Source organism: Carassius auratus, unplaced genomic scaffold (genome assembly GCF_003368295.1).
Source record: "Carassius auratus strain Wakin unplaced genomic scaffold, ASM336829v1 scaf_tig00216324, whole genome shotgun sequence".
Taxonomy (NCBI): domain Eukaryota; kingdom Metazoa; phylum Chordata; class Actinopteri; order Cypriniformes; family Cyprinidae; genus Carassius; species Carassius auratus.
Window position 1 is genome coordinate 1 of NW_020528509.1, and position 247,500 is coordinate 247,500.

Consider the following 247,500-nt stretch of genomic DNA (forward strand, 5'->3'; position numbering starts at 1 on the left):
TGCTAACGGGAGAGGCTCAACGAGATATTTTGCGCTTCCCCCGGAACAAAGCGCTTCCTACGTGGAGTTATGGAAGGAGATCCTGGGCCGGATGGGGCTATCACCAATCAGCGCCGCCAACATCTTGGAGTACAACGTTCGCACACCACCAGAGGCTTTGCGACACGCCATCGAGGAAGAGGTACAGGAGATGCTGAGCTTAGGGGTAATTGAAACAGCCCATGGTCCAGCCCCATCGTCAGGGTTCCAAAGCCCGACGGCACCCTCTGCTTCTGTAACGACTTCCTCCGCCTTAACAAAATCTCCGAATTTGACTGCTACCCAATGCCCCGTGTCGATGAGTTGTTGGACGTTGCCGGTTCATCTGGACCCTCGACCTCACCAAGGGCTACTGGCAGGTCACCTTGACGGAACAGGCCAAACCGAATACGGCCTTCTCTACCCCTAATGACCACTGGCAGTACCGAGTCCTTCCCTTCGGCCTACACGTGGCCCTGGCCACCTTCCAACGACTGATGGACGTCCTCCTATGGCAGCACTAAGCATATGCGGCAGCCTACCTTGATGATGTCATAAATTCGGGGACTTGGGAGGACCATCTCGAGCGGCTGCAGAGGGTGCTGTTGGAACCACGCCGGGCCGGCCTGAACGCCACCCTCGAAGTGTCATATGGCCCTTGCCGAAGCTAAGTACCTGGGGTACCAGGTGGGTCGCTGCCTCATTAGACCGCAAGAGAAGAAGGTGGCAGCTATTCTTTCTGCGCCGCGGCCCACCTCCAAGATGCAGGTATGGGCCTTTTTGGGGTTGGCGGGGTACTACTGCTGCTTTATCCCTAACTTCTACTCCTTAGCGTCTCCCCTGACAGACCTGACCAGAAAGGGGCAGCCGGAGAAGGTCCCGTGGACCCCCGAGACAGAAGCGGCGTTACACCGGATAAAGTCAGCCCTTACGACAGGGCCCCGACTTCAACCGCCCCTTTTTGCTGCAGACGGACGCATCCGACACCGGGTTGGGAGCTGTCCTGTCGCAGGGCCACAACGGTGAGGAACACCCGGTGATCTACATAAGCCGAAAGCTGACCCCCGCGGAAGAACTGTATTCCATGGTGGAGAGGGAAGTATTGGCCGTCAAGTGGCAATCCTGGAGCTCAGGTATTACCTCCTCCGGAACAACGGTATTCCACGGTATTCCACGGTGTCCTGAGCTGTCGTCAGGACATGTGTCACCCCCACCCCCCAAGCGTCGTCTGTCCTATGGAGAAGCGGGGAGATTGGGGGGAGGGGCGGGGAGTGGAACCCTGACAGAACCTGTGAAAGCTGCCCAAATCCGGGAGAGTCCATCGGCATTGGCGTTGGCCGTACCCGAAGGGTAAATTTATTAAAGGGAAGGGTGTGAAAAGGCGTTGTGTTAGGCGGTTACCTGCATCCTCGAGTTCGTGTCCTTCTTCACCCCACCACAATAGATAATTCTTTTTTTTTCATTAAATGTAAGTAATCCTATAATGTTATGGCAACCAATTGACTGCACAAATATAGTGATACCAGTAAATTTTGACCTTGTGGACATTTTTAGGTCCCCGAAGAGGAAACAGGTTTACACATCTTACAGAATTATGTTTTTCCAATGATGGTGAAATTAGCATTGTTTCTAATAAGTGAGTTGAAATATTGTAACTGTATAGTGTTGGATTTTTCTTGTGCATCAGCAAAAAGCATTTTTGTGTATTTGTTTTAAAGAGATTGATTTGTCAATAAATTTAGAGGGTTTACTATTTTGTGTTTTTGCTTTGATTGTAAAAGGTTATTAAGAGGTTATTATTATTATTTAATATACTAAATGTAAACTTTTTTGCCAGAGATATATTGACATTGAAGTAATATTTTAGTTCACATTAATTGCTTATTCAGAAGTTCAAATCACATATAAAATATACTAAATTCCCACTTAAGTGGTTCAAAAGTTAAAACTAAATGCAACTTTAAATTGTAATGTATGTTATATATATTAATATATTTATTGTAATATTGATATATAATTAATTAAAATAATATGCATTTATGTGGTCAAAACATTACATTAATTCACCACTTGAGTGTATTGTTAACTGACATTAAAGTGTATTTTAGTTCACATTAATTGCATGTCAATACATAAATAGTACACTTTAAGCATATTTTAAAGACACTGGAAGCAATTAGGAACATATAATTGTACATACAAAGATGTACTAAAAAGTGCCACATAAGTCCCGCTTGAGTTGTTGAAAAAAATCACTCAAAAGTTTAAACTTATTGCATTTAATATTACTTTAAAATGTGATACATTTGAAATTAATTACAAATACAATGTACTTAAGCGGCGAAAATAAAATACTTAATTAGCATTTATGTGTGTTATTTTAAAGTATATTATTTCCACAATAAGTACACTTTATAAAAGTATACTTAGGTGCACTTCTTTTTCACAAGGGTAGTGATTGATAAACACCAGTTAATCATGTTTAACAATTTAATCATATAAAACACATGGAGTAAATGGTTATATTTTAACTGAGATAACTTGCTGTAGTTCTCTAAATGTTGACAATTAAAACATTTTAGCTGTGTGGACTATAAATATAGTTCAGTAAAGGTTGAGCCAACTAAAAAATAACAATTCAGATAACACTTTTAAGTCAGAAAATTACTGAACATAGGCTAACATTTCTGTGGAACTAAATGATTAGTTGAAACAGCTTGGATAGTCATCCAGTAATACTTGAATACAATATTTCATTAGATAGAATTCTCATAAGCACAAAAACTGAATTCAGGGAAGAACTCAAGCGAAAACACATTTTGATACATGTTGGTGATTTACAATTCAATACAATTCATTAGTGGAATCTAAAGACAGCAAAAGATACACACATGATATAACATAATAATATGACATGGGGATTTTGCATAATTGCATAATAATAACGACTATAAAAATATTTACTGTGCTGTACAGTTCATCAGCAGTGGTATATTGACAGCAAATCATTACATTAATGACTGAATTATGTGAAAAAGGTTAGTTCTTTCTAGCAAATGAATTATCCACTGTAATATTCCCCATCTTTTGCACACCAGTAATTTTCCAGTCTTTACAGTCGAGTATCTTTTAATCTAACAAGGAAGTATAAACTAGGCACACTATTAATACAATTGATCACATGAACAGATGTAATAGATTTTATGTAATATGGTCTTTCTCGGTTTGTAGATTGCTTTGGGTTTCATAGACTAATGACTTTACTGACCTGACAAATGCAGAGGATAGATGTGGTATGATCAGGAGTGGTATGGACGTGATGGTAAATGCAGAGGAGGATATGTGGAAAAGGGAATGCTGTTACGTGTTGGAGATGCGCTGACAGGACATTCATTCAGTATTACCTGGGGAATCTTGTAGAATATGCCACTCAACTTTTCTGTTTTTACTAGAAAACGAGTGAAAAAAAATATCATGCTTATTGCTTTCATGCATTAAATTCATACCAACTCTCCCTCAGCTTCTTCTTACCTTTTTTTTTTTTTTTTTTTGCTTTTTAGGTGGTCGGTGGTGTCTCTTTTTGCTAAGACGAATTCGACTCTTAAGGGCAGAATTGTCCAGCAACTCAAATGACTGAGAGAGAGAATTTATTTTGCCATTTATTCCACTTATTAAGATAAAATAAAGCTAAAACAAAAACAGTCTCTCATATATTAACACAAAATTCCAGTTACTTTCACTACAGAAAATGTACAAAAGTGTTCCCCACCTTGACTGTTGATAAGTCCAGCGGATCTGATGCTTTTCTTTTCATTAACGGTAAGTCATTTTTGGGAATAATATACATATTCACACTGTTATTGACGTCATCTGATTTGTTTGACTCACAAGTAATTTTTTGTCTTGCATTGTTTGTTAGCAGTGCCTTAGGTATAGCAAATATGTTTGCATCCAATTCCACTTGTTTTACATCAAAGTCACTGTTCAATTTTGCTACACTGTTCTCTTGATTGACCTTCATGTCCTCTGACTGGTCCACCTCTCGTGTCTTCATGTCCTCTGACTGGTCCTGCTCTGCTATTGGAGGAGGAACATCGAGCTGAATGTCCTTTTCTGGTTGGAGAACATCATTTGTCATGATCATTTGTGACTGATCACTAGTGTCTTTCTCAATTGGACTTTCTTTGATGGGCAAGTAACTGAGCCATTCGCTGCCTGTGAATATTTCTTCCATTAAGTTGATCGGTTCAAGATTGAGTTTGAAGTCTTTTAGGGTAAATCTTCTGCTCGGAAAGACAAGAAATATTAGATCAATATAATAAGTCAACTGAATCTGAAGCACAGTTTTTATGGTTTTACCGTAAAAAAAAAAAAAAATTATTTCCTAAATGTATTATTTGTAAATTCAAACTTTTTTTCCCTCAAAGTATGATACATTTATTTTAATCAAAGGGATACTCCACCCCCAAAATGAAAATGTTGTCATTAATCATGTCATCTCATGTTGTTCCATGGCGCGGCTGACACAAAAGAGCATTTTCATCCAGAATATCTAAAATTGTGTTCCGAAGACGAACAAAGCTTTTATGGGTTTGGAACAACATGAGAGTAAGTGGTTTATGACAAAATTTTCATTTTGGGGTGGAGTATCCCTTTAACAATGCACTTAGTGTGCAACCTGAGAAATCACCAGAGGCTACGGCCCCGTCCACACGGAGACGGAGCTTACCCCAATCCGATCTTTTTTTTCCTCGTCTCAAGAAATATCCGCATAATGATGTAGTATACATGCCAGACCAGTATGTGGCGCTGTAATTCTGCCACAGAGATACACTAAAACAGAGAAGAAGACTTGGACTATGCTCATAAACCTTGCGCGTGGAACACAAACGAACATGGAACAATACATTTATTAATCAGTGTTAATGTTAGTTAATAAAAAGACAATCGTTCAGTGTTTGTTCATGCTTTTGTTCCTGTATTGTTACGTAGAGGTGTCTGAATAGGGGGGAGACATGGGCTGATGACGTCATCGTTTCAGAAAATATACGGATTAGCCGTCGAAACGAAAACGCAAAGACGGCGTTTTCAAATTTATCCACTCTGGGACCCGGTTTCAAAAAATAGCGGTTTCACCTGATGAAAACGCTGGATCCATGTGGACAAAATGCCTATCCAATAAAAAATTTGTGCGTATACACAGAAACGCGTCTCCGTGTGGACGGCGCCTACATATTTCCCTCGTTAATCCCCTGAAAGATCATTGCCGTTCGTTAATATGGAGGAATTTTGTAATAAAATTTCCTGAAAATAACTTGCACAGTGTGATATATTTCCTCAGTTGTGTACTTACAATATCTCAAAAGTCTCCAAAGATTTTTTTATTTCAGAGAAATTCCGATTTTAAATAACTGGCCGTCCCGGAAAAGAAATGTCGCCTCTCAGTGACGCAATGTCCGCTCTATACTTTGTTTCTGGTGTAGACCATGTGATGTTTCACCACACCGGAAAATCACATGGTCAAATGCGGAAGTGGTGGTTATGTTATAGCCGCGCGTATGGTTTGGTTTTCGTTGTTATGCATCACGATTACTCTTTGGCGAGTATTGAAGTGCCAGTAAAACGTAAGCGTCCATATTCGGATACACGCAGACTATGTGACAAACGGAGGAATAAAACCAGGGTAAATATCGGCCAGGCGTTTACGAGATGGAGAGAGCTGCGCGAAAATCTTGGACTTGACAGAGACTCTGCTCTCGCGAGTGTATTGATAGACAGGTAAGCAAATCAATCATTTATTTTGTTATTGTACAAGTAACATAATAGTTACAGTAAAGATGATTTTTAATAGATATGAATTACACCACATGCCTGTACATTCTGTCACTGTAGCATTTTTTTATCAATAACGTTACCTGTGAGAAAATAACATAACGTGGCAAATGGACTGTTTCAGTTTCAATAATAGCACTTATAAACAAAGTTATATTGCTCTTTGTACTAAGGTAAGGATTTTTATCAAGTGCGGTGACCGAGATTATGGCAGTACAATTAAATACAATCGGATATGTGTTGTTAAAAATATATTTAGTCATTTGTTTGCAAATATTCGTTCAAATTTACTTTTAGAACGATTGGTTTGAGCACATTAAACAACACGGTATTAACCATAAACACGTAACACTGCACAACATTAACCCAACAAATAATTTAACAAATAGCTGTAAGTTGTAACGGGATAATATATGTAATGGAGGCCAGTGAGTAGTGTTGTGCCTCCTTGTTAGTGCGTCCGCCTCCCATGCCGAAAACCCAGGTTTGAGCCCCACATGGAGCGAGTGTGAGGAGCATCAGAGAGGACCCGGGAGAGAGGGGTATTACATAAAATAATACGATCAGATATACAGGTAATACAAAAACTTATAAATTTCCTCATCTGTGATCATGATTCGTTTATCCAATTTAGATACATTGCTATGGTGAAAACGCATTAAAAACGACATCTCCCATCGTCACCTGCTTCATAGCGTCATCAAGCTTTGCCTTTGTTATTGTTGGAAATGTGCCCTCTTGTGGTCAATTACAAAAATCACATATTGCAGCTTTAAAGAGCAGGAGAAACAGATTTCAGTAACACTTTATTTTAAGAGTCCTTGTTACAAGTTACATACTATTACAATAACAATAAATTATGCATAATTGTATGCAAGTAACCAAAAGTCAAACCCTTACCCTAACGATGTAGTATATGTAGTTAATTAATAACCCTTTACTCAGTACTTAAATGTATAATTACTTACACTGTAACAAGTACACCTTAAAATGAAGTTTAACCCAGCTTTCTATTACAATGTGCATGTTTGTGTTTGATTTGTTCTGTCACTTCAGATAAAAGGAATGTCACAGAACTAGAAATAAGGGCTCTGATTCATAACTAGGTTGACTAGGCAATGCTACAATCAAGGAAGTGTTGTAGATTTTGTAAAACCAAGTTTCAAGTGGAAACACGTAAAAGGTAATATGCATATGCCAAAAAGAAATGTCTATATAGTCTATATAATTTTGCTGTTTCTCTTCTGAAATGTATAATTGTTCTATCAAAAGTATTTCTCCATAATCTAAAAATGTGGTTTGCAGTTTTGTTGTCATAAACTAAACCTAAATCTATTCAGCATCGTTTTAGTTAATTGAAATGAATATGAAATTAAATACTAAATAAAAGTAAAGCTATTTACAAATATTTTGGTTGCACTTTATTTTACAGTACGTGTACTTGCAATGTAAGAAATGTCTAAGAAAATACATATAAGATTAAGGTTAGGTCTAGGATAGGTTCTGGGTTAGTACCTAATATTACCCAGTTATATGGCTATGTACTAATAATCCAGTTATATGCCTATGTAATAATGCCTATGTACTAAAAATGTACTAATAATCCTAGGGTGTACATTTGGAACAGAACTGTAACATTCCATAAATGTTTTTAAGAAAAATGACAAGAGCACAAAATGACTCAAACTTAAACAAAATTAAAATAAAACGAGAATTAAAATGAACAAATACCATAACAGTATAGAAATAATACTGACATAACACTAATGGTTGTGTTAAGCATGTCCCACCTTTCTAAGAAAACATATTTCCCCATTTTCGGTGGAAGTGGTGGTGGAATATCTTGAGCCTCGACTTCCACCTCCAAGGAATTCAGCTGCAAGGTCAATTATTGGGATTAGGTTTGAAAAACTTCCCAATGAAAAGTGCAATAGTTAAATATGAACTAAAAAAGTTAATTATAAGTCACAACATTGATTTACGTTCATTCTTAGTGTAAGAGATCTGTCATAGAAGTATGAGGAAGTAAACATACGTTTTGTCCTTCTTCCATACTGTCTTGGGTGCTCCCTCTGCCATTGTGCTCACAATAATTTTTATCTTTAAGCTTTTCCATCAGTTTTTTAGTAAGAATCTTCATTTTGTTTTTCACTCCTTTCTTTTGCGTTTTGGTGAGCGAGTTGTCATGTTCCACATTTCCGATGCTCATGCCTGAATGAACCTGTCCCAAAATCTTAGCAGCTTTGCTGAAGCTTTCGGCTGGCATTGCGTTTGCAAAATCTTCATACTTTTCATATTCCCATAGGTTTGAAATACTTGGAGCTGAGAGGGGTCTCTCTTCCTTTACTGGATTAAAGGATTTACTGGATTCCTGGGTTACTGGATCTGAAGTGGACCTTGTTGTCTTGCTTGTAACATTCACAGCTGTTTGATGGGTTAGAACCCTGCTCGTATCCATACTGACATACTGTTTTGAAGAACCACAACAAGGTTCATCTAGTGGTTCTTGCTTCAACCGCACCTGTGCAGAGTCCACTTTATCTGAGGACACAGAGAGGTAAGATGTGTCTTCAGATGTTTCTTGAGATTGATTGTTAGGCAATAATGAAGCTCCATCCACATGCTTTTCCATCTCTTTGCTCTTTTTGTCCTCCAAAGGCTCACTTTCTTTTCGCTGATGACTTAATTTTGCCACCTGAGTTTCTATGGACAAAGAGACAGGGAATAAACTCTTCCTCTCCCATTTAGGAAAAGCATCTGGAAGCTCTTTGACCTTTTCAACAGCTTCATTTCCATCTTCTGTTTCAGAACTCCTAGTTGGTTGCTCCTCATCTTCATCAGACCCGACCGTGCTATCTTTCCTGTCTTCTTCATTTTGTATTCCTTCTTCAGTCTCCAGATAATGGTAAAACATACTTTTACAGGCGGTATCTGGGTTTAATTTAACATTGTCTGTTTTGGGATGTTTGTGTTTTAGATTAAGTTTTGCCAGCATAGACTGCAGTCGTGGAATATCATTCCGCAGACCATTTCTCACATCGCTCTGCATGAAAAGAGACATATTATGTTCTTATAATATTACGTTATGGCATTATTATGGCATTTATGACATAGTTTATGGCATTAAGCACTTTCACTGAACAGTTCTTATAAATATACCTTTTTTATTAACATTTTGATAATCTAAAGAAACATTTTCTACTATAACAAACTTTATGTGCAACAGAAAGATTCCATGAGTGTTAAAGGTTCCATTGATGCTATTACTTTTAAGAGAGTTTTAGTACTTGTAGTACTACCTTGTATTATTTTATTTTTTTCAATATTTGTGACATCCCATATTTACATCCCATATATATTATATATCATACAAATCTTATGATATTTGATCTTTTTGTGCTATTTAAAAACTTAAATGTTTTTTTTTTGCAAATGAATCTTATCTATTACATCATGCATTTATTTTTCATACCTTTGCTGTTTGTTCCTCCATAGTCTCTCATTTCATTCATCCTTCAAGTTATATCCCGCATTGCTTCATCAGTCTGAAGTGTATTAAACCTTATGGTCTCTTTTCTTCAAACCAATCAATAGCACACACAAAGCAATTGTGCAATCTGTGTGAAGCAGCTTGTGCTTTTGTCTCTCAGTCACTGCCTTCTTCCTTTTACAGCATTTCTGTACTGCCTTAACCTGTTTTCTAAATTTGATCTCACGTTACACCTTCTTTTAACCTTGAATATACACAGCATTAAATATTAAGTCTACATTAAATGGCTTGGTGCTTATATCAATAAATAGATTAGCATTAAAGTGTTTATATTAAAATATGCAGCTGCAAGGAAACTGTCAAATATTAACTCAATAAAACCTGCCCATAGTTTAAACACAATGGGAATGTGTCATAACACTATTATTTTTCATAGATTCAAGCATTCTGGGTCAGTACCTAATATTACCCAGTTATATGCCTATGCACTAATAATCCAGTTATATGCCTATGTAATAATGCCTGTACTAAAAATGTACTAATAAACCTAGGGTGTATATTTGGAACAGGACTGTAACATTCCATAAATATGTTTAAGAAAAATGACATGAGCACAAAACGACTCAAACTTAAACTAAAATTAAAATAAAACGAGAATTAAAATGAACACTCAGAAATTCCACTCAGTAGATTCCAGTTTGTACCATAAACAGAAAACCAGGAAACATCTCTTTGAGAAAAAAAAACATAGAGAATTCAAGACAAGGAATGCCAAAGAAACCTGTTGTCATTGCAGGAGGACTGGCCAGCTAGAAGAAAGTGTATTGGTCAAGACAAACTTGACAAACAAGAATGTCTGCAGAATTCCTTCTGGGAATTTACATTTAATCTTTGGACTACAATCTTGATCGTAAATAAACTCTAATGACTCATGTGTATGCTTTTATATATAAACACATATCTCAGCACACATTCACAGATAGATATGTGTTCATATACACATCCACTCATCCACAGTGAAAACATGTTTACACTGCTTACTGTATACTGTGCTGTAAATAGTATCCTGTCGATTTCAGCCTTTTTGATTCAAAGGCTTTCCAATATTAAAAGGCCCTGTTACTTTCCAAAGTGTTCATGATTTACAGGATGAGAATATGAATAAATATTTTGTACTTTTTTCAACCCCATTAAAATAATTTGGAGTGTAATAAAATGTTAATGTAACTTGATTTCATTGATTTACATGGCTTGCATATTTTGCATATTGACCCTGGAGCACAAAACCAGTCATAATAAGTAGCACAAGTATATTTGTAGTAATAGCCAACAATACATTGTATGGGTCAAAATTATTTACTTTTTTTAATAAAAAATCTTTAGGATATGAAATAAAGCTCATGTTCCATGACAATATTTTGTATATTTCCTACCGTAAATATATAAAAACATAATTTTTAAAGTAATATGCATTGCTAAGAACTTATTTTATTTATTTATTTTTGTGCAACTTCAGATGGCAGATTTTTAAATAGTTATATCTCATCCAAATATTGTTCTAACAAACCATTCATGTTTGTTTATTCAGCTTTCATATGATGTATAAATCTCAGTTGTTGTTGTTTTTTTTATTAAAAATTAAAAATTATTCCAAATGTATATTCCAGTTCCAACCCTGCTCCAACAAACAAGCCATGAAGTTTTCCAGTAAGCCTGAAAGACCTGATTGTAGTAGGACTTTTTGTAGTTTTCCAGTAAACCTAAAGGACTGGGTGTTTTAGATGCTTAACAGGAACTGAGTTTTGCAACTCTGGGCTATTCCATATACGGGAAATATGCTCACTGTACATATATAGCCTTTATACATACTGCATTATACAAAACTAGCATGAACAGAATGGTTGAACAGAATTCCCAGCTTCGTCATAACCAATGAAAGACTACAGTGGTCGTCACGTGATCTAGAATCCGGAAAACAACCACTGTTTTGTACTCTGTACACAACATTCCACGCGATTTGCTACTGTCCGTTTGAACCGGACTGTCTATTTTTTTTATTAGAAAATGGCAATGTCAGCGCTCGTCCACGTTCTCATACCCTTCCTGCTTTGCATTGCGCTTGCAAACACTCACATTTTCGACAAAGTTTTGGTGGATGTCACGTATGATCACTATGCGGAAAAGAAAGTCGACAGCCTTCCTGCTTTCTTGTCCATGCCGTTTAACTGTCTGATAAACTTGGGATACATATTATTAGGTATCTACTGGATCTTTCAACCGATGTCAGACAATAGAGACACCTGTGCAGCCGTCTACACCAAAGACGTGTTCGCGCTCATGGCAGTGGCCTATGGACCGGTGCAGTGGGTCCGCTTGGCCACATTGCGGCGCGCGCCCTCTGTTTTGGACCAGTGGTTCACTTTACCTATTTTTGCGTGGGTGCTGGTGTGGTGTCGTGTCGTTGACAAAGGCTGGTCGTCCCGTTACGCCTTGATCGTGGAATCGTGCTCTGTCCTCAGCTATGGACTGGCGCTCTTTCACGACCGGGGGTTTGAAGTAGCCCTGGCTGGTCACATCGCCTTCGCCGTGTTCAAAGGCGCCCGAGCGCAGGTGAAGCTCGGAGACACTGCGTCCATGCGCTACCTCTGCTTGGCCCTGCTGTCCTGCGCTGGTTTCGTGGCTCTCAAGCTTCTGGATCATTCTCTTGCACAGTACTGGGTGTTTCAAAATCTAACTGGACATTTCTGGTCCAAAGTTTGCGACATTCTCCAGTTTCATTACAGCTTTTGTTTTCTCACTCGCCTTAGTGAAAATACACACAAGCGCTCTTCATAAATGCACATACATTTATTCAGTTGAATAAGGCAATGAACATAACATGTACGAAGATAAAATTATGTCACTGACATGTTCTCATTCTAACAATTAATGTGACCAAAGATTTGAAAAATCTAAAATTAATTTGATGCTCTTCTCTGTTCAGCTTTATGTTCATAACAGTGTCATAACTTTGTAATTAATAGATTTTTAAGGAAAAATGCCGAATACGTGAAATACTTGGATTTCATCTCTTAGAATACAGTATTATCAAATCAATATAGGCCTACTGTGTGTGTGTATGCAAACTCACTATTTCAGGCATTTAATTGTGTGTGTGTGTGTGTGTGTGTGTGTGTGTGTGTGTGTGTGTGTGTGTGTGTGTGTGTGTTCGTGTACTGTATGTGTAATGGTATGGTTTAAGAGCACACAAATGTGTATAATGACATGGGTACAAAATGGTGTTTTATGAAATTCAAAAATTGCCAGTAGACGGGGTAGATTTAGGTGTAGGGTGATGGTAAATACAGTTTGTATAAAAGCCATTATGCCTATGGAGAGTAAGATGTGTGTGTGTTTAGTTACAAATCCACTATTTTATGCATTTAATGTGAGTGTATGGACTTTATGATGTCATATCCTAAGCTTCATTCTCAGGTTTTTCAATTTAAAGATGAATACAAAATGAATGTATAGTTATGGACAGCCTGGCATATGTGCCTTAACTTGACACATTAAAGCAAAACATTTTCATAATTTTTTATTAGCTACATGTCTGCCTTTACTGAAATCTCTGCACGCATCTAGCCATGAGACAGAGTGTCATTTCTCCTTGTGAAAGTAATGATGAGATGCATTATGAAATGTGTTGACAAAAGGGAAGAAAAAAAATCTTATTGCTTGTAAATCACATATATCATATATATAATCATATATCATATTTCAAGCCTTGTAGTAATGCCGGTCAGCACTGGTTTGGGAAAAGTTGATCTCCTTGTGTTCAAGAACAGTATAAGTACTGCTTTTCGGAAGCCTTTATTTGTGCAGTAGATTTAAGGGGTTTAAACCACAGTCCAGAAATGCCATTACTGAAGATAGTGATTGCAGCCATTCAGGGGATGGGGACAAATCAAGCCTCCGAAGGAGAACCAACTGACAAAACAAGAATAAAACGGAATTGTTAACATGGAAAATCGCATTAAAATCAATCCTTTGACTCCTAAAAAATTAACAAAAAAGAAAATGATTCCACACTAACAGATTTTTCTCACCTCGGACGCAGCAAATGGAGCAGAGCAGATACAAGATCACTAGCAGTGGTGTGATAGTGGACAGGTCACCCTGGCTAGATAAAATTTGGATATTTAATCTGAAAGAAAAATTGAGAAATGGGAGAAATTTTGCATTACCGGTATATCACCTGCTCACCAATGGATCTAATCACCAATGCAGTGAATGGGTGCCATCAGAATGAAAGGACAAACAGATGATAAAAACATCACAATAATTCACACAACTCCAGTCCATCATTTAATGCCTTGTGGAGCAAAAAGCTTCATGTTTGTTTGGATTATTGTGATGTTTTTATCAGCTGCTTGCCTCTCATTCTGACGGCACCCATTAATTGCAGATGGACCACTGGTGAGTAAGTGATGTAATGATAAATTTATCCAAATCTATTTTAATGATGAAACAAACTCTTGAATGGACAGAGGTTGAGTACATTTTTAGCACATTTTCATTTTTGAATGAAATATTCCTTTGAAAATCCTTATGAAATCTTACAGCATTCCATGTTCACTACTTTCAACTATACAAACCTGTAACAGCCTTTCCCATAGTCAGCACAAGTCAGGATGGAGCAGGAGAGTATGAGGAGAAATGGGATGGAGATGGAGATGGAGAAGGCACAGAGGATGTAAACCAGCATGTCAGAGTAACTGCTTTCCCAGAAAACTGCACACAGCATTTCTGCTGGATCATACCTGAAAATGGCATGCAGAGTATAGTGAGAAGTCATGTTGATGTCTAAATTGTGAGCATTTCTAAGCATCTTCATTCACTTTATCCATTCATAGACAACTGGTACTGCTCCAAATATAGCTCCAGTGCTCCATTGATGCACATGCCACCGCCATGAGAACAGACAGCTTTTTGTCTTTGGAAGGATTCCCATGTATCTCTGAACACAGAGAATTTCTGAGGACAAAGAAGAAAATAATGGTATTATTGTGAAATAACTGAAATATATACTATAAGTCTATACTATAAATCTATAAGACGCACTTTTTTCATAGTTTGGCTGGTCCTGCGACTTATAGTCAGGTGTGAATTATTTATCAAAATTAATTTGACATGAACCTAGAGAAATGAACCAGGAGTTCACATTACCGTCTACAGTCGCGAGAGGGGGCTCTATGCTGCTCAGTGCTCCTAAAGACCACACTGAAAACATTAGAGCGCCCTCTCGCGGCTGGAGACGGTAATGTTTCCTCTTGGTTATTGGTTCTAAATAAATGCGACTTATTGTCCAGTGCGATTTATATATGTTTTTTCCTAGTCATGACGTATTTTTGGACTGATGAAACTTATACTCAGGTGCGACTTATAGTCAGAAAAATATGGAATATAATTTTATTCAGCAAGGCACATTCAATTGATTAAAAGTTACAGTAAAAGACACATATAATGTTACGAAAATTTTCGATTTCAAATAAATTATGTTATTGTGGAAGTTCTAAAAAATATATTTAATAATATATTATAAATATAACCATTTGTAACCAAATAATAATAATAATAACAAACATTTTATTTTAATAATGAAACTAAAAAAGATGTGAAACTAGAAAAAAGATGTAGCACTCCAAACAGAAAAAAAGTTCTTAGTACTGCAAGTGCGTAGAGCCAATGGCATTAGAATGAACAGGAGGAATGGCTAACCGCACGCTGATCCACTCAAGACTGAAAGTCTACAAAAATTATTTATTTTTCAATTTGCATTGTGCAAAAAAAAGTGCAAAGTGCATGTGAGTTAAAAACAGAATGGACACCAGCAAACATTTCAGCGCATTGCTATCTTCAGTCTATTTAGCAAACAACCTTCACCCTTTTTAAGCAAGAAAGCAATTAAGGACAATCAGCTGAATGCAGTTATCTCAATCTCAATTGTCTCAAGTGGAATTACAAACAAGTATATATATGCACATTTCAAATGAACAACTTCCAATGATAGTTTAGCATTACAGACACACAAAAGGAATGAATATGTTTTACAGAAAACAAGAAAATTCAAGTTCTTCATTCATACCCTCAGGAAATAAAGATTTAAGTTCAAAGATCCAATTTTTAATTTTTCTAATGTATCATAATTAAAGTGCAATATTAACTAAAAAAACACTTACCATAAAATTGTATAACTAATCATAACATTGCTTTTAGAAATATAAAAACATCCAGTTGTATACATTTCTTAACTTTTTTTTTCTTCAAAAGTATTCAAATATTCAAATGTAAGCTACGACAGAGTACAGGATCCAATGCACCCTCCTGCAACCATTCAGGTGTATTGTGTTTATTTATGGTTCTTTATTGTTAATTAAAATGAAATCAGTATAAGAGATATCCCACAGAGGTAAATTGTGCCTTGTTACAGCCATATGCTTCCAATGGAAGAGGTGATGAAGGTGAACTTGAGCAGGCTCACCATCTCACACCACGGAGAAATCTGACCTTCACTCAGCACAGCAAAGAGGGAGCCACAGATTATGAGGATGGAGCAGAGGAAATCTGAGAGTGTGAGACTGAAAAGGGGCAGCCAGTAAAGGCATTGAAAATGGTCTTTACACTGTGAGAGAGCAAAAAAAAATTTTTTTTTAATAAAATAAAGGCATGAGGCATTAAATTTTAAAACTGATTGCAATCCCTTATTTTTTTCATTTGTTTTCTTTTTTAAATAAAATGATATATTATTTTATAAAATTGTATATTATTCTTACCACAACTATGACTATCAAAACCAATCCATTTCCCAAAACACCCAGTACCATCTCAGTGGTGAGGATAGGAGCGAGCAGAGACTTCTCAGTTCTGGACCAATAATTCTCCTCTGATTCTGTTATATTATCTGAAGTGTTCACTGAAATGAATCAGAATATTATTCAGAAATCAGGGCCCGTATCCCTAAAGAATTTTTGTGCAAAAAGTGGTTCCTAGCGGCCAAATTCTAAGAAAATTCTCAGAGTCATGACGTTTTCTTAGAATTTACCCTAAAAGTGACACGAAAATCTCAGTTAATATAAAAGCTATTCCTCAAGATTCCTAGCGTTTATAAGGGCTCCTAAGGCGAGATCTGCTAAGAGCAGGGAAGAGGACTTTTAGTGGCTTAGGAGTTCCCCTAAGCAGCTGCACAAAATGGCCAACAGAGGAGGCAGGAGAGATGTCCTGCAAACACTGGATGACAGGGAATTATTGAGACGCTACAGATTGGATCGTGCAGGAATCATGTTTGTGGTGGATCTCCTTAGAGATGCAATTACTTCACCAACTGGGCCAGCAACAAACCTTGCTCCTCAGTCCAGTTCGGCTTGCGATTCCTTTTTTTCTCCATTTTCTGTGTTTGTAGGATATTTGTTAACAAGCCTTCATAAATAGACCAGCCAGCAATCACAGACATTAATAATCACAGTCATTTTCTTGAATGTGAAATATTACTTACAATTACAGTCTGCATAAGATTAGAGTGTATAATTATGTTTATTGATTTGAGGGTTCATCCTTTGCTCATTATCACCAAAAGTTAATTTTCATCAAACTTGTAGGATCAACCAATCAAGGCTTTTGAAATGATGACTCATACCTAGCAACGGGGTCAACCACACCTCCTCACTAAGATAGGATTTTCCTTCCATTCCTTGCTCAGAGTTCACTGAAAATGTTCTGGAATCACTTCTAAGCTAAAACTCCTGGCAAGGAATTTTTAGGTTAAGTTAGGAGCTCTCTGAGAGGATTCTCAGAATCTTTAGGGATACGGGCCCAGGATTCAATTTAGCATTTATAATATATAAAAAATATATATGTATATACATCAGCCTTCACTTTGTGACTTGAGCAGGTCAGTCAATGAAACAGCACAGATTTATCTTCATCACAGAACATGACAGAGAGAATTGTGTGTAAAGGTGATCGACTTACTTTGTCACTCAAGCAGAGACCTACAGATAATCCAAACAATTAGAAGAAAGAAAGCTTCACACTTTGTTTTGTGGATATTTGATACAGAGAGCACTGAACACAGTGATTACGTGGAGACGTATGTCACCGCTTTTTGTAATTAAACTGATGCTGCTTCATTAAGCTTTAACCATCAAATACTTATTCAGCTTTCTCCACAGTGACAGCACTAATGGCTTCGAAGCATATTTCATAGTATAAGAAAAATAATCCCTCTGAAATGTAATTTTAGCAGTATATAAACAGCTGCAAATCTTATTTCATCAACTCCTATCTCACTCAAGTCCAAAACTATTTTCAAAACGTCAGAAGGTTAGAAAATTATAACTTTGATAATAAAGGAGGTTTTATTAACTGTATTATTTTTTTTAAATTATTGTTTATGTTTTGTTTTTTTTATTTTATATATATATATATATATATATATATATATATATATATATATATATATATATATATATATATATATATATATATATATATATATATTTTTTTTTTTTTTTTTTTTTTTTTAATACCTCACTTCCGGCGTTCTGCGTGTGCATTTCCTCAATCGTCCGCTGTTCTGGTTGAGAAGGCCAAATAGCGAGTGTCCGGTGAGTGCGAACTGGTTTTTAAACTCTCTGCATTCGCAATCTATCTTTTGGATGAATATGCACCGTTTTTTGTGGAACCGATATAATCAATACAATATTAGAAACCCAAACATTGCTATAAATGTTCTACCAATAATGACAGTTTAGTCATTGAAAGTCCTTGAGAAAATCAGCCGGTGGCTAAGCTACTGCAAACACATCACGGACAGCATTTAACTTTGAATACAAACACAGAGTTATAGATATTTAGGCAAATATAAAATATGTAAATTCACATTGGAGAAAGCAAGCTAAGTAAGTTAGCCTGCTAAAACGGACATGCTTGAGCTCCTGTCCTCAGCCACTTGCTGCATTCCTGCAACATCTGGGTTCCCCAGTCTAACAGTTGCTTTATTATTTTGGACGTGGTACATGTTTTCTGTTGATTAAATGGGGAAATTTATATGTGGTGCTTTAAATTAACGACCTTTATGTGTCTGCTGTCTCGCGATGTGAACGGAACCAATGTTTGGGGTCTTGTTTACGTTCTGTAAGGGGAAGTTACAACAGTGGAACACTGTTTTGTGTAACTGTTTCTCCCAATTAAAGTGCAATACAATATTGAATGTCTTGAATGAGCCTGTTTCTTACCATTATTTCAAAATTAGATGTTTTAAGGTTGTCAGTATATGTCCTCAAGTACGTTTAGTGTTGTAATCTGAGAAAATATATATAACAAACCCTAATTTCCATCCCTTATCTTTGTCTGTTTCAATCACAGTGCACTTCACTGAGATGTCTGCGGCATTACGTTTGGTCTACACCATATCCAGGCCAGGTGAGTCTAAAAATGATTACAACAGAAGCAATATAAGAGTTTTTTAAAAAGCAGCAAATACAATGAAATTTTAGTTTGACTGTATATGAAATCAAATAAAAGTCTTGTTTCTCAGATGACTGATCATTTGCTTACTTCTTAGGGTCATTTCTGGCCAGTCGAAATCTTGCACGTCCTCTCAGCCTGTCTGCACACAGAGCAGGGATTAGTAAGTATCGTGTGGTATAAAATATGGTCTTGGTATTAAACTATTTCCTATATCATCATCACTATTTTTCTATATGCAGAGTATGTGAATGATCAGGAGGACGCCACAGATATGAAGTCCATCACGGACCGTGCAGCTCAGACTCTTCTGTGGACCGAGCTGTTCAGGGGTCAGGAACAACATGAGACTTCCTTAAAGACATCACAAAAATGACTCTATAAGTAGGTACCAGCTGATGTTTGTCTTGATGTAGGTTTGGGAATGACCATGAGCTACCTTTTCCGTGAACCTGCCACAATCAACTACCCCTTCGAGAAGGGCCCTCTGTCGCCCCGTTTCCGTGGGGAACATGCGCTGCGCAGGTACCCCTCTGGAGAGGAGCGGTGCATTGCATGTAAACTTTGTGAAGCCATTTGTCCAGCCCAGGTATACTTTCTTTCTGATTGGCCTTGTTCATTCTAATATAACTTGACAGTGTAAACGCCCGTTCACACCAAGGAGGATAACTATAAAGATATTGTTCTAAAAATCATTCTCGATATTAAAGAATAGCTCATACCACAGTTATGATAAAGAAACTGAGAAACTATATCGTTGGAATCACTTTTTTTTCCAGCTGATGAGCAATGCAAACATTGACAATCAAGATCAAAATCAATCTTGCTATAACTAGCTCGAGAATCTAAAGCAGCAGAAGAGTGTGCGCTTAAAATAAACCGACAATATAATCCGCTGGTGTGAATGCTAATATCTTTATCTTTATAGCTATTATATATTATCATTATTGGTGTGAACTTGGTGTGAACGGGGCTTAATGACAAGCAGTAATTGCATGCAGGTTTAATTATTTGCACAGTAATAGTTTAAATTTCCAAAGTGACCCCCATGTGTCTCTCTCTCTCTCAGGCGATCACAATTGAGGCAGAACCTCGTGCCGATGGCAGCAGGAGAACAACGCGTTATGACATAGACATGACCAAATGCATCTATTGTGGCTTTTGCCAGGAGGCCTGCCCTGTGGATGCTATTGTAGAGGTGAGTATCTCCAGCACAGGTTTCAACTACTCATCATGTCTTTTAACAGCCAGAATGCTTTCAAAGCTGTGGAAATTTTGAGGAAAAAGCCATCAAAGTTAATACAGCGCAATAGAGGAAACAAATAAATAAATAAACACTACAATGTGGGGCCAGTAAGAGTTTTTAAATTTTTATTTGAAAGAAGCCTTTTATGTTCACCAAGGCTGCATTTATTTGATCAAATTCAATTAAAGAGTAATATTGTGAAATATTATCACAATTAAAAAAAATAACCGTTTTATTTTCTAAAATATAATGTGAATTTTTAGCAGTCATTACAGTAATCATTTTAATATGCTGATTTGGTGATTTTGATGGTCATTATTATCAACTGTATTATCTTATATATAAAAAAATAGTTTAATTGTGGAAAAAATTTCACTTTTTTCTAGATTCATTGATGAACAGAAGGTTTAAAAGAACAGCATTTTTGAAAAGAAATTTGTTGTAACATTATAAATGTCTTTACTGTTTTTTTTAATTACATTTATGCTTCATTGCTGAATAATAGAGTTGATTTATTTAATGAAATCTTGCTGAACCCTAATTTTTAAATGTTAATGTATATATGTGACCCAGGACCACAAAACCAATCATTTGAGATCTAAAGGCTGAACAAGTAAGCTTTTTATTGATGCATGGTTTGTTAGGATAGAACAATATTTGACCAAAATACAACTATTTGAAAATCTGGAATCTGAGGGTGCAAAAAAAAAGATAAAATCAATAGACTGAGAAAATTGCCTTTAAAGTTGTCTAAAATAAGTTTGTAGCTATGCATGAATGTTACTAATCAAAAATTAAGTTTTGATATTTATGGTAGGAAATTTACAAAATGTCTTCATGGAACATGATCTTTACTTAATATCCTAATGATTTTTGGCATAAAAGAAAAATCTGTAATTTTGTCCCATACAATATATATGTTGGCTATTGCTACAAATATACCCCAGCGACTTAAAACTGGTTTTGTGCTCCAGGTTCACATATTATATAATGTGCATTAAATTATTAGCAGAATTATTGCGATATTGCGCAGCATGAGAAGTCAAATGTACAAAATAAGCAGGTGTTTAAAAGTGTCGAATTAAAATCTCCATAAGGATGAAAACATTCTATATAACCAGATCTAGTGGAGTTAATGTCCACCTTTTCCTGTCTGTCTTTTTCTTAGGGTCCCAACTTTGAGTTCTCCACAGAGACTCATGAGGAACTGCTTTATAACAAGGAGAAACTCCTCAACAATGGAGACAAGTGGGAGGCTGAGATCGCTGCCAACATCCAAGCTGACTATCTCTACAGATAAATAAATGTCATGGACTGTCTCATTTCAACATAGTGACTATATACTCTTCACCATGCTCTCTTACCAGTAATCACAATTTCAATTACACATGGAAGATTCGCTTTAAGACAGTTACTGTTGTGCTGAGTACATATTTTCAAAGCCCAGGGACTGACTTTTTGTGAAGATGCACATCATTTTCAATTTCTTTCTGTGTGAGCATAATGTAGATGCTCAGGCCTAAAATTACGTTCACACATTCATGTCTGTAAACTACAGCAGCCTTACAGTGGTGCCTCAGATTGAAACATTTCTGTGTTCATCTAAAACTGTGCTTTGGACTCACCATTCAACACAGCATGACCATCACACGGCAAATGTTGAAGTGTGTTGTGCAATAAACAGTGTCTAATGGCAGTATAACTCAAGTTATTCTTGAAAACCACCATAAGGATGATGCACTACTTTGAGGCTAATGTTACGTTGAAATTTTGATGCAGGAGATCCATCCTTCCCATTTTCACCTTTCTTCCTTTCATATTGTGAACATCCATTGGATTTAAATGAAGAGTTGTAAAGAACAAAATCACTTTGACAGTTGAGTTGACTATATCTCACATTTTATCCTTACAGGCAAAGACATTTTATTTGTCCTTGCGAGTACTGTACAAAGACTAAATACTTGTGGACCGTATTTAATAAATACATCCCCTGTCCAAATCTTTCACAATCTTTTTGAAGTTTCTTCATACGACCAATGCATGCTTAAGATGAAGATTTTCTTCATATGTATTTTTTGTTTCTTTAAATATCTTTTTAATGGAATGGGAAATCTTTGTCATTTTTGTCTTATATAGAGCTGTGTCAGACTGACTAAGTCAATGATTTGTGAAACATAGTGCTTGGTGTTTTGACTTCTTTAATTGTTTTTGCTGATGGAAAAGAAATATGCAGACTGCTCCATTTTTGTCCACATAACATGAATTACTCCGTTTTGATTATGATTCCTTCATTGTATTCATTTTAAGTCTCAGTACTAGTCGAACAGTTTGAGGTAGTCCCGTGTGCTAGTGGAGAAAAAGGAGCACCTCGGTAGATGAAGATTAGCGACCCAGTATACAACTGTTGCTCTAATCCGCTCTGAGAGGATAGGCTTAGCACAACTACAAGACAAGAGCGACACTGACATATTGTTTTATTTTATTTTTTCCATACTTTTTTGTTTCTATTTTTATTTTCTATTTTGAGAGTGTTTAAAGAAAGAATCCAGAAGACCTCGGTGTATGCGGTAATTAACATGTTTTCTAGCTAACTATCCAGAGTGAAAACTACCTCGCTGCTGTTTATCTCCTACACTGACCACTAACCTACAGTCTTTGAAATCTTAAGTCTCATATCACATTGAACTGACGATGAAGGACCGACTGGAACAACTAAAAGCGGTAAGATTTGATTATGACACACACAGCGGTTCTAGAACTGATTTGCTACTGTTTGACCTTTACGTTACCTGGGAGGTCCTGAGCCCAATATTGACTAACTGAGGTCATTTTTGTCAGTTATTGTCTATTATGGTTAGGTAAATGTTAGCAATAGGTCATTATCCGGAGATTACACTCATGATTATAGAACAAACGTGTTAAACGAGTAAACATTATCAGAACTGCCATTAGCCACGTAGAAACGCGTGTGACTGATAGTTGTGATGCAAGCGAGACGCGCGCATCCAGAGCAACCGTGTCCTGCTGCTTTGTCACGGGGCCAATTCTGTGTATTTAAAATATAATTCTGCGTATTTGATATAAAAAGTGTTGCCTTTCTGTAATATTACATTTCTGTTGAAATAGTGAAGATAAGCTGCAATATATTGTATTTTTCAACAATTACAGATTGTTGAAAAAAACTCTTAACCAGCTTAATGTCGATTGCTGGTCTTGGTAGGTCTCTCAGTCTGGTTAAGCTGGTCTGTTGGCTGGCCAGGCTTTGGAGACCAGCTGGTCGTTGAGGTAAACACCAGTTTCACCAGTCTGGAAGACCAGCTTAAACCAGCTAAGAAGCTTTCCAAAAAGCTTATTTTAAGGCAGAGAAAACACTATTTCTGCCAAGTTATTAAACTTTCTGCTGTTTGCTATATGTCAAAACAGAAGTCGGATCAAACTCCTGATGATGTGGAAATTCCGGTGGATAATAAAGAATTTATGGATGAGTTCTTCGCTCAGGTATATGTGAATCAGCTACACTGTATTCAAATGAATATGCACATTTGAATGTAACAAACTCTTAAAAGTAAAGGTTCTAAAAGAGGGTTTTAACAGCGAAGCCAAAGTTTTAAAAGTCGAAAGAACCCTTTCCCAATACAATTAAAGAACCTTCAGTGCAATGGAAAGTTTCCATGGATATTATTATTTATAGAACCAGCAATGCCAATAAAGAACCTTTATTTTTAAATGTGCAGTTAAATGGAAATTCTTCTCTATATGTTGCACAGATTGAAGAAATCCGCACCAGTATTGACAAGATTGATGAAAATGTAGGCGAGATAAAGCGACTGTATTCTGTCATCCTCTCTGCACCTACATCAGAACAGAGTTAGTCTAATTACATTTTACCTGAATTTTATACATTTATCACTTTTCTCTATCACTTCCCAATCCCATTCATGCTTTAAATATCTCATCTCATTTCTCAACCAGAGACACAGGATGAATTGGAAGCAGTTACCAATGAGATAAAGAAACTGGCCAACAATGCTCGTAACAAACTCAAAAGTCAGCTTTCTGTTCTTCTTTTGTTTGTTGATGAAAATAAAATAAAAATCACTATTATCTAAAATTCTGAGTTGAATTATTTGGTCAACCTTGAAAACAGGCATTGAGCAGAGTTTGGCATCTAACACTGAAGAGAGGGTTTCAGCAGATATCCGGATAAAGAAATCTCAGGTAACCACTAGCCCTTTGAATAAACCACAGGGATTTCCACAAGTAGTATGTTTTTAAAGATATAGTTTTTATCTCCTTTTTTTAGCATGCTATTCTTGCTAAGAGATTTGTAGAAGTGATGACCAAATACAATGAAGCCCAATTGGAGTTTAGAGAGAAGAGCAAAGGGCGCATCCAAAGACAGCTGGAGATCAGTGAGTGACAAACACATACGCAGACCTTCTTTAGGGCTGGATTAAATAGAAAGTCAGTGATCACAATGTTATATACATTTTGAAGGCAAATGTTGAATCCTGTCTTACAGCTGGCAAAGCCACAACTGATGAAGAGCTGGAGGAAATGCTGGATGGCGGAAATGCTGCAGTATTCACAGCAGGAGTGGGTACTATTCTATAACTTCAATGTGTGATGTTTTGTTGTGAGAACATTGCTTTTCTGTAATTTGTATGGGGTGTAAGATATTTTACTTAGACTGATGTTCATAAGTTGGGAGTCAATAAGATTTTTTTTAAAGGAATATACAAGTGTATCTCAAAAAATAGAATATTGAGAAAAAAAATCATTTTTTGTAACTTTTCAACTTTTCAAAAAGTGAAACTTTCATATTTTGTAAATTCATTACATGTAAAGTAAATCATTTCAAAGTTTTTTTGTTTTTGTTTTAATTTTGATGATTAGAGCTACAGCTCATGAAAGTAAAAAAATCTAATATCTCAGAATATAAGAATATTTCCTAAGATCAGTCAAAAAAAAGGATTTGCAAAACAAAAGAGTTTAAGTTCTTTAAAGTATGTTCATTTATGCACTCAATACTTAGAGGTGTGACATGGAAGCGATCAGCCTGTGGCACTGCTGAGGCACTATTGAGTCTTCAGCTCATCTGTATTGTTGGATCGATTGGCTTCTCATCTTTCTCTTGAAAATATCCCATAGATTCCATATGGGGTTCAGGTCAGGCACGTTGACTGGCAAATCAAGAACAGTAATATCATGGTCAGCAAAGCACTTGGAAGTGGTTTTGCACTGTGGGCAGGTGCTAAGTCCTGCTGGAAAAAGAAATCAGCATCTCTATAAAACTTTTCAGAAGATGGAAGCATAAAGTGCTCCAAAATCTCATGGTAGATGTCTGCATTGTCTTTGGACTTGATAAAACACAATGGACCAACACCAGCAGATTCCACAGCACCCAAATCATCTCTGATTTAAGAAACTTCACACTGGACTTCAAGAGGCTTGGATTCAGTGCCTCTCCAGACTTACTCTAGACTCCAGACCTTGTTTTCCAAATGAAATGCAAATTTTACTTTTATCTGAAAAGAGGACTTTGGACTATTGAGCAGCAGTCCAGTTATTTTTCTCCTTAGCCCAGGTAAGATGCTTCTGACATTGTTTCTGTTTCAGAAGTGGCTTGGTAGCCCTTTTCCTGAAGACGTCTGAGTGTGTTGCCAAGCCAATGTGTTGTGAAGCTCTCCCAAGTGTTTTAATTGGCTTTGTTTGACAGTATTTTCAAGCTAGTGGTCATCCCTGTTGCTTGTGCACCAATTTCTTCTTTCCAGTCAACTTTGCATTTAATATGTTTTGATACAGCACTCTGTAAACAGCCAGCCCTTTCATTAATGACCTACTGTGATTCACACTCCTTGTGGAGGGTGTCAGTGATCGTCTTGTGGACCATTGCCAAGTCAGCAGTCTTCCCCGTTATTGTAGTTTCAAAGATATAATCATCAAAATGTAAACAAAAACTTTAAAAATGCTTTACTTCTAGACTATATGAACGTTATTTTTTTTTATGAGTCAAAAAAAGATGCAGTTTATTTAAGGACACATAAAAAAAAAAAATCTAAAGTGACAGTAAAATTGTTAAATAAAATTATATTTCTAATAATCACTTTTTGGGGGGTATTTTCAATTCTGAAAAGAATTGAAAAGAATCCTGTAAATAATTATCCTGGTGTACAAAAATGTAAGCTTCACAGTATTTTCCAATTTTGATAAAAATATAAAATGTTTCTTAAGCTGCCAATCAGTATATAAGAATGATCTCTGAAGGATCATGTGACACTAAAGACTGAAATGAAAATTTTACTTTGTATCACAAGTAAAAAATTACATTTTAAAATATATTTAAAAAAGGAAATCTGAATTGTAATAATAATATTTCACAATATTACTGTTTGTACTGTATTTTGATTATGTAAATGCTGCTTTCTTTAAAAAAAAAAACTTTTTCTCTGTAGATTATGGACTCTGGGATATCAAAACAGGCACTAAGTGAGATTGAGGCACGACACAAAGATATTATGCGACTGGAGAGCAGCATAAAAGAGTTGCACGACATGTTTGTGGACATTGCAGTACTGGTGGAAAATCAGGTACATGTGTTTGTCTTTTCAGGAGAATAAAGCAAAGCTATAGCCCTGTTTTGAAGACTTTAGGATTAAAACTGCTCTTAGACACCATTTTGTTCTTATTTGTCAATAGGGAGGCATGATTGACAGGATTGAGAGCAACATGGACCAGTCTGTGGGTTTTGTTGAAAGAGCCGTGGCTGACACTAAAAAGGCTGCAAAGTTCCAACAAGAAGCACGCAGGGTGAGTACAACAATTGTGTCATATAATAAATTACACCTTTACTTAGTATATTTTGTACTAAATGTAGACTACCAGTGCTGAGATTCTTAAATTGAATTTTTCTTGTAGCATCTTTCTTTATTTTGATTTTCCATCTTCTATTTTTCTTCATGCATTGATGTCCTCTTTTTCTTCCTCATAATTTTAACCTCATCTCTGTGTGTCTGTTCTCTACACCTTCTAAATCTCTTCTTCCCAATCATCCTTTCCCCTTGCTTTCCTCCACTATCATTATATCGTTATCATGCTGTCACTGGCTGCCCACTCACACCTTTGTAGAAGCAAATGATGATCATGATATGTTGCACAATTCTTGCGGTCATCTGTGGTTCTCTGCTGTATAGCTGGCTGACATAGACTTCAAAGTAAGCATTCATAAAGCTAAATTCATAAAACTGCATATTGACCATTTGTGAGTGACATCCTGTCTTTTCCAGGCAAAGAGGTTGTCTACTTTTTCAAGTCGTGTCTCTATCAAGAATCAAGATAAGAAAGCATCCGTACACACAATATATTTTCCAGTGCTTGTTCATCTAATTTTCCCATCTTGTTTTTTGTCTTTTACGTTCTTTCTATCTTATTAACTGGCCTTGTATTGTTAGAGGCATTGTCTGTTTATTTTAGGGTTGTGGTTTGAAATATTGCTTTTATTTATTTAATTGTTTTTGTGAACTTATGATATAGCCCATATGTGATGATTAAAAATACATAAGAGGCTAAGTTTTGTTTCTTGAGGCCTCATTTTTTGTAACTGACAATTGAAACAATTTACATTAGCAGTGTTAAATAGTTTGAAAAAAAAAAACAGATTAATTCTTTAACATTTACGTTGTTTTATCTTTTATTTTAGGATTAGTCAAAATTCTTTTAAAATTCAATTAGGGTAAACGTGGTTCTGTCTTTACTGACTATTTGCTTATTTAGTTTAGATGAGTAGCACTTAGTTCTTATTTCTTAGGTTGAGGTGCTATTTTTCTTTTATGTAAGTGATAATATTGGAACTGTAGGCTATATTTGTAGACACTATAAAGTAATTCTACATTAGTCTGAATTGAGTTGTCTAGACTGAGAAGTTGTGATTAAAAGACCAGGGTTGTATAAAATCTGTGTCATTCGTTCTTTCGTCCAGGCTTAGAAACAGTAAATCATTGTTATTTTTATTTATGAGAGAACCTCTTCTGCGTTTGGTTTTGACGGTGCACTTTTCATCGACAGCTGTTTGGTCCAATGAGTGGCTGCACGTTAAACTGAAGGCTGACCAATCAGCAACTACTTCCTTATCACTTCGACAGGGTTAAATGAAAAGTTTTACCATGCGGAGTTACCTGTGTTGGTTTACCGACAATTCGAAGTGTACACTTCTTCCAGACAGTTTACTGGAGCCAAAGAAATGTCGAGGATTTAATGAAGACCTTGTGTGAACTTCGTTCTTTGTCAATGCGCTAATTCGAAAGAAATGTAGATTTCTTTGAGCAGACGACCAAAGCCAGAACTTTATATGCAGTCATGGAGTGGACGTCGGCAGGCGATGGGACGTCAAGCCACGGAAGATCGAAGGTATTTCAAATATATATTTTAATAATATTGCTCATAAAGATTAAAGCAATTTTGTTGCTGAATTTTAGCTTAAACTGAGTGAATGTGGTACTATTTCATGTTTGATTGGTTGGCAACGCGACATTTTTAGCACATAAAAACCAATCTTTGTGTAGTTGTATTGATCGGCATGCGTCTCCAGCCAATGAGAGCGTGTCTCCTCTGGTCACGTATACTATTATTTGTCACTTAGTACTGCCTCCCAGCAAAGTGACAGCGACACTAACCAATTAGAGCAAAGGCGATGCCGTCGCATGTGTCTGTGATTGGATGCTGAACCAGTAATGGGCGGGGCTTGTTTCGTGGCGTTTTTATGACGATCTGAAAATGGCGGCGAATGATCTACTACATTAACTTTGTCGTGAATTCACACAGTGGAGCTCTCTAAATAATGCTTACGTTCACTTAGAATAGTAAAGTTACTATACGAGTCTAGTCGGAGTGCACATTTTAATGGTAAAAATACACGAGGACTGTTTTAACCGTTGGATTTTCCCCACTGTGAACCCGAGTTTAAGTCTTGTGGAAATATGGTTTTATTTGAAACTTGAATCAGGATTAGCGTATGTTACTCGATAAATATACGCTAATTTCTCGCCTCACTCTGTATGGTTGACTGAAATATTAGACGTTGTACATATAAGCCGTATGTATCAGTAATATCCCATATCGCTTTGTAATTTTTAATATTTTTACGACGACCGTGTTTCTGGTCTAGTTAGCTGGTGCTCGTTCACGAACGTTATCCTCAGCAGCGCTTAGCTCGACAACATAGCTTTCATTGTGGGTTTAATAACCTGCTGTTTTTTCATGTTAGTGTGAGATTATTATACAATAGTTTTGTAGTATTTAAAAGCACGTTGAAATCGTTAAACACGCTTATGTGCGAACGAACCTGCTGACGAGTTCGTAACTATTTGAAAACGGTGATCTTTTTTAATATGCAGCAAGTTTTCATGTAACGTAGCGTTACTTTGATTAAACGGACACCGTTATAAAGAGACCAACACAGTTGGGGCGGTTGTTTCTAACGCGATAAACTGACAGAAGCGCGTTTCTTGGCTCGCCGCTTGCACAGGCGGGCTGCGCGCGACTCTTCATCCTGACAATGGACGATCTCAAGCCGCGTTACAGCAAGAGACTGGTAAGTGCAGCACAGTGGACACTTGAGAAAAAATAAATGCAGTGTACTATATATTGCATTTTTACATTATATTTAGCTTTAGCTGTTGAAATGTTGGCAGTGTTCACTACGCTGTCATTTGAGTGGGAAAAATAATCTGCAAGGCGTCACTAAAATTACTTTAACGTTTTATTTATTCTGTATCGGTTCGCGCTCAGGTTTAATATTTTCAACAGATGTCTATGTCAGTTAAAGGTTTCTTAAAAACTATGGCAAGTCTGGCACTCTCGTTGAGAGGCTGGCTACAGTAAAGCTAAATATTCAATTATATATATTTTTATTTGGCTGACTCGCAGAAGAACCACGTGACCAGCAAGTGCCAGAAACCACCTGCCGTGACAATTTTATGGTCAAGAAACATCTCCATTGTCACATAATTCCACTAAGCGTTCTTGCAATAAACGGTGGTGAGAAAGAGAGAGAAACTGGTTGACGCGAATAACTTTGTCTTGCAACCATCTATCAGCCAAACCACCAAATGATTTTTTTAAAATGGTTTAATGTTTAGTTTTTTTTCTGTGATTTTTAAAATGGTCGTATTTTCTTGATCTAAACTGTTAGGTTTGCTCTATGAACATCCATATATTTTTGTATTAACCTCAACATTAAAGGGGGGGTGAAATGCTCATTTTCACTCAATATCCTGTTAATCTCGAGTACCTATAGAGTAGTACTGCATCCTTCATAACTCCAAAAAGTCTTTAGTTTTATTATATTCATAAGAGAAAGATAGTCTGTACAGATTTTTCCTGGAAAAACACGGCCGACTGGAGGTGTGATGTGTGGGCGGAGCTAAAGAATCACGAGCGCCAGTAGGCTTTTGCGTTGAGAGCGTTTGGAGTGACATTACCTTGAGGGAAAAAAAAACATCGTCCAAAACAAACCATGGCTAACAGTCAGATTCACCCGTTTATTCATGATCCAGAATCAGATCCAGAGGCTGAAACTGAACGAGAGCAGCAGCAGCAACGACTCGCTCCGAGCGGGGCTCGAACCCGGGTCTCCGATGGGAGGCGGACGCACTAACAAGGAGGCAGAGATATTTTAAGCAGTTTTACTCCCCGCCTGCGGTTCCAACACACGATCGTGACCCTTTTTCGTTGGGATTGCATCATCCTTAAGAAATAAACGATGTGCAAATCCGTCGTCAAACTGGGCCTTGTTTGTAAAACAAGCATCTTCGAAATGCAGGGAACAAACACAAACACTTGCACAACTCCGTTGATGCTCTGTAAAAATAAACTCCATCCACTGGTCCCTCGCTCTGATCAGTGAAGTCTGTTGTGCTCTCAATGCTCTGCTATACGGGAGCGCACGCTCTTCCGGCAGAAGTGCCCTAGGACCCATATAAGGAAATTCCGCTCCATCTAACGTCACACAGAGCCATACTCAAAAAAAACTTTCCGAAACTTGTGACAAACCGGAAGGAGTATTTTTGGAACAGAAATACTCCTTCAAACGTACAACTTAATTTTTTAAACTTTGTCCATGTTTAGCATGGGAATCCAACTCTTTAACAGTGTAAAAAAACTCAGTATGCATGAAATAGCATTTCACCCCCCCCTTTAACCCAGTGGAAAGCGCAATCAACAGCATTTACCTCACATATGAGACTGTCAAAAAGCCACCAATATCATTGTTAAATTCATATTTAGTCATATGTAATATTTATACATGTGCTTAAATAATACTATAATTACATATGAGTCTTGTCAAGTTGCATTTTAAAACACTTTTTTAAAACTTTTTTTTTCACTCTTAAATCCCAAAAAAAACATTATTAATTGACAACTTGATGTGTAAAAAAAAAAAGAATATTAATTGCTGACAAGTTTACTTGTGCATGCAGTAAAATTATTCATGTGTGATTGTTTTAAGAGTGGCTCTGATGTTTAAAGTTGCTTTTAGAGAATTAGTAGCAGGTAGTTAGAAGATCGAGGGATGCAAAACTATTGTGATTAACCTATTATTTTGAAGGGATTACATACTATATGTGTATGTATTGTGTATATTTATTATGGAGCCTATATATAAATACACACACATTTAAGAATTAGTTCACTTCCGAATGAAAATTTCCTGATAATTTACTCACCCCCATGTCATCCAATATGTTTACATTCTTCAGTCGAAAATAAATTAAATGGTTCATATGACGTTTCTAAAAAGAAAATTGTGTATTTGGTGTAATGCAATGCGTTTATGTGGATTAAGTCTCCAAAAACACATTATTTTCCACATAATATCCATTATTGTTGCTCCTTTTTGCCCCATCTTTACGAAATGCGTACATTTTTACAAAGCTCATCATTCTGAAAAGCAAGAATGCGTGTGACGAAAATGTTATGCCCCTTGCCATACTGTGATGCTGTGTCCTGGCCGCTGCCGGCACGACGAGACAATACCAATAAAATCCATTAGAAACTAGGCATTTGTTGCATCCAGTCGAGACATAATTACTGATTATAATGACTTGTACTGTGTGTGTGTTTTTTTTTTTTTTTTTTGTGTATCGCGCCGCGTAAACATAAAACCATGTCTGCATTTGTCATTGGAGAAATTACAAACAAAAGTGCTACTCTACACTGCTCAAAACTCTAGTTTGAATCGTCAGTGGCAAATTCTTTAAATAGTAGGGATGCACCGATTGACCGGCCATAAATCGGAACCGGATGGTTTTGGCTTTAAATACACGATCGCCAATCGGCTGGTTTTTCCGGAAGTGCGCCCATGTGCACAGACTACATTGTTATCATTCGCTATGTCAATTGTGTGGAAGTATTTCGAAATCTGTGCACAGGACATGGGCAGCCGTTCAGCACTGGGAGTGCAGAGATACACGTCTGAGGCACAGATAGCAGGAAGCAAACAGCCGTTGTTGTACTAGCCCACAAATAAGAGAGCCCCTTTCCTGCGCTCACTGAAGCTGCTTGAGCTTACCTCTCCACGCCCTGCACACACGTAGACAGTGAAGAGATGTTCAGCTCAACTTCTCACATGTTGGATGAGAAACGAAACGGACTAAACAAAACAGAATTTTTTTTTTTTTTTTTTTAGAACTTGCATACACGTTTGAAAAGCAAGTAAATGTCAGTTCTGCATTAGGATGATTTTTTTTATCTTACCTTAAAATTACATTGACTTAATTTGATTTAAAAATCACCTGCTGTAGCACACTGAAAAAAGTTTCATTCATCCAATTAAAAAAATTTAGGGTAATGATTCACATCTATATATTTTTTTTTACTTGGTTATTTATTTTTCATTGGCTCAAGTAAAAAAATATAGATGTGAATCATTACCCAATTTTTTTTAATTGCATGAATTAAACACTTTGCATCTTTGTTTTATTCACACCAACATTATTTGATTTTAAAATTTTGGAATAATGTATTTATATAACATACTTTTATTTAGACCTTTTATAAATTTAAAACCAAATTTAAAAACTTAAACAAATACTGAATGCTGATTAAGAAACCTCTTATTGAATGTGTGTTGATTGTGTTGTTTGGACTGTAGAACTATGAAGTTGTTGCCTTTTAATTTCACATGATTACAGTTAATCTTTTAATTTAAGGCCAGTTCTATGTATTTTCAACCCAATTAAAAAAAAAAGCTAAATGCTGATGTCTGTACCATCTATGTTTGTGTTGAATGTAGGTTACTTACTGTGCCGTTACTGCTGTTAATTTCAGATGGTGACTGTTGTTTTTAATAGCCAAAAGCCAGTTTGACCTATTGAATACCAAATAAACATCTTGTTTATGTACACTTTCCTTCTTTCTTGATTGTTGCGTAAAGATAAAAAAGAGAAAAGTAATCGGTATTGGAATCGGCCAGTTTGCTTGTAATAAAAATCTATCAGAATTGGCCATGAAAAATCATGATCGTGCATCCCTATTAATTAGCCTATTTAAAAAAAATAATGTTCTTGCAGGCTGTGAGTCAGAAGCGCCAGACTGTTCTTGCAAAGTTGGAACTGCCCCACTTTATAGATACAGCCTTTGTGTGTAGATGGCATTGTAGGCTACTTTTCCAGGTTAAGGAAACAGTCCTCCATAAAATGCGCTGCACACATCTGAATATTTGGATTTAAATGTTCTGGAACATTGTAAATACAACTTAACCACTGATTTACTTTTTTTGTTTTTGTTGTTGTGTCCTCTTTTGGATAGCCAAACAAAGTAGCTTCACTTTCACAACTAAACACACTGTCACACATGGCGGTGGTGATGCATTTTTGGAGGGCGTGTTCAAGTCTTAACTTTGATGATTAATGTCTGTTTGGGTTTGAGACTTTTGTCTTTGTAACTAGGGAATTTCCCCTATGCACGAACAGCTTGTAACACTCCAAAGAGTAAGGAAAATTTGAAATTGCATCATATGACACCTTTAAAGATTTTTGATGGAAAGCATTCCAGGATTATTCTCCTTAGAGTGAACTCAACGGCTACCAAACGGTTGAAGGTCAAAATTACAGTTACCATGCAGCTTCAAAGCCTCTACACGATAATAGATGAGGAATAAAGGCCAAAGTATACTTTGGCAGTTCACGTCCATGCAGCGTCTGCATTACATCTTTTTTGGCATCAGAAGGGCTCGCAGACAGTCACACATCCTGAGACTCAAGCCTGCGACCTTGGGTTACAAGTCCAACTCTCTAACCTTTAGGCCACGGTTGCCACCAAAAAAGTCACGTGATGTAGTTGGAAGTGCAGACTGCGTTTACAAGTCAAACATGTAAAGACTGTCAAATGCAGTTTACAAAAAATTTGAATATTAGAATCCGAATTGGCTTTATTGCCAGGCATGTTTACAAACAAGGAATTTTTTCATGACCGAAGCTTCTGCAGTGCATCAGAATGACAGCAACATAACAAAAACACAGATAAAAAAATAAAATAAAATAAAAAATAGAGCAAGTAAAAAAGGAATAACAATATACCAATTTACAATTGTATGTGCAGGTATATTATGTGTAGACTAAGTGTAGACGAGGCGTGTGTGTGTTGGATAAATAACTAGGTGTATAAATAGTGTTGTGTGTTCCAGAGTTATTGTCAAGTGTTCATGACATGGATTCCTGAAACTGCTTCTGTGTCTGCTCATTCTGGTTCTCAGAGCTCTGTAGCGTCGTTGAACTGTAACTGTTCAAAGAGGGAGTGTGCTTGATGTGAAGGGTCCAGAGGGATTTTGCCAGCCCCTTTGCTCACTCTGGAAAAGTGCAGTTCTTTTGAGAGAAAGGAAGGTTGTATGTGTCATTGAACATACAACAACTTCTGAATGTTCCTCCTCCAAATTAAGGAAACATTTAAGATTTTATGCAAAATATTTATATTTGTATAATAATAAATATATATATTTTTAATGTGTATTTATATATACATAATAAATATACACAGTAGGGGTGTCGAAATTAATCGTTGCATCATGATGCGATTGTGGCCTATTCTGCATCAGAAAATACCTTACTTAATGAACCGTTATTTTTATTACCTTTGAGCGATTTCTATCTATCTGCTAGAGGTAGCACAGACTAATCGACTAGTCAACTTCAATGCTCTGCTATGATGCTTTAAGCTTGATGTTGACTAGTTGCTGGTCCTATAGAGGGCTCAACAGGATAATAAATATTTGAAGGACTTGCACATTTATGCTCCGTTTCCTAACAGTAGATGATAAATGTATACTCCGAAAGCTCCACAAGTCATGTGTGATTTTTTTTTTTTTTTTTTTTTTTTTTTTTTTTTTTTATATTTTATTTATTTTTTATTATTATTACTGGATGCTCAAAATTAAATGGGAGAATGCACATTCTAAACAGCTTATTGTACAGGTAAGTTAATCACCGTTCTAATCGAATGCGCTGCTGCACTGTAATGCACACACACATAGACTACAGACAGTAGCTCATGCGCAGATCACGCGTGGACAGAATCATTCAGCGAGGAAATGTAGTCAACACTGTTCTGTGATTTCTCAATAAAATAGCATCGAAACTGAAAAGTTCAAGCGTATTTTTCTTAACTAAATCCCACAGCGTCACTACTTCTACATTAATATTCGGAATAACAGATTCATTGAATAATTAAGTAAATATAATTACTTGCCTATAATTACCTTTGCAAATAAATCTCATTGCTCTCTGCTGTCTTTACTGACAACATCTTTACCTTTGTTTGCCACCATAGCTTCTCTAAGGGTAGGGGTGAGTGGGGGACTGCACCGCTAGATGGCACTAAAATTTACACACTGCACCTTTAAAAATGCGCTTTCCATATTTTTAAATCCGAGCTTGGCTTTTTCCCGCATGCTTCATTGCACAGAATATGCGCTGTGAGACACGTGTGCATTGCCTGACAGTGCTTCCTTTTGCTGTTATCTTAGTCTTTTAGAAATGCTTTCATTTCTAAACTCATGTACTGACAGACTTTCATGTGTGCCTTCAGTTTGTTTGTCCTGAAGCTCGCAGCTGCTTTTATGATTTTTATGATACGAAATTGATGTAAACACAATCAGTTTTCAGAACAGGACAAAACATCTGATAAGTGGAAATGGATCTGTGCATTAGTGTGAATGCAGTCTGTTATAGCTTCCAGGGTCTATGATCTCATCAGTAATAATCAAATGGCAATAATGCTGAGAAAAAAGAAAACCCCATAACTATGACTTTCGATACTTAAAGCACTCCCGAATACTGAATGTGCATTTTGTTTAACTTGTAATTGCCCTCCACATATAGTATAAATATAAACCTTCATTTTGAATGTGATTTATTTGCAATTAATCCTTTTGCAGCCCTAAAAAGATTTGTTTTGCTGTCTATAGATAAGAATTTTTCATCCGTGATGTTAGGGTGGTTTGAAATCATAATGTTTGTTGGATTGTAACAATTGTCTTCTGAAGAACAGGACAGTGATTGAAAGTAAGGAAGATTGGATAGATTGTTGTGTGCAGACTGTTTTTGTAGAGGCTGGGGCTGAATGATTAGATTGGTTTAGCAGACCATGTGATCAGACATGCGGAAACGGGGTGTGGGAGGGGGCACTGCAGAGGCGAAAGGATGACAGAGGAGAACAGTCGGCAGATTTTCTCATTTTGAAAGAAATGCAGGGATGGAGAACGGGCAGGATATCCTTACACTTGTCGACGGGGGAATGTTGTTGATGAGACGCAGAGGCAGGAAAAGGAAAAACCAGCAGAGGGATGAAGATGTGACACTGAAGGTGCGAGGTGTGTAGTGTCTTATTGCCCTCCACAAGGGCTTCCTCTTAGCGCACTGCAGTCTAGGGCCTCCCTGAGAGAGATGGTTGTCAAATGCTAGGGAATAACGAGTGCATGGAAGGTTTTCATTCTGCCATCAGTTGTATTGTCCTTTTTTTTTTTTTTTTTTTTTTTTTTAAATACTCAATCCTAATTCATCCCCCTCCTGTGTTCGCATACTGTGCTACATTATTGGTGTCAAATTTCCAACTCTTTCACCTTTTGTGAAAGAGTTGGAAAGATGCAATGATGCTGTATCAGATGCAGGGATTGCGCACAGGCCCAGAGGAGGTAAAAAAAAAAAACTGCAGCGTCGTTAGCTAGGGATGGGCACAAGCCCCTAAATACTTAGCTATGTAAATGCTGATTAAGTTCATAATAAATGTATCTTCAAAAATATCTCTTTTTAATATTGTGTTTACAGTTGCGTTTTGGGTGCTTCTTTGTTGTCTGATTGATTAAGAATAGGAACATGGTGTACATGGTGACTGAGTTTGTGACCGCAATCGCTTTAGATCGAAGCACACACAAAGGCATGTTCTTGCATTCAGAAACAACTGGGCAAAACACAGTTAATGTATTGGAACAGAACACAGGTCCTGAAACACATATTTAAAACTAGTGCAATTCTCAGTTGTTGAATAAAGAGTTATGAGACCAATATTCGTTTGGTGTGTTTGGGCTATTGTCTGGTAATGTGAAGGTTTTTGTGTGCATGCTCATAGAGGTGTGCACAGTTTGATCAGTTATCTTTTTAATGGGTTTGTTGTAAATTTTCTATGATACTGCACAGTCATACCCAATTCATTTCTTTTTTTTTTTTTTTTTTTGGCTCTGTCATTGAGAGGGTGAAACAGCAGTGCTTTAAGCATGTGATTGGCTGTTCCACGTCTCCATGGAGACATTGGGGGCAGAGGCAAGGGCGAGCAGAGGAGGGTCTTTTTGTTGTGTGTGTGTGTGTGTTACTGACCTGCTCTCAGTGAGCTGCATCTCAGAATCATTAACATTGCAAACAAGATTGGTAAGCATAGGAATGAATTAATTTTTTTTTTTTTGGTAGCAGAAATTCTATCCATACAGTTAATTGGGCTGGACCAGAATATTTGAATATTCGTTCGGTGGGTTGGGATTGGATTTTAAAATGAGATTCAAATATTCTTTTCTTTCTTTTTTTTCGAACACCTGGCATCCCCCGCAAAACTGTTCCCATTTGCTCTTGAATATGAATTGCACATGAGTGAACGTCATGATCCAGTTCATCTGGAAGAGAAGACAAAGATGACAAAGAAGACCTCAGCTGTGTGGGAGCACTTTAAATTGAGTGAGGACAAGACAAAGGCAGTGTGCCAAATATGCGATTTGAAGCTGGCCTACACAACAGCACAAGTAGTAGGCTACTCCTAAAGTATATTGTTGGTGTAAAAAATTTAATTTGAAAGGCTGCTTTTATTCGCCTTATTATCAGTAATTTTACACATGAGAAACTTGCACTTCATTTGGAAAATACTTGTGAATATGGCAGTCATAAAAGAAAATGTACTGTATCCCAGCTTAAAGCGTTAGGTTTAAAGTAAAATGGCCCTTTTAGTGACCAAAGTGATGTGACATTCAGCCAAGTATGGTGACCCATACTCAAAATTCATGCTCTGCATTAAACCCATCCAAAGTGCACACACACACACACACACACACTGTGAACACACACCCCGAGCAGTGGGCAGTTTATGTAGTTTAAGCTAAAAAAAAAAAAAAAAAAAACATGTTATTATTTAATGTACATTTTGTTTCTCCTCTATGCCCTGCTTTTCTGAAATGCGTAGATTTTTATTTTTTTTATTTTTTTTTTAAATAAAGCTCATCGTTCTGAAAAGTGAGGTGTGCTCTGTTTGGCCAGCTATCCAGTGCATTGTGATTGGCTGAATTCCTCAAGCGTGTGACGTAGGGATGTCAACGATTAATCGATGATCGATTAATTGTCGATAAGAGATGCAATCGATTAAGGCTATCGATGGTCGGTTAACCGATTCAATGTTGGGCTGCGTGCGGCTCATGCGCACTCAACACGTGCGAGCGGCTGTGAGTGACGGTGACGATATATAAAAGCATCATCATTCATTCACAATGTACAAATTAAGCTTTTAATGTGATTTAAACTTTAAAGTACATTAAAATAGAAATAACATAAGTTCTTCAACATTAAATGCAATAGAAATGTAGTTACTAATCATTTCATCAGATAACGGTTTTATATCGTGCGCTTTGCAGGGCTGCGGGACACAGTGACAGGACAGGTAGTCTATTCATTCCTACAACTTGTTAATTCATTCCTACGAATTATTAATGTGGCAATTGTTCATGTTTCATTAATTTTGTTCCCTAAATAACCCATGATTTAAGTTAAATAAGGGAACAAATTAATAAATCGAACGAATTCTTAATTCATGAAATCTTTAATTTCCCTTCCCATGTTTACCACAGTAAGAGATGCGAAAACAGTTATTAAAAGCGAAAGATAATAAAATAAACCTGGGAAATTAGAGGGTTAGACTATGAAGATTTAGGAAAAGAAACGATGCCTAAATATACTGAATTTGTGGAAATTCGTGACCAACCGGCAAACCAGAACAAAGCCGCGTAAATGAAGACTATGGGGTCCAAAAGCATGGTCGCGATCTAACATTTTCCAGTTAACCTGTCATTCCTCTAATAAACAAAGCTTTTATACCACACTTGTCATAATCAGATCTTATCATTTCTAAATAAATAATTGCTGGATTCAAAACAGCGATTAATAGGCGCTGTGACCGACACATTCCCGGAGCATTCACTGCTGTCACTAAACGGTGACGCCGAGCATCGTTCACAAGTTTCTGCATGGACCTGACTAGGGCACAGGTTCTAAGCCCTGGGACAAAATGGGATGCTTTAAGGAAAATTTATAGCCTACTAAGTAATAGGCCCAACATAAAAATAACAATTTGTTTTCATGTGTTTTTTTTTTTTTTTTTTTTTTTTTTAATAGGCAATGCGAAATATATCCGCCTTAAATAGGCTAATTAAGATTAACGGATTTAAAACAGAAGTGTGGGTGCTCCATAAGTTCACAAAAAAAAAAAAAGGATGACAACGCATTCTGTTTGTTTGCTTTATTTTACAAGAGCACAAATCTTCTGTTTTTATTGTGAGTGTGCACAAATGAAAGTAAACACTTTTGCGGAAAATATATATATATATTTTAATGTCTCAGCTGTTTCGATCGCCCCGGAGCCTGCTGCACACGTATATTCTAGCGATTCAAACTTACATCGCAGTCTGTTCATTATCAAAATAAAATGTCAACTAAACATTAAAAGGTTACACTGGTCAGTTTAAATAGACCGTAGTATACCGGTCCACTCTGCTGTTATGCCAAGGACGTTTTTGCTCATATGAAGAGGATCATCTTTTCCGTCTATATGCGAATGCGTGTTAAGTACAAGCCTAGTTTACATTATAAATAATAGTTTAACATTCAAATACATTGCGAATATGGAAACATTTCGATTTGTGCCGAATGAGACATGAGCAATAACCTCCAAATAAATCTAGCCAAAGCCGCGCTCGCTCATCCTCGTCTGCACGCATGCACTGTCACGATCTAATGCGCTGTATGCCGGATTTTTAAAAATCTGACATTTTCTAGGACAGAATCCAGCAGGATCAAATTAATGTGAGCAACAGTGTGTTTTGGTGCAGCAGCGCCGATGTAGTTCTTAATGTGCAGCGCAGTCACACGCGCTCCACATTTCGGATAATTTTATACAATAATGTCAGTTGAAAACATTGCAATTGTGCTTTAAAATTCAACAACGAGCACCACAAAACCATTTAAAGAGGTGCGTTCAGCGTTCTCCGTGCGGGATTGGAAACTGTCAACAAAGTAAAATGACCTCAAAAGTATGGCGCGCTCTCTTCATTTTATCAAATGATCATAATCGCATCTATTCATTTTATAATCCTGCTACTAGCATTTTATTCAGACTAAAACCTCTTTATTTCAAGTGAGAAAGCGTTTTGTGTGTGTGTGTGTGTGGCTTTTGCACATCCTGTCATACCGCTGACTGCGTGCCTGCAATAGACGCATTTTGCAGTATTATGGTTAACGATTAGAGCTGAAACAACGAATCGGTCTAATCGATTAAAATCGATTATTAAAATAGTTGTCAACTAATTTAGTAATCGATTCGTCGCTAAATAAATTTTATTTGCCATAAGCGGCTCATTTCGTGCATATTTCAAATCTGCGGTGACCAAGTGTGGCAGTAATGATCCACCGGAGGTTTTACTCAGCCAGTACAGCAGGTGAAGTAGCGAATAGCCAATAGCTGGCCTCGTTTTATGTCACGTGCTTCCCGAACAGCGTCTCTGCAGCATTCAGCGGGAAATGGGAGTAGTTTACTTTGAGCCTTTAAAATGAAGAGTAACCTGTAAACTCTGCACTACTGAACTGTTTAAGGGGCCGTTCACATATCGTGTCTTTTGCGTGCTCAAGTTCGTTATTTCCTATGTAGGCGCTCAGTATGCACTCTCGTAATGGAAGCGACGCGGTCGCGACACGCATGCGGTGCGATGCGCCCGTTTTTCCAGGCGCGTCCACACCGCATCCATTTATCCTTTGCTGAAATTTCCGGGTCTTCATGGAGAGGGCACGTCATGGAGAGAGCACGTCATGGTTGCTTAGCAAAGGCAGACGCCTCAGGGGCGCTTCTGCCCGACCGCTTTGGAAAGAAGGAGAAAGCGGCGCGACTAGCGTTTTCCACGCGTTTTTAGGTGCGATATGTGAACGGCTCCTAAGAATTTTATTTGTGCAGATTCTCCAGTACAAGGTTGTTTGCAAATGTTTAGTCGTAAAAGCTGATAACATTGCTTTTTAACAGTTAACATTTAAAGCTTTACAAACATGTTATGTGATCAGTTTGTCGTTTACCAGTTCATAATTCAGACTTGCAGCCTAATTATGACTGAATGAGAGAGGTAAATGTTTGAGTATATTTAGAATGCACTTCTTTTCTAAGTATTCACTGCTCTTTTTCACACAGAAGGTTTTTTGTGTGTGTCCCATTTTTTTTTTTCTGGACAACCTTCTGATGGATTTTACTTTAAATTGTGAGTTCCATTCAGGTTTCATGCCATTGGCACTTTTTTTTCGAAGGATTGTTTACAATTTCACAGCATAAGCTATAAAGCTTTTTCCCAGTAAATAATAAAATACAATGCACTGCAATTTTATTCTGTTTTCTCCTTATACTTCTTGAAAATATGTTCTCAAAGATTCCTTAAGCTTTGTTTGGGATGTTAAACTACTTTAGGAGCTCTAAGGACTGCCATGGTGAAAACAATATTTGAAATCTCCTTGTGAATTTTGCTAGAGTATGGGTCAGTGTTTTGATTGCAGAAGAGTTCGACAAAGGATTACTAACATAATAAAACAACTCCAGGTATATTTTTGATGAGGACATGACAATGCAAAATGGTTAAAATCTCTTAAAAATCTATGCTGAATGATAAAGACCCTTTATTAATAATTTACTTGGGGAAAAAATGGAAAAAACTAAAATATAAGTACATAAACCGATTAATCGATTAATCGTAAAAATAATCGACAGATTAATCGATTATCAAAATAATCGTTAGTTGCAGCCCTATTAACGATTAATCGATTAATTGATCGTTAATTTAAACGACGATCGATCATGGAAATAATCGAAATTTGACATCCCTAGTGTGACGGAAATGTTACGCCACATACGGTGATGCCGTGTGTCCCGGCGCGACAAGACAAAAACAAAAAAACATGCACCAAGAGCTTGTCACACTTCAAAGAAAGGAAACAGAACAGTACTGTATGTGTTGCAGAAGTCATCATTAATCATCTATACTGCAGTGGCATTTTTGAAAGTATCACTTCTTGTCATTATATAAAATATCATTATATAACATTTATCATATACATTTGTCTTATCATACCATCATCATTACCAGCAACTCCTCTGTGTTTTGATGTTAAACTGAAAAAAGAATATCACCATTAGTAGTTTTCTGCTGGAACCCTATAAGCAGTTTTTCTCCAAGGCTCTTAACAGTGAATCCTTGTACATTAGCTGGATTTGGGATGTCTTATTAATAGTTGGTATGTGTGGGCTAGTGATCATGATGGGGGAGTTTTTACTGTATGTGTGAGAGTGTAGGTGTATGTTCAAATAACCCAACAAGTTGAAGCTGTGGTAGTTATACAACATTTGTTCAGCATTAAGGAGACGATGAGGAGTGTATGCAGAAAAATAGTCTTGCTTTGGCAACTGTTTTTCATGGTCTCATTCTCTCACCCTCTCATCCTACAGCGGTCTGGCACACGGCGGCGTTACCAAGACGATGGCATTTCCGACGACGAAATCGATGGAAAGAGGACTTTCGATCTGGAGGAGAAGCTTCACAACAGCCGCTTCAACTCGGACAGAATCAAACGCATGGAGGGCAAAGGTGAGAAAGAGATGCAGCTCATTATGGAAACTCCTCAATGATCTTGACGTAGAGTGTCATTTTAACACTACTTGTGTTTTTTTTAGACCTCACATATGAGTACATTCAGAGATGTGGACTCCGGGACCCCATCATTTTTGAGAGACCTGATGGACTTGGCATGAAGTAAGAGATTGTCCTTTTTTTATATATATATAAATAATTTTTTTTTCTTTACACATTTCAGAATGTTTAGAAAGTTTAACATTTAAATTTAATCTAATATTGAAATATTTCCTTTTTAGAATGCCAGATCCAGACTTCAGTGTAAATGATGTAAAGTTGTTTGTAGGTAAGTGTTTTTGCTGTCGGATATTATGATGAATTTCATGTTGACTAGCATCAGTGGTGCTTCAGTATGTCGTCTTTCTTTTTACAGGAAGTCGGCGTATGATTGACGTGATGGATGTGGCTACTCAGAAGGGGACGGAGATGTCAATGGCGCAATGGAGACGCTACTATGAGACTCCTCCCTCTCAGAGAGAGAAACTTTATAATGTTATCAGCCTTGAATTTAGCCACACTAAACTAGAGAGCCTTGTCAAAAGACCTGCCACGGTAGGTACCTTAATGCTTAAAGGGATAGTTCACCCAGAAATTAAAACTGTCATTAATTACTCACTTTCATGTCATGTCAAACCTGTAAGACCTTCATTCATCTTCGGAACACGATTTAAGATATTTTTGATGAAATCTGACAGCTTTCTGACCCTGCATAGACAGAAATGCAATTGATACAATGAAGGCCCAGGAAGGTTGTAAAATAATCCATGTGAAATCGATGGTTCAACTTCAATTTTATGAAGCTACGAGATTACTTCTGTGTCAGTCAATGTAGGTCTTACAGGTTTGGAACAACATGAGGGGAGTAATTAATGACAGAACTTTCATTTTTGATCAAACTATCCCTTTAAAACACACCAAAAAAATACTTCTATTTAGATCACTCTGTGATTGAATTTTTTTCCATGTCGTTACAGGTGGACATGATTGACTGGGTGGACAACATGTGGCCACGACACTTAAAAGAAAGACAAAGAGATTCTACAAACACTATCACGGAGATGCAATACCCCAAAGTGCAGAAGTGAGCATATAATAGATCCTTAAATATAGTTTGCATTAATGAAAGCTTGGTCTTATTTTACATCTTGAAGGCTGTAAAACAAAGGATTTGTACAACGGGAAGTAAGTCTGCTGCTTTATGTTCATGTCCCATTTCTCACACAGCCCTCTTTGTTCATTCTTGTTATTCAACAAAACTGTAATTTTCTCCTATTTTATATTGGCCTGTTCTGTTTCCAGGTACTGCCTAATGAGCGTGCAGGGCTGTTACACAGATTTCCACATAGACTTTGGAGGCACATCTGTGTGGTACCACATACTGTGGGGCTGCAAGGTCAGAGAACACTGTATAGATACACTACTGTTCAAAAGTTTAGAGTGTCTTAAGCTTACCAAGGCTGTTTATTTTATAAAATAAATACAGTAATATTGTGAAATATATTACGATGTAAAATACTGTTTTCTATTTGGGTATGTTTAGAATGTCATTTCTTGATGGCAAGGCTGAATTTTCAGCACCCAAGACTTGGAAGTATTTGACACCTTTGATCAATGTGTTGATAATTTCTTAAAATTCTTTGAACACCAGTCCTTTGAGCAGTAGTATACATAATAAAATCATGCTTACTCGTATTTAGCATAGACATGAACTCACTGATAATGCCATGTGTCTTTAGTATAACTAGTTTGCTGTCAAAACACCCAGAAAGGGTTTTTGGCTTAGGTGTGCCTGATTTGGATGTGTCTGCTACAGGTGTTTTGGTTAATCCCACCCACGCCACAAAACCTGGAGCTTTATGAGAACTGGGTCTTGTCAGGGAAACAAGGCGACATCTTCCTTGGTGACAAGGCCACTGATTGCCAGAGGATTGAGCTCAAGCAGGGTTACACATTCATTATTCCATCAGGTGAGCACATGCAGGCACATTTGTATACATAAATACTTGACTGTTATATTGTGCATATTTATTTAGTATGGCTTAGATTACCATGCGTTTTCATGGTTTTAGTTTTGAATAAGTTTGAACTTTCTTAAATGGCTTGTTTCAAATGATCCTTATTAAAACCTTTTTTAATTATTACTTTATTTTTTTTATTTTTATATTAGGTTGGATCCATGCAGTGTATACTCCAGTAGACACACTTGTGTTTGGTGGGAACTTTCTACATAGTTTCAACATCCACATGCAACTGCACATCTCCAGCATTGAGGACAGGACACGGGTAAGTCCAGCATTTTTCTGCAACCACCATTTTCTTGTATAACGTAACTAGAGCCTGACCAATATATCGGTTTGCCAGAATAATTGTCTGATATGAGTAGAGCTGAAACAACGAATCGATTTAATCGATTAAAATCGATTATTAAAATAGTTGTCAACTAATTTAGTAATCGATTCGTCGCTAAATAAATTGTATTTGCCATAAGCGGCTCATTTCGTGCATATTTCAAATCTGCGGTGACCAAAGTGTGGCAGTAATGAGCCACCGGAGGTTTTACTCAGCCAGTACAGCAGGTGAAGTAGCGAATAGCCAATAGCTGGCCTCGTTTTATGTCACGTGCTTCCCGAACAGCGTCTCTGCAGCATTCAGCGGGAAGTGGGAGTACTTTACTTTGAGCCTTTAAAATGAAGAGTAACCTGTAAACTCTGCACTACTGAACTGTTTAAGGGGCCGTTCACATATCGTGTCTTTTGCGTGCTCAAGTTCGTTATTTCCTATGTAGGCGCGCAGTATGCACTCTCATAATGGAAGCGACGCGTTCGCGACACGCACGCGGTGCGATGCGCCCGTTTTTCCAGGCGCGTCCACACCGCATCCATTTATCCTTTGCTGAAATTTCCGGGTCTTCATGGAGAGGGCACGTCATGGAGAGAGCACGTCATGGTTGCTTAGCAAAGGCAGACGCCTCAGGGGCGCTTCTGCCCGAGCGCTTTGGAAAGAAGGAGAAAGCGGCGCGACTAGCGTTTTCCACGCGTTTTTAGGTGCGATATGTGAACGGCCCATAAGAATTTTATTTGTGCAGATTCTCCAGTACAAGGTTGTTTGCAAATGTTTAGTCTCAAAAGCTGATAACATTGCTTTTTAACAGTTAACATTTAAAGCTTTACAAAATGTTATGTGATCAGTTTGTCGTTTACCAGTTCATAATTCAGACTTGCAGCCTAATTATGACTGAATGAGAGAGGTAAAATGCACTTCTTTTCACTGCTCTTTTTCACACAGCAGGTTTTTTGTGTGTGTCCCATTTTTTTTTTTTCTGGACAACCTTCTGATGGATTTTACTTTAAATTGTGAGTTCCATTCAGGTTTCATGCCATTGGCACTTTTTTTCGAAGGATTGTTTACAATTTCACAGCATAAGCTATAAAGCTTTTTCCCAGTAAATAATAAAATACAATGCACTGCAATTTTATTCTGTTTTATCCTTATACTTCGTGAACATATGTTCTCAAAGATTCCTTAAGCTTTGTTTGGGATGTTAAACTACTTTAGGAGCTCTAAGGACTGCCATGGTGAAAACAATATTTGAAATCTCCTTGTGAATTTTGCTAGAGTATGGGTCAGTGTTTTGATTGCAGAAGAGTTCGACAAAGGATTACTAACATAAAACAACTCCAGGTATATTTTTGATGAGGATATGACAATGCAAAATGGTTAAAATCTCTTAAAAATCTATGCTGAATGATAAAGACCCTTTATTAATAATTTACTTGGGGAAAAAATGGAAAAAACTAAAATATAAGTACATAAACCGATTAATCGATTAATCGTAAAAATAATCGACAGATTAATCGATTATCAAAATAATCGTTAGTTGCAGCCCTAGATATGAGATTTTCACAGATATATCGTATCGGCGAATATGGCACTGATGATAAATTTTCTTTCTTATGGAACATATAACGCAGATTAAATGCTTCTTAATGGTGTGATTACTTAGTTTGCACAGCAGAGCATGCTCCATTATTTGCTACTGGTGACTCAGATTAGTGTAGAAAAGCGTGAATGAGCTCAAACTTTACCCGAGTATGCTAAGCCAAATAAATTATTGATAGTCATGATCATGACAAAATACAATAGAACCCATTATAATCAGTGATGCGGTCTACATTGGATGCAGAATGACATGACAGTAAACGGATGCCACGTTCTATTTATGACCTACTGACACAAAGTTCAAATGACTTTTAAGGGTCGCTTTGTTGCATCCTGTTGCGGCACAGACATGGTGTCAGTATAGTTTGTCAGTACAGTCAGTAACATAGCCAATTGAAAAGTTAGTTTCTTTCTGCAGTCCAATAGATGGCAGTGCGGTGGATGCAGAAAATATGGACGGAATTGCAAAATCCATTAATAAAAACAGAATTTACAGTATAACACAGAATTTCATGGATTTTTTTTTTTTTAAAGAATAAATAAAACTAATTGGTACACTTAAATCAAATTGCAATTTATAGACTAGTGTCTGTGAAATACAAATCTTCATGTTCTACATGTTCATTTGATTTACCAGAAAATACACAACACAGAATTTGTGAAAAAATATTATTCATCATTATTTATTTATTTGTTTACATTTGGAAATCTGTGCAACCTGCATAAACCAGCCCCTGTTGGATTGGCAGTAGTGTGTGTGTGTGTGTGTGTGTGTGTATATATATATATATATATATATATATATATATATATATATATATATATATATATATATAATATAATATAATATAATATTTTGCCAGCAGCCATATCACCCTGCAGCCCAAGACCGCTTGCCCACTGAACCTCCTTGGAAAACTAGGTTGCTGCTCGAAGAGGTGCTAGTGAGGCCTGCGTTCTGGTGCAATATGGATGCTGGTGAATGCTTCACACTGGTGGAGGATGAGGAGATTCCCCCTGACAATGTAAAGCACTTTGAGTGCTTAGAAAAAGCGCTATATAAATGTAAGGAATTATTATAGCGCTTTTTCCTAAGCACTCATAGTGCTTTACATTGTTAGGGGGAATCTCCTCATCCACCACAGGTGCGCTGCACATCCATTGAGATGAACTAAAAAAATAGCACAGAACACTTGAGGGAGAGTGAAACGCTGAAGCGCTCAGTCAGTGTTCAGCAAGTGAAAATATATCTGTGCTAGACTTATACTGAGCCTCCAACTCACACACTGGCGGATAAAATGATTGGGTACTGCATGATGATTGAAATCACGTAAATGGACTTAACCTATTACCTAAATAAACTTTGGAAAGATGCATCATGGACTGAATAGTCCTGAGAGCGCTGTACGAGCTTGCGGTGCCATCTGCAGGACAGTTCAAAGCACCAAACGCGAGTTGAATCCGCACTTAAACACATTACTGGACCTGGTTACTTTTTATGAATTGCAGTGAGAATTTGAGATTGCTTGGTGCTGTCATAAGAATCCCAACAGTTGTGATGTAATTATATAATATACTGTAGTCTGACTCGCTACATGTCTGCTGTTACAGTACTGTTTAGTTTCAATTCACTGTTAGTGCTGCTAGCTGTGCTTGGTTTGGGAATGCAACATTTGTCATTAGAAATGTTTATAAAGATGTTATTGTTGTTTACAAAGACATTTCATTGTCACAATCCTTCAGAAATCATTCTAATATGCCGATTTGCTGCTCAGGAAACATTTCTGATTATTATCAATGTTAAAAAAACGTTTTGCTGCTTTTGTAATTGTAATGCAATTGTAATGATTTCCTAAAGATCATGTGACATTGAAAGCTGGAGTAATGAATAAAATTAGAATAAGGGGGGCGGGGCTTACTGATAGGTCAGTTGTTGGGAATTTGGTAGGACAATTTTTTTCATAATGGTCTCTGGTTGTTCCTCAGGTGCCAGCTAAGTTCCGGTATCCATTCTATTATGAGATGTGCTGGTACGTGTTGGAGCGCTATCTGTACAGCATAACCAACACCTCCCACCTCATCCCTGAGTTCCAGAAATACTCTCTGGGAATTGGTCAGTACATTAACAACACATTCACATCCTAACAGATTTGATTGTATTGAGCGCAGATAAGCTGAACTCTACTTCTCTCTTCCTGAATCTAATATACAGGCTTGAAGCAGGAAGGTTCAGGCTGTGAGGTACTAAATGGACATGCTAAAGAGGAAAGAGAAGACAGCGATGCTCCCTCCCCACCTAATGCACCAGGGGTGAAGCTTCACTTGACTCCTTTTGAGTTGGAGGGGCTGTGGCACCTGGTGGGGAAGCTGGAGTCATTGCCCTCACATAAGAAGTGTGTGCCTTCAGGAATACACAACGCTGCTGCCCTGCTACATGACATACGGGTCAGGACTCCTGCTTGTGCTTTACACTTCTGGTTATTTAGATGTACTTGCTGCTGTGATATTTGTGTTGTTGTGTCTTATAAAGAAATGTGACTTGAGATGCAGGATATCGTTGTTTAATATTAGCTTTTGTTGCTTAATAATCTAGTTGGCACAGTTGTTTTGAAATGTAATGTTTTTGTTTTCTCTGTCTTTCAGGCATTATTGAAAGAACATGCCAATGACATCCCTAAACTCTCTTACACTGGAAAACCTATTGTCAGATGGCCAAAGAGGGTAAGATCACAGTAATAGTTTCTTTAATGCATTTTTATTTATTTTTTTCCAGAAAAAACATTAAGAGAATAATGTAATATATATATATATATATATATATATATATATATCTCTCTCATATTAGAGTTTTCTTTTCGGTTTTATATTTTTTTTTATCAGTGTTTATTTCGTGCTATATCTTGGCATAATTATATTTATTTGTAAATATCATGGTATTATTTAAAATTGTTTTTGATTTTTTTTTTTTTTAATGTTTTACCTGTATATTAAAAAAAAATCAATGATGATAATTAGTTTGTCAGGACAATTATTTTGTTGTAGCATACATTAATGGTGCTATCAAAATATTCCTTTCTTTTGATTTTATTATGAGCAAAATATGACTGGGACATTTTCATTTCTGCTCTTGACAATTGTGACCTGTCTAAAAATATCTGAATTAAACAAAGCTTAACTGCTTTCAAAAGGTGACAATCATAAACAAAATATGTACTTGCATTTTTTTTTTTTTTTTTTAATATTTTCTCCTAAACCCACCACACTGCAGAACTTACCTCTGATTTCTCTTTGTCCTTCTCTCAAGCCCCCCTGGTACCAGCCCCCTCCTCCCCCTCCACCTGTTATTCGTCCCAAGCTGGCAGCCACATCCATTATTCCTCGGCCAGTGAAACCCGCCTCTAATATGTCGGTCCTTCGACGGCGCCGCGTGCGCTGTAAACGCTGCGAGGCATGTCTGCGCACAGAATGTGGCGACTGCAACTTCTGCAGAGACATGAAGAAATTTGGTGGCCCTGGCAAACTCAAACAGACCTGTGTGCTGCGCCAGTGTCTTGCTGTAAGTGTCTTCACATTGTGCAGTTTTCTTAAAATGCAGCCTTCCTTTGTTTGCATCTGATTAATATTGCTTTGTCTTTCTGTGTTACCTCAATAGCCTGGTCTGCCGCTCTCTGCTGTATGTGAGATCTGTGGGGAAGGCAACCAGGACACTGGTGAAGAGCTCATGGAGTGCTCCAACTGTGCTCAGATTACACATCCTAGCTGTGTGAAGGTACATGCATTATTACTACAGACAGCAATTCAATAGATGCCTCAAAATTCTTTATTCAGATTCATTAATCTTTGAGAATTGTGACTAGAGGTTTTGCAAAGTATGGACATCAGAAAAGCATTTTCAAAACAACGGAGCATAACAATTGGCTTTCGGAAGTAAAAATCTTATTCATGTTCTCCATAGAGAAATGCATTAGTAATGCAAGAATCCTACGTAATGTATGTGCACTTCAGGGACAGACCTGCCTGACTTTATTTGAAAAACTTTTGTAAAATTGTTTACAATTAAATGCGTCCTTGCTGAATAAAAATATTAAATTCTCACAAAAAAAGAATTGGTAATGTAACATTTTATTTTTAGTGTACTCTTAGTGCACTTAAAACAAAGTTGTTGTTTTTTTAAGTTTTGTTGTTGTTTCTCATTGCATTGTCATTTGCTATAATTTTGTGAAATGGGCAGCTTTTTTTTGTTCTTATTGACTTGAGTAAAATGCCAATCCATAACATTTTCACATGTACAGAAAATAGTTTGATTGTTGTAATGATATAATGTCCTTTGTCTGTGTAGGTGTCTGGTGAGGGAGTGATAAACAAAGACCTACCGAGCTGCTGGGAGTGTCCTAAATGTGTTCTGGGCAAAGACACCGATTCTGAGGTAAAACACATTTTTACAAGCGCAAAGATTCACTCGCACACCTACTGTTTTAAGAGGGTTTCTCCTCTTGTTTGAACACACATTCAGGCCTTTGAAATGAAGGAAGCTTTGAGTGTTTGTTCTAATGCTGCTAGCTTTTGCAGGCCTGCATACATACACACTCATTCACACCATGCAGAAAGAAGCATGCCGAGAGCTTACTGTGAGGTACACACTCCGATCTGCGTGTGTAACAGTAACGCTTGTTTTCCTGTGTGCCAGTCGTCAGGTAGCGGTGATGACATCACGGCACAGGATGGGTCAGGGGGGCGAGGGGGTGAGGGCGGGGCATGGCACGGGGTCGGGCGGCCCCCCACTTCTCTCTCACATGGGTCGCTCCAGAAACGGGCCACAGCCCCTGAGCAGCGACTCAGGAAGCGGGTGAGAGGATCCGCCTTCCTCACACCACTGCTGCTGCATGCACAGCTGCTCCGCTTTGCCTTTTATTATGTTTACCCCCTCTGCTCTCTCTACCTCTCGCAGTAACGCCCCCCCCCCCCCCCCCCCCCCCCATCTTTTTCCATGTGTGTCTTCTTTCTGTCTCTCTCTTTGGTCCTCCCTGCCCCGTTCAACATCATTGTGCCCTGCTGCCTTGACTGAGGGTTTCAGAATCAGCTTCGTGTTTGTAGCTTGTATGTTTACATTGAGTGATCATGATCACTGTTTATTGATGTTTATATTAACCACAGCATGTTATTCTGTTTTGCAGTTAAAATTGGAAGGTGGAAAAATACATGTACGTATCCTTTTTTTTTTTTTTTTTTTTTTTGTGGAAGATTGTTTATCAGTGATTGAATGATTTTCTAAATTTGTAATGAAAAAGCAAAATTTATAATAATTTTGTACTGGTTTATAATAATTTTGTTTTGCTGCAAAGCACTGGCAGAAGAATTTACCATAAATGTGACCGGGGGGGGAGATAGTATGGAGATTTATCTATTTACCAATAAATTAGTGTTTTTCTGAGTCGGTGTTGCAAAGGATGCAGTCTGACTTGTCATCTCATTATACGTGCCTTTAGAGAGAAATGCATCTTTATGGATTATGATTATAATTAAGGAGTTTTTATTTCGTTAAGTAGTAATGTAAAGTTTTCTATAGACATATTTATCATGTCTGTGAGTCGTGTATTCGCTGAGTTTCAGTTCATTTTTTTTAACTCCTATTAAAGACGAGAAAGCAGAAAGATCATGTTTGTTTTATTTATTTTATAAAAGCACAATGTTTTGTTGCTATTTAGTGCACACAAATAAAAGTAGACCCTTTGCAGTTACGAATGATTTCTCTTACCTTTATGAGCAAAAATGACGGCGTATCTACTGAAAAAATAATGCAAGTGATCATGCTGGCACATAATGCAAAGCATCTCTGTGCAAACTATTGAATATAGCACACATTTATCTCAATTTAATGTTTAAACATTATTTGCTTGAACTTATCACATGGCAAAATAACAAAAAAATGATCCAAATGTGTTTCTAAAAAAAAAAAAAAAAAAAATATTATCACTGTTTTTGGAAATACTTAGTAGATTTATCTAGGGCTAATTAACACATGTAATTATAAATTTGTGTCTGAAATGGAGTTGTTTTGTTATAACTACCCATTGTTTATAGTATGTTTAAAGATGAACGTTTTAGTGCGAAAGTATAGGTAATTCTTAGCTTGTGCCAATAGTTGTGATTAGGCTAAAGTTTCTTAATATAATAGAATATACTAGATATACTATCAAGACGTGTGAATAAACAAGTAAAATAGAAAAATGAATGTAGAATATAATAGAATACATCCTGTTGGGCAGATGGTCTAGCTGCAGAAAGTTCAGCTATTTCAACACACCCAAAGCTCAAATCGGATTTGAAAATTCTGCATATGCATATAATCAGGGCTTCACTCAGCTCTCATATATTTTTTTCCCATTGGAAATATTTATTTATTTATTTTTTTTATTTTTTTTTTTAAAAGGGACATAGGATACAATTTTTTTTTTTTTTTATTTAACTAGGTTTCTGGCATGTCTGCCAGCTGAGAAAAGCTGAAAAGAAAACATGCAGCCAGTTCGTTATGGGTTGCTATTTTTAACAGGGTAAAATGGGTGTAGTTATACATGACCATTGATGAATTTTAAGCAAAGTGTGTTAGACATTTCATGAAGACCTTGTGGAAAATGACCATAGAATGTTCCCTTTAAAGATTGGCTTTAGTGTGCCTTTTTTCTTAAATGTTTCTCTTTTCTCTCTTACAGAAACGCAAGTCTTCATCTCTTGATCCTCGCGTGGCTAAGATCTATCGGCGTCACGGGATGGAACATGATGATGATGATTCGGGCAGTGATGACGACAGTGGCAAGATGTCATCCATCAGAGGTGGGGTCTCTTCGTCCCGCCGAGGTTATGGAGCTGGTAGACGAGGTGTTTGGAGAGGCTCCTCGCATCGAGGGAGTCGAGGGGGAGGAAGCTTGGCAACAGGTTCGCTTAAAATGAGGCGGGGACTTGGGGCAAGAGGGGAAAGAGGGAGTCGGGTGAGGTTAAGAGGAGGATCGCACATGAGACGACGGCGCTATGAAACTGACGACGACGATGATGACGAAGACGACGACGATGATGATGAGGAGGAGGAGGATGATGATGAGGATGACAGCGATGAAGAGAGACATCTTGGCCGGTCAGATAAGGAGCATCGTTCAAGGAGACGGAGGCGGAGAGGAGATGACTACGATGATGATGACGGGACGATGATGATGAGGAAGACAGTGAGGAACAGGACTTTGAAGGAGAGGACGATGAGATGGAAGACTTAGATGATGGAGGAGAGGAAGATGATGATGAGGATGGAGAGAACCAATCAGACTCTGATCCTGACCCACCCGTCTTACTAGTCTCAGACTTGAACGATGACCTGCTGAATGATTCCTACCTGACTGTGACCCTCCAGCGTCCTCCAAAGGCCAAACGGGACCCGGGCTCCATTGTACCCAAACTGGAGGCGGCTATGTCTCCCCGAACACCTAGCGGTCCTGGTTTTGTCCAGCGCAAAACTTTACCCAAGACCCGACTCAGGAACAGCACCTCGACGCCAGCTGGAAATGGCCTCTCTCAGTCCAAAAGCGGGCACACATCCGGCCGCCACACAAGGCGGAGCTCCAACCAGGACGGTCGAGAGAGAGACACTGCGTCACCTTCCTCTATGTCTTCTCGATCCTCTATTTCTCCACCTCCTCCTCCTCCAGCCATCAACACTTCTTCTCCTCCTTCCCTCCTCTCTCATCCCTCATTCCGTGATGTAGGAAACGAGCGTGGCTGTGAAAAGGACATTTGGATGTCTGTGTTCCGGTACTTGGGTCGGACGGATATGGCTGTGTGTATGAGAGTCTGCAAGGCTTGGTACAAGTGGTAAGTGTAGTAGTTAGTTAAAGCCTAAACAGTTCCTTTTAACAAGCTAAGACGTTCCATAAAATTGTCTGGTTTAGTTTTTATCAGATGAAAGGCCTTTTCACATTAGAGAGAAATGATTCAACGAAATAAAACTCAAATTGCGATATAGTTTATTACTATTATCAAAACTCAAAATCTGTGATATAATTAAATATATTTGCTTTGGGTTTTAGAGGCAAGTGTGGATCTGTTCATTTACATGCAAACAGCTCATGATTGGGTGTTTTCAGTAGGGGAGTGCAATAATGACAAATTATATCTCAATATTTTCGGAAATTGTCTAATTATACAATATTTTTCTGAGCATGTTATTGTGCTGGTAATTTGGCAGCTTTAGGACTGTTGTGGACCACTGACTCCCAAAGCTTTTGATATTCTTTTGTATTCTGTGCGGTGAATAGTTTGTCGAAATAACAGAAATCAACTTCTTATAAATTTAAATTGCTTTTGTTAGTCAAATAAGCGCACACTATTATATTTACTACCTGACGATATTTACCCTGAAGAACTTTCCAACTTAACAGGGTCGGGGGAAAAATAACGTTAACTTTTTTTTTTTCTTTTTTTCTTCTCCTTCTATGGGCATCTCTATCTTTTTATGAGGCCATTTTTCCTAAACCAGTTAAATGTATGCATCATCTTTTGTGTCATTCTTAAATGTCAAACGTAAATACTGAGACTGTTACCAATATTTTAATGAAGTAAAAAAATGCATTTTTTTTTTTCTTGTTTCGTATTTCAGGCCCCAAAAAAACACATTCGGTCTGATCAGGGCCTAAATGTGCTTGCTCCGTAGTCTAACCTACATCATATAGTGTTTGCCTGCACTCAAAAATAATGACAAATTGCATGTTGTTTAAACGACAATTAAGATATTATCATAGATTATATACATCACACATCCCTATGCTGGGGTCGACAAAAAAGAATATATGATAAAAACTAATTAGCATTTTATTTTTCAGTTTTTTGACCGGAGTACACGATTTTCAAAGTTATAGTTGTCTTGGTTCATAGTTGTAATCAGTAATTTTTTTTTTATTTCTTTTTTCTTCTCTCAGTAATTGTTTTGTTTCTCTCCTGCTTGTAGGTGTTGTGATAAGCGCTTATGGACACAGATAGATCTGAGTCGATGTCGGGCACTCAGTCCTCAGGCTCTGACAGCCATTATAAAACGACAACCCTTGACACTTGACCTCTCCTGGACTCCAGTATCAAAGAAACAGATTGCCTGGCTCATTCATCACCTCCCAAGTACAGTTTACCCAAATCTCAGTCTTTTATAGATCCTAACAGGTCTTAACTCAAATTAAATTGCTTAAAAATAAAACATGCATCACAGTCCAGAATAACATGCTCGCTCTAATTTTTTCCACAGGTTTGAAAGATCTAACAATGTCAGGTTGCTCGTCATTATGCGTGTCAGCGTTAAGTACACCGAGCTGTCCAGGTTTGAGATACCTTGACCTGAGTTGGGCCGTGGGTGTCAAAGATTCACAAATAAAAGACCTCATTGTGCAGCCAGGTGAGACACTCATAATCATCATTAATGAGACTGTGAGACATTAATGAGAGCTGAGATTCACTCTCCTCTTTCACCTCTGCTTTCTCTTGTCACACAGGCAGTGAAAGTCGCAGTCGGCTGAGAGGTTTGCTCACTCTGCGCTTGGCTGGTTTGGATGTGAATGACTCCACCCTGAAGATGATTGTCAGACATATGCCTTCACTGCGCCGGTTAGATTTATCCCACTGCCAGGGGCTGACAGACCAGTCCATCAACCTGCTCACCACTACGGGCTGCAACACTCGCAACACACTCAGACAGCTCAATCTTGCAGGTACCCTCCACCTTCTGAAAATACCTAAATGTTCTGCCTACATTGTGTTCAGGTTATCCTTGTGGTGCCCAAGAAAACACAACTAGTGCTAAAAACAAAATCTTGGAAACACTTTAGTTTAGGGACCATTTCTCACTTTTAACTTGTTTAGTAGCATGCATATTGGCTGTTTATTAGTACTTCTAAAGCACATATCAATGCCTTAATCTGCATGACCATATTTTAGATGCTTTAATCCTTCTCCAAACCTAAATGTAACAACTACTTAGGAGTTTGAGGCTAAAATCATTGTTAATAGTGAGAATTGATCCCCAAACTAAAGTGACCAAAATCTTAGTCTAAAATTCAGTTCCAGATCAAATTAAAGGTCATAAGTATTTTAAATTTAGTTTCAGTTAAATATGAGTGCTGCAAGTTGTCAATGTCGCAGTTACAGATTACCATGCCTTTATGCCAAGCAATAGCTGATGATCTATTATAGATGAATTATCACAATGTTAACTTCATGGTTTTAATGTTGTAATATATTGTAGATGGTTGTAAGAGTGCATACCTTTGAATGAGCAGCTGGAAGTAATTAAGGATATTTATTTCAAAATAAGAGTCCCTGTGTATTTCGGGCTTGTTTATACTTGAAAGTTAAACATTATGCATAAACTCTCTTGGAAATTATTGGTATTTTGGCTTCATAAACTGTATCTGGCATTTAATTGAACATTTAAACTTTTTTTAACTTCTCCCTGTCACAAGAAGGAAATAATAAGAATTTAAATAAAGGGGTGGTTGATTGCGAATATTTTATTTATTTTTACGTTTGTGTGTGATTATTGCTGTTTTAGCAATAACAATATCTAGAGGCAGTATACCCAATCACAACACACACTGGACCATGTTTCTAAAGAAAGGAGCTAAATAAAACCAGGAAATTATGTGAGAAAAAAAATAAAGATAGCACATTAGACTGCACCCCATAAACACAATCCAAGAAAAATAACGATCAACCACTCATTTAAGCACAATATATAGATTTTAGTTTGTTCTATATGGATGTATAGTATTAACTTTGGTTTTGCTTAAAGAAATAGTTTACCCAAACATTTCAATTTGATGATCGTTTGCTCATCCTCAGGGCTTCGGAGATGTAAAAGAGTTCCTCATCACAACAGATTTAGAGATATTTGCTTCATTCCATCACTTTCTCACCAATGGATCCTCAGCAGTGAATGGGTGCCATCAAAGTCCAAACAGCTGATTAAAAACATCATAATAATCCACAAGTGATTCAAGCTATCAGTTAACAGCTTGTGGAGTGAAAAGCTGAATTTGTAATAAACAAATCCATCAAGGCATTTCATCTTTAAATTATTGGCTAAAATCCATAATAAATCCATTCCTTCTTCCAGAGGAAGTAAACTGTGCTTGTAAACGGTGCATATTTCTCTCCCGATTCAGACGAGAGGACATCTCCCTGCCGAAAGCGGTATTATGGATGGAGGTATTTTAACTGGAAACAACAGTTTGAAGTAAAGAACATTTTGATGGATTTGTTTTTGCAAAGAATTATTGTGATTGTTTTTATCAGCTGTTTGGACTCTCATTCTGACGGCACCCATTCACTGCAGAATATCCATTGGTGAGCAATTGAAGTAATGCTGAATTTTACTCCCTGTTGGTGGTTTAACCTTTTCTCTCTCTCGCTCTTTCTCTAGGTTGTAATAAGTTGACAGATGCTTGTCTGACCTATATGAAGCGACTATCGGCTCTGACTCTGTTGGATCTGCGAGGCTGTAGGAACGTGACTCGACGCGGCTGTGAAAACTTCATCTCTGACCTGTCCTACTGCACTGTATTCTGCCTGACCGAGGACAAACTCATTCAGAGAATATCATAACATGCACACGCAAACACACACACATATACATACACACACAGTCTCCACACAGCTCTGCTTGGCGAGCTCACGAGTGCTCCATCCCACTCAATGCAGGCTCATCTGGCCTGAATGGGAAGATGAGGCTGAAGAAAAGAGACGGATGGAAGGATATGGCCGCTGTTTTAGAAGAAGGGTAAAAACAGGCTGACAGGATAGGTTATTTTCAGCACAATCTTCAAGAAGAGGATTTTATTCCCACAACCCATGAGACCCGATGCAAACACATCCAGCGTGTGGCTTTTTTCTCCTTCTCTGGGCATTCAGCCTAATCCAAAGTGACGCTTTCAGAAGATGTTGCTGATATGCTTGAAACTGAACTTCACAATCCAGCCCAGGATCAAGAGATTCGGTCCAAGTGTGGCCTCTGATGCTGCAAGGAAAAAGAAAATGACCGACATGGCACGTCCTGATAGTGCTCATCTGCCACATCTTGATCAAAGAATCTAGTGGCAGCACAGGATGAATCTAAACCTGAATCAGCTTCAGCTTACCGATCCAGACCGTTCACTCATGATTTGTTAGTGGCTTTATGTCTGAACGCAGATTTTGGACGTTCAACCTTTCTGAAGGTTCTGCTGCCTGGATGTTTGTAGACCTTTAACTCACCACACTAAGTTTTTACTCGCTCGTACCAAACAAAAATCACTATTTCTTTGTTTTCTTTCATCTGATGTTTTGTTCTATTGCTTGCTGTCATGTCAAATGGGCGATTTTACATGCATTCTCCTGTCCTGTCTAAACTTCGAGGGTTGCTCACAGTTAAGGCTCAATTGTTCATTTACCCTTGAAAAGCTATAATTTAAGTGCAACTTGTAGCAACACGATAGCAATTATTTTGAGGACTTCTTAAATATTTTGTTTTGTTTTGTTTGTTTTTCATGAAAAAGCAGAAAAATAAAAAGTGGAAAGCAAACAATGTGTATGACTTCACTTAGACCTATTTGTCATGTATTGCCTTTTAGCACAGAATTCATTAATATTTTGTCATTTTATGTACACAGACCTAATTTTAACGCTTCCATACAGAACTTCTCATGTATGATAAGGGTTTGCAGGATAGAAGTAGAGTCACAATTGCAGTATTAGTCAACTGAAATGGGATTTTAATGGCCAGAGTGCAGGGTGGCTGCACAAAATATTTTGTACAAAATACTTTCAGGTAAGAGTGCATTTGTCTTACCTTCCTTATTCGTAAGATGATGATGATAAATGGGCTAGAAAGATTTAATTTGCATTCAGACAAAAAACTGATAAAACCTGCTGCATGTGAAGGGGTGTGTGAAAACGGTGATCATGAAGAATACAAATATCCTCAAGTTCTAAGTTACAAAAGCCTTTATTAGTATTGTGCATGTTTTGGAATCCATACATTATGCTCAGCATTAAGATCTCTGTGCTTGGGCCTTTAATCTCCACCCATAGGGCAGCTGGACATCAAGCTCTGTCCATTGGCTGCAGTGAGGACCTTCTCTTCAAAATATCTCATTGTGTTTTCCACAAAATCAAAACACGGTGATGAGTTAGTGACAGAATTTCAGAGTGAACAATCCCTCTAATAAATCATTTTTTACTACCATGGGTTGACCCATCCAGCTTTAACTTGACGTATAAAACATTTTACAGAGAATGTTTATATTTACTCCAGATGCTGAATTGATGCAAAGGAAAAAGGATTGAACTTGTATCCAGATCCGCTGTAGAATTTGTTCTGAAACTCCACCCTGCATCAAATGGGGAAAATAAATTAAAATTAAACTCTTAAAGACTTCAGTTTCTCACACACAGTACGCTTAAAACTACACATTTGGTGTAGATTGGAGAGACTAACCACTGAGTCCCCCTTTTGTCAATCACAATGTCACAATTAACTTTATTGTTTTCTGTCATTTTAATTAAGATAATAGAACTAAATCTTACTGGGACCCCCTAGTGGATCCCCGGGTTGAGAACCACTGCACAAGTTGTTTTATTTTTATGTGATTTTCTCACCAGTGCAGACGCAGAGCATGCAGGAAAGCTGACAGCCCCTCCATTACCAGCAGGACAGAGACAGTGAGGATGGCGAAGACAGAGAATATGACTGACAGAACAACAGATCCCACATAGCCTTGCCAAGAGAGGGAAATTCTCATCACCATAACCCAGAGAACCTCGGACAGCTCTAACACACACAAGCACAGGACTAATTAAGCATCCACCTTATTTTGAAATGCAGATATATTTTCTATGAATGTGTGAGACTCTCAATTCATTAGAACACTAAACATAAATAACTAGAGGAATATACAAGTGCAGTAAACACTAAATCTAGCCTCACATATTCAAGTTACAAATGGTTGAACTCACTTGTATGAAAGATTTAAGGTGGATAAGTGAACATGCAATACTCGTGGATGCTTGTGAGTGTTTGCATACGTGCATGTGCAAGGCTGAGGGCCCAAAGTCGAAGGTACGAGGCGGTGTTAGAGATGCAGCCCAGGCAGTACTCTATGGTGTGGATCGCCTGGTGCATAAAAACCTCCGTGCAATCAAATTCCTGTAAAGGTTAAAAAGCATCGCATATTTCAGTAGCTCCACTATGGAAGAGTGAAAAATGACAATTGAAAATTGAAAAAAATGAAAATTTCTTGACTCTTCTAATGCTGAGCTTTATTTGTGAAATATGTCTTGATCTTTTCTCTTTCTCACCTGATCCTCTGTTCCTCCTCCTCCCTCTAGGTCTCCTAGTTGAGCGTTTATAGAGCTGGTGTCTGTGACTAGGGGGCGCTGCTCCTCCTGTAACTGAGAGATGGGGTCAACACCTTTCAACCAGACACAGTATGGCAGAGATCGCAATGCTTAATGGACAGAGTTGCTGAAAGGACACTACATTTCAGCTAAAAGTGCCACATTCCCTTATTGGTAAGGGCATCACCTGGTCACTCTGGAATATACAAATGCATTAAGCTAAAGCAGACCAACCTGCATATATAAAGGTAGATGGTTTTGAAAGAAGTGTCTTATGCTCACCAAGGCTGCATTTATTTGATTAATAAAGCAAAAACAGTAAAAACGTGAAATATTTGTACAGTTTTCTATTTTTATATATTTTTAGATTTAATTTATTCCTGCAAATCATATTTATTCATCAATGTATAGCTTATTATATTCCTGTGCACTCTTGAAATTGCCTTCATATCTCTTTTATTACAGTTTTTGCAGTGTGTTTGAAGTGAGTTGAGTCTTAAGTTTAAAATAATGAGCAAAAAATGTCAACATTATGTATAATAAATGTATTTGCAAAATCGAAATGCTTCAGAAAGTTTAAATTAAGAAAATATTTAATTCACAAAAGTTCAGCCCACTGTGTTACTTACTGAACAACACTTTGCAACGAAACGGTGGTTCATCACACAAACATATGAGCAGCATCACGTGATGTTATTTTCTTTGAAAGAATGTGTGGCTGTCCAGACAAAGCCTGCCAGTTAGTCAAAATGGTGAAACTTATCCTGTAGAGTCAACCCTTTTTATTGAAATAAATGCAGCCTTGGCAAGTATTAGACCCTTTTTTTTAAGCAAAGATGGAAGCCTACTTACCGTTCTCCTGTTATTCCTGTACCTGAAGTACAGGAAGAGTGGTCTTCCCAGTAACAACACTGGAACTGCCAGCAGAGCCAAGCACACTAATACTCTCTGCACTATCATCTGAAGACAGTGAGAAGACATCAATGCATTAGTCATCATGATAGAAATCTAGAGTACAATACCAAAACATGTCTCACCTGTCCTGGATAAAGAGGTGGGTTGTCTGAGTTCTCAGAAAACAGGAACATGTCAATGAAGTGGATTAGGATGCTGGGAGCGCGGTCCGAATCCTGAGGTCCAAACGCGATCCATTTAAACACCACCAGGAAGACAAGGTAGCCAAAAAGACACAGCATGAACACTAGCTCAGGAATCAACACCAGGAACATGCTGCTCACATCCCCCGAGTACCTGAGGAAACACACCATTACAATGCCAAGAGTGAATCCACAGAACAGATCCATGTAAACAACAATGAATCCTACTTTATGACTCACAGGTAGTTGAAGAAAGACAAGCAGACTCCAAAAGTCATATGGATGACTCCGATGATGACTGACATCTTCATCTTATAGGAGTTGAGGAAGGTGAGGTGGTTATTGGCAAGGCTCCAGATCTAAGGGAACAGGAAATGAGATACAGTCAAATCCAAACCTCAGAGTGAGCCAGACACAAGGGTGATTTGCTTAAAGGCCTGGTTACCGGGTCAATGCCGAACAGATATGGTCCCTGGAATACTCCAGTTACGTTCGGATCCAAAGTGAGGTACTGGTTGCTCCTCAAAGTTTCATCACTGAACAAGCCCAGAAGAAATAAGGCATAAGTGAGTGTGAGTGTAAAAGGAGAACAAAGAAGCAAGCTGAAGTGACGGATAAGTGACTTCTTTTACAGAGTATAGGTGTGTTCACATGAGCTTCCACTGTCTGTTGTCAAAAGTGTAGTGAGGTATGAAGCGCAGCTCACACACAAACCTAGCAACTGTCTGTTGGTCATCACAGCAAATCTACTTGTCCAGCTTGTTAAACCTGTTACTAACAATTGCACAGATTCCTATTCAGATTAGTATAAAAGGGCAGCCTAATGGTTGAAGAGTCAGAGTGCAACAGAAAAATGGCTGCCCACTGCTCCAGATGTTTGTTTAGTGTGTGTGTGTGTGTGTTCAATAATCACTGCTTTGTGTATGCACTTAAATGGGTGAAATGCTTTTTTATCTGTCAAACAATGAGCACGTTTACATGCAAACCAGTAAACTGATAACCCATAAATATCAGCTTATTTATAGAACCAGCTTTCCCCGTTTATATGCACATCAGTAACCTGACCATGGGAAGTAAGCCGTGTTTACATTTTCCTGTAGTGACGTCAAAATATAGTCATTTGCATATCTGACTCTGAGTATTCCAAACACTTTATGTTGTTAAATTAAGCTTGCAACATTTAAACTTGTGTTGGGAAACTTAAGCTCGTATATTACCCTCTCATGCAGTTATAAATTCAGCATTTTGACTGAACCACTTCTACTTCTGCAATCTGCACACATTTTTTATCATTTTCTGAGTCATGAAATAGTCTGTTTTTATGATACATTCCTTTGTTTCTTTACTGCAAGACGTATGATTGGTCTAGATGCACTAATGATGTCTTTCCAAGCCCATAAGACTTTAGTTCATCTTTGATTTCATCCCTCCATTTGAAGTCTGCGCAACCAAAACGATGCTTCAAAAAGTTGTATTGTAAAAGTAATTCATATCAACTGAGTGGTTTAATCTAAGCCTTATAAAGAACTATGGTCAAATTTAATTTAGTATTTTATTCACATAAACATTGACCTTCATGTTTTAATGCTCTTAATACCTTTATGAACTTTTTAAAGCAATAAAGTTTTGGTTGCATGGACCAATCTCTCAGGTTTCATTAAATATGTCTTCATTTGAAACTCTTATGGGTTTGGAATGACATGAGGGGGAATCACTGAATGTTCATTTTTTAGGCGAATTAACTGTTTATAGTCTTGCTCTAAAAAAAACCCCAAAAGCTGTTGAACATTATATATAATCAGAACACTTTATATAACCTTTAAATTTAAAATAAAATCTACCTAATGGTTAATCTTTGCCTTGGATGTAATAGTGTGCACTTACCTCCAGTTGTAGTGTTGCATCATGGGTTTGAGATGCCAGCCAGAAGAAAGAGGACTGAGTCCTTTACTGAAGCACTCATTATAAACAGCCCCAGTATAGATGGAGAACAACCCCATCAGAAGGATCAGATATCTCCCACTAAACAGCATACGCCAAATCTAAAAGAAAGTATACAATTCTGTACAAACCTGAAGTGCATTCCAGAAATTAATGGAGACAAAAAGTTTTGGTAATGAATGCAATAAATGCAGTTCTTTTAAACTTTATATTCCTCAATAAACTCCTGACAAAATGTAAGCAGAAATTAGGATAGAAATTGAAAGAAACCTCATTAGTGTTATTCCTCATCTTAGGGTCTCTTTCTTCCAGAATCATCCACAGAGCAGCCAAAGTCATGAGTAAACCGTGACCTACATCTCCAAACATCACCGCAAACAGGAAGGGAAAAGTAATGATGGTGTACACAGCTGAGAGTGAGAAGGGAACACAAACACAACATTTCCAATGATGGGTTTCCATATCTTCCGTAGGTTGTTTATCTCAAACTAAAATGACTTGTGCCTGGTTCCATGTGACTGAGTGTGAGAGTTACCAGGGTTGACCTCTCTGTAGCTGGCCACACCATAAGCATCCACAATGATCTGGAAGCTGGAAGTGAATGTGTTGGTGTCGAAGAGTGTTGGTGGAGATGTGGGTGCAGGAAGACGGTTGTAGAACGAGTCCACGCTGCTACCACTCTTTCTCTACGAATCAGAAAGGACAAAAAACAATCTATTGCAGAATTCACTGCTCCGAATCCTGCTGTAAACATGAAAATAAGTCATTTCCTGCATTTATACTAACCACACTTGACTTCTTTGTGACGTATTTTGTGTTTATTAAAGTCTTATCTCACCGTTCCTTCTATGAGAGCGCTCTGGAGCAGGGAGAGTTTGGCCACAGGACACCAGGCCTCTGCGATGAGACACTTCTCTGTGACTGAAGGGCTGCAGAGGTTGAGCACCATCTGCACAGCTTTACACTTCTGCACACGTATCTTCCACTGTGGCATGTGACACACACAGCGAGACAGCAGCTGCTGCATGTACTGCTCCGTCTGAGACAGCACCTGCAGACAGACAAGAGGAGAGTTAAATACTTTTTGTATTTCATTTTCCTTTTTATATTATTTACTATATATTCTATGCACAATTCATCATAAGTAATATCATACATTACTGTTCAAAAGTTTGGGGTCTTTTAAGGAGACATGTCTTGTGCTTACCAAGGCTGCATTTATTTAGTCAAAAATACAGTAAAAACTACAATACTGTAAAATATTCTTACAATAATTGTTTTGTATTTTAATATGTTTTAAAGTATACCTTGTATAGTTTTCAGCATCATTATTCCAGCCTTCAGTGTCACATGATCCTTCAGAATTTATTCTAATGTGCTGCTTTGCTGCATTTATTATCAATGTTGAAAACTGTTAATATTAGCTGCTTAATATTTTTGTGGAAGCCCTTTTTTTAAGATTCGTTGATATATGGAAAGTCAAAAAACTGCTTGTATTTGAAGTCAAATAGTTTGTACAATGTTAATCTTAACTGTCACTTTTGAACAATTTAAGTGTCCTTGCTGAAAAATACAAAACTAAAACCATACAAACCCCAAACTTTTGAATGATAATATGTTTTTTCCTCATTACATATCCCATCTCACTTGGAAATACATCAGATTTCAAAAGTAAAATGAGTTGCAGGCTTCCCTTACGAAAGGAAAATATATTTACCAATATATTTCTTAAAATATATTGTGATATATTATTTCCCCTTTTTATTTTCTAAAATATTATATATTTGATTACATTTAATAATATATTGATGACACATATATAATATATTGCAAAATATAGAATGATTGCCACTTTCAATATATTGCAATATACTGGAAAAAATAAATATTAAATCCCATATATAAGAATATATTCCTAATATATTACATGATATTTTCCAATATACTGCAATATATTTTTGTTTCATAAGGGTTTCTATGTTCTAGTCTTTCCTTAACGAAGTACCACTTGTTATTTTTTATTGAATGCAAAGAAATTCATACATTTAAAGTAATTAAGCAGTGCCTGAAAACTTTTTGATAGCACTGCATGGTCTTATTTCAAAAGTGAGTGTCACTGTGTAATCAACATTCCAGTCACCATTTTGATGTCTACAATCCTGCTTTCCAGCCCTTGAAGTATTCCTTCTCTCTCTTCCAAACCCTCTGGATACACAAAGGTATGTGTGTGGAAACTATGAAAAGACAGATATGTGATATCATGAAAGTGTACTATAGTAAGCTATGAGTCCATTTAACTAAGCTATAAATGTACCAATAACAGATCTTCTTCACTTTCTGCCCAATCTGCTCTCCCCAAAAAGAGATCACGAAGACAGTCCACTGAATCATCTCTCCCTGGGAACAATAAAAGCATATGTATATGGCCAGTTTCATCAAAATGAGTTATGTGATTCAGTTAATGTAACTCTCTTACAGTGTCGGGCACTTCCAGTCTTTCCTCCATCTCCCAGAAGTCTACAATGATGTAACCACGACAGGCCCTCCACAGCAGCCTCTCGAATGCTGGAACCTTCCACGGATGGACCACGCCAGTGACAAAACTGTGCAGGAAAGATGTCAATAACATTATTAGTGTCCTGTTACATACTTGTTCACAACTAAAATGTGAAAATAATATTTCCACTTGTTGACTAAAGATGCAGTCTGTGCATCTTTTTTCGATTTGCTGCTCTGTGGAATTGTGTGTGTGAATTTCAGTCATTTCAATAGAACTCTGTGTGATTGATAGTTTTGGTGAGAGAGAAACATTTCCTACGCAGAATTTGTTCATGTTCAAGTTGAAAGTGACTTTTTGTCTTAAAATGTTGTGTAAAGAAGCCCTTACACTAGTGAACTCCATAAGTCAGTTTGGTGAATTCAAGTGACCAACCTCAGTGAAATCTGCGAGTGCTTATGTGAAATTCCCAAATGCACAGATTTCTACTACAATGCCCCAATTTTGCCCAGAAAATTTTACAGACCAATGGTTCATGTGACCACACCATAAAATTCACATTTCTGTTTCTCACTACACTCTTAAAAATAAGGTTCTTTATTTGTATTGACGGTTCCATGAAGAACATTTAACATCCATTGATCTTCTTCAATGAGATTCAAGATGATTCACTGAGATTCGAAACGTTCTTCAGAATATTAAAATGTTCATCACATTCTCTTTTAGATGGATATTGTCCTCACCTCAAACGCATATCTTGCCTGCTATCCATTAGTGCTGTGGTCTCAAGAGTTGAAGGTGGAACCTAGAGGAACATTATAAAAAGTACTGGTAGATATCTGAGAGACATGAAGGTAAGCATGCCAAGAGCCGGATTTTTACCTGTGAGGTTGGTAGTAAAATGCTTTGCTTCAGGACCCCTCTGTACTGACTGAGCTGGGTCAGCTGGTTACGTAGACTGTCCCTGTTCCTTGATACCTACATGCAGACTGGGTCAAGATCACCACTTGCACTGCATGATATCTTTTCTGGAACACCAGATATTAATTGAGCCTACTTCTCCTTTCTCCTCTCACCTCTCTGAGTTCTCTGGCCAGTCTCTCGCTCTCCTCCTCAATGGAGAGCAGCTCTCTAGGTTGTGGGGCTGATGGGATTGGTGTGGCTGTGGGTAAAGGCCCTTTCAGAGGCGGACAGAGAGAACGGCTGATCTCTTGCTCCAGATACTCTGAGGAATGCAGGGAGAGGATAACATGTTGAGGATGTGCGCAGTGATTATGATATGATAAGATCTGACGCACGATGAATGCCAGAGAGTGACTAAACTAAGAATGTAATACTTGCTGTAGTGGTAGCTGATCGTGGAAAGGTGTATATTGAGCGGTTACACAATAATAAGGATTTAGAGACTTACTGAAGGTTTTCTCCAGCTCCTCGCATCTTCTCACTTCTGAAACAAACTTCCTTTGAAAGGCGTTCACATTCGGGTTCAGCTGAGAAGATTGGGTTCAAGAGAGACAAGAGGGAAAAAGAGCAAGACAGACTGTAAATGTGATGGCAGGATATGAACACAAATTTCTATATGTCGATGTAAGCTTGTTCGATAAGATTTTTACATTTGAAAAAAAGTATCTTATGCTCAGGTCATGTTTTTTTTATTGTTATTATTAAATACAATAGAAACTGTAATATATATTTTTATTTTAACATGTAATTTAATATTGTCATTTTAACAGTTTCTATTTAAAATGTTATTTATTCCTGTGAAGCTGAATTGTCTTCAGTGTCACATCGTTATAATATGCAGATTTTGCTTTTATTATTGCTATCAATGTTTAAAACAGTTGCTTCTTAATGTTATTGTGGATACAATATAACTGTGATACATTTCTCATGATACGTTGATGAATAGATAGTTCAAAAGAACAGCTTTATATATATATAAGCTTCTGAAAAGTAGTGTATACAACAAACTCACGTCTCTGAATTCAACTAAGCCCAGCTCCCCAAGCTCACTGACGCAGTTGTAAGCTGAACCTGCCTGGAGAAAGAGCTGGACCAGACACATCTCCTCACTTCGGAAGAGGCATCCCATGATAGCCTGAAATATAATGTGTTCATATATCAGACCTCAACAATAAACAGTACACCGTAAACATGAAAGCAACTGAAAGATAAGAATATCCATACATCATGCAAACTGAAGAACAAGTGATAAGTGTGCTTATTTGTTGCATTTCTTTGTGCTTATTAATGTTGTTTACATCGTTTGTCAATAATGAAACTAAAGGTCATTATTGTGCAGAGTGGATATTTATCTAATAGGGTAGCTTGTGTTTTTCTCTCTCTCTCTCTCTCTCTCTCTCTCTCTCTCTCATTTTCACGCATAAGGGTTTGTGCACTGATCGGTTGCATGTGATGGTGGTTAGTTGGTAATCTAATAGAGATTTCACAGAGGATTCATTCACCCATGCTCATGTGATGAAAAAGATCATGAAAGAGAAAAAGAATCTCAATTAGATTCATCTGAAACCCATTTGAGCTAAGGCATATCTGATCTTTTATAAACTCTATAAATAAGAAAAATAGCGGAATTACGTATGACATTATTTGGGAATCAAATTGTAAACATTAAATGCTATAAACTATGAAAGCTCTTAAAGATTTTAGCAGTGAAAGATAACTTATTAAAACAGTTACACCTTTATAAACAGTAATTAGCCTATAAATGTAAGCTAACACTGATACAGCGGTATTGAGGCAAAGGAATTTTCTCGCATTTACCAAAAGCTAGTATTCAAAGAGACATACTGTTGTCTTTCAGCACAGTGCATGATAAAATCAATTCTATTTCTAATTTTACATATTTAATGAAAATGTGGAATAATGGGAATTGATGGAGTCTGTCGAAAAGCACTTAGCCTGTTAATAACAGCAGTGTCCCGTCACTGCAGAAGCGTGGCGTAGCAACATAAACAAAAACCGACGAGCGACAGACATGGGACATCGCTGTAACGGAACAAACGCGATTCAGTTGTTTCTGAATCACCTATCTAATATAAACGGTACAAATAGAATTTGTTTCAATGAATGCTTTCTAAATAAATTAGATTCAAATGCGCATTAAACTGCACGCCGTTCTTACCGTATATGAGAGATGGATAGATCCAAGGTGATCGTGGTGGAAACTGATTATCCACAATTTGATCTCATGGTTGGTTGTATTGAGAAGCTGTGCGATGTAAACAGCGGCTCTTTGAGCTCATGGCCTCTCATTACTCCAGCTCCAGTCATTGCCATGTGATTCAGCCACTGAATTAGACCTGCTACAGCACACGAGCCAACAGCTTCGAATAACACGCTTTCAATCCCTGCAGAGGAAATATGAATGCCAGTTAAATGGTGAAAGTATGTATTTGACAAATGTCAATGCATTTACAAGAGAAGCGATCCTCTTTTAATACAACTTCAATACAATTAGAAAATTATAATTAATGAAAACAATTTATATATATAAAATTATTTTCTACTTGTATTGAAGTTGTATATATATATATATATATATATATATATATATATATATATATATATATATATATATATATATATATATATACATACACACACACACACACACACACACACACACACACACACACACACACACACACACACAGTCCCCTCCATAAGTATTGGAACAGTAAAGACAAACTTGTTCTGTTTGTTTTGGAGTCAAGAAATCTGTAAATATGATTACAAGATGAATATGAGACAAAACTACAGAATGTTAAATTTTATTATTGGATGATTCAACACAAAGATGTTTTACCAGCTAAGAAGAAGAAGTTTCATCTCCCTATCTGATGTGAGCATAAGTATTGGAACAGTTGCCCTTTAGGTCTTTCTAAGTGTTCAGCTGTGTCTTGTTGCATTAATTCTTCAGATATTAAAAGCAGGGGATGTGTCTTATCAATTATGTCCATTGCTTCTGCATTCTAAGTCTTGCATTCGATGATGATGCACACAAACCAGGATGAAGACGAGGAAGCCAAAGAAAAGTGAGCAATTTGGATGCTAAAAGAAAAGAGTAAGTCAATTAGAACTATAGGAAAAACAAAGGGCATGGAGAAATCAAGAGTTTGGATACCACCGGTGACATCAGCAACTAATGACGCCCTGTTTGGCTGAGAAAAACAACAGTACTTGATGACAGAAAATCATAAAAGCTGTGAAAATGAACACTAAAATACAAGTCTGCAAAATCACCAACAACCTCCAGAAAGCTGGGGTGATGCTCTGTCAATCTACAGTCTGCAGGAGACTTTGACACAGAATTACAGAAGCTACACCGCAAGATGGAAACCTCTGATCAGCTCCAAAAATAGAAAGGCAAGATTCTTCACAAATGTTAGACCTTAGAGTTTATGGACCCATGTGACAAAGATTAACCTTTATCTAAGGGATTGGAAAGCAAAAGTTTGGAAAAAAAAAGAACTGCAAATGATCATAAGCATACAAGCTCATCTGTTAAGCTTGGTGGAGGTGGTGTCATGGCATGGACATGCATGGCTGTCTCTAGAACAGGACCTCTTCATTTTAATGATGACTTAATGTATGATGGCAGCAGGATTTGGAAGGATACAAAATCATCTTGGGTACCAATATTCAAGAAAATGCCACCAAACTCATTAGAAAGCATTTCATATTGGATCAGGACAATGACCCAAAACACCTTGCCAGTTCAGTCAAGGACTTTATCAGGGCAAAGGAATGTAAAGTCTTAGATTGCCCAAATCAATCTCCAGATTTAAATTTTATTGAACATTAATTTCACTAGCTGAAGAGGAGACTTAAGACAGAAACTCCCCAAAACAAGCAACAGTTGGAATTGGCTGCATTAAACGCTGGGGAAAAGCATTTCAAAGTATAAGAAAAGGAGTCTATGGGGTTGCAGACTCACTGCTCTGATTGCATGCAAGGAATCTGCAACTAAATATTAGCTTTTAATCTTTTACATCTGCCTTAAATTCAACTTTTCCAATACTTATGCTCACATCAAAGAGTGGAATGAACTCTAAAAGTTCTTGTTCTTTTAATCATATTTGCAAAGGACTCCACAACAGAGAAAGCAATTTTGCCTTTACTCTTCCAATAATAATGGAGGCACTGTGTGTGTGTGTGTGTGTGTGTGTGTGTGTGTGTGTGTGTGTGTGTGTATATATATATATATATATATATATATATATATATTATAATGTAAATCGAAATGGTTTACTTTGATGTGGTTTGATATCTTGCATTTATGCAATGGTAAATGCAAGATATCAAACCACATCAAAGTAAACCATTTCGATTTACATTATTAGCTCTTAGGCACAGTATTTTATTTTTCTATTTTGGAAAAATCAATGTAAAGAAAATATTTAAATATTATTAATAATATATAATTATAATATATTTAAATGTATAAAATGTGTCTAAAATACATAAATACTCTTTAGTTTTCATTCACTCAGAATGGTACGTTAATTCTAACAGACCCAATTCAGTAAAAACAATGAGAGAATGGCATAGAAATAAAATCAGTAAAGTATGGACACTTTATACCATGGCCAGTTCCATGCTCTCAAAAAATAAAGGTAATGGGCAGAGTGACCGGAAAGCTGGCTACACTGGTATGATCTTTTAAATTCCAGATGTTCATCTGACAGTCAGCATACGCAAGTGCCAAAGATAAGATGATTATGGAAGTGAGCAGACTACAAGAGTGAAGAGCAGAAGTAACAGAAGCACAAGTTTTCATTTTCAAACCAAATTCAGGAGCAAAAACGGCCTGTTTCATTCCGGGAATAACAAACAATAAATATCTAAAACAAACGGATGAATTAATTAATTAATGAATGAATGAAATACTTTTATTTTTATCTCAGTTACCAGTTTATATCTCTCAATTATGCCTTTCTTTCATTTCAGAATTTATATTCCTCAACATTCGGAATTTGCATCTCACAATTCAACATTTAAAATTTGCATCTCACAATTATTTTGTGAGTTTAAATTTGACAAATCGGATTTTCTGTTGCCCCATAAAAAAAAAAAAAAAAAAAAATGAAAGCTTTCAGAATTGCGGAATGTTAACAAGATGAGAACTCCCAATTGTTGCAATAACTTTTATTTTTATTTTTATTTTTTTAATCCTATGGCAGAAACAAGCTTCCATACAACATCTCTTTATCAGGTATCTTTATGAAGACAATTGGAGCTATAGCATAAATGTCCTTAGAAATTTGTATTTCAACAAGGCATATGAAACCCTCCCTGAAAGTACATATGAGCATAAGCATTGATCTGAGGCAGTTGCATGCTGGGAGTGGTGGGGTCCTCTAGCCCATAGACAGTAAAAGAAGCCTAGCCACGCCTCTGTTATCTATCCTTTCGGTTTGTTTATGCAGACTACCCAGCTTGTATTTGTGTGGTCTTCTGTTAGGGCTTGTCTGTGAATGTTTATGAATGGAGAGCTGCTACAGAACTATAAAAGGAACATCTGAAGACTGGAGCACTAACATAAATAAATGGTCCAATCTCAGGCTCCTCTATATTTGGGAATAAGAATATGGTTTGATGAATAAAATTAACACATTGGTGTGAAGTCTCTAAAAAATATTCATTTTAAAATGACTAAATAAACTTATAATTCTTGTGTTAAAGGCATAGTGTTAAAGGAAGGCTATCGGCTATAGGGCTTGGGCACCGCGTTGCATTCTGGGACGTGGCGGTCCTGCTGGCAGCCTCTCGAATGTAAACATACAGCAATTCGAACGAGAAGAAGCAGAGTTGTGAGAAAGAGAGAAGATGGTAAAATCGCAAAAAGGTTGTGGGATTTAAAGGGATACACAAAATAGGGATGTCAGGGACCGTTATGTGCACAAAATCGGCAACATTAACAGTTTGGATCCATAAGAAATTCCCAACAAATAGTGGAGTACCAACGGAGACTGTCAGCAGAGGGATAGCAACAAAAAGATGAATGTTGAAATTTCCCGTATTTTGGATGAGTAACCCGAGAAATTTCCCTTATTTTCAATGTTAACTTAAGCTATATAAATTGATATTCAGATGTTATGGTCTCCGTGGTCGCGCCTCCAAGCAGGAAAGCGTTGTAAAGTTAATCCATTCTCATTTTGTTTTCCCCATGTCGATTATGTGTTGCGCTATTACACCCCACAATACAGCAGCGGTTTACCATGGTTGAAATAGATTTTTAATTAATCAAATTAAGACACACGGATGAAAGGGAGTATGTCTAAACACTGCACAGTAGTCTGAGTACTGAGTAGCAGTAAAGGAGGCTGTCAACGTGGTGGCCACGCCAAGTAATGACGTCACGACGCCCAAGCCCTATTATTTACTTGAAGTTCCAAAAATATTCTAAAGCTTATTCAGCGTTCCAAAATATATTTTCTTCTGAAATACTCAGTCCAAGCCATCACAGACATAAACACTTACAACAGTATCAATCGTCCATTCTGTCCAAGTTGGTAGGGACAAAAGGAGCGGAATTTGCCCAGGGCGGTTTGTCCGCACGACAGCAGAGGGGCTGAGTTAACTCCACCAGACTACCACAAGACACTCCTACCGACACTAATTTATAGCTAGGATGCACGCATACATCCTACATTTACAACGGAAACAGCCATCATATTAATGAAACTGTGAGTATGCTATGATTTTTTGGGGAAGAATCATCTTTGTTAAATTTGCGAAAACAACCTAACGCTAGCATTACATTCAACAGCTTCCTTATGCAAAGTCGTGTTTCTGTAAACGTTGTTGTTTTAAATTCTAATACACCTGTTCCACTTCGCTTTACAACAAAATTAATTAACGTTAGTGTAACCCAGGTTAGAAATATAAAAACACAACCTCAAAAGAAAAAGAGAGAATCTTAAAATTACATTCTGTTACTTAACTAACCAATTTAAATGTTTAAAACGCTGTTTAATGTGAGGAGGAAAAAAAGAACACGGCCCCTTTAAGAAAAACGCATGTGCTGAATAGGGAAGAGAGAGAACGTGCTAATTGAGATTGAGATGAAGAGACGAGAGGTGACGCTGACAGTGATCGGTCGAGTAAAGAAAAATAACTTTGACTTTAAGATTGTAAAAGTAAATGTAAATTGTTCTGAGGTGCTACATTGGCGAAATCTTTTCCATTTACATCTCTGAGATTGACTTGGATTATATTTGCGTTTGTGAGTTTGAGACCAAACGGATTTGGACAGGTTTTTTTCCCTTTGAAGACATCTGAAATTTGATTTCAACAAGATGGCGAGCCACCCAACAAACCACTGAGGAGAACAGAGACTGTTGCTATATATCAGCGACCTGTAAAGGAAAGCAAATTCACCTGGGTATTCTCCATCCTGGTAGGACTGTAAAGACTGCTATATTTTCCTTTCTGCAGACAGCAGTTGGACTGAGTGACTGACTGTAACCAGAATTGTGCGTACAGAATTGTGAAACCAACTTTGAGAATTTTGTAACTTTTGTGCATTTTCTTATTTATTTATTTTTTTCCCTTCTTGAATGTTGAGTTTGGTTATCTATCATTTGTGTTAGAACAAAGAAAAAGGTTACTTTGAAGCAGTCTAAATAATACTGCATAACAGAAACCACTGAATAAGAAAAGAACCAAACTTAAATTGATTAGGCCTAAAAGCAAACATAAAAACTTTATTAGATCTGAACTAAATAGGATAAAACAACTAGGTGAACAAAACTAGTTAAATTAGCGCTAATAGAAGGAAACCTATAGAAAAAAAAGGTAAACATTCATTTGATATATTGTTTTATTTTTATATTGTTTTTCCTTTTATACTGTGGATGGTCATTTATTTATTTTCTTTGTATTGTGAGTGAAGTGAGGTTTACAAGTGCACTGTTTGTCAATATAAGCCGGCAGTTATTCAAACACATTTAGTGGTCTGTGTGAGTTTATTTACTGCTCCTCTGAATCTAGATACTGGTCCAGCATACCTCAACCTGAGGGTGACATAAGTGTTACATAAAGTGGCGAGCCAGCTCAGGAGCAGTTTAAAAAAATAATAATAATAAAGAAATAAAATAAAGCACACAGACCTAAAGTAAAATAGTCTTGATTGGGTTAATCTTGATCCTAAAAAAATAAAAATAAGAAAAAGATATGGAGATAGTTGAGAGAGAAAATGTAAAAATCACAAGCTCCATAATTGTTAGTGGACTTACTAACACAGAGTTAGATGAAGATCTGTCAGACTTTATAAATAGTCATGGTCGTGTAGCCAGAATTCTTCGAATAGATGACCCACAATCTCCACACCATAAAGATGCAATTGTGGAGTATGAAAGTTGCTATGCCCTCACAACCCTACAACCTTTGATGCCTCATGACTTCAAAAGCTCACACAATATCACCTACCAAATAAGGCCCTTGTCAAGTGTTTACCTGCCTATAGTCACTGAACATGCCACATTGAGTTATTTCAGTGAACTGCAGAAGATTGCCAAGCTTAGTGGTAAATCATTTGATGACATCTTGAAGGAGCAGCTAACTAAATGCTCAGAGTCAGCCACTGGTCACCTGAAAGATACAAGTCAACCTTTTACTAGTGAGCCTCATGTACCTTACCCCCTCTCCCCTGTTAGGAGCCCTGACCCGACCCAACAGTTTCAGAGCCCAGTTACAGCCAGAACAGTGACAACAGAGAATGAATCACCTGCCATCAGGGTAACTGATATGAACCCACCAGAAGTTCAACGTATGGTGGTGGAGCATATTGTAAAGAGTGACGCAGCATCTTCACAGGTACACACATCTTTCAGGCTCAGAGTATTCTCTGGAAAAATACCCCGGCCAAGTACTGAAGTTGATTATGAAACTTGGAGAAACAATGTGGAGCTCATTTTGCAAGATCCTTCCTTTTCTGACCTACATCGATCGAGAAAGATTCTAGATAGCCTTCTGTCACCAGCAGCAGATGTAGTTAAACACCTAGGTTCACAAGCCCTTCCCTCAGCTTACCTTGACTCACTGGACTCTGCATTTGACACTGTAGAAGATGGGGATGAACTTTTTGCCAAATTCTTAAACACGCTACAAGATTCTGGTGAGAAGCCATCATTATACTTACAGCGGTTGCAGACAGTCCTTACCAAGGCAATAAAGCGAGGTGGTGTTTCTTCTAAAGAAGCTGAAAAGCAGCTGCTTAAACAGTTTTGTCGAGGGTGCTGGGACAATGCGTTGATAGCAGGCCTCCAACTTGAACACAAGCGAGACAATCCACCTCTGTTTCCTGAATTGCTTCTACAGTTACGTAGTGAGGAAAGCAAGAGCATGGCCAAAGAAAGTAGAATGCGAAAACATCTTGGAGCACATAAGCCAAAAATTGCCTCTCAAGCTGCATCTCTCTGCCCTACTGACAATGATCCCGACCTGAGCACAGATGATGAAGTATCTGAGTTGAAAAAGCAAGTTGCCAAACTTCAAAGCCAGCTTACCAAACAAAAGACTAAGCCTGTTGAAAAGAGTGTACCACCCCAAAACAGTGCTGTTCTAGAGCTGAAAAAACAGATCACAGAACTGCAGAGCCAATTCACAAAATTAAATGTGAAACAGAATCGTCAAGGAAGTGCTGATGGGATGAGGAAAGAATCTTCCCACAAACCCTTTCCAAAGGGTCCACCTCACACGGCAACTAAGAAGGCACTGGACAGACCGAGGCCTGGCTATTGTTTCCATTGTGGTGAGGACGGTCACGTTGCTTTGACATGTAATGACGAGGCGAACCCTTCACTCGTAGCAAGCAAGAGGAGGCAGTTAAGGGAAAGACAACAATTATGGGACAGCCAGTACAGTTCTGATTCTTTAAACGAGAAGTAGCTCTTGTGGAGGGACGCACAAGGGCAGGTGCATTTAAGCTTAGTCCCATTGATCCTGGCGAGGTACAGAACCACCCAAAGATTTGTCATACAAATTCCTGCTCTGTTCACATACCGAAAGGGCTGATTGGTGCCAAGTGCACAGCACAAGTGTGTGTTGAAGGCAAAGATTGCCACTGTCTTCTTGATACTGGGTCTCAAGTGACCACAATTTCTCAGTCTTTCCATAAACAGAATTTTCCTGACTTGAGCATAAATTCCCTTGACAATCTTCTGGAAGTGGAGGCTGCAAATGGCCAAACCGTTCCGTACTTGGGATATGTGGAGGTGAACATATCTTTTCCTAAAGACTTTCTGGGATCAGAAGTTGAGGTGACAACTCTTGCATTAGTCATTCCAGACACAGGCACCACTACTCAGCCTAATGTATTAATAGGCACAAATACTCTGGATTTGGCCTATGAGAAATACTTTGACTCCAACCTTTCAAATTCTGGACCACTGCTGTATGGGTATAGAGCAGTTTTAAAGACAATTGAACACCGACATAAGCAGAAAGGGAATAGCAACATTGGATGTGTGAGACTGCTCGGGGACATACCAGCTGTCGTTCCTGCTGGACAGAGTATTGTCCTTGATGGAGCTGTAAATGTCAAAAGCCATGTTACTGAGAAGTGGGTTGTGATGGAACCTCCTGCATCTTCTATCCCTGGAGGGCTGTTGGTCACCAGTTGTGTGCTTGCCTTACCTCAAATACCATCGCGAAAAGTGCCAGTGGTCATGAGAAATGAGACAGAGCATGACATCATAATACCAAGGAAGAGCATCATTGCGGAAATCCATGCTCTCAAGCAAGTTGTGTCAAATGATCATACACCAGCAAAAACGGTACCACCAGATCAGATTTCAAACAAAGAAGATTTGCATTTTGATTTTGGGAATTCTCCGGTCCCTGAAGAATGGAAGAAGAGAATTGTTGAGAAGCTGTCTGCAATGCCTGAAGTTTTCGCATTACATGACCTTGATTTTGGCCACACAAACAAAGTAAAGCATTGCATAAAACTCCACAATGAGACTCCTTTCAAGCAAAAAGCAAGGCCTATACACCCAAATGACTTGGAGGCTGTCCGAAGACATTTGGAGGAGTTACTTGAAACTGGGGTAATCCGTGAATCTGAATCTTCGTTTTCCTCACCCATTGTGGTAGTTAGGAAAAAGAATGGGGACGTCAGGCTCTGTATTGACTACAGAAAGCTGAATCTCCAGACAATAAAAGATGCTTATGCCTTACCAAACCTAGAAGAAAGCTTCTCAGCGCTCAGAGGATCCAAATGGTTTTCTGTTTTAGATCTCAAGTCTGGCTATTATCAAATAGAGATGGATGAATCAGACAAACATAAGACAGCCTTTGTGTGCCCACTAGGATTTTGGGAGTTCAATCGGATGCCACAGGGGATCACTAACGCTCCGAGTACATTCCAGAGGGTGATGGAAAAATGTATGGGCGGGATAAACCTCAAGGAGGTCCTCGTTTTCCTGGATGATCTGATTGTATTCTCAAAATCCCTGGAAGAGCATGAGGAACGTCTTCTCCATGTGCTAAATCGCTTAAAGGATTATGGGTTGAAACTCTCTCCTCAGAAGTGCAAGTTCTTTCAGACATCAGTGAAGTACTTGGGTCATGTTGTTTCCCAGCAAGGTGTTGAAACAGATCCTCAGAAAATTGAAGCCATAAAAACCTGGCCAAATCCAAAGACTCTGAAAGAATTGCGCTCATTTCTTGGATTTTCCGGTTATTACCGTAGGTTTATCCAGGATTATGCCAGGATTGTAAAGCCCCTAAATGCACTTACAGCTGGGTACCCACCATTAAGGAAGAGTTTCAAAAGCAAGAATCATGGCAATCACTACTTTAATCCCAAAGCTCCTTTTTGTGGTAGATGGACTGCAGACTGTCAAAAAGCCTTTGAGACACTGATCAACAAGCTGACAACTGCCCCAGTGTTGGGTTTTGCTGACCCAGGCCTACCGTATGTAATGCATACAGATGCAAGCACCACTGGATTGGGAGCAGCACTCTACCAAAAGCAGGATGGTAACATGCGTGTAATTGCCTTTGCAAGTCGTGGCTTAACAAAGAGTGAAACTCGTTATCCTGCCCACAAGCTTGAATTTTTAGCCCTCAAGTGGGCTGTCACAGAAAAATTTTGTGACTATCTCTATGGCAATACTTTCACTGTGGTCACGGATAGCAATCCTTTAACATACCTGTTAACATCCGCCAAACTTGATGCAACAGGCTATCGATGGTTATCTGCCCTTGCAACTTTTTCTTTTAAGCTCCAGTATCGACCAGGAAAGTGTAACCTGGATGCTGATGGTCTTTCAAGGCGTCCCCATGATGGCCTGACAAATGACTATGTATCTTTGAAGGAGCAGGAACGTATTCGCCAGTTTGCTTTGCACCACCTGCCTGAAGTTGAGAACTCTGATTTTGTTTCCCAAGAAGTAATTCTAGCCATTTGTGACAAACATCTGGTACGCCAAACTTTGGATGGTGACAGTGTTCCTCTGGTTGAGTCCTTGTCAATGTTTCCAGAAGCTGTACCAGAGAGTTTTGAATATTGTGTTGGGTTTCCTGTTGTTCCCAGTGTGTCTGAAGATGAGCTAAAGGAAAAACAGAGAGCAGACCCTGCAATACGAGAAGTTATACATCAGTTAGAATCTGGAGACACTTCGCCACCAACAGTGAGAAAAAGAGTTACCAGAGTTTCCATTTCTGTTGCGTGAGTGGAAGAAGTTAGAGCTGAAAAATGGGATTCTTTATAGAAAGAGAACCATTGGTGAAGAAATTCAGTATCAGTTGGTCCTTCCAGATGAGTTCAGAAATGTGGTTCTGAAGAGTCTACATGATGATATGGGACATCTAGGATTAGATCGAACCCTGGATCTTGCCAGAACTCGGTTCTATTGGCCCAAAATGGCAAACGATATTGAACACAAGATAAAGACTTGCAGTCGATGTGTGTGTCGCAAAGCTTTACCAGAAAGAGCTGCTCCATTAGTTAACATCCAAGTCTCCAGACCACTCGAATTAGTCTGTATGGACTTCCTTTCGTTGGAGCCTGATTCCAGCAACACAAAGGACATCCTGGTAATTACTGATTTCTTCACAAAATATGCGGTAGCCATTCCTACTCAAAACCAGAAAGCCAGGACTGTAGCAAAGTGTCTCTGGGAGAATTTCATTGTTCACTATGGTATTCCTGAAAGATTACACAGTGATCAAGGCCCAGATTTTGAATCTAAAACTATTAAAGAGCTGTGTGAAATTTCTGGGATTCATAAGGTTCGAACTACACCATATCACCCAAGAGGAAATCCTGTTGAACGGTTTAACCGTACACTCTTAAGCATGCTTGGTACCCTTAAGGACCATGAAAAGAGACATTGGCGTGATTTTGTCAAGCCAGTTGTACACGCCTACAATTGTACAAAGCATGAAACAACTGGATTTACACCATATGAATTGATGTTTGGGCGTCAGCCTAGATTGCCAGTAGACCTTGCCTTCAATGTACCTATGAGACAGAGTCATCAAAAATCTCATTCTGAGTATGTCCAAACTCTCAAAACACATCTTCAGGAGAGTTACCAGCTAGCTAGAAGAAATGCTGCCAAAACAGCTTACAGAAACAAGCAGAGATATGACAAAAGAGTATCAGAATCTGTTTTGGAGATTGGTGATCGTGTCCTGGTCAGAAATGTGAAGTTGAGAGGTAAACACAAACTGGCCGATAAGTGGGAGTCTGTGGTGTATATCGTTGTAAGTCGTGCCGGGGAACTCCCTGTCTACTCTGTCAAACCTGAAAACAAAGACGGTCCCTTACGAACTTTACACAGAGACCTCCTGTTGCCATGTGGTTTTTTGTCACCTGTCGAAGAGAGTCACCCTGAGTCTAAACTGCGTAAACGGCCAGCAACGCGACAAAACCCAGAGGTAAACAACCAAGGAGATCAAGAGAGTTATCTGAGCGATGATGATGAGGAATGGTTGACACATATTGCTGGACAACCTCAAATGACAGACACTATAAAATTCCTACAGGAGTATGATGTGGTGAGATATCCAAAGGACCCACCTCTTGCACCTACTGACTCTGCAGAATCAATTCCTATCCACCTAGGAGATAATCTTAATGACACATCTTGTAACACACAATCTGAAAACTTGCCTGAGGTAGCAAACGTGCAACAAAGAGAATACTTACCTTCTGGACAACCTGAAAAGGAAAATGTCAGAAAAGTCAGTCATTTACCTGAACTGAGTCCAGAACAACAACAGCTTTCATCTGAAATCTGTATGGAGACACAATTTGAAACCGATACAACTAGTGTCATTGCAAACGTAACTGATCCTCTGGTGGACACCAGTGCAGTTCAACCCAATGAGTCAAATGAACCTGAGGAAGAAATAACTCTGCGTGAGTGTGGACAAGATGAAAATCAGATAAATGTTCCAAGAAGATCTCAAAGAGTTAAAGAGAAAGCAAAAAGGTTCACTTACCCTGAGTTGGGAAATCCTTTAGTTACAATCATTCATTCCCTTTTCCAAGGTTTGAATTTGGCCTTCACAAACTCACTCACAGAGCAGATTAGTGACCCTGAGTTCCCTCAATCTATAACAGTACAGCCAGTCAGTGTCATGCAAAGGGACTTGCATGGGTTTAACGGGGGAGGGTGTAACCCAGGTTAGAAATATAAAAACACAACCTCAAAAGAAAAAGAGAGAATCTTAAAATTACATTCTGTTACTTAACTAACCAATTTAAATGTTTAAAACGCTGTTTAATGTGAGGAGGAAAAAAAGAACACGGCCCCTTTAAGAAAAACGCATGTGCTGAATAGGGAAGAGAGAGAACGTGCTAATTGAGATTGAGATGAAGAGACGAGAGGTGACGCTGACAGTGATCGGTCGAGTAAAGAAAAATAACTTTGACTTTAAGATTGTAAAAGTAAATGTAAATTGTTCTGAGGTGCTACATTGGCGAAATCTTTTCCATTTACATCTCTGAGATTGACTTGGATTATATTTGCGTTTGTGAGTTTGAGACCAAACGGATTTGGACAGGTTTTTTTCCCTTTGAAGACATCTGAAATTTGATTTCAACAAGATGGCGAGCCACCCAACAAACCACTGAGGAGAACAGAGACTGTTGCTATATATCAGCGACCTGTAAAGGAAAGCAAATTCACCTGGGTATTCTCCATCCTGGTAGGACTGTAAAGACTGCTATATTTTCCTTTCTGCAGACAGCAGTTGGACTGAGTGACTGACTGTAACCAGAATTGTGCGTACAGAATTGTGAAACCAACTTTGAGAATTTTGTAACTTTTGTGCATTTTCTTATTTATTTATTTTTTTCCCTTCTTGAATGTTGAGTTTGGTTATCTATCATTTGTGTTAGAACAAAGAAAAAGGTTACTTTGAAGCAGTCTAAATAATACTGCATAACAGAAACCACTGAATAAGAAAAGAACCAAACTTAAATTGATTAGGCCTAAAAGCAAACATAAAAACTTTATTAGATCTGAACTAAATAGGATAAAACAACTAGGTGAACAAAACTAGTTAAATTAGCGCTAATAGAAGGAAACCTATAGAAAAAAAAGGTAAACATTCATTTGATATATTGTTTTATTTTTATATTGTTTTTCCTTTTATACTGTGGATGGTCATTTATTTATTTTCTTTGTATTGTGAGTGAAGTGAGGTTTACAAGTGCACTGTTTGTCAATATAAGCCGGCAGTTATTCAAACACATTTAGTGGTCTGTGTGAGTTTATTTACTGCTCCTCTGAATCTAGATACTGGTCCAGCATACCTCAACCTGAGGGTGACATAAGTGTTACATTAGGCTATAATAATCCACATGCATTAGACGCGTGAGTGTTTTTTTACTCATAGTCACCCTCCTATTTTTAACAGCGCCTAAGATGACTATATTTGTCAGACATTGCGTTAGTTGTTGCTAACATTTCCGAAGCATTGTTTAGATGAAGCCAAAACCTTAACAGCTCAGACTTGCGTCCCATACACGAGTAAACGTATATAACGTAGCGTAATTGTTTGATTTGATAACCTGTTCTTGTTGTTGTTGTTTGATCGTCCATTTATTGGGCTTCTCGGCATAACTTAATCTAATTATTTCGTGCATTCGCGCGTAACATAATGATGTCACTAAAGACCCAATCATTTAATCTAACGCCCTTCAGGAAAGTAGTCCTACAATGACATTACCGCCATTAGTGAGGGCGTTTCGTTTTACTTAAAAACATCCTCAGTGCAGGCTATGTAATTAATATGTATGGAAAGCCGATTTAACATTTAGTCTTTAAACCGTATCTATTTTCATGCTACGAGTACTTTTTTTTTAGATAGCCTACTAAAAAAACGGTAAGGGTAGGGTTAAGGTTAGGATAAAGGTTCTTTTCCATGAAGTAGCCTACTAGTACATTTAGTTCATTTATTCACTAATTTATTTATTTATTGAGCTACTGTGCTTATTCTTTAGGTACTAGTGCTTATTTTTTAGGTACTAGTGTCTTTTGTAAAGTTACTAGTACTTATTCATTAGCTACTAGTTCTTATTTATTAAATGGTACTTTAACATTACCGTCTTCAGCCGCGAGAGGGCGCTCTATGCTGCCAGAGATGGTGCTCAGCGCTCCTGTAGTCTACACCGAGCAGCATAGAGCGCCCTCTCGCGGCTGAAGACGGTAATGTTTTCTCTTGGTCTTTGGTTCTAAATAAATGCAATTTATAGTCCAGTGCGACTTATATATGTTGTTTTCCTCGTCATGACGTATTTTTGGACTGATGTGACTTATACTTAGGTGCGACTTATAGTCCGAAAAATACAGTATATATTATTTTCCTTTTTTTCCTCCAGTAAAAACAATACATATCATATCAGGGCTGTACATTAAATGTTTTGGATATAGCCCTGGCACTACAAACAATGAATGTTTTTACATTAATGTTCAGTACAGTGCACACAAAATCCAAATCTTATGGTTTTCAGACAAACATTTATGTGGAAAAAAGGCCCAAAATTATCAATTAAAATAATAATAGTAATAAACAGGTTTGCTGTTCTTGTAGGGCTGCAAAATTTAGTCAAAAATGCAGTTTTTATCAATATAACTAACAATGATTATAGTTAATATTTCTAAATAAAAACATTAAAATATGGAATATTACTTTTCTAATAACATTATTTTACTATACAAAACTGTGTATTTAATAATAAACATAAAAATAAATATAGTTACAAGTAAAATAAAAAAAAATCAAACTTCTTTAAACTGGAGAAAAACATATTAGCAAATGTTTACCTCAAAGTTTTTCATTATTTTAGCTATTTTTACCCAAATAAGGGTTTTGTGAGCAATAATGAGTACTCAGTTGTATTATCTTTTTCATTCATACTTTCATGGCCTGAGTGTGCCTTCGCACAGAAACTCCACATGTGAGACGACTCAATGATGATGTTCCAGAATTTCGCTTTTATCGACAAAAACGTTCAGCTTTAGCTGTAGATGAATAGACGTTTGACTAGTGAAACATGAAGAAAATAAACAATGACTGGTTTTATCTGTACTCTTTAAGCCATCTCTGGTATTTTTATAAGAATAACGTATAATTTAAATGCAATGCTAATCGACATAGTCTTCATTTCTGTATAAAATAAGATAAAGCGGCATACTGTCTTCCTGATTCTGAAGGTCTTTTTAAATGAAGATATCATTTAAAAAGATATTTTTAAATGAAGATATCTCCAAATGAACAGGGAGTTGTAGTCATTCTGTTATTGATATCATCTTTTCATTTCTGACTAGTAATTATTGCAATAGTGACTAGTATCTATTTAAATATTATTAGTAAGCATTAATTCGATACTAGTACTTATTTATTAGATACTGGTACTAATTAATTAGATGCTATTAATGATTTAATAGATACTAATAATTATTCATTAGGTACAAGTACTTATTTATTAGACACTAGTATCTTTTGTAATTACTTCTAGTAACAATTCTTATCTTACTAGTCAGATCTTTTTTTACTTGTCTTATGTAACGACTTGTCCAAATGGCTACAGTAGAGTTTTACACTTTTTTTACACTACATTTTTTTTTTTTTTTTTTTTTTTTTTACAATTTTTAAATAAGTACTAATCTCTCATAAATGTGAACTTGGTATTTAAAAATAAGTACAAGTATTTAATTAATACATACTAGTGTGTATATAATAGGTACTAGTGTATAATGAATCAGTACTATAGTAGGATCGAAAAAAACATGTACCAGTACCTAACTGTAAACAAACTTACTACTAGTAAACAAAAATGAAGTACTCGTCAATAGTTGAATATATACTAGTCAAAACGCATTGAGGAATCTCCATAGAAGTCAATGGCAAAAATGTAAAATTTGTTAACAACATAATAATTATGTCACTATTGAAATAAGTACTAGTATCTAATGAATAAGTACTAGTACTTAATAAAGAAGTACTAGTATCTAATTAATACATTCTAGTAACTTTACAAAAGACACTAGTACCTAAATAATAAGCACTTGTAACTAAAGAATAATCACTAGTAGTTATTGAGTATGTAAAATACTAAATGGAAAAGATACTAGTATCTAAAACATAAGTACTAGTAACATTAAATTAGATACTAGTAGGGGTGTGACGGTTAGTATATAACCGTGAGACCGGCGGTTATAGTTGAACACCGTCATTAGAACTCTATAACCGCCAAAACCGTGTCATTAAAATATTTTTTTACAAACATTTTTTAGCAAAAATTATTTTCATTTTTTAGATAGGATCATAAGATGCGCAGTATATTGGGAGACATGGTTTTTTCCACTTAATGAAGTTTTCTTAAAAACGAATTTCGTTTTGTACAAATCTTATCTTAATTTTAATAAATGTTTCATCAACCAATTGCATGTATTTTAATAAATAAAAAGCTAATATAGCAGACAATGATAACCGTGACATGGAAGCACCAGCGCGCCGCGTTCACTTGCACTGCCCTGTGAACTAGAGCGCATCTCATCGGAAATGAAACTCAGCGTAGGCCTATGCCTCATTAGCATTAAATATATTTGCTGCATCCTTTCTAGAACAGACAATGGCTTTTTTTTGCGGCTCGCATCAGCAAAGCATTGCATCGCCATAGACCGCAAAATAATCAGCGGATGGCGGGCGGGTGCGGCTTTGAAATTTGCTCTATGATTTCCACGAAGCAGAAAACGAGGACGGAATCTCGAAATCCAGTCATGAAAATGAAAGTTGCATTTTAATCTGGACAGTCATGGAATTTGCCAAAGTTAGCATAAAATAATCAAATCAAATCTCCATATGGACCAGTATTTGTAAATGTTAAGCCGCAAAAGTTGTTTAAACTATAAATCCGTGTTCTGCGCATCTCTGTGTGAATTAATGAATGGCAGAGACGTGCAGGTTTGTTTACTACATAGACTGAAGCGCATGACGCTTGCATTAATTTCAGCATCTGAGCTTCAGAGTTCTCTCTCCATCAAGCGATCTGAACTTTTCAGTTCATCTCAATGGACGCACAGCGCACCTGTATTTGATGCTCTGTTAACTCTTTGTGAAGGCGCATGACTCACCGTCACTTTATAACTGATAGCGCTGTTTCTCACACATGCAAAGAGAGAGAGAGCGAGAGTCTTACCACGCTTAAACAACATGCTATATGTAAACTATTCTTTGTTGTCTTCTACTGTCAAAATAATGGAGTTCATTTAGAATTATTCATATTCATTTTCGAACAAGCAGAAGACATACCAGTTTCTCCGGTAGTGGGCGGAGCTAATGCGCAAATGGCAATGGCTTTTTTTGCAGCTCGCATCAGCAAAGCATTGCATCGGATGGCGGGCGGGTGCAGCTTTGAAATTTGCTCAAAAAACGTTGGCGCGGATGATTTGTGTTTTGTGAAGTTTTGTGACAGATCTCCTTAATAAACGGAGGTCTGAAATCTCTGCCTCTTTACCGATCAGAGCGCACGCTGACACGGAGTTAACCCGCTATCTCCAAGAACAACCCCCATCCACCCCCCGACGGTTATGTTATAAACCGTCACATTTGACTCACGTCCTAACCGTCATCACCAATTCTGAAACCGGCACACCCCTAGATACTAGTAGGGTTTATAGAATAAATGTTAAAACGGCTTTCCATAAATATGCACCATATAAACTGGACTATACTTGCATGTTTTCTAATGATCGCATAAAGCATGAATTGCAGTTGAACTATGGGCAAGTGGCTTGCAGAGGAATGCTGTTATTGCGCATTTTGACGAAGTTTTGTAGATTGCCTGGGGTGGTGTAACACTTGATAACACTTGAAAAGATTAAAAACCATCCATCAGACGACAGAGGGTGTGTAATAGATGGCGTACAACAGGTTTTTCTGCAAAGGTTTGATCATGCTGATAAATTAGAGACTTTAGAAATGCATGTATCAAATATGAAATGATAGTCTGCATTAGTTTAATATCACCTAGTATTACTTTTGTTTGGATGAGCACAGAAACAAAATAATAATCAGCAGATAAGCTGAATAAGGTGTTTAGATGACCCATAATTCTGATTTATGCAGGCCTATGTCAACATGTTTTCTGTCCTGTATTCCCCCAGCTGTTGGGCTAAAGCAACCCAAATGGCTTTCTTTTACCCAGTGTTTTTAGAACGTGGAATACAAAATGTTTAGATGAACCTGAATTCTGATTAATGCAAGCATATGGCAGCTGATTTATTAATTTTTTTTAGAAACAAGCATATTGGCTTAATCTGTTTAAGACAATGACGTTGATGTTTTAATGTAATCTGTTTTCAGAGTCTATCTGCAGTACTGATAGATCTTTTCCCAGACAGATGCTGAGAATTTGGACCCTCCTTGCAACTGCTATTTGTGCAGGTATTAAAACATTTGCTTATTAACCATACTAAACATGCACAAGAATAACAGGGCTAGTTGAATCATGTGTTAATTTAAATAAATAGGCTACACATGATGCCAACTGCCAGTTCAAAAGTACTCCTGCTTATCTGGCCACTCTAAAGAAAATTTCTCCCTCAGTGCCAGTCTCTGCAATATCTCAGAGGCTTATAATCCATGGCAATCAGTTGACTCTGGATCTTCCTGAGAGGACAAAGAGGTTGGAGTTTGTTAGTGCTGATGAGAGTGAAGCATATACTATCTGGGAACACAAAACCTTTTCTTTCCTGCCAAGTAAACCCAGTAAAGGCGAAGTGAGCAGCTCGAATAAGGACTGGAAGTTCAGAATCAGACATGTTACGTTTGACGATGAGGGAAGCTACACCTTGTACAATTACTTTGATTCAACCATCTCCAGTTATATAGTGAAGGTCAAGAGTGAGTAGTAATTGAAACCTCTTTCTCAGAATAATATCTCTGTGACTGCCCACTTATCCTCACTATCTGTCCTTCTCTCCTTCACAGCCAGCAGAGAAATCATTGATCGTATCGCAGGTGAAACTCTGAGCATATCTCTGGCAGGACTCAAGCAGAGTGATGCCACACTGCACTTTCACAGCAATTATTCATCTCTCCTCCTGGTGGAGAATGGAGTTCCTGTGGGACGGGACTACCCAGACTACTTAAACCGACTTAAAGTGAACCGCGAAACCATTCAGATTCTCAATGTAAATGTATCAGATTTAGGAAGATATGAGCTCACTGATCACAAAGGAAGACTTGTCTCAAACAGTACAATGATACTAGTGGGTAAGAAAATACAATCAAAATATTATTTTATTTTTTTAAATGACAGTTTAAATTGATCCAAATGCATTTGTAATGTTACAAAGCATTTCTATTTGTCATAACAGCCGTGATCTGTATGTTAATGTAGTTCTGACATCCCATTGTCTGAGAAGGTTTTCAGTGTCCCACACCCGCTTCCGTTCTACAATTGGTCACCATTTGCTCAGGATATGATCATTCTAATAGCGCAGAAACAACATAACTGTTGACTTTAATATTCTCTATCATAATTAATCAATTTTGGGAAATGAGCATGATCAAACATCTATTGTGAAGTGGAATCTGGGTCGGGCCAGACTGTGCTTTCTTACATATTTCAGATAAATAAATCATGTTCTGTCTATAACAATAACAATTAGAAATGTTTCTTGAGCATCAAATCAACATATTAGAATGATTTCTGAAATCCATGTGAAAATGAAGACTGGTGTAATTCCTGCTAAAAATTTCACTTTGCCATCACAAAATAAATTACATTTTAAAATGTATTAAAATAAAAATAAAAAAATATATATTTTACGATATAACTGTTTTTACAGCATTTTTCATAAAGAAATGCAGCCTTGGTGAGCATAAGAGACAGCTTGCAAAACAATAAAAAAATCTTACTGACCCTAAATGTTTGAATGGTAGTGTATTTTCAAATAAAAGGTTTGCATGTATACGATTAGCTGATTTTATTATAGAGAATTGGGTTTCATGCATTACTACATCTCTTAATGTCTGTTCTTCTCTCATCTCTCCAAATATCCTTGTAGATCACCATGACTATGCCCCTAATAAAGGTCTAATAGCTCTACTGCTGCTTGGGATTCCTGGAGGAATCTGCTTCTGCTGCAGAAAGAGAATCTGCAAAAGGTGCCGGACATCGAAATCATACACACAAACAAGGCAGTTCAACACCGAACCAGTGTCTATACCTTGCAGCAACATTGTGACTGTTCCTGAAGGTCCTGGAGACCCTGGCCAGGTGAAATAGGGTCTTTTTCTCTCCCTGCACTTTCCTGTCCATTCTCTACTATCCTGTAAAAAAAGACAAATAAAATCAGTAAACAACAACAACAAAAAAAAAACACTTTTGTAACAGAATCATGCTAAGCGACAAAATAATCTAGTGATTGTAGCTGGTGTACATTGTAATTACTAATAAGAGTTTGCTTTTTCTGACTAAAGGGCTACAACGCTGGTTATCCACCTCATCCAGATCAAGGTCAGATTCATTATCCTTATCCACCGGAGTCGGGTGGACACCCTGCTGTTCCTCCTAACCCTGTGAGTTCACATACACTGAGACTGACAGCAGATTCTTTTACCCAAAGTGACAAATAAGGAATGTTACAAAAAGTTCATCCTGTGGTGGCAGCAACTTTTGATACTTTTCAATACAAGTTCCAAATTGTTCAAATAGCTCTAGAATAGCATAATGGGAAAATAATGCAGGGTCAGAGACCTATTCTTTTAAAAGTTTGTTCGAGTGACATGATTTTGGAATGATTTTGTCGTGTGAGTTGCTGCAAAAGATGCAAGATGCGATAGCAACTAACAAAGGCATTCATCTAATGCATGTTTACATAGAAAAAGTATGTAAAAGCAAGCAGTGGAATGCAAAAACATGTTCTGTCTGTGTGCACGGTGCCTAAGACCAGCATGAATTGTGGTTTGGTTTTTACCTGGTGCACAGCCTGGTGTATAGCCATGTAAAACTTAATTCCAAAATTCAGGATTTAAAAATAAATAAATAAATAAAGCAAGCAGAGCAGTGAATACATGAACCAGTAAGTTTGTGTTCATCTATTTAAAGTTAAACTGTAAAAATCAGTCTTGTGCATGTTCTGTTTTAAGGGCTTTTATCCTGAGTATGTGCCTCAAAACCCTGTCTATCCTGCTGACTTTGGACCTGGACATCCCCCTGCTCAGCCGCCCCCGTGGAACGCTCCTCCGCCCCAGTATAACCCTTCTGCACCTATGGTACATCCAAAATCTTTGGCAAATCTCTTTTGTTTTCATCCTTTGCGTTACATTTATTTCTATGTGTTTATTTCTAATGTAATGAGTAAAGATAAAAGCAATTTAAAATGCATTAATGGTTCTAAAGGGAACAACACAGGGTTGTGTTTTGTCATAACACAATTGCAGTTCTACTAATATTTGTCTTTCTATCAATTTTTAATCAACGTATTTACTTAAGTGCTTGCATTAAAATAGCCATACAAATTAATTTAGTCATTATTTATGCTTGTTTGTGTGTATATATTTGTAAAACATGGAAGTATACATGTGTATAACATGATACTGTGTGTGTCATCAGAACTATACACCAGCAATGAACAGTGCTCCTCCTGGACCCGAACCCACAGGGATGAATATGAATTTATTGCCACCAACTGCACCTCTGCTCACACCTCAGCCTGAGGTAACACCTAATCTTTTTCTACCCTTGACAGCCTGTTTAATCATTAAAATGGTCACATTATAGTATTTATTGTTTATTGTTGCCCATGAGTAAACTTTTCTTGGGCCATATTCTAGTTTTTGCTTTTATTTCCAGTATAGTTTTTAACTGTCCAGGCCTACAGCAACAGCCTCTTCATGTGACATTTTGTCATTTTTTAAAAACAAATTGCAGAAAATGTGGCACACATTGCTGAAAATGAAGGTTAAAAAAGTAAAGCTTTGTGCCTTTTGACACATTTCATATTCCCAATGTCTCTCTGTCTCACACTCTTACCTGTCTCTTCTAGTTGCAGCCGTCTGTCATGAGCAGCATTCCCACGGATATCCTTAACTCCAGTGACTCTGGTGTCCAGTTTGACATTAACAAAGGAAAGTCTTCTGGCAACAACTTCCTGTAGTTGCTCCAAAATCCTGAATAACCACTGTAAGGGATATAGAAGCAAACACTTAGCTGTTCATTAGACTCATACAAAATTCAAGCCATAAAAAGAAAAAGGAAAGTATTTGGTCTGAGAACTAATAGGACCTTAATTAAAACTACTACTTCAATAGTTTATGATGAGACATTATTTCAGGAACACAGTCTGGCTTAAGTTAAATAGAAGGATGTTACAATAATAATTATATATATAGCAATAGCCAAAAATCGTTGTATGGGTCAAAATTATCTATTTTTATTTTATGCCAAAAATCATTAGCATATTAAGTAAAGATCATGTTCCATGTAGATATTTATTATCGTAAATATATAAAAACTCTTTTGATTAGTAATATACATTATATACAAGAATTCATTTGGACAACTTTAAAGGCGATTTTCTCTATTTAGTATTTTTTTGCACCCTCTGATTCCAGATAATCAAATAGTTGTATCTTGAACAAATATTGTCCTATCCTAATAAACCATACGTCAATGGAAAGCTTATTTATTTAGAAAAATTGACACTTAAGTTTGGGGTCAAGGGTCACATATTAACTACTGTACCTCAAATCCCTGTTAACCCTCTTTTCCAATGAAAAAAAAGCTTATTTTTTCTTATGTCTAAATGTTACTCTCTTGCTGCTCTTTAGTAGCAGTAAAAAAAAAAGCTGTTGAATCATACCAATGAAAATATATTCCATAAATGTGACACTGACACACAAATGTTTGGACATACATGTGTGTTGGGTGTGTGTGAACCACTCCACAATGACACAAATCCACCTGCTCTTTAGTTTTTAATCCCCATTAAACCAAATCAGTCTCACTAGGCCTGTCCTATTGATTCTCTACGCTAAATGACATCACATTACTTTAACACCACCCTGTTTTGGCGGTTGTACGCTCTCCTCCATTTTTTGCATGTTTGAGCATGTATAATATCAACAATATCTGGTAAAGCAATCTGGTTGTTTTGTATTTAAGTGTTAGACTGAACATAAAAGTCCTCATTTTCTCCCAACATCTGAGTTGCTGAGGACGCAGCGGACTACTTCTATTTTTGAAGGTAATGTGCATTAAAATCTAGCTAAAACATTTATGTCAGGGCAAGTCATTTCTATGTTGTTATTGTGCTTAGCATTGTAAAACTGTGTGCGTGTGTTATCAAAGTATTTTAATTGATCAGCGCATGCTCTACATGTATATGTTACGCCCTCTTCTGAAGACAGCTCATATGCAGCTCATTTACATTTAAAGCTTATTTAAAGTATTTTGAGCTTACATTTTATAGACACATTCTGGGGACACCAAAGACCAATATTACATCTTGTAAAAAGGAGCATAATAGGTGCGCTTTAAAGTCACATGATATTTGGACTAATAAGTATTCACCCTCTGAATGGGCTTTCACTCATTGTTGACAGACATGTCTACTGAATTAAAAACACCAAGCAAACAATACCCATAGACACACACTAGGTATGGTCTTCCATCAGTCAGGCTAAAGAGGATATTATATTCTTTTGTGTAAAGCTACATCTAATGAGCAATTATTGTACATTGTAGTTGTGTAGATATTCATATACTATTGACAGTAGTGTATCTACTTTTTTGTCAACTTTTATGCACATGGTTACCTCAAGTTTCCTGAGAAATGTAGAGTTGTGCAACAACAAAAAAACCTGTAACCTGAGAAAACTAAAATATACAATGTTATTTGTTTACCTGCTTAAACAGCATTTTGTAAATCCCAGGAATCTGACACATGTGAAAACTTTGCAGGATTTATGGCTAATTTAGTTAATATAAATAAATATAATGCATGATACAATTAATTAATGTAAATTAATTTAAATGCATTCACAGTGTTTCTGTGAATTTGTTTAACCACCATGCTAGATTTTTTTAATAGTGCTGCTAGTTATCTGGAATAATACAACAAATGCTGCAAACAAAACATTTATACTTGAATCTTGATAACATGGGAAAAATATTATTGACATTTTATATGATGATTCTTGTTGCATTTGAATAATGATGCCTTATTTAAACTGCCCTTCATATCAAAATGTATATTGAGACAATGAAATGGTCTACCATCTTTCTTTAATAAGACAATATACTGCTATCAATTTCTTCATCAAGATTGCATTTACTGTTCATGTTTTATATTCTCATATGCATTTTTTTATTTTGTGTGATATACCCATAGTGGCAACTGGCAATGTCATTTTCCTTGTTATAAATTGCACTATGGACAGATGTCCATAAATGTAATTTGTAGTTACACTTTTAACTATAATAAGAAGAATGACAATAAACATCATCATCCTAATCAATATTCATGTTATTTTTAATGTCTGACTCTGCACACAGTCAGAATCATGCATCTTTAGGATTTTATCAAAACAGACATTGGAACCAGTACAAAAAAAAAAAGAAGAAAAAGAAATCTCCAATAAAAAAGAATGTGGAGATTTTGGAACTTGCACAGAGCATTGACATCTGCATAAAATGTAATACAGAGGCAGTTTTTCAGTTATTTATAACATGTTGTTTTTGTGACTTTTTTTTTTTCCCACTCCAAAGCACAGTCATGGAAAAAATGCAGTGGACTGTTGCCAAGAAAACCATTTATCGGACAGGGCTTTTGTTAAAAAAATTTTTATAATGAATTTATTAAATAGATTTCGTACTGTTGCCCTGTGCATCACATCCCTGAATATTACATTAAGAAAATAATGCAGTATAAAGACATTTGTTGTTCTCTGTATACAAGACCCCAGAAACAGTGTTTGAACATTCGATTCTGTACTTTGGTTAACAATTAAACCACTCAAACACTAGATCCAATTGTGCTATGGGACCCTAAGACATGTTTTACTTGAGAATCAATAATCTTGAATTATTGAAGCACCTTCCAAGTTTAGATAAACAAAATGCATATGTGGTTCTATTGAAGGGCCACAATATCATACTGGATTCCATCTTTGGATTTACAACTGCAGCAAAGAGAAAGGGAAAAAAAAATCGGGTCTGAAAAGAGTTTCACCGTCAGTCCATTTTGTTTTTCTCCATCTCTCTTAGTCGTCTCTCCAGAATCTTGATTTTGTCCTCGAGGTGCCTATCTGGCTTTGCAGATGTTGTACATATTCCTAACAGGAAACAAACACATGCCAGGCCCACTAGTCTTATCGCTGTGGTTTCTGCAGAAGCTCCAGTGTCGCTGAGAATCAATCCAAACATGCCTATGGCAAAGGTGACCTTCAGCAGCCACATAGCCTGCCTTATAGCTCCAAAAACCAAACTCAGGATGAAGGATATTATCCAGTAGGCCACAAGAACCAGAAAGGCCCACTGAGCGACAAAAATCACTCCCTCCGGAGTAACTTTTTGGAAAGGTAGCTTGGCTAGATAAAAACATGAATGAAAACATGCATGTGAGAATGTGTTTTGGTTCAAATAATTTGAAATTTTCAAGTATAATTTTTTATATATTTACCATCAATTCCAGCTGATTTTAAGATCTCCATAACATAATGGTTGACCACATTAAGGGCTGATGCCACAGCATTTGACAGCCATTTTACACCACTTTGTAGAAACTGATGGCCATGAATAAACAAATACAATATTATTATGTTTTTTTTTTTCCAAAGAAAAGAACTTGCCAGTACAGCAAGCATCATGTAGTGATACACGTTGGATTAGCAGATTAGCAAACCAAGTGGCAAATGACTAATTTTCTGGGAACCACTTTCACTTTTCTTAGCCATTTTAAAATTTAATAAGCTGGTGTCAAGGTCAGTTCCCAGGCATTTCAAAACGAGAAAGTTTACAAATACAATGAATGAATGAATGAATGAAACGAAGTTATTTTTGCCAAATGCTTTGCTTGGTTGCCACTTGGTTTCTTCTAGAGCCAGCTTTGTATTACAGTGCGGCACAATGTTTAGCATAAACTTGATATATTATATATATTTTTTACAATGTAAGCTCACCTTGAGAGACAGGTCGAGTCTCTTTTCACCAAATATAGAGACCAGGCAACTGTGGGCTTCCTCGGACAAACTTATAATGATGGACCGCACATTCTGCAGGGGACTAGACTGCTCGCCCCATTCCAAAGAGTGACACAACGGTACCAATAGATATGAAACTGAAAGTACGAGTGTGGTAAAATAGAAACACCGGCCCATTTTAAAAAGTACCTTTAACTACGCTTATAACGCACAGGAGTGTCTAAACTCGTGTTAATAAACCCCGAGTTTATTTTCCCGGAGCAATGCCTGCTTCCTCCTTCCTTCCTGGAATGGGCAACCCTGCCGCCTACCGATGACTCGAGAGTGCGCGCTCTATATCCAGAAGAAACGTCACACGAATTAACACCGGGCAAATTCCAAACGACTTTCTTGCGCCCCTTAAGGGCACTTCGGGAAGGAGACGCCATTTGTTGGCACGTTCCAAACTAAAGTCAAAAACTGAATCCCTTCACAAAGGGCCCTTCCAGAAGTCCTTTAACGACGGGAACATGAGATGGTCACTTCACGGAAGTGAGATCCGTTTGTGATCATGTGATCTGCAGTTAGGAGATCTTGCGATGCTTTTTAAAGCAAAGTTGGGGTTGATTCACATACAAAGTAAATTGAATGGCCAATTAAATTTGTCTATTTTAATGTAAGACAAAATATATTTCGTCAGTGATAGAAATATGATATAAGATGGAAGTGCATGCAAGTTTATTTAGAAAAAGCTAGAAAAAGTAAATAAGACACAATTAGACAATATGTAAATGAAAAAATATGAATGAAGAAAAATGAAGAAATATTTATTTGCAGCAACTGATGGAGTGCTGAATGCTGGAAAATCATAACACTTGGTACCTTCCTTTTGCCAAGTGAGTTCCAAATGATTATACAAGACAGTAAGAACACACTCCTTTGAAGGGAGTAGGGCATAGGGATGCTCACTTCTGTTTGAAATTTGCCTAGAATAGCTTAGCATTTAGTAAATGTTTGGAAAGCGTACAAAATTTTCAGGGAGTGTCTTATGCAGTATCAGAATGCTTTTAGGGAGGCACAGTTTAAATATATGTCTGATTTAATCGCACAAAACTCTCAGATACCTAAGGCTCTCTTTAGCACAATTAATGCCCTTCTAAATCCCTAATGTTCTATTTGAGCTTTCTGCTTACCTGTGAGATCAGTTTTTAAGACATAAAATTGAGGGTATTTGTTCAGATATTCAGTCTCAGAAGTTTTCATCCATGGAAATGCCCCCCTGTGAAAGTGCTCTTTCACTTTTTCAACCTACATATGTTTTTAAGGAGTTTTTTTTTTCCAGCTCTGAGTCCAGTTGTGACTGCCATAGTTAATAGTTCATTGGTGAATGGGCTGGTATCAACTAATTTCAAACTAATTTGAACTAATTTTCAAACAACTATAGACCCATCTCTAAACTGCCTTTCATTTCCAAAGTTTAAAAAACATTGTACTCACTCTGAAAGCAAGTTCTGGCTGTATTTTAGTTTTGCTTGATTTGAGTGCAGCATTTGACACTGTCACAATATTCTTTTACAGACTAGAACATGTAGCTGGGCTTCGAGGGTCTGTGCTGGAGTGTTTTGCCTCATCTCAAAGGTAGAGCATTTTCTGTCAAAGTGGGGAATTATTTTTTTTCCCATGCCCCAATACATCATGGTGTACCCCAGGACTCCAATATGGGTCCTCTTTTGTTTGAATTATATATGTTGCCACTTGGTCATATTATACAGAGACACAATTTATTTTACCAATTTTATGCTGATGACACTCAGTTCTACTTTCCTATTAAAAATAATAATGGTTCTTTGTCAGGCCTGTTTGACTGCCTGTGTGACATAAAATGTTGGATGGACACTTCCTACAGTTAAACAAGGACAAAACTGAAATTGTTATCTTCGCCTCACCAGATAGGACCTCTGACATAGTTAATCATTTTGGTTCTTTATCCTCAAATGTTCATGACTGTTCCAACGATGAACAGAGCTATTACGGATTTGGAACGACATGGGGTATTTGATGAATGGAATGACAAAAATTTCATTTTAGGGTGGAGTATCCCTTTAAGTAGTATGCATTTATTAGTAGTAGTTTATTTAATATTATATATTAGCAGCGTATTTATTATCCTCATATATATACATAACAATCGCAGAGTGAGAAAGTCACAAATACAGAATAATTATGCTGACAAAAAGACTACTTTTTTATCTGTACATGATTTGCCTTATACAGCAGATAGTCCTCTTTAGTCGGACAACACACTGTGAAAAGAGGGTCAAAAAGAGCCATGATTGCTGTTTCACTTCGAGAATTATCCATGGCTGTCTGTCCCCACACATCTTTCTCCTAAGAGTGAACAGGTAAAAAAAAAAAATAGGTTAGGGTTATTAGAGTTTTTTTTTTTTTTTTTACAAACATTACAAGCCTAAAAAAAATAGTACTGTTCAATCAGATGGTAGTTCATACCAGTGGCGTGGCTCCATAATCCAGTAGTTTGGTGATCATAGAATTGTCTTTCAGATAAACTGCCTCATGCATTGCTGTGCGTCCATCGTAGTCTTTAGTGTCCATGTCGACCCCTGATAGAGCCCAGACACGCAGCAGAGGGTAATCTCTTTTCTGTACCGCTCTGTAGAGTGACAGGTTACACACAAATAAGCTCACACACACATTCAAACACATTATAAAGCATATTTCAAGGAGAAGTAGTGAGATATTATGTGATTAATGCTTACTGGATCATTTCCATGGCAATTCTCACAGGGTGCAGATTAACAGTGACTTCTTTCATGTGCAGGAGTTTGACAGCATGACAGCACCTAAAATAAACACCAGGCTATGTATGTGCGGGAAATACAGTTAAAGCTGAGCATGCACAAAATGGTTTTACTGCCCCCTATTGTTAGGGTACGTCCACATGAAGCCAGAGCTTTCCATATCCGATCTTTTTTTTTTCTTCGTCTCAAGAAATATCCGCATCCACACTAAAGTACATAAATACATGCACTGTATTTCTGCCACAGAGACACACTAAAAACAGAGAAGACAACTTGGGCTATGCGCGTAAACCTTGCACACGGTATAGCCTACAAACGAACATGGAACAAGGCCAGACAGGAGCAACACATACACATGGATGATACTTTTTACTAGTCAAAAATGTCAGCTCAATCCACTGATTTCAGATCACAGAGGTGTACTGTAAATACCTGCTCTTAATGGCCAGGTAAAATGGGCAGTGTCCAAAACGGTTCACCTTTTGAGGAGATGCTCCCTTTGCTAGCAAGAACTTAATCATATCTAAGTTCCCCAACTCACAGGCTGTATGAAGAGGTGTGACATCGTCATAGGTTCCACAATTGACATCCATCTTATAAATAAATAACAAAGAAATCACTTTTGGGTACAAAATAGGTTTAAATTATTGATTTTTTTGCTGTCCACAATTGTAGTTTAGGAAGCCTGAAGTTTAGTAACCTTCTCTAGGAGGGCACTTAGAGAGAAGAAATCATTGTTTTCCACAGCTACGCAAGCAAAACACGGGATGATTCTGTCAACAAGCGATCTCCTAATCTAAAATATAGCAGAGTAATTACATGCACAATGGACATATATTAAGAAGTTTCATATAAAGTTCAACTTTACATTTGATCAAAGAACAGGCAATGACAATAAAGCTGGGATAGAATCAAAGCTATGGATGTAAAATACTACATTTAAATTGTCTGGACAGTTATTCCTTTGAATCTGTGGAATCAATGGTAAGTTTCAATATAAAGTTTCCAGCCTACAAAAAATAATGTGTCAGTAATAGTGTGTTTGTGGCACTGTAGGCAAGTGAGTCTATTCATGCCTGGACTTCTTTGCCAAGTAGCCACTTAAGTTTTAGCACTTTGCCCAGTCTATGCAGAAACTCTTTGTCTCGGACCACCACTCTGTTAATGATGATGGGCTTGAAGCTGTTATTCACCACAGCTGACCTCTGCATCACAGAAACTGAGAGAGAGACATAAAGCAAGATGATTTGTTAGTTTTAAAAGGATAAGTTTTAGAAATATTGAAATGCACACAGGAACCAAATTAAACATAGGCTATAGCCTACACTTACTGTATGGTCTTTGTAGAAAAACAAGCAAGAGGCTAGATATAAGTCTACTGTGTCAAGGTCAAATAAATCATATTTTTACCTTTGAAAAAACACCTTTTGTTCAGATCAACTGGAGTAGGCCTACTCTTAATAAATCATAATCTTTTTACTTACGAAACTAACTTTTTTTTATAACTGTTTCCACTTTTCATTGCTGATTTGTCATTGACAAACACCGTAGGCTAACAAGAGCCCGAAACAAGCAAAAGTAAATGGGCTCCACGGGTCGATTCATTACAATATTATTAGATTTGACTGACTAGAAATCATGTAACTTAACGGCATTATGTATAATTCTCCGATTTAAGATATCCCTTAACAGCACAACAATTCAAAAGGAAGCTAAGTTATCAGGTTACGGTAAAGCTGTTTTACTTTTCCCCTTCAGTTTCACAACAAAGCACAATAGTTCGCCCTGCGACTAGAAACAAACCTCAAATCAAGTAGAAACTGATATATAACAGGATCAGCGAATAAATCGCTTCTGTTGTAGGGAGGACCGTTGACTGTGTTGTTGTTGGCAACCAACACATGACTCACTTGACTGCGTAGCTCATGAATATTTAATAGATAAGTTAGTGTGTATGTTGCTTGGCGTTCTAAGCTTCTTGTTTATTTATTTATTTATTAGTTTGGTGGTTAGTTAGTTGTTAGTTTTTGCTTTGACGACTATTACGTGGGCCAAGCTCTTTTAAAGTGGAATCTGGCATTTTGCCATCATAAAAATCTGTCCTTAACGGCGAATTTCACATAACGCGATTAATATTCATGAGGTACGCATTTTCATTGTAAAGTGTGTGTGTGTGTGTGTGTGTGTGTGTGTGTGTGTGTGTGTGTGTTTTTTAAATAAGGTAAACTCACTGATATTTAATATATATACTTTATCTATAATATATATAGATCAGTGGGTAAACTGCTATCTCGTGTCATGTTACTGACGATTTCCCCGATAAATATTTCTTTTAGTCAATATATCTATATGGCTCTGGTCAATAGTAACGGGCCTACAGTAAAACCAATCGTTTATTTTTGGTTCTTGAAAAAGAAATTCAAATTCATGTAAAGACATTTTTTTAAATATTTTATTTACACATTAACAAAGCAATTACTGTCCGTCACCAAAATATGTATTTTGTACACATACAATTTGTTTGTGTGTTTTATGATATCTAGCCCTAACTGTACTTTGACTGTGTTTATTCATGTTTACTAAAAATAAATAAACAAACAAGAAAAGAAAAAGTAGTAAACTAAAACAAAGAATGGTGGGAACAAGGTGCTGTTTCAAGTTGTAAAATAAAACCACAAAAGACCATTTTTAAATGTAACTTTAATAATAATAATAATACAAATCTTTATATGTTGATTTTGATTATTTATATAAAAGTATACAATTCACATACAATTTTACTGAAAATACAACAAGGAAAAGCACATGTAGGCTATATGAAGTGGATAGTGGATAGGACCTCTGATTTAAATCCAGAAATGTCATGGGATTAAGCAGGATTTCATTCAGTCATGGTCTGAGAGAGAAGGAGAGAAATCCACTCCATTAGAAACTCACCTTCAAAGCATAGCCTACTTTGAATTGAATAATTTCAATAAATTATCAATTAATAACATACACACACATATAACATAATATTTTTCTAAGTAAATATTTACCATATAGCCTGTAAAGCTCCTCCTCTGATTGTACAGTATAACTGTAAAAGCAGAGGACATTCCTATCTGGACCATACTGACTAAGGAGATGGTTGTCTTCAAACCCGTGCTAAAATGCTGATTTAAAGAAAGAGTGTTTACTAAAATATACAATTGTTTAATATAACAGAACTCTCACATATGAGGGTATGAGATACATACAGTGGCATAATACTGGTGGTCACACATATCATTCGGTCCCATTTGGCAACTGGTTTCTGGATTTAATGTAATGTCAACAAAGTATAGGACAAGTGCAACAACTGAGATGATAATAGTCAAAGCAGAGACCGCCAAACAAACAGAGACCTAAAGAAAAATACAAATTTCATTATTTTTGCCTTTTTTGTTTATTTTGGATTTTCTATTATACAGAATATGCCTGCTGATGTGGAGCCTTTGCATTTGATTATGGGTGAAATACAAGAACGACATATGCCAATCTCTAAAATGTGCTCTAACAGTTTCTCTGTCTTTTTGTAAGTTCAAACTCACTGCTTTCAAGTTGGCATACTTTTCCAATGCTATTGCAGCTGCGCCTGAAATGACAAACTGTTTGGAAAAAAACAAAATATAAAGTTCAGTGAAATGTCCATTGCTGACAGATATATCATTTACTGTAAATTCCTTTAAATCCTTTGCTATCATCACCTTAAACTATTATATAATGTCCTAATGTATTTAGTATAATTTACCATAAAGCCACTCCACCATGGCACACCAAAGTTAAGTATCATGGTCCTCTTAGCGGAGAGCAGAGGAATAGAATAGGAGATGATCAGCAATCCTATTACTATCTGAGCCACCTATGAGAGACAGAAAAAAAGAGGGGATATCAGAATGAATTTCATATATCAACTTGATATAACCTTGGTTTTTTTAATCTAATGTATATGAGAGTACATTTAAATCAGTTTTAGCTGAGGTATGCGGTTATACTATTTCTTATAGTATCTTAAACAAAAATTATCTTTCTTCTATAATTATTCAGTTTTTAGCAATTATTTCACATTTACACAAATATAGTCAAGACTATTTTAAAAATATTAAGGAAATAATCTTATTTATAAGACTGGAACACATTAATCAGAACGGTTTTATATTTAATGTGCTATATTTTAACTGTAGATTTGATTTTCTTATGCAATATAATTTAACATAATTATAAATGTTGTAATGTGTAGGCAAATTAAATGACTAGGCAAAATTGTTATCTAAAATGGTAAAAAAGCAGGACCCAATATAAACCCCTAACAACAGCCATTTACTTGAAATATAAAATGTATTACTTTAGAGGAAATTCTACTTTAAATAGTTTCTGTTTTTAATCACCATGTTCCCTGAATCAGGAGCTCTACGAGATTTTTGAGGTCTGTATTATGTACAGATATAAAGACAAGATGCAAAGTGGAAAGAAAATCTAAATTAACACACATTGTTCATTTGCTGGTGTACAAATTTAATGTCTTTTCTCTTGTTAAGTTAATTTATGAAATGATCAGTGAAAAGAACCCCCATCTGCGTTCAAGATGCAAAACTGTGCGGAGCCCTTTAAGATTATTGAAGCCATAACACGACGTTTACTCACCCCGAATACTTTGGGCTCCCCCTTTTCGATGCTTTCCCGGAGAGCTTTTTGTTTGTTTTGTAGTTTTTCCTCTACCTGAGTTGGGCTAGTGTTCACTGAGAGGTCCGTCGACACGGTCAAAGCCATCCTTCGCTTTCAAGTAAGTAGAGTTTGCAATAACAAAAGCAACAGTGAAGAACACAGCTGAGTCTGTGTCAGATACTTTTAAGAAGCACAACAAACTAGATGTACGATGTTTTTGTGTGCGCGCGCGCGTGTGTGTATGTGTGTACTGGCTGGACCTTCTCCTCTCGCTTGAATGAATCTCAAAGTGCGCAACAATTACAAAGAAAATATCTGGGCTTCAATTCTCTCTCTATTACAAAAGCAGTTAGACCCACCCTTACGTTTTTATGCAAGCATCACAAAAACAAGGGGTCTGTCCAGCCCACTTCTCCCCATAGGAGATTTTATTGAGCGTCGTCGGTCACTCCATAAACAGCTCTGTACCCAACTGTCAGCCACGAACTTTCTAGGATTCCCAGAAACGACCTTCGAGGTGAGGCGGTAGTGCGTTATTTGAATGAAAAATAGCGGGCAGATTTATCAGTAACATGTGACATACTTTCTAACTGTATTAATGAGAGTATTTTTTTTTTGGTGATGCCTGAAATGTGTCTTTAAAAAGTGCATTTAAATTGGGTAGTGGCTTGCCACAGTAATAGTGTGTATTTTTGATCGTATAGAATCTTATAAAAACACCATCTGGAGCTGTTTTGGACATCTGGTCAGTCCAGCCCACTTAAGGCAAGTCATGTTGTGTACTATTTTTTTTTTCTTCTACCCCTACCCCTAACCCTTTCCTATGCAGTGCTGTTGAGCATACAGGATTGCATCAAGCTGTGCTGCTCTTCTCTCCAGACACATTTTTTTTTGTATTATATCCGCCCACTTCCTCTCCCCACAAAGATGTTTTTCTTCAACAGCATCTGTATTCCCGAAAAACGTTCCATTAATCCAGGGGGATCAGATCATGTTTCATACCAACTCTCTCACTATTATCCAAGTCTGTAAGGAGGCATTATAATCGTTGATCTGGATTGTTGATTATATGGTTTTTGTTTTTTAGTACCCCAATTGAGTTTTAGGTGGGTTTTCATGATGTCGAGCATCCAAATGCCGTCTGCTGACTCGGATCCTCCCAAATTCCATCGACTGTTCAAGTTTTATGACCCTGAAGTGGTGGCAGTAAGTGGATGTGGGACAAATAATTTGTCATTAAGGAAGACAGATAATGGTAGTTTGGGATCATGCTGTAACAATTTTCTGTCAGATGTTTTGCTTAATGTTGTTCTTATTTGAATTTTTACTCTCACCATATGTTTTCCCCCTCTAGCTTATGACAATATTATTAGGTTTGTTCCAGCTCCTCCTGACTATACCAGCCTACAGCGTCAGCATTGATATAAAATATTTCTTTATATGCCCCCTCTGTGTTGGTTTTGTGGTATGTTTGTTTCACTACTAAGATACTGTAGTTGTTAAAACACAAAATACATAAATGAACATACATAATGCATGCATAAACACATATCAGAAAGTCCCAGTGACATACTGCCTATTAATAAGCTTTTGTACAATTGCATACTTTATTCTGACAATTGCTTTAATGTAAGATCAACTTTCTCTTCTAATTCTGATGTGTTTTTTTTATTTGTGTTTTTATGTAGTCTGTGACTGCTGGATCATTTGGTATGGCATCTGAAAGAACTCCAAAGAGAGAACTGGTAAATTCAAGAAACTAGAGAGCTTCTTATTGGTTGTGAATTAAACTTCATTCTGACAAAATTTTCTGGTTTTCTCCCTGTAAGTTAAAAAACTCTCTGATCTCTGGTCTTGCTGGCCTGGTGGGGACACTGATTGGACTTGTTCTTTATGGTTATGCTGAAAGTATCTCTCTGGACCTCCCTCCTTGCTCACATGAAATCCTTAATGAAGAGTCTTGTCCAGAAGCAATCTTTCAAGTAAGTGAAAATTATTGACTTATCCTGCCATTATTAGCCAGTTACTCAAGTTAAAATAAAACTGGGCTGTTTAACATATTAAAATCTCCCTACCTACTTCATCCAAAAGATACCACTACATTACAAAACAACGTAATAGACATGTTCTGTGCTGTGACTCACACTCTTTTCATCATGGTTAGTGGAGAATGTATCAGCCAAATATATTATTGAGTACTCTTAAGTTTTATTTTGTTTTTGTTTTTTTATAACATGAACTGATTAAATCTTCTCTTTTTGTTTTGACAGAGTTTTTACAAAACCATCTTTGGACAGCTGTTGTTTTATAATATTGGAGCTCTTGTTCTTCATTGTTTTCTATCGTTTTCTGCATTTAAAGGACTGAGAATACATTGAGATTACATTTTCCATACACCAGGTGCTTCTCTTTTAGCCACAGATGTTTATGAGCATCTAATCCTGTATATTTTATGTAGTATTTTGGCTCAAAATGATTAACTGTTTTCTTTTCTTCCTCCCTTCTTAAAAATGTGAATTTACAATATTGTCATTTACAAAAAAAAAAAAAAAAAAAAAAAAAAAAAAAAAATGGAGACATGGATTACACTGTAAACATTTAACCCACTATTACTGGAAATGTAAGTTTATTCTTTGTCATTTTTTTAAGTTAAAAAAAACTAATAAAATCACATATTATTGTGTCAAATGAAATGGATATAATCAAATGTGTAAAACAAGATGATGAAATCACACCGCTTTACAGTGCTTATAATTCCAAACGCTAAAATAATGTATCTTTAGTGCTTTGTCTGTAAATGTGTGAAACCAATCTTTCTCAAATATTAAACTTTTATTTAAAAATAATCTATGTTGCATTTCTGGTGAAAAATTAGGACCAACCCTGCTGCCATGTCACATATGGAATATTCCCGTCACGTCGGGGTTTCCCTTTTAGTCAGCTGCACATACGACGATACCATATAAAATCAAAGTTAGGGGAACTCTTTGATATTTCTACGAAAGGACGAAAATGTCTTGTCATTTTCTCCATTATAAACTTTTTATAAAGTTATTTACGCCATACTTTAAAACTAAATGTAATATTCTCGTCAATAAATGTAAGATTTGTTTTTAGAGTGTTTTAAACATATCTCACGCCCCTAGACAAAATCGACAATGGTTTCGTCCAAAGATGGCCACTATATCTGTCAACGAGAAATGAAACTTTTCCTTAAGAATAGGAATATAGCCTCTCATTTAACCTTTATTTGGACTACTTCGCTCGGATTGACATAGATGTGGCTTTACCGCACACACGTTATGATGTATTTCTGAGTTGTTATTTCGTCCGACACCGTTTTGTATTGAATAGCAACCCGCCTTGTTCAACTCCTCTCTTTTAAGTGAGCTAACCCGTCCTGCTAACCGCGGGAGATTCCTGTCTCCCGGAATAATTTCTGGAAAATATTTCTAATTTGTCGCGCTAAATAACAAGCTACACCGAGTACAGATACTGTCACGTAAGTGAGGTGTTTCTGGCAGGAAGCGAATTTAACGCCAAGACGTTGTCAGGCTCAGCGCTTCCGTATACATCTTTAGATCACTCGCTTCCAATTAAGTTTGATGTTTTTCCATGAGCACTGTGCGGAGAGGACTTTGATTTGCTTGTACCTTGTAAGTATCGGCGGATTCTTTAAGAAACACTAAGCAGGTAGAGTTAAGCTCAGTTTCATTAGCACAGTTCCTAGCCATATACTTAAATTAAATGGGTCATATGATGCGATTCAAATTGTCCTTTGTTTTTTGGGGTGTTACAAGCTCTTGGTGCATAAAGAAGATATGTAAAGTTTCAAAGACAAAAGTCTCAAATCCAAAGACATATTCTTTATAAAAAATTAAGACTCGTCCACATCCCCCATAAAATGACTCATTCTAACACGCCCCCACATATCTACATCAGTATGTGGGAATATTTGCATAAAGCCGCCTTAATGTTCACGTAAAGAAAGAAGGCGTACCCTTTATTCTCATTGTACTATTGTTGTTGTTGCTGCCACCACCATGTCGTATAGATGCTGTGTGTTTGATTGTGAAAGCTTTGGTTTGTTTGGCCTTCCAAAAGTGTAGCTGACTGTAGCTGATCCATGCTGGTCGCTGAGGAAATACATCAACTTTGCACTGTGGATCGCCGGATCGGCTTTCACCATGGACGAAGCGGAGCCCAGCACGGGGTCATCGCTTGTTGTTGCCACAAGCCCAATGGACACTCCCTCGTAGAATCCGCCGGCTGCGCCGTTCCCAAGCTCCCCGTCTCTGCTCACTCAAGGCCGACTCACTGTGTGACGCGGTTTCTTTGAGAAAGCAAAACTACTTTGTTTAGCCTTACAAAAAGAGGACAAAACTAGATGTCATGTTTATATGACGTTAATAATGGGTTATATGTTTGTCTTGTCGCTCTGACCAGACAGGGCATTATAATATGTTAAGGGGCTCATCATTTCCGTCACACGCTTGATGTATTCGGCCAATCACAATGCACTTGATAGCTGTCAAATCACAGCACACCTCGCTTTTCAGATCGATGAGCTTTGTAAAAATCGACATGTTTCAGAAGGCGGGGCATAGAGGAGAAACAATAATGTACAGTATTTGGAAAATAATGTGTTTTTTGAACCTTAAACTGCATAAACACATTTCATTACACCAAATAATGTTCTTTTTAGCAGCATCATATGACCCCTTTCAAGTAATCCACTGTTACATGTGTTGTCTGAATGACAGAAGACTGTCATAGGTGATCCAGATTACCTATCAATCTTAAAGTAGTGGTTTGATATCCAAAGTGACACACAGCAAGTATAAACTGTTATAGCGTACTTCAATTTAAAAGGATAGTTTACCCAAAAATGAAATGTCTGATATGATTTACTCATGTTGCTCCAAACCTACTGTAATGGTATTAGTAAGTAAAACTTGCTGTTGCTCCTCAGCTGTCCTAGCAAATCAATGGAGAAGCTTCAAGACCTCAGCCAGCCCGAGTTGCAGGATTTGCTGGATAACTCTGAGCGGGTGGAGTCTATGGCTCTGGAGTCTGATGAGGTAAGATGAAGATGGAGCTTTGTTAGAAAATAGTTCTCCCAAAAATTTAATTTCTGTCATTATTTATTCACATTGTTCCAAACTAGTGATTGACCGAAATTGATTTTTTTAATAACTGAGCAACGTAATGACATCATATCATTAAAAGACACCTGACGAAAAACTTGACAAATTTCTGGTCTTTTATAAGGAACTAGGTTTATAAGCCATTTAATAGCTAACTGATGTAATATTGGAATATAGCAAACAAAACCAGTATTTTATAGCATTTCTCAAATGGAATGTTATATAAGAATTATTAGTAATATTTGCGTCCTTCTAGATTATGGAATGCCTGCTGACTGCACTATTACACGATCTGCAGTTACACAGAACTGTACTCAAACTGCAAACGCTCACAGAGATAATAAATGATTAATTTCCTTAGAGTTGTTTAGATATTTATTAGTGAAATAATGTTTATATAGTAAATGTTAATTCAATTTAGGGTGTTTTAAACAAGTGAATCTTGTTAAAAGTTACATGCGGTGGCCGTGCTGGAGCATTTCCTGAGCATCAATCACATCAGCCCGGTGAATGCATGCACGCCGTTGTTGTCTCGTCTCCCCTCAGACGCGCTGTAATAGTGATCCTGCCCGCAATTCTCAAAACGCCTATAAGATAATCATTAAAGCATTTACCTGTGAATCCAATATTCCAGAACCGATATCCAATTATGGTAAAATGCTTAAATATTGGGAAAAATATCTGTGAATCGATACATCGGTCAATCTCTATTCCAAGCTTATTTCAATGTCATTTTACTGTGAAACGCAAAAGAAGATTTTAGGAAAGATTTTTATGCTACTTTTTTCCATGCAATGAAAGTAAATGGTCTCCAAAATCCAAAAAAGACCTTTAAAACTACCTTAAACCCTTAAAAGTAAAGGTTCGTTATTCTCATCAGTGAAGGACCTTTAACATCCATGGAACCTTACTATCCTTCTTCAGTTTATTAAACTGTTCTTTACACTTACAAAAGTTTAGGTCTATACTGAGTGCTGTTCACTGAAAAGTTTTTTTTAGGAAACCCAGAGTGTTTCTTCATTTTTAGAGTTGCAAAAGTTCTTAAGACTCACCATGTTGCATTTTTTTTTTTTTTAATAGCCCAATAAAACAAAATCTTATCTACTGAAATTCAAAAATTTTAATTTGCATCACCTAAAAGGCCTCGCTGCATTGTTATCAAACCTACTTACAAGTCATATTTGAAAATAAATGAGCATAAATGAGACTTCAGAGCCTTGGTGGAGGAGAAAAGTGAGTTACTGAATTGGTTAAGTATTCAGTGAATGACTGTTTTGTTCTTTGCATAATGAATATAGGGTAAATGTTGTATTTCACATTGGTATTTCTTAATCTTTGTCACTGTGAACTAATTTTCCTCAGACAAAAAGTAAAATTAAGACTTAGTACAGAGACTTTGACTTTGGTGCGAGAGATGCTTTTTAGAAAATCCATCCATGAAAGGTTAAAAAGTGGTCTTTAGAATGACAAATGTTTTGTTTCAGCACCATTGTGGCATACAGTGTGGTGTTAATAAAGCGATTTGTTCAGCCCAAAATTAAAATTCTGTCATCTTTTACTCCCCCTTAAGTTCATACAGGTCTAGAAGAACTTAAGAGTGCAAAAAATGGTGACAAAATGTTTGGATGAACTTTCCCTTTAACCTGCTTATATTATTGAGGCTATAAATGAACATTTACATTTGCACGTGTTGCTAAAGATTTCAAATTAAACATCAGATTAAATTGTCATTTATCCACTCCTCTCTGTACTTCTAGTCATTTTTGTTTGTTTGTTTCTGGTAATCGCTTCATTCAGAAATGACCACTTATCTATTCCGCCTCAACAGCCATCATTAAGTCCTGCTGTTGATGGACTGTCCTGGTGGACTTTATAATGTCTATAGCGTTGTAGCTTTTGTCATGTGTCCATGTTATTCTGCAGATTCAGAACATTCAGTTGGAGAGGGAAATGGCTCTGGCTGCCAATCGCAGTCTGGCCGAGCAAAATCTGGACATGAAGCCCCGACTCGAAACAGAGAGGGCGCGACTGGTGGGAAAATATGCTGAACTAGAGGAAGTGAGGGAGAAATACAAACAACACTGTGCCATGAGAGGTAAGGGAATGGAGAAATTGATTTGGGTAAAATAAAGGTTTACAAAAGTGTTTAGGAAAGAATTCTGGGTAAACTGATGTGAAATGAAGAGGGAGAGAAAGTTGTCGGAGCAGGTTTTCTAAATCAAGGAGTGAGTAGTTTTGTATTATCCTATTTAAAACAAACAAAGTGGTATTATCATGAATAATAACAAAATGTATTATAATTTGCATAGTCCTTTTGATTAAATCCATGCTCCAATCCAGATTAACATTTCCAGATTTCTGTTTATAACAAATTGTTCGTTTTATTGGACAGGCCTTTTTTTGTTGTTGTTGTTGTTGTTGTTGTTGTTGTCATTTTTATATTTTATTTAATAAATTTTCTCTATTCTTTGTCTGTTCAGCTGTAACTGAAAGGTTTATACCTTAATGTCTTAAAGTCTTTATTGTTGTATATTGGCAAGTTTTTGAAATCTTAAGAAAAATGGAATGTAAACATCATAATGCAAATGTTATATATAGAAAATAAATGAATTTTAATATTCTAAAAGAGAAGGCTTAGGCAGTGTGAAAAATATAATTAATCTTTTTCAAAAGAATCTATTAGCGCTGCATTTAGCTCAATGAAGTGAAATTAAAATGGCTTAACGTTTGTTCACAATACAGTTAAACTGTTCTGGCAGTTTTCATGGTACTTCAAGGCACCCTCGAACAATTAACCTTTGAACAGATACTGGAAATCTGAATGAGTTTCTATATAGAGCATGTTGTTCAGCCAGAAAATCTTCTATATGTGCATACGTCTGTCATAGAGTGCTGTTCTATGAGCTTGTTTTGTTCTGGCACTCATTCTCCTCCCCTTTTTTTGCATCTGTGACATTACATCACACAAAAGCTATGTGTCTGGCCTCTTTCTCCATAGGCTCATTCTTCTTTCTTTCTCTCAGTCTATTCATTATTGCTTTTTCTTTTGTTAAAATGTTTAGGCATTTGTAGTCAACTGATTTGTTTGCATAACAGTTCTCACTTTTCAGTTTCTTGCTCTGTTGCAAGCCAGCCTATTTATATGTCAACTCTGTCCCACATCTGTTTCTCTTTTTCCCTTCCCCCTCTTCAGACAGCATCATGGGGCAGGTGTCTCCGGAGGGGCTGTTGTCTCGTTTGCAGATAGAGGGCGCCAACACAGAGGCAGAATCAGAGGTGGGCCACCTTGGCCTTTATAATCACCTATTTTCATCATTTTTTGTTGTTGTTGAAACAGTAAGGTTTACTTATCGATCGTGGATCAAAAAAAGTTGTTTGGGAAACAAATAAACAGGAAAGAGAAGGAAACATCTGCTTTTGACTTTATTCATATTTTAAGACTTATAAAGTATTGATCTCCTAAGCATTATATAATATAAAATTTTTATGGTTTTACCATCCCCAATGGATTTGTAAATCGGTCAATCTCTTTCTCTCAGGTTTTAGCAGATGAGTTTCTCGAAGGTTCGCAATCGCTGGACTCCTTCCTCGAACGCTTCCTTTCCCTCCGCTCTCTCGCTCACACGAGACGAGTGCGCATCGAAAAGCTGCAGGAAGTTCTCAGCCAAAAAAGCAAAGGGATAGGAGGTGCTACAGTGACATCACAAACCAGTGCCAATCAGGATGCTGGATCTTCATCACAGTGGCAACAACCACAGCCTCAACAGCAGCAGAGCTCCAAAATCAGTGATCCCTCTAATGCCGCCACTTCTGCTCTGCCCTACACCCCCTACCCCATTGCTCCCCCCTCTGCCTCCACAGCGGGTACCACTAACCCTAGCACTGCGTTTCAACCCTACCCCAGCCAGGGTACCCCCTTTCCTCCATCGACAGGCTACACAGCTCCCAGGCCTGCGTTTGGTCCCCCCACTTGCCCATACCCCACTCAACCACAATTTCCTGCCCCACCTTTTGGGCAGTTTGGTCCCACGGCTGCCCCGTACCCCAGTCAATACCCCTATGGAGGGTACGGCTACCCCACAGGCCCCCATGGCCCATCAACCCAATCACCCACAGCTAGACCGCTTTATAGGCCCGGTTTTGGGGTACCACAACCGTATTCCTGAGCCACTCTGTGTGTGTCTGTCTTTCTCTTTCTCTTATGATCAACCCTCTCGTCTCTCTCCCACCTTTCTCCACCTGCTCTGCCTATTCCTTACCCTCAGATTTGTGGTTTGCGTACCCATGTCACATCCTGCTCCTGTCTGAGGCTTATAAAGACACTTGAGTTTGAGTGTGCACTTGTTTCCCCCATGAAACCTCAGTCAGAGACTCAATACGGGCCGCTCAGTTTAAACGGCTCAGTTCCTTTCCATTTTAAAGTATGTTTTCAGTTTGCACAAAAAAAAAAATCGGATTTATTATAATCAGTGATGAAATGCTTATTTTATTTTTTTATTTTTTTTCAGATATTGTGTTACAGCTCAGCCTTATTTGTCTGTTTTTTTTTTTCTTTTTTGGTTGATCATTCTGTCAAAATATTACTGAGACAAATACGCCACACTACATGGAAGCGTAACGTTCGCGTTAGGCTAATCTCTAATCCATATCAGCACTTGTTGACAACGTCAAACCAGAAAGCACAGCACCATTTTCCACTCCATCGCAGATGAAAACTCCTTAAAAAAAGCAGAGCGTATTCTTTTTCATGAATAAATTTAGACAACTTCCACGTGTGCAGATGTGGGTGCGGTGCGTCCTGTTATGAATGCTTAGTGTACCAATGCACCGACAGATCACTCCAAACCTTCTCGATACCTCTTTTGCTCCCTCTTTTTTCTTTCACACCCTTCCATCGCTTGACATTGATTGGAAAGAATAGACTATTGCTGTAAGTTCCGTAGTGAGGACAGCGTACTTAAACTGATATTAAAGGGAAACTGGAGAACAAGGGATATTAATATAGACATATCTATCTGCTATAGCACAGGATTAGGTGGGGAAGTTGAGGCATAACATAGCACAGAACATATGCAAAGAAAATAGGCGCTCTATAACATGCTTTAGTACATATAGCATTCTTTTGTGGTAAAACTATGCAGATGAATGCCTGGCTGCATATTTTACACTGAATTTAGACACAATGAGACATTTGATGGTCTTGTACAGCTCGCAGCCCAGTTTGTTTCAGTGACATGTCGTCCTCAGAATCATAACGTGGGTGGGATTGGATCTGGTTAACCAATAGAATGCTTCATTTTGTGGTTTGATTTGACCTTCAGATTCTGCCACATGAATACTCTCACTAGCCCACAGCTGTAGGCCCATCTTTCGAAACGGCCTGTGCTTGTCATTATGTGGTGTCATGTAGATCCGTAAAAGCCCCACCTATTTGAGGTCTCCTCGTCGGTCATCCGGAGGACTATGTGAATCACACTAGCACTCCACACTAACCGCCCTGAACACTTTGGCAACAGGAGCTGGGAGCGGGGCCTTCGAACCGTCAGCTTTAGAAAAGGCTTCTGGGGGTCTCTCTTTATTTTTATACTTTAAAGCAATTCAAAACCAGAGGCGTCCTCAATCAAGCCTCAGGTGGCTTTATCTAATTTATGAACTCTTTCTAATTAAGACTCAGGTTTGTAGCAAAACCCCCATGTTTAGGTTCCCTCCCCAGCACCTGGAGCGAGGGAGAGGGGTGATACAACACGAGGATGAGAGGGAAAAAAAAAACATTGATTTGCAGCATTAGAGGAAAATAAATTTGATTGCATTGGTTGTGATGACTGTAGCCTGTTAAAAGTGTATTTTTATTTTATTGTACTTTTTTTTCGGGTGTGAATATTAAACACTGAAGTTGATCTAAGATTTCTGTGTTGACTGGAATAACTGGCTTTTTTCTGACTTTTTTTTTTTGTTTGTTTTTTTTGTGAATTAAATACTTTTATATAACACATTGATCAAAGGTGACAGTAAAGAACTTAAGATTTTGGTTTCAAAAAGATGCTGTTCTTTTGAACTTTTGATTCATCAATTAATTTAATCTCAATTAAAAAAAAAAATTAAGCAGCATTACATTGATAATATGTTCTTCCAAATCAGAATTCTTTCTGAAGGCTCATGTGGCACTAAAGACTGGATTATGGCTGCTGAAATTCAGCTTTGCCGTCATAGTAATACATTTAATTATAAAATATATGAATATAAATAAAAAATTTTAATAGTATTTCACAATATTACTGTTTGTAATGTAATTTTGTTTTTAAAATATGCAGCCTGGGCGAGCATAATAATAAAAAAAAAAAAAAGTACTGAGCCCAAACGTGTGTGTGTGTGAGTGTGTTTCCTTTTACAGTACAATCCCAATGTTTTCACAAATTTACAAGAAGAGCAGTGGTAGTTGAGCTCATTGACTCACTTTTGAAGGCTGTTTAAATTCCGTTCATATTGAATCATAGACGAGAGTTTCAAGAGGGTGTTGGGGGAATTTTTTGGGTACAGGTATAAAACCCAGTCTTTACGGGTCTCTCTCCCACTGTACGATATGGTAAACCAACCCCGGCGACACCTGAGAAAAACCGAGAGAGTGAGGGAGGGAAAGAGGCGGCTGGGAAAGATTGAATGAAAAGAATATATGAGTAACAGTGAAATGAAAGGATAGATGTGGATATCGGTGGTTTTGTAGCCGTAATGATTGCTTCTGTGAGCAAGATTAATCATCTTTGTGCAACTTGTGAGAGTGCGCCGTACACCACAAGAGGCTCAGTTCCTGGATGCAATGACAAAGATTTTGAATATGCAGATTTTTTTTGTTGCTTTGTTTACTTCCAGCCATCTTTAAGTTTTACATGAAAAGATAAACCTCACCAACTTTTTACTAAATTTTACCAGTTTATTTGTTATTTTATTTGAACATTACTTTATTAAAAATCTAACTTTTTTGTTTGTTTTTCACATTTAATACAAAGTTAAACAATATCACACTACTTAGTACTTTTCTCCTCCCACTTACCTACACTCACAATTTTCTTTTCAAGCTTTTCTTCAATTTTTTTTTGTGTGTGCAGCTCTCTTTGAAGTGAGGAAGCAGTGCAATGTGCAATCAAACAGCGCTTGAGATTAAAAGACACGCTCTATATGAAGATACAGAGGATGGGGGCGGCGAAATAAAGATTGTAGCTCCACACTTATTTCCTTTCACTTCATTTTTCTTGCACTTGCTCCACACATTTGTTCTTGTCAGTCACAAGCGAGGTAAGATCTGATAATATATTGTTTAAAAGCTGGTTAAAAGTTGTGGCGTTTCATTGATGTTTGACACTCTTTGAAGAAGCTTATCTTCCAGCTGCTGAAGCTGAGAGGTGAAGACAGCTGTTAGTTACAAACGAGACATAATGTAGCGTTTCTAAAATAACTATCCAAATAACTTTAAAGGTAGTCCAGTTTGTATTGATAAATGTATTAGTGTATGTCATTAGTGAAAGATTTGTTGTGGTTCAAGTCACAGTATGATTGGTCTTTGGCACTTATGTAAAAAAATAAAAATAAAGTGCAGGCCTAATATTTTAAAAGGGCTATGGTTGCATATTTGTTTGCTTTATATGAATCACTAAATTGTAAGAGAATACCAAAATGAAACATTCTAATTGAGCCGAGGCTAGAAAACAAAACAAAAAAAAAAACAGCGTTGCTTGACATTTACCAAAGGTCATTAATTTGACCTCTGGGCCTGTTATCTTTAAAAATGTGTATATAGTCACTTTGTTTAGTCAAATGAAGTTAAATTTTGCTTTAAATGTTTGGCAAACCTTTCGCCAGATGGAAAACTCTCTGCTGATGATTCTTACGGCTCTCCTGCTCCTTGGAGTTCGTAAGTAAATAGTTTGTTCTTTAAAGATATTTTATTGTTGCATTTTTGTATGATTATATGTATGCATCGATCTGCTCAGGATCTGAAACCACTTGAAGAACATAATCTGTAGTGGGTTGTAGATGTAGATTTTTTATCTGATCTAATATTTCTCTCGTAAGACAAACCCGATCAAGGAACAATAGCACGCAAAGAGAATTTATTCAGATGCATTCAGTCACAGTATTGTATACTGAAGAACTTTTAGAATGCAAAACATTGTTTTAGTTTAGAGATTAAGAACAATGATGAATATCATCATATCATAAAATCACAACTTTAGTGTCTGAGAGAATGCATTACAAAATTAGTGCTATTGTTAATAAAATATGTCATATACTTGTATAGATTGTTGTTGATTTTTCTAATTCTTTCTCTTAACTCTCTTTACTGGAAACTGACTTGAAATAAAAAATATTTTAACGTTGTTGCAAGCTATCCATCTAATAAGGTGAATTCAGTAAATCGGTCAACCTTGTAATAACTCTTTTTACACATTTCTTTATTATAGATAAAGTAAATATTAGATTTTTTTTCTTTGTCTTTAACAGATAAACTACATGCAACAATCATAAGGCAGTAGAAACTGTAAACAATTTGCCATTTACATGTACAATGGTATTATTTTATCTCCCACTTCATGCTATATAAGATTTTTTTTAAATTGAATTTATAAGCAACAAAACATTGCATACTGTTAAAAAGGGAATTCATGCCAAATTACATTTTCAGCCAACAGTGTGCTAGATAAATTATTTTGCCATTTGAATGTTAAAGAATGAGAAAACAACAAAACAACGGGAAAGAAATATGTTAACTACCATTTTACATATTTAACCCAAGAACTAATGAATGAGCTTTTGATATGTTTTGTTTTCCATCAGAAATAAATGTAAATGCTTTATCAACAAATAGACTTTCTTAAATATTAAGCACTGAAATATGAAAATCATAGAAATGCTACCTATATTACACAGAATGTATGTTGTCAAAGAATGATATTGTGAACAAACACAGACTTACTACATTCAAATTCAATCTTAGAATCCTAGAATTTTCTATTTTATTTATAATAGTAATTGTTTTAATATAATTATATAAATAGACAGTTTAAACAGGTAAATAAGTTTAAGGCATTAAAAAAAAATTCTGCTCATTCCATTCCACTCACTTAACCATAATGTAAACCTGATTATATGTATAAAATCATTATGGTTAATTTTGGTAATCCAAATTATAGATCCATTTATGTCGTGATTCTGAATTTTATGAATGTCCATCAAGTGCAATCTTGCAATCAAATGTGCAAGATATGTGTGAATGCCTTCGAACACTGTGCAAAAAGTGCAAGAGTGTAATGAATGCAAATGATCTTCAATGCTCTCTGACCTTGAATAATGCAGTGCATATCATGCAATATTTTACATAGAAAATATTGCTTGAAGATGTGGAGTTCTGAACTGAGATGGAACGAGTTGGAAAATGTTGGTGATACTCTATCAAAAACAGAAACGATGTCTTCATGTTAGTTGCACAGAACACCAGTGAGCAAACGCTAAAGGTTTCTTGGTGTAACTCTCATTTCATTTACATTTGATACTGGAAATGTTTCAAAATCCTGCACGACTTGCACATTATATGCAGAGAAAAAGGATTGTGGTATTCCAACATGAAAGTAACTCTACATGCTTTTTTCCCTTTACAGAAGGAATCTCAGCTCAGATCTCGTTCAACACCTCAACCCCCTCAACCCCACGACCCACTATTCCTACAACAACCACTACCCTACAGGCCACATGTCCGAAACTCACAGAATATATTATTAAGTCTGAAGTGTTTCAGCTGAAGGTCATGAGGAAGGCCAGCCCATGTGAAGGTCAGCTGTATGTGAATTTTCGTGAGCGTCAAGTGTATTTGTGCTCTAGCAGTGATATATCACTCAGCTGGTGGTCTGGAGTGTGTAAGGACAGAAGATGTGGAGACTTCAAGGGCTTTAAGCACATTTCAACCCAAGCTAAAGGTTTATTACTCACAAGTAATAAGACATTCGTCGATACTAAGTGCAACGGCCTGTATATCATGTGTGAAGGTGTGTGTATATATGACTTGTTATACTGAAATGTTTCTCTTGATGCTTTTGTTTCTTATCAGGTTTCATGACTCTATTTAGTATGCTGTATATTTTGAATAACATATTATATTCTTATCCCCCCACATTTTCTCAGATCCTCTTGGAACAGAGCTGGCTGCTTATAAAGCGGTAACTGGCATATTAATTTTCTTGATTTTGGGTGTCATTCTGGTTCAGTTCGGTCGGCCCACCTACAAAGCCATCCGCAAACGATGTGAGTCTGTGAAGTCAACAAGCATGACTTTAATTTCATATCACTTCTGAAAATGTTTATGCTTATGGATTTAAGCGCATGGCACCATCTACATGTTTCTGTGTTTGCTTAGAGTTGTTTTGTACAGCCCAAAAGTACACCTGCATCCAAATTCTGAAAAAGAAAAAAAAAAAGATTTTTTTTTTCTTTTTCTTTCTTTTTTTTCAGATATATATATATATATATATGAAAAAGAAAAATTTCAGATTCTGTACTTCAAATCAATTATAAGCAAATTATCATGTGAACTTGTACAGATATAACATCCATTTAAGCACAAACGTTCATGCAGCTCAAATACTAAAGAAATTGTCAAATTCATGTTAATTTTCAATTCAGTCTTCCACTCAAATTGTTTATTGGAATATATTTAGTAAAAGCATTTTCACTAGTGCTATCAGGTGTTTGAGTCTCACTTCTTTAATGACATCTAAAATAAGCACGTCAACATAATTAAAAAACACAGTTTGACTCGCACACCTTCATGTTCTTTTGCCACATATTTTTATTTTAGTTTTTAAATCCCAAATTAAATGCTGTGTCTAATTTGACTATTTTTACCTGTTTTAATGCAGTTTCTCAAAAGCGTCAGAGTCGCTGGGTCGGCCCGACTCAGAGCGGTGAGTCATCATCTCACACATTAACACGTTCATGACTGGCTGCCCAGAAAAGATTCAGCATTTTATTTTTATTTTTTTCAAAGTGTGCTATAACAGAGGTCAAGGACCCCCAAACAAAAACACAGACAAAAGACAGTCCTTTCCTGGTGAGTAATCGCCCTCTTTCTCTCTATCCTGACCGTTCTGCACTCTTTCTATTAATCTCTCTCTCGCATTCCTGCTCATCAATTTTGTACTCAATTACATAATGATGAATTGAGTGTTATGATGTATTGGACTTTTCATTCAAACTGCTCAGCAATACAAATCACATGTGGGCGCTTTTTTGGTTGCGAGATCTATTTGGATTTGTAAGATTAAACTATTATCCAACATAAAATCAACTTTGCCTGAAATTATCTAAATGGTCAACAATTTTGACCTTCTTGATTATATACAACAATTAAGATCATGCGATAATGTCGTCATTTTGACAATCTGTAATTATTTAGGTACATGAGTTCAATTTTGTAAAATGTATATTAAAGAAAAACGCTTGAGACAGCATTTTGTCCCAAATGATCTACCTCCTACTTTGTGATGATAGAGATACATTTAGGTTAATTTGGAATTACCTATTTGTTTTGTCATTTTAAATTTCTATCTATTTTTTATGCTAAATGCAAATAAAACAAAAATAAAAAAGTCACAGATTTTGACAACAATATTAAAGAAATTGGAACCAATATACACTGAACAGAAAGTAAAACAGCTCATACAAATATTTAGTTGCATATTTAGTTCGGTCCCTGAGGTTGATGAATTCTGACCACTTGATTTGAGATTTTTAAGCTATTTTGCTTCCATAAAATGTTCTCTTTTAGACAAGTGGAAATAAAACAATTATCCAATTATTTGTATTTTTATTTTTTGTGTCTGTAGATTACGATACACATTTTAAAGGCTATTTTCTCAAAATGACTTTTTTCTTTCCTTTCTACATTTGACTCTATCCAAAACGAAAAATAATTTCTGGCTTTACCCAATGTTCAGATTTCTGTTCTGGAAATAAATGCAAGTTATTGCGTATTTAATTACATAACGCCATGAATGTAGTTTTTCAGGAAACTTGTAATACAAAAAAAAAAAATGCTATTAATATGATCAAGAAACTGGGGAAGTATGGTGAGGACCATTAGTTAAATGTTGATCCTGTTCTCCTGCATGGGTGTTTCAGGCTCTGTACGTGACTATTGCTCTGTGTTTTCTGTCTGTGTTGTCAGGTTTGGAGAGGCTGACAGTAAACCAGAGCAGAGAGCCCTCATCCAACAGAAACAGTGACTATGACTCATACGGATACAGCTGAAGGCCTGTGCTCACAAAAGATTTACTGACCCTAAGCACAACGCTCGTCATCTACAATCAGCAGATTGTTTTACATTACACAGCTTCGGCTGTTTTGAGCTGTCAATTGGCAAGTCAAGAAAGCTGTAAATATCTTTGAAAAGCATAGCTGAGAAATCCATTTAGGATCCAATAAAAATAATAATGATAACTTAGTCTCAATTTGGTAGAGCATAGCAGGCTTCCTTTTATTCATTATTAATTTTTTGATGCTTTGTAATGACTTGTTTTTACTGTGTTTTTTTTTTTTTTGGTATTGTTTTTAAATAGTCAGAAAAAATGGGATTTCGCTTGTGTTCTGAAAGATGATTGCTTTTTTAAAAAAAATGTATATTTATGCAAGTGATTGATTTTTGAGTTGGAGTTTGAATAATTTTGAATAAACTAAAAAGGCAATCATTCAGATCTTTCGTGACTTTTGACCTGGGCGCAGAATCAGAATAAAACTGGTGGTAAATTATCAGAACAAAAGGCTACATAATGAACACATAAGCAAGGTTATGTTGGAGCTTAGATGAGAAATTTGATGAGAAATGTCTTCTGAGGGGGCATGGAAGTGAAGTTAAGCTTGGGAGCGGGAATGTGGTGTTAATGCAGAATTTTGCAGCAATGTGGTTTCCTGTCGTAATTCTATTAACTTCCTGTTTGTGTTATTTCTGTCGCTCATGCTCTAAATATACTGTAGACTCAATGTGCTCATTCTTTTTGGATGGTTTCTTTGTCTTTCTTTCTTTCTTTCTTTCTTTCTTTCTCTCTTTCTTTCTTTCCTTTAATATTTTCTCATCTCTCTCTCTCTCTCTGACCCAGTTGATTTTTTAATACTGCACTCATAGAGGTTTTAATATCACAACAGCTTAAAATCTTATGTCTCGCCTGACTGATGGTAGCTAAGTAAAACTCTCTTTCTAAGTGCACCAGTAAGAGAGACCGTTAAAATGCTTGGTGGGTTTCTGTCTAAACCTTTCTATATCTCTCCGTGTGTTTGAATGCACAGCAGTTCAAGATGGTTGTTTCAGTTCTGTTCATTTTTTTTTTCGATTGTTATGTGGCTTTGTCTTTGCAGCTGCTTTAGTCTCTCTTCATATTTGAGAACAAACGCAACAGCGGGTTTCGGGGGAGAATGTGTGTTGTGTGTGTGTGGTGGGTGGATAAGTGTCGTCTCCTCCTCATCCTCAGGTCAGAGTGAAGGATTAAATCTGTAGTTTAAATGAGGTTCCAGCAGAGAACAATGACAGATGACAACAGATTACATGCACAGATTAACAGAGAGACCACACTGGATAAAATATCTAGTGCATCCATCCGGCATTTCCAACAAAACACTTGTGATACTGACATCAAACCTACTTGTTACCTGCATACAGTCTGTTTTCATGTAAATCTTCGGATATATCTTTTGCATTAAAATCCGTCATACCAGGTTTTGCGTTATTATTTTAGCAGTTTAATCAACTGTGTGGATTATAAAAGATTTTTTAAAAATTGATGCCCTTTGTGAATATATAATTTGGTTCATATCTATCAGAGCAAATACTGAGCAAATTAATTTAGCTGATGCTTATAAAAGTGTAAAGTTAGAAAATTATGATCATTTTTCAAGATATGATTTGTCATTAAGAACATTAATAAATGGGGATAAGTGCTTGGGAAAGAGTTCATAAAATACATGAAGTTTTATGTCTTTAGATATTCTCGGTCAAAAAAGCAGAGAAGGATTAGATGGAAAAAGAGACTGTGGTGTGATTAAATACTTTTATTTTTCAGATGCATAATGCCCTCATTCTTACTAATAGGATTTTGCCTTTAATGCCGGCGTCTGCAGCATTTCTCCCTCATGTACTACTAATCATTAAGCCGCTGAAATTAAACATTAAAAGCATTGAGATCCCATTACTTTAATGTATGTGCAGAAACTCGTCCATTTGTGACAACATAAATTCTGCATGTTTAATTACAGTAAACAGAAGTGGGAAAGAGAGAGCGAGATTAAGATGAGATGGGAAGTGGGTTTCGAGATTTACCAGGAGTTTCTTGGAAGGACATCAACTTTGGCCAGACAGAATATCCAAGAAACAAAAAGAGAGAAAAAGGGGGGAGGGAGAGCTCTCAGGGAAAGAAGAAGAGAGAGGATTATTTACCATTTTAAATGAATAAATCCGTATTGTGTGAATCCGGCACACCAGCCAAAGAGCGACAGAGAGAGTGACAGACCTAAACTGTGACAGACCGAGCTGCAAATGGCAAAAAAGAGAGAGAAACAACACGAAAAGAAGGAAAGGAGGATTTTAAGATTATTGGGATACTTCTGAAATATCTTAACTCAAGAGTATTTTTATATTTACAAAGAAAAACCTTCCAAAGCACAGAAGCAAGTTTCCTGAAAGAAGATGGATTGATGAAACTCACACATTGAGCTGAGCATGTTTGTGAGAGAAGAGTGATACCTTACTTTCAGTTTTGCATATCTGAAATCTGAAAGGATCATTGAGGCAAGTACAAACTGTCTGGAAATGTTATAGTGTCATATCTTTATAGCTATATATATATATATATATATATATTTCTTCATTTTAATTCTCTTTTTCTTTTAATGAACTTATATTAACTTATATATGTCACTTTTTTGTCATTTAAAAATTAGTGTTTTTTTATGTGTATTGTAATGGATAATATTAAAAAGAATAGTTCACCCAAAAATGAAAATTTGGAAATCTGGAAATGTAACCTCCTTCGGCTCATCCAAGATGTACATGAGTTCTTTCATTTGAACAGATTTGGAGAAATTTAGCTTTAAACTTTAAACGTTATTGATCTCTGTAGTGAATGGGTGCTATCAGAATGAGAGTCAAAAATGCAAATAAATACACTTTCACAAACATTAAAATATATAACCCACAATAGTATGCCATTTAATGTCTTGTGAAGCAAAAAGCTGTGTGTTTGTAGGAAACAGATCCAACAAGTTCCATCCATTTTGCTTAACCAGTTCTCCGTTACGTTGCTTTCTACATTGTAAAAAGTCACCTCATCTGAATCAGGAGAGAAATATTCACAGATTAAGGTCTATTCTCTATTAAAAACAGTCGGATGTGGATGTGAGAGAAGAACAGTGGATGGACTTTTCAGCTGGAGGAAGCATTACTATGGATTAAGGATTTATGGATTTTGGCCAAAAGCTATGGTTTAAAGTTAAAATGCCTTGATGGTGGATTTGTTTCTTGCAAACACACAGCTTTTGACTTCACAAGACATTCACTGATGGACTAGAGTCATGTGGATTACTTGTGAATTATCGTTTGAACTCGGCACCTATTCACTGCACAGGGTCCATTGATGAGCAAGTGAAGCTTATTTTCTCCAAATCTGTTCTGATGAAGAAACTCCTTTATATCTTGGATGGCCTAAGGGTGAGTACATTTTCAACAAAGTTTCATTTTTTGGGTGAACTATTCCTTTAATAGATATGTTTTAATAGGTACATTTAATGACAACAACATTTATATGGACTACAAGAAGAATTTATTTGTTACAGGGTGTTATGGATGTGCTGAGTCTTTCTGGACTCACATGGAAGTCTTCTACTATGAGACTGATAACCCTTCACTTATTCATAATCCTCTGTAAGTTTGACTTTTTTACACTCTCCCCAAAACACTACATAAACTCTTAAAAATGAAGCTTCTTATTTGGCATATATGGTTCCACAAAGAACCTATAACATCCATAGAAGCTTCCACTGGGAAAAAGGTTCAAATTGTTGTGAAGTTTCTCAGACGAACTTTGAATTGATTTAACTAGATTTTTTCTTGTAAATCCAATTTCTATGCTGCTGTTAATATGAGTGATCAGTGTTTAAATGATAAAGCAATTGTTACTAATCCCACAAATTAATAGATCAACTCTCCAATTTCTCCAACAAAAGCCCACTGTCAGACGCCTCCTTCCCCATCACTTCCAGTCCGGGTCACTGTTCCCTCCCCATGGCAGTCTCTCCCCCTCTCTCAGGCTGATCTGGGCCTTCTCTTCACCAACTCCAGCCCCTTCACCTCCACCCAGTCCTTGTTGCTCATGTCTCCATCTGGAACAGCCTCCAAACCTCTTCTCCGAGCAACATTTGGTTCCTACACCATCACACAGGTACTTCAGTCTCAATTACAGGTAATGACTTTCATCTCAACTTAAAAGATAACATTATTTATTGTTCTACCACTTGTTTTCTTCTCAAGGTGATGTCTGAACCCATTCCTCCCTTGACTCCATCTCTCACTGCATCGCTGCTTTCTAAAACCATCATGAAAGAGAAAGAAGGTGACAGAGGAGAGCGGTTTAAAGTGCGAGTGCTGTTTCATATGAGGGGTGATGCTAAAAGAGGAACCTGCGTTACTCTCCATGCTTTCAAACAGACAGAAGAACAGAAAGCTTCCTGCATCACTCAGGTACTGCTGGCTGAAGACACTATACGTATATATGGATAAGGACAGCATATATTTAGATACAGTATATATTTAAAAACAGTAATATTGTACATTTTCATATATTTAAAATGCAATTTGAAATGTATCAGCACATTAAAATGATTTCAGAAGGACACTGAAAACTGGAGTAATGGTTATTGAAAATGTAGCCTTGCCATCATAGAAATAAATTACATCCTAAAATATATAGAAATAATAATAATAAACAGTGCTTCAAATTTGCTTCAATATTTCACAATATTACCGTTTTCAATTTTGGTCTTTTTTTATTTGTTTAGCCATATGACAATCCACTTTGTATTCTTCCATTTCTTCTCAGCCACCTTTTGGGTTGTGTGTGGTCACCCTGAAACTTTCAAGCGACTGGTTTGAGTCGACTCAGAACATCAAGACAAACCTGGACCAGATTTTCAAGCAACGTCACCTGAGCAGAAACCGCTCTCGTTCTCGTAACCGTTCGAGAAGGCATCCGAATTTGCCAGGAGGACTCCGGGGCCAATCTAACCAAATTCAGCTCTACTACTCTTCCTTTGGCTTTGTGTCCAATCCTAAAGGTGGACCCCCTCGATGTGCAGAGGAAGTATTGCAACAGTCCGAGAGGAGGTTGTACTACATTGGTCCTGTGGGACTTGAAGATCAACAGATCAACAAGACCGAGCAGAGCTCTGAATGTTTAGACAGACACGCGGAAGAGAAACTTTGGCTGGATTCCAATGTGCTGATTGTCTACAGCAAAGGGCCTGTAAAAGCTGACCAACCAGTCAGAGTGTCAGTGAACCTGAGAGCAAATATTAGTGTGGAGTCACTGACCATTAGGTAACATTAATATTGTTACATAAAATTGCTCACCACATTTTATGCTATAATGTTTTGTATAATTCTCTTCACATTTTTATTTTCTTTTTCGCAGACTAAAAGTGAAAAAAGGGTTGTTGTCTCTAGAAGTTCACCCAGTCACAAACTCTGAGCTGTGGATGGTTAATGTAGAAAGGACAACAGGTTCAAAACATGATGTTATTTCCATCATTAGCCACAGGACTGGTACTCTTCCAGACAGCACTGGGTAATCTATCTATCTATCTATCTATCTATCTATCTATCTATCTTTGGGCTGCCAACTCTCACGCATTCAGTGAGAGATTAATGCAAGACACTTTTCTCACGCTCTCACACCACCAAATAAATTTTCTCACACAGCCAAAAGCACCTTGAGTTAAAACTATAGTAACAGTGGCATTAAAACTATTTTTACAGTGGCGTACCCCCTGGGTCATTTAACATTCTCCTTCGTACACCCTCTCTTCCACTTAGAACATGGTCACACCTTTTCTATTAAAGGACTTAAATTGATTTACAGGTGCATTTTTACAATTGTAGAGGCAAATATAAAGTTTATCATATATAAACTTTTTTAATACATAAACATAACATTTTGTTCTTAAATATACACATGCGTGTGTATTTATATATACATAATAAATATAGACAGTAAACACATATTATGTAAACGATAACTTTTATTTTGGATTCCATTAATCGCGATTAATAGTTTGAAAGCACTCATTTAAATAAATAGTTCAGCCATGAAACTCTGATTGGTTCATTTAGTTCGGTGTTCCTAGCCAATTGGATCCACGTACTCAAATAAACAGGACATATTCTGTGAATGCCATGTCTGTGCACTTTGCATATCAGCCCACAGCCTCCCTAGCACCACCTGCTTAGATCTGCTAGGGGAAATCTTCCTCTCTCTAGTAGCAGCAGCATGTTTTCTTTTCATTTTATGACCTGAGCATTAAGCAGAAGCTGTACTTAATCGGCAGCAGCAGTATCTAGACAGATTGTGCATAGGTGTGGTCTTAGTAGTCTTAATCTATTTACATTAATAAAGATTTTACAATCCATCCCCACTTTCATCATGACTGAATTATACCTGTGCTTTACATGTGCTTTAGTTTAGTTTTTTAGTCAACACACCAAAGTGTACTTGTTTAAATCCTGACACAATATACATCAAAACCCAAGGGGTGCTACCTGTCACGCATGCAGAGTCATGCAGTTGAAATGAGACTGTCTACTACACCACACATCCTTTTTCTTACACAGTATTGCGAAGCAAAGAGGACACTAACAAAGAGCCGACAAAGAAGACAGAACAGGCAGCACAGTGCAGCAGCAGCAAGTTATTCTGACCAATCGTTTCTGTAATTTATTTTAGTTTATATTTATGCATGCTGAGTAGTCAGTTTCTCACTCATCTTGTACTGTGTGAATACAAGCAGGCAGGTCAGTGAGTTACTTTTATGTGTTTCTGACGCGTTTAGGTTAGTAACTCTAATATGCTGTGTAGCCTGTAAATAGGTTAGCATATTTGTTTTGCAGCACTGCAGCAGCTATTTTACAGTTTTTCACTTTAGTTTTTTACAATGTGGTCAACTCCAAGCTGAAGCTGGCAGACATGCTTAAAGCTAGTTGAAAACAATAATCTGACATCCATTATTTCATTTTTGTCTTTGTCACTTTCTTTGTGTTCCAGTACTTCTGCTCTAAGCCAGGTATCCTGTCTCTCATTTGAGGCTTTACACAGAGACTTTGGCGTAGCGATAACTGTCACTGCTAGCTGGTGGGTGGAGTACTCAACACGCAAGTTTGCAGTATCACCACACGGCACAGCGACAAGCTTTTTCTCCTTTACTGACAGAGAAGTGGTGGGCATTGCACCCATCACAGAGGTAAAGATAATTGCAAAATTTCATATGCATCCAGTAAGTGATCATAAGGATCACTACCAGAATGAGAAGTGCCATTGTCTTAAGTATACTAAATGTTCTACATTTTCCCCATTGTATCAACTTTGTCTGTTATTTTAGCATTTACAAAGTTTTATATGATAGATTATTTACCATCCTCCTGGCAAACTACAAATAGCTTACCCAAAAATGTAGATGAGTTTGTTTTTTCATCAGAACAAATTTGGAAAAATTTAGCATTGCAACACTTGCTCACTAATGGAGTGAATGGGTGCCATCAGAATGAAAGTCCAAACGGCTGATGAAAACATTGAAATAATTACAAGTAATTTATACTCCAGACTATCAGTTAACGTTCAGTATAAGGTGAAAACCTCACTTGTAATAAGCAAATCCACGATTAAGACATTTTTAACTTCAAACTGTTGCTTAAAGTTAAAGGCCTTAATGATGGATCTGTTTTTTACAAACACACAGCTTTACAATTCACAAGACATTGATTGATGGATCCGAGTTGCGCTGATCACTCATGGATTATTGTGATGTATTTATCAGCTGTTTGGACTTTCATTCTGAAGGCACCCATTCACTCCATTAGTGAGTAAGTGATGTAATGCTGAATTTCTTCAAATCTACTCCAATAAACAAAAAATGTACAGCTTGGATGGCCTAAGGCTAAGTAAATAAAAAAATTTTTTTGGTGAACTATTCCTTAAATTTTAAATGTTTGACGCAATATGTGTACAGAACAGGAAAACATGGTGTTTACTGAGATCTCATTCTTTTCCTTGGCAGAGCAACACAATTATCAACACAGCTATCTTGACGAGCCAGCCTGTGTCACTTCCTGTCGTTGTCCTAGCAGTGGGCCTTGACGGCAAAGTATCAGATGTGACCACGGCGGTGAAGTGTCATTCAGCCAATGAAGATATCGTCAAGGTATAAAGATTTCGGAGAAGGTCTGCTCTAATGCATTAAATATATAAACTCTTCTGACAGCTCTTTTCTTGTCTGGCAGGTGTCTCACGATTGCTCTGTGCTTTTTGTGGATGGGAGTGAATCAGGAAGGGGCAGCATCTGTGTGGAGTTGGAGTTTTCTTTGGGAATGCACAGTGGCTCTTTGTGCTTGGCTGTGTGGGCTCCTGTAGTTCCACTGCGTGTGTTTCTCTCTGACTCTGTCCTGAGTCCCATCAAAGGCTGGAGCTACTTCAGTGAGAGCAGGTATATTAGTTAATGCTTGTAAAAAAGAAGCATCATTATATAAAAAAAAGAGTACTTATAAGGGAAATCAATACACATTAAAAGAATATAATTAAGTGAATGTAATGTTTTGGTCACTGAACTGCATGTTAACTGAAATTAAATAAAAATGCATTATAGTTAAGTTTAAATTAAGTTGAACTTAAGAGTGCTTTTTGACCCACTTAATAGGACTTAAGTACATATTTATATCTAATTTCAGAATTACATTTCTTTTTGTCGTTCACATATAGTTAAAATACTGACAAATGTACAAGTGTATGGTAAATGTAATTTCTATTAAAATTTGAATCTCGTGTATTTAAATATTTGTAATTACACATTTGTAATAATGAAGTTGAAATTAGTACATTTTAAAAATACTAAATTTAAATAAACTTTCAAAGTCATGACAGTATAAAATCTTTGATTCCTTAAGATTTGAATTACACTACAAGTTTACATTAAATGCTGTTAGGTACATTACTTTTTCACAAGGTTAGTTAACTGACTAACAATGAGAAATAAATGTTACAGCTTTTATTAATCTTTATTTTATTAGGGGTAATAAATTAAATATACATCTGTTCATGTTTGCTCAGGTCCATCACAAAACTAAAACTAAATTATTTTAATAATTAATTTTTATTAAAAGATGAACTTAACCTTTACTGAGTTTAATAAATGATTTAGCAGTGTTTTTACCAGTTAATTTGTGTGAACTAATTCTACCAAATTAAACCTTATTATGAAGTATTCTTCTGCAGACTTTTCCAATTGCAAGGTAATGGCATTTATCATAATCAATCAAAACGTCTCTTTCACAGGTGTGAACCAGTTTATCAGAGGTCCACTATACAGATTTTGGCACAATTCAGTGCCCAATCAGCAGCTCAAGGCCAACCAACCTACATGCTTGGATCACCAGACTGGTTTGTGGATGTGACTGAACTTGTCCGAGACTGGCTGAGGATAGAAAACCCATATATTGCAGCTCTTGATAAACAAAAACATCTAGTTGGCTTGAAGCCTGGAATTACATCATTATTGGTATTTGAATTAAATATACCTAAAGGGATAGTTCACCAAAACTCAAGAGGAGTTATTTTTTTAGATGTCTCAATTTTGGCATACGGTGTAGGTAAAAGGAGTCCAATATTCTTTTGGACCCCACTGACTTACATTGTTCAGACCTTCAAAATATATATTCTTTGGTGTTCAACAGGAGAAATAAGGTCCTACAGGACGCTTTTAGAAGGTGGTATAATAATGACAAGATTTTCATTGGTGAACTATTCCTTCAACTATAAGCCTGTCTTGGTTCCTTCTCCCCTCCTGTTTTCATATATCTCACGTATGTTTTTCAAGGTGATATCAAGTCAGTGGGATGGAGTGCTTGGAAGAGCTAATGTCATTGTATCCTCTGAAGCAGTCACTCCTGGTGACCTCTCCGTTCAGTTGGTGGGAGGGCTTGGCCTTTCCATTAATTCCAGCCCATCTCATCCATCTATTGTCACAGCAACAGTGAATGCTCACAACACACTTTACAACCACGGGCAAGTAAGTAAACTGAGTACTAATATTTTAACACTATTGTTTCTAGCAGCCTTGCTTTAGTCCTCATTCTCTTCACTCTTTTTTTTTATTAGGAAGCATCCATCAGTGTTTGGATCCAGTTTGATGATGACACCACCATACCTGTAGATGCCTATAGTGGGATTCCCTGTACTCTCCGGCTCTCCTCTTTGGCTGAGTCCGTGGTTGCTGTGACACCTGCTCCATCCCAGCACATTTTGGCACAAGGTGATGGCGGTGGGCCTCTTGTGAAAGCAGAGCTTCTGGTTTCCAACTGTGAACCAACATTTAACCACGTTGAACCAGACGTAATCCAAAAAGGAGGTGAAGTAAAAAGATTGGCTAAAGGTTCTGGCTGGATAAGGGTGAATCTGAACATGGACTTTTGGCCAATGGGAAGTGAGGAAACCAACTTTGAGATGCATGATGTGACTGATATGTTTGTAGACTCTAACAAGGATCTGTATGATAACTTTGAAGATCAACAAATGACTGTAAATTCCACAAGTGACTATGATGTTGGTAATGACGTGTTCAGAAGAAATGACTTGGAGCAGGCGTTTTTGATTCCAAACCATGAAGAGAGTGCCGTCTATTTATCCCCTGGAGTGGAAAAAGGGAGGAAAGAGGTTAAAACTGCTGACAGACAAGTAGAGATTGGTATTGCAGCTGTCCTTTCTCTTCTCTGTCTCTCTTCTCTCCTTTTCCTGGTCAACTGCCTGCCATGTGTTTTGAGAGATCAGAGGAACAGAGAAAGACGAGAACGGAATGTAAAAGACACTGTGGAGGAAGATGGGGAAACTGCAGAAGAGCAAGAAGAGAAAGCAGAGGGAAAACAGTGTAGTGAAGTGGTAACAGGAAAGGACAGAGGGGAAAGGAAATGACTTTTTGACTTTCAGAATAAGACACATTGTGTATATCCTGGAAAAAGTCAATAAATCTTTATTTGCCCTTACAGTTATATAATTATAGCACTGACCATCAGTCTGAGATTCTTCGGTTGAGATGTAGTATTATGGTAATATAAATGATGTATTTTTTTGTTATTGTTTTTTGTTTCTTTTCTTTTAAAGTCTTCAGTACAGGAAAGGCAATATGCTCATAATCATGCATTAGAGAAAACACAATGTTAATCTAACAAACATTTTATGATCTGGAATAACTTAAACAATTGAAAGGGTTTTAGACTTTTTTTTACACCACTCAGTATTAAATAAAGGTGAAAAAGATTCAAATGTTCATGTTCATTTCATAAAACAAGGGGTTCAGTGTTAAGTCATACAGATACAATTTCTAGGACAGTTCATTTATTTTCAACTAGAAACGTATTTAGACCATTTTACCACTTGTTTTTGCGAATTCAATGGCAACTACAATGGCAATCAAACCGAATAACAGCATAACTTGAATTTTTCAGGTTTTTACAGAGGTACAATACTGTAAGCAGAGTGCTACATTGCATCTCTCCCTGGTGGTCTAGTGGTTAGGATTCGGCGCTCTCACCGCCGCGGCCCGGGTTCGATTCCCGGTCAGGGAATGAGTGTTTTTTCCCCTGGAGTCCAACAAAGATATTCGACACAAGAAATCCAAGTTGTAACGTTAAGGCCGAAAGTTCTCAATAGTATATTATTCTTGAGAATTCGCGCCTGTGAGCACCAAGGAAGCACAGATAACAGAATATCGTCCGAGGTATGTTATAATGAAGTCTTGGCTGGTATGTAAAAAAAAAAAAAACCTTTAACGTAGTCTCTCACAAATTTACCGATTCTAAAAAAAAAAAAAAAAGATGCTAAACAATAAGTAAGAAAGTTATATTCACTAAACCAAAACATTAAGCGAATCAGCAGAGTGGCGCAGCGGAAGCGTGCTGGGCCCATAACCCAGAGGTCGATGGATCGAAACCATCCTCTGCTAGATATTTGTTTTTGGTTCTTTTTTTTTTTTTTCCAAAGCATTTTATTTCGTTCTCTTTTTGTCAGAAAGCAAGCAACTTTTCATTCTGAGCTTCACCTTTTAGACTTATTTCAAACTTTAGATTATCATACAAACCTCTAATGGTCTAAATGATGTAAGAATCTAAGAAAGTTTTAAGTAATTTCTGTAAGAAATTAGCTATGGCTTGTAGACGTCTATAAGCTATATAGCTAATTTCACCAGTTTCCACAATGAGTTGTCAGTTGGAGATCTGTAAAACATCACATCGACTCTTGGAGTTCAGGTTTTGTTTGCAGAACTGAACTCTGGAGAAGAAAATAAGCTTACATTAACACATTGAAGTGCTAAAAATTGATTGCGCCCAACGTGGGGCTCGAACCCACGACCCTGAGATTAAGAGTCTCATGCTCTACCGACTGAGCTAGCCGGGCTTGTTCTGCTACACTGTCAGTCAAAATATTCAAAACAAAGACCCAAATGAAACACCAACACAACAACAACTTTAAATGTATAAATTCATTTAATACTAATATCTAAAACACTCAAAACAGCAGACTTGTTGTACCGCCAAATCCGTCAATACCGTGTGGGTAAGGTAAAAGATTGCTCTTTTCATTAGTGCTTGTGCACCACCTGCTGCTCACTTTTAATATTACAATTCACGGACAGTCACCATTAAAATACCGAAGACAACTGCTTTAATCGTTGCTAACATTTACAGACCTTAATCTGCCTATTAATGTTTAAATTTATATTTCATAAACCATCTTTTAACTTCTTGTGTAAACCATTCCAACAGTATTGTAATGATTCCTTTGACATTCTGAAGACCACTGGTTTTAAAAAGGCATGAGTTGGAAGCCCTTCATCAGACTCCTCCACAGGAGGCTGACTGCTGATGCGTCTTGAGATTGCAGATCCATGCGAATCGTTTCCCACAGCGGGGACAGACGAAGGGTTTCTCTCCTGTGTGAACTCTTTGGTGTTTCTTGAGGTTGCCTGCTTCTGTGAAAAGCTTCCCACACGTGTCACACTTAAAAGGTCTCTCGCCCGTATGCACTCGCTGGTGGGCCACAATGTTGGACAAGCCAGAGAACGCCTTTCCACAGAACTTACAAACGTAGCTTTTCCGTCTACCGTTCTCCATGTGCTTTGGTAGCTGCAGCCTGGCAAGAGAAGCCCCAGGATGAGTTGGGTTGGATATAGTTTGGGGTATCACAGGGAGATATGAAGGGTTCGTTGTACTTGCAGTCTCTGTCTGAATCACTTCACGTCTACTGACATGGCCTGATGCTTCAATTTGGCTTTGCCTCAAAATGGCAGCTTGATTCCACCTTTCCTCTTCTCTGACTGACCCCTCCGCTGCATTTCTAACAGCATGTGTTCGGGTAGATGATGCTCCATCCCTTCCATCTTTGGAGCTTCTAATAGATGATACTGTCTCTGACTGAACCAGCATACAGTCTTGATCTTGGTCCGACTCGGTGTATGAACAGGATGGATGTGCGGGCCAGTGCGTAAAGCTGGTTTTAGGATCTGCAGGTCTGTCATACAACAAGCAGCCCGTTTCTGACATTTCAATGGCTGTCTTTGCTCTGCTGAGCTGAGGCTGGTTTGTGGGTGAAGTTCTGCTTTTCACCATTCCCTTGTGTGAGTGTCCTGAGCCTGTGAGAGCTGCGCTTTCTCCTGTTGTTAGACCCCTGCTTGGTCGAACAGCAAACCTGTGGTACTGGCGCTGTTGAGAGCTACTTGGACTGCACTCAGCAGTACCTGGATGTAAAAACGTTCAGACACGATCAGAGTACTTTTAATCTGCAAACAGCTCTAAATTTAAGATGGCATTCAAATCTGTTTAGCAAAGTACTTGTATGTAGAGTTCATGTAAACATACAGTATGCAATGGAAATAAGCGTTGAAAGGTTAACCTTAATTTGTTTAATTTTTTTTCCCCATTTACTCACCTTGTATCTGCAGTCCAGTGGATGGAGAAATGTTAGTTCTCTGGCTCCTATCCTGTCCATTTTCACTTAAATGGGGAAATTCCACATCTATAGGCTGGAAACAAAATAATACTACATTCATTTTTTGATCCTAAATTGGCTTATGTTTATTTTGCAGCCATGATGTGACCTCTTGGTACTTTTTAGCTGTTTTTTGCATCTTAAGAGAACAGAACATCAACAAACCTTCTCTGTGCTTTTGGCTGGTGAGGTAGAAAGTCGTCTGCTACAATTTTCGGTATCAGACTCTGCTGAGGAAAGAGAACGAATGGTCATTTTTTGGATACTAGATTCCAGACCAAAGTATGTAAATAAGTAGTTCAGCCATGAAACTAATGTGCCTCTGACTGGCTTCAGCAGCCTTCTTTTTTCCTATCCTGGTTAGTAATTAATACCGGTCCTACTGGAACCCTCCTCCACCCCAGCACCACCTTCTAGATCTGCTAGAGGTTTTTTTTATTGCTGCAGCAATTCACTGCCACTGTCTTATTGAGCAAGCTTTTATACTTACTCTGTTGCAGCAGCAAATTCTTATTATAACGAAGACATTTAATTCAACACAAATGAAATCATACTATTCTACAGCTGACTTTAGCACCTAAGAGAGGACTGCTTTTTTTGGCCCTCTACTCACCATCTTGCACAATTATGGCTTGTGTCTGGCTTCTTTCCCACTGGTCGTTCAGATCCTCCTTTATCACTATTGTTTCTGGCTCTCCGTCTTCCACCTGTCTTTGCTGCTGAACACATGAAACAAGGTTTTTTTGTTACAAGATGGCCCTGGCTGGCACATACACATCCATGTAATTTACTAAAGCTTTCCATGTGTAAATTAACTAGGAATTTCTTGTATATGAGGAATTGTGTTCAGTGGATTGTAAGGGTTTCATAATGTTACTGATAACTGAAGCTGGACTGTACAAAAAGCTGTGGCTGTTTCATATTTTGAAAAAAAAAGGTGGGTAAGTATTTATGCTACTGCTGAACCACCAGAGTATGATTTATTAGTATTTATCAATGTTTCAGTGTCAGTTTATTTATAAAAGCACTAATAAAACAAAAGTGCATTGACCAAAGTGCAGTATGTGGATCTAATTATTCATAACAGTGTAATGGTTTTTCAAATGGAAAATCAGAAATTATGTTATTGCACAGTGCTGACTAAATTCTGGATATTAGTTCAATACATTTTCACTGTTCTGATATGGAGAAGTAAATTTTATAATTGTGGTTGCAAAGGCAGTGACCACCAGATGCTGAGATAAGGTTTTATTTCCTCCAACTACTACCTTCAGGGTCAATGTTCTTAAAAAAAAAACATACACAAAATGAGTAGAGAAATGTTTATTCAAAAATGTTCAACACTTATTATACCAAAAACTGTATTTCGACTAAGTTGCTTCACCTTTTTCTACAGTACACCACAGGACAGAGATTTACTCTGAGTTTTGTTAATTATATATATTATATAACACTTTGACTCACATCCCTATTGATCAAAAACAATGTAAATCATGTATGTAATTTAAATGAAAGTCTCATCCGGAAGAGATATGATGGTTGCATAAGACGCTCTTTAGCAGTAATCTAGTGATCATTTATTGACTCCTCCTTGAGAAAGCATTTCTTCTGCAGTTAACATATCAGAATGGTACTTCTGTTGGTGGTTTTTGAGGTTTCGTATCCAGGCAAACGTCTGTCCACACTGGTTACAACTATACGGTCGTTCTCCTGTGTGGACTTTCTGGTGTTTTCGCAGGTTTCCCGCCTCTGAAAAGAACTTCCCACAGGTGTTACACTTGAACGGCTTCTCGCCCGTGTGAATCCGCTGGTGGATCACCACCTTTTTGGGGCGGTTGAACACTTTGCCACAATATGTGCAGGCAAAAAGTTTTTCGCGAGGAACCCTGTCATTACTTGTCTGACCAACTCTTTGTTGGTTAAATATGAGATCTCGGACATTGTGGTAGCTATCCATGCCCTGTATCTTTGAAGATGTTGATGCCACTGCTGCAAAGTCATTTGTCACCAGAGGCGGATTGGAGGAAGGCAAGAGCATCCTGGTATCCTGACATTCCTCCCTCGCGTATTGGGGATAAACTCGTGGAGCCTGGCTTTTTCCACGTGCTACTTTGCAAGCCCACACAGAAATGTCTTCCACCTCCTCTGCAGAGTCGACCTCTATGACCTCTGAACGGCGTAAAGGGTCTGTGCATTGGCTCTCAGCTGATCTTGCATTGTTCACGTACGTGCAAGATCGTAGACCCAAGTCTACATTGTCACTCCCTTGCATAAAATAATCCCTCATAGGACTGGATTTTCCATTCAAATCAAACTTTCCTTCAGCATGTAATTCTACGGGCTCTTGGGATATCCCCTTAACACTCTCAAACTGTGGCTCAGATTTAAGCGCAGTGTCAGATCCACTGACCTCCAAAGTCGGCTGATGCGTCCCAGAGACCTGACCATCATCTTTCACCATCTGAACATCACCAAAACCTGCCTCTCCAGTCTGTGATTGCGTCTCTTTTACTCCTGAAAGAAGTGAAACGGTGTCAAGACAAGCTTTAAAACGGGTGCTGATAGTTAGCCAACCTCTGTTCCTTTAATAATAGGCGTCTTGTGTTCTTCTATGCACTCACCACCATCTCTGATGAACAGTCTCTGCTGCCGTGTCTGGTCCTCCTCAAACATCTCATCCTTTATCAGCACTGTGTCCACTTCTGATAATACTGCGTCTCCTGTCTTTAACGAAAGGAAATGTTTCACAAATCTCTATATATTATACAGATATGTGCGTTCAACAATTGCAGCTGTTTCTATCCGTCTATCCATGACAGTCAATATATCTTAAACATAATCGGTCTTTATAAAAAGTGAATCTGCTACATGCTTTTTAAAGCATGTTGATATTAAGATACTATAGACATTAAAGTCATTAAAGACATTAAAGCGCTATATAAAAAATACAGTGTTCTTGATTCTTACAGTTTATCTATGTATCTATCTGAAACCTTTGGGCTCATTACTACAAATTTCATAATAAAAAGTGGCTAAACCAGTTATTGTGGTTATCATAAAGAGATAACGGCTTACCTACCATATTGTTAGTTTCATTTTCATCTTGCTGAGCAGATGAGTCTGTTCCTCCTCTTCTCCACAGTCCCGAGTTAAACTGAGCTCCATACAGCACATCTACATGTGTGAAACAACACAAAACAGAGTACTTTAACTACATTAGAGGTATAATTTATTTGGTGTGACTGCAGAATATTTCATACAAGGTGTAATGAGGATCACACACCGTTAGTCTGGTTCCTGTATTTGTCTGACAAAGAGGCGCTAACTTGAACCCGGTTAGCGCGATGCAGTGAACTAATCCTCCTCTCTGCAAACCCCCGAGCCATCTTTAGCTCCAGAATGTGAAGTTTCCTCTTCAGGGCTTTGTTTTCACGCTGGCATTGGGTCATCTGTAAGTTTATGACCGCGTAGTCGTCGTCTACGAGTTTGCATATCTCAGCCACCGCTGCATTCGCCAGCACCTCCATAATGGAAGCGAGCTGAGTCTGGAAAGCGATGCGATTCGACATGGTTAACGTTTAAGCGTCCTACAGCACGTTTCAGTAAACGTTCAATGATTAGGGAGCTGGATTAAAATGATACTGAATTCAAAAATGTAAAGACATATCTTCAAACCGTCGTGGGAATAACACTCATCTGTTCGGGTTTGTCATCGCTATTCACTTCCGGTCAGTAGTAGTAGTGACGTAAAAACCATAAAGACTCTTTCACAGCGCACACCGATAATAAAAATACATTTACTGAATGAAAAAAACTATGATTGTTGTTTTGGCCACTCTGCTAGTTATATTTCGGTTAATTTAGGCTTAACCGTTTGTTTATAGCTTTTTCAATACCCTATTCAACCCAGATGGAAATTGTTTATAAACTCATTGTTTCAAATCTGTTTATGGATACCTCAATTATTGATTTTAATTTTAACTGCTTTGAGCTTGGCTGAGATGAGATTTTAGCCATTGAAGCCTTTCAATGAAAGATGCAGAGTTCATAACATAATCATTTAATTCTGCTGTGGTACACCAAGAAAATACATAATACATGCAACATATTTGGGCTTGTAAAACAGAACAAAAATAAAATACATATGTGTGTTTGCGTGTGTGTTTGTGTATATACACACACACACATTTTTCATAATGTGCATCGTTACACACATCAGTCATCATTCCACAACATCTTGAAGTACGGATGAATAAATAATGAAATTAGTGGGGGGAATATTATACATTTCATACATTAAATATTAATAGATACTTGTGAAGACTTTATATGTGATTCTGGAGCACAAAACCAGTCATACTGGTAACACAGGTATATTTGTAGCAATAGCCAAAATACACTGCATGGGTCAAAATTATAGATTTTTCTTTTAGGCCAAAAAACATTAGGATATCAAGTAAAGATTGTGTTTCATGAAGTATTTTGTACGTTTCCTACTGCAAATATATCAAAACTGAATTCTTGATGTAATATGCAGTGCTAAGAACTTAATTTGAACAACTTTCTCAATACTTTTTGCACTCTCAGATTCCGGATTTTCAAATAATTGTATCTCGGCCAAATATTATCCTATCCTTACAAACCATACATCAACAGAAAGCTTATTTATTCAACTTAATTTAAAAATGACTGGTTTTGTGGTCCAGGTCACATATTACAGATTGAATTAAATCATTCCAAGGTCCTCAGAGACGACCTCCAGTGTTTGGCTTAGCTTCTTTTCATGGAAAGGCTGCGGGGTTTTGGGTGGTTTGTTAACTTTGCTGTAGATGGGTTGGTTCTCCTCGTTCATTTTGTTTTGTTGAGAGTTATTGTTTTGATTTGACTGTACAATCTCAGGTACACTATAAATGGGCTCCTCAGGCTTCTGGTCAAGTCTTTTACTTGTGTTTAGTTCGACATGGCCGTACACCTCAGAGTACACAGGTTCTTGCTGCTTGCCATTGTTTGGTGTTGTTTTGACAGGACGGCAGTCAATCGTGTCGGTAGGGTTGGCTTGGACACAGTTGTCAGGTTTTGGGCGAAAGACATCTGCAGGATCAGAATACACTGGTTCTGATTCATCGCTATGATGAGACTGGATAGGATCTGTCTTTATATCTGCGTACACAGATTCATGACTGCCTATTAAAACTGCAGGATTTGAATACACAGGCTCAATTAAGCTAATACTGCCACTAGGATCTGAGTGTGTGCTTTTTGAGGAGCTAACGGAATCTGCAGGGTTTGCATATATAGGTTCGGTTAAGCCAATAGCACTTGCAGGTCTGTTTGAGAAAGCATATATGTTTGGGCCAAGGACATCTGCTGGATTAAGGTTCAAGGGCATTTTTGTATCTGAAGACTGAGGGCTGTTGCTGCCCTCCATATCAAGCAAAATAATACTTTCTGGGCGTCTGGGCAGGGGTGAGCGAGGAGAACGAGAACGTGGGGAATGTGGCGAGTGCCTGTCTCCAGTAACAGCGAGGCTCTTCTGTTGGTGGATAGCCGACTCAATAAGGCGAAGGATCTCGTCACTCTGTCTGGTCTCAAAGTTAAAGGTTCCAGGGCCTGATTCACAACGCCTGCCCGCTTCTATAGAAAACAGCATCTAGAGAGGAACGGAGAGAAATTCACAAATATTTGTAAGCACTCATTTAACATAAGTTACTATAAGAAAAAAAGAGGTGAGTGTATTAGGCTATATGTCATTTTAACATACAATTTTGTAGAGTATTTTTATTTTTTTTTAAGAGCCAGAGCAATCAAAAGTTTGGTTTGGTAGTGTTTTCTGGTCACAAAGTCTGCATTTAAAAACAAAAACTAAAAACATAATGTTGTGAAATATTATTACAATTTCAAACAGCTGGTTTGATTGAATATATTTTAAAATGTAATCTAATCCTGTGATGCCAAAGCTGAATTTTCAACAGTCATTACACCAGTCTTCAGCATCACATGGTCCTTCAGAAATCAGAAATATGCTGATATTATATTTTTTTGTAACATCGTAAATGTTTTTACTGTCACTTTTGATCCGTTTAATGTGCCCTTGTGGAATAAAAGTATGAATCGTTAAAATAAATTCTTACTGACCCCAAGCTTTTGCCTGGTAGTGTATAATTATAACACATAAAATAAGAGTTTGAGTTTACACAGTATTCAACAAGAATATGCATATACCTTTTGCTTGATGTTTTTTGTTTTTCTAATAAAAATATGAGTCACAATTTATCATACAAACAGAAGAATCACATCTGTTTGTATTTTATTTAAATAATCTGCTTCAATTTATATCTGTTGTATTTTTTGTGCTGACCTTATCTCGGCCATAGCGACGCAGCAGCTTGTATGGCCACTCCATTACAGTCCTCCTGGTCTCCAGATCTTGAAGAACTAGCATGTCCTCACCAGCTTGTAGCCAGTATTGTCCTTTCAGGCCACATCGAACTGAAGCGTCGTTCTGCAGTATAACCACTTTAAACTCGCTCACTAAAATGAAAGAGACACCGGGATCAGAATTAAACATAAAAAGCTGTAATGCAGGTCAACAGTCAACATTTGTGTTTTAAACCAGATCCGCATCAAGGTAGTTCAGTGTTGTCTGTTGGTTTGTAAAAAAAAAAAAAACAGTCTTTATACAGCAATAACATAGGGAGTGGTAAGAGTGGCCTTCAAAGAACATGTCAGCAGTGTTGCCAACAGTGTTGCCAATATATGTATGTATATGAGGTCACGGGCCTACGGCAGGGTGTGGCCAAGCAAAAAATAAAAAAATAATAATATTATATATATATATATATATATAATATTATATATATATATATATATATATATATATATATATATATATATATATATTTATTTTTTTACTTGGCCACACCCTGCTGTAGGCCCGTGACCTCACATTTGTTCTCAGTCATGCGCCTTTGCAGTGAACACACCAGTGTGCCACGCCTGCCATGATACACACCACAATTTCATTATAAGCACCAATCAAGATGGCTGAGAAAAAAAATAATATGAGCAGCACTTTAGAAATTGCTGATTGCAAGAACCTGCATTTAAAGACTGATTTCAGCTTATTATGGGAAATGCATCAAAAGCTATAGAAACAGTCACAGAAACAGACGGTTTCTTTTGTACAGAATGTGAGGAAAGCCTCTTCATAGATGATGACCTGTACTGTGAAACCCACATTCATGCCCAGGCAAAACCACCTGAGAGTCCAGATTTTCTCTGTGTTCTTCTGATTACATCAGGGCACCAACTACTCAGTGCATGAACATCTTGTTTTAACCACGGACACAAAAGTTATACCACAATTCCTGCACAGTTATGTCAACCAGATACTGAGAGACAGTGCATCATCGTGTCGTGTGTTTTTGGAGAATTATAATATCTCTTATCTGGTGTATTTGAGCAGTATATATATACTTTCCTTTACCTGTACCAAATTGACCTGTATTTACTTTGTTTTCATATTTGGTGATTTTTTGTGAAAAATTTAGACTGTAAGAGTGGTTCTAGTGATTTTCTGAGGGAGGGAACCACAGGTCAGCATGAATGAGACATTTGACCACTGTTTGCACTTACATTGTTCTCTGGACATGTAGATCTGATTGTCTTCCATAAGAGGCACTGGCTGTGGTGCACTTTTAGTGTGTTTCTGTGAAATTATAAATACAGTGAGAAACACAACAGCAGGGAGTGGAGTCAAGGATACTGAACGTTAAATAACCAGCTATGTGGCATTTTTCATTGTATTAGGATCATGTATATAACTTTATACAGCTTAAATGGTTCGTTGTTTCATACTGTCCAAAGCTTTTGGGTCCATTTTTTTAAATAGATGTTTTTGAAAGAAGAAAACCGGACCCCAAACTTTTGAAAAGTAGTGTCTAATAAAAACATATCTGCAAAAATCCGAACCTGAAAGGCAATGTTACATATTATGTCCACCCATTCTCCACAGCTTTCTTTCTCTGCTGCAAACACAAGCCTCTTGTCCTCTGTCTCCACGCAGAAAGCAGCCATGTTTTCCCCTGGACACGCCTCTGCATGAGGAGGCAGCTTGACGACAGTCACACAGTCGGCCAGACGGACAACTTTCTTCTCTGGAGGTCGTCTGACCACCACAGATGACCGCTCACGAACGGCCTCCGATAATTCTAACCGTGCAACGCCGTGCCGACTAGCTGGAACAAGGGCCAACCAATATCGCTTCCACTTCTGTTGAGAAACAAATATAACATTATTACTTATATTTATTATTTTCCTTCATCCATGTTTCTGCAATGCAACGACAGTGATATTTATCACATTTAATAAGGTCTAGTCCATTAGGTGGAACTTGTGCTTCAGGTAAAGAACATCCCTCCTATCTAGTTAAACATGAAGTGCACTTTCATGAGGGCGTGGTTTTGTCAATGGAATGTGCTGTAATACAGAAACCAAGGCAGAGATGTTCACACCAAGTTTCAACTTGTAGAGGCAGTCTCGTTCCATCTATCTCATACATACCAGAGAGATCATGCCATGGCATGGTGAGTTATATTAAAAAAGGGAACAATCAAATATTATCAGACTTAAAGTCATTGTATATATTTTATATGACTGCCTTACTTTGTTTCTCCAATCTTTCTGAATACTACAAACCATAATAACCACAACAGTAGTAGGTGTAACATCACTGTAAACAGTTTCTGAACTATTTTAATAAAATCGTTTAATTCAGTAGTTTTAGACTTGAGGTTAACAAACATAAAAACACATCTGCTTGTTTTAAATACCAAAAAATAAATGGCAACGCTCTAATGGTGTCTTACCTCGCCGTGTTTCTGATGTTGTAGGTAAACTTCTCCTTGTTTCCTGTGTGTGTCCATGTCTGCTTACTCTGACAGCTCAAAAAAGTTCTTTAACAAATGGTTTATCCTTTCCAAGCACAATCTGTTTCCTCCTTTAACTGTTAACACATATTACCAAGCCTATTACATGAGTTAAGAGCATTGTAAACTTAGACTCCACCTCTTAAAGTAAAAAAAAAACAGCCACTGTTGGATTTAGTGCAATGACTATTCACTAGATTTATGTCTGGATTATAAATTTGAATGTTTTTCTTATTTCCTGAACATTTATGGCTCAGTTTGGCCTAATCACAATATATAAATAAACATCAAACAGCTGGATAATATGACAATCTTCTAAAAACCTTTAATTATACTATATAAATAACCTGCTTTTTGGTTTTGGAGTGAGCATCTTCACTTTATACTCCACCTCTGAATCACTCTCTACAGTTGAACATTGATTAAGTATAAATAAATGTATTAAGATAAAAATATGATTTCGTTTTAAATTGCTAATTAGAATCATGCCCATTTTAAACTATGTACTTCAGAACAGCAGAGGGCTGTAAAACTGCATTAAATTGTGTTCTATATTTTTGAGGGCATGAACTTCACTATTAAATCAGCAAAAGTAGATGGAGCAGTTTTTAATATTGAAGAAGCCTTGTGATTCCAAAGTGTTTCCAAAGTTGGATTAGTTGGGTAACCCAAATAGTGCTCTAATCAAATACATAATAAAATGTAAAGAGTCATACAAAGAAAATTGACCTTCTGGCTTTGGAATGGTTTAGGCTGTCAAGTAAATGAAGTGACCACAAGACAAAAAAATGTTATTTGACTAAGTATGTACTCTACATTTATTTAGCGTATTTATCTTGACAGTATTTTCATATGGTGACCAGTTTTCATCATACAATATATATGGGGTGCCTTTTTTGCTTTAGACTTTGGGTAAAATCTCATTTAAAAAATATTATATTTGCACCATTTTTAATCAAAATGTATTTAGAATATATTTTTTAAAACAAAATATTTTTACCCTACTGATTCTTCTTAAATTTCTCAATAACTGAATTTATGTGATCATTAGGTTACACAACTCGGATATGAACAATTATAGTGACACAATATATTGACATTTAACATTTTAAATCATTTAAAATAAAGCATGTTTCTTTGTAAACCCTCCTTAAGCAAACACAAAGCTAGCTGAAACATTTTGTACAGCCTCCAAACTTCATTTCAGAAGTATTGTACATGCACAGACTGGCACACAGACATAAACTCACAGCCTCACAGACAAACTCAGTATTATCTTATGTGTAGTGAGCAATAGTCTATGAACAGTCATTCACATAAACATCTTTCAAAACTATTACTTATTGAAGGATTAACCTGTCATCATCCTCCAACATAATTCAACTGTTGAATGTCAGAGCATTAAGGTAGAAAGAAATAGCCACAACAGTGTGTCCAGACTCACTTCATCGTGATTGCTTTTCATAATTGTTCGACAGAACTCTGGGCAAATTTATAGTGTGTCCTCGCAAGTAAGGGATATCTGAACACATTTAATGCAAGGACAGTTAATATGGTAAAAGGTCTGCATATATTTAGAAAGAGTGTCAGAACAGTACCAGGGTTTCTGCAGGATTTTTAAGCTCAAATGTAAGACTTTTAAAGACCTTTTAAAGACCTGAAGACATACAATTAATACCATATGGGATAGGGCAACGTCTATAGTACCATATAAAGTACCATAAAATACCATTACAATGTACTATAAAAAGCATAATTTACAGTTCAGACACAAGTTTTCACAAAAAAAAAGTTTTATAAAATGATCAAATTTACACTTCAGCCTTTAAAGTCAAAATATTAATTAAGATATTAATTTAAACTATTATCATCAATAAATTATTAGGTTAAATAACATAAATTAGGGGTGTGCGATATTGATTAAAAACAAGATGGAAATGAATAATTTCCATTAAGTTTTATGAGATTTTTTTTTACCTTTAAGTCATTTAAGTCACAGCATTAGTAGAATTTATCTTTGCAATGCAGAGTAAACAAAGAAGCTGCATTAGAAGTGTCATTTACATGTATTTACACACGGTTTAATGCAGCTTAGTTACAGTTAACCTGCAGTTACAAATGCATTAATAATGTTTTAATATTTTCAACATAAAATACTGAAAACTGATGTTTGGAATTATACATATAAAAAGAAAAGATACCACCACGCCAGTAGGCAGCAAGTCACTGTTAATAAGTGAGTGATTGAACTGAATCATTTAAACGGTTGATTAATTCAGGAACAAAATAGGGTCCTTTTGTTCAGAGCCGCAAAACAGCGATGTGGCTGTGTTTGAAATGCTTTTTTTTTTGTTGGAGAAATAGACCAAAAACAGGAAATATTGTGTCTAAAATCTCTTAATATTTAGGCCTAATATTAACAATCATTTAACTGTTGTTTAAAATCTAGATCACATTTGTAATCACGCTTGCTTTTAGAGAAACAAAAACAGCTCTGTTCATGTACATAAGCACTGGACATTGAATGTGCAGCGCTCATGTTTATTCAATAAAATCATAACATTAGCTCTTTTTTTTTCTTAAGTTTAATCGTCACATTGAGCCATATCGCAATTCTGGTCTTTCCGTCCACATATTTAAGACCTCTTGATATTATAATCAAGACTTACAAGTACAATTTAAGACATTTCTTAATACCTCTGGGGCAGGGTATCTTGTTAAAAAAAATCATGGTAAATTACCTTATGGTAAATAATTGTATAGCCAGCAACGCAATATAAATAGCTTAAAAGATTAAATGGAGTAAAAAGAAACTGATGCAACACTCTACAATTATATAAATACAACATCCATGAATCAAAAATTCTGAAACTTTAGCATGAAATACTCCTTGTTTTTATAAGAATAATACAAACCTTTTTTTCCAAAAGGTGGAGCAATTTCGCCATGACATGCTTTTCATTCTTAAGTGTCTGATTAAGCAACACATTGCATGTTTGTCTGCAATTGGTAATCCAAATAGAGCTCTAAGCAAATATATAATCAAATGTAAGCAGTCATACAATGAAAAATTAATGTCTAGGCTCTCCAGTCAATGGAGTAACCACAAGACCTCCTTTCACTGTTTTAAGTTAGAAAAGGTACTGCTGACAATTTACAATATACTGCATCTGTCAATTATGGGAATAGTGCACCTAAAAATGTAAATTTGCTAAAAAACAAACAAAACCTTTTACTCAGGCCATCCAGGATGTATACGAGTTCATCAGAATAGATTTGGAGAAATGTAGCATTATATAACCAGTGGATCATCTGCAGTACATGGGTGCCGTCAGAATGAGTCTCCAAACAGTTGATAAACATCACAATAATCCACAGGACTCAAGCCTATCATTTAACGTCTTGTTAAATGAAAAGCTGCATGTTTGTTATTAACAAATACATCAAGGCAACTTCAAACAGTTGTTTACTGCAACCATAATATTGCTTTTTCCAATTAAAAAAAGTCATTTAGTCTGAAACAGGAGAGGAATATGCACAGATCAAGCACCCATTTCAAGCAAGAACAGGCCAAAACATTTACAAACAAATATGTTGGTTAATTTAGATGTGAGAGGACAACAGGGGATGGACCTTCTCACTGGAAGAGAAGTTGTTTTGGTCAGATGTGACGGTTTAAAGTTGTGTGGATGCTTTTATCAGCTGTTTGGACTCTTATTCTGACAACTCCCATTCACTGCAGAATATCCATTGGTGAGCAAGTGAAGTAATGCTTAATTTCCCTGAATCTGTTCTGATGAAGAAACAAACAAACATACTAAATATTGTAGAAACATTATTTTCTGTAAAGTTGCTTTGTAACGATTCGTATTGTAAAAAGCGCTATACAAACTTGAATAGAAAACTCATCTACATCTTGAGCGACCCGAGGAGGAGTAAATTCAAGCAAATTTAGATTTTTGGAACAATGCTCTGACATTCATATGTCATGATATAGACAAATTATTTGGAAAAGAACCCATTATGTTGCATCTGAACTTGTTTTTTCATCATAATTTTAGAATACTGAAATAGCCATTTAGCTCAGTGGTTCCCAATCCTGGTCCTGGAGAACCCCCAATACTGCACGTCTGAGTTATCTCCCTATATTCAAACACACCTGATTCAACTCATTAGTGAAGACTCCAAGACCTCCAATGTTTCAGATGAGAGAGACAACGAAACCGTGCCATTTGATGCTTTTAATCTTCTGCAGGCCTCTAATGACCAGTCCAGTTTTGCGTGTGGAACTGTAAAATCTCACTGGTCGACTATTTTATCTCCTCTGACAGATAGAAGTTTACTTTATTTTGAATGCACAAACACAAAAAGACATCATGGGACAGAACATCATGTCCAAGAGGGAACCTGCTTGTTTTATTAGATTTTTTTTTCCATTTTTGTTAATGCATGTTGCACACTGTGACAGAACAACGAAGGAAGGAGAAAAGAAACCGGAAAAAAAGTTTCTGTGAAAATCCCTCAAAAGTTGTCAGCTGCCACCAGTTCAGTCCATCATAGAATGGTCCACCCGTCAACAGTCCTTGTACTGTCAGGTTTCCTTTGTCCTAACCCTTTCCCCTCCCACTCTTATGACACACACCTCCCCACCAAACTTCCTTTGAAAGAAAAAAGAAAAGACAGGAAAAAAAGGAGATGGCAATGAAACGGGGGCAATCTGCTAGTCACTATCACAATAGTGGAAACCACATAACTGTTCCTCTGAGATTAATACAAAGATCTTCCAGGAGAACTAGTCACAATCTGCAGCGGTCCAATAGGAACATTACACTGAGTAACCCGCCCACGTTATTCATGGAGACAGACAGAAATAAAAAGCTTATAGAAGAGCATCCAGCAACCCCACCCCCCACCCACAAGCCCCACCCCATCAAAGCCCCACACAACCCCAAGAAGATTGAAGTATGTGTGAGGGTGACCCCTGGCCACCAGCGGTCACATAATGTCTCTATAAAGGAGCCCCTAACTGGAGGGACTCTAGTATTTCACGCCTGGAACAAACTCCTTGGCCTCTGGGTTCAAGCTGCTCTTGCGCTGTAGAAGAAAAAAACAGATAAAGTACATATCACAACGTTAAAATCTCACCAATGTTTATTTGAAATCTACAAAGTGGTTTCCTTTCAGGAAGGATTTGAGATTTGTTTCGCTTAACTGTAAATCGAATCATTACGCCGTAATACTTACTGCAATGTCTTCTGCGTTTCCGTCGCTGACCGACAGCCCGCTAAGCTGCTGTTGGATCTGCCCTACTCCAGAAGGAAGGTCTCTGGCAGGAATGAACCAATCCTGATCCTCCTCCTCCAACATCTCCTGGAAACAGCGCTCAAGAAACTCCTGCTCCAACAGTTCCTCCTCCACCTGCAGCAAGATGTCCGAGCCATCAAAATGTAGTGGTCATTGGCTACTGTATGAATTCATATTAGACATGCAAGTAATTCAGCCGATTATGCCAAGGTTTGTTTAAAATGTGTATGAATTGTAAGGTTCTTTTGACTTGCTGTACAGTTACAGATGGAGAGAGCACACACTGCAAATTGTGGGGGAAAAAAAACAAGCAAATCAAAAAACAAATTAAACTGCAAATGTGAAAACAAATCGGACGGAGTAACTTGAGACATGGAGTAACAACAGTCGTGGCAGTCAGTATGCAGCAACAACTCAAACATGCTCGCTCTCAGTCTCTCAGCCAATCTCATCAGATTATTTTGTTGATATAGCAATAAACAGTGGTTTCAAAAAAAAAGAAAAAAGAAAAGTACAACACAGGAAACAAATCAGCACTAAAATACACTATCAGCATCATAAAAAAAAAAAAAACACCATATTGCATTAGTTTCATTCACTTAAAACCATCCCCTACACTACAGTTCTCAAATCTCGCTCTTGCATGTGGCCAAAAAGGAAAATGCTGCCTTTTATCGCATTGAGCCAACTCGGATGGCACTGACACAAAACACTATTGCTTCATAAGTAACATGACCAACCACAACGCGGCATGACCGCAAAAGGGATTTGAAAACTACAGCACAAGGCAAGATTAATTAACAGTGAATGATTTTTGCTACACTAAATCACCATCCACTTCTCTTGGAAGGAAAAGGAAAACTCTAGCATCCAGCCTTAACTGCTGTTCTCAGATTTGGGTTGATTTTTGCATGTGATTCGTCTTTTCAGGCAAATGCATAAAAATGACACCTTAGCTGACTAAACATGTAAGCTCAGTTTACTGAGAGTAGATGGTGCTGATAGAGAAGTGGAAATCAGATTTGTGTACTCTCTGTTATATTTACCAAACAACAACAAATACAAGAGCAGCTTCTGGGTTTTTCTCAGCTTTTCACTTTCATTTGATTCTAAGCATGCGACGAAAATTTTGAATCTTTTTGGTTGGCCAGTTTTAGTCAAATAAAAGCGACGAGAACACCTCACCGCAAAAAAAATGTGGCATTGACTAAATGTGACTAATGTCTGTGACAACCACTCATATATATAAATTTATCAGGTTCACACTGACCTGTCTATTGTACTCCTCCTCGTTCTCCATCCACATGTACTCTGCGAAGGGGTTTGCGTCCCCCTCCTTGTGTCCATTGACCACATTCTCATCCTTCCCCGATCCGCTGCCTCCTCCTGGCGTCTTTGCTACCTCTGGACTGTTAATATCAGCAGGTTCTGGGGGTGGAAAAAGCTACATTAATACCAATACTGATCCCATTCTTAGTTCATAGTATGAAAATTTATGGGGCACTGGATACAATTAGTTTAGATTGTACACATCGTAAAACTTCACTCATTAATGTGCATGTGTTAAATGAACTATTCAAGTTAAAAAAAAACACACACATTCAAGTCATTGTTATCACAGTAAGAATGATTAGCTCCTCTCTGTTTGAGTGTTTTAGTGCATAAACACAAAACTTGCTAGCAAATTAGACGTTACAAAATTGAAGGCGCTGTAAATGCTTAAGCTCTTCTAATACCTGCGACACGACACAGTGGGTAAACACACGGTTTAAAGAACATTATATAACTACCTGTTACTAAATATCGGTGTGTTGCATAAATGAGACAAAGAGGAGGTCAGTCGACACCATCTTTCTCCACATGGATGTGATTCATTGTAACATGAGGCCTTGTTAAGGCTCCAGAGAAAACCATCTATAGTATAAACCATTTAAAAAAAGTCTCCAATCAAAACGAATTCATTTTTTAGCTGCAAGATGTGTCATATCTTCGAATAAAACACTTGATCTAACTTTACGTTTGTGAGCGTGTATCGCGAAGCTAAGCGTGTTAGCTCGAGCCATAACAGGAACAGCAGTCTTTCCACGTGAAAAAAATGTTGCCTGGCGTTGCCGAGCCAAGTTTTCATGTTATTTGAATCCTACTGAAGCAGAACCGGACGCCAGTTGTTTGAAATAGTTAGGTTTTAAAGGATTCGTGAAGTAAATAAGGGAGCATGGTGGATGCGTGAGTGAGTGAGTTAGCCACACGACTGACTGCATCACACACATCTCACTAGGCCTCCATCTACACTGCGCTTTACGCGAACTCGGTCAAGAGCGCATATAACGGCGTAATTAGCTATAGATTGCACGCTAAATGTGTCGATTTATTTCTGTGTGGCTACTATTCGGATTCGGCGATGGCTACCATTTTACAAAACAAAGCGTGAGACCAGCACACTGCACTTAAAAAGTCAAAAGATTAAACATGAGTCCTTTTGAAGATTTGGGCTGTTAAGAGGACTTACCCGGCATTGTAACGCTTCTGACCCTCTAAATCTATCGCCAAATAAATCGACTAAAGAAGTAATTTTCCTGTTTGCAGCGACAACCGTTACCTGGCTAGATTTTAACCCTACGTCAGAGTGCTCATGTGGGCCTTTCACACAAACATGTCGCTGGCGCCTCCTGAGGGTCATCGTCGGTATTTACTCGGAATGGCCAGGAAGCTGTCGCATGCTTTTCAAGTGAATGATTCTAACGCATTGACCTCTTTTGCGTAATTTTAGAAAGCTAGATCAATTCGCATTCATTCAGGTGTGATTTTTAAGAGCCATTAATAAAATAAAAATAAAAACGTATCTATGATTTTCGTAAATGTGTCAGTTTCTTGTTCTCTCCTTAAAAAAAACACACACATTAGAACGTATTATTAAACATATTAGTTATAATTAATATGTGATTTATTTTTTTATTTTTTTGAAAGGCACATTCGGGAGGGTTTTACCTGTATGCAAATTCAGTGGAAAAATACTTGGTTTTACGCCAAAACATATCTCTTTGCCTGTACTTGAATGTGGCTTGGGTAGGAACATTAGAGCCTGAATGCACAAGCACTGACAAAAAACAAATGTAAGAACATTGTTGTTTTATTTGGACAGATGCGCTGACATAGCTTGCATAAAGCATCATGAGGTGTAACCTCTTATGAAATAGTGTCATCATTAACCCAGATTTTGATCTGATATAACACACTCAAATGTTTAACAACCTAGTAAGTGATTTAAAAAAATAATTAGTACAAAGACACTCATTTACAGCATTTTAAGATAAAGAACAAGGACCCAGATTTTAAAATAACTCCCTGCTGTGCTGAATAACTTACTACACAAGCTGCAGATCAACTACATAATGAATGCTAATAACATCAACATATATTCATCATTCTCTTCACAGCGCTCCCTGGTGGTCTAGTGGTTAGGATTCGGCGCTCTCACCGCCGCGGCCCGGGTTCGATTCCCGGTCAGGGAACGATAACTTTTAAATTAAAAACGTGCCATTTGATTTATTTAATCTTCTGCATGCTTCTAATGACCAGTCCAGTTTTGCATGATGCACTGTAAAATTTCACTGGTCTACTGGTTTATATCCTCTGACAGATATGAGTTTACTTTAATTTACTTTATTCTACATGCACAAACACAAAAATACATCATGGGACAGAACATCACGTCCAAGAGGGAACCTGCTTGTTTTATTCGAAGGTTTTATTTTGTTCAAAATAAATAATTTTCCTGCTTGCAGCGACACCGTTCCCTGGCTAAATTTTAACCCTACGTCAGAGTGCTCATGTGGGCCTTTCACACAAACATGTCGCTGGCGCCTGGCGCCTCCTCATACTCGGTATTTCAGAAGATGATTACAAAATGGTCAGGAAACTGTCGCATGCCTTTCAAGTGAATTCAAAGACGCATTGACCTATTTCGAGTATTTTTAGAAAGCTAGTTTCATTAACGCCATTAATGAAATTTCAGATTTTAATTCATGATTTGATCAGTGATATATTCATCGATAGACCTATAGCGCTCCCTGGTGGTCTAGTGGTTAGGATTCGGCGCTCTCACCGCCGCGGCCCGGGTTCGATTCCCGGTCAGGGAACGATTATCTTTTACGTGTAACCCAAAATGATCAGTCAAACAATATATTTTATTTCGTTTTCAACAGGTTTGGGACACCTAGGATGAGTAAATGTGACACAGGACCACAAAACCAGTCATAATCGTCAATATTTTTTAAAATTAAGATTTATACATCATCTAAAAGCGGAATAAATAAGCTTTCTATTGATGTATGTTTGTTGGGATAGGACAATATTTGGCTGAGATACAACTATTTGAAAACCTGGAATCTAAAGGGTGCTATAAATTAATAAATAAATAAATACAAATATTGAGAAAATTACCTTTAAATCTTTAAATAAACTTTTTTTCAACCTTTAAAGTTGTCCAAAGGAAGTTAGAAATGCATAGGCCTATTACTAATCATAAATTAAGTTTTTATATATTTACAGAAGTAATGTACAAAAAATCTTCAAGGAGCATAATCTATATCCTAATGGTTTTTGGCTTAAAAGAAAAATCAATCATTTTGACCCATACGATGTATTGTTGACAATTGCTACAAATATCTCTGTGCTGATTATGACTGGTTTTGTGATCCAGGGTCACAAATGATGAAAGAATTATTCATTTTTAGATGTCCCTTCAAGGCCAAGTGAAGTGCATTGTGGTCTCTCACAACTCTCAGATCTAACTTGCATATATACAGGAACATGTTTTAAACATGAATGACATCCGGCTTGTGGTTTTTTATCCTTTTTGGGCTTGATGGCTCCTAGTACTTTTATTGTATGGGAAAAAGCACAAATTCTAATTTCTTGAAAATTATTAAATATAAATGTGATTTGATGTGAAAAAATCTATCCATCTAAATTATTTTTGTATTTATTTATTTATTATTTTTTTGTGGGTGAATTAACTCTCAAAAACTGTGATCTGGGTTTGTCACCTCAGTGATTTTGACCTTTTTAGCAGTAGCCTATCTAACAATCAAAACAATGTTATATAATTTAATATACAATCTATAATTTTCAGAACATCTGATGAGCTGAACTTTTCAAGTTCATTGCTGGATTTTTAAGTATAACTAAATGTTCCAGACTTAAAGAAGTGTTAACTTCTGCCGCTCAATAAATATATAATTTTATAAAAGGAGAAAGACAAACACATAATACTTCTTATGACATTGTTTCATAGTATTTTATTACACAGATAATGAAAATAAACGATATTTAAGGGGACAAAACTGTGAAGATATTAGGCTGAATAGACCTCAGATGTATTTTTCTGTACATTGCATCCTCTGACGAAAGACAGATGATGGTTGTGATAAAGACAAGGAATTTTTTGAGACCACTCATATACAGATAAAGCAACAGAAGCGGATTCCATCTCTAAAACCATCTGGATGCTGCTGTTGTTCACAAGGCACTGACCAACATCCACCTTGTTATGAAGACAAAACAAAAATATCAATTCACTGATAGGTTAGACTCAAATAGTCAAATATGTGAAAACATAGATGACTGAAATAAAGTCCAACTCTCAAATGTTATTACATCATTTCCAAACAACCTGATGCATTTGAGTTTTTCTTATTATATATGCTGTTAAAACATTTTTATTGTTCTACCTTGCTTTCATGAAGTATCAGAGCTCTGTAAACTTGTCCAAAAGGCTTCAGCAGCCGTAGCACTCCTGAAGCAGCACTGGGCTGATTGGGAACATTACATACAACCAGCAAATGGTCCATAGCTGTCAGCAACCCCTAAAAGACAGTGGGACTTGTTCAAGAATAGATTAAAAGTGTTATTTTTTATTATCATTAAGTTTTAATTTGAATATTTGAAATGGCTCCAGAACAAGTGATGTACTTGCATTTGACAATGATGGCCCGACAAAAGCATGAAACACTGACACCTGAAGTGAAAGTATGCATTAAACTCAGGAAAGTAAATAAACAAATGAAGTATTTATGAAGTATAAACCAAAAAAGTAATTATGTGAGAAAATGTTAATAATAAGATTGTTTCCATTTATTCATTAGTGTGTCAACTCACAGGTGAACTAAAGTCAACAGTTTGGGACACCAGCTCCAAACTTTGCTGTCTCATGTGAACTGGGATAGCAGAGTAAACCTTCACCATCTCCTCGGCTGAGAATGAAGCTGGAAACACCAGTAAAGCCTGGAATACATACACACTGATATAAAAGTGCTGTATTTTACTGGAAATTACTTTAGAAAAAAATTACAAAAAAAAAAAAAAAAAAACAAAAAAAAAAAACAAGTGTAACAAGCATCCTAAAAAGACACATATCTTCTTCCATTCTAGACAGGTTGTTGTGTAAACCTCGGTTGCCATTAAAACCTCAACTGGTTGACCAAACGGAGATGCCATTTTGATGAGTTCACTCTGAGAGTAATCAAGAGGGATTCCAGACGCACGAATCACACCCTTCTGTTGGAAAACAAGGGAACAATAAGAAAAAAAGTGAACTGCTTTGTTAAAAGAGAAGAGTTCGTAATGTTTCCTAATGTAAACATTGCAACTCTCAGGCCACCAGAGGTCTCTCTTTCACATTTGTTTATTTGTCATCCGGGACTCTCACTGCTAAGTATTCGAGATGTCTGGTATTTGGTATTTTCAGCCAGTAATGTTGAGGCTAAACTGATACTTTAATAATTTAATTGTGGTTTTTCAATCATTATGGAGGTAGTGATCACAGTTCACACTAGAGAATTAAAAAAAACTTTATAAAACAGCTTCAATAAGAGTTTTGCTTTAAGGGCATGATGTTCTGTTTTCACCTTAATGACACCAATAATCATCAGTATTTAGGCCTATACCTCCCAGAACTTACAGTTTGTGCTGATGTTCTTGCAGTTGTCTTATTTACTGGCATCTGAATGTTGATGGATTCAGCGGCTACTTCTGATTTTGCAGATTTGACTGGAAACTGATGACCTTTTGTCATGGCAATGTAATTGTTGGCTCTGTGTGGAGAGGACAAGGGTTTTCTTGTTGTAGAATGTATTGCTTTATTACAGTCTAAAGAGACAAAGCTGTGCCTTATGCTGTGTTTTGATCGAGGTGGGATATAGACTGAACCAGTCCTCCAGCCGGAGTCCTCAGCAGGCCGATCTATCAGCAGATAGATAGATAGATAGATTAACATTTTAGATGATGTAAGCTGCACTGTTATTGATGTGTTATATGTAATAATAACTCACATGATGAATGTATTGTTCTTAGTGTTCTAGATTGGGTCGAGAAGCGCTTATAAATGACTTTAGCTGGCCGACATCTTTCAGGGCTGAGAGATCTCTGACCGTTTACAATCCTCCGATTCCTCTGTTCCCCATGAGTGCATGACGACTCTCTGGATGATTCCACGTGATCAGATGAGATCCATCTAGCATGGCCATATTCAATGTCCTTTGTTCCTTTGTGCTGTTGAATTTCTTGTATAATGAAGGGGAGATTCTCTGTTGTTAACTGGTTGTCTGGGCAGTGACTGAGTAATTCTAGATCCTCAAGAGAAAGGCCGAGGCTGGTTAAAGCTTTGATCAGACTTTGTGCTGGATGCTGGAGCATTGTTTGTTGCTTTGGCTCTTCTTCAGGAGGCATCATTGCTTTGGCTGTCACTGACTGGTATTGGGGACATTGTAAATGGTTGGGACTGAATCTAAAAAGAGCTTCCTCAGATGTGGTGTTATTCATGACGGGACCTAGTGTTTTCTCCTGAATAATCTCTTTTGCCAGAAGTGCATGCCTCTCTTTTCTGGCAGTGACTGAATTGATTTCTGTGACTGCTGTTGAAGGATGCCTAACCATGTGAGGTGTGGAGTACATGTTTTTAAACCCCCCTGGGCACTGGTGCATGCTAAAAAGTGAGGATCTTTGAATGCCAACAGGCTGTAAGGGATTTAAAGGAACAAATGGGTTCCCATTACCGCTATTATTTCCGGATGCAACATTATGAATCAGGTTCAAAATTAGCTGAGTTTCAAGTTGGGCTAGAGTCAACAGGAAAGCTTGTGCTGTTCCAAAGAGTGGAGGCACACTGGAGAAAACACTTCTCATCTGAGACAAACCCACTGGCCTGGGATTGATCTGAGCAGCTTGTGGAAGTCTGTGCGGGGAAAACGATAGAAAAACAAGAATATCTGAATCATTCAAACTTGTACATTCAGCAATATTCATTCAGCCTATTTGTTTTCTGGATCTATTCATTTAGAAATGATTGAAAAGAAAGCCACATTAAATTAATGTTCATAATTTATTGTTTATTTTGAAGTAGTAATTATGATTTGAAAAACTTTTCTCTGGCATTTAAAGTGCTATGGGGTAGCCAACATATATATAAAAAAATAATAAATCATAAAAACAAACACTTTGTATCAAAGAGAGTAATAAAGTCTCTTAAATATCAGGTAATTTTACCTTTTTATGACAAGGCAAGCTTATCTTAGGGTGTAATATGTCATGTGGTACAGCTCCCGAGAACATAATGATATCTTATAAATAATCTTTACGTATTTATTTATCATTTATGATATTTTGTGATAAATATATTCATTTTCTTTTTAATCTACGGTCTGCTCATTACTCAAATGACAATAGAAAAAAACATGTGTTGATAAGTTTAACATTAACAACTGAGCCATTAATTCTCATTGATGCTCAACATTTGCTCCCAAGTAAGCTTATCACAATATAAACTGTGAAGTAGTTCCTTAAAGCTTAGTGAAAGTGCAGCTAGTCTCAATAGAAGAGAGGTCAACTTCCTGAAGGCTTTCCATCAGACATGTGCTCACTTCATTACGTATAATTAATAACACGCCAGCAGGGTGTTCTTCAAACACTGTGACAACATGTCCTTGTAACATGAGCAAGAGGTGAAAGACATTTGTCTAGTGTAAAGTACCACACAGCTGCCATAGTTCCACAGCCACAACCACATGGTCTCCAACATGTGTGCTCTCTCCTGGACAGATTTTGTATATTGGGTCATCTATTTAAGAATATTTTTTAAAGAAGTGTTGACAAAACACAAATTATTCAAAAATCTGTCCAAGAGAGTGCAAACATTTGCTGAATGTCCACAGTTCAATGCATAAAATTAATAAATGTTTCAGTTTTTTTGTGGAAACATGCACCTGTTCACATAAAAATTCTAAAAGTATGTTAAAAAAAAACTGTACTTAACCAATGAAGAGTACAATTTCATGACTTAAGTACACATTTTAAAAGCACACTGTAATTTTTTTCTTAAATCTTTGCATTTAACTGCAAAATTGCATTTGATATAAATGTAATTATAACATTTTCATTGACTCTTAAATGACATGCAGTCAAGTGCAAGTAACCATTTCATTCGGTTCTCACTTAAGTACATTCTGTAATAAGTACTCTTTTTAAAAGTATTCTAAAGTGTACTTCTTTTTCAAAAGGGTATTGCCAGTGCTGGAAAGTGACAAATTCGAGCTTACTGTCTGGTGGCCAGTGCGTAATTCTAATGAATAAAACTAAATGTTAAAGTTAATGTTGTTTAGCAAATCTGTCAGGAGAGTTGCTGACACAGCAGCTAATTCTCTAAGATGAGACAAAAAGTTAATGCGCCAAAGCACATTTTGTCAACTCTTCACATTTGACTTCCTGATGAAATATTGGCTACTTTAGATGATCTGTTTGTCCTTGGTGCTGCTGTTGAAGCTAAGCAGACTCTGTGGTATCAAATGAACAGTGTGTTTAAGTCGGACAGATAAGAAAGATATGCTAGGTGACACATTGGAAGTAGAAGACAAATGTAATTGAATTCAAAGCAGTCAGAGAGATTCCATTGACTCCCACTCTGCATATTAGAGAGCAACATTTTTTTAAACCGTATTATTTCAACAAACTAGAACAGCGTATGTTCCTAAGTGTGATCTCTGGCCGCAGCTGACCTGTAACTGAAATATCAAGTGTAACAAGAATCAGCATCTGCCAGCTTGCTTTCCTAAAGACATCATCTCAGAGTAAGACTCACTCATCGGTCACACATCTATTTAAGAAATCTTATTTATAGATATGATCATCTGATGCAGGATCGCTCCCAGAAGTATGTTCATATACACACATTCAGCAGATTCATACATTCATCAACTTTCACATAAGGACTAACAGCAAGGGAAGTCATGTAAATGTCATGATCTGTTTGTTATTGCAGGGATCGCATGGTGGCCTGAAGACACTGTGCAACATGTTGCTCAGCAGATGGTGCTAAGTTAATAAGCTGATCTGATTTACAACTCCTGGACAGATATTCATCGTGTTGTCTTCATTCCTGGAAGGTGGGAACACTGGAAAAGTCCATGCTGGTCATTCAAGGGCATCCCATTTCATTAAACTAAACATAAACGTGATGATAGAATGACAGTATTCGAAAACGAACAATAGTCCTGCTCTATTATATAGGATATGGGGTTTTAGCACCTTCTGGAAAGAGACCAGAAGTATCTACGCTGTTAACTCATAGAAATGTTAATGACCCAGCCCCTCGAAAAGGCCAAACATACTGAATTACACAAGCCTCGCCTGAAAAAGGTCTCTATTACATCTAAATATGGAGGTGGGGGGAATCCTGTCGCTCTGGTACATGACGTCCTCAAACACATTACCCAGAGCAGTATATCCTCTGTTGTCAGTGCTTGTAAATCTGTGCTATGTACTCCATGAGATACTGGACAGGACTAGAGAAGGGGAATCTCATTTATGCCACTCTCATCAATTTCCATGTGTGTACCTACATAAATAAGATGTTTTAAATATAAATTTAAATAAATAATCGACATGTGCCCAAATTATGTCCCAACATCAAATTATTATTTTTTTCTATCATGTTCAATTATTTCCTTAAATGTCTTCACTATGTTTTGACAAATATCAGTCTATAATAATATAATATAATATAATATAATATAATATAATATAATATAATATAATATAATATAATATAATATAATATAATATAATATAATATAATATAATATAATATAATAGAATAGAATAGAATAGAATAGAATATAATATAGAAATACAAATTATTGGATAAAATGTGAAGTAATTTGTTGTAAATTGGAGATAAAACTGAAAATTGTCTGTCTGTGGGCAACAAGAGACAGAAACATGCATGTGATTTTGACTTGAGAACAAATTTTAAGGCTTTGACACACTTGTCTTGTTAAAGTTCACAATGGATGCAAAAAAAAATTCTCTGCTTTTTCTCGCTATTCTCTGGACGCCAAAACAGTTCACAGTCATACTATGCTTGTGAATAGTGACTTTTGACTCATGGTTTCTTATCCAATTAAGGTTTTGTTTCTTTAAAACCTCTCAGGACTGATACAGAAGCATAACAGCTATTTTCATCTTAAATTAGAAAGTAACAAAGCCAAGCCCTATTATAATACCTCATATTCTGATAAATGATATCTGCCTGTCACATCTAACTAGCAATAGATTTGTACCCTGAAGTACAAATTAAATGAAAAAAGATCATGATATAGGTCAAAATAAGAAATATAGTCACATTGTGAGAAATATAATATGTGTAATTATGAGAGAAAATGTCAATAGTGAAACATTCTCGGCATGAGAAAGTCACAATAACAAGAAATAAAGATGTAGTTGTCAGATAGGCATAATAGGCATAATGTGAGATACAAGGTCTTATTAATAGATAAAATATGATTAATTTCATGTATCCCATTCAGAGAATGTAGTGTGGCACTGAATAATATAATAAAGGATCATAGTAGAGTGATGACACCAGCTGTCAACCCTCAAAATAAACACCTCTCGGTTAGAAATCAGCTATAAGCTTTATAACAAGATAGAGATGTGAAAAAGACTGTGTGTTTAAATGTATAACAGTATGTAAAAAGCCTATTTCAAAATAATTAGAGGTCTCATTCATTCAAAGGCACTTCTAACAAAATCCTTATAAATACTCACATGTTGGCTTTAGTTAAAGTTGAGCTGGAGGTCATTTTTCTTCGGAGTGAATTCTTCATTATTTATCACTTTAGATTTTTCTAAACTGTTCCTCCTGATTGTCATTTCAGATGAACACCAAAAACTACCATTTGAACATCATTATCACACACAGATTATTTAATCCCAATTCAAAATGTCCTTTGGCTCCTTCTTTAAACACTATCCTACTCCTCACTCCAGTCAGACACACACTGTAACACATTCTTTGGTCTGACATGTTTTCATCCCCCAGACTCTCACACATGCTTGCCCTCCCAACACCAGCCCCTATCATTTCCCTCAAGGCTTTCCTCTTTGCATTGGGAGCACCTCTGCAGCCATACACTCTCTCCTACACACTTCACATGATTAACTATACATGACTAGGTAATGATCAGCACTGTATTTTCAGGGGTCAAGTTAAAAAAAGTGGAGAGCATAAATGACTTGATTACAGGATAGATCTTTAAGGTGTCATGCATCGTTTAGTTTTGAACTCTGTTATACAATGATGTGAAAGGAGAAGTATGTCTGAACTGACATCATTCTTAAAACAGTAAGGTTCCAGATCTGAGAAGATCCTGAAAAGCACATCCAATAGACACTTTATTAGCCCATAAGCCCATGGGAGGACTTTTAAATAGCAGGGAAGCAACCTTACAATGACAAAAAAACAGTCAAGAAGTACCTACTCAAAAGATTTATTTTGAGAACCTTCTTTAACCCTATGGTACATTTCACATTTTTAATTTAGGAGGAGGCTTATACCTCAGGTTATGAAACCTTGCTCAGGTATGAAACCAGCTTTTAGATTCATACAGCACCATAAATGTCACACATTTTCAGTTCTACTTCCATAAATTTATAGTCAAGGTCAAAATATATGTTACTGCACCACGGTTTTCTACTCAAATATTGCACCATAATATAATTTTGCAGATACAGACATTCTTATAAGAACACATTAATGTTATGGATAAAAAAGTTATAGACATTACACACATATGCAAACACAGTATGTATGAGCATGGGTACATTACCTCAGAAAACGGATGAAATAAAGTCAAAGTTTCTGTTGGCTTGTCGTTTTTGGAAGTGTTTCCTCAATCCACACAAATAAATTGACAAGAGGCAGAGTTATGTCTCATATTTTACTGGCCATCCTGATTTGTTATATTCTAAATGTAGTATTTTTTTATGCTCATCTGAAATCAATAGTCATTTATACATATCTTTTTCACTGATTCTGATTCCACTGATCACTATGATTTTTGTACTAATTTCACCACTCAAAGCTTAGAAAACTAATAAAATGCAAGTAAGATACTGAGAGATTTAATGATTATTCTATCATTAAATATACTTTATTATAAATATATTTTTTTTAAACGAAGGTTTAAAAGATTAAAAGATTAAAAATGTGTGACAAATACCTGCTAGAGTAATTTGATGACTTGTATGTTGCTGACTGACATTTTATGTTTACCCCAGAAGAGTAAATGAGAGACATCTCATATTGTCAACATTATACAGTACTATTATTATTATTGCTATTTTGTGTTTTACTATACTTATTTGAATAGAATTGCACAGATTTGACAAAATAACTTTTCATTATTTTTACCCTGTAATTATCAAAATGTCATTATATCATGAATTAAATTAATAAATAAGTTTTGAGTTTTATGATTCAGTAATTTGTTACCATGAGACTCATGACTCGATCAATGTGTAGTTGAGTGAAGTTTATTTAGGGAGTTTATTTTTTATTTTTGTCACCTTTGGCTTGCTTACTTGGGATTCTAAGTTTCTATTTTATTTTCAAAGCTGCATTGGAAGAATATTTACATCGCTATAAAATATATAAATACAGGAAAGTGCACACCTTACCCCATTCTTCTTTAGTATGTATAAATCATAATTTGACTCTCAAACTAGAACAAATGTGAATAATGATTATTATTAGAAAGAATATTTGACAATCTGTAAAAATGTCAGTGCATGATAACCATGTTTATGACAACACACCATGATTTTCTATTTAAATATTGCACCAAGATTTGCTTGAATGATATGCTGCAGCAATTATGGACATTCATGAGCACACATTAATGACATGAAAAAAAAAACACAGGGACAATCCTATGCCGGAACAATATTTGAGCACACGGACATTTCTAGTTCTCTATACAGATGAAATAAAGAGAGGCAGTTTTGGTGGCTCATCACTGGTGGGAGAAATAAATGAAACAATTCTGTTGTATATTTAGAATGATCTGTCCTCAGTCCAGGTATGACATTAATAATTCAAATACATATTGCAGACAATATTTGGTCATTTTGTGTTTGGTTTTGTTTGTGCGCGGCAGTCGTCCGTGAGGGGCTGTCGCGCTGTTTTGTGTTTATTTTGAGTTTTCATTTAAATGTTTGCTGGTTCGCACCTCCTTCCTCCCGTGATTATGAAGTTTTTATAGTGTTACAGTCACATTTTATGCTGTTGCAAATACCAGCATTCATAAACAAATATTAACACATGACATGAGCTAAAAAAAAGAAAAAGAAAACAGGAACAAACTGATGCAAACACAATATGAGCACAAGTATATTTGTAGTTCATGAACGGATGAAAGGCAGGTTTGGTGGCTTGGTGCTGCTAGGATCAAATTAAATATTTTTTTTTATTATTTTGCATGCTGTTTCTTCAATCCAGGTGTGATATTCGTTTAATTTTAATCAACACAAAAGTGCTTTGTGTATATTTGAACTAACTTTGCTTACAAAATACATCAAATCATACAATGAATGAAACTGACTAACTTCATTTCTGTTTTTCGTAGCTCTGAACAATATGTACAATTTATCCTTGAAAATAGACAATTCAAGCTCCATACTCAATGAGGACTGTCAGGGACATTTTGGCTCTTTCTTCACTATTGTCATTACAACATTATTCATTATCGTGGGAACACCGATCCATTGTTGGTCTCTTTGGGTAGTTCTTCATGAGAACATCAAACCCAGCTTGGTGTTTCCACTGCACATCACTGTCCTAGAGCTGCTTTATTGTTTTCTTTGCTTAATAAATGTAATTATTAACACATATTTCTATTTAACGGCCTATAAATTGGCTCTCTTTCTCACTGGTCTCTGCTGGACTTTCAGACCTCTCCTCCAGATCTTCATGTGCTTGGAACATTACCTGGCAGTGATTCACCCAGTAATATTCCTCAGATACAAGGGCATCCAGTACAGGATTGCACTGGCAACAGCAGCTTGGGTAACTGCCGTCGCCACAGGCTTGAGACTCATTTTCATTGAAGTACCATTTTTTCCAGATCATGTAATGTTTTTGATTTTTTGCATTGCAGTGATAATAATATCATTTTGCTGTGTATCTGTCCTTTGTGCTTTGAAACGTCCAGGACCTGGTGATCGAAAAAATGTAGAAATGCCCAAGAAAGACAGACACAGTAAAACCGACAGAGGCAGAGCCATTGAGAACAAACAGAAAAAAAAGGCATTTCGAATCATTTTTCATATTTTAGTGTCTATCCTGATTTGTTATTTACCTCTAGTTATAGCCTATTTTATTTGCATATCTAAAATCGACCAGCATTTATATTCCTGTGATATTTTTCCATTGATTCTGTCCATCGCTATGATTGTTTTATTAATTTCAGCACTATTCAGGATGTATAATGATGGCCATCTGAAACACAGAATGTGCTTTTCAAAGCTTAGAGAACTTGTAAAAGAGAAATAAGAAACCATATAACTTCTTCCTTTCTCTAAAATGTTTGAATTTTCATGTACTGTATATAATGTGCGTATTATAAAATGTTTGAATTTTCATGTACTGTATATAATGTGCGTATTATAAAATGTTTGAATTTTCATGTACTGTATATAATGTGCGTATTATAAAATGTTTGAATTTTCATGTACTGTATATAATGTGCGTATTATAAAATGTTTGAATTTTCATGTACTGTATATACTGTGTGTATTATGGACTATACTTTTGTGACAGTGATTTTTTTTATCTTTAAACTAAAAGGCAGTTTTGTTTGTTCTAAAGCTGTTATTGACTTGGAACATTTTTTTTCTAAAAGTGTTGATGCAAAGTGCAACAAATGAATGCAAGACTAAATATTACAGACTAAAGATAATACTAAGAGACTTGACAACACAATTTTCAGAATCATCTCTCATATTTTAGTGTCTATCCTGTGTACTTGCCTTTAGTAGTAACTTATCTTATATATGTGAAGCTGTTCCACTGATTCTTTATTTATGATTGATTTCTTTATGATATCATAAAGGCAAGGCAATTAATTCACACATGCACACAAAGTTTTGGGCTCAAAAAACTGAAACAATGTGTTGTTTAAACAGATTTTTAAGAGGCATATGAAATTAATGACTGAGATTTTTAATGAAATATTAATGTAAGGAACCATTAAAATATCAAATTTTATCATTACAGTGTTTTATCACTACAGTGTTCTTGTAAAATTGTCCATGAAGAGATCGGTTATGATATGTAAAAAATAAAAACAAACAATCAAAATGTCTGTCTATAGTACAGGTGTAGTACAGGTGTTTTTATAAACACAAATACTGATTTTTTTATTCAAATATTGCATCAATTTGTTTGCACGATCCCACAAATAAGCTGTTCAAAAAAGAAAAGAAAAAAAAAACATTTTATGATTAACAACATGCTGATGCTATGAGCTAAAACAACAGAGACAATTCTATGCAAACATAACATGATTAGACACTTTTCTTGAAAATACCATCAGTTGTTAACAGGTCAGACCATTTCCATTGGCTACATCCCTCTTTTTTGATTTGTGTCTGTGTGTGTGGGTGTTTTAAACCTCTGAGTGTGTGTGTATATTTGAATAAGATTATTTATCACTCAGGTTGGACTTCTTTTCAGTCTTGAAAGCCATAACATTTATCCCCATTATTTATTTTCACCACATTGCAAATTGTCTCGTAACTTTATAAAACAAACAACTATAAAATAAATAAAGATAGAACTAAATCTATTTGACTTTATGTGAACTTAGCAACTGTAATGTATGCCAGCACATTATGATATTATATTCAGATATTATATCATGATTTGCATAGAGCATCCTATGACATGGAAAACACAGGTGTACATATGTAAAGCAAACTGGGAGTAGACACACACACACACACATTTAGAATTCACTACTGACAGATGAAACATGGAGGATGAGGTGCAGTTTTAGTGTGATTTTTTTACACAGTTTGAATCAAAGGCACTTTTAGTTGCTTTTAATTCTTGGGATCAAAAACAGTTCTTCAGTATATTTTGCATAACGTAACATCAAGCCAGGTATGACATTTCTTTGAGTTTAACTCATCCGTTAGGTTTACCGATTACATTAATAGTGGCAAACTGGATCCAGAAACACATTTTTCTATGCCTTACTACTAAATAAAATGCTTTTAAAATTTGGTTTTAAAGGTTTCAGTAGTATAAAATGGAATTTCTAATGAAAATGTTACTTTGCCAGCACACTGACCCATTTCTGTTTTTCCCAGGATGTGCAATTCATCCATCAAAAATACAACTTTCATATTTGATGATTCAGTTGACTTCTTCTGCATGTGTGAGGGACATTTTGGCCTTATTGTCACTTTTTTAACTTCATCACTGTGCTTCATTGTGGGAACACCGATCCATTGCTGGTCTCTCTGGGTGTTTCTCCATCGGAACCTTAAATCCAACTTGGTGTTTCCTCTGAACTTCACTATACTGGAACTGATTTTTTGCATTCAATGCGTTATAGACATACTTTTGATCAGATTTCCTTCTGTGGAGGGTGACCGCTTAGCTAATGTTCTCATTGGTTTTAGTTGGACTGTCAGACCTCTTCTCCAGATCTGCATGTGCATTGAACAATATCTGGCAGTGATTCATCCAGTCACATTCCTGAGATACAAGGGCATCCAGTACAGGATTGCATTGGTAGCAGCAGCTTGGTTGATTGCTTTTGGCAACGGCTTGAGGTTCATTTTAGGTGGGGTGAACTATTTTAAGGATCACATATTCTTTTTAGTTTTCTGCATTGCGGTGATAATAACTTCTTTTTGCAGTGCCTCTGTCCTTCATGCCCTAAAACGTCCGGGACCAGGAGATCGCAAGAACATAGAGATGGCAGAGAAAGACAGACACAATAAAACTGAGAGAGGCAGAGCTGTTGAGAACCAGCCGAAAAGGAAGGCCTTCAGAACAATTTCTCATATTTTAGCATCCATTCTGATTTGTTACATCCCTCTGGTTGTAATCTACTTTATGAATATAGCTAAAATCAGTAGGTATGTATATTTATGTGAAGTTGTTCCACTAACTCTATCCTTCACTATAACTGCTGTATTATTTTCGCCATTAGTCAGGATGTATAGCGAAGGCCACCTGAAGCACATAATGTGCTTTTTAAAGAACAAATAAAAGGAAAACAAGACAAAGTGAAACAACTTAGATCTTTAAAGATGATTCGATTTTAGATTTCTTATAAGAGATGAGACATTAGCTAGGACAGAATAGTAATGGAGATATTTATTTAATCATTTGCATGAGACTGATTTCAAAGTGTACAACATTTAATAATACAGTATGTTGAAAATTTAACCATACGCTATACTTTTATTATTATGTTGCGTGGCTGTTTCTGAGCATTATGTTGTATGTTAAACCTTGACTGTAAGCCACATCTTTCCATTGCTTCCTTAAATGTGTACTCGATGATGACAGAAAACCCTTTGTGCCAGTGCTTCCATGTCACAAATAATTTCATCAAAACAGACCGTGCTTTGTGAGCCCCTGGTGGCTCGAAGGCTTTAAGCATGCCACGCATTTTACAAATAGTCCAGGAGCATTTGGTTATTTGTATAAAATATCCAGTGTTTTGACAAAATAATTTACCCATGTTGTTGCCAACTGACGATATGTTAAATCTCTTTGTTGTTTATTCATGTAACATTTAACATAGCCAACTGCAAATAGTTAAAGAGTTTATGAAAGTTTGGAAATAAATGTCTTTTTTTTCACCAGTCTGGGAACTTTTTTGTTGTCTACCATACCCTGCCAACTTCCAGCGACATTAAATAGCACAAACAACTATGAACAATGCAAATAATATAACTATATGTGAGACATGTGTTTACAAAACACAATTTTATAATGTTGAACCAGCTATAAACTTCAGTAAATTATTAAACAAATTATTTTTTACTTAAAATAATAAATACTTGTGTAAGTAAATTAGTTTTTCAATGTTTTTGCAAAATACTACTAAAAATATTTGTCTGAACATGTTTTCAGGCCAGAAGTCCGTAAATTCCTGGGTGATTTCATTGATTGATTTATATATATATATATATATATATATATATATATATATATATATATATATATATATATATATATATATATATATCCAGAACAAGCACACACTGGACACATTGACACATCATACGGTTGTCAATCTTTGACTCTTTTATTTTAAAAGTTCTGTTATTTGGGGGAGTGAAAAAAAAACACAATCTATGCTTACGTTCACATTCTCAGTGTTTGAGATTCACAACCACATTTACTTATAGGTGTGAGTCTCAAAATGCTGTTCACACAGCAGTTTACATTATATAAAGGCTCGAACCAAGGCTAGCAGCCTACCATATTTTTGGCAAAGCCTTACCTTATGATGTCCTTACTGCCTTCCTGGGCCTTGAACGTGGTAGTAACCTTGCTGTCAATGCAGGATCAGAAAGCTCTCAGATTTCGTCAAAAATATAATTATTTGTGTTGCCAATACAAACAAAGGTCTTACAGATTTGTAATGACATAAGGTTGAGTAATTAATGACAGAATTTCCATTGTTGGGTGAACTCTCCCTTTAAAGTATGTTTTGTAAAATAGTGTCAAAATAGTGTAATTTTTTTCATGTCCAAAATGACATTGAGGTGTGTGCAGTTTTGGACATCGCCATCTTTTATATTAACTTCAGTCACTGTCCTTATGGTTATAGGTGATAGTTAGAAACTATGGGTTGACTAATTACACATTCACACAGACCTCTATATCAGGGATCTCCAAACCTGCTCCTGGAGAGCTACCATCCTAAAGATTTCGGTTCCAACCTTGCTCCAACACACCTGCCTGTAGTTATCAAGAAACTCTGAAAATCTTAATTAGCTGGTTCAGGTGTGTTTGATGGGGTTGGACCTAAAGCTCTCCAGGAACAGGGTCGGAGACCCCTTCTCTATATTGCAAGCTGCTGTGTAAACAGGACACTTTCGAGACTCACACCTGTAAGTAATTGTGGTTGTCAATCCCAAACACTGACTGTGTGGACCTATACTGTATGCAAACAAAACAAGAGTGAGCACAGGTATATTTATAGTTCCCTATGAACAGATGAAGCAAAGTGAATGAGGTACATTTGGTGGCTTGTTGCTGCTGGCATCAGATGTAACAGTTCTTACTTTACCATCAATCCAGGTATGACAATCCCTTTAATCAAGTTATTGTATTTATGAGTAAAATTACAAACATAGTACAAGATTTATTATCAAAGAAGTAAATCCCTCTGTCCAGTGTTACTACATTATATCAAGTGCTGATCATTTAAATTGACATCTGCTGCTCATAAAACTTTATGACAAACTCGTTATTTTCTGTTTCCCCAGTTCTATAAAACCATGTGCAATTCTTCATTCATAATCAACAGTTCAGTCTTATTTATCGTTGAGGATGTAAGTTGGTTCTGCAGGTGTAGGGAACATTTTGGCCTTGTTGTCTTTGTTTCCATTTCAGTACTGTGTTTCATCGTGGGAACGCCGTTCCATTGCTTGTCTCTCTGCGTGTTTCTCCGAGGGAACTTTAAACCAAACATGGTGTTTCCTCTGAACATCATTATACTGGAGCTGATTTTTTGCCTCCAGTGCATTGCAGACTTCATCGATTTCAAATATTCAACAACAGTGAGCTACAACTTCTCTAACTTTCTAATTGGTCTCAGCTGGACTTTCAGACCTCTTATCCAGATGTGCATGTGCATTGAACAATATTTGGCAGTGATTCATCCAGTCACATTCCTGAGATTTAAGGCCATCCAGTACAGGATTGCATCGGCGGCAGCAGCGTGGCTAATTGCACTGGGCAACAGCTTGAGGCTTGTTTCTATGAAGATGAACTTTTTTCGAGATCATGTATACTTTGTAGTCTTTTGCATTGCGGTGACAGCAACCTCTTTTTGCTCTGTCTCTGTCCTTTGTGCCCTTGTGCGCCCAGGACCAGGAGATCGAAATAATGTAGAAATGACAGAGAAAGACAGAAGCAACAAAACTGAGAGAGGCAGAGTTGTTGAGAACCAGCAAAAGAGGAAGGCCTTCAGAATCATCTCTAATATTTTAGTGTCTATCCTAGTTTGTTATTTTCCTCTAGTTGTGACTTATTTCATATGCATAGCTGATATAGTCAATACACAAATATTTTTATGTGAAGTTGTCCCACATATTATGTCCATCACTGTAATAACTGTATTCATTTCACCACTATTCAGGATGTATAGTGAAGGCCATCTGAAACACATCATGTGCTTTTCAAAGCTCAGGGGGTATTTACTCAACAATGTTTTCAACTAAAAATTGAAAACTTTTCATGTGTTTCGGAAATTCATTTACACAAGAACAGCATCTTGGATGGCTGAAGTACAAGTTTATGAAAAAGCTATCATTAACATATCAAACAAAATTGTGACATCGTGTGCATACATTAGATATTTATGTGTGCACAGACACATAGTGTCTTTGTGACATCGCCAAATACTGGCCTGGCATGCAAAATACAGCATTTTTAGTTGTTTTCAATATTTTCAGTTGTTTCTCTATGTGTGCTCAGATCAAAAAATGTGTCTTTTGTGCATTTTAATAAAATAACTTGTTGCAACAAGACTTGCCCTTGTTCAGTTTCATTTGAAAAGTATTTGTAATTCTTATGCATATGATTAATTAAAACAAACACAAACTATAAAACCCATAGAGGCTTGAATTTAGATTTATTTGAACAGTTTTAATGAAAGCAGCCAACAGATATGTCAATAACAATACAAGTCAATAGCTGAAATGAATGGCACATTTTACTATAAACACTGTATTATTTTTTCCCCATTGAATTAGTGAGGTTTCTTTGCAAATCTTGGCATTTTATTTTAAAGTGACCTTCTGACATGTTGCTTTCAGATGTTCACCTGGCGAAACACCTGGCAAAAACATGCAAAACTCTTTTGCTACTCAAAATTAAAACAAAATGTCTACAATAACATTCTCCAAGGTCAGAATTTTCCATTCAAATACTGCACCAAAATTTGTTTGGACCATTTCATATATTTTTGAAACTAACACTTATAAACGGACATTAATGGCATGAGCTAAAACAATAGGAGCAGTCCTCTTATACTTTCTGAAAACATATGAAACATTTTGCATGAGGTACTTTCCGTTGTTTCTATAACCCTTATTTTTATTTTAAGAGGAAAATTCATGGCATTTGTCCCATAAAGAGACAGTGTATTTCTGAGTTTTACAAAAAATAAAATAAATGTAACCAAATTTTATTTGTTATTTCAACTAATTCAAGTCTCAAATTTAACAAAGGCAAAAGGGGACATGTGAAGTTGGCCTGGAGTTGACCATGGTCATTTAAAAATATACTCACTAAAACTCAAATGGTTCACTTTCCAGCATATAGATTTATACTGTGACTTTAAGGATGACTTACCCTTTTACTATTACATGCCTTCCACTATCATCTGTACTTCTCTGGACTCCTTGTGTTTCTCCTCCTTATTCACCTTATGTTTGTGACTGTTCATGTTGTTCTTACTGTACTGACTCTAACATTAAAATAGGTGCTTAAGATGTACTTATTCAATGTACTTTTGAAATCATCAGTTTTTGCATAGAGATCAAATCACAGGCCTTTTGGGATTATTGAATTTTAAAATATAATTTTATATAATTGTTCAAATGAATATTTTAATTATAATTAATAGCATTTTTTTCCCCATATGTTTAAGGCCCTGCCAATTGCATATAACTAACTAGATGTCTAAATTTTGCATAATTTATTTGCTTATACATTGATATTCATAAGCACATGCCAGTGACATAAGTTAAAAATTGTGACAATATGCAAACAAAATAGAAGTGGACAGGTATATTTATAGTTCTATGCACTTTTGGTACTTTTTCACAGCTGGAAACAATCCTTCAAAGATTGTTTCTGTATATTTTGCCATCATTTCAGGTATAACAATTTTTTTTTGTCTTGCTATTATATAACATGATTTCTGCAGACTTGTTCAAAACATGCAATATAATTTTGGCCACCTGAGTGTGAACCATTTCTTTACATATGGGCTGCAACAGGAATTCATATCTGATTTCAAATTTAATGTTTGAATGGCCTCTCTGAAAATGTTACAGAGGGAGTGTGGAAATGGGTGGACAACACTGAAGTAATCAAAGAGTGAGATCAGATTTTTACACACACACACACACACACACACACACACACACACACACACATATATATTATTATGTTATTATAAAAACATTACATTATGTTGAGCCAATGTTTTTTTCGAAACTCAGCGTTTACAGTTTCTTCTAATTAAAACTTCTATGTTCAGGTACTGGGCAACAGGAGAACCTAATAGTGGATCTGAAAAATGTTTAGAGATTGTAACTGGCCGACCAAACCAAGAAAACTGGAACGACTTGTCATGTCAAGTCAAAAAACAATGCATTTGTGAACATGAATATTAAATGACAATTTTTTAAGCCATGGAAGCATAGAGTATGATTATTCTGATGCCTTTTCCCACTCTTTTTGACTGCAAAATAATTAAACAATCCTTAGACAAATGTAATATATCTGCAAGTCATGAGAGATATTTTATACTGTTATATGCTAAATTACTATGCCTCTTCTTAATCTGACATTAACTGAGGCAACATTAACAAACACATTTATTTCAAATTATTTGTACATTTGTGTATGTGATTTCTGTGTGATTTGCTGTTTATTTCCGAATAAAGAAGTATTCACATGAAATTATAACATCACACCTGCTAAATTGCACATTAGAGACGATCTCTATATTATATTTTTAACCCTTGTTCAGACTCATTAGTTTGCTGTCTAGTCCTTCTACAGAATGCAGTTTTCAAAGCTGGTGGATAATTGCAAACATGTGCTGTACATCAGCCTATTTTTTATGCTTTACATCCAAAAAATAAAAAATAAAATAAAAAATAAATAAAAGAATAAAAAAATCTTACATTTTCTTTTTCAATTTTTTTTCCTGAAAAGATAAATAGACAAAGACACAACTTTAAAAACTGTGTAACATTTTTTCATTTTCCATATTACATACATTTTGCATACAGCAGTGATTGAAGGCAAGTCAGATCTAACATTAATAATTGATCTGGCGATATCTTGTATTGGAATTAAAATCATGTCACCCAAAACACCCTAGAGATATAAACGTCGTCGTAAAAATATTTTATTATGAGAAAGAGGACTTTAATTTTGACAGGAGCTCTATTAACCCGGAAATACAGCAGAACCGTGGCTCCCTTAACCCTGCTTTAAGATGGCTTTCAGAACTGGATATGTTTTCAACTACCTTCTGATTATTTGTTTTGAATATCGGTCATAATCGGATGTTGAGTGGAAATTAGATCGGATTTGAGGGGGTTTTGGCCACTGTAAGCGGTATCCGACTTCGACGACAGCTTCAGTTTCCCTTCGGCGTTCTGCACAACAGCAGAGCTTTCAGACTGGCAGTGCTGTTGAGTTTGTAAATATTACCAGCTCTCCAGTCAGGCTCCATCCAGACCAGTGCTTCTGATAACATGGCCACCATGGAGAAGCTGATGAAAGCGTTCGAGTCGCTCAAATCATTCCAGCAGCAGCAAGGCCCGCTGTCGGCCGAGGAGCTCGTCCAGAAACAGTGAGTGCTGAGCTTCTTCTTTATCATCATCATCATCTTGAGGGTGCTGACATCACCCGAGACAGTCGCTATAGTAACTGTCATCACATCCAGGAGGACTGTGTGTTTTCTAGTATAAAGCTGGTGGTTGTTGTTGTTGTCTGGGGCTTAAATCACTTGACGTTCAACACATTAGACAGTCTCGTTTGATTCTGGGTCAGTTTCGAGATAAAACAGTCTAGAAAACCATGGAGAACGCTGTTGCGTATAAAGTAAGCAAGAAATCGCTAATAATTAATATTTCTTGATCGCTGCAACAAAACACATACTGGGAAATGTTTGTGTGTAAATTAAGTAGCTATTTTCTGAGAATCTGTTCACCTCCCGATTTTAACACTTCGTTACAAAACGTTTTTTTTTTTCCATGAATGCATCAGAGGCAAAAGAATATGTCAGAAATGTATTATCCACACTGACAGATTAACTCAAGGCAGGTTTCGGCTTCATGTATTAAATCGTCACCATGCACAGTCATACTGAAAATCTCGCGAAATCACCAAGTTTTGTCTGTTGCATACTTATTAAATGCAAAAGCCATTTTATTTACTGGTGCTTTTTATGAGCTGAATATGTATTTCAGTTCTTGTGAAGTGTTCATTATAATGTGATATAATTTTAATAAAAGAGAAAAGTAAATAAAGATATTCTAGTGATCATAACTGATTTATTTCGATATATATAGAATAAATGCACTGTAAAAAATAAGTACCTGTAAATAAATAGGTTACAGACATTGAAGCGATTTCCTCATTAGACACCAGAAGCATTTGAATAGTTGACTTTACATTCGATCAGCACTGAGCAATACATGAAAAGTAATAAATTAATGTTCTGTTAATGAGACAGACTGACATTATTCTGGATTAAGAAAAAAAGAAAGTGCACCGTGGAGCTTCTGTCACTAAAACCTAACTTGTATGTGTAAACACTCCTGGCAATAAATCTGATTATGATTCTAAAATGTCCCAAAATTAACTGTTTGGTACTATTTTGGATGTCAAGGGACCTGTCTGCCAAGCCTCTTATAAGTGATCATGCGTAAGCCACTGTAATAGATGACCTATTACATATTTAGTTTTTCAAGGATGAACGCTCCACTGCTGAAGTCGTTGGGTTGTGTTAAAATAAATCCAGATTTGTTGTAGATCACCACGAGTGAACACTGAACAGTGATGTTACATGTGCTGTGGTCCAGAAGAACAGCTTTATTGTTGCACTGTTAGCAAGATTACATTCACCTAATGGATTTAGGTAATCAGTATTGGAAAATAAACAGTATCTGGCTGACTACTGTGGCCCAGCTTAATATACTCACTCACTTTACAGATTAATGTCAGATTTACAACTCAGTTGCTTCTATTTCTAATCATGTTGAGTTGCATATGAGTAGTATATTTATAAAGAAAATATCTGCTAGGGATGTTATTCGTGTGTTTAATCAAATGTTATTAAATTCAGTTGATGTTTGTTTTCATGGCATTTCCAGTGATATTGTGTTTTCTTACAGAAAAAAAGACCCTGCTACAACCAAAAAGGACCGAGTGACTCATTGCCTGACGATATGTGAAAACATCGTGGCACAGTCGCTGAGGTATGCAATGGTCAATGGACGGACACATCATATTAAGGATAATCAGATTTGGTCACGTCTTATGAGTCATTGACAAAAGCTTGTTCTTTCTGAATGTGCTGTCTTTCACCTGTCGGTCTGCATACACTACTGTTCAAAAGATGTCATGAAATCCCGGCTGAACTTGGGGAAACGGTCCTGGACTTTAACATGTTTACTGTAAATGGTCTTATAGTTAGAACAGCCCATTTCCTACTGTTTTGGCTTTACTGGCCTTGCTGTGCTCATCCTAATGCTAAACAGCTCAGTCTGAAGCTGATGCGTCAGACTCAAGGGGATTCATTCTTTGCTTAACTTTTGAAAGCCACAACCTTGTTTTTCAGTTAGCATTTACTTTTTTGGCCAGTAGTATACTTGCTAGATTGCTCAACAGCTTCACAACAACAGAACGGCATTCTTTTGGAGCTGTTAGTGTTTAAGGGGATTTTGCTGATATTAACAGCTGGATTTAAAGAGGAACAGACCACACCCAGATGTGAAGTCTCCTTATTTTCTGTTATAATCTGAGTGAGTGGCAAAGTCACATTGCCTTTATTGGGACATAATACACATAATGCAAATATTCTATCTGGGCCGCTGTTAATTTGAAAGTTTTAGCCTGCATTTTTGTTAGCAGAATACTAGTATTTTTGTCACCGCTGTGCTTGTAATGTATGTCCTTTCACTGTAACTTTTTCAGGACATCTCCAGAGTTCCAGAAACTTCTCGGAATTGCGATGGAAATGTTCTTGTTGTGCAGCGACGACAAGGAGTCTGACGTCAGGATGGTGGCAGATGAGTGCCTCAACAAAATCATCAAAGTAAGTCATGTACAGTTTATATGTCTCATATATATTAATTGGGAGACTAATGATGGTTACAGTGGTAATATATTGTGATATAACGTCTGCAGGCATTGATGGATTCCAACTTGCCCAGGCTGCAGCTGGAACTGTACAAAGAGATTAAAAAGGTGAACCAGATTGCATTATCTTTGAGTGACTTGGATGTATTTTCACGAGTAACCAATATGTATATATATATATATATATATATATGTATGTGTGTGTGTGTGTGTGTGTGTGTGTGTGTGTGTGTATATGTGTAGGTTGATATGTGAGAGAGAGAGAGAGAGAGAGAGAGAGAGTTCAGTCATGAAATATTGGACTTGAGCACAATAAATATATTGTCTGATTGGTTATATTTTTGTAGTGGTTATAAGAGTTAAATTTTTGTTTTTCTCTGGGTGCAAATAGACAGTTGGTATGCGATTCATCTTGTTTTGCTCTTGGTGCAAACAATGGTTTATTGTTTTCTCTAGGGGAGAGTGTTTTTGGATATGGCATAGTGTATAGTTTTGGTAGGTACAGGGGTCTTGTTTTCACTTATAAAGCACTACTCTGTCTATTTTCACAGAACGCTGCCTCTCGGAGCCTGCGGGCAGCCTTGTGGAGGTTTGCTGAGCTTGCTCACCTTGTGCGTCCTCAGAAATGCAGGTATGCTTATTGACTTAAAGTCAGTTACTTCTACTGGTCTGCTCAGGAATAAATGAAACTGATATTGGGTTAGTGATTACAAAAATGAAGTTAACATGCATTAATTTTTTTCTTCTCAGGCCGTATCTTGTGAATCTGCTGCCATGTCTGACACGGATCACTAAACGTCAGGAGGAGACTGTGCAGGAAACTCTTTCTTCTTCAATTCCTAAAATCATGGCTGCCCTGGGACACTTTGCCAATGATGGAGAGATCAAGGTAATAACTGCAGTCTGTGAGTTCAGACCTACAAAGAAAGAGATTTAAAACCGATAAAAAAAACTCAAAAGAAACCACTATAAACTGTGTTTTATGGTTTGACTGAATGTTTGACACACTTTGAAGAATCACATCCCATGATTTTCAGGTGAAATCATTTGACTCAAATGTCAAACCAGCACAATATTAATTCTGTGATTTGGCACCTCAGTGCAGGATATCCCATACTGTTATCTTCCCTCACTGTCTGAAGCCCTGAATGCGCAGTGGTGACATCATCTTCTCAGTATGGAATGTGACTCAGACTGGATTTAATTATCCATGAGCCTCCTCTCCCTCACATCAGTAGGAGACGAAGAGACTGTTCCCTTGCCAAGAACACACTTACATTTAAAGACAGGAGATTTGTCAGTTTAGTGTTGATTTCTTATGTTTAAATCCATTTAAATTCATTAATACACATTTCACATGCAAGGTCAAGTGAAGGTCCTTGGAAGGACACGCGACAAAGGCGAATCTAATTGTGTAGCCATGTAAACACTCTAGGACTGCTTAACAGTTTAAAGATTATATAGAATACACAGCCTTTCAAAAGTCTGGAGTCTGGAAAAATAGTTTTCTGTTTTTGAAAGAAGTCTCTTATGCTCAACAATGCTGCATTTATAAAACTGTAACACTGTAATATATTGTGAAATATTATTACTTATATAATTTATTCCTGTGATAGAACATTTGAATTTCCAGCAACCATGACTTCATTCTTCTGTGTCACAGCATCTTTCAGAAATCATTCTAATAATCAGATTTTTTTTTTTTTATGATTTTATGCTAAAAAGAGTTTTGCCACTTAATATTTTTATTTTGTGGAAACCATAATACTTTTTCAAGAAAGTCCAAAAGAAAAGAATTATGTCTTCACTTTTGAAAAATAAATGTTAATTTCTAAAGAAAAATTGTACTTTGAATATTAATGTACCTCTTCACATCACATTCATCATCACAAATTCACAAGGGAAAATATAATTAATGTTCCTAGACTTCTTTTAAGTCCTTTCTTACAAAATAAAAAAACAAATTAAAGTATTCTTAATAAGTATTATTATTAATAAAGCAAGTTAAACAATAGGAATGATTTCACTTCCTGTTTAATTTCTTCTTTTATCTTTTACATATTCACATACACATATATATTCTATAAATGATTCTTATCATGGCATTTATGATTTGACTCTGTGGATGTGTGTGTAGATGCTGCTGAAGGCATTTGTTGCCAATCTGAAGTCCAGTTCTCCCACTATTCGGCGAACAGCGGCCTGCTCGGCTGTCAGCGTGTGTCAGCACTCACGCAGAACACACTACTTCTACACCTGGCTCCTCAACGTGCTGCTCGGTAGGACGCTCACACAAACTCTGAAACACAGACACTGGAAGAACATGGTCTAAACAGTGTGTCTTAATTCATCTTCCTGGGTTCTCTCTCTCAGGTTTGGTAGTGCCGGTGGACGAGGAACATTCCAGTCACCTGATTCTAGGTGCATTACTGACGTTGCGCTACCTGATGCCCCTTCTTCAGCAGCAGACTCCTAACACCAGTCTGAAGGGCAGCTTTGGGCTCGTTCGTAAAGAGGCAGATGTCACCCCCACACCTGAGCAGCTCATTCAGGTATCAGAGCTGATGAAGCTCATTGTATTCTTGTGATTTGACGTATTGTTATCATAGTAAACAGTAATTTCTTGAAATTCGTACACTATTTTCTAGGACTGGGTTTGACACAAATTTCATGATTCATTTACAAGCTTGTGATTCGTTTCGACTAAATATTGATTATTTTGGATATACCCCTGTTTCTGAGGTAAATGTGACATTATGTGACATTGTTTACAAGCTATATTGACGTCTTTAGGTGGCTGAAACTCCGATTGAGCGATAACGTTAGACCGGATACAGATTGTAAAGTTGTACCGTTTCTTTTAACTTGCCTTCAAATGTTTAGTCATGACTCATGTTTATTTTGTGCTGAAGATTGTATTAATGTCAAGGAAATGATTATAGTTCACATGCGATACGAGTTGCCGCGTCTGTTGAAGTAAAAACAAACTAATTGATTCTCAGGATTTTGAGAATCGATATAGTTCCATAAAAATGATATTTTTACCCAACCCTACTATTTTCATCAGTTTTATTATGTTGTTGTGATTCACTGTGCTTTGCTGTATATTTGACATGTAAACTCTAATCTTTGGTCCTAAGGTCTATGAACTGACCCTGCACTACACGCAGCACTGGGATCATAATGTGGTGACCGCATCTCTGGAGCTTCTGCAGCAGGTGTTTCGTACTCCTGCCCCTGAGCTCCTCAACGCACTCAGCACACGGGGCAAGATATCACACACCAGTGTCTTCAGAGAGGAGACCGAGAGCCGTGCACGCAGTGGCAGCATTCTCGAGCTTATTGGTAAATATTGCTTTTGTTCATTCATTTGCCCCGTCAAGAGGTCAAGCTGGAATAGTTTGATCGGTCGTCTCCTTTTCACTGTCAGTCAAGAAGCATCCAGGGAGAAAAAAAGGTTTGTGCTGGGTATGTAAGGGACTTACAAAAGGAGAGACTGACTGATTGTAGATTATAACTGATAGTGGCTGATACCTATGACTAAAAACGACAGATTAATCGGCCGATTGTCTTTAAAATCAGTAACCTAAATATAAACCATCCTCTTAATGTTAAAAAATGGGATACTTATATAATGAAATGTTTTGTAGTTCTTAAAATAATACATTTTTATACTTCATAAATCAGTACTGGTGAATTTATTTTTATTTTGTTGTCATATGAAATATTTAGATAATGTACAAGAAAGGGTGAGAGAAAGAAATGTGCATAACTACTTCATAAAGTTTATTTTGCAAGATCAGGCAGGTATCTTTAATTTTGTACGATAACTCATTTATTTGGTATTATTTTGGAAACATGTATTGGTCAATCTCCATTTGTGGAGTAGTCATCTGTAATGTTTGGATTTATTAACTGAAGTTTAATTAACTCGAACTCAAATCTTTGTTACTCACTAATGACAAGCTCTCTTAATATTTCCCACACTGCCTATTCTGTTTGATAACTAATAACTACTTCAAAATTCACTGCAGCAATTTTCACGGTGCATGTGATCTTCATCCTCTGCTTCTTTTTTCCTCTAACCCTCAAAATGAATTTTTGGGCTTTTTCTGCTCTCTTCACTTCCTGTTTCCTGCATACAGCCGGTGGGTCAACATGCAGTCCTCTCCTCCTCAGGAAGCAGAAAGGTGACTTCTCGACTGCCTTTCTTTTGCGTCTAACCTACTGACACGTTTCTCTGTTTGTTTCGAGGGCTGTCTGTGGCATGTTAGTAGAGCAGTTTTGATACTGAATGTGCAGTTGGAGTTTAAATTAGAATTTTTTTGTAGTGTTGTAATTATAAGCCTTGTATGTTGTGCTTGTCTCAGGTAAGCTGTTGTCAGGTGAAGAAGAGGGTTTGGAGGATGACCCTGAGAGGGCAGAGGTCACCACAGGATCATTCTCTGGTAAGTTGAGGAGAGGAGTACTGTTACGTTTAAAGACTTGCAAGATAGATGAAAAAAAGTAACCTGAAAGAGTGAGCAGAGTCATATTAAGGAATCAGAATGTTGAATACAATATTGTTTAAAAATTCTGTACGATTTTTGTTTTTGAACAATAGTTCTATTGCGCAAGAATGCATCAGATTGATTTAAAGCTACATTTAAGATGCTTATGATGTTAAAAAGTATTTAATTTATTATTTTAATAATGGAAAAAAAAAGTTTTTCGCAAAAATACCAAGCAAACACTGTTTTCAACATTGATTTTAAGATATTTTTTATTGAGCACAATAGATAAATAAGTGCATAATCGAATAAATGAATGCACACCAAATCAGCATATCAGAATGATTTCTGAAGGATCATGTGACACTGAAGATTGGAATAATGATGCAGAAAATTTAGCTTTGCCCTCACAGGAATAAATAATTTTTTTTTATTTTAAATTGTTATAATGTTTCACAATACTTTTGCTTTTACCTTAGTTTTGATTAAACAAATGCACACTTGGTGAGCATAAGAGACTTCTTTGAAGAAAAAAAAAAGAAAACAATTTTTTTGGATGCAATTTTTCTAGAGTATATTTGAGGATTTGTTGTTTTGCTTGAGCACCCTAACAACCACATAGAAACAGGTTAGAAATTACACAAAACACCTCAGTAGCCCAGAGTATCATGGCCATGAATTTAGCTTTCTTCATAAAACCAATTAGTTTATATTAATTTGTCCACACTCCAAACAAATTCAAACAAATGCATTGCATGTATTGTAATAAGGGTTAATGCTTTGTTTCTCTCACATTTCTTCAAGCCTCGGTTGGTGGCGACAGCTCCAGTGAAGCACCCTCCTCATCGGGCGTTTCGTCACTTGGCACATCTGACATCATCACAGAGCAGCCACGCTCCTCCCAGCATTCCTTGCAGCCGGGAGACTCAGTGGACCTGAGTGCGTCAGAGCAGGGTGTAGGGCCTGATACTCCAGATGAGGAAGACGAGGAGGACATGCTAAGTCGCAGCTCAAGCGGGGGCGCCGGGGTCGTCAGCACGTCTGGTGACTTAGTAAGCGAAGGCAACCAGATGTCGATAGGAGCCGTGTCGTCGTCGCCCCCTAGTGACAGTTCCCAGACGACTACGGAGGGGCCGGACTCCGCCATGACGCCTTCAGACTGCGCCGAGCTCGTAAGTGTCACCAGCACCAGCAGACGCTGTCGGAACTATTCACCACCTTCCCCAACTCCCACTGAAGGGCCGGACCCGCACTCCGACAGCGAGTCGTCTCTCTACAGGCCATCCTCCTCCTCCTCCTCCTCTACCTCGACTTCTTCCTCCACCTTTTCTGCCATCTCTTCCTCTAGCAGTAGTGAGCAGGTCAGCAGAGGACAGGGGGTGAGGCTATTGTTGCTCTTCTCCGGCCCGATAGAATCCTGCCCCTCATTTGCTCCGCCCCCACATGCACGGCCTCTTTCCTGAGGTGTTTGAACGCCTTTTATTTCCCTGATTCTGGAACACTGATTAAAAACCTAGTCCCAACAACACTGATGCTGATCTCAGATCAGATTTAAATCAGTGTTGTTATTGTTAACTACAATAAAACTGTGAAAATGTTTTTGGTAATTGAAAAAAAAAAGCTAAGTTAAAATGAAAGTATTGGATGAAATACCGAAGCTAAAAAATAAATAAAACTAGGAATGTTTATTTTACAACCAAGTTTAAGTATTAAAATGGCTAAATCTGAAATAGAAGTAAATTAAAGCAAAATAGAAATATTTGATGAAAACAAAAACTAATAAATATGACAATCACATAACAAAAAGTCTAAAACTTAAACGTAAAATGTATAAATAATATTAAATGTATACCTTTTACTATAAGTCTCACTTTTTTTCATAGTTTGGCTGGTCCTGTGACTTATAGTCAGGTGCGACTTATTTATCAAAATTAATTTGAAATGAACTGAGAGAAATGAACCAATAGAAAACATTACCGTCTACAGCCGAGAGAGGGCGCTCTATGCTGCTCAGTGCTCCTGTAGCCTACCCCTGAGCATTGTAGAGCGCCCCCTCGTGGCTGTAGACGGTAATGTTTTCTCTTGGTTCGAAATAAATGCGACTTCTAGTCCAATGCGACTTATGTTTTTTTCCTCATCAAGACGTATTTTTGGACTGATGCGACTTATACTCAGGTGCGACTTATAGTCAGAAAAATACGGTAGTCAGATACTAAAATAACATTGGATTGAATTTCCCTGCCATTTCCCTGTTTTGATAAAAGTTATGATCTCTGGCCACAAGCTCCCTTCTGCCAAATAGGTGACAAAAATGTATAAACTAATTTCTAGTGCATCAGCCGTTAAATCCTCAATATATTCTGGTAATGCAGCTGGCATTAGATTAACACCCTACATTTGTTTTTTTTGTGAAGCCCAAAATTGCCTTGACATGCATATTATGCAAAAGAAAGTTGTGATTAAGCAACATTTGAGTTCCTAAAGTGATGCTGCATGTCTGAATGTTACTGTTCTTTGTGTGCATTTGCATGAATGAGTTAATGTGAATGTTTATGCATGCTTGTGAGTTTGGTCCATTCTGTTGTGTGCGTATATACGAATATGTATATAAGTATGTATGTGTGTGTTTGTGTGTGATGTTTAGGTGCTGGATGGCAGTGAGAGTCAGTACTCAGGGATGCAGATCGGCACACTGCAGGATGAGGAGGAGGAGGGCACAGCTCCACCACCTGACAAAATACCTTTCTCTCAGTCAGCACTGGGTAAAAGCTCATTTCGGACGCTTGCTCAGAATTAAACCCTGCACTAATGGTCTAGCCTGGGTGTGAAGTGGACGTGTTTATTAGTCATCCCTTTAGCTCACAGTTCTGTTTTCTCTTGTCGCCAGCTTTAAGTAAGCCCCATCTTCTGGAGGGAAAAGGTCACAACAGGCAATCATCTGATAGCAGTGTGGATCGATTCATACCAAAGGAAGAAGTTCTGGAACCCGCAGAACTCAACAACAAGGTAAACACCTGCATAACCGTATTAGTCCAAATGAATAATACTGTTAACTTCAGTTTCTCACAGATATTTTACAGAGATCTAGTAGTTTAACTGCACATCCTGTGAACATTTTGTATGTATGCTGTGTGTTTTAGCCATCTAGGATTAAAGGAGATATTGGTCACTATACTGACCCAAAGGAAGAGCCTCTGGTGCACTGTGTCCGGCTGTTGGCTGCCTCCTTTCTGCTCACCGGCCAAAGAAATGGTGGGAAACAAGCCATTTACTCTCATGTGTTGCTTGACTCTGTATTGTCACAATAACACACAGAACAAGTGCTTTTGGATGTTGGTGTTTGCAAGTTGAACGTTAAAGTGTCTTTCTTCATTAAACAGTAAATCTATGTTTTTTGTGTGTGTGTTGTAGGGCTGGTTCCTGATAATGAGGTCCGTGTGAGCGTTAAGGCGTTAGCCGTCAGCTGTGTGGGGGCAGCAGCGACTCTTCTACCTGAAGCCTTCTTTAACAAACTCTACCTGCAGCCAGTAAATGGACAACAACCAGACGGTGAGAAAAACACTGACCATTATCCAAGGATTCTTCTTTTGTTTTTCTTTTGTCTTGTTTCGTTTCAGTTCGTTTTTCTTTGGTTTGGTTCGCTTCAGTTTTGAAATAATTTTTTTTGTTATGTTAATTTTGTTTTGGCTTGGTTGGGTTTGTTTTTTTGTCTTTTGCTTATTTATTTATAAATTCTACATTTGCTTTTATTTTTGTTTGACATGTTTTGTCTTAAGATTTTTGTCTTTGTGTGAACAGAGCAACAGTACATCAGTGATATACTGCAGTACATTGAACACGGGGATCCTCAGATCAGAGGAGCCACAGCCATCCTGTGTGGAGCTTTAATCCAAGCCATCCACCTCAAGACACGCTACAACACTGACGCATGGCTGTCCCAGATCCACTCCTTCACAGGTGAGAGCTACAGCTGCAGCTTGATCAAATGAATCACACACCCTCTGGAGCCTGTCTTCACAATCTCTGTCTTTCTGTTTTCTCAGGAAACTCTGTGACACTAGAAAACTTTGTGCCTCTCCTGCAGCGAAGTCTGAAAGATAAATCTTCAGTCACGTGTAAAATGGCATGTGCTGCTGTTAGGGTGAGAGAGAGATAATTATATACCAATACCAATAAAGAATGCTAGTTTACGTTTGTCTGTTAGTTTTAGAGAGATGTATAAGTATTGTGTTTTTACACAACTACAGCACTGCATCATGGCGCTGTGCAATGGAAGTCTAAGTGAACTTGGCCTGCAACTACTCATTGATCTGCTGACGTTGAAGGACTGCTCCTATTGGCTGGTGCGCACTGAGCTTTTGGAGACGCTTGCTGAGATAGATTTCCGGTAAGTGGACACAAATATTTCTTGTGTTTGAAAACTTTGTAGAACACTTTTTGATGCAACCTTTTATAAGGCGCATATTTCAAAATGACTATATAATTGCTGAAGTTTGTAAAGTAATTACTAACATAAATTATTAAAATAACCTACTGTTTCTGTGTTTGGCAGGTTAGTAGGTTTTTTGGAGAGTAAAACTGAGAAGTTGCACAAAGGAGAGCATCACTATACTGGGGTATATCTCTCTTTCTTTAATCAATTTAAAATGATTTGTTTATAATTTATTTGTATTATTAATCTAGTATTAAATAATGATTAAAGAATAATAAAATTAGTACTTCTGTCATAATTCTCTAGTATTACTTTCTTGCTTACATTACTTTTTGAGGAATATACTTGTCATGATTTTATGTATAAGAAAACAAAAATTTCAATTTACATGATTTTATATATTGTCAGTTCAGCAGGATGTGTGATATGTAAAAAAACACACACAACTGCAAAAACAGCTACACTTCCTGAATATAATTGTTTAATAAATAATATTCTATTTGTTATATAACAGTTTTATTTTACATTTCCATTTATTTCATTAATTGAATTATTAATGTTGTATCTAATTCATATTTGAATAATGTATTTTTCATATTATCAGTTGTTGAGGCTGCAGGACAGGATTCTGAACAATGTTGTGATTTATCTACTGGGCGATGAGGACCCTCGTGTGAGACACGTGGCAGCAAACACCATCAGCAGGTATTTAGACACATCACAGATACGACTGCACATCACCGGTCTCCCACTCTGATTTTGATCGGTCTTTCTCTGCTCAGGTTGGTGCCCAGGTTGTTCTATGACTGTGACCAGGCTCAGACAGACCCGGTTGTGGCCATAGCTCGAGATCAGAGCAGTGTGTATCTGCAGCTGCTAATGCACGAGACGCAGCCTCCATCACAATTCACTGTCAGCACTATTACACGGTACACCACAGCCATTCTTCATTTACACCACGTGTTTAAATCGCAGCTTCCATTTGTTTTAATTTATTATTACTTTGAAAGAAATGGAGTAAATATAATATTACAAAAGGTAATATTTTTGATGAACTTTCTGTTCATCAAGGATCCTGAAAAAGCATGTATCAAAATATTAAGCAGCACATCTGTTTTCAACATAGAAAATAAGTAATCAGTCCCTCCAGAAAAACGCAGATTTTTTTTCTGTTTGTTGCGGGCAAAAATCCTTGATTTTGCAGTACGTTTTCTTAAAAAATGCGATGGAATATGTGGGATATTTTTGCAATTTTATGCGATGAACTTGTAAAAACTGCGGTTTGATGTAAAAGAGATAAAAAGGTCCCCAACACCTTTTTCTCACTAGGCTACTACCTTAAATATAAAAAGTAATTTCTTATTACTTCCTATGATAAGTGAGCATACTAAATCACAGAATATTTAAGTTGCAATCTCTTACTGCAACGTAAATTATTTTACATACTACTAATATAATTACAACTATAAGTTTTTGGTACTGATTTGTAAGGCAAGGCAACTTCTGAATGAAACAGTGTTAGTAGCCTAGAGAGAAGGGGGTCTTGGGGGAATCACCTTTTTTTCATCAAACCGCAGTTTTTGCAAGTTCTCGCAATATAATTTGGCTCCACTGTCATGTAACAAATCGGAAAACTGCTTTGCGCGTTCTTTTGCGCTTATTTTTGTTGGCAAATAAGAATGATTTGCGCGTTTCAAGTTTCACCCTGGTTTCACCGCGGAGTTTGCAGATGATGTTCACATCACGTAATTACGTCACTTCATAAGGTTCCCATGGCAATAGGGGGAAAATGGCGCTTTACTTGTGTGAAGTAAACGCAACATTTTTCAACTTTCTGCTAATATATATGTGTGTTTTTTGCAACGAAAGTACAGGGATTATGAAATCATGCTATCCCCGCATATTTTGCTTCATGAAATCGGCTATTTATGCGGCAAAAGAGCGGCGTTTTTGAAAAAATGCTACCCCGCATAAATATGCGGCCTTTGGCTGATTATGCATTAAATCAGGTGATCGCATAATCACGTTTTTCTGGAGGGACTGAGTAATGTTTCTTGAGAAGCGAATGAGCATTTCAGCCTGGAGGTACGGCTGTTGAAAATTCAGCTTTGACATCACAGGAATAAATTATAATACAAAACAAGTTGTTTTGAACTTTAAGAATATTAGACAGTATTACTAATATTTCACAGTATTACTGTAGCTTACAGAAGCCATGCTGAGCATAAGAGACTTCTTAAACCATCTTACTGACCCCATAGTTTTCAGTTGTTGTGTACTTGGCCAGAATCTAATTCTTTATATGATGTGCTTCGCTGCAGAACATACCGTGGCTACAATCTGGGTCAGAGTGCACCGGATGTTACTGTGGAGAACAACCTGTCTCGGGTCATCACTGCCATCTCTCATGCCCTCACTTCCTCCACTTCCAGAGCCGTGACTGTGAGTGCCTGTACCTTCGGAGTCCAATTCTTATAAAATATTGCTTTTAGTGGACCGTCTCCAAACAGCAAGAGCCCACGGAAGCAATACATTATAGTTTTTTATGATTTAATGACTTATCTCTTACTTTTTCTTGAAGTACCATAACGAAACATATGATATGATAATAATGATAAATAAGAATTCTGCGTGTTTGCAAACACTTCTGTTCAGTAATACAGAAGTAACAAACCGCTGCTCTTATTTGAACCCAAGATCTAATCTCTACACATAATGTCATCTCTCTAGTTTGGCAGTTGTGAGGCTCTCTGCCTTTTGTCCAGGACCTTCCCAGTGTGCACTTGGAGCACAGGCTGGCATTGTGGTTTTGTGAGCTCCTCTGTCTTTCATCTCAACCGCTCCAGCCAGTACCGCAGCCGTGGACGCTCCTTTAGGTACACACTTTTTTGTTTGGAAAAATCTGAACCTTACAGCAGTAAAGTCCAAGAATAAAACCTGCTTTAGTATATTTGATGTCTTGATCATATTGTTAGTATAAAGAATATAAAAAGCAAATCTGCATTGCCAATGTAAGTGCAATGTTTTATCGGTCTGTTTCAGTCTGTGCAGTAGTATAAATGTTCTCTTCTTCTGCAGTCTCTCTCAGCCTGGTGCTAGTGAGGACATGCGCCGGTCTCTGACGGTCGGTGTGGCCAGTATGGTTTTGTCTCTCATCTCCTCTGCCTGGTTCCCTCTTGATCTCTCTGCCCATCAGGCTGCTCTGCTACTGGCTGGAAATCTTCTCGCTGGTACAACCTCATTTAGATTAGATTAGCTACAGTCACACCTTGGCTGTTTGCAGTCATTTTTGATATGAGTATAAGAATTATTTTTATTTTTTAAGAAATTTTCGAACACAATCTTCCCTTAGGAAGTAACAATAATATTGTTTATATACAATGTTATTGAGGGAGGATAGGTTATTTAGATCTTATTTACCCCTCTTTTGTTAACTTGTGTTTAAAGTAGTAAAAATATAAGTATGCATATAATTGCATATATTGATGTAAATCTCAATTGCACCATCACTTGTAAAAGCAAATAAGCAAACATTTGGAACTTTATTACAGTAAAAATCTACACTTCAAAAAGAGATTTATTTGCAGATATATTTATATGTAGATTTTATTATTGGTAGATATGTAGGTTTTATTTACTACATAAGGGTTCTTTATTATGATCTGTTCTTTTCATTTACTGTGGCAAGTCAGTTTTGACCGCCAAAGTGCCCTTAAGGTCCACTTATTGAATGAAGTTATTTGGTTTGTTAGTTCAGGTTGCATATCAAAAAAAAAAAAAAAGTAAAAAAAAAAAAGTAACCACACAGATTAAGGAAGCCTAATTTTTATAAAATAAAAAGCATGTGTGATTTTATTCTGTACATCCAAGGATAATGAAAGTCTTATCAGTAGAGCCATTTTATTTATTTGTAATTTTTTTACTTAGTTTTATGCCCATTTGTATTTAAAATAATGTTTTCTCCCTGTTTTTGTAGCCACTGCACCGAAGTGCATGAAGAGTCCATGGGCAGGAGAGGAGGAGTCTAACCCCGCCCCCCCGAAGGTGGAGGAGGCGTGGCCTGCTCTTAACGACCGCTCTCTGGTTGTTATGGTGGAGCAGCTGTTCTCACACCTTCTGAAGATCCTCAACATCTGCGCCCATGTGCTGGATGATACTCCCCCAGGCCCTGCAGTCAAGGTAAAGAAAGGATTCAAAAGATCCACATCAGTAATATTCATTACAACGGTATTAAAAGTTTTGCTATTTCTGTTAATCTTTCCTTCCAGGCTACTTTACCCTCACTGGGCAACACTCCTTCTCTCAGTCCAATCAGACGGAAGGGTAAAGAGAAGGAGATGATGGAGCCGAGCACCACCCCCATGAGCCCAAAGAAAGGAGGAGAAGCCAACACAGGTACAGTCACACGTGCAGTGCCCCCTGTTGACCAAACATATGAATAATTCCACTGTTAGTAACCAAGGAAAATAAGTTTCATTGTGTCTTGTATCATTTATGAATTTAATATTTACAGGTATCTTGTACTGTTTTTCATACAGGCAGAGCAGCGGACAGCACTGCGACACCAGCGGTCAACAAATCCACCACTCTGGGCAGCTTTTATCACCTCCCTTCTTATCTGAAGCTTTATGATGCACTGAGAGCTACACATGCTAACTACAAAGTCAGTTTGCAGTCAAGCGTTTTGGTTTCTGTGTTGGTATATAGCAACTATTGTTCAAAAGTTTGGGGTCAGCATAATCTGTTTTTCCTTTTTGAAAGAAATGAAAACTCTTATTCAGCGAAGATGCATTAAATTGATCAAAAGTGACCATAAAGACATTCGTAATCTTATAGAAAATCTATTTCAAATAAATGAATCTTGAAAAAAATGCATCGCGTATTAAGCATCACAGCCTTTGTCAAAATTGGATGTCAGAAATGTTTCTTGAGCAGCAAATCTGCATATTAGAATTATTTTGAAGGATCATGTGACACTGAAGACTGGAGTAATGATGCTGAAAAAAATCCGCTTTGCAGTCACAGTCATTTTAATTTAAACTTTAAAAATATTTCACAATGTTACTGTTATTACTGGGTTTATTTTAATTGAATAAATGCAGCCTTGGTAAACACAAGAGACCTTCAAAAACATTAAAGATTTATACCCGGCCCTAATTTTTGTAACTTTTTTAGGGTGTATTTTTTATTAGTGCTAACTAGTTAAGGGAAACAAAACAGATATCCCAACAAATGTTTTATTTTTACTCAATTTAGGTGAACAAGGTGAACAAAATGCCCATTCTTACTGGATTCATCTTGCTAATAATTTATATTTTCTTTTCCAAGGTCACGTTAGACCTTCACAACACCAATGAGAAGTTTGGGAGTTTCCTGAGGTCGACGCTTGATGTCCTTTCACAGCTGCTTGAGATGGCTACCCTGCATGATATTGGCAAAGTATGATGTCAAAGCCTAATTTTATCCTGTTAGTGAGTGAAGAAAAATGAAATGAGTAACAAACCTTAACCGTGTTTTTATCCACGTAGTGTGTTGAAGAGATCCTGGGCTACCTCAAGTCGTGTTTCTCTCGGGAACCCACTATGGCCACTGTGTGTGTTCAGCAGGTTAGACACACTAAACTCTTCTGTTGGTCTTTTTGGATAAAAGTGTCTACCATGACATTACAAAGTCCTTGGCTTTGTCATGTGCTCTGTGCTTACAGCTGTTGAAGGCGTTGTTTGGCACCAATCTTGCATCTCAGTATGAGGGGGCTTCTTCTCACCCGTGTCGGACCCAGGCCAAGGCCCTCCGGCTCGGCTCGACCAGTGTCAGACCTGGCCTCTACCATTACTGCTTCATGGCCCCATACACTCACTTCACCCAGGCCCTCGCAGATGCCAGCCTCAGAAACATGGTGCAAGCTGAACAAGAACAGGACGCATCTGGGTGAGTCAGACAAGAATTGTGTATAATATAGATGTACCTTTAAATATACCAATCAAAATTAAGAGGACAATTCTGACTAAACGTTATCTCTGTGATGCTGTAGGTGGTTTGATGTCATGCAAAAAGTCTCAAACCAGTTGAGGTCAAGTATCACCAATGTCACTCGCCACCGAGGAGACAAGGTAGACTGCTACATAATTCATGCCTATGATTAATAAAACATAACAATGACAGCTTGACAACTTACTACAGTTAAAGTGTCTAATAGTAGACTACTTGTGTGTGTTGCAGAATGCCATTCATAATCACATCCGTTTGTTTGAGCCGCTGGTGATAAAGGCTCTGAAGCAGTACACCACCAGCACCTCAGTGGCCCTACAAAGACAAGTGCTGGACCTTCTCGCCCAACTTGTGCAGCTCCGGGTCAACTACTGTTTGCTTGATTCAGACCAGGTGAGTCTTTTAGAGCTGAGGATCAACCTCCGACTGAGTCAACATACTATTTAACTATGAAACTAAATTAAAGACAAATCTTGCTATTATTTTATTTCTACATTAGACATTCACTGCTGTAGTATTTTACTACCCTGTGCTTGTTTCAGGTATTCATCGGTTTCGTGCTGAAGCAGTTTGAGTTTATTGAAGTGGGGCAGTTCAGGTAAGACAATTTGATAGTCACAACAACATACACTACCATTAAAAAGTCATTTTGTGGGAGAATGTTTTTGTATTTTTTTTTTTTATATTTGATCCTACAGAAATCAAGCTAATATGCTGTTTTGGTTCTTAAGTAATTTATAAAAAACATATATGTATAATGATAATCTTACTAGTTTGCACTAAACTGATTGATTTTATTTTTCTGTGTAGGGACTCTGAAGAGATCGTGCCCAGTATTTTCTTTTTCCTGGTTCTGCTGTCCTATGAGCGCTACCACTCCAAACAGATCATCAGCATCCCAAAGATCATTCAGCTGTGTGATGGCATCATGGCCAGCGACAGGAAGGCAGTAACACACGGTGTGTAGAATCACAACACGAATACATATTCACGTCCAATGGCTGTGAAACTAAAAAAAAAAAAAAAAAAAAAAAAAACACCATACCAAATTTTCTCATTTACTTAAACTAAATAAACAAATTTTAAATTAAACAAATTTTTTTTTTTGGTATTTGCTTTAAAACACATAATATTACATATAGATTCATAATTAATCTAATAATTAAAAATAAAAATTAATTGTTCATTCTTATGCTTCTGTTTATTTCCCAGCAATCCCTGCTCTGCAGCCGATAGTACATGACCTCTTTGTGCTGCGTGGCTCCAATAAAGCAGATGCAGGGAAGGAGCTGGAGACACAGAAGGAAGTGGTGGTGTCCATGCTGCTGCGCCTCATACAACACCATCAGGTAACACTTAGTGCTGGTGTCTGTGTTCGTTTGGAAAAACGTTGTACTTTTATTGCATTTGTGGATTTACTTGTAAAATAATGGATGTCTGTGTGTATGTAGGTGCTGGAGATGTTTATTCTAGTCCTACAGCAGTGCCATAAAGAGAATGAAGATAAATGGAAGAGGCTTTCACGGCAGATTGCTGACATCATACTGCCAATGATCGGCAAACAGCAAGTGCGGCTCTGTCTAATCTGATCGACTTCCTGACTCCTCTTTTCAGAGTTTCATCTCAAATTCAGAATAAAAACGAATAAACGTGTTTTTAAATAAGTGTGCTTTACAGATTTGTGTCTGTGTGCTTGACAGATGCACCTGGACTCCCATGAGGCATTGGGCGTGTTAAACACACTGTTTGAGACCGTGGCTCCCTCCTCTCTGCGGCCTGTGGACATGCTACTGAAGAGCATGTTCATCACACCTTCTACACTAGTGAGAACCTTCAGTCACACATTGCATAGATTGCTTTCCACATGCAGTAGATATTATTATAAGGTGAATAGGATGAAGAGAGGCTGTCAGAAATCAAGTGAAGTTGTGAAATTTCGCTTATAACGGTTGCCAAATAGAGAAGTGTGATTTGTCACTCTATTGAACAGGTTTCCACTGCTCCATGAAGATCCCACCACACATTTTTGTGCTTATATTAATGCCAGTTTGGATCTCTTTAGCTATTAAATCAGCAGAGCTTTGGCAACTTTAATGCGGTGTCTGTAGCATGCTCTGTGACTTTACGTGGTTATCTAACAGTTGCTGCTATTCCTAAAATGCCGTTCCATTTTTCAATAATACCACTTACAGTTGATGTGGAGTATGTAGCAGAGTCTAGAAATCTAACTTAATGCTAAGAATCTTCACATTACTACGCTTGAGTTCACAGAGCTCTTCGGAACAATCCATGTTTATATGTGCAGATTGCAAGGCTAGGTGCTTGATTTTACTCCTGTGGCAATGGGTCTAACTGAATGCAAGATCACCTTAAACCTATTAGTTGGCTCATTGTTTTCCTGTTTTCTTCTGTAGGCATCAGTGGGTACGGTGCAGTTGTGGGTTTCTGGGATTCTTGCCATTCTGCGTGTGCTCATCTCACAATCCACAGAGGACATCATTCTGTCTCGTATTCAGGAGCTTTCTCTGTCACCGTACCTCCTCTGCTGTCCCACCATCCGTCGACTGCGGGACGATGACCCGTCCCCTCCTGAAGCTCTGCCCCCCGCCATGGAAGACGCCAATGGGGAGCCGCAACGTGTCCTTCCTGAGGAAACTTTTGCTAGGTAACTGCTGCTCATTGGAAATAAAGTCAGAATGCTGAATTCTCAAGTAATAAAATAAATGACAGTTGTGGCCAAAGTGATTAGAAAACTAGTATTTTCACCAGCTAAGTCAGTCATTTCTATCTTTTGCTGTAGTGTGTCAGTAGGAAATATCAGTTTACTTTCCAAACTGAGACAGACTCAATCCAGAAGAACTGTGGCAACGTCTCAAAGATGCTTCAAGAAACCTACCTGCAAAGCTACAGTACTGTTAAAGGTTTTAGGCACTTGTGTAAAAATGTTGTAAATGGATGATGCTGTCCAAAATCTCTCAGAAATAGATCTTCTTTATCAGTTAAATCAAATCAAGATTTGGTGTGACCATCCTTTCCCGTTTAAAGCAACTTTTTTTTGTACTTGCGCATAGTTTTTCACATAGCTTTGCAGGTAGGTCTCTTGGAGACGTTGCCACAGTTCTTAATAAATACAATTATTAATCTCTTTTTGTTTGTCAGGTTCTTATTGCAGTTAGTGGGGGTGTTGCTGGATGATGTCGCCACCAAGCAAGTGAAAGTTGAGATGAGTGAACAACAGCACACGTTCTACTGTCAGCAGCTGGGCACACTGCTCATGTGTTTGATCCACATCTTCAAATCAGGCAGGCAGAGCCCACATCTCACGTCTCAACTCGTATACAGTCACATGTCAGGGCATAAGAACCAAACACTGGCAGACTCAGTAAATTCCCATTTCCCTTTAACTTTCCAGGAATGTTCCGGCGGATCACGGCAGCGGGCAGCAGGCTGCTGAAGGCCGAGGGAGGTGAAGGGGGTAGTTTTTATACCTTGGAGGGTTTGAACAGCCTGGTGCTCCAGCTCATCACTACACACCCGTCTCTGGTCCTGCTCTGGTGTCAGGTCCTGCTCATCATCAACTACACCAACTACACCTGGTGGTCCGAGGTGCATCAGACCCCCAGGTCAGTTTACGTGCTAGCAGCCTAATTAGAAAGGCTGTTTAAAATTAAGCCTCGTCCAACTGCTCAAACCAGGCAATGCTAAATTTTTGGTAATTTTTAGAATAAATAGCTGTTTGTAAGGGCAAAAACTAAATGGCCTCCCACGGGTTTTGAGTTATTACAGTTATATGTTGGTTAAGTGAGGCTTGAAATTGCTCTTTGTAAGAGGTAAGAGCCTTTGGTACATCTGTTGTTGCTTTTTGAAATATGTTACTTTAAGCAACTTTATTTTTCTTTATCATTCCATCAGGAGGCACAGTCTGTCCAGCACTAAGCTGCTGAGCCCGCACTCATCTGGAGAGGAAGAGAGGCCTGAAGGGAAGCTGGCTATGTGTAACAGAGAGATCGTCCGACGAGGAGCACTTATTCTCTTCTGTGACTACGTGGTAAGACTTCTTAAGCAATGTGTGCGCTTTTTAAAGCACTTTAATGAGCCTGAGTTTTATTTTATCTACCCTAACTTCCATATCACTTAAGATTTTCTTTTTTAAGAAATTAATCATTTTACTTAGTTCACCCAAAAATAAAAAAAAGTTACCCTCAAATTGTTCCAAATCTGTGTTTTTTTTTTTGAACTTCACAACAAAAAAAAAAATCCTCGGTTTTTTTCTCTTCCTGTCTCAGTGTCAAAACTTGCACGACTCTGAGCATCTGACGTGGCTGACAGTGAATCATGTGAGCGATCTGATCAGTCTTTCCCATGAGCCTCCAGTGCAGGATCTCATCAGTGCTGTGCACCGAAATTCTGCAGCCAGCGGACTCTTCATACAGGCTATTCAGTCACGCTGTGACAACCTTTCCACCGTATGCTTATACATATACACTGCATCTTCTTTGAGTTCATGCTGTGATGATCGTTTCTGTTACTTATGTATTAAATGTGTAAATCTCCAGCCGGTAATGCTGAAGAAGACCCTGCAGTGTTTAGAAGGCATTCATCTAAGTCAGTCTGGGGCTCTGCTCATGCTTTATGTGGACAAGCTTCTCAACACGCCGTTCCGTGTGCTGGCTCGCATGGTGGACACACTCGCCTGCAGACGTGTGGAGATGCTGCTTGCTGAGACCCTGCAGGTAAAACTCAAACACACACACACACTCACAACCAGCTAAGGCTATGCTCACACTGCAGGCTGAAACGAAACCAATTCCGATTTTTTTGCCCCTATGCGACCTGTATCTGATCTTTTCATGACAGTCTGAACAACACAGATCCGATCTTTTCAAATGTGACCCAGGCCACTTGGGTATGTGGTCCTGAATCCGATACGTATCCGATCTTTTGAAATGCGACCTCCGTCTGAACGGCCAGGCCACATGTATCCGACCTGTATGTCATTGATACGCTACAAACGTCATAATTCTGCGTTGAAGTAGGCGGGAACGAGAAGATAAACAACAACCATGGCGGACGATGCTGCTGAGACCAGTCAATGGAAGGGAAGCAAGGTCACAGATTTAATTAATATTTGGGGAGACAGCTCTATTCAGGCCAAACTCGAGAGCTCTTAACGGAACCGGGCGGTTTACGAAAACATTTCCAGCAAAATGGCCGAGCGTGGTTACAGGCGATCCTGGCTCCAATGCCAGCGAAAAATAAAAAGCCTCAGAGCCAAATACAAACACCCATGTTTAACGTTAGCTACTTCCGCAAACAATGAGTGACGTTGTTTACCGTTGAGTACTGTTCTGCACATGCCGGTCACTTCTGGGTCATTTCACGTTCACACAGGAGATCACAAAAGGTCGCAATTAATTGGAAATGTGAACGGCCTTGCAAAAAAATCTAATTTTTAAAAAAAATCGGAATTGAGCATTAAGCCCTGCAGTGTGAACATAGCCTAATTTCACTGTGTGGCCCATTTTGATGTAATAGAGTATACTTAAATAAAATTAAAATGATTGCAAATAAAAAAACTATTAAAATGCTACCACTACAAACCATTCAAATATAGTTAAAATTAAATAGATTAATTCTTATGTCTCACTTCGTTTGTAACCATTCAAATATAGTTAACATTAAAGAGATTAATTCTTATGTCTCACTTCGTTTGTATCTCTTTATTACATCCTGTGGCTCAAGTGGTAGAGCATTGCATTAGCAGCGCAAGGTTGTGGGTTCAATTCCCAGGGAGCACATGTTAGGTAAAAAATGTTAGCCTACATGCACTGTAAGTCGCTTTGGATTTATTTATTTGATTTAAAATTAGCTTAGCTCTCAGCTTTTTGCTCAAAATGTTTCTTTTTTTTATGAAACCTATTAATATCTATTAATGATATATTTTTTGAAAGTAGAGGGTCTGATCTTTATTTTGATGCATTGCATGTTCAAATAATCTGACAAAATATTCTGGGGTCCATGGAATTTAGTCCAAATCAGACAAAAAGGCTGGTGGGGAAATTTCTGAAGTTTGACTTCTTAAAATGCTTTGTAGAAATCTCTCTTTTAAACCTCCCTTATATATCCAGGATTTCCAAGGCCCTGAGAATCATGGTTCTTAAATATAAATAAATGTTGTTGAGGAAAAACAAATTAAAATAAGAAATAAAATGACAGCTTTGTCTAACATGTTTTAGCTTATTTTATATCATTTTAAGCCCCTTTGAAAGTGTGCTGGTTGAGATCAACTGCACTAAATGAGAATCGAGGGTCATGTTTTCTCCTCCTCCTGTAGAATAGTATTGCTCAGCTGCCACTGGAGGAGCTGGACAGGATTCAGCAGTACCTGCAGACCAGTGGACTTGCCCAAAGGTAAGGCACATCATGAGTCTACTTGTTTGTTGCTGTGATAAGAAGATCTCCCAACCCTGATTTTTAAAATATCGTTTTTTTCCTTATGTCAGGCATCAGCGGTTCTTCTCCCTGCTGGACAGGTTCAGAGCCACTATTGCTGAAGACAGCACGAGCCCTGATGCCCCCATTACCTCACACCCACTGGACGGGGACCCACCCCCTCCCCCTGAAAATGTGGAACCCAATAAGGTATAACTTACAATGTGATTTCTATGTGAAAATAGCTGTAAACTTATTTGCAAAAGCATAACATTATTGCTATTGTGTGTGTATTACAGGAGTGGTATGTCGAGCTGGTGAAATTTCAGTGTTGTTTGAGAGGTGAAGGAGCTCTGTATGAAACTACAGAGCTGCTGACAAAACTTCCTCAGTCTGACCTTAACACGATCATGACCTGCAAGGTAAAGAACAAATACATGTAAATCTCAATTTATAACACAAACAGCCACTGAAGTTGTGCTATTGTATTTGCAGGACTTTAATTTGTGTCTGCTGGCATCATGTCTGAGTGTTGGGGTACAGAGGGTGTGTAAGGGTCATGGGACGGTTTTATTTGACACAGCTCAACAGGTGGCCTTCGAGCGATTGGCTGGTGTCATAGAGCTCCTCCCCTCCCCTCATCAGCCCCTCCTACTCTCCTCCAAAACGTGTGCGGACTATTGGCAGCAGCTTAATCAAGTCTACAGTGAGTCGCAGTCAGAATTTAGTAATGACAATTTTCATTTTGGGGTGAATTGTCTTTTTAAAGCTTTCACTAATGTTTTAGGAACCTAATCAAATTGAATATAGTAATATGAATTGATTAAAATATAATAATTTTACATTCACTTTGATTTATTATTAGCTTAGTTAAATGGCAACCAAATCAGCTTCTCTACATTAGGTGGCGCGGATCAACATACAAATGTGTACAAAACTGTAATCAAGGCAAAGGCTAATTTTGTTTAACATTGCTGTGGTCATTGCAAAATCCCCATCCTTTACTTTATTATTATTATTCCAACATGGTGAAAATTGTAATAATAAAAAAATGAGTATGTGAGTCTAAACTTTGGTAGGTGTAAGTACATGGGCATTATCCTTTGTGGCAAATTCTGCAAATGATAATAAAGTGGTAATGAACACCCTCTCTCATTGCATGTGTTTATGTGTGTGATTGCAGGTGAGCCTGGGTTTTATCAGACAGTGTTGAGTCTGTGTGGTGTGTTGAGTCAGTACCTGCTGTCTCTGTCCAAACTACCGTCCTTACTGCACATTCCCAAAGACAGAGAGACGCTCATTACCACCTTCAGCACCCTCGTCATAGAGGTAAGACTGATGCATCCTTTCCAAATAGGATGATTTTATATAGAATATTCTAGTGATTGGCTAATATGGATTGTTTAATGGCTAATGTCGACATCTTAGAAGGCAGAATGGTCGTACATGATGTCTCAATACTTGTGATTGTCATGCATGTCTCATCAGTAAAGCTGGTTTTGTGATTATTAGCAAATGTCCATCACCTGTTTTCAAATGGAGCGGCATTTAATACACCGAGCCAAAGTTCACTGACAAAGCTACGCAAAATCGTATCTTAAACCCCACCTTTACACGCCCCTCTAGAACAACGTCACACAACCCCATAATTTCACCTACAAAGAGAAAACGACTAAGAAATAAGTCACTGGAACTAGCGTGATCACAAAACGAACATGATAAAAGCGTACGTTTGTTTGCATGCTTTGTTAAATATTTAAATCCAAAAGCATCAATGTTTTTATAAGTGATACATTGGTCATAATTCATTTATCAGCTTTGAAAATTATTCACACAGAAATAAAGTGTTATGAACATAGCCTACTTATGATCCGCGGTGCTGTTCTCTCCAGATGCTGAGAAACTCCGCCTTTGTTCAGAACCAAACCTCTAGCCCCAGCTGGCCCGTTTTGACCCAATGTTTTCATTGGGCCAAAAAATTTGGGCCATTAGCCCCGGAGGAAGCACAGAAGAGGCACGATCAAGTGACAGTGGAAAGGCGACTGGCCCTGGCATGCACTAGCACGATCATTTTTGGCCCGACAGTGGAAACGTGGCTATTGAAAGTATCATCGATATACAAAGACAGTGCATTCCTGTTATTTATGAATGGGAGAAAGTGCCTGCCTTTTCAGAAAAGGGTTAATTAGTCAAGTCACCACATTACTGCAGCTGCTGTTAGAAGCTCCGGTTGCTATATATAAAAAAAATATCTTGGCTCTTCCAAACTTTATAATGGCAGTGTATTTTTAAGCCCAAAAAAGTGCATCCATTCATCATAAAGTCCACACGGCTCCAGGGGATTAATAAAGGCCTCCTGAAGTGAAGCAATGGGTTTGTAAGAAAAATATCCTTATTTACTTTATAAACTTTATCTCTAGCTTCCTCTAACTGTTGTACATGCGTTCACCAGAGAGTGAATTAGTTTAGGCATAGTATAAAATTAGAAGGCCTTTATTAACCACCCAGAGCCATGTGGAGTACTTTTTATGATGAATGGTCACTTGTTTGGCCTTCAAAATCTCAACCCCATTCACTGTCATTGCTTGGAAGGACCAGGACATTTTTTAATAGAACCCTGATTGCATTGCTCTGAAAGAAGAAATTAATATACACCTAGGATGGATTGAGGGTCAGTATTGATTGGCTAGTTTGAGTTTGAACTATCACTTTAAAGCTGCGGTAGAGAACTTTTGACGCTCTAGCTGTTAATAAACAGAACTGCTTGCGTCTTGCGGAAGAACATCATTGCCGGAACTACTTCTCTCTTTTTATGTCCATGAAGAATCACAAAGGTACTGGGTTACTCCGCCACGGTGCCCCCGAAGCAATCTAAAATAGTCCGAATATAAACACTTATTATAGGTGCACCCTAGTGATTCAGGACAAGCTAAAAACACGATTTGGAAAATGGATTCATGGTGTACTCGCTTATTATATACATTTTTCTACATTTTGAACACAAACAAAGTTACGGACCGCAGATCTGATTGGTTGTTTTTTACCAGGAGCAGATGACTTTCTGCAAATGGCAATAGGACCACTGGGAGGAGCCAGAGGAGCTTGATTTTTTTTCACAGATTATCTGTCTCATATTCTACTGTCAGGACATAATGACAGGTTTAACAAATATGTAAAAAATATATATTTACAAAAGTTACCTACTGCAGCTTTAAGGGTGCAGGGTACCCAAATTACATGATGTGATATAGTACATTTAATTTCTGTAATTAGATTCTTTGATTCTGTTTTCCGCATTGCAGAAATCATGGAGCTATATAAATAAAAGGCACTAAGCTCATATTTCTTTCAATCTCTGTAGGTGGTAGTTTGGCGTTTGCTGCAGGATCAGCTGCCTCTGAGTGTGGACATTCAGATGAGTCTGTCGTGTTTGAGTCTGGCTCTCCAGCAGCCGGCGGTGTGGACACACTTTGCCTCCCACACCTACCTTACACACACCTGCTCCATCATCCACTGTATACAGCTCCTCATCCACGCAGGTATGTGTTAGAAAATACAGCCTACTGAATCCTAATAAGTGCTATTGTATTGAAAATGTATATTCATTTTGTGATTATGATGTGTTATGTAGTTGCGGTTGGTCCTGGTGACCAGCTTCTTAGGCCGGAGCGGAAAACAGAGCAGTCAGAAGATGAGTTGGACTCTGCAGATAGTAAGCTGACACACACGTTACACACTGATCCATGATGAAGTGTTTATTTCATTGTTTGCTTTTTTTTTATTGTTTTAGAACAACTCGAATGGCGGTGTTGTGAGATCATGGCCGAGCTGGTTGAGGGTCTGCAGAGTGTGCTGGCTTTGGGTCACCACAGAAACAAGAACATCCCAGCATTCCTTACACCTACTCTACGGAATGTCATCATCAGCCTGGCCAGGCTGCCCATTGTGAACAGCTACACCCGAATCCCACCTCTGGTGAGAGAGTGTGTTCGAGTGCTTATGCATTCATTGTGTTTATGTGCTTTTCGAAGTGTATGAAAGTATTGATGTGTTTGATTTAACAGGTCTGGAAGCTGGGCTGGTCCCCCAGGCCGAGTGGAGAATTTGGCACAGCATTGCCTGAGATCCCTGTAGAGTTCCTGCAGGAGAAAGATGTCTTCAGAGAGTTCCTCTACCGCATTAATACTCTGGGTATGTGAGACTAGTTTCAGAGTCCTCTGTCTCTTTAAAAGTGGTTCTGAAATGCAATTTTGAGTTACATATATATGCACATTCGGGCTGTCAATAGATAAAAATGTTTTAACTGTGATTAATCGCACCCTTTTTGTGTGATTAATTGCGATTGCACACTTATCATGAAATTAAGCAAATACCATTTATCTTGCTTAATACGTTAACTTTGTCATTATTTACTATATCAAGCAAAGTAAACTGTAGGATTGAAGGGTGATTATCACAAAACTGTATTTTCTGCAAGCTTATTTCAAGGTAAATTTAGATATCTTTTAACCAAAAAGGACATTTGGGAGACTCCAAAAGGACACCAAAGAACCAAATCAATTAAGAAGTTTGTATAATTGACACATTTGTGCACACTGACTAAACACAGCAAAATACACAAGAAAAATCTAAACATTATACTGAATGTGTGTGGAAACTACTGAAATGTGTCTGTGCATGAATACAAAATATGATCTGTGCGTCAAGAGCTCTCACTCACGGTGTATCAGACACAGAGCTTACAACTCTTGTATGTCACCGCAGTCATCTTTACCTTGATTGCAATCCTTAACTATCAAAAGCTGGTTTGTTTTATCCAGCTGGGAAAACGTAGTTTGCGTATCATAGAGTGGTGGGATGTTTTGACGTTGCTTTCAGTCTGTATTTCACACTGCGCAATGCGTGAGTGAGCTTTCTCGCTCTTCAGAAACAATCACTGAGCTTGTGTTTTAAAGCGAAACACAATGGAATAATTCACTGAAAACGCAACGTATAAAATATATATATATATATATATATATATAATTTTAATAAATTTCACAATATACTGTACCTGGATTTTTTTTTTTTCAATCAAAATGTAGTCTTGGTGAACATCACTCTTTCAAAGATTAAAAAATACATAAACACATTGTACAAGAAACTCATCTGTCCTATATAAAATGCCTATTTAGTGTATTTTTGCGTATTTTGTTTTACACATGCATTCATTCACAAGTGAGAAACATATTTTTAGCACTATTTGGATTGTGAAATGTTTAAATTAATTAGTAGACAATGAATTTAGTCTCTTCTGTTTTAACAGATGTGCTTCATACAATCTGTCACTCTGTTGACATCAGGCAAAACTCGTGTAGTCATTTTTAGAATAAATTATTTAAGCAGTTTGGTTCATTAATGTGGTCTTGCAGGTTGGAGCAGTCGGACACAGTTTGAGGAGACATGGGCCACTCTGTTGGGAGTGCTGGTCACTCAGCCAATCACGATGGACCAAGAAGAAGAAACCCAGCAAGAGGTAAATCATCCGACTTCGGCCAAAACACTTGTTTTAGATACTGTGAGTGATAGATAAGACATGTCTGTTCATGTCACAGGAGGATATGGAGAGGACTCAGATCAATGTACTGGCGGTTCAGGCCATCACCTCTCTGGTGTTGAGTGCCATGACTCTGCCGACAGCAGGAAATCCAGCCGTCAGCTGCCCTGAACAGCAACCCCGGAACAAAATCCTTAAAGCTCTGGACACCAGGTTTGTATGCATTTATTTCATTAATGTGTTGGGCCTCTAGGTGTAGATGTGGATCATACATTTTACATGTGTTTTGTAGGTTTGGTCGTAAGCTGAGTGTCGTTAGAGGTATGGTTGAGCGTGAGATTCAAGCCATGGTGTCAAAGAGAGACAACATCGCCACACACTTCCCCTATCAGGCCTGGGACCCCGTGCCATCCTTATCATCCTCAACGGCAGGTCAGTGGTCAACCAAAAGATCCTCTTGCTTTATGTGTGCACAGTCTCTTGTCATATCCGTGACCTTTGAGTGTGTTTATCTGCAATATTCAGGCACCCTCATCAGCCATGAGAAACTTCTGTTGCAGATTAACACGGAGAGGGAGATTGGCAACATGGACTACAAACTGGGTCAAGTTAGTAAACTGACTACTCTACAAACCTTGATTTTCTTAACATACTTGATTCATGCTTTGTATTTAGAGTTTACACTCATTCACTTCACACACTCGCTGTTGCATAGTCGTTTTAGAGGTTGATGTATAATATTGCGTTATTTTTTTAAGCTTACCTGTTATCCAACAAACATAAGGAGTGTATACCAAATATTTTTTTCGGTTATTTAGTAGATTTTGTTTTCATTTTAAAGCCATAGTCTTTGCATTTCCGAATATGGTATTCGGCTTCAGGCACATCTTTAGTTACAGTATCAATACTGTACAATTTGTAGGTGTCAATTCACTCAGTTTGGTTGGGAAATAACATCACCCCTCTGAGGGAGGAAGAATGGGGTGAGGATGAGGAAGATGAAGCAGATGCTCCAGTGCCTGCTTCACCACCAGTATCGCCTATCAACTCCAGGTCAGACTTGCAAAGGTACTAGCAGAACAGCATCCTCCAGAGTTCACACCCTCATTGTCTTTCTTGTAATCCTGTTCAGAAAGCACCGTGCTGGGGTTGACATCCATTCCTGCTCTCAGTTCCTTCTGGAGCTCTACAGTCAGTGGATCCTCCCTGGCAGCCCCAGTAGTAGAAAGACTCCTGTTGTGCTCCTCAGTGAAGTGGTCAGATCGGTGAGTCCATTCATCAGCTTTAAAAAAAATGAATACAAATTTTTTTATTTTACCTAACGTGTGTTTCCTGGGAATGGAACCCACAACCTTTTGCGCTGCTAATATAATGCTCTACCACTAAGACATAGGAACACTCTTATGTTGTATAGTAGGGCTGGGTGATAGAGCTAAAAATTTACATCTCAATATTTTTCTAATTTTGATGATAATCAATAAATATTGATATTTTTCCATTTGTTCACCAAAACATTCAAAATGGTGTTTTTTTTGGGCCCCAGTGAAACAGCCATGATCTGGATAGAACAGCTATTGTTGCAAAATTAACACTTTTTAGGGGCTGTTTGCATCTTTTGTGTGCTCACGTTAGTTATTTCAAATATAGAGGCGCGGAAGGCACGCTCATAATGGAAGCGATGCAGTCGAGACGCGCATGCGGTGCAACGCACATATTTGTTCCAGGTGCATCTGCACCACATCGAGATAAAAACGTTTTAACTTTTCAGAATGCTGCAAGTCCACCGTGGTTCATGTGACAAGAACCAACCAATCAGCTTCATCCTTTCCTGTAACAAAAGCAGCCAAGAGGAAGGAACAACTGATCATAGGGATATTTTTAAATAAGTTTTGTAGCAGAGCTTCTGCAAGCAATTTGCAGTGCTGCAAATGCATTTTATCCTTTGCTGAAACTATCGCGTCTATGTCTAGTGGTGAAACTTGCATACTGTGTATTTAATGTTTTAAACATTGAATTTATGATTCAGTATTTTTATTTAAATTAAGCTGGAATTTACAGAAATTGTTTAAGTGAAATATTTTGCTAACATGTTGTCATGAACTAATCGGTAAGAATTTCTTGCGCTTCACAAAGCAAAAGTTCACAAAACAGTTCTTGCCTCATTTCAAATCAGACATAATTGAAGTGAGTCATATTTAAATTAAGCATCAAGTACATCATTTATTTTATGAAGACCGATTCAGGCCGATAACTCCTGATTTTTATTTTTTTTTGTTTTTTGTGATTCTTTATAAGAACTGGGTCACAGGAGTAATTTGTTCATGAATCAGACTAGATTAGTCATACTGTGTGTGTTTGTTTAGTGATCCGATAGAACATATTTCAACATTTGTTGCCCAGCACAGTAAATAAACATTTGAGAGTTTGAACGTGTTTATTAAGAGCGTACACATTCAAATGTTCTTCTGGACACTTACCTCTGCACTTCCTGTACAGTTAACACAAATCCTTTCTTTGTCTCTGTGTGTCTTCAAGCTGCTGGCAGTGTCTGATCTCTTCACCGAGAGGAATCAGTTTGATATGATGTTCTCCACTCTGACTGAGCTGCAGAAGGTCCATCCACCAGAAGATGAGATTCTCAACCAGTACCTCGTGCCAGCTATCTGCAAAGCAGCCGCAGTGCTTGGCATGGTGAGCATATATATGCACTCATGCAGTAGCTATATAAATAAATGCAGTTACAGCTATTTAACAGTTTGGACTAATGTATTCATGTTAGGATAAAGCCATCGCAGAGCCTGTGTGCCGTCTGTTGGAGAGCACCTTGCGCAGCACTCATCTGCCCAGTCGAATTGGCGCTCTTCACGGCGTTCTATACGTGCTGGAGTGCGACCTACTGGATGATACGGCACACCAGCTTATACCTACCGTCAGTGAATACCTGCTCTCTAACCTTAGAGCTACAGCACAGTGAGTAACACTACAACCTGTATGCATACACGCACTTTACGGTCTGACTTTGGTGGGATTGAATTATAACTCTTCCTTTTACCAGCCTTGAGCTTTAACCTCTACTCCACACCAGTCGTTAGTGTTACACTCACTCTTAATATTTGCTATTTTATTTAAGAGAATATGTGATGAGCGGTTAACTGCTTGCGTCCTAAATTGGATGAAAGACTTCATACTGTTAGCATCTCTCTTAAGAGGTTATGCCCCATGCAGTCAAAGCTAATGCCAAAGTCTCTGTGGCATGCTGGGAGACTCAATAATAGGTTCACACTGGCAATCACAACACACGCCAGCACGGTGCATGGTCATCAGCTCCTCATTAGCTGTAATGTATGGTGTCTTACTGAGATCTGAGACCAGGGCTAGAATTAGCATCAGATAGCCTCCCTGAAAATAGATTAGTGTGTTTATGCATAACACTGTTGGTGTGTGTCTCTCAGATGTGTGAATCTACACAACCAGCAGCATGTGCTAGTGATGTGTGCGGTGGCCTTCTACATGATGGAGAACTACCCCCTGGATGTAGGGTCCGATTTCAATGCCGGGATTATTCAGGTGGGTAGAGGCCACACTTTGGGGAAAAAAAGTGTTGAAATAGTAACTCTTTCCCTGCCAGCATTTAAAAAAGAAAAAGAGAGTTGCCTGGCAACAATTGCTTCATGCATTCTGTTTTTATCGACATTTGAATGAATAGGCCAAAAAAAAAAGAGAGAAACTTGCGTTTTTGTCATAGAAAGCTGGAAAGTCTGTCTGGAAAGTTAACTGCTCAATCTGATTCTGAACGTCAACTGTTTTTTTCCCCCCAAATCTATAAATATATTTATTGTTAGTAGTTAAAAAGAAGTTTGCAATTACATTGTTTAGAGAAAAAATAATTTAAGTCATGTGGTCCAAACAACAAATCCATGTGGCTGAACAAAGATATTATCTTATAATTGGACCTTTTTGCAACAGTGCAAGGTATATTCAGCTTGTAAAATGTCACGTGGCATGAAATTATATTTCTGAATTAAAATCTGATATTTGTAGGAAAATAATAATAATAATCCCCTTTAGATTTATAATGTGTATTATTATGTACAATTGATTGTGCAAATTAAATGTTGAAATTCTCTACTTATAATGATTCCTGAACTAAATAATGGGGATTGGCCAGTCAGAACCCAGTACTGTAACAAACTGCGCACAAGCTGAAGCAAGTTTACGTAATTTTTCGTGCGAAATGGTTCAAGCACAACTTTTGAAGTTCTTTAAAAAGAAGACAACAAAAGGTACGATTTTTCCTTGATTAGAATTTAAAGACATTCCCCTGACATGATGTCATTGTGCTGTATGTGTGTGACTGTGAGAGATGATAGGAGAGCTGACAACTATGTCAAAGACTTTGCAAAAAACAAACAAAAACACATCTTGAGAATGAGTCCGAAGCATGCACTGCACGATGAAGCCCATAAGAACGCAGTAGATATATTAGCTAATAATTATATACAACATTCTAGAGTAATGCAGTGTTTCTTGAATGAATCTGTTTTAGAATGAATCATGTGAGCCAGTGGTTCATTCACTTGTTTAGATTCTAATTGAATTAGCCATTTTAAAACTATCATTTGATTTGAATGATTCAATAAATATTTTATTAAAACTGGGATTTGCTGCCACCTACTGGAAGTTTTATTGTCATCTTTATTTATCCATAACTGTCCTAATCCAGCCAGCACAGGAGGAACACATTCAGCAGAATCTTGTTTAATTAGCAGTATTGACTCAAATTCCAGGTCCCAGAAGGAAAAAAAAGCTTAAAAATAATAGTTTTTTTAATAAGGCTATTTTTTTTATTAAATAAAAACATTTTTAGACACATTTTGTAGTCATTGTGTATAATCGTCCTGTGACTCTCTACTCTTGTACCTTTTCTACATTTCCAGATATGCTGTATGATGCTGTCTGCTAGTGAGGAGGCCACACCATCCATCATCTACCACTGCGTTCTGCGAGGTCTGGAGCGCTTGCTTTTGTCTGAGCAGCTGTCACGCATGGACGCAGAGACGCTAGTGAAGCTGAGCGTTGAACGTGTGAACATGCCCAGCCCACACCGTGCCATGGCTGCCCTGGGTCTCATGCTCACCTGCATGTACACAGGTGTGGCTGGAGAGGAAGGCAGGACACATTTCAACTTCATCTTTAATACTTACCCACCTTACTAACACCCAACAGTCATAAGAACAGACTCACCTTAGATGCTCACCCTACTAACAGAGCACATAGTAACCCAGTCCTCAGTATGAATTCAGCAAAAAAGTGTCTAATGTGACAGGTTGTTTAATTTTGTTTCTGTGAAAATACTAGATAAGAAGATTTATATCCAAATTAACATACGAGATCTAGGGTTGTATAGAAATCTATTTTTATCTGGGTGGATCCATGATGGGGCTGTTCCTCAATTTTACCCAACAGGAAAGGAGAAGGGAAGTCCTGGGCGCCCTGCTGATGCAGACCCCACAGCTCCTGACAGCGAATCGGTCATTGTTGCAATGGAGCGCGTATCCGTCCTGTTTGACAGGTACGTATGTCTCTTTTTGAAGAAACTTACCCTTACCTGAAAATAATTTTTTGTATTCCACTAATTCATCTATGGGAATCCTTTTGCCGCAGGATTCGCAAAGGCTTTCCAAGTGAGGCGCGTGTGGTAGCCCGCATCCTTCCTCAGTTCCTGGATGACTTTTTCCCACTGCAGGACGTCATGAACAAAGTCATTGGGGAGTTCTTGTCCAATCAGCAACCTTACCCACAATTCATGGCTACAGTGGTATACAAGGCAAGTGCCACTTTTTGGGTGCAGAATCTTTCATAAAGGTCTAGTTCACACATCAATTCATAAATTACCCACCCTCATGTCGTTCTAAACCCATATAGGAATATACCTGTATCAAATTTTCATGTTGCAATTAATTGCTCTTGCTTTTATCACGGTATACAGTATTTTCACAATAATTGAAATCGCGAAATTGAGTTGCAAAAAAGTGTTGCATAATACAATATAACAGGTTTAATAACCTTTTTCTTATAGCAAAAATAACTGAACATTTAAATACAGTAAAGCAATAAACAAAATGTATGAAGTTAAAGATTTTAAATCGATTAAAGTGCGAAATGATGAATTATAATAGAAAGTAGCGTATCTGCTGTCAGAGAGTGAATGTGCGTCTCTCACGTGCTCCGCTTGTTTACATCAGAGTGCACACACGTTTTTGATGCAGCATACAGCGGTATTGTATATTGTCACCAGTTGATGGGGAAAAGTATTTTACAAAAGTAAATGCATTCAAAATTCTAATTATTCTCAGTATTTTAAAGTCCCCCGAAATCTGGTACCATGTCAAAACCCATGAGACCTTAGTTCATTTTCAGAACACAAATGAAGATATTTTTGGTGAAATCTGAGAGTTTTCTGATCGTGCTTAGACAGCAACGCAACTGACATGTTCAAGGCCCAGAAATATAGTAAGGACATTGTCAAAATAGTCCGTGTGACATCAGTGCTTCAAACGTAATGTTATGAAGCTACGTAAAAACTTTTGCAAAAAACAACTTTAATCAACAATCTCTTCTTTTCCTTGTTAACATATGTCTGATGTAGAACATCGACCTCTCTTAGTTCATCTTCTGAATATTCTGATTCAAATAAGTAAGGCTGGGCAAAGAATTGCAAGCCATCCTCTCTGTCCATTTTTTTATATACAGCATACGTCTTCCTTTGGCTTGTAAACAAGGCTCCTGTGTCAGCATTGTGTCAGAAATTGTTGAATGAAGCCCTAATTTTTGTTTTCTTTGCGCACAGAATTTATTCTTGTAGCTTCATAAAATAACCGTTGAACCACTGATGTCACATGGACTATATTAATGATGTCCTCACTACCTTTTTGGGTCTTGAACATGTCAGCTGCGTTGCTGTTTATGCAGGGTCAGAAAGCTCTCAAATTTCAAGAAAAATATCTTAATTTGTGTTCTGAAGATGAACGAGGTTCTTAGGGGGTTTGGAACGACATGAGGGTGAGTAATTAATGACAATTTACATTTTTGTGTGAACTAACCCTATTATGTGTCAGTTACTCTGTGATCTTAAATGCTTTTGCTTCTTAAAATTGGATCACATTGTCTTTCACTATATATTCATAGTGCATATATTTCTCGATTCAGGTATTTCAGACACTTCATGCGACTGGGCAGTCCTCCATGGTGCGTGACTGGGTGCTACTCTCACTGTCGAACTTCACACAGAGGACGCCTGTCGCCATGGCAATGTGGAGCCTGTCTTGTTTCTTTGTCAGTGCCTCGACCAGCCAGTGGATATCTGCACTGTATCCTTAAACACATACCATTTTCAGTTGGTGCAGTTATTGCACCCCTTCTATTGGTAATAGCACACTTCCTATTCCATACTGTTTTCCTTAACATCTTCACTTTAGCCTGCCGCATGTCATCAGTCGCATGGGGAAGTCCGACACAGTAGATATTAGCCTCTTTTGTCTGGTAGCTATGGATTTCTACCGACACCAGATCGACGAGGAGTTAGACCGCAGGGCCTTCCAGTCGGTCTTTGAGATGGTGGCTTCACCTGGTAGTCCATATCACCAGTTACTTTGCTGTTTGCAGAGCATTCACCTAGACACGCCACTATAATACAAAAAATATATATTGTATCATTAGCATCGTCACTGCAAATTGGTAACAACACAAAAGATGGTAACCGTACCCAATCAGAAGACAACGCACTTATCCGAACGTTACACATCAGGATGAATGGCAACAACAAACAGTTATCTCTGAGTGGATGTCTGGAGCAGTAACGGTATCGTTATACTTCAGAGGACATTGCCCCAAGTAGTTCATAGTTATTAGAGACAGTGGGACCAATCCATTCCTTCAAGTATGTGGCAACAAAAACCCCAGCACACCAGAATCTGTAATTTAAAAAAAAGAAAAGCATTGCTACCATCAGAATATTTCACGGTGTGTCACTTAACGTCTTAAAAGTGTATATGGATGCAAGCTTGTCTTCTCTGTGTTTTGTATGTATAAATGCTCTTCATCTGGTATCAAAGAATGTTACTGGGGCAAAACTGCGAGGCTGGTCAAAAAGGTTATCTGACAATGCGTTTCCATCATTAGTAACGTTATATTCTAATATAGAGAATTTTCAACTAGAAACAAACTGACTAGAGAACATATTGTAGTGAATGTTTTTAAAAACATGATGCAAACGATATTAATATATCTCCTGCACTTCCGAAATTCAGCAGATCCAGGATCAGATCTTTTAGTTCGCAGTCCTGTAGTCCAGCTCCAAGTTACTTATTGTCCAAACTTGCTAAAATCAATACATCTGGGTATTTTTATACAATGTCGGTCTCTACTCTCCTCTCCAACAGTCCATACTCTCAGAAAGACACTCACTTTCATACACTCGCCACTTATTCAGTTTAAAATAATTTCTTTTGCATGGGCGACGCATTGCTTTGCTCTGTGTTTTCTAGCACTTGAAACGAAAATAGATTGTAAATTGAATTTGTATATCCCCTCTAATGTGGGAGAGGGTACGTAGGACTATGGGTATGATAAGATTTTTTGTGTATTGAAATGTAAAATGTGTTTGACTTACTGGGTAAGAGGGGTAAATTGCCTGGAACAAAGTTTATTTTTCCTCTTAAAATTTGGTTGTCTATATTTATTGTTTTTAAAGTGCTACTTTTTTTTTAAAACCGAGAAAAACCAGATCACAAATGTGAATCTCTTAAATCCTTTTGTATGGACAAGGTGTGAAATAGCCATAGAGGTTAGCATAGAGAAGTTTTTAGATGATGGTTTATGCATCTGAAATTTGCAGCTCAGATCTACATACTGTCCCTTGAAACACATCTTTAGTTTTTGTTAAATTTCTTTCAAAAGCTCAGGATGAAAGATACGATTATTGATCAAAATAATGTCCACAAAATAATGGATAATGACTGGATGTATTTCAATCTATAGTGTGTTTACATCAATGTACAATTTGTGTAAAAGACACTATTTGTGATTAAATAAATGAAGTGTGGTGCATGACAACACCTACCGGTATTGGTGGACATGAGATGGTGTAAAGAGAATGTGCACAATAACCCAACCTTTCATTTTTGAGAGACTAAAAAACAATAATTTATCCATCTCGGGTGGCATAGAAACCTTTACTGTAAATATAAGTCTATTTGAGAAGATGAGGATGTATATTAACTTGAAGCATGCTTTAGTCTGCTTTCAATATTGAGTCAATATTTTATGTGATGACAACATTTGAAACGAGGTGACTTGTGTTTGTTAGTCAGCTCAGTCTACATGGAAATTGCATAACCGTAACTGCCAATAACAGACAAATTTGGGAAATTACATGATTCATTGCATGCTTCCATGGAGACAATAAGCTGGTCATGTCTAGTATGTATATGTTTATTATGATTCTATGAAATGTCTGCTTTGTCTTAGTGAAGCAGAACATATAAATAGCAATTATACTTGATATTTTCACTGCTCAGTGAAAAGCCTTTACTTCATGGTAAATATTGCCTGCAGGATTTCTTGCAAATCTATAGATTATATAACCATTCAAAATAATGGATTTATATAATTGGCAAATATACATACTGTGTCCTTTGAAACACATATTTAGTGACTTTTGAAGATCTTTAAATCTCAATAGGATAGTAATGTTAGGGGTCATGTACAGCTGGAATAACTTGAATGCTGTTCATAAAGACCACCAACATGGTTGGACCAAACGTGAAATACTGCAGAATTAATGTTACTACTGCGCCCATCGCAATTTTCAACTGTCAGAAATCATGAAAATACTATAATATAGAAATGAATAAAAGATGTAAAATCTTCAGTTTGTTTAATTGCATTTTTCATTTAGCACACATTGTGGGGCTTGTCAACTAGTGACTCTAAATCCAGCCTGTCTGCTATTTTCAACTTTATTTTACACAGAATGGGAGTTTTAAAGGGGAATAGAGGAGAAACACTGTTCTTTTTTTTTATTATTATTATTTTTGTAATGCGACAGTTGGGTATTTGATATGCATTCGATTTAGAAAAACAGTCCTTCAAAGAATATGGCCCTTAAGTAGTTGAAGAGCCCTGAAATATTGTGATTAAATTTTTTTTAATCATTACTTTTTTTTATACAGTTACCCATATGCTTTAAACATTTTCTACTCCGTGGTTGGATGTTTTATGATGTGCTTGATAATGGATTTGGATGTTTTTGAGATTATGGTGGTATTCCCCTGAAAAGCGCAGGTTATTAACTTTCTGTACTGAACAAATGGGGGATTCCAAGGCCAGGGCTTGTGTATGAAATTGAGTTTTGCATTTATGTTCCTCAGTTCAACAGCAGCAGCTGTTAATTATTAACCAAATTATTTGCTACTAATGATCTTAAAATAAACCGTATTTCTTGATAATCCCATCTGTAATGTGATATGGAAGCACCCTGGGTGTTAAAATCTGTCACTTTCTACAGACCTATTTAAAGAACAAGAACAATTGTTAAATGACTTTAAATGGTTCTAGTGTGAACTTGGAAGGGTATATTTCTTAAAGCCATTCAACTCGTAAACACCACATCTATATAACACTTGAGGATAAACTGAATTATAGCCCTAAATCCAATGTCACATACAGGAAAAGCCCTTTACAGAAGAAGAAGAAAACAGATGTAGTTTCCTCCTCCTCTTCTGCTGTCCACACACCAGCTGCCCTTTCCTTTTGTTTACTCCTTATGCAGCACTAAGGTTACCATGTCACTAAACTTCACATCAGCTTTGGACAAATCCGTCACAAGTAAGAACACTAATTATCTAAAATATAACTTTGATCTATAACTCCCTGATATCTGTACTGTAATGCTACGATTTCTTTATTTCTTCCCCACAGGGAAGTTTCTGGGAAGTGGCGGCTAATGTTAGCAATGTAGCCATGGGAATTTCTTGCACTTTCTGCTGATATTAAACGTTCTAGGTACAATAAGCTTTTTAACTGCATGCGGATCTATAATGGGTTATATATATTTGTTTGTAGATTTGTATGAGTAGTGTCTCTATACGTTATTCTAGTCAGGCTACTGATGCCTATAATTCAAAACCGTTAGATGTTGCTCACTGCCCAGCTGTTACTCGCGAAAACCAACACCGAGGCAGCTCGGCTCTCGATATCGGTATTAAATATTAATTTAATCTAGAATGTATTAGGTATTAAGACGTGCACGGTGTTTTTATTTTTTATAATTCTATTCGTTTTTCACTCGTTTTGCTTTGGACACCTGTAGCATAACTTTTGTGGTCAGTTGGCAAGCCTCCGTCCAACTGGGTTTTGGGGCTTTGGGTCCGTGGAGATGATTGACAGCCATGGAAACCAATGAGAGATGAGAATGTCCGGAGACAGTTCCATTGTCATGGTTACACATGTTGACGCGTGGGTATTCCAACAATGGGGAAAAGAAGGCGGGACCGACAGCAAGAGTGGATGAGTCGTCTTCGCATCTTTAACTTTAAGAAAGTCTTTTAGGAAACTAAGGAAAATATGTCGATGACAAACACTAACGTTGTTAGATTTGTGAGTTTGTGTATCCTGTCAGTTTCATGTTTATTATTATAAATGCTAACTCCACGCTACTTTTCAAAAACGCTGTCCTCCGCCTTTAAATGCATAGTGCATATAACGTATACGATTGCATATAAATGTCCAGTAAGGCTTGTATTTTTTATTTGGTTATATAATTGTTAGGTTTATATCGTTATATTTTAGATGCATTATATATAACATTAGGTTATGTGGGACAGTGCAAAATGACGGGATGATAAAAAGATATTTTGAAAACACAGGTTCCAAGCTCTTAAAACATGAATCCTTGTAGTCATGTTGGTTCCATATATATGTATTGGTTTATCAGTCCACCACCTGGTCATTTCTAATTTGAACACTAATATATATACACACATACAGTACAGACCAAACGTTTAGACACAGCTTCTCATTCAAAGAGTTTTCTTTATTTTCATGACTATGAAAATTGTAGATTCACACTGAAGGCATCAAGGGCTATTTGACCAAGAAGGAGAGTGATGGGGTGCTGCACCAGATGACCTGTCCTCCACAGTCACCGGACCTGAACCCAATCCAGATGGTTTAGGGGTGAGCTGGACCGCAGACAGAAGGCAAAAGGGCCAACAAGTGCTAAGCATCTCTCGAGTAACTCCTTCAAGACTCCTTCAAAATCAAAGCAAAAGGTGGCTACTTTGAAGAACCTAGAATATGACATATATTTTCAGTTGTTTCACACTTTTTTGTTATGTATATAATTCCATATATAATTCCACATGTGTTAATTCATAGTTTTGATGCCTTCAGTGTGAATCTACAATTTTCATAGTCATGAAAATATAGAAAACTCTTTGAATGAGAAGGTGTGTCCAAACTTTCTGTACTGTATGTATATATATATATATATATATATATATATATGTGTGTGTGTGTGTGTGTGTGTGTGTGTGTGTTGAAGATGGAAAAATCTAAATGTGGGTATTTTGAAATAGATCTGTATGGAAAAAAAATTCTAAAATGAAGGAATAATCATGATTAAGCAGTAACAGTTATTGCAATTCTCAATGTTTAAATTAATCTTTAATAATTTAATCAACTTGAAATGCATATTTTAATAACTGAAATTACCTGCTCACCATTTCCATATGATTTTCTCTTAATGTTATGATTAATTTTTCAACGTATTAATGAACTTTTTCCCTCTCTCCTTTATGAAGGTATTGTATGAATATTCAGTCATGCACCACGTTAGTGCCTTAGACTTGGGCTCTGGAGCCGGAAGGATGATATCAGAAACCCTGCATCTCTGCTTTTGTGAGCCCTAGTCAGAAGAGAGTAAAACGGGGATCAAGGCAAGGATGTTCAGGCAATCAGAGCAAGGCAGGAGGCGTGTGAATGCCCAGCCATCTGCGCGCATAAGAGCGGTGGAGGTCGCGAGGGGAAGAACAGGCTATGGCTTTACACTATCTGGTCAGTCTCCATGTGTGCTGAATTGCATCCTGAAAGGTAGTCCAGCTGACTATGTGGGCCTTCGCTCTGGAGATCAAATACTAAGCGTGAACGACATCAATGTGTCCAAAGCATCTCATGAGGACGTTGTCAAGCTGGTTGGCCGCTGTACAGGTGTCCTACACTTGGTCATCGCCGAAGGCAGTCATAATAATGCACATTTAGATTCATGTTCAAGCGATGAAGAATTGGGCTTCAATGACCACAAGAGCCACTGGTTGCGGCCAAAGATAGACTCAAAGACACTTGGCATAAACCGGGCAGAACGTGTAGTAGCAGAAATGCAGTCTGGTGGAATCTTTAACATGATCTTTGAAAATTCCAGCCACTCATCCAGCAGCTCGGAGAAGGCAGTAGCTTGTGCATCTGCTTCTAAAACCAGGGCTCTCTCAGAGCCAGACTTCTTGTACGGTAACGCTGGCACCCGACAGAGTGATCCCAACTTACTCACTGAAGAGGAGATGGCCAAAGTGCTCAATGAAGACTCTGTGTTCGTTGATATGTTTGAACAGCAAGATGAATTTGCCCTGTTGCAAAATGCAGACTCTGCGGGTATACTCAATGTTGGGATGGTTGTGGGATACTTGGGATCTATTGAATTAGCTTCAACAAGTGCCAATTTGGAAAGTGACAGCCTGCAGGCGATTCGTGGCTGTATGAGACGTCTGCGCGCAGAACAAAAAATACACTCGTTGGTCCTGCTCAAAGTCATGCATGATTGTGTAGAGCTGTGCAATGATCGAGGTGCTGTTCTAGCCACTTACCCTGCAGAGAAGTTAGCATTCAGTGCCGTGTGTCCAGACGACCGCCGCTTCTTTGGACTTGTCACAATGCAAGCCACAAATGACCATGCCATGAATCGACACGGTGAGGAAGAGCATGGCTTGCGTACGTCTTGTCACGTCTTTATCGTAGACCCTGAACTCTGTCATCATAAGATCCACCAAGGTGTAGCCCGACTATTTGGCTTTGACTGCACTCCAGATCCAGATACCGGTGGCTGCTTGGAGTTCCCACCGACTTCCCAGCCACTTCTACAGTTTGTGTCAGTGCTTTACCGTGATATGGGAGAATCTATAGAGGGTATGCGAGCTCGAGCTTTCCTCGATGGTGATCTAGATGCTCAGCAGAACAACAGCACAAGTAGCAACAGTGACAGTGGCATCGGCAACTTCTTGCCAGAGGAGAAGAACAATCGAGTCCTCTTGGTTGATTTGGGCGCAAACCCTAGTCGCCATGTTCCCACAGGAATATGGGAAAATCCACCAGGACCTCGTAGCCAAAGTGTCCTTGGAGGTCTTCCACCACCACCACCGCCTCCACCGCCGATCTCACATCGGAATGGCTACCGCCCTGACCAGTTTGTAGATCACCCTCAGCCCCATCCACATTCCCACGGAGACCCACCTCTGCTTTCTGGCAGGCATCTAAACTCCTCCTCACGGCTGGATGTGTCAGGCCTTCCTTCACGCTCGCACTATTCCGCCCATGGCAAGAAGGTGACGGGGGCATCAGGTCAGCGTTGGCTGCCAGTTCACGTCCTGAGAGACTGGCGTCAGGGGCACAACAGTGATCAGGAGTCTTATGCAGAGTCCACAGATGGATGGTCCAGTGCTAACTGTAGCACCCTGCCTCCACCCATGAGTAAGATTCCAGCCGACCGCTACCGTGCTGCAGGCGAGATTGCCTCACAGCCTCACCGTGTCCATGCGCAGAAGGATGAGTGGGCTAAGAAGCTGTTTGGGGAGAAGAACCTACGAGAGCATCAGCAGCAATCGAACGATTGCAGAAGAATGAAAGATTCAGAGAAAAAGGTAATACATTTTTTTTGAAGGCCCCAAATCAAGTTCTGTTTTTGAGGCTACCTCATTCCAGAGGAGTTGACCACAAATCGAAATGCGTTCAGAATTACAAAAGTAAGTGATCCTCAGGATTAGGAAGAATTAGTAAGTAATGATTTTAAATTTGATACAAGTGTAGTACACTGGTTAACGAGCCGTTGAATGTGTTGTTCGAACAACTGTTGTCTGTGCAAAAAGTCCTTGCAGGCGAAAACTAATGTTCTTGGAACGGATATCACTTTTTCCTTGTTCTTATTATCAGGCACGGCATGATCCTTTACTTTGCTGTTTTCAATTGCACTAGGAATTTCCACCACAGAGTTTTTTTTTTGCAAAAAAAAAAATAATAAACAATGAAAAAACAACAAAAAATAAAAAATAGAAGGTTCAATGATATTCCCACTCATTTTATATTTAAAATGTGCTGTTGGTCTTATAGTTTTGCATTGTCCCTCTGTAAAACTGCACAAACACTTCACTGTCAAAAAGAATTCTGTCAGGTAGGTGACATGCATAGCCAGGCTGACCATTCCCATTTGCTGCTTCAGCTGCTGCTCCTCACTTGGAGGGAACATGTTAAAATTGACCCTGAGATGAGAAGATTGAGATACAGTGCTGGGTTCGAATCAGTCTCCCACTGGAAAACTTTTCATTTAAATGGCTGTGAGCTATTGACCTGATCTGACTGCCTTTGATGGGACTCCAGCAGTTCAAGTTTTGGGTGGTAGATGTCAAACCACTGAAATTAATCTGATCAGGATCATTTTAGAAATGGTTCATCCATATGAAAATTCATCATCGGTTCATGTTGCTCCAAAGCCATGTGATGCGTTTGTGGAACAAAAATAATAGAACCCTTTTGGCTCATCATGTCTCTTTCATTTGTTGAAGTAAAAGCAATTATGTTTCTGAAGCCACAATAGCATGAGCCCTTCACAATTTGGGCAGTACCCTCAACTGAAAAGAGATGGTCACACTTGCATGTTCAAAACACTACCACAAAGAACCATTTCAAAAGTGTTCATCGGGATGATATGGTTGTAAATATAACCGTTATTATGCTTGAACCTATAAAGAACCATCTTTTTAGTATTGCTGATAACTCACACAATGTATTCCAAGTTTTCAGAAGCCATATGATACTTTGTGTTCTACAGATGAAATTAAAGTTATATAGGTTTGGATTGACATGAGGGTGAATTTACAATATTCTTCAGCAGACTATTGGCTGGAGTATTTGTGAAGTACTACACAAGTTTCCCAGATAAAGTTAATCTCCAGAACTGCTCCACATGAGCTAAAGGGCCCAAGCAGGCCCAAAGATGTCCACAGGCCTAAAGCAACAGAACAGACAACATTGATTGGATTTCCCAGAATAGTAATGTAGCTGTTATATGCATCATCTGTGACAGTAGCTTCAGGGTCTGCTAAAAACAGTAAGGCATGTCAGACATCACTGGTCTGTGTTCTCTGCTTGAAGGAATTGTTTTTTATTCTCTGATGGTTTCTTTCTAGCACCGCTTATTTAATGTGGACATCAAATTTATGTCTGCATTAGGAAAAGTGGTATTTTTGAATGCTGTAGCATTTCTTTAAGATTTGTCCACTAATTAATTTGAAATAGTGTGACAAATGAATATTTAAAAATACTAATGCACCATGTAGTCTTTGATTTATTGAGGTAAAAAAAAAACTGCATGCATAAATGCAGTTGCTAAGGAGATTCCAGGCTGTATTATTGACATGGGAACATTCTAGTTGAGTGCTGTTGACATAGAGACCACGTCCACGTCTGTCTCACACTGGTGGCAGCAGCCATGACTGATGAAGAGCTGTGAGGTATCATAGCAGCATGAGTTTTAATAATGTACAGTCAACCTGAATAAGGCTGATCAATTATGGTAATTAATGATAGGAAGGTGTTTTGAAGTTGTAATTTTCTCTACTGCATTAGCTGCACAAACCCACATCACAAGTGGTTCTTTTCATTATATTCGTTTTTACATTTCTTGTCTGTTTGTGAGATCATGAAAGAGGCTCATAAGTTGATCTCTTACTCACCAACAGGCGGCACTCCACCACTGTCTGTGTGTCAGTTACAGGTCAAATAATTGTTGCGATATTGTATGATGATTTTTTTCCTTTATCCATTTTACCTCCCAAACTCATTTACATTTCAAATGATTATTATTTTATCTAAATTACTTAAGATTATAAAATAAAATTTCTGGTAACACTGTACATGGCAACACTTTAAGGACCAGTTCTCACTTTTAACTAGGCCTAGTTGCTTATTAGCATGCATATTACTAGCATATTGGCTTTTAATTAGTAGTTAGAAAGCATGGCCATATTTTAGTTCCCTTAATCCTACCCCATACCTAAACGTAACTCCCTACCTTACTATTAATAAGCAGCAAATTAGGATTTATTGAGGCAAAAGTCATAGTTAATAGGAAATATAATGAGAATTGGTCCTTAAAATAAAGTGTGACCTTTTAGAATAGGGAACCCATATTTACTATTAATGAAGAGTTGCCTCCTCAATAAATGCCTAATTACTGCGTATTGATAGTAAGGTAGTTGTTTATAGTCATGCAGAGAGTAGTGTTAAGGGATCTTGAATATGGTCATGCAGAATAAGGCATTAATATGCACTTTATAAGTATTAATAAACCACAAATATGTTAGTAATATGTATGCTAATAAGAAAAGTTAATAGTGAAAATGTTATTTTTATACACCTATTAAAAAAAAAAAATACCCACATTATTATGCAATATGATATTATTCAAAGAAAAGACACATCCATAGTCAGTGTTATAAATGCAGCTGACTTCATGCATCCACTAAAAATCACCTAGTCCGTAGTTGGCTACGTATAATTGCAAAATTGAGTGTATAATATTTGTTTTTTTTTTTTTTGTTTTTTTTTCATGTTCATATTCATATTATTTATAAATTACTTACCTACCTACAATGACTACTGATGATATGCCAGAACGAGACTTGAGGAGAGCAGTATAGTACAGTTGTCACATCAGTTATTATCCATACTGGGTATTGTTTTTCACTATTGAGATGTTTAACAGTTATATGAATACTAAATTGCAGTGGCTGTGTTGTAATCTTATAGTGTGATGGATTATTTTGTATTAGATTTGTGCAGATCTGCTTCATGGACCTGCAGAGAACAAGATATGAAACAGATTAACAGATGAAACAGATGTTTTTACAGTGACATTTCTTGGTATGCTTTGTCATTCCAACATGGATGCAGTAAACAGGAAAGAAAGCTCCTCAAAGATAGCTCCTCCCTGATAAATCTAAGAGGTCTTTGCAGTGCACAGTACGTCCCTGCTCCCCACAGGAATCCAAGATGTTATCTCAACCCCAAGACTGCCCCAACTGTACCTTAATAGGGGAGAGAGAGCTAGAGAAGGAAAGTGTAAATAGTTCAGCTATGGGGTGAACAAATCAATAGGTGAAACTGTCATGAAATGAAAAAAAAAAATAGAGTACAGAATGCACTTTGAGACCTTTCATCTTGTACGTACGTACCATTCGCTCTTTGGCAGCCTAAAAAAGAGCTTTAGGCTGTGCTGATGTAAGCTTAGTCAGATGAGCCTCATGTTTCTATGCCTTTCCCTTCATCATTAGTCTTTTGAAGTATATAAATAAAACATTTTTTCCTTCTAGGATTCAAGTGCTACACATAAAACAGAGCAGCTCCTGCTTACATCTGGATTATTTAGTGTTGTTCTCCAAAACCAATGTTGACAGCTCTATGCTTCTTTTCAGCAACCACCCACAAGATTCACCTAAGGAACGTAGTTTAGTCCATGATACAGCTTTAAATGAACTCCCAACGCTGTGCTGCTCAATTACTTTGGGAACCACTGTGGTGATCAAGCGGTGGTCACTCATGTCTGGCGAACCTGATCCTCCATTACATGACCGATAGTGTTTTTAATGAAACCAAATATGGGTCTAGTATCCAGACACCAGGAATGAATGCAGAATTTATGATCATTCACTGCACTACAAGAGCAAACCTTTTGTGTTCTTTTTCATTTTTTTCCTCTTTGCATTGCTTTACGCATCAGTTGTTTCATATTACAGTTCTTAAATTCCATATCTTTTCTTTAAAGAACCTGTGTTGATCTTTTCCATAGCACACATCATTTGTTCTCTCCTGATTCTATGAGCTTTCTTTTTAAGGTATGTGCATCATGTGTGTGAGATCGTGTCTTTGCATGTTTGCCTTGAAACTCACACTGTGAGTGTGTGTGATTTGAGAGAGATATTATGTAAATGTCCTGTCTTGTTAGCCTTAGAGAAGTATTTCTACATAAATTGCCATTGTGTACTATCTTTCACCATCTTTCTATATACAGAAAAAGCACATGTACTTCACATGTGCAATCCTGATAAAATCACATGTGAAATATTTGAAAGACACATGAAATGTGAAATGTTTGCAAACGTGGTTTTGGAACATTTGCAGGGTCTAAATGTGTGAAACCCATGTGATCACATGTGAACACGTGATCACATATTGTTCATGTGCTACAGGGGTTTCACACATTTAGACCATGCAAATATTCCAAAACCACTTTTCATGTGTGTTTTACATATTTCACTTGTGACTGCACATGTAAATGTTGACAGAATTATAATTTTCGGTTTAACTATCCCTTTGTGCATTGCTGAAGTATGTACTGCGCTGACTCTCATGTGCTTGTAGTCACTTGTGTTGGGATATTTATGTATGTGCATATGTTTGTTATCACTTGATGTGTCATAACTGATGAGGCTGAACACACGTTCACTGCGTTTCTAGGCAACACAGGAGGCCATTTGATTACACTGCTCTTGTCATCTGCACAATCAGCCTCTAAACTTTAGCCTATGAAAATGACCCCTCGAATCAATCTGTCTCTCTGTCTGTCTTACCACCTGACTACTAGTTCTCTCATCATTTTACATTCGTCCTTCTGTTTCTCTGTCTAGCGTCTTTGATGATCTTTCTCTGACTGCATCAGAGTTAATGCTGATGTGTTTTTTTTCTGTTGCAAGACTTTCTTTTATACCAGTTAAATGTGCAGAGAGAATTCACTATATTTGTAATTATTGTTGATATGAGGCTTCGTTTGAGTGATGATGGTTTAATAGCAATCAGACATACTTGCACCTGTTACATAGAGAATGGGCAAACAATTATTTACTTATCTTCATGCCATCCCAGATATACATGACTTTTTTTACACAAAGAAAGATTTATAGAAAAATAATCCATCTCTGAGTCCATATTTAATACAAGGGGATTTCCAGAGTTGATGCTGTGCAAAGTTAACATGACGTTAATCTATATGACAACATTTGACGAATCAATGTCTTCTGACCTATTTGTCGGAAGCAGTGGTTTATATAAAATAGTTTATCTTATCTATATATATATTTATATATTTATATTCTTCTTACACAAACATTTAATTTCGATAGACATTTTCAATGATTTAAATGGAAATTATCTAAAATATTTGTATTCATCTAAAGTGTCTAAAGAAAGAAAGTCATGAATTCCATGACGTCTGTGTTAGTAAATGATTTTCACTAGGGTTTTCACTTTAAGGTTCAGTGAAGTTTTCATGAGCAAAATCCAGTCATTTCAATTGGAATCCCAGTCTGGAATTTCAAGTGATTGTAAAGATTTCCTAACGTGTTCCCAATACAGGTTCAAGTTGCTGTATTCTGTGTGAGCTGTGCTTAATACATCGCTACACTATTGACACTAGACTTATTTTGCATATGAAGTTTTACTAAAAGTATGCTCATGTGACTGTACCTTTACATTGAAAAAAGGACTCAAGTCAGTTGCAGTAGTGGCAGATGTGAGTTTTATACATGCAAGTATCACATACACAAATTTTGTTTAAAGGGTACATAACATACACAGTTTCACCTTATCTCATGTTAATCTTGAGTAGAGTAGTACTGCATCCCTTCAAATCTCCAAAAAGAAAACGATTTCCTGGTGAAGCGCGTTGATGTGCGCGGTCTCGCTCTCCTCTGGTCAACTTGTGCACGGGCGCGCTTTTCCAAGAGAAATGCTCATATAAGGAGATCCACCATCGTCTACATCATTAGATCCATAATCAAAAAAAAAAAAAACAGCCGAAACTAGTACCAACCCAGAAGTAAGATTTTCAGCACAGAAATTCTCTGTCATTCATCCAAATTATTATTATTTTTTTTACTTTGCCCATGTTTAGCATGAGAATCCATCTTGTACCCCCCCTTTAAGAAAAATATACAAATCTTGTTATTCTGCCAATACTGTGCAGTCCAGCTAGTGACACAAATGCAATATTTAACTTAATAAACCTTGTGTTAGGAAATCCTCTTCTAAAAACCACGTTAGTAACAAAAGAATCCTTTAAGTGGTTAATTTTTACACTCGCGCACACACACAAGCACACATTTCCATCATGTGTCTGTTCATGTGATCCTCAAACAATAATGCCAAATGTTCCGGAGCAAACGGAGAGTTGTTTACTGGCTCCTCTGTGTATTTCACACGTGGAGTGGAGGAGAAATGTTGTTGTCCTTTTCAAAAATAGAAAGAGGGAGACCAAATGCTTATCACTTCTATTTCTCAGGAGACAGTTTTGGTAGACGAACACGGTGATATGATTATGAGCTGGGATTGAGACTGTCCACCAGACTCTCTTGTGTGTGCAGAACTAAGAATTAATGCAAATGTAGAAGTCTGATGAATGTTCATGATTTAAACTAAACTAATTTTTTATAATAAATAATCATTTAAAATATCATTTGCATATGTTTTATAAACAAATGTATTCCTGTGATGGCAGTTGAATTTTCAGCAGCCATACTCTTTAGTCACAGGATCCTTCAGAAATCATTCCAATATATTGATTTGTTAAAATTATGGTATTTTTAATATTCAAAAGTGTTGTTTTATTTTTCATATTTCTGTATTCAAAAGTATTATATTTAAAACTGTAATCATATAACATTTATGCAATTGTCATTATTGTGTAAGTGAATTTTTTATTATTTTATCAAGAAATTTCTCAGTCAGTAGTAGCCTCTAGATGAATTTGAAAAGTGCTGTCTTGATCTTGATCTTGGCTCAGTCTCTCCTTGCCTTGGTCTTGGTCACATTTTGGTCTCAACACACTCTGGTCTTGACTTGATTTTGATTTAGGTGGTCTTGACTACAACACTAGTCACATAGTCATTCATTTAGTCATTTTGCAGATGCTTTTATACACTGCATATTGTTGCCTTGCACGTTAGATGTACAATGACAATAAAGTCACATAATCACATAAAGTGATTCTTCTTAAAGAGGCAAACAGACACAGGAAGTGCTCGTAATACCACGTTTCAGGCATTTGTTCAAATAAGCATTTATCACTAGTTTATTTATCAAAGAATCCAGAAATAAAATGTATCTCCGTTTTTACAAATATATTAAGCAGTAAAAACTTTTTTTCAACATGGAACCACTATTAATAGTTAAGCACCAAAGCAGCATAATAGTGATTTTTTGAAGGATCATGTGACACTGAAGACTGTGTTGTCATCAAATAAAAGACTTTTAAAAATATATTCCAATAGAAAAGAGTTATTTTAAACTGTAATATTTACATTACTTCTGTTTTTACTGTAATCAAATATGTGCTCATTAATTTTCAACAACTGAGACATAAATTCAATGAGATTCACAGACATATGATGAACAGAACTGGAATGATGAGTTTCTGAAGTAAGTGAATATGAAAAGTAGCTGAGAATCTGTTGTGGTCACCAGCTGCTTACAGTGGATCTCACCCTCATGGAGCGCACCAGATTTGACAGTTATTGCTGTGAGATGTTACCCCACTCTTCTACTAAGACATTTGCCAATTCCCAGACATTTCTTGGTGGACACGTCGGTTTGCCAATGCGAAGATGATGGAAGATTTAATGAATCGCAATACACATTGTATCATAAGGACTTTTGTATTGTAACAATTGTGGTCTTGTACACAATGGGGGAAATATTTATTTGTTACCCTGCTGATTTTGTAAGTCCACTTACAAAGAAATGAATGGTCTGTCATTTTTATGGCTAGTAGCATGAAGCATGGTGGGAAGGAGACAACTGTTGGTGCGATTATTTGGAAATGGAAGAAATATCAACCAACCATCAATCTGCCTCGATCTGGAGCTCCGTGCAAGCTCTCTCCTCATGGGGTACGGATGTTCATGAGAAAGGTGAGGGATCAGACCCGAATAATTTTAAGGCAGTTGGGACCACAGTCACCAAGTAAAACATTAGTAAGACACTACACCTCAATGGACTGAAATCCTGCAGCACCTGGAAGATCCCCCTGCTCAAGAAGGCAACATCTAAATGATTCAGAGAAGCCTTGGGAGAAAGTGCTTTGGTCAGATGAGACCAAAATTGACTTGTTGTGTTTGGAGGGAGAGAAATGCTGACTATGACCCCAAGAACACCATCCCTACAGTCAAGAACGGAGGTGGAAACTAAGGATACAGGACGACTTCACCACATTGAGGGACAAATGGACAGGACCATGTACTGTAAAATCTTGGACGAGAACCTCCTTCCCTCAGCCAGAACACCGAAGATGGGTCATGGAAAAGTCTTCAAAGATTAAAATGACCTGAAACATACCACCACCTCTGTTCTTCCCAACAAGGGTTTCTGCATTAACTTCTAAGTCATGTTTTGCTAAGGAGATCAAATACTTATTTTACTCACTGAAATGCAAATCAAATTCTAACCTTTATATAAAGTGTTTTTCTGGATTCTTTGTTTGGTATTCTGTCTCTATACGTTAAAATAAAGCATAAAAATTACAGACCCTTAATTTTTTTGTTAGTGGGCAAACTTACAAAATCAGCAGGGGATCAAATATATATTTTGCCCACTGTATGTTACTAATGTCTTACTCTCTGTCTTTCACAGGGTGGAAGATTTAAAGGCATCACTATGGGTTTTCCTCAGCGTTCCTCCGGCAGACGATCTTTTGGACGTTCCAAGCGTCTCAGTATGGCTCGCTCACTTGATGACCTTGAGGTAAGGTTCCCCAAATGCTCTTCTTTTTCTCCTCAGGAAGGTGTCCCTACATTTCACTCTGTCTCTCTCACATTCTCAAACTTCTCAGCATTCCGATCCTATCACTCGGAGGGTTGGGAACGATTACATAAGGAATGAGCGATCTACGCAGTAATTGAGAGACATGCATTCACACTGAAACGAACAAACACAAGCAACCCTCCAGAGTGCATGAATTCTAGGGCACTTATTCACGAAACGACAGCTGTGTGCCTGTAGAGCAGATCTGACACCGCAGCGAGGGTATTCTAGTGTATTAATGGCTGTGGTCACACTCACACACGTGAGTTTAATGTTAGACCCAGCAGTCAAAGAGATAGAGTGCTACCACGTGTCGTGTGATGCTCGCACAAGTGTGGTGACGGCAGATTGCCATGGCAACGGAGGAGACTGTGAAACATGGATGGTGTAATTTTCAGATGGAGGAGCTCGGGGGCACAAAAAAACTGACAGCACATCACATCTGAGTCTATCCTGATAGCCAACATGCTAGTGGTTATTATAGTTTTATCTATTTGTGTGTAATCACACACTTAAATTGGAACATTCAATTCCTCATTAATCTAATTATCCTCTTCCAACGTAATTTGTGCAGAAAACAATAAGTGAAACATTCATGTGTTGTTTTTGTGAAAAGTGTAAACACTGTGGAATGTTGGTGGTATGAAAACATTGGTTGACCAATCGTAGTGATTCGGCAACCTGTTGAAAATGTATTTTAAATGACCATCAATCTGTGTTTAACATTCACAAAGTTTTCCATTATAAAACTAAAGTTCTTCTTGGTATAGCATGATGACTGAGTACAGGCAATGGGTTTCTACCCAGGTCTGGACCCGTGAATTTAACCGCTAAGTGTTTAACTTATTGTGCTCCACTCCTAAATAGTGGAGGTTGAAGGGTAAATGTTGCAAAAAATAAAACTTCACAGTTACATTCTTGGGACAGCTGAGACTTATATTACATATTGTAAAAAGGGGCATAATATGTCTCCTCTAAGGAGGGGCCACAGCTATATCATTGCAAAAATCTTGGTTTCAGTTTCCATGAAAAGACACATTTACGTTTCATGCAAGTGCCAGATGTTTTTTTGCAAAACCTGACATTGCATTCAAGGTATTTGTTATTAGTTCATGTATTCCCTGGGAATTAAACCCTTGCATTTGTCATTGCCAGCACTATGTAAATGCATTGTAGGTAGCTTTGAATAATACCTCCTCCATATGCATAAATGTAAAAATATAGTCAAAACTGTAATAATTTATGATACTGTTCAAAAGTATGGAGTCGGTAAGATGTTTAAATGTATTTGAAAGAAGTCTCTCATGATCACCAAGACTGCATTTATTTGATCAAAAATACATTAAAATGTATACATTTCATTTTCTATTTAATATATAATGTTAAATGTAACATAATATTAAACTATATTAAATGTAACAATATTAAGTGTAATTTAATATATTTTAAATTATACATTTTTTTATTATATTTTAAATTAGGCAAACATTTTTTTTTAAGTATTATATCCCTGTAAGTGTAAAGCTGAACTTTCACCATATTTCATCGTACTATTTTTTTTTTTTTTTTCAGGATTTTTCAATGAACAGAATATCCAAAGGAATATAAATAATGATGATAATAATAATAATAATAATAATGACCCTGAACTTCTATACAACAATATACTCTAAATTAAATAATCTTCATAAAACAACTCTAATTAGATAATCATCATAAAAAAAAAATGTTTTTTTTTTCTTTTTCTAAAATCTCTTCTGGGTTTCTGAGGGTAATCAGTGCTTTTTAACATTTGTCCACTATTATAAATGGTCAGTCAATAATAAATAACTGATCCCAGGAAAAGTTTTTCTTTTGGACTTGTTTATGTATATTCAAAACTGCTCTTTTAAAGAGCAGGAATCCTAGCTGAGTCACATAGCATGAAAATGAGTCTCCGTGCCACTCTGACGGGACAGTCACAATGTTGATCAGGCATGATAAGATAAAAGAATGAAACGCTTCCTCCAGTTAGTGGCTGGAACAAACACGCCTGACTGCATAAAGCGGGTTTTATTGAGTGAAGAAGAGAGAAAGCAACAGTTTTAAGCTCTGAAAAGCAGGATGTGTGTCATCTGCGCAGTACAAATGCTAAGAAAAGCCTTGATAGTTAATACAGAAATCATGATAATGATATAGAGGGAAAAGAAGTTAAATGTGACTGTTTTATATTTTTTACTCATGCTTCCGTTATTTTCTTGGAGTCTCTCTCTCTTTAGTTTCCTCTCATCTCTTTACCTCGTCTTCCGGTAGCTTCGTCTCTTTTCTCAGAGCTGCACATATGCAGGGTGGCGGCACTTGTGTGTGAACAGAGCTTGCTTTGTACAGCAGCACAGTAATTAGTGTAAGAGTGTGTGTGTGTGTGTGTGCTAATGAGCATTGAGCAGCATTCTTCTCGTTAGCAGGGATTCTGCTGCAAACTCACACGCTCTGCAGTGAGGCATGAATGTGCATACGTACTCTTAAATTACATGCTAATTGAATACTGTCCTTAAATGCTGTGACACACACTCTCAAGCTCTGAGATGAACATACACAAACAACATCAGGAAAGGCACTAATTACCAGCTTCTCCAGAACACACACACATTTCCTCTGACTGGCCTATCATACAAGAGAAAGCGAGCTCTGCAGTTATCTTGTCAGTGAGTCTTTACCCAGTAAGATGTAATTTCTTTTCATGCCCACAGACGCTGTGTGACATCACGCCAGCCTTTCCAGCCTTCAGTTTGCTCACTGAGCCAACAGATCCCTACCCCCTTTCAAAACTGATTGTGATTATTGTTGAATGTCACAAATGCGATTTACATGGATCATTTAGGCTGAATTGCACTCCAGAAATTAACAGACTCTGGTATTTGAAATGCACATATTTGGTCTTATAATGTATCATAAGTAAATAAATGAAATTTGATCTTCATAATCTTACCTAAGAAACAAATAATTTTGCTTCAGTATGACTTGGCTGATGTAATCAAAAAAGTTTTTTTACTGCCACCATTTATAGCGGGGCATTTTTTTGACTCCAAGACCCCTATTGTTCAAAACAATAGTTTCTTAATAGTAAAATACATTTCAGGAGGTTTTAAGAATGGAAGGTTTTTCCAAGATTCCCACCATAGATATATATACGTATTCCTCATTACTGAGTGTTTCTATGGGCCACTATACGTTAACCATCTGCCATACTGTAATTGTGAACTTGATGTCATTCACCATAGTAATCTCTGAATATTTGAAAGATGCCACAGTCCTGCAGAGAATGCAAATTCCCTTTAAGAAAAGTCATGTCATTTGGCGGCCATCTTTGAAAATGCCTCTTTGAAATGCCTCTCGCAAATGCAAATCTCTTTGAATGGGGAAACATAAAATTCTACAAAACTGTTCACTAAACTTGCAATTAAATTTCTTATTTTAAATCACCAAAGAAATCTGATATCAACTGTTTATCAACTGATATCAAAATGTTTATTTTATGGTAACCATATTTATGGTTATCTGTTGCTTTTGTTGACATGAATTTGCATTTTGCACGGGAATTGAAGATTGGATTATATCCGTTTTGCAAAGACACATTTATGTTGCCAGTTGTAAATGGAAATGTTTTAACAAATCAGATAGATATCCGATCAGAGAAAATGCATAAGGTTACTAGGTGTAAACAGTCTCAAAAAAGAAAACATCAACAAAATCACTGATTGCGTTTACCCCTCCGTGTTTACAAACACAACACTGGGAGGCACAGCTGTTTAGAGGTCATTTCCATTTAATGATGTCACAGAATTTACCAGTAATTGAAAACCGATGTGTGAATGGTGCTTTACCGGAAAAAAAGATGCAATGCCGTTGCCTGTGTGAGCAGCGCAGATTTACCGGTAAAGTCATTCCGGTAATTTTATAGCAATTTACTGATATTACTGTGTGAAAGGGGCTAAGATTTACAATATTTTTTACAATATTATTTTTATAACAGTATTTCACGAATAGCAGTGTGATATGGCTGTAAATCAGCAGAGCTGTGATTTGGCCATAGTTAATAACAGTGTGCCAATATACAGTGATATTGCATTGCATGGCTATGAGTGTCATATTGTGTTTATACAACAGTTCAACAGCACGAGTGGCAGTGAAATTAGCATAATAGGATATATTGTATGCAGGCTTTGCTTAACCCCTTTTATAAAAAAATTTTCAGACATGAAGATGAAGTAGAACATGAAGAGTTGAGGCCTTAGTTTAGTTGAGGCCTAACGACTGCAATTGGATTTATATGTCCAGTATAACTAAACTGACTGTTATCCCACCGGTCACAATTGTTAACATCCACATGTTTACATATTCTCTGACAGCACTCAACAAAACATAATAATTTTGAATGTATATATTAATACTAGACACCTTAAAGATAATGTGGACCAAAAATCTTTGTCATATCTTTCCATATTTGCAGGAAATGCACTAAAACATCAGTCTTTTGGAGCTTTATGAATGAAAACCTTCTTCATGGTCAGAAGTGTGTCTGGTGGAATTAAATGGGTTAACCAACTTTGTGACAGCCATGTTGGTTCAAATTTGTGGACTTGATCATGTATGAGTAATTGGATCAGTGCTGCATGTTCAAGGCAATGTGTTGAATAATTGAAAATTAAATTTGAGATCATCTGAATCACTTTGATATTCTCAAGACGATTGCAGCATACATGTCAAGCATGCGTGAAAACAACTTGATGGTTATCATCATAAGAGCAGATGCTGTTTAGTCATTATTTGAATCCTTTCAATTAGAATCATAGAGCAAATAATAATAATTCTGAATATTAGAACCTAAATACTGTTTTTGTTGTGCACCATGACACAGCACAGGAAAATAGCTTCCTATTGTTGGAATGCTTGATTAGTAGAATTCCAATAATTGTGCAACCCAGAAGAAACATGTCTCAACTCTTGGTCCTGTAACTGCCTGATTTGTTTCCAGTTGTATTTCTATATGCATGAGTTACTATTACCTATGAGTCCAAGTTGATGTATTCTCTCATGTTACGGTATTTTATAATCAAAAGCAGGAGCAATACTGCACATTTTTAACTCACTGGGGCTGCTCGCTACAGAAGCCACATGCGCTCATCTGTACATAGCTTCACATCAGTCACAAATGCTGACTGATTTATTACAGTGAGGATTCTATTTGCTCCCTGCTCCAAAAAACAGACCCCATGGATTCTTAAACACTGCTTACAGAGAGAACAGTGTCGGGACTTGTTGAAGAATGTAGCCCTTCATACCAGCTTTAGGTTTAATAGTGCCTGTGAAACACGACAAATCCACACACAAACACACTGAGAAGGACAATTCAATGTTCCTGATACTTTTTATTGTACACATTGACCGCATTTATACACACACTGAAATAAACACATGCCAGGAAGCTGAACCCCTTTAATTGTTTAAACACACACACACACACATTCATTTGGATTCTTTCACGCTCCCTTCTTTAAGCAGATGCTGTGCTCCAAGCATACTAAGTAGGTGACACAAGGCATTGTGTAAATAACATGAAGAATCCCACTGTGAAGCACTTACATTTCAGTGCGTGTGTGTGTGTGCGTGCATGTGTGTGTGTGTGTGTGTGTGTGTGTGTGTGTCTGTTTCTCACGCCTCTGTGAAGTATATGAGTGTGAACGCACAAGCACACTCACTCACTCCCTCCCTCTTGCGAGCGTGTCTCTGCATCTCTGTCTGTGAGCCCTGGGCTCTGTGGGCGGAATAGGAATTACAGCGGAGTGGGTTGAAAAGACGGAGAGAGAGAGAGAATCGAACAACACAAGACACAGAGATAGTGACAGGGACAGACTGTGAATACGGACTCACACACACTGTATTGGACGAAGCCAGTGGATGAATGTGTTTACAGAGCGTGGAGTCATTAAACGGCCGACTGTGGAGTCTAACACTGCCATACATGGAGCCAACTTTGAGCATCAGTACTGATGGAGTGAGTACCTGTGCATGAACATTTGAGCGTGCTGGTTTGATCTGTCAAGCCGTGTTGTGTTTTAGTTGAGGTGGGTTTCTAGCACTGGAGTCTGTGCCTGCTGTTAATATTTAAGAGTGTGATTGTGATCACAGCGCTGTTTGGATTTTAACACCGCTTGCACAAGTACTTGTGAGATCTTGCTTTGGAATGCGTGTCCATGTCTGTTGAAACCTCAAATTAGTTAAGAAATCTGTTGATGGATGGGTTATCAGGTGAAATTGCATCTTACGCACTCATTTGATGCCAATTTGTCATTTGCATGTTTTATGCCAAAATAAGCAGGATGAATGATATTTATATATGTAATTATGTAATTGACCTTTTATGGTTTGATCACGAATCATCTTGGATATCCTAATCATGTGACCTGATTTGTCCAATCAGGTGTTATTGAATTCTTATGATCTCCTAATGAAAGATTTCTATATCTGTCATTCTGTTTTTGGGGAATTTTCTTTGAGCATCTTTGAAGATCTTTTGTTGTTAGCTATGACTTTAAAACAACTTCGTCTGCAATCTTACGTTTCTCATGACTTGAGGGTGTTAGAATTTTTATCCTTGATATTGTGCAGGCTTTAGACAACAAACATTCACTATGAAGTAAAGCTGCACTTCCCTGTAAGAAAGACCACGAATCAAAAGGTTACTTTGTGAAACAAATACTTTGCGAGTGAACTCATTCTATAATGCAATTAAGTAATTTATAGTTACAATGATTATTGTTTCTGAGTTCCTTGATTTTGGGAAAATGGACACTGCTGCCCCCCCCAACAACCCCCTCCCCTTGAACAAAAGCATTTCACCTGAAAATTGCAATAGAAATTTAATAGATTTCCATTTTATTTTTTTATTTTGTTTTTTTTTTACAAGAAAAATGTACTTCTACATTATGCTAAATATAAATCAGATGTATCTTGGAGTCCCTGTAATGAATATGCAAACAACATGTAATATATTATTTTAAAGGTTTTTTATGTATGTGTCTATTTTTAATTCATATGATCAAGATTTTGTGTGTGAGTGTGTTTGTGCCCGTGTTGGAAGATACAGCAGATGGCAGTACTGAGACAAGTTGGTCTTTTAATGAAAAATCAGCTAGGACTGACATTCTCTGTTCATTCCTTCTGTCTGTATACTTTAAATGATGTAAATAACAAGCATATTTACATAATGAATTGTTCAACGGTTTCAACATCATTAATGATATTGTTTATTCTACTTATCTCTCTTCTATGTTTCTCTCTTTTCATGTTTTGCAGTGTTGATCAGTCTTAAATTATATGCTGTGCTGATAGACTTTAGTTGTAGGACTTTGTTGGACAGTCTTGCACTGGTTTTAGAGTACTAGATCAATTTGACATCCTATATTATATATGTATGAATGTAATATATATATATATATATATATATATATATATACACACACACACACACACACACACACACACACACACACACAGTACAGACCAAAAGTTTGGAAACATGACTATATTTAATGTTTTTGAAAGAAGTTTCTTCTGCTCATCAAGCCTGCATATTTGATCAAAAACACAGAAAAAACAGTAATATTGTGAAATATTATTACAACTTAAAATAATAGTTTTCTATTTGAATGTACTTAAAAAAAAATTATTCCTGTGATGCAAAGCTGAATTTTCAGCATCATTAATCCAGCCTTCAGTGTCACATGTAACATCCAGTCTGTCACATGATCATTTAGAAATCATTCTAATATTCTGATTTATTATGAGTGTAGGAAACAGTTCTGCTGTCTTATATATTTGATAAATAAAAGGTTAAAAAGAACTGCATTTATTAAAAAAAAAAAAAAATTCTAATAATATATATCCTAATAATATATTTTCTTTACTATCACTTTTTATCAATTTAACACAACCTTGCTGAATGAAAGAATTGATCTTATGTAAAAAAAAAAAGAAATAAAAAAAATTACTGACCCCAAATTACTGACCAGTAGTGTATATTGTTATTACAAAATATTTATATTTTAAAAACATAGCTGCTGCTTCTTCTTCTTCTTCTTTTTTTTTTTTTTTTTTTTTTTACTTTTTATTCATCAAAGTATCCTAAAAAAGTATCACATGTTCTGAAAAAAATATTAAGCAGCAGAACTGTTTCCAACTTTGATAATGAATCATCATATTAGAATGATTTCTAAAGGATCATGTGATAATGATCCTAAAAATTCAGCTTTGCATCACAGAAATAAATGATAATTTAAAGTATAATAAATTTAAAAACAATAATTTTAAATCGTGATAATAAATCACAATATTAAAAAAAAATCTGTATTTTTGATCAAATAAATGCAGGCTTGATGAGCAGAAGAAACTTCTTTCAAAAACATTAAAAATAGTAATGTTTCCAAACTTTTGGTCTGTATATAAATATATATATATATATATATATATATATATATATATATATATATATATATATATATATATATATATGTTACTGTATATATAATAGTGTGATATTATTACATTAAATCCTTTGTTTCTTATTAATGGTTTGTTATCGTCCATTAACATAACGAGATGAGATATCTTTCTGCATAGAGTTGCATCTGTTTGCCAGCTCGCTTAGCTCACATAAGCTCCATTGCTCGTAGTTCGAGAGGGAAGAGAGAACCACTGTTAATGCCTTCATGCCCACTGGGAACAGGCAGAGAGGAAAGTCATGAGAACCAACGGGAATGTGGATCTGCATTCAAATGACTTGAGATTTGACTAGACTTGAGTGTTATGTACTGGTTTTCTCTTGAGAACACCAGGACTTCCCCTGATTCAGAGACTTCATCTCTATCTGAAATGTGTGCCACAGCCCTGGAGAGTAGATCTGGGCCGAGCCATGCATTTGAATGTATACTAGCAGTGATGTCCTGTCATACTTCTGTTCATTGCTGAACCTCAGAACTTTTCTTTCAGATATGATTTCTTTCTTTCTTTCTCTCTTTATGAATGAACGAATGAGGCATTTATATGGAATTTATTGACATATCATATCATATATAAATGTCTGAGACCGGTTGGTTTGTGGGTTTTGTTCCATATTTATAGTAGATTTCACATCTAATATCTTTATTATCATTTAAATAGAGGCAAACTGTTTTTGGCATTTGTGATGGGTGATTAAAAAAAAGAAAAGAACAGAAAAACAGCCTGCACACACACACACACACACACACACACACAAAAACTCCAAACCTCCCTTAAAGATCTTTCACCACCAGCCAAAAAGCATAATTTCAATGGTCCCCTAATATTTTTGTTCTCTAAAATATGTCTGCCAGTGCCAAGTATTTTTCAGATCTTTCTTTATCACCCATCTAGTCAGGAAATTGCTAAATGCAATACTCATATTTTTTAATGGAGCTCATGAGGTTTGTATCAAACACTGCCTTTGTACCTCCAGCTCTGGGATGTTTTTATTGCTTTCTCTCTCTGTACTGATATGACCTGCCCCAGAACCTGCCTTTCATTAACGTCCGCTCTCACACAGTCCTTCACCTTACGTCATTCTCCAACTGCCTCACTTTCCTCCAAAAACACGCCTTTCAGCAGGACGCACCAGAGGCCTGTCCATCCTCTTGGATTTTTACAGCTCTATGAAACTCAGTGGAGCTTTGCTGCGGAGTTCCCCGGCTGTGTTTTTAGACGTCGGGAAATTAAGACGGATGCTTATTTGAAGTGGCAGCGCAGGGCTGTGCCGTTGGAGGCCCGGAGTGAGTGCTTTCTTTTGTCTTGAATGGAGGATTTATTTGAGTCGTGGCAGAGCCAGGGATGGTAAAGCGCTTGAGTAAGCATTCCTTGATTCCTCTAAGTGAGAGGCGCTAGTTGGTGTTGAAAAAGATCACAGAGAGAAAAGTCTGACATCTGTTTTTATAGTTACTTCACAGGTCAAGGAACGAAAGAATCCCATTCTTTCTTCTCCATCTGAATTTCTCGCTCGCAACCCAGGTGCTTTCTGCGGAGAGTCGAGGTTGCTGTAGAAACAGCACAGAATCAGAATGGAACTTGATCGTCAGTGAGACTGAGTGTGTGTCTTTGCGCTCGGAGAGCATGTCAGCTCTTGCTGTGGAGGAATGAAATGAGCGCAGGCAGGGCGTAAGAGCGGGATGGATTCGCCAGTCAAAGCATTGGGTCTCTACACGTTAGGAGCTGCGCTGAATGAATGGATGCACATCGCGAAAAGACCATGAGTCTTAAAAAGAGACTTTCCTTTAAAAGGGTTTGCTACTTTCATACGGTGAGTTAGATCTGAGAGGGACAAAGTTTTTCCATGTTTCTCTTTTTCTGTCTACTGTCTCTTATGTGTCTAGACTGTGCATTGTCTCTTCAAGAGTCATTGTAAGATGTTAAAGCCATCTCTTTTGTTAGTCCCCATTCAATAGCTGTGTAAACATCCTCCTGCTGTCTGAAAAGGGGAGCGACTGAACACCTGGTATTACTAGCACTGTTTGTTCCACTAAAACTATGTCTTCTTGACAGCCGCGTGTGCTGATTGATTAGACGTGGGTATTTTGCCAGATAAAACAGCTCGTCTGTATGTCTTAAGAGTTAGTGCTGTAAGTTAGCTTGAGCATTTGTTAAGCCAAAGCAAACATGCAAGTATTGGAGATGAATTCGGACACACAGCTTACTCTTTCTATGCTAGGGAATTTAGCACTCAATGCAAGGGACTATTCATTTCAGATTCAAATATAAACTCTGGAATCTGTTTGTCCGTTAGCCGTTAGTCGCACAGTTCCCTGCTTCTTCTCAAACCACGGTGTGTTAGGTTTGGAAAAAACTTGTCTGTTACTTTGCAAACACCTTACTGGAATGTGTGTATGTGGGAGGGAGAGCGGTCATCAAATATGCTTTTTGACCAGCATTACAGAGAACGTACATCATTACTCCAGTCTTCAGTGTCACATGATCCTTCACAAATTATTATAATATGCTGATTTGGTGCTCAAGTAAACATTTATATTATTATCATCATTATTGAAAATAGTTGTGCTGCTTAATATTTTTTGTGGAAAAATACATCATATTATGCTAATACTGTAAAATTGATTGTGATAGCTGTTTCATGTTGACCTTAATATTCAGTTTCTAATATTCAACAATTATCCCATCCTTATTTAAAGAGATAGTTCTCCCATTTACTCACCCTCAAGCCGTCCTAGGTGTATATGACTTTCTTTATAATGGCCGTGAATGAGGGTAGATATTTTGAAGTCCAAAAAATTTATCCATCCATCATAAAAGTACATATAGATGTAGGGGTAGCACTGATGAGAATAACTATGCTAGTTTTAGTCTACACTAGTTTCAATATGGACATTGCTTCAGGAGGATTTTAGTAACCCCCTGGAGCTATGTGGAGTACTTTTTTTGATGGATTTGTGCACTTTTTTGGGGGGCTTCAAAATCTCAAACACCTTTCACTGACATTATGAAGCTTAGTGAAGTTATGTTACCTCAAAGGTGTCTTTGGGTCAGAGAAGGAGTGAGGCTGCCACCTGAAATGTCTCCATTGTCACACACCTTTTAGGTCTTGGAGTAATGAGCTGATGAGGTTTGATGAAGGAGAAATGCATTGTGTTGGGGCACTCCAGGAAGATGTTTTGTTGTATGATCCGAAGTGCTCCTGTGCTCCTATTTACAGTTGAAATATATTTAAACTATACATGTAGCTACTTGTGCTCCGGGAATCCATGTTTTCATTGTTATATGGTAGGGGTGGCTATTACACATCTTCTGTAGCAGAATTTCCAAAACACAAGCAAAGAAGAAACCAAAACAACAGATGCTTCCACACGTAATGTAACATGATCATCAGGCATAAAACACCATCAAAACTGTGCAATGTTATGGAATAAAATGTCGACCCATGAAAGGGTAATGACTGTCTTATGTTAGGCCTTATGTTAAACTAAATATTACTTTTTCCCCCCACATCAGTTCACACTACATACACCATTCAACTTTATTAGAAATAAAACCCTGAAATAATTACATTGCAGAAGTATTCATCTTAATTATTAATTTTATGCACTTTTATAGTCTTAAGTTTTTTGGGGGTATGATGCGACAAGCTTTGCAGGTCTGCATTTGACAGTTATCTGCCTTTCTTCTCCTCACCTGTTCACCTCTCAAGCTCTGTCAGTTTGAACGAGGGCTTAGAGATATTTTCAGGTTTCTCCAGAAATATTTGATTGCATTCAAACCCAGGCTGTAGCTGAGCCACTTAAGGACATTCACAGAGTTGTCTATGAGCCACTCTGTGAATAAATATAACCTATGCTGTGTGCTTAGGGTCATTGTCTTGTTGGAAGGTGAACCTTCTGACAAGTCTGAGGTTCTGAATGCTCTGGACTGAGTTTTCATTAAGGCTGTCTCTATATTTTGGTGCATTGAGTGTTCATTCTGCTCTGACGAGTTCCTCAGTCCCTGCCACTGAAACACAGTCCCACAGCACTTGTTGAATTGTTGAAACCTGGTTAGTGGAATGTTGCAGTGTCGCTGTCCTTCTGTAAGTTTCTTCCTTCTGCATGTATGATCATGGAGCTCATCTAGAGTGACCATCAACTTCTTGGTCACCAGTATAAATAAGCCCCTTCTCCATCAATTGCTCAGTTTGGCCAGGCGGCCAGCTCTAGGAAGAGTCCTAGTTGATCAAAGCATCTTCTTTTATGGATAATGGAGGCTACATGCGTATGTGAACCCTCAATGCAGCAGAATTTTTTTCTGAACTCTGAACTCTAGATGTGTGACTTGATGCAAACCTGTTTCTGAGCTCTACAGGCAGTTCTTTTGACCTCAGGGCTTGGTGTTTGTTCTGATATGCATTATCAGCTGTTAGACCTTTTATTAAGATAAGTGCCTTTCGAAATCATACCTATTCAATTGAATCTGCCACAGGTTAACTTCACTCGAAGTGTAGTAACTTCTAAAAGCAATATGAATGCTACTGAGATCAATTTCAGCTGTCCAAGATAAGGGTATGACTACTTATGCAATGGAATCTTTTACGTTTTTTTATTTATTTATAAAAATGTTAAACACCTGTTTTTTTTATTTACCATTATGGTGTGTGGAGTGTAGAATGATGTGGAAAAAATTTATTTAAAGCAGTTTAACATAAGTCTGCAACATAACATAACTTTATGTATATTATAAACATCTTGGCTTTGTGAGTGTGTGCTAGCTGTGCTTTCACACTCTGTCATGAAGTCGTCCCTGTGTCAGCTAGTGCACATTTGACTATTTCGTCCTTGCAAACAAAGCACAAAGGTGTTGTGTGTGTGACGTCCATAGCCTTGTGTAAACAAATACACTTGGACAAACAACAATGGATGTTCTGTATGTGTGTATTTAGTTCTGCACCCTGTGGTTTGTGTCTTAAAATGAGTAGTTCAGCCAGAAATGATTTGATAATGTTTTATTCTGCAGCTCAGCAGTAACATCAGGAATGTGCCTCAAACAGCACAAAACTCATACATCCACACATCTGGTTATGTATATATATGAGATCACAGGCCATCCAGCTGCAAATATATGTTAACCCCTTAGGTATGTATGGATCTCTCCACAGTCTGTGCTCTGTTAGAGAATGCACAGCGGAGGGGAAGAGAAGGAAAACACATTAAGTCAGACCAGGGTCATCAGACTGGGAGAGATGCTGAGATGAAAGCAAGATGTGACAGAACTTGTGTGTTCCTGATGCTTTGGTAACGTATCTAAAAAAAATAATTTATTTTTCTTAAATATATTATCTTGAGCTGAGTTGTTAGTCTGTGGTGTGCAGAAGAAAAATTCACCCTATCATTGAAGTCTCAGCATCCATGACTTCCATTTCATAATGACATTCACATGACATGGACTGAATAAGAAAATTGAATTGAATTTGAATTGAATAAGGAAATAACAATTATGTAAACTGTTCTTTGTGTCAGACTTTTTAAAAATAATTATTTGTTTGGTTTTTACTTTATTTTATTTTGTTTTGTTGAAACATTTCTGGATGGTGAATGTTGCAGGTTTGAGTTTAACAAGGGACACAATGAAAGATATTCGCTATTTTAGAACACAGTACTATTACAGTGACTAAAGACTTTGTTTTAAACTGAACCACATTAGCAGAGACATCATATTTGATGTTTAAAAGACTGCTTAGAGTGCGCACTTGAAGTGTTGCCATTTTCATTTATTATAAGCAACATTTATTACATGTCTGTGGGCTTGTTGTCTGGACTTGGCTCATAATTCAGTCCAGTTTATGGAGCTAAAAAAGTTTAATAATAAAGGCAATATTTTTGTATGTGGGTTATTTCCGAGATCAAGTGTTTGGATGTAAGTTTATTGTGGGCTTCTTCTTCTTATTATTATTTTTTTTCTAGCAGCACTGATTATGTAAAGACACAACTCATTCACTGTGATTTCTTGCAACATGTATATAAAAGAGAGACACAACTCTGAAACACTTTAAATATGTCATTAACACAGTTGTTCAGTTAGTTTCCGTAAATGCTGCATTACATTTTTGTAAATGCGTTTGTCACCACATTAATGTTATGGGAATTAATTCAATTGTAGAATGTGGTTAACATTCTAGCCTCAGGTTCTTTTCGACTTTCTTAATGTAGTTGCGTTCTATGCTGACGTCATGAGAAAGTCATAGAAAAAAACGACATCAGCCGTAGGTGATAAATTCATTTTAATCTTCCAAAAACAGATTTTGTTTTAGATCAACCTCGTCAAAAGAGCACCGTTGTCCTTGTTAGATATGAAGCAGCTTCTGTGTGCCATAGTCTTCTATGTTTCATTTAGATGATAGAAAGAGTCAGGAATGTGAGGGGTGGAGAGGTTGGAATATGGGGGCTTGGAAAAGGCCACTTATATTTCAATATGTGGTTACAAGCAGCTCCACTGCCAAAAAATGCAGGGAACCCACTGGAATGAGAAGAGGAAGGAGGGGAACAGAAGGGGTAAGAGGGGGTAAGATGATGAGAGAAGACTATGTCTAAGCACTTTGCTTTCTCTGTGAGTCATATAATGACTTCAAGACATTTCATTCAGAAGGGTTTTAAAGAATGAGCAATATCTTGGACGTTCAGCATCACTCTGTCTTCATCTGCCGTCACAGTCTTCCTAGGGATAGACTTAAAGCCTACTTTTTGGTTTCATATTGTGTTTCCAGATGATGAATTAGTACATGGTCTTACAAGGTTAGAATAGAAGTTGCTCTTTCCCAAAGTTGCTTTTTCTATAGTTGCTGTGTCTTGAAATGAAATGTTTCAATTCTGTGTGAAACTGACTGTTGAGTTCATTTCTTTATTCTTTTTCTTTCTCATTTCATTCAAGGTCACACTGAATTTGTCAGTGGTGTTTCCCCTATTTAGAGAGGATGGAACCAGAGGAATCATTGAGATATTTCCAAGTTGAAGGAATGTATAACAAAATGAGAAATACCTCCACTGGTCCTAGCTATAATACTTTTTTAAAGAGGAAAAAAATTAATGAAGTAGTTATAGGCTGATGTCATCTCAAACATGTTGACGAAAGACAGACTCAAAGCCAAAATTATCATTTTACAGAATGCTCCATATTCTCCACATTCTCTGGGAATTTGTTCAGTTTTCCAAATGCAGTATTGAATAACATCAGGGTCAGTTAGGGCTTGAATACAAGGTCATGTTGGGAAAGAAATTGCTGTAATTCCATCATGTTTGTTTGTATAGACTGTTCAATGGAAACTCCATCCGTCTTTCTGTTTATCCATGCTGGTGCCAGCCGCCAGACGTGGCTGTTTTTTATTTCTTTTCCCCATGACTGTTTCTGGATTGTGAATGATCAGTCTCCCCCTTTCACTGTCTTTTAATTGCTCGTTATAACCTTTTTTTAGGCCTGTACTGAATCAAAATCCTTGTTGCAAGAATAGAGCATTTCATTCGGAGAAGGCTAAGGTCATTTTTGTGCGAGTAAACAATGTGTGACTCAATGTGTGGCCCAATTGTGTTTTTATTTGTTAAGGCCCAGTGTTTTAAATCAATATTGTACTTTGAATAAATGGTCAATTTGGAATATTAATGGTCAGTTTTGTTTTCAGCTATCGTTAACAGTCCTCTTAGCATTTTTCACATAAATTAATCATAATCCTGCCGATTTTATTTCACAATTTTTATAGAAAATGTGAAAAAATATTCACTGATTAATTTTAATGCTTTTTTTTTATTATTATTCTTAAATTGATTCCCTCTAAGAGAGTTCTATAAATGTGCTACAGTATATTTTTTCTATATTAATAATTATTTATTCAAATATATGTAGGCTAGCATACAAAAGTTTGAGGTTGATTAAAACATTCTAAATGTCGTTAGTGTTACTTTTAGTTAAAAATAGTAATTTCTTGACCCAAAACGTTTGGACGGTGGTGTGTACTAAAGCTGTTGTATTTGTTCTCATTCTTAAAAGAGCTTTTTGTAGAAAAACTACGCTATGTAAGCTCACACCCTGGGAATTTCATCACTTACCGACCTTTGAGCCCACATTTAAAGGAAATCACTCATTTGGCACACATCCCATACAAACACTTTACACATCCACTCACCTGAATGCCACTGTAATGACTGGCACGCATCATTCGACTCTACTATAAATGGGTCATCGTTCTGAATAAATCACAGATGAGACTGAAATAAAAATTTTATGCAGTCAAGACATCTTTTTTTTTTATTTTTACAATTTCTATGACTCAGTATTTGTCATTTGGGATTAAAAGGTTTCAGTCTCTTTCTTAATCTCTTACTAAACAGCTGAATGACTTGCTCAGGCAAATCAAAAACTGGGTGGGGCTAATGTGTCACAGTGGGTGGGGTCCGTATCATCAAGATTGCTGGAATGTACCTGATGGATCACATTATCTGTGAGTGAGAGAGGAGGTGTGTGTGTGAAAGACTGTACCAGTAAAACAGGAAGAGCTGGTGTGTGTATCATGCCACCAGAGTACCCTGCTATGCTGCAGACTTCAGTGTGTGATTGCGTCGGTGAAGAGAGTCACTCACACATGTCTCTCTGTCTTTTCTTGCAGTCTGCGGCTGTCTCCGATGGTGGTGAGTAATTAATCAGTTTTGATATTAAACCCTCAAATCACATCTGAACCTCGTTCGAATGTCTGTCATATTTCTGTTCCACTCAGATGTTTTTCCTATCACAGTTTCATTCTTAATTTTTACTTCTATTGTACTCCATGTCTTTGGGATCTAATTACTTCTACATTCCTTGTATACATTACTTTCACCTAATTGTGTTTCCTATTCTACTCAATTTTCACTCCAGTCTCACTTCTGATATCTTGTATCAGGCTCTGTGTTGTTTTCTGTGCTGTGTTTTCAATGTTAATGTAGTTTATATATGTAGATCTGAAATGGATAGAGCTGTAAGCTAATTTAAGGAGAAAGCAAACATCATTTTGGCTGTCTTTTAATTGCCTGATCTCTTGATAAGATTGGCTTTTTGTTCCCTCTGCCATCCATCCCCCCAAATCCAGCTCTTATACAGCAGTTTTGGTAGAATATAAACTAGCATTTTAAAGTCTCTGGCTCATTTTGTGGGAGTAATCAATCTAATTTGGTTCTTTTTGAGGTCAGTTGCAACATTATTTGTGATCAGTTTTCCTCTGAAATCACCAATTTACTTAACGTTATGATGTGACAAAACTAATTCTGGTGTTTCATTACATGCCTCTTTAAACATTCAGCCCAACTTCCTCTCTTTATACAAAACTATTCACACGGAACAGCAACAGTGATTGTACAGAAACTAATATGTTGTCTGATTCATCAGGCCAGAGAAAGTTACTGTTTTGGCTTAATTCTCTGTATTTCAAATCCAACTTCACTAGGTGTGGACAAGCCCTAACATTTTCCCCCCTCAATGCCTCAATTAGCATGTGTGAATGTGCCAGGGTTTCTTTGAATGTTTGCTTAACGTTGCCAGTTGGAGCCATAGATCTTTCAGCCATATGCATAACAAAAGGCACGGAGGGAAAAAGGTATGCATGCAAAACTGAGGAACTTAGACTTTATTTATTTAGTCCACTTTGGACATTCTACTGTCAATAAGTATATCTACTCAACAAGTATCTATAACTACATGTCAACCAACTATCGTTCATTTGCAGCTACGTCAACTATCAATCAATCATTTGCAGCCTCATGTCAGCTAACTCTTATTACAGTATTAGTGGACTGTTAGGTTAGGGTTAGTGTTAGTTGAATCATTTGACATACTTGCACAGTTATAGTCAGTAAAAAGTCTTAAAAATCAAGTTTACGCAGATACTTGCA

The 247,500-nt window shown here is 37.2% G+C and overlaps 19 protein-coding genes, 4 non-coding genes and 1 pseudogene across 46 annotated transcripts in view; 13 read left to right on the forward strand and 11 right to left on the reverse strand.

The window, feature by feature from the left end:
- Positions 1-3,534: 3,534 nt before the first annotated feature.
- LOC113097533 (uncharacterized) lies at positions 3,535-9,813 on the reverse strand. The gene is made up of 5 exons (XM_026262772.1): positions 9,323-9,813; positions 7,886-8,893; positions 7,641-7,726; positions 3,788-4,301; positions 3,535-3,651 (listed from the first exon to the last, which is right to left on the reverse strand). The coding sequence occupies exons 1-5, from the start codon at positions 9,341-9,343 to the stop codon at positions 3,535-3,537; spliced, it is 1,746 nt and encodes a 581-aa protein (XP_026118557.1). The 5' UTR covers positions 9,344-9,813.
- Positions 9,814-11,292: 1,479 nt separating this feature from the next.
- Positions 11,293-12,494, forward strand: LOC113097536 (transmembrane protein 187-like). The gene has a single exon (XM_026262773.1). The coding sequence runs from the start codon at positions 11,405-11,407 to the stop codon at positions 12,173-12,175; it is 771 nt and encodes a 256-aa protein (XP_026118558.1). The 5' UTR covers positions 11,293-11,404; the 3' UTR covers positions 12,176-12,494.
- A 594-nt stretch (positions 12,495-13,088) lies between these two features.
- On the reverse strand, positions 13,089-16,766 carry LOC113097534 (C-C chemokine receptor type 8-like; annotated as a pseudogene).
- Positions 16,767-17,901: 1,135 nt separating this feature from the next.
- Positions 17,902-22,092, forward strand: ndufs8a (NADH:ubiquinone oxidoreductase core subunit S8a). Its single transcript, XM_026262738.1, has 7 exons — positions 17,902-17,985; positions 18,746-18,802; positions 18,945-19,010; positions 19,090-19,179; positions 19,264-19,436; positions 19,917-20,045; positions 21,262-22,092. The coding sequence occupies exons 2-7, from the start codon at positions 18,760-18,762 to the stop codon at positions 21,391-21,393; spliced, it is 633 nt and encodes a 210-aa protein (XP_026118523.1). The 5' UTR covers positions 17,902-17,985; positions 18,746-18,759; the 3' UTR covers positions 21,394-22,092.
- Positions 22,093-22,237: 145 nt separating this feature from the next.
- Positions 22,238-28,027, forward strand: stx3a (syntaxin 3a). Its single transcript, XM_026262737.1, has 11 exons — positions 22,238-22,814; positions 23,517-23,591; positions 23,861-23,960; positions 24,066-24,140; positions 24,241-24,311; positions 24,397-24,505; positions 24,616-24,689; positions 26,549-26,683; positions 26,793-26,903; positions 27,222-27,307; positions 27,380-28,027. The coding sequence occupies exons 1-10, from the start codon at positions 22,785-22,787 to the stop codon at positions 27,297-27,299; spliced, it is 858 nt and encodes a 285-aa protein (XP_026118522.1). The 5' UTR covers positions 22,238-22,784; the 3' UTR covers positions 27,300-27,307; positions 27,380-28,027.
- An 821-nt stretch (positions 28,028-28,848) lies between these two features.
- LOC113097523 (lysine-specific demethylase 2A) lies at positions 28,849-60,073 on the forward strand. The gene is given in 23 exon segments (XM_074559913.1): positions 28,849-29,682; positions 43,368-43,506; positions 43,593-43,671; positions 43,791-43,837; positions 43,925-44,103; positions 44,526-44,632; positions 44,851-44,944; positions 45,365-45,518; positions 45,719-45,834; positions 49,477-49,603; positions 49,703-49,935; positions 50,134-50,211; positions 50,795-51,046; positions 51,143-51,259; positions 51,830-51,916; positions 52,178-52,336; positions 52,665-52,691; positions 54,201-54,681; positions 54,684-55,347; positions 56,480-56,643; positions 56,768-56,914; positions 57,012-57,227; positions 58,937-60,073. Coding segments are annotated over 23 exon segments (3,885 nt in total). The 5' UTR covers positions 28,849-29,646; the 3' UTR covers positions 59,119-60,073.
- Positions 60,074-60,480: 407 nt separating this feature from the next.
- tcirg1a (T cell immune regulator 1, ATPase H+ transporting V0 subunit a3a) lies at positions 60,481-84,651 on the reverse strand. Of its 6 annotated transcripts, none has more exons than XM_026262759.1 (22): positions 84,479-84,651; positions 70,565-70,790; positions 69,398-69,520; positions 68,834-68,912; positions 68,499-68,647; positions 68,305-68,400; positions 68,166-68,227; positions 67,402-67,528; positions 67,240-67,322; positions 67,066-67,159; positions 65,764-65,976; positions 65,461-65,611; positions 65,196-65,335; positions 64,869-65,026; positions 63,430-63,520; positions 63,225-63,343; positions 62,925-63,138; positions 62,740-62,847; positions 61,849-61,941; positions 61,576-61,696; positions 61,150-61,321; positions 60,481-60,881 (listed from the first exon to the last, which is right to left on the reverse strand). In XM_026262759.1, exons 3-22 carry the CDS (start codon positions 69,512-69,514, stop codon positions 60,797-60,799), a joined length of 2,472 nt encoding a protein of 823 aa, XP_026118544.1. In that variant the 5' UTR covers positions 69,515-69,520; positions 70,565-70,790; positions 84,479-84,651; the 3' UTR covers positions 60,481-60,796. The 6 variants fall into 6 exon arrangements, with proteins under 6 accessions (XP_026118544.1, XP_026118545.1, XP_026118543.1 ...); XM_026262760.1 differs by lacking the exon at positions 84,479-84,651 and adding an exon at positions 74,926-75,027 and having other exon boundaries at positions 61,849-61,935; XM_026262758.1 differs by lacking the exon at positions 84,479-84,651 and adding an exon at positions 74,926-75,027.
- Positions 74,872-93,229, forward strand: LOC113097527 (uncharacterized). Its single transcript, XM_026262764.1, has 9 exons — positions 74,872-75,131; positions 89,278-89,358; positions 89,521-89,817; positions 89,905-90,189; positions 90,987-91,198; positions 91,402-91,500; positions 92,071-92,196; positions 92,537-92,641; positions 92,970-93,229. The coding sequence occupies exons 2-9, from the start codon at positions 89,316-89,318 to the stop codon at positions 93,078-93,080; spliced, it is 1,278 nt and encodes a 425-aa protein (XP_026118549.1). The 5' UTR covers positions 74,872-75,131; positions 89,278-89,315; the 3' UTR covers positions 93,081-93,229.
- Positions 93,230-95,192: 1,963 nt separating this feature from the next.
- Positions 95,193-97,647, reverse strand: tmem109 (transmembrane protein 109). The gene is made up of 3 exons (XM_026262770.1): positions 97,105-97,647; positions 96,606-96,708; positions 95,193-96,513 (listed from the first exon to the last, which is right to left on the reverse strand). Exons 1-3 carry the CDS (start codon positions 97,300-97,302, stop codon positions 96,158-96,160), a joined length of 657 nt encoding a protein of 218 aa, XP_026118555.1. The 5' UTR covers positions 97,303-97,647; the 3' UTR covers positions 95,193-96,157.
- Positions 97,648-98,762: 1,115 nt separating this feature from the next.
- si:dkey-9i23.14 (ankyrin repeat domain-containing protein 22) lies at positions 98,763-102,082 on the reverse strand. 2 transcript variants are annotated; one of them, XM_026262769.1, is made up of 7 exons: positions 101,334-101,719; positions 101,000-101,142; positions 100,624-100,719; positions 100,356-100,516; positions 99,882-99,965; positions 99,613-99,775; positions 98,763-99,492 (listed from the first exon to the last, which is right to left on the reverse strand). In XM_026262769.1, the coding sequence occupies exons 2-7, from the start codon at positions 101,132-101,134 to the stop codon at positions 99,343-99,345; spliced, it is 789 nt and encodes a 262-aa protein (XP_026118554.1). In that variant the 5' UTR covers positions 101,135-101,142; positions 101,334-101,719; the 3' UTR covers positions 98,763-99,342. The 2 variants fall into 2 exon arrangements, with proteins under 2 accessions (XP_026118554.1, XP_026118553.1); XM_026262768.1 differs by lacking the exon at positions 101,334-101,719 and adding an exon at positions 101,727-102,082 and having other exon boundaries at positions 99,173-99,492.
- Positions 102,083-102,377: 295 nt separating this feature from the next.
- tmem176 (transmembrane protein 176) lies at positions 102,378-104,949 on the reverse strand. Its single transcript, XM_026262771.1, has 6 exons — positions 104,589-104,949; positions 103,696-103,806; positions 103,496-103,552; positions 103,163-103,309; positions 102,962-103,078; positions 102,378-102,819 (listed from the first exon to the last, which is right to left on the reverse strand). Exons 1-6 carry the CDS (start codon positions 104,712-104,714, stop codon positions 102,805-102,807), a joined length of 573 nt encoding a protein of 190 aa, XP_026118556.1. The 5' UTR covers positions 104,715-104,949; the 3' UTR covers positions 102,378-102,804.
- A 2,634-nt stretch (positions 104,950-107,583) lies between these two features.
- On the forward strand, positions 107,584-115,658 carry vps37c (VPS37C subunit of ESCRT-I). Of its 2 annotated transcripts, none has more exons than XM_026262766.1 (5): positions 107,584-108,265; positions 109,582-109,690; positions 111,680-111,851; positions 112,950-113,032; positions 113,296-115,658. In XM_026262766.1, the coding sequence occupies exons 2-5, from the start codon at positions 109,598-109,600 to the stop codon at positions 113,920-113,922; spliced, it is 975 nt and encodes a 324-aa protein (XP_026118551.1). In that variant the 5' UTR covers positions 107,584-108,265; positions 109,582-109,597; the 3' UTR covers positions 113,923-115,658. The 2 variants fall into 2 exon arrangements, with proteins under 2 accessions (XP_026118551.1, XP_026118552.1); XM_026262767.1 differs by lacking the exon at positions 107,584-108,265 and adding an exon at positions 108,284-108,302.
- A 1,349-nt stretch (positions 115,659-117,007) lies between these two features.
- cd5 (CD5 molecule) lies at positions 117,008-123,526 on the forward strand. The gene is made up of 7 exons (XM_026262775.1): positions 117,008-117,046; positions 117,611-117,662; positions 119,407-119,790; positions 119,927-120,046; positions 120,661-120,705; positions 120,789-120,851; positions 121,968-123,526. The coding sequence occupies exons 2-7, from the start codon at positions 117,611-117,613 to the stop codon at positions 122,048-122,050; spliced, it is 747 nt and encodes a 248-aa protein (XP_026118560.1). The 5' UTR covers positions 117,008-117,046; the 3' UTR covers positions 122,051-123,526.
- A 2,063-nt stretch (positions 123,527-125,589) lies between these two features.
- Positions 125,590-133,082, forward strand: tmem132a (transmembrane protein 132A). The gene is made up of 11 exons (XM_026262781.1): positions 125,590-125,708; positions 126,011-126,225; positions 126,315-126,524; positions 126,883-127,379; positions 127,474-127,626; positions 129,100-129,295; positions 130,109-130,252; positions 130,332-130,534; positions 131,380-131,602; positions 131,921-132,112; positions 132,202-133,082. The coding sequence occupies exons 1-11, from the start codon at positions 125,627-125,629 to the stop codon at positions 133,009-133,011; spliced, it is 2,925 nt and encodes a 974-aa protein (XP_026118566.1). The 5' UTR covers positions 125,590-125,626; the 3' UTR covers positions 133,012-133,082.
- Positions 133,083-133,592: 510 nt separating this feature from the next.
- On the forward strand, positions 133,593-133,664 carry trnae-cuc (transfer RNA glutamic acid (anticodon CUC)). The gene has a single exon. It is a non-coding gene; the product is annotated as a tRNA-Glu (tRNA).
- A 756-nt stretch (positions 133,665-134,420) lies between these two features.
- On the reverse strand, positions 134,421-134,493 carry trnak-cuu (transfer RNA lysine (anticodon CUU)). Its single transcript has one exon. It is a non-coding gene; the product is annotated as a tRNA-Lys (tRNA).
- Positions 134,494-134,536: 43 nt separating this feature from the next.
- LOC113097518 (zinc finger protein 18-like) lies at positions 134,537-139,823 on the reverse strand. Of its 4 annotated transcripts, none has more exons than XM_026262747.1 (8): positions 139,367-139,823; positions 139,163-139,257; positions 138,705-138,807; positions 138,494-138,597; positions 136,697-136,799; positions 136,249-136,310; positions 136,024-136,117; positions 134,537-135,832 (listed from the first exon to the last, which is right to left on the reverse strand). In XM_026262747.1, exons 1-8 carry the CDS (start codon positions 139,650-139,652, stop codon positions 134,931-134,933), a joined length of 1,749 nt encoding a protein of 582 aa, XP_026118532.1. In that variant the 5' UTR covers positions 139,653-139,823; the 3' UTR covers positions 134,537-134,930. The 4 variants fall into 4 exon arrangements, with proteins under 4 accessions (XP_026118532.1, XP_026118531.1, XP_026118530.1 ...); XM_026262746.1 differs by having other exon boundaries at positions 136,697-136,802; XM_026262745.1 differs by having other exon boundaries at positions 134,538-135,832; positions 136,249-136,313.
- A 304-nt stretch (positions 139,824-140,127) lies between these two features.
- dok1a (docking protein 1a) lies at positions 140,128-145,106 on the reverse strand. Its single transcript, XM_026262774.1, has 5 exons — positions 144,951-145,106; positions 144,055-144,354; positions 143,719-143,791; positions 142,442-142,614; positions 140,128-141,733 (listed from the first exon to the last, which is right to left on the reverse strand). The coding sequence occupies exons 1-5, from the start codon at positions 145,005-145,007 to the stop codon at positions 140,810-140,812; spliced, it is 1,527 nt and encodes a 508-aa protein (XP_026118559.1). The 5' UTR covers positions 145,008-145,106; the 3' UTR covers positions 140,128-140,809.
- A 4,293-nt stretch (positions 145,107-149,399) lies between these two features.
- On the reverse strand, positions 149,400-152,980 carry LOC113097515 (polyadenylate-binding protein-interacting protein 2B). The gene is made up of 4 exons (XM_026262740.1): positions 152,824-152,980; positions 151,585-151,742; positions 150,255-150,428; positions 149,400-150,104 (listed from the first exon to the last, which is right to left on the reverse strand). Exons 1-4 carry the CDS (start codon positions 152,828-152,830, stop codon positions 150,048-150,050), a joined length of 396 nt encoding a protein of 131 aa, XP_026118525.1. The 5' UTR covers positions 152,831-152,980; the 3' UTR covers positions 149,400-150,047.
- Positions 152,981-153,754: 774 nt separating this feature from the next.
- trnae-cuc (transfer RNA glutamic acid (anticodon CUC)) lies at positions 153,755-153,826 on the forward strand. Its single transcript has one exon. It is a non-coding gene; the product is annotated as a tRNA-Glu (tRNA).
- A 555-nt stretch (positions 153,827-154,381) lies between these two features.
- trnae-cuc (transfer RNA glutamic acid (anticodon CUC)) lies at positions 154,382-154,453 on the forward strand. Its single transcript has one exon. It is a non-coding gene; the product is annotated as a tRNA-Glu (tRNA).
- A 1,142-nt stretch (positions 154,454-155,595) lies between these two features.
- LOC113097541 (uncharacterized) lies at positions 155,596-162,703 on the reverse strand. Of its 3 annotated transcripts, XM_026262780.1 has the most exons (9): positions 162,414-162,702; positions 157,646-158,547; positions 157,484-157,556; positions 157,276-157,408; positions 156,732-156,872; positions 156,474-156,599; positions 156,292-156,333; positions 156,047-156,181; positions 155,596-155,859 (listed from the first exon to the last, which is right to left on the reverse strand). In XM_026262780.1, exons 1-9 carry the CDS (start codon positions 162,470-162,472, stop codon positions 155,671-155,673), a joined length of 1,800 nt encoding a protein of 599 aa, XP_026118565.1. In that variant the 5' UTR covers positions 162,473-162,702; the 3' UTR covers positions 155,596-155,670. The 3 variants fall into 3 exon arrangements, with proteins under 3 accessions (XP_026118565.1, XP_026118564.1, XP_026118563.1); XM_026262779.1 differs by having other exon boundaries at positions 156,765-156,872; positions 157,276-157,556; positions 162,414-162,703; XM_026262778.1 differs by having other exon boundaries at positions 157,276-157,556.
- Positions 162,704-175,091: 12,388 nt separating this feature from the next.
- LOC113097521 (huntingtin-like) lies at positions 175,092-214,820 on the forward strand. Of its 7 annotated transcripts, none has more exons than XM_026262749.1 (67): positions 175,092-175,498; positions 177,045-177,128; positions 177,847-177,967; positions 178,060-178,119; positions 178,563-178,642; positions 178,762-178,900; positions 180,149-180,290; positions 180,385-180,563; positions 181,152-181,356; positions 182,157-182,201; positions 182,382-182,459; positions 183,306-183,880; positions 185,146-185,263; positions 185,389-185,507; positions 185,642-185,753; positions 185,913-186,050; positions 186,300-186,458; positions 186,545-186,642; positions 186,749-186,888; positions 187,054-187,117; positions 187,538-187,638; positions 187,716-187,862; positions 189,255-189,375; positions 189,664-189,809; positions 190,012-190,163; positions 190,910-191,112; positions 191,202-191,328; positions 191,472-191,596; positions 192,262-192,372; positions 192,462-192,539; positions 192,638-192,861; positions 192,965-193,043; positions 193,153-193,314; positions 193,464-193,519; positions 193,732-193,880; positions 194,134-194,270; positions 194,373-194,489; positions 194,622-194,744; positions 195,336-195,586; positions 196,081-196,223; positions 196,334-196,544; positions 196,834-196,969; positions 197,208-197,387; positions 197,478-197,654; positions 199,256-199,332; positions 199,425-199,563; positions 199,653-199,775; positions 199,849-200,059; positions 200,537-200,682; positions 202,715-202,892; positions 202,985-203,065; positions 203,144-203,328; positions 203,418-203,544; positions 204,765-204,868; positions 204,948-205,102; positions 205,182-205,321; positions 205,415-205,497; positions 205,812-205,942; positions 206,022-206,154; positions 207,425-207,580; positions 207,669-207,859; positions 208,342-208,456; positions 209,827-210,058; positions 210,356-210,461; positions 210,554-210,716; positions 212,099-212,259; positions 212,368-214,820. In XM_026262749.1, the coding sequence occupies exons 1-67, from the start codon at positions 175,401-175,403 to the stop codon at positions 212,579-212,581; spliced, it is 9,561 nt and encodes a 3,186-aa protein (XP_026118534.1). In that variant the 5' UTR covers positions 175,092-175,400; the 3' UTR covers positions 212,582-214,820. The 7 variants fall into 7 exon arrangements, with proteins under 7 accessions (XP_026118534.1, XP_026118536.1, XP_026118535.1 ...); XM_026262751.1 differs by having other exon boundaries at positions 209,827-210,040; XM_026262750.1 differs by having other exon boundaries at positions 183,306-183,862.
- An 834-nt stretch (positions 214,821-215,654) lies between these two features.
- Positions 215,655-247,500, forward strand: part of LOC113097509 (regulator of G-protein signaling 12-like) — a 44,719-nt gene continuing 12,873 nt past the window's right edge. For 2 of the 6 annotated variants that reach the window (XM_026262733.1, XM_026262734.1), the window contains exons 1-3: positions 217,894-219,858; positions 228,893-229,003; positions 246,243-246,264. In XM_026262733.1, the coding sequence (XP_026118518.1) occupies positions 217,894-219,858; positions 228,893-229,003; positions 246,243-246,264 (2,098 nt within the window). Of the gene's footprint in view, positions 215,777-215,869; positions 215,954-216,464; positions 216,548-217,085; positions 217,222-217,752; positions 219,859-228,892; positions 229,004-246,242; positions 246,265-247,500 lie in introns of those variants that run through there. The other 4 variants (XM_026262731.1, XM_026262729.1, XM_026262732.1 and 1 more) reach the window with 4 other exon arrangements.

Coding starts and splice junctions, on each gene's coding strand:
- LOC113097533 (XM_026262772.1), bottom strand. CDS start 9,343: ATGGAGGAACAAACAGCAAAG. Junction 7,727..7,885: donor GTATGGAAGAAGGACAAAAC/GTATGTTTACTT, acceptor TTGACCTTGCAG/CTGAATTCCTTGGAGGTGGA. Junction 3,652..3,787: donor TGGACTTATCAACAGTCAAG/GTGGGGAACACT, acceptor TCTCTCTCTCAG/TCATTTGAGTTGCTGGACAA.
- LOC113097536 (XM_026262773.1), top strand. CDS start 11,405: ATGGCAATGTCAGCGCTCGTCCACGTTCTCATACCCTTCCTGCTTTGC.
- ndufs8a (XM_026262738.1), top strand. CDS start 18,760: ATGTCTGCGGCATTACGTTTGGTCTACACCATATCCAGGCCAG. Junction 19,437..19,916: donor AAGCCATTTGTCCAGCCCAG/GTATACTTTCTT, acceptor TCTCTCTCTCAG/GCGATCACAATTGAGGCAGA. Junction 20,046..21,261: donor CTGTGGATGCTATTGTAGAG/GTGAGTATCTCC, acceptor TCTTTTTCTTAG/GGTCCCAACTTTGAGTTCTC.
- stx3a (XM_026262737.1), top strand. CDS start 22,785: ATGAAGGACCGACTGGAACAACTAAAAGCG. Junction 24,312..24,396: donor TCCGGATAAAGAAATCTCAG/GTAACCACTAGC, acceptor TCCTTTTTTTAG/CATGCTATTCTTGCTAAGAG. Junction 24,690..26,548: donor CTGCAGTATTCACAGCAGGA/GTGGGTACTATT, acceptor TTTTCTCTGTAG/ATTATGGACTCTGGGATATC.
- tcirg1a (XM_026262759.1), bottom strand. CDS start 69,514: ATGGGATGCCTCTTCCGAAGTGAGGAGATGTGTCTGGTCCAGCTCTTT. Junction 63,521..64,868: donor ATGCAACACTACAACTGGAG/GTAAGTGCACAC, acceptor GGGCTTGTTCAG/TGATGAAACTTTGAGGAGCA. Junction 63,139..63,224: donor TTGTCTTTCTTCAACTACCT/GTGAGTCATAAA, acceptor GTGTTTCCTCAG/GTACTCGGGGGATGTGAGCA.
- LOC113097527 (XM_026262764.1), top strand. CDS start 89,316: ATGCTGAGAATTTGGACCCTCCTTGCAACTGCTATTTGTGCAG. Junction 89,359..89,520: donor TGCAACTGCTATTTGTGCAG/GTATTAAAACAT, acceptor TTTCTCCCTCAG/TGCCAGTCTCTGCAATATCT. Junction 90,190..90,986: donor CAGTACAATGATACTAGTGG/GTAAGAAAATAC, acceptor ATATCCTTGTAG/ATCACCATGACTATGCCCCT.
- tmem109 (XM_026262770.1), bottom strand. CDS start 97,302: ATGGGCCGGTGTTTCTATTTTACCACACTCGTACTTTCAGTTTCATAT. Junction 96,709..97,104: donor GACTCGACCTGTCTCTCAAG/GTGAGCTTACAT, acceptor CATGGCCATCAG/TTTCTACAAAGTGGTGTAAA. Junction 96,514..96,605: donor AAAATCAGCTGGAATTGATG/GTAAATATATAA, acceptor GTTTTTATCTAG/CCAAGCTACCTTTCCAAAAA.
- si:dkey-9i23.14 (XM_026262769.1), bottom strand. CDS start 101,134: ATGCAGAGGTCAGCTGTGGTGAATAACAGCTTCAAGCCCATCATCATT. Junction 100,517..100,623: donor TAAGTGCCCTCCTAGAGAAG/GTTACTAAACTT, acceptor TTTATTTATAAG/ATGGATGTCAATTGTGGAAC. Junction 99,776..99,881: donor ATTGCCATGGAAATGATCCA/GTAAGCATTAAT, acceptor GTCACTCTACAG/AGCGGTACAGAAAAGAGATT.
- tmem176 (XM_026262771.1), bottom strand. CDS start 104,714: ATGGCTTTGACCGTGTCGACGGACCTCTCAGTGAACACTAGCCCAACT. Junction 103,553..103,695: donor CATGGTGGAGTGGCTTTATG/GTAAATTATACT, acceptor TTTTCCAAACAG/TTTGTCATTTCAGGCGCAGC. Junction 103,079..103,162: donor ACCACCAGTATTATGCCACT/GTATGTATCTCA, acceptor TCTTTAAATCAG/CATTTTAGCACGGGTTTGAA.
- vps37c (XM_026262766.1), top strand. CDS start 109,598: ATGGAGAAGCTTCAAGACCTCAGCCAGCCCGAGTTGCAGGATTTGCTG. Junction 111,852..112,949: donor ACAACACTGTGCCATGAGAG/GTAAGGGAATGG, acceptor CCCCCTCTTCAG/ACAGCATCATGGGGCAGGTG. Junction 113,033..113,295: donor ACACAGAGGCAGAATCAGAG/GTGGGCCACCTT, acceptor TCTTTCTCTCAG/GTTTTAGCAGATGAGTTTCT.
- cd5 (XM_026262775.1), top strand. CDS start 117,611: ATGGAAAACTCTCTGCTGATGATTCTTACGGCTCTCCTGCTCCTTGGA. Junction 117,663..119,406: donor TCTCCTGCTCCTTGGAGTTC/GTAAGTAAATAG, acceptor TTCCCTTTACAG/AAGGAATCTCAGCTCAGATC. Junction 120,852..121,967: donor CAAAAGACAGTCCTTTCCTG/GTGAGTAATCGC, acceptor CTGTGTTGTCAG/GTTTGGAGAGGCTGACAGTA.
- tmem132a (XM_026262781.1), top strand. CDS start 125,627: ATGGATGTGCTGAGTCTTTCTGGACTCACATGGAAGTCTTCTACTATG. Junction 127,380..127,473: donor GTGGAGTCACTGACCATTAG/GTAACATTAATA, acceptor TCTTTTTCGCAG/ACTAAAAGTGAAAAAAGGGT. Junction 130,535..131,379: donor AGCTACTTCAGTGAGAGCAG/GTATATTAGTTA, acceptor TCTCTTTCACAG/GTGTGAACCAGTTTATCAGA.
- LOC113097518 (XM_026262744.1), bottom strand. CDS start 139,652: ATGTCGAATCGCATCGCTTTCCAGACTCAGCTCGCTTCCATTATGGAG. Junction 139,258..139,366: donor ATACAGGAACCAGACTAACG/GTGTGTGATCCT, acceptor TCACACATGTAG/ATGTGCTGTATGGAGCTCAG. Junction 138,598..138,704: donor ACTGTTCATCAGAGATGGTG/GTGAGTGCATAG, acceptor CACTTCTTTCAG/GAGTAAAAGAGACGCAATCA.
- dok1a (XM_026262774.1), bottom strand. CDS start 145,007: ATGGACACACACAGGAAACAAGGAGAAGTTTACCTACAACATCAGAAA. Junction 144,355..144,950: donor AACATCAGAAACACGGCGAG/GTAAGACACCAT, acceptor GTTTCTCAACAG/AAGTGGAAGCGATATTGGTT. Junction 142,615..143,718: donor CTACATGTCCAGAGAACAAT/GTAAGTGCAAAC, acceptor CTTTCATTTTAG/TGAGCGAGTTTAAAGTGGTT.
- LOC113097515 (XM_026262740.1), bottom strand. Junction 150,429..151,584: donor AGGAGGAGTACAATAGACAG/GTCAGTGTGAAC, acceptor ATCTTGCTGCAG/GTGGAGGAGGAACTGTTGGA. Junction 150,105..150,254: donor GAAACGCAGAAGACATTGCA/GTAAGTATTACG, acceptor TTTCTTCTACAG/CGCAAGAGCAGCTTGAACCC.
- LOC113097541 (XM_026262778.1), bottom strand. CDS start 162,472: ATGAAGAATTCACTCCGAAGAAAAATGACCTCCAGCTCAACTTTAACT. Junction 158,548..162,413: donor ACTTTAACTAAAGCCAACAT/GTGAGTATTTAT, acceptor TTCCCCGCACAG/ACTTCCACAAGCTGCTCAGA. Junction 156,873..157,275: donor CAAGAACATCAGCACAAACT/GTAAGTTCTGGG, acceptor GTTTTCCAACAG/AAGGGTGTGATTCGTGCGTC.
- LOC113097521 (XM_026262749.1), top strand. CDS start 175,401: ATGGCCACCATGGAGAAGCTGATGAAAGCGTTCGAGTCGCTCAAATCA. Junction 193,881..194,133: donor CAGGAAGGCAGTAACACACG/GTGTGTAGAATC, acceptor TTTATTTCCCAG/CAATCCCTGCTCTGCAGCCG. Junction 210,717..212,098: donor TGGCTACAGTGGTATACAAG/GCAAGTGCCACT, acceptor TTCTCGATTCAG/GTATTTCAGACACTTCATGC.